This window comes from Manis pentadactyla, chromosome 13 (genome assembly GCF_030020395.1).
Source record: "Manis pentadactyla isolate mManPen7 chromosome 13, mManPen7.hap1, whole genome shotgun sequence".
Lineage (NCBI taxonomy): Eukaryota > Metazoa > Chordata > Mammalia > Pholidota > Manidae > Manis > Manis pentadactyla.
Window position 1 is genome coordinate 93806079 of NC_080031.1, and position 219942 is coordinate 94026020.

The 219942-nt window shown below is 50.2% G+C and overlaps 1 protein-coding gene across 20 annotated transcripts; it reads left to right on the top strand.

The window, feature by feature from the left end:
- The first annotated feature begins 32858 nt into the window (after window positions 1–32858).
- OBSCN (obscurin, cytoskeletal calmodulin and titin-interacting RhoGEF) lies at window positions 32859–185333 on the top strand. 20 transcript variants are annotated; one of them, XM_057490836.1, is made up of 111 exons: window positions 32859–33856; window positions 34796–35065; window positions 35238–35498; window positions 35936–36244; window positions 36366–36632; window positions 37998–38273; window positions 62961–63236; window positions 66114–66389; window positions 68362–68637; window positions 72684–72959; window positions 80548–80823; window positions 82911–83186; window positions 93183–93458; window positions 96940–97215; window positions 99303–99578; window positions 101562–101837; window positions 103916–104191; window positions 106273–106548; window positions 108629–108904; window positions 110100–110384; window positions 110566–110832; window positions 110921–111190; window positions 112087–112353; window positions 112536–112802; window positions 113036–113148; window positions 113262–113415; window positions 113565–113726; window positions 113814–113918; window positions 114679–114945; window positions 115139–115408; window positions 115534–115800; window positions 115891–116157; window positions 116263–116529; window positions 117614–117886; window positions 118457–118723; window positions 118854–119120; window positions 119942–119995; window positions 120385–120657; window positions 121036–121302; window positions 122160–122426; window positions 122518–122781; window positions 123216–123479; window positions 125539–125802; window positions 126932–127195; window positions 127729–127992; window positions 128334–128597; window positions 129019–129282; window positions 129981–130247; window positions 130332–130604; window positions 131147–131419; window positions 131695–131891; window positions 132034–132112; window positions 134687–134959; window positions 135980–136246; window positions 137707–137979; window positions 138278–138553; window positions 138826–139113; window positions 139247–139519; window positions 140138–140511; window positions 141238–142087; window positions 142877–143155; window positions 148679–148757; window positions 148972–149090; window positions 149230–149427; window positions 149886–149918; window positions 150225–150323; window positions 150650–150868; window positions 151188–151260; window positions 151479–151546; window positions 152768–152887; window positions 152978–153120; window positions 153615–153815; window positions 153904–153986; window positions 154171–154344; window positions 155252–155408; window positions 155694–155810; window positions 155882–156046; window positions 156142–156300; window positions 156392–156569; window positions 157067–157180; window positions 161376–161543; window positions 161687–161789; window positions 162007–162136; window positions 163041–163134; window positions 171918–172115; window positions 172542–172739; window positions 173203–173278; window positions 173635–173756; window positions 174186–174325; window positions 174477–174645; window positions 174783–174864; window positions 175062–175262; window positions 175835–175895; window positions 176152–176229; window positions 176590–176762; window positions 176910–176936; window positions 177466–177618; window positions 177719–177764; window positions 177897–177974; window positions 178530–180534; window positions 181062–181142; window positions 181466–181576; window positions 181722–181889; window positions 182721–182843; window positions 183033–183203; window positions 183449–183533; window positions 183757–183996; window positions 184161–184384; window positions 184516–184591; window positions 184795–184944; window positions 185034–185333. In XM_057490836.1, the coding sequence occupies exons 1-111, from the start codon at window positions 32872–32874 to the stop codon at window positions 185209–185211; spliced, it is 25350 nt and encodes an 8449-aa protein (XP_057346819.1). In that variant the 5' UTR covers window positions 32859–32871; the 3' UTR covers window positions 185212–185333. The 20 variants fall into 20 exon arrangements, 19 of the variants coding, with proteins under 19 accessions (XP_057346819.1, XP_057346821.1, XP_057346820.1 ...); XM_057490838.1 differs by having other exon boundaries at window positions 174213–174325; XM_057490837.1 differs by having other exon boundaries at window positions 171918–172106.
- Window positions 185334–219942: the final 34609 nt, after the last annotated feature.

Genomic DNA, 219942 nt, shown 5'->3' on the forward strand with positions numbered 1-219942 from the left:
TGTTTAGAGGAGAGGCTGATGTGGACATCATGTTGCCAAATTTCTAACATTGAGCAACATTTGTGTAATGCAGCGTGACTGACTGAGGCGGGAGCTTCGCCTGCTCCCAGTTCTTGGCTACCTGACACTCTGAGCAGCAGCCAATCCATGAGAAGCTCTAATCACAGGCTGAGCCACTGCTAGGGCTTCTTCTGCCCGGGAATCTCCATGTCCATTTAGAGTGCTTCCCTGTCGGGGCTACACGTCCTGCATTACGAGGGGCCACTGTCCATGCACACCTGCCCTTCCATGTTTGGTCTGATCTGTAGCCTGTGAATGGACATAGAGAAACGACAAAGTGGGTGGGGATCTGTTGACTTGAGGAACACAGTTAAGGACTAACGGGTCATGTTTAGGAGTTGTTTTCAGAGTTAGTCTCCAGGCAAGGAGTCTAGTGGTGAAGGAGGAAGACAGTATCATTTACCTCCTTTCAGACAGGTGGTGAGTAGGAATACTTTTTGTCTGAATGACCCCATCATTTTTCCTAGTAAATGGAAATTCCTCTCGGCTTCTGCAGTGGTTTTTGTGGCAATCTGAGTTTTCATAACAAATCAGTTCTGCCAGGATGCTGCCACTTTCCTCTGGGAGTCACACTCTCCTGGCCCTTGAAAATACCGAACATGTGAGAAATTTGGACATAAACTATACAATCATTCTTTCTTGGTCTGATGATATCTCGAAAACTTCCTACCTCTGCAGACAATCTTTACCTTAGTGGGGCTGCTCCTTTTAGTTGAAAAAGGAATTCCATAGGTAGTGTGTAATGTTATTTAAATTTGTTTCATAGGCGAGTTAAGAGGCCTTATTTACTATGGGCATGAAGAATTCTAATAAATTAAGCTTAATAAATAAATTATTGCTGGCCAGATGAATCAATAAAGGGGTATGAGTAATAACTATGACATTCCTTGCTTGGCTGTTCTGTGATAAGGAGCTTGAACTTCTCGGGGGGGTGCGACTGATGGAAGCAGATCCTATTCATTAGTTGAGGACCCTCTGCGCCCTTTCCGTGATCCTGCTGCTGATACAGCATAACACACCGCGAGCGGAGATACCGCGCTGCCTCCCCGTAGAGCTCATATAAGGAGAGAATTGCTTTTTACGGGCTCCTCCCACCAACAGATATACAGCTACATTGCACCAATATTTTTCCTTTGGCAGCTAATTTATCTTTTTATTTCTCTGATACTAAAAAATACTTTTTAATTCCCTGATACTCTCTCTCTCTTTCCCTGCATATCTCTGTCTGTGCCCATCTTTTCTCTTGCTCGTATAACACATGGCAAATCCCCTCATTGCCTTCTAGTCTAGCCTTTGTATTGTGCTCTGCTTTGGCAATCCTTTTAAACAATTGCAACCCAGCTCCTCATTTTGACTTTCTTGATCTCCTTCCAATGTTTTCTTTTTCTTCTGTGGCACTTGTCACCCTCTACAGATGATTTAGATTTATAGATTTTTAATTTTTTGTTGCTCTCTGTTTCCTGTCTTATCAACCTTGCTATGATAAAAGCTTCGTAAAGGCAGGGTTCTTTATATGTTTTCTTCATGGATACATCCCAAGCATCTAAAACAGTGCCTGCCATATAGTAGATGCTCAATAAATGTGTTTTGAATGTATGCATGTGTCTTCCCAATGGGTTTCAGCCCTGGACAAGTTCACTATGGATTCAGTGAGACCAAAGAAATGACAGGTGAATGTTCTTGGGGTGAAAGGGTTTATACCTGTGGATAAAATGAAAGTTCCTGTGGCCAGGATTCTCACTTGGCCCTGGTTGGCTAGCTCACTACACACGTGTGGGCAATGCATTGCTATCGACTTTCTATAAAGAGCTCCACCCAGTGCTCTGGGCGACATGGTGGCAGGGCTGCAAGGCTGCAGGAGAGCAGAGGCTGGAGTGGTGGCAGTGCTGAGGATAGAGGCACAGAGGATGGCTATGTGGGCAGAGAGGCCCAGAGGCAGAGACAGGCTTGCTGCATGCAGACTCACTCTGAGTGGGTGGGATTTTAGTGATTGACCTGCTACCATGGGAATAAAGTTGGGTATAACCCTTTCCCTCCTAGAATGTTCTACTGTCATTTCTTTGGTCACATTGAATCCATAATGAACTTGGTTGGGGCTGAAACCCACTGGCAAGACAATTGGCAACAGTGGGCAGGGTTCATTGGTGACCAGGGAAAAGAACAGGCTGCCCTCATGGAAGGAGTGCTTCAGCAGGCTGCACCTGTGGACGGGGAGACATCCGAGTGTCCCCTGTGGGCATGTCATACTGTGAAGGGGTGGAGGACTGGGGTTCCCGCCCAAGAGGAAGCTGACTGAAATGGCGTCCCTACAAAGTGCTGTGGCCCGAGAGGAAGCAGCCCGAGAAGCAGCAGCATGAGAGCGCAGGCTGCCAGGCTTGAGCACAAAAGGACATATACGGTCTGCTTCTCAAAGGAAGAATTTAAAGGGCCCTGCAAAGGTCACAAGGACCCAGATGTAGGTTGGTTTGAAAAAGCAAGAGCAGACAGAGAGAAACTGGATGACTGGAGCCATGGCAACTGAGACTGGAGCAGTGGTTCCGGCTGCTGAGGACCAAGCAGAAGGCAGGGACAAAGCAACAAGATAGGCCTGTGTGTCTTCAAGACTTTTTTCTGGAGAGGCTGGAGAAGGTGGGTATTGTAAGGCGCCCCCAGGGTCCTTTTGGTTAACTCATTTGAGTAGAACTGGTTTGAATACAGCCAGGATGTGACCACCTGGTGGCAGGGGATCTCCTCAGGCTTGAGGGTTATTATAATTTGTTGTAATTTTTATTATTTGTGTATTGTTGTAGCTGTTATTGTTATTATAGAATTTGGTTACAATGCTCTAGCTTTCTCACACAGGGACCATTGTGGAGGATTAAGGGCACATAGACGGAGAGGAGAGAATCCTGGAGGGGTGGAGTGTGGATAAAATGAGTGTTCCTGTCATAATGCATGAGCAAAACCAAAAGTTTCTGTGATGACTGCCCTTGTACTGTTCACTATGTAACTTATTCATTATGTAAGAATTTTTTCTACAATAAGAACTTGTTTGTTATGCCTCAGAAGATTGGAGACTGACGAAAATTAGGCTCAGGGTGGATTAATGATTGTACAATGAGCATTGACTCCCCTATATAGAATTTTATTGTCGTTAACAACCATTTGATCAAGAAATATGAGAGATGCCCTCACAAAAAAAAAAAAAAAAAAAAAGGACAGACTTCCAATGGTAAAATAAGTAACCGGGATGTAATGTATAGCATAAGGAATATAGTCAAGATATTGTAACAGCTTGGTAGGGTGATAGCTGAAACCTAGAATTATGTATATAAATGTTTTATCACTGTGTTGTACACTTGAAACTAATGTAATGTAATACTGTGCGTCAACTACCCTTCAATAAAAAATAATTATTTAAAAAAAAAAAATGAGAGTTCCTGTGACCAGGATTCTCACCTGGCCCTGGTTGGCTAGCTCACTACACAGGTGTGGGCAATACATGGCTGTTGACTCTATATAAAGAGCTTCACCCAGTGCTCTGGGTGACATGGTGGCATGGCTGCAAGTCTGCGGGAGAGCAGAGCAGAGGCTGGAGTGGTGGCAGCACTGAGGACAGAGGTCTAGAGGACAGCTGTGTGGGATGGCTGTGCAGGCAGAGAGGCCCAGAGGCAGAGACCAGCTTGCTGCACACTGATTCACTCTGAGTGAACGGGATTTTAGTGACTGACCTGCCACCGTGGGAATAAAGTTGGGTATAACCCTTTCACCCCAAGAACGTTCTACTGTCATTTCTTTGGTCACATTGAATCCATAGTGAACTTGCCCGTGGCTGAAACCCATTGGCAAGACACTATCTCAGCTGGATCAACTTTTCCACCTGACCCTTGAATTGTGTCTTCCAGAATTTGAGACTGCCCTTTCTTCTATCCTGACACATCCTCTAGCTAGTTTCATCCACCCCATGTTGCTTAGCTACCACTGCTATCACCAGTCATCACACCCAACTCCCAGCTTCACACTTATTCTGCCAACTTGCTGTTGGGTGTTTCCAATTTGATGCTCAAAAGCACTTCAAATGGATCTCAGTATTTTCTAATCCCTATTGTCTTGCCAATGGGTTTCAGCCCCAGACAAGTTCACCATGGATTCAATGTGACCAAAGAAATGACAGTGGAACGTTCTTGGGGTGAAAGGGTTATTCCCAACTTTATTCCCACTGTGGGAGATCAATCATTAAAATCTTGTTCACTCAGAGCGAGTCTGCATGCAGCAAGCCTGTCTCTGTCCTGGGCCTCTCTGTCTCCACAGCCATCCTCTGGGCCTGTGTCCTCGTTGCTGCCACCGCTCCAGCCTCTGCTCTCCTGCAGCCTTGCAGCCATGCCACATGCTGCCCAGAGCACTGGGCAGAGCTCTTTATGTAAAGTCAGTAACAACGCATTGCCCACATATGTGTAGTGAGCTAGCCAACCAGGGCCGGGTGAGAATTCTGGCCACAGGAACCTTCATTTTATCCACACCTACACTTCCCAAATCTCATCCTTCTGCCTAAATTATCTTGGGTCATGGCAATACCATGCTGTGGGAAAGTTGGGGTTCTTATGACCAGGGTCCTCACTGAACTTAAACCATCTGATGATGTAACTGGCCTGTTGCTAGGCTACTGCTTCCTCACCTGTAGGCGATAAGCTATTATTGCGCTATATAGAGAGCTCGGCGCAGTGCTCTGGGGGGAGGCAGAGATGCTAGTGTTCAACCTGCCCCTGGGAGAACAAACCAAGTAAGAACATTCTACTGTCAATTCTTTGTCACACAGAATCCATACTGACCTTGCCTGGGGCTAAAGCCCATTGGCAGGTCACATACACATTATTTTCCTAAGTTAAAAACATCAGAGTCATTAGTGACTCCTTACTTATACCTAAATTTCTCATCCAATTCTTATCATGTCTATGGAAACTTATCTACACCATTGCCTATTTATTTCCACTCAATCTCTATATGCACTGGTTCCCCATCAGCTCTATCTGGATTCCTGAGATATTTCCTTAACTGATCTTCTTGGTTTTCTCAGCTTCTTCTTATCTAGTCTTAATTCAATAGGCTTCTCACCCAATCCAATTAAAATCTTCAAAAACAACTTTTCATTCAACAAACATCTATCAAGCACCTACTTCAGTCCCATCAGAAAGAAATAATGGTCCCTGTCTTTGGAAGACCGTATCTTTACAAGAGACCCATGTGTAAACAATGCAATGTGGTCAGTGGATAAGTACAATGCTGGAGATAGGAATGCAGTGTGAGTTGGTGTAGGGAAAATGGAATCCCATAGCTGGGATCTTCACCTGACCCCAATCTAGGTAATAACCACTTATCCCATTGTGGGGTGGGTATGAGACTGGACCCCAAAACCATGGAGTGTTGGGGCACAGACACCTACATGGGCCAAGTGGGATGCATACCTACAGCAGCATAGCACCCTCTCTAGTAGCCCCTTGAGTGAAGATCTCCATCACTTCTTGGGGCCAATGACATATACTAGTGAAAGGCAGAAAGAATTTGCTTTAGAGTCAGTAAAAGAGAATCCTTATTGGGAGGGAAGAGCCCCTATACATGAAGATGCATAGTACACAGATGGCTTTAGCCATGGGCAGCCCCTGAATTGGAGGGCCGTAGCTTTCTATCCTAAGACTGAGACAATATTGATGGAAGATGGAGAGGGGAAGAGCAGTCAATGGACTGAATTGCGGGCAGTATGGCTCGTGATCACCCAGGAGCCCTCTCCAATAGTACTGACAGCTGGGCCATCTATCAAGGCTTGACTCTGGCTACCATGCCAGCTGGTTGGTTGGTCACTGACCCCTTTGAGGGTAAAAGTTGTGACAAGACTTATGGGCCTGTGGTCAGACTAAAACAGTTACAGTATGTCAGATGATCGGTCATTTGCTGCTAGCATCCCCAGGAAATGAAGCATATGAATTGGCCCAGGTATGGTGGCTAGAAGGAAAGCCTGCCTCTGATGTGGCCCAATGGTTACATCAATGTTTGCTGCATGTGGGGCAGAAGACAATGTGGGCTGTAGCCTGTTGCTGTGGCCTGCCTTTAAACTTTGAAGAAGTTAGCATAGCCCAGCAGGAGTGCATTGTATGCTCTAAAAGGAGCTTACACTGAGTCCCACAGCAGCTTGGGACAATAGCTAAGGGGTCGATACCCCTGTCAGGTGGCAGATAGACTATATTGTGCCTCTGCTTGTGTCGGAAGGGTACCAATATGCCATTGTTTGTGCTTTTCCTATACATTGTACAGACCAGCAGATGACCAAAGAGGCCTGGAGCATCTCTGCAGCCTATGGCACCTGAGAGTGATCAAGGCACACACTTTACTAGACAGGCACTACAAGAATAGGTGCAACAGTTAGGAATCAAATCGAAGTTTCATGTACCATAAAATCCTACCATGGCAAGTATGATACATAGGCACAATGGTTTGTTAAAATCTGGCCTGAAGTCAGACACCAATAGACTACAGGGAGTCTGCTTCTGAACAGTGCTAATGGCATTTGAGTCAGAAGCCCCAGAAGGGAGCACTGAGCCCTGTAAACATGCTAACACATATTGTTGCCTGCTCTATACATCTGCAAGTAAAAACCAAGGAGGAATCACTGAAGCTGAATTTTGGCCACCAGAAAAATATCTTGTTGCCAACACCACCTGCACTAAACCCTGAAGACTCCAGTGAGTAGATGTGGCCTTGGACATTTCAACACATGGATCAGCAATGGCTGGTCCTCCTGGCACCTTGGGGACAAGACCTGGAAGCTGGCCTCCTATGTATTCCTGGAGTAACAGCAGAGTGGCCCCCAAAGATCACTGTTTTATATCCTAAACAGCTGGAAGGTAGGAACATGTTACTGGGAAGTTTTGTCATGGCCAGTACATGTGCCTCCAGTAGCACTAAACAGACCTGTGGATAAAGTGAAGGTTCCTCTGACCAGGATTCTCACCCTTCCCTGGTTGGCTAGCTCACTACACATGTGTGGGCAATATGTTGCTATTGATTCTATATAAAGAGCTCCACCCAGTGCTCTGGGCAACACAGTGGCATGGCTGCAAGGCTGCAGGAGAGCAGAGACAAGACTGGAGTGGTGGCAGCAACGAGGACAGAGATGGCTGTGCGGGCAGAGAACCAGAGGCAGAAACTGGCTTGATGCATGCAGACTCGCTCTGAGTGGACAGGATTCTAGTGATTGACTTGCCACCATGGGAATAAAGTTGGGTATAAGCCTTTCACCCCAAGAATGTTCTACTGTCATTTCTTTGGTCACATTGAATCCATAGTGAACTTGTCCAGGGCTGAAACCCATTGGGAAAACAGACCCCTCAGTAACTCCCACAGGGAGAGGGGTAAAGGTATGGTATTCTACATCTGGACAGGACCCCCTGCCTGCCACAGCCCTATCACAGGACCGCTCTAGTATGCATCCTGATGAACAAGATTTACCTATGTTGTTGGTGTCATTAAAACATGTCTTATTGCCTTAAGGTCTTTGTGGTTTGGGCACACACCCTATCAAAAAACTGCTACTTGCTGGTGTGCATGGAGCTCCATATCAGTACTTGTGGATAAAATGAGAGTTCCTGTGGCCAGGATTCTCACCTGGCCCTGGTTGACTAGCTCACTGCACACCTGTGGGCAATACATGGCTGTTGACTCTATAAAAAGAGCCTTGCCCAGTGCTCTGGGTGCGACACAGTGGCAGGGCTGCAAGGCTGCAGGAGAGCAGAGCAGAGGCTGGAGTGGTGGCAGTGCCGAGGACCGAGGCCCAGAGGACGGCTGTGTGGGACGACTGTGCAGACAGACTCAGAGGATGGCTGTGCGGACAGAGGAACCCAGAGGACGGCTGTGCAAACAGACGGGCCCAGAAGCAGAGACCGGCTTGCTGCATACAGACTCACTCTGAGTGAATGGGATTCTAGTGACTGACCTGCCACCTGGAAATAAAGTTGAGTATAACCATTTCACCCCAAAGAATGTTTTGCTGTCATTTTCTTTGGTCATATTGAATCCATAGCGAACTTGCCTGGGGCTGAAACCCTTTGGCAAGACAGTACTGCTACTGGCCTCCCCTGGAAAGTGGGAGTCCTGAACTCATCTGAATAGAACTGGTTTTGAATACAGCTGGAATAACCTCCTCAGGCTTGAGGATTATTATAATTTTTGTTAATTGTATCAAAATTTTGTACCATAATTTTTATTATCTGTGTCGTCTGTTACTGTTGTGGAATCTGGTTACAGTGCTGCTGGTTTCTTGCATAGGGACCATCGTGGAAGATTGAGGGTGTGTAGATTGTGAGGTTAGAACCCTGGAGGTGAAGTGTGGGGAAAATAGAAGTTTCTATGACCAGGATCTCACCTGACCCTAAACTAGGTGATGATGTAATTGGCATGCTGCTAGGCTTCCACACCTGTAGGCAATAAGCTGTTTCTGACTTAGACACTATATTAAGAGCTCTGCCTAGTGCTCTGGGCGGAGGCAGAGATGGAGGCTGGTTACAGACCTGCAGACTGTTGGATGCAGATGTGACATATTGGCATATTGCTAGGAGAATAAAGCCAGGTATAAATGCTTTTACCCCCAGAACGTTTGATTGTCAATTCTCGGTCTCATTGAATCCATAGTAAACCTGCCTGGGGCTGAAACTCTCAGGTAAGACAAAAGCCTTTGTTGTCTTCACATGGGTCCCCCTACTTGGCAGAGTTTGGGTAATTTTTTTCTTCAACCTAATTTTCCCTTCCCCTGATGCTCATGTCTATTTTTCTACCTAACAGAATGAGGACATGCAGTAGGGTCCAGGATTGCCTGCTGAGAGGATAAGAACACAGACAAAAGAAGTTGAGTATAGAATTGTTTGGATAAAAAGTTTGCCACCAGTAAAAGATGATTTTAGGCAGAAGGAAGGTCCCATAGCAAAAATCCCATAAGGCAAAGTCCAAAATGCAAGATGACAATGAACAGGGAGAAATGTAAATACATGGATAAATATAAACTACTGATGCTAGAAGCTGATACTTAACACTGTGTAATCTGGGAGTTTGTGCTGATGGGCTGGCCTCAGCTAGGAGATTGCCTTGGGATGGGGCTGGTCATCAGGAGGATGGAAAGGTGGGCACCTCATGGAGGGGTAGCCTGGAAGGGGAGATTTGGATACCCTCCAGGCTGGGTCTGGGTACATAGAGACCCTGGGAGGGTAGTGCCCTGTGACTGCTTCTGAGACATGTCCTTCAAAATAAACAGGTGAGCCTGGGCTTCTCTGAGGTCTGTGAGTCTTCTGGGAGTTCCTGCATCCAGGCAGCATGAGTGAGGACTCCTGAATTTCTGGCCAACTTGGAAGTGTGGGTATTTGGGCACCCCATGAGTGTCATCTCAAGTGGGGTTGTCTTCTGGACAGAGCTCTCAGATGGTAAGGCCTTAGGTTGGGGTCCGAGTTGCTTGGAAAACACCAATCAGCATCAGAACAGGAGGATTCAGTGACAGGAAAAACTCCATGTATTTGGTGTCAGAGAAAACAGATACCCCCTCAGGTTTATTGGAGAATCAAGCCAGCAAAAGTCAGCAAAGACAAGATGTAACAAGGCCAAGCTGATTTAAGCCTCCATCACAGCAGTGGGGGCAATGGAAGGCACATGCAGCAGAGTGGAGAGCTAGCCTGACCCCCCACTGAGCTTTCTGCCACTCTCAAGGACTGGTTTCCTGGACACCCTTTGACCACCATACTGTTAAAATTGCACCAGAAGCAGATTGGTGGTGTGAGAGGTGAGACAGAAACCTCCTCCCAAAACCACATATAATATGAAAACATAGCAAATACAACTGATCCTGAAAGAGCAACAGGAAAGAAGGTTGCAACACTGCTTACATCTGGGGAAAAGAGCAGACCTCACGGGAAAGGGTAAAGTATGAAAGCTGTGATCCAGCAAGACCCAAGCCCTTCCTCTACCCCCAGCTCACTGGCAGGAGGAATGGAAATGGAGCAGTGAGTGGCTGGAGGCCTGGGACTACTGAACACCCAGCCCTGGAGATCTGCTCTGGGAGCACGAACCTACCTTACATGGTGCTCTGGAGATTAGTGGGGTTGGAAAGCTAAGGCAGGCAGAATACTTGGAGAGACTGAGATTCCAGGCTCTTGTGGAGAAGAGGTACCCACAACCAGCCGCCCTAGCACCAAAGAAAGGTGAGCACTCTGAGAGATTTCCCAACAGCAAGAAGGCTACTAAAGGGGCAAGGATTGCACAGAGTTTGCTGCTCAGGAGAAAGGACAGGTGGACAAAATTGTCCCAGTGCACCCAGCCCAGCAGGTTGGGAACTTTCCTGAGCTTCAGGCACTCCATCCCCCTGGCTGGAAATGGAGGTCCAAAGTCCCCCACTGCAATATGCAGCCTGGTGCTCTTTTCTCCTGGCGGGCACCTCCTAGCAAACCTACTGCTCTGCCATTGTGCCATGCCAGCCAGAGGGTGGCCCTGCCTATGGCAGCTACAAGGGCATAGCATAGAGGTTCCTCCCTGTGTGCTTGGCCCACTGGCCCAGGCAGTGGAGGCAGGCATTGCAGCCAGGAAGCAGGAAAGAGCTCTTTCCTCCCGACAGGCACCAGTGCTGCTTGCCTGCAACCCCTGCCATTGCTCCAGGGGCTGAGCAGCTCCAGAGGGTAGAGCTTCGGGACACTAGAGGGTGCCACCTACACCAAGTTATTATTACAAATACGAAACATCAAAAGAACCTGGTACAAACCCAAATCCCACAAACACCAGAAAGAGGGCCAAGTGAAACTGAACTCACCAATCTTTCTGAAAAAGATTTCAAAATAAAAATCATAAGCATGCCCATGAAGCTACAGAAAAATATTTAAGACCTCAGAGAGGTATTCAAGAAAGAGACAGAAACTTTGAAAAATACAGTATTCTAAATGAAACATACAATGGAGGAGATTTAAGAGCAGATTAGATGAAGTAGAGGAGATGGTAAATGAAATTGAACTTAGAGAACAGGAATACAAAGAAGCTGGCACAGAGAAAAAAGGATCTCTAAGAATGAAAGAATATTAAGAGAACTGTGTGACCAATCTGAACAGAAAAGTATTCTTATAGGGGTACCAGAAGAAGGGGAGAAAAGGGGATAGAAAGTGTGTCTTTGAGGAGGTAATTGCTGAGAACTTCCCCAATCTGGGGAAGGAGATAGTCTCTCAGGCCATGGAGGTGCACAGATCTCCCAACACAAGAGACCCAAGAAAGATAACACCAAGACATATAATAATTAAAATGGCAAAGATCAAGGAGAAGGACAGAGTATTAAAAGCAGCCAGAGAGAGAAAAAAGATCACATACAAAGGAAAACCCATCAGGCTATCATCAGACTTCTCAACAGAAACCTTACAGGCCAGAAGGGAGTGGCATGATATATTTAATGCAATAAAACAGAAGGGCCTAGAACCAAGAATACTCAGCAAGATTATCATGTAAATTTGAAGGAGAGATTAAACAATTTCCAGATATGCAAAAGTTGAGAGAATTTAGCTCCTACAAACCATCTCTACAGTGTATTTTGGAGGGACTGCTATAGATGGAAGTGTTTGTAAGGCTAAATAGCTGTCACTAGAGAAAATTAAACCACAGTAAAGGAATTACACCAATTAATTACTAAGCAAATGCAAAATTAAACTATTCCCAAAGTCAGTCAAGGGATACACAAAGAGTACAGAATATGATACCTAATATATAAAGAATGGAGGAGGAAGGAAAAGGAGGGGAAAAAAAACTTTAGATTGTGTTTGTAATAGCATAGTTAGTGAGTTAAGTTAGACTGTTCGATAGTAAAGAAGCTACCCTTGAACCATTGGTGACCATGAATGTAAAGCCTGCAATGCCCATCTATCTATATCTATGATATCTATAATATCTATAATACAATGATATCTACTGGTAATCACCCTAAATGTAAATGGTCTGAATGCACCAATCAAGACATAGAGTTACTGAATGGATAAAAAATAAGACCCATCTATATACTGCCTACAAGAGACTCCAAACCCAAAGATATACACAGACTAAAAGTGAAGGAATGGAAAAATATAATTCATATAACTCATAGGGAGAAAAAAAGCAGGAGTTGCAGTGCCTGTGTCAGACAAAATAGACTTCAAAATGAAGTAACAAGAGACAAAGAAGGACATTATGTAATGATAAAGGGGTCAGTCCAACAAGAGGATATAACCATTATAAGTATCTATGCAACCAATATAGTAGCACCTACATATGTGAAACAAATACTAACAATTAAAGGGGGAAATTGAATGCAATGCATTCATTTTAGGAAACTTCAACACACCACTCACTCCAAAGGACAAATCAACCAGACAGAAAATAAGTAAAGAGACAGAGGCACTGAACAATACATTAGAACACATGGACCTAACAGACATCCACAGAACACTCCATCCAAAAGCAGTAGGATACACATTCTTCTCAAGTGCACATGGAACATTTTCAAGAATAGATCATATACTAGGCCACAAAAAGAGCCTCAGTAAATTCAGAAGGATTGAAATTGTACCAACCAGCTTCTCAGACCACAAAGGTATGAAACTAGAAATAAATTGGGCAAAGGAAACAAAAAGGCCTGCAAACACACAGAGGCTTAACAACATGCTCCTAAATAATCAATGGATCAGTGACCAAATAAAAACAGATCAAGCAATATAGGGAGACAAATGACAAAACACTGCAAAATCTGTGGGATGCAGTGAAGGCTGTGCTAAGAGTGAAGTATATTACCACAAAAAACCCCGAATAGCCAAAGCAATCCTGAGAAGGAAGAATAAAGCAGGTGGAATTATGCTCCCCTACTTCAAGCTCTACTACAAAGCCACAGTAATCAAGATAATTTAGTACTGGCACAAGAACAGACCAATAGACCAATGGAACAGACTAGAAAGCCCAGATATATACCCAAGCATATATGGTCAATTAATATACTATAGATAAAGGAGCCATGGATATACAGTGGGGAAACGAAAGGCTCTTCAACAACTGATGCTGCCAAAACCGGACAGCTACATGCAAAAGAATGAAACTGGATTATTGTCAAACTCCATACACAAAAGTAAACTCAAAGTGGATCAAAGACCTGAATGTAAGTCATGAAACCATAAAACTCTTAGAAGAAAACATAGGCAAAAGTCTCTTGAATATAAACATGAGCAACATTTTCCTGAACATATCTCCTTGGGCAAGCAAAAATGAACAAATGGGACTACATCAGACTAAAAATCTTCTGTACAGCAAAGAACACCATCACTAGAACAAAAAGGCACACTACAGTATGGGAGAATATATTTGTAAATGATATATCTGACAAGGGGCTAACATCCAAAATATATAAAGAATTCACATGCCTCAACACCCAAAAAGAAATAACCCATTTAAAAATGGGCAGAGGATCTGAACAGACACTTCTCCAAAGAAGAAATTCAGATGTCCAACAGGCACATGAAAAGATGTTCCACATCACTAATTATCAGGGAAATGCAAATTAAAACCACAATGATATATCACCTCACACTAGTTAGGATGGCCAACATAGACTAGGAACAACAAATGCTGGCGAGGATGCAGAGAAAGGGTGACCCTTCTACACTGCTGGTGGGAATGTAAACTAGTTCAACCATTGTGGAAAGCAGTATGGAGGTTCCTCAAAAACCTAAAAATAGAAATTCCATTTGATCCAGGAATTCCACTCCTAGGAATTTACCCTGAGAATGTAGGATCCCAGTTTCAAAAAGACATATGCACCCCTATGTTTATCTCAGCACTATTTACAATAGCCAAGATATGGAAGCAACCTAAGTGTCCCATCAGTAGATGAATGGATGAAGAAGATGTGGTGCATATACACAATGGAATATTATTCAGCCATAAGAAGAAAATAAATCCTACCGTTTACAACAACATGGATGGAACTAGAGGGTTTTATGCTCAGTGAAATAAGCCAGGTGGAGAAAGACAAGTACCAAATGACTTCCGTCATCTGTGGAGCATAAGAACAAAGCAAAAACTGAAGGAACAAAACAGACTCACAGAACCCAAGAATGGACTAACAGTTGCCAAAGGGAAAGGGACTAAAGAGGGTGAGGGAGAAGGGGAATAAGGGGCATTACGATTAGCATACATAACATAGGAGGAGGGCACGGGGAAGGCAGTATAGTGCAGAGAAAACAAGTAGTGACTCTATACTTACTACACTGATGGACAGTGACTGTAATGGAGTATGTCATGGGGACTTGATAATGTGTGGAATCTAGTAACCACAGTGTTGCCCATGTGATTTTAGATTAATGATACTGAAACAAGCAAACAAACAAACAAATAAATAAAAAGATAAAAATAACAGGGAAGTATATTGCAATACAGGCTTACCTCAGGAAAGAAGAACAATATCATATAAACAGTCTAAACTCACAATTAATGAAACTAGAAAAAGAACAAATGAGGCCCAGAGTCAGTAGAAGGAGGGACATAATAAAGATCAGAGCAGAAATAAATAAAATCAAGAACAACAAAACAATAGAAATAATCAGTGAAAGCAGGAGCTGGTTCTTTGAGAAAATTAACAAAATAAATAAAGCCCTACCTAGACTTATCAAGAAAACCAGAGTGTACACTCATAAAAAGAATCAGAAATGAGAAAGGAAAAATCACTGTGGACAACACAGAAATCCAAAGAATTATTAGAGAATACTATGAAAAATTATTTGCCAATGTATTGGATAACCTAGAAGACATGGACAACTTTTTAGACAAATACAACCTTCCAAAACTGACCCAGGAAGAAACATAAAATCTGAACAGACCAATTACCAGCAATGAAATCAAACTGGTAATCAAAAAACTACCTAAGAACAAAATCCCTGGACCAGATGGCTTCTCTGGGGACTTTTATCAAACATTTAGTGAAGACCTAATACCCATCCTCCTTAAAGTTTTCCAAAAAGCAGATGAGGAGGGAATACTTGAGGCCAGCATCACTCTAATACCAAAATGAGGCAAAGACACCACACAAAAAGAAAGTTACAGACTAATAACCCTGATAAACATAGATGCAAAAATACTCAACAAAGTATTAGCAAACCGAATTCCAAAATACATTAAAATGATCATCCATCATGATCAAGTAGGATTTATTCCAGGGATGCAAGGATGGTACAATATTTGAAAATCCATCAACATCATACACCACATCAACAAAAAGGACAAAAATCACATGATCATCTCCATAGATGCTGAAGAAGCATTGGACAAAATTCAGCATCCATTCATGATAAAAACTGTCAACAAAATGGGTATAGAGAGCAAGTACCTCAACATAATAAAGGCCGTATATGACAAACCCTCAGCCAACATCATACTTAACAGTGAAAAGCTGAAAGCTTTTCCTCTAAGATCAGGAACGAGACAAGGATGCCCACTCTCACCACTTTCATTCAACATAGTACTGCAGGTCCTAGCCACAGCAATCAGACAACACAAAGAAAGAAAAGGTATCCAGATGGGTAAGGAAGAAGTTAAACTGTCACTGTTCGCAGATGACATGATATTGTACATAAAAAACCTTAAAGAATCCACTCCAAAACTATTAGAACTAATAAGTGAATCTGGCAAAGTTGCAGTGTACAAAATCAATACACGGAAATCTGTTGCATTCCTAAACACTAATGATGAAGTAGCAGATGGAGAAATCAGGAAAGCAATTCCATTCACAATTGCATAAAAAAGAATTAAATACCTAGGAATAAACCTAACCAAGGAGGTGAAAGACCTATACCCTGAAAACTACAAGACACTCATGACAGAAATTAAAGAAGACACCAATAAATGGAAATACATCCTGTGCTCATAGATAGGAAGAATTAATATTGTCAAAATGGCCCTCCTTCCTAAAGCAATCTACAGATTCAATGCAATCCCTGTGAAAATAGCAACGGCATTCTTCAATGAACTAAAACAAATAGTTCTAAACTTCATATGGAACCATAAAAGACCCCAAATAGCCAAAGCAATCCTGAGAAGGAAGAATAAAGCTGGGGGGATTACACTCCCCGACTTCAGGCTCTACTACAAAGCCATAGTAATCAAAACAAGTTGGTATTGGCACAAGAACAGATCCATAGATCAATGGAACAGAATAGAGAGTCCAGATATCAACTCAAGCATATATGGTCAATTAATATATGATAAAGGAGCCATGGATATGCTATGGGGGAATGACAGCCTCTTCAAAAACTGGTGTTTGCAAAACTGGACAGCTACATGTAAGAGAATGAAACTGGATTATTGTCTACTCCAAACACAAAAGTAAACTCAAAGTGGATCAAAGACCTGAATGTAAGTCATGAAACCATAAAACTCTTAGAAGAAAACATAGGCAAAAGTCTCTTGAATATAAACATGAGCAACATTTTCCTGAACATATCTCCTCGGGCAAGCAAAAATGAACAAATGGGACTACATCAGATTAAAAATCTTCTGTACAGCAAAGAATACCATCAGTAGAACAAAAAGGCACACTACAGTATGGGAGAATATATTTGTAAATGATGTATCTGACAAGGGGCTAACATCCAAAATATATAAAGAACTCACATGCCTCAACACCCAAAAAGAAATAACCCATTTAAAAATGGGCAGAGGATCTGAACAGACACTTCTCCAAAGAAGAAATTCAGATGTCCAACAGGCACATGAAAAGATGTTCCACGTCACTATTTATCAGGGAAATGCAAATTAAAACCACAGTGAGATATCACCTCACACCAGTTAGGATGGCCAACATCAAAAAGACAAGGAAGAACAAATGCTGGTGAGGATGTGGAGAAAGGGGAACCCTCCTAGACTGTTGGTGGGAATATAAATTAGTTCAACCTTTGTGGAAAGCAGTATGGAGGTTGCTCAAAAAACTATAACAAAAATACCATTTGACCCAGGAATTCCACTCCTAGAAATTTACCTGAAGAAAAAAAAAGATATCAGATTCAAAAAGACACATGCATCCCTATGTTTATTGCAGCACTACTTACAATAGCCAAGACATGGAGGCAACTTAAGTGTCCATCAGTAGACGAATAGATAAACAAGATGTTGTACATATACACAGCGGAATATTATTCAACCATAAGAAGAAAAATCTTAACTTTGCAACAACATGGATGGAGCTGGAGGGTATTATGCTCAGTGAAATAAGCCAGGCAGAGTAACACAAGTACCAGATGATTTCCCTCATTTGTAGAGTATAACAGCAAAGCAAAACTGAAGGAACAAAACAACAGCAGACTCAGACTCCTGGAAGGGACTCGTGGTTACCAAAGGGGAGCAGTGGGGAGGGTGGCAGAAGGCAATTGAGGGGTACTATGATTGGTGCACATGGTGTGTGTGGGATCACAGGGAAGACAGTGTAGTACAGAGAATACAAGTAGTGACTCTGACATCTTACTGTGCTGATGACAGTGACTACAATGGGGTATGAGGGGGAACTTGATAATATGGGTGAATGTAGTAACCACAATGTTGTTCATGTGAAACCTTCATAAGAGTGTATGTCAATGATACCTTAATTTAAAAAAGCATTTATAGATCACCTTAGGAAGAATTGACATTATGACATTGAATATTCCTGTTTAAGGACAGAATATGCCTTTTCAAAAAAAAATTGCAGCAGCAATAAAAAGATAACAAAGTCCTGATACACCTGAACTTCAAGAAACTTGCTCGTAATACCTCATGGGTCAAAGAAAGATGTTAGGTTCCACTATTGGCTACTCAGTAATCAACAGTAATGAGAACATGACAGAATTGGGTTGTAGGTTTTCAGTTTATTGAGGAGTGACAGCATTGTAAAAAAAGACCAAAAACGAAGCCACTCTGTGTCTGACTTAGGCAGTTAGCAAAATAACAGAAGACTCAAAGAAAAAGAAGGAAATAGGAAATAGAAACTAAAGAAATTAATGACATCCAACACAGGTGCAAGAAAAGCAGTGCTTTGAGGTGGCCAGGGCCATCGCGCAGCCCCCGCCTGCGGTGCTCCCTTACGCGCAGCCCACCGCCTCCTTCCAGGCGTTCCTGCACTGATTCCAGTCCCAGCCTCGTGTCCTAGAATACTCCTGCATGCCATGATGCCCCCGCAAATGTTTCTGTGATGTTCAGCATCTGGATTTCACCCTGCTCACTGGGCCAGGCTGCCTGTCGATGGGCATTGGGTGACATTCCTGTTTCTCTATAATGACTGATGCTTTGATGCAAGCCTTCTAGGTAAGTCCTGCAGGGTGGTTTCCTCTGGACTCTGCCCACATTTCAGTGACTCTGTCCGCAGTGGGCATGAGTGGGATGCCAACCCCTCACACAGGTGACATGCAGCCAGGGCACCTTGGGTGAGGAGCATTTACAAACAGGTTTGGTTTGAGAGGAGTTACCAGCACAGAAGCTGAGACTGCGTGGGTGGGACCCCATGTTAAGAGGACCCCAGTGAGAAGCCCGTGCCCAGGAGCCCTGATGTAGCTCGTGGTGGCTGGCCCAGCTGGGAAGCACCCCTACCCTGACCCAGCCGCCTCAGGAAGCTTGTTCAGCTGTGCTGCCTCCGACGTCAGGGAACAGTCTAACAGGCAGGGCTTTGCCGAAACACCTTAAGGAGTTCCCTGTGGCAAGGGGCCTGCTGCTGGGCTTGCTCCTTCACCCCTTGCCCCTAGGCCTCTCTTATTTTTTGGTGCATTTCCAGGCAAGTGTCAGATCTCAGCCCCTCACCCCTAATGACTTCATCTTGTAGGTTATCCACCTATGGTGGAAGCACACCTCCTGTTTGATGGTTCTAACATGTGCATGCAGCTATGCAACCAGATCCCTGAAGGTCAAGGGGCAGCTCTCACTGGCCCCTTCCCTGTCTGTCCCCAGCCCCAAAGCCTCTGTGGGTGTGGCCAGTGGGTGTTTTCCTCCCGCCGTCCTTTGCTCGTCCAATAGTGCTTTCCAGTGGGCAGACCAGTTAGCCTCTGGCCTCCTGGGACGGCCCAGGTGCGTGCCTGGCCTGGGCATTCAGGAGGAAAGCAGCTCTGAGCACTGAAACACTGCCGCACTGGGTGACAACGACCCTGGCCCACCTGCAGCCCCTGCCCAGGACCAGGCCCCTGCTCCTGCCAGCGGGACCTCGCTGCTGTCAGCACACTACTGACCTCAGGCTGCTGGCAGAAGGGACGACCAGGCAGCTACAAAATATCCCGTTACTCGGCCCCTGATGGCCAGGACTTGACCCCTAATTGACGCTTAAGACTCAGGACTCACCAGAGAAGGACGCAGGCTCCTGGCCCAGCACACAGGATGCCAGCTTCCATAGCCCCGGGGCACTGGGTCCTGCCTCCCCCCTTCCCAGGAAGGCACCCCCATACCGTGCCTGGTGCTCTAGGGGGTCACAGAGGCCTCCTGCAGCCAGCTCTGAGCAGAAGCCTCCCCATACCCTGTAGGGGTGGCCCCGTACTGGAAAGAGCCCTTTGTGAACACTGGCACTGGTCTGGGGTCAGCACCCAGATGGGACAGCAGGGAGGGCTGGGAGGAGCTGCCTGCTTTCTCTGGATGACCCTCTGATCACACCACCCCTGGCCCTGCGGACACTTGGTGCTGTCAGTCTGGTTTCCATGAGAGACTTGGTGTGTGCCTGCCAGTCACCTGGGCGGGTGCCTGCTGCTCTGAGGGCAGGAGGTGTGTGGGGCAGAGGCCTGGGGGACAGGGCATGAGCAGAGGATTGCCTAGGGAGGAAGGGGTGTGCAGGATGGGGGAACCCAGAGGTGGATGCCAGGACCTGGGGAACTGGGTGTGAGCAGAGGGGCACCCCTGGGGGAAGGGGTGTGCAGGGGGGTGAACGAGGGGACCAGGATATGTGGGGTGGGGGCCCCAGGGGACTGGGTGTATGGGGTGGGGGCCTGGAGGGGGTACTGGGTGTGAGTAGAGGGGTGCCCCTGGGGCCCGAGGTATGTGGAGCAGGGGCATATAGAGCAGGGCTCAAGGGGCAGTGCAGGTGGATGGGGTATGTTTTAAATGGTGTCATTACCAACAAGAAGCACAAGGACACCAGAGACATGGCACTGAGTCCACTGTGAAAAGGACAGCTGTTCACAGCAGGGAAGCAGGCATGTGGAGAGTGGATTTTGGGTTTTGCTGCTCTGAGCTCATCCACCAGGACCTCAAAAGCACTTCGAGAATTGCTTTGGAGATCACGAATACCTTAGCGAGCAGGCGAATCCACATAACAGAGGCCCAGAGTACTGAGGGGCAGCTGTGTTTTGCAAATGCATGTGTGGGTGTGTCTCTGTCTCTGCATGCCTGCTGTGTGTGTATCTGTGTGTGTGTGTCTGCATGTGTCTGCGTGGCACAGAGGAGGGGCTCAGGTCCAGCAGAGCTCAGGCAGGCAGTGTGAGCATTGGGCACCTGTGGTTGCAGGTAGCCATCTACATGTGGGCAGAGTTTGTGCAGACCTGGTGGCCTCCAGACCTCTCAGCTCCAGCTAATCAGGTCTGTGGATGGCCTGTTTGCTGAGGTTTTAACCTATAGCCAATTTGGGGAGAATTCACCCATTCTGTAAAGAGGGTTGATAATCATGACCCCTGTAGGTCCTGCATGGCCCCAGTGGCCCTGAGACACGCCCCCCTGCCACACCTCGCACACATCTTCCCCTTCTTTGGGCTCCTGTCCTTGAAGTTGCTGGCAGCCAGCCTTCGTGGGACTTGGCCAACACAGCCCTCAGTCACCAGCTTTCAGTAAGGATGACAGCACGTAGCTGCCGTGCCCTCAGATCAGAGGTTGTGTCTCTGTGTCAGCTGCTTTCTGCGTTCGCTTTGCTCTGACGCAACTAGGCAGGCACCTGAGTGGGGCAAGGGTCCCCAGAGGAGCGGCCTGCTCCCACAGTGGCAGGTACTGGGGATGAGGAGAGTGGGGACCCAGGTGCAAGGCCTCAGCTTACAGGTAGGGCAGAGTGGGGGGCTCCCAGAGAGAGAGAGGGCAGATGGCAACACGAGAGGAGGAAGTTCTAAGAATCCATGCGATATGGCAATTGGTTTTGATTTTTTTAAAACTTCTACTTTAAAAAGTTGTAGTAGAAAATAAGTAACATAAAAATGATTATTTGCACCATCTTAGGCGTGGATTCCAGTGGCATTAAGTATGCTCATACCATTGTGCGGACATCACACCATCCATCTGCGGAACTTTGCCATCTTCCCAAACACTCTGCCCCATGAAACACTAACCCACGCTGAGGCCTGGCACCCACCCGTCAGCTTCCCGTGTCTGTGAATCTGACTCCTCTGCCGTCACACGGGCTTTGTCCTTCTGTGACTAGCTATTTCACTTAGCACAATGTCCTCAGGGCTCACCCCTGGGGCAGCATATGTCCGAACGTCTTCTTTTTTAAGGCTGAGTGACATTCTGTTGTATGGATAGACTGCTTTTTGCCTGTCCATTCATCTCTCCAGGGACGTGGGATCGCTTCCAACTTTGGGCTGTTGAGACCAATACCGCAGTGGACACACGTGTACTGATGTGGGGAGCCAGTTTCCAGCTCAATCCTAGAAGCTCCCCATGGGATCCTCTTCACCCCCAGAGAGGCAGAAAGGATAGGCCTGAAAGAGACCTGACCTCCAGGTGGTCACCCCACTGCAGCAAGTTCTGAGTGGGGGGCTAGCCAGCTGGAAGTGACTTTCCTGGGTTTGATTTAACCTCTCTACTGGGAATGGTGTTGCACACCTGCTGGCTACCACTGTTCCCTTTCAGCCAAATGCCCCGAGTCCTTCGCCTGTGCCCCTGGGGGCCTCTGTCTTCTCATGAACTTTGCAGAAGTTATTTGTGAATTATGAACACTAGTTCATTGTTACTTACACATGTTGCAGATATTTTTTCCCCATTTTGGGACTTATCTGTCACTTCCTTTTTATTTTTTTACTCCCCCCCCACCAGTTGGTAATGAAGACATGAAGATATAAAACATGCTGGTAAAGGTAAGTATGTAAGTAAGTATGTTAAGTATATTCCAAAGTTAAGTTGTTATCAGCTTAACATAGATTGTGATGTCTGTAAAATGTTGGTGAGTCTCACAGGAACTACAGAACAAAAACATACAGTAGAGTCACAAAAGATAAAGAGAAGATAATCTAAGCCTAACTACAGAATAAAACGAGTTCACGAAAGAAGACCCCAGGAGGGGAAGAAAGGAACAAAACACGTAGAAAACAATGAATGAGATGGCAATGTAAGTCCACACCTGTCAGTAGTTACTCTAAATGTAAATCGGCTAAATTCTCCAGTCAAAAGGCCTAGAGTGGCTGAATGGATTAAAAAAAAAAAAAAGACCAACCTTTATGGTGCCTACAGGAGACCCACTTCACCTTTAAGGGCATGTAGAGAGGACGTGACCACCAGTTAGCTCTGGAGCTGGATCTGGGCAGCGGAGGCTCCTCACCTCCTCCCCTGTCATTGGAACAAACCCTCTGCCTACCATTCCCACAGTAGGAGCTGCCCCAGGGACACAGCCTTGAGATAGGAAGGTTGTGTTGAGACCATCTGGCTGGTATGTGTAATAACCCAGGTAAGGCCTCTATATAAACTTTGAAGATCTGGTGGGTAGGTGCAGAGATGTACTTAGTTTTCCTGGTTATTACTCCTGCCACCTACCAATCTGGAGTGGCCGCCTTTTTCTTTGATCTCTTACTGCCCTCCATGTGTGGAGGCCAGTTGGAGAACCAACAGACACACATACATTTGAAATAAAGGGAGGGAAAAAGATATTCCATGAAGATGGAAACAAACAGGGAGCACGGGTAGCTGTATTTATTTCAGACAAAATAGACTTTAAGTTAAAAAGTGCAACAAGAGACAAAGAAGGTCATTATACAATGGCAAGGGGTCAATTCATCAGGAGGCTATAGTAACTGTAAATACATATGCAGCCAGTGTCAGACCATCTAAATAGATAAATTAAACACTAGCAGATCTGCAGGGAGAAATGGACTGTGCAGGACTAGTAGGGGACTTTCAACAAGGGTGGGTCACCCAGACAGGAAATCAATGAGACACTGGCTGGAACTATGCCATAGACCAAATGGGTCTGATAGGCACATGGAACTTTCTCACTTTCTTTAATGGTGTCTTTTTAGGACAGACATTTTTCATTTCAACACCATGAGCTTTAGATTTATGTCCTATGCAAATCAGGGTTTCCTTGGGAACCTTTGACCACAGAATTACTTCAACTCCTAAAACCTTCTGAGGACCCCAAAGGTCTTTAGTTCTTATGGGATAAGTTTGCCAATATCAAAACTGAAAACATTTTAAATATTATTAATTCATTTAACAAACTTAATAATATATTAATAAGCCCATTAAATGTAAGAATTCTATGGTTTTATTAAACTTGATTGTGTTTTTTAATTTTATTAAATTTAAGAATTGAATCATAAGCCCATTTATATGTTAATATAAGGAACATACCTTTAATGAAAAAAGACTATATTTTGCCAAGCCAACAACAAATAAAAGGTAGGGATGAGAGTGGCATTTGTCACAGTGTGCAATCTCTAACACCCAGCTTTCATGTGTCAACTTGACTGTGACCCATACGTTCAGTCCAGCATGATTCTGGGAGTATCTGTGAGGGTGTTTCTGGATGAGATTAGCATTGACTCCATGGACTGAGTAAAGCAGATTGCTCTCCCCAGTGTGGGTGGGCCTCATGTAAGCAAGTGAAGGCCTGGATAGAACAGATAGATGGAGGAAGCGGAAATTCCTTCTTCCTGACTGCTTGAGCAGGGATGTGTCTTCCTGTGTCCTCAAACTTGGACTAGAACGTGAGCTCTCCTGGGCCTCCAGTTTGCCGACACGGGTTCATATAGATGTGTGGCCTGTTCCTTCTCTCTCTAGAGAACCCTAAGACCAGTGTCTCCCTATGTCAGTGGGCAAGGACCTACCACATTCTTTCTCTGACTGTGCCCTACCCTTGGCAGGCATGTCCTGTGATTTATTTGGTTCTCCCTCTGATGACTGAGCTTGTTGGCAGTTTTTTGCCACTGTGTACCAACTGCCGTGAGTATCCTTGTGTCTGTATCGTAGTGCACATGTGTAAGAATTCCTGCAAGCCACACATGTAGCAGGTGTTGTTTCCAAAGGTATTTTTTGGTGTCTATATTTGGGCAGCCATTATGAGTTTTAGTGTAGTCAGATTAGTTTTTTCTCTCCTAGGATATGTGCTGTTTTGTATTTTGTTTAAGAAATCTTGTATATGTATGTTCTCAAATCTGAACATTTTTGTTTTGATTTTTTTAGCTAGATATTTAAATTCATCTCAGCTTGATTTGAAGGAAGATTCACATACATAAAATTAGCCATTTTATTTTTTATTTTATATATTTTATTGAGGTATATTTGAGATATAGTATTATTTTAGTTTCAGGTATACAACATAGTGATTTGAAAATTAGCCATTTTCAAGTGTACGATTTAGTGGCATTTAATACATTCACAATGCTATGCACCCATCACCACGTAGTTTCAAAACATCTTCAGCATCCCAAGAGGAAGCCCCATGCCCGTTACACAGTCACTCCTCATCCTCTGCCCCCAGGCCCTGGTCACCACTATTCCATTTTTTGTCTCCATGAATTTGCCTATTCTGGACAATTCATACGAATAAAGTCATACAATATATGGCCTTGGTGTGACTTCTCGCACTGAGCATAATGTTTTCAAGATTCGTCCATGTAGTGTGTGTGTCAGGGCTTCACTCCTTTTTTATGGCTGAATAAAATTCAGCTGTGAGGATGGATCACATTTTGTTTATTCACTCATCAGTTGATGGGCATTTGGGTCTCTGCATAGTGCTACAGTGAACATTTTTTGTGTGCAAGTTTTTGTGTGGACATGTTTTAATTCTCTTGAGTATATATCTAGAATTGATGGGTCATGTGGAAATTCCATGTCTAATCAGCTTCAATTTTGTGTATGGCATTGTATTACATTCCAGTGGCTGCCATAATAAATCACCACAATTTTGGTGGCTTAAAACAGCAGTAATTTATTCTCCCACAGAAATCCAAAAGCAAGGTGTGGGCAGGGCCTTGCTCCCTCTGGAGGGTCCTGCCTGCCTCTTCCAGCTCCTGGTGTGCCCCAGACAGTCCTGGACATTTGGCTGCATCCCTCCGATCCTTGCCTCTGTCTTCATGCGGCCTTCTCTGTGTGTCTCGACATCATCTTCCCTCTGTGTATGTCTGTCTCCATCTAAATATCCCCTCATGAGGACACCACTTGGATGGTGTCTAATGACCTCATCTTAACTTCATTGCATCTGCAGAGACCCTACCTCTAAATTAGGTCCATGAGCAGGTTCTGAGGTGGGGACTCTGACATACCTTCTTCTGGGGACACCATTCATCCCATGACGTATGATCTGACTTTTGTTGTCTCAGGAGAGCTGGTTGTCCAGAAGATTCCTCACACTTCTCTTCAGGGACACCTCAGTGTCTGCATGTGTGTGGGCCAGTGTCCAGGTTTTATTCTACTCAATTCAATATGATTTTATTTGATTTATTCACCCCTGAGCCAGTGTCTGAATTGCTATGGCTTCCTTATAAACTGTCAACACATCTGAAAGTCAGCAGTCAGAAAGTAGGGTCTGTTTCTTGGGCAGCTTTCTCTGTCCTCACGACTCATCTACATTTGCTAGTCCTGGTGTTGGCCATTGGAGACCCACAGTGACCACACGGAGGCCCTGGACAGCTGTGTGGCATGCCCTGTGAGTGACTTCTTAGAGCATCTCTCAACAACTCTGGGACCAGAAGACAGTGTCGGGATGTTGCACAAGCTGACACCCAGAACATGATGCCCAACAGAAAATGAGTTGGGGTCTGGAAGCTCTTCAGAAAGGCCAATAAGGCAGGGATTGACTGGAGGCAAGTGAGTCACTCTGTAGCAAAACAATGGCTGAGCGAAGAGTCACTTTCTAACCACAGTAGGAGGGCAAGATTGTCCAATTAAGTCATCTAGTTAATTGTGGCCCTTAATATCTTCTCCAGGAATTTGTGCATCCCTAATCTTAGTTGCTTCTGGGGAGGGAAGACAGCTGTTGGGGATGGGAGGAAGTTCCATGTTCCAGGTGCCTCCCAGGCCCTGCTGGGTCTAATTTTAAACCTTGATGGGGACGGAGGATTCACAACTGTGCTGACACCACTACTCAGAGATTCATTTTCCTTGGGAACACTAGCAAGGTTTCCCACAAGCCTTTTCAAAGGTTTGGCAAATACTTGGGCCAAATAAAATGTATTTCATATGACTTCCTGGGCACTTATTTTAGAGGGTGCAGGATATATTATGAAAATCTGCGAATTATCCAAGTTGTTTAAATTCTTATGCCATTATTGCTTCCTGAAACATTCTATCAAATTACACAGCCATTTTCATATTTTCACCTGAATTAGTCATCACAGCTGAATTCCTCTTGAGAGAAAACATCCAGGCCAAATGAGAGGATTTCTAGAATTAAACCAACAGCATTGCAATCACCACCAACAGGTGGTTTAAAGCATTGCCCAGGATTTGAAATAATTTTTAATAATAGTTACTACTCTGAATAATAGTAACATAATTTCAAGCATGTTTCAAACATTTATTTTAGTATTCTGATTCAGCTTATTCTAAGGTTCTGTTTTGGCCGATACATAGTTTTAGAGAGAATGATTTACCAGGAGGCCCACACTTGGCTACCTATCCCACTGCCTCGTGGCATCCATTGATTCTGATGAGAAATAAGCCATACAGCGTATTGGGCTTCTTCCCTTGAACATGATGAGTTGCTTTATCATGAGTGTATTGCTTTATTTAATGCTGTCCCACATTTCTCTGAGACTGTCCATTTTTTCTTTCTTTCTTCTCTCTGTTCTTTGGGTTGCGTAATCTCTATCAATCTTCAAGTTCACAGATTCTTTCTTCTGCCAGCTGACACCTACCACTGTATCCTCAGTAGGTTTTCTGTTACAATTACAATGCCCCTTAAGGTTTTGGAATGGATGTCCTGTGGTCTTTCCCAGCAACCATAGCCAATTCTCTGGTTCTGTGACATCAGGCAGTGTCAGGCAATCTAACTCATCTCTGACCCTGCCTGCCTGGAGAGAGAGTGTTGAGCTCAGTCCCACGGGACTGTCCCCACCTCAGATGCCACGCACAACTCCAGGCTGCACTCATGCTTCTGCCTGACCAGCTAGAGATCATGGTTCCCACGACCCTTCCCTTGGTTGGTGATTTGCTAAAACAGATCACAGAACTCAGGAAACTTAGTTATATTTTCAGTTTATTATGTAACAAAGGATGCAGATGAACAGCCAGATGGAGAGCACACGGGGCAGGTCTGGGAGGGCCCCAAGTGCAGAAGATTCCATCCTGTGGAGTCAGGGTGCACCCCACCCCCGGCATGTGGATATGCTCACCAGCCCAGGAGCTACGCTAACATCCTTTGTCCCTGACCCCAGTCCCCTCTGCTGGAATATGAAAAAACACCATTGTTGGAAAGGTCCTATGAGATCCCCATGTGAACTGGGCAGTGATATTGGTCTTTGTTTCCCACATGGAAACGTGCATTTGCTTCATTGTCTTTAGCGCTAGTCAAGCATCATAAATGTCTTCCCTTTCAGATGTTCTGAAGAGAGTTAAAGCCATTTGCCCCCAAGACCCCACGATTTCTCTTTGCGAAGGCTCCCATGTAATGACACTGAGGCACATGGGCCCACTTGGGGGCGCATCCACCTCTGCTCATGGCGTGCTGGTCTCAGGGCCACGGCCTGGTGGAGGAGGCAGCTGGGGCCCGGGACCCTCCAAGCACGGGGTCTCCCCAGACATGCACAGCCCAAGGGACTGTCCCCAGGCAGGGTGTTGGGCTGGCCCAAGCGCACAGTGGTTGGGGGATGCTGACCCACTCCCAGGACACCTGGAGTGTGAGGACAAATGTCTATAACTGCACCCCCAGGAGGGTTGGGGGCCAGGGGCCATGTAAAATGGAAACTGCAGGGCAGTTGTGCACGAGTGCTCCCCACGCAGATCATGCCCCTGGGTGACCAGCAGATGAAGCTCTGCAGCAGATCGGGAAGGGCGAGGAGACTGTGTGTGTTTGGCTCACGCACTGGCTGGTGGTGAGTTCCTATGGGGCTCGGTCTCTGAGGCTCCAGCAAACATGTTGCAAGGAAATAGATCCTTCCAGAGTTTTCTTCTTCAGGGTGCAGTGGTTGAATGTCTGTGTTCCCCCAGATTCACTGTGGATGCCCTGGCCCCCAGCCTGACCACGTGGGGAGCAGGGCCCTTGGGTGGGGATGGTGGTTAGGTGAAGCTGTGAGGAGGGGCCCTGGGTTGTGATCCTGTCCTATGACTGCCAGAGCTGACTGAGACTCTCGGTGCCCCAGGGGACACTGGCTGTGCTCAGAGCTTGCTTTACCCACTGATATAGGGGTTAAACTGTGGGTACTGAGCAGTCCCCGACCCCCTTCCTGCCTCCCTAGCTCTGCTCAGGCCTCTTTCTCCAGCAGCAGGAGCCCAGGATGGTGGGGGTCCAACAGCCCACTGTGGGGAGGTCAGCCCATGGACATACCCTCAGGTCAGGCAGGTGTCCTGCCCTGGCCCCCAGCCTCTGATGCTGACCCTATAGGGAAAACCCCAGGAGACTCCCATGGGTGGCCCCTCTGGCTCCTGGTTAGGCCCCTGCCAGCAAAGCCCACCTTCCCCACTGGGTGGGTCCAGCAGCCTGTCCACACCTGTCCTAGGTTGGGTGGTGGCGGCCCTCCCAGAGCATAAAGCAGCATGTGCACCTGTTGTAGCCGCCCACTCCCAGGGCCCAGTTCCTTGTGCATGGGTGGGAAATATCCCTGCCTGGGTTCTCAGGGACCCCCCAACTCCCACTTAAAGATGCCAGACACCCAACCACGAGGTGCTGTCAGGAGGGACCAGGGATAGAATCCACCCTGGTCACATGTATGGTCTCTGCGGAGTAGGGCTCAGTCCTGGCACTGACGCTCCATTCCTTGCGCCCCACCTTCCCTGAGAGGCTGCAGGAATCTCAGGTGGCCAGCCATTTGGGGTGGTCCCAGGTTCCCTCTGGGTGGTCCTTGGTCCCCTGCAAGTGGTCTTTTAACCTTGAGTCCCCCTGGGGGGCGACCCCGGGCCTTTCTGTTGGTATGTGTCTCTCAGCTCCTTCCTGCCGTGCACTCCAGGATCCTGGTCTGAGCATGGGGGCCCAGCAACTGGGGACTCTGCTCCACCCACATCACTGGTGGAAGATAAGGGACTTCCCATCCCACCCCCAGACCACCTCAGTCTCTGCCCTTTGCCTCCCTGGGGTGAAACCGAATCCTGAGCAGTGGCACAGGGCTATTTTGGTGTTGGGCTGGGCTGGCCAGCAGTGGGGGCGGGTCCAGTCTCCTCGAGCTGACAGGGTCCACGTCCTTTTGTCCCTGTCTAGTCCGAGGACCAGCTGAAGAGAGGGCTGCTGGGCCAGAGCTGTCACTGCTGGGCTGTGGAGGGGTGAGACCCAGGAGTCCCTACCCCACTGTCTGAGCCCCCTGCCTGCGTGCTGCCCAGACCCCCTGTAGACAGGTGAGGAGGCAGATTGGTTGGGGAGTGGGAGGGGCCACCTGTGCACCCATGGGGGCTGCTCAGATGAAGGTCATGGCCCTGGGGGACAGAGGGGCTTAGATGTGCAGCCAGGCTGTGCTGTTCTGGGGTTGGGGGCCTGGCTTCCAGCCTCTGACCCCTGGGTGACCTGAGCCAGGCCCTCTTGCAGGAGGGGGCAGCCAGGGTGGGAGGTTGGGGCCGTCTGGAGCACCCACGTTCCCCTTCTCTTGGTGCCCTTTCTCGAGGGCGGTGCGGTGGTCTGGCTGGCCCTGCCCCCAGCTCTGCTGAGATGGATGCCTGCTGACAGCTGGGGCTATTTTGGACCTGTTGGCTCAGCAGAGGGACAGCCAGAGGGACAGTGACACCTGACTCCAGGAAGGAATTTTCCTGAGTGTGGGGAGCCGCCAACCCAGGGGTCTGGGGACGCACACTGCAAGGGCTGCCCTTAGATGTCTGTTCTGGAAAGGCGTGGGCGACCGGGTGGGAGGGAGGGAACGGGCTGGGGAGACAGGGCTCCTGGGAGCGAGGCCGGGAGGGGCCCAGGTTCTGCTGTCTGGCTACAAGCCGTGTCTCCTTCATGTGGGAAACTGCCCAGGGGCCCCACAAGGGTCTGGTAGAAGCCATGTCCTGGAAAAGCCAGTGTGGAGGGGCTGTGGTCGGGTCTTCTGGCCTGAGGAGGAGCACTACCCCAGGTGGGAACTGGGGGGTCTCTCAGCCTGGAGTGGGGTGCCTGCCAGTGCCAAACTGGGCCCAAGTAGGGTCCACAGGGAGCTGCCTTCCCAGGTGGGCTTCCCTGGGAGGCTGGGGCAGGGTCCTGGCCAGGCCTCCCCTCCTGAGCCCTCACCCCCCAATGCTGCTGCACATCTGCAGCCCCAGCCTCCAAAGTGGCATGGATGGGAGGGTACTGCAGGAGTTCTGCCCACCCCCCTCAGGTGACTTGTAGGATCCCTTCTGCTGTTTGACCTGAAGGAGGGTGTTCTGGAGTCCTGGGCGGCAGGGTGTTTCGTTGGGGCCCTGCTGGCCAGTGGGATGCCAGTCTGGCTGGGTAGACTCTGAAGCAGTGTGTCTGGGTGAACGCCTCTACCACATGGGTGTGCTGCATCAATGTGGGGCACACAGACCCCCCACAGGGAGGGGCAATGGCACTGTCCCTGGTGGTCTTAGAGGGCCTCAGGGTCTCTGCCCACCATTGCCAAGCCAGGTATCAGCCTGGGCACCTGCTGAGGGCTGAGCCGGCTCCCCCCAAACTGGTGCAGTGATGGGAGCTCCCTCTGTGCCTGTCCTCCCCTAGAGGACAGGGTTTGTGGGGGTGGCTCCTGCCCTCCACACCTGCTCACTCATGAGCTTGGAGTGGCTGTGTACCACATGGGCCCTGGGTGTGGCTGGGAAAGAATGCTGTGCCCTGCCTTGGGAACCACAGACTGACTGTGATGTGTGTGGGGTGTGCACAGGGAGTTCAGGCCTCTGGAGGTCTGGTGCCCACAGGGACACGAAGGCCCAGGATGGCATCCATGGAGGTGGGGCTTGGGTGGCTGCCCACCTGAGTCCTCCCAGGCTCAGAGCCCGGGTGGGCTGTGGGGGGTGGGGTGGGGCAGAGGTGCTGACTGCACAGTGAGTCAGCAGGTTGGCCTGAGCTCAGCTCCTTGAGGTGCATTTAGGGGGATTAGGCCCTAAAACACAGGACCAGGAGCCAGAACACCCACACACACACACAGTGGGCAGCCAGCTGGAGGCTTGGCCCCAGGGTGGAGGGAGTGAAGGTGCTTGGGGCCAGCTCCCGTGCTCAGAAGCCCCTGTGGAGACAGGGCCCAGTTTCCTCACCACCTGTGCCAGGGGCCAGGCAGGGCTCAGTCTGGGGAGGGCAGAGGCCCCAGTCATCGGGGGCCTTTGGCACCCAGGTCACCAATTTTTCCCTGCAGAATGCCTGGCTGGTGGAGCCACAGATGAGACCGGCCCACCTGCAGCCCCTCAAGTTGGGCCCTGCTAGCCAGCTAGGCTCGTTTCAGCCTGGAGGGCCTTGGCTGTTCCTGGGGATTCGTCAGCTGTCCCCTCAAAGCCCACCACTGACTACACTTCTCCCAACCCTCCCCGCTTTGACCTGGAGGGGAGGAGGCAGGCGCCCACAGAGAGGGGTGTGGTGGGCCTTGGTGGGGGGGGTGTGCTTGTCTTAGGAGAGGAGGGTTTCTGTGTTTCTGTCCCTTCCTCACTCACTGCTAAGCACACACCCTCAGGAGTGGAGAGAGGTGGGGACCCCAGGAGAGGCTTCTGGGGAAGGAAGGCCCTGTGCACAGGGCTTTCTGTGTAGATGCACCCAGGTGAGGAGGGCTGAGGTACACACAGCCGGATGTGGGGCCCAAAGGCTTTGGAGGGAAGCCCCCAGGGGAGGTAGAGGGGGTGAAGGGGACACAAAGAGGAGCCACTGGGGTGGAGAACCTGTGACTGCTGGTGTGCCAGTCAGAGGGGACAGGCTAGCAGCCGATACTCACCCTGGGCTTCCCAGGGCCAGGGAGCAGGTCTGGTTGCAGTGGAGGCAGCCGCCCCCTCCTTGAGGGGAAAAGACCTGGGCAGATTGGAGTTTCAAACCACCCAGGGGCAGCGGTGTGTGGGGAGGGACAGCATATTCAAGGCATCTGAAGTGGCCTGATGGGGGCATGTCAGGTCTGTGTGGAGAGGGAGAGCGAGGCTGGCGGGTGAGGAGTGTGCACAGAGCACACACGCAGCACCAGGAGGAGGGCCTGCATGGTGGCTGGTGTGGTTTGGGGCAGGTGCTCAGCTGGGCCTTGCGTTTGGCGCGGGTCTGGAGCTGGGGGTGGTGGTGGAGGGAGAAGACGCTCCCACGTTAGGGGGTGGAGCCAGGCCCCAAAGACCTGCAAAGGCGGCATCTGCGCTGCTGGACCACGTACCTTCTGGCGGTGCTACCCGCGGAGGGAGATGAGGCCGGATGGGAAAGGGGCAGGTGGAGACGTCCACCTGGGTCACGCCGGGTTCCACAGGCCGCACTGGATGGGAGCGGTGGCGTGGGGGCCGCAGGTGGGGATCTCGGAGCACACCTGGGGCTCATCCCGTGATGACTTACTCCCACCTGACTCGCAGGTCCCTCCCGCCCCCACCACCATGGATCACTCCTCATTCAGCGGCGCGCCCCGTTTCCTGGCCCGGCCCAAGGCTTTCGTGGTGTCGGTGGGCAAGGACGCCACGCTGAGCTGCCAGATCGTGGGCAACCCTACGCCGCAGGTGAGCTGGGAGAAGGACCAGCAGCCAGTGGAGGCAGGCGCTCGCTTCCGCTTGGCCCAGGACGACGACCAATACCGCCTCACCATCCTGGATCTGGCGCTCGGCGACAGCGGGCAGTACGTGTGCCGCGCGCGCAACGCCATTGGGGAGGCTTTCGCTGCGGTTGGCCTGCAGGTGAACGCAGAGGCCGCGGTCGCTGAGCAGGCGCCCCACTTTTTGCTGCGGCCCACGTCCATCCGCGTGCGGGAGGGTGCGGACGCCACCTTCCGCTGCCGCGTGCGTGGCTCGCCGCCGATGGCGGTGAGCTGGGCCAAGGACGGGCGGCGCCTGGGGGCACCCGACGACCCCCGGGTGCGCGTGGAAGAAAGCGGCGAGGCAAGCGCGCTGCGCATCCAGGCCGCTCGGCCGCTCGACGGCGGCACCTACACGGTGCGCGCCGAGAACCCGATGGGCGCCGCCAGCGCTGACGCCGCGCTCACCGTGGACCCGGACGCCGACCCAGGCGGCCCGCCAGGGGCTTCCACTGCTGCGCTCCTTGCACACCTGCAGCGGAGGCGCGAGGCGATGCGCGCCGAGGGCGCCCCAGCCTCGCCGCCCGGCACCGGCACGCGCACCTGCACGGTGACTGAGGGCAAGCACGCGCGCCTCAGCTGCTACGTCACCGGTGAGCCCAAGCCCGAGACTGTGTGGAAGAAGGACGGGCAGGTGGTGGTCGAGGGCCGGCGACACGTGGTGTACGAGGACACGCAGGAGAACTTCGTGCTCAAGATCCTGTTCTGCAAGCAGTCGGACCGCGGTCTCTACACCTGCACCGCGTCCAATCTCGTGGGTCAGACCTACAGCTCCGTGCTTGTGGTTGTGCGAGGTGAGCTCTGGGCACGGATCCCCGTGCGCTGCAGCTGCCGGGTGCGGGCAGGCGGCGGCGCCTCCCTAGTGCTGGAATCCTTTCCCGGGGGGGTGTCCGAAGGTGGAGTCGGGAGATGATTTCGGCGGCTCTCTCCTTTCCGGATCCGCAAAATGCGGGCCGCACGGGATGACCCTTTGTAAGCGTCAAAGCGCTTTGACACCAGCGCTCATCACGGTTGGGTGATCAGGTCTCCCCTTCCCCAGGACGCTAAGGAGTCTCCTGGGCAGCATAGGAAGGGGACAGGAGCAGAGTCAAACCCCGGTGCCGTCAAAGGCCTCAGCTGGGGCGCCAGGGTGCAGCCAGAAGGTGGCTCTGGGCTCGCGTCGGGGTCTGGGGCTCCCCCAGGGTGCGTGGGGACAAGTTAGGTCCACGACATCAGGTTTTCCTGGAGAGGCCTATTGATGTGATCAGGGACCCACTCCACTTCTGACCTGCTGTGGCTTCTCGGACAGAGCTCTGCTACCTCCGCGCGCGTGCCTCATTTTCTTCATTATTTCAGGGAAATGGCCCCCGCTCCTGCGGGTCCCTGCAAAGCTGCGCGGGGAAGATGCGCGGGCGGCAGGTCCTGGCCCAGCTCAGAGTGGAGCGGGTTCTCCACTCTCCCCACTAGGGCCTGCAGCCTAGCCCGGGGACAGCCCACCCGACTCCGCCAACACCCCTGTGCCCACCCACCCCGCCTCCGCCTTCCAGGTCCCTAACCCTGCCCGACCCCCTTGACCCGACGCCCCACCCCACTTCCTGACGCTGCCTACTGTCCCACCCCGCCCCTGTCCTCCCGGTGCCTCCCCACTGTCTCCGCCCCTCCCTCTGACCCCCTCTCCTCCCACTTTCCCCACCGTTCCTCTGTCCCCGCTCCCTCCCTCCCCGCACGTCCTGCTCACTCCCCTTTCTGCGCAGAGCCCGCCGTGCCCTTCAGGAGGCGCCTGCAGGACTTGGAGGTGCCGGAAAAGGGGTCGGCCACGTTCCAGTGCGAGGTGGCGCTGCCGGCCACGGAGGCCGCGTGGTTCAAGGAGGAGACGCGGCTGTGGGCGAGCGCCAAGTACGCCCTGGAGGAGGCGGGCACCGAGCGCCGGCTGATCGTGCGCAACGTCTCGGCCGACGATGATGCGGTGTACGTCTGTGAGACAGCCGAGGGCAGCCGCACAGTGGCCGAGCTGGCGGTGCTAGGTAGGCCGGGCGGGGCAGGGGGTGAGAGTGGAGGGAAGGGCAGGGGGTCATGGAGGTGGGGCGGCTTAGGGCTGAGAGGGGCAGGCACTCCGGGGGCAGGGGCCAGGTGGGCGTGGGCGTTGGAGGCGGGCAGGGGTCGGGTCTGAGCAGCCCTGGACCCTCATGCCCCCAGGCAACCTCACCCGGAGGCTCCCGAGGAAGACCGCCGTGCGGGTGGGGGACACAGCCATGTTCTGTGTGGAGCTGGCCCGGCCTGTGGGCCCCGTGCACTGGCTGAGGAACCAGGAGGAGATCTTGGCTGGGGGCCGTGTGGCCATCACCACCGAGGGCACATGCCACACGCTGACCATCTCCCAGTGCAGCCTGGAGGACGTGGGCCAGGTGGCCTTCGTGGCTGGGGACTGCCGGACGTCCACCCAGTTCTGTGTGTCGGGTGAGGACCTAGGGACCCCTTCCATGTGCGGGGCCCCTTCTGGGCCCTCAGTCCGCTGGGCCAGCGCCCTGCCCTCTGCAGGCTGCAGGGAGGGCCAAGGGGGTTGGGGGACAGCCTAGGCGGCAGCTGTGCTTCCCTGGTATTGTGTACTGCTCGCCTTCATTATTGTTACCCCAGGTGACTGCCAAGTGGGGGTCCTGGTGGTCTCTCGACTGTTCTAGAAGAGAGGCATGGGGCTGGGGCGTCCTGTGTAAGCGCTCCCTCTCTCTGTGGCCTTTGGTGCCCAGTTGTATGGTGGTCCCTCCTCCAGTGGCTCCCATGAAGTCTGCTTTTTATGAGGGCGGGCGTGTGCTCCTCAGTCTGGCTAGGGAATCTGACTCCCCCAGGGCAGGGGGAGGGGGTTCCCAGTTGGTGACATCATCCTGTGCTCTGCCCAGCCCCCAGGAAAGTGCCCCTGCACTCCCCTGAGGCCCCTGTGGTGAAGGCCAGGACTGAGTGCTCTGTGAGGCTGGGCTGGTCCCCTCCTCTCCACGGTGACCGTCCTGTTGCCATCGATGGCTACCTGGTGGAGATGAGGCGACTTGGTGCCCACACCTGGAGTCGGTGCCATGAGGCTGAGTGGGTGTCCACACCCGAGCTGACCGTGGCAGGTGTGGCTGAGGAGGGGGACTTCCAGTTCCGGGTGTCAGCTGTGAACAGCTTCTGCCAGAGCCCCTACCTCGAGTTCCCAGGGACGGTCCACCTGGGTAAGTGGGGAAGGTGCCCATGGGTCTGTCCCATGGGTTTCTTGGCAAAGAGGGCATTTGGGCCCCGATTCTGGCGGAAGGGAGGGCAGGGCCCAGCTCCTTCCTGAGCCCTCTCTCACAGTCCCCCAGCTGGCGGTGAAGACACCTCTGAAGGCAGTGGAGGCAGTGGAGGGCGGTGAGGTGACCTTCTCTGTGGACCTCACCTCAACCTCAGCGGGCAAGTGGTTCCTGGACGGGCAGGCCCTGCAGGCCAGCAGCGTGTACGTGGTCCGCTGGGACGGCACCCGGCACACACTCACCATCCGCTCAGTGCCTGCCAGCCTGCATGGCGCCGAGCTTAAGTTTGTGGCCGACGGCATCGAAAGCAGCATCCGCATAGAGGTTCGAGGTAGGGGGACCTGGCTGCAACCCCCAGGCCTCTTGGGGCCTGTTTCCTCTGGTGTAGGGAGTGGACAGGCAGCCCTGGGGATTCTCAAAGGGCAGGCAGGCTGCAGGCAGTCTCCTAGATGGAGCAGGGCCAGGCCAGGCAGCGACCCCTGCCATGGGGTGCGAGTGAAGGGGGGTGGGTTTGCCCCACCTCATCTCTTGTTTGCCACCCCCACATATGCCTGGTTCTGTTCCTGCCCTGTCTTTCTGCCCCCCATACCTGCCCATTCCCTCCTTCTGTCCTCTCTGCGTCCCCTCTCCTCCATCCCTCTTCTGTCTACACCCACTCTGTCTGCCTGTCCATGGTCCCAGCGGCCCTGGGGCTGACTGCCAAGCATCTGCCGGTCACGCGAGAGGTGCTGGCCCGGCTGCACGAGGAGGCACAGCTACTGGCTGAGCTGTCAGTCCAGCCTTGGCTATGATGTGGCTTAAGGGTGGCCACGTGCTGCCCCTGGGCCCCAAGTACAAGGTACAGGCATGGGCCAGGCAGCAGGCTCTGCTGGTGCGGGATATGGCACCAGAGGACGCTGGCCTTTACGAATGCATCAGCTGTGGGGGCTGCATTGCCTACCAGCTGTCTGTGCAAGGTGAGCCTGCTGCATGTCCACATGGGCCACCATGGCCATGATCACATGCTACAGCCCCTGGATCTGGGTAGGCTTGGGGGCCTGGGCAGCAGGAGCTGCTGGGATGGATGGGACTGGGTGCCCTCAAGTGACCTGTGGGAACAGTGGGGGATGGGGTGGTCTCAGCTGACCCCATGGGGACAGTGGGGGGATGGGGTGGTCTCCACTGACCTTGAGGGGACAATTAGGGATAGGGTGGGTGCAGGTGACTCTGTGGGGACAGTGGGGGGATGGAGAAGCTCTGTTGATCCCGTGGGGGTATGAAGCAGCCTCAGGTGACCCCATGGGGACAGTGGGGAATGGGGGCCACCTCAGATGACCTGGTGAGGAGGGTGGGGGATGGGGCCTCTGCTCAGTAGGGGGCTGCCCTCTTAAGAATGGGTGGCACCTGGTGGTTGGAAGTTGAGGCCAGCCCTCTTTTGAAGGAGGTGCTGATCTGGGCAAGGGCCAGTGTCATGTGGTCCTGAAATCCAGAGCACCTCCATCCACTGGTTGTATGGGTGTGGGTGTGATCTAGGCTCTGCTGGCTCCTGACCCACCCTTGGGAGGTCCCATGTGCAGCACCCAACATGAAAGACCTTGGGGTGGAGGGACAGGAGCGAGTCTGCCTGGAGGCTAGAGAGTGGCTGTGTCAGGTTCCAGGATTTGGAAACCTTACTTCAGTGGGGGGCCTCTGACCATGGCTACCTCTCTGTTCCCAGAGCCCTCGGTGGTGTTTGCCAAGGAGCAGCCAGCGCACAGTGAGGTGCAGGCCGAGGCGGGGGCCAGCGCCACGCTGAGCTGCGAGGTGGCCCAGGCCCAGACGGACGTGACGTGGTACAAGGACGGGAAGAAGCTGAGCTCCGGCTCGAAAGTGCACGTGGAGGCCAAGGGCTGCGCCAGGCGGCTGGTGGTGCAGCAGGCGGGGAAGGCGGACGCCGGCCAGTACAGCTGCGAGGCCGGGGGCCAGAGGGTCTCCTTCTGCCTGGACGTCACAGGTGAGTTGAGGAAGCAGACATTAACCGTCTCCTGGTGGCCTCATTGGGGCCCGGATCAGTCAGTTACCCAATGCCAGGTAACAAATACCCTAAAATTTAAGACTGGAAAGGAGAGTTGGTTACTCTCACAGTACTGGGCATGGCTCAGCAGGGAAGGCTCATCCTCGCTGCATGTGGTGTCAGCCAGGACAGGAGGACCCAGCCCAGCCCCATCCGTGCGTCTGATGTCCCAGTTGGGATGGCTCTCTCTTCTGTGTGTTGGCTGGGCTTACAACTGAGCCCGGGACTCCTGTAGGGCCACTGTCTCCTTAGAACATCTCATCCGCAGGGCCGTTTCTCAGTGGGGATGGCCCAGGCACCTCTGTATGGAGGCCGGGACCCCTCAGGGATTGTTAGAGGCTGCAGGGCTTGTGCAGGTCTGTTGTCAGACCTGAACACCCTTCCATGTTCTATCGTGTCAAGCTGGGTGTAAGGCCAGCCTAGGGTGAGCTTTATTCTGCTTCCGTTGATGAGGTCTCAGGGTTCCTACTTTAGATCATTAATGTGGTGGATTTCATCAACTGATTTTTTTCAACCCAGTAATCCACATGCTATAAAAGCCACCCTTTTACAGTGGATAATTCTGTGGTTGTTGGTACATTCACAGCTGTGCGACCACACCACAGGTAATTCTAGAACATCTTCCTGACCCCCAGAAATCCCGAACCCACGTTCACTTCTTGGTTTGCATCTCCCTGGCTTCTGGCAGCCAGGAATCTGCTTTCTACTTTGATGGACTTCCCTATTCTGGGCTTTTCATTTACATACGGTTAGATGACCTGTGGTCTTTTGTGTCTGACTTTTCCCACTGAGCATGTTTTCAAGGCTCATCTGTGTGACAGTGAGGGTCAGTACTGCATTACTTGTTATGACCGAGTAACATACTGTTGTATGGATTGTATGCCATGTTTGGTCTGTCTTTCCATCAGCTAATGGATGTTTGAGTTGCTCCAGCTTTTTGACTGTCATGAACAGTGATGCTGTGACCATCCTTCACAAGGTTTTGTGTGAACATGTATTTCCAGTTACCTTGGAATGGCTGGTCATATAGTAATTCTGTGTCTAACTCCCCGAGGAACTGCCCAGCTGTTTTCTGGAGCGGCTGTACCATTTTACACACCCGTAAGCAGTGTGTGAGGGCTCCAGTCTGTTTCCTCCACATCTTCCCAAGCACTTTTCATTTTCATCTTATTTATTTTTTTCGGGTCCAGCCATCCCAGTGGGTGTGACGTGGTAGGCATCTCATGGTGGTTTTGCTTTACATTTGCCTGATGGCTAGTGACGTAGAGCATCTTTTCAATGGCTCATTAGTCGTCTGTATGTCTTCTCTGGACAAAACATCTATTCAAGTCCTCGCCTGTCTTTTAAAATTGGGTTATCTTTTTATTGATGAGTTGCAGAAATTCTTTCTATATTCGGGATGCTAGATCCTTACAGATACATGATTTGCAAATATCTTCTCCCATTCACTTTCTTAATAGTGACCTTTGATGCACAAACACTTTTTAAGTGTAGTGAAGTCCAATTTACCCCTCTAATTGTTTTAGTCTTTGATTCATTTTATTCTTGGGTGTAGAGTAAGATGGACGGGCATCCAAGTTCATCCTTTGCGTGTGGACGTCTAGTTATCCCAGCACCATCTGTTGAAAATACTTTTTTTCCCCCATTAAATGATCTTGGCACCCTTGTCGAAAATCAATGACCATAGATGTCATGATCTATGTCTGGATTCTTGATTCTACTCTATGGCTGTTTGTGTCTATCCATCTGTCCTTTTGTCAGTACCACACAGTCTTGATTATTGCAGCCTTGTGGTAGGTTTTGAAATTGGAAAGTGAGAGTTGTCCAACTTTGTCCTTTTCTTTCAAAATTGCTTTGGCTATTTTGAGGTCCCTTGCATCTCCACATGAATTTAAGGATCAGCTTTTCAAATTTTGCAAAGAAGTCAGCTGGTATTTCAATTAGGATCACACTGAATGTGTAGGTCAGTCTTGGGAGTATCACCATCTTAACAATAGCAATCCCCTTTTTAAAAACTACTGCCCATGGTTTTTATTATTACATCATTGTTATTTTTATTTTATTGAAGTATAGTTGATATGCAGTATTATATTGGTTTCAGGCATACAACATAGTGATTCAATAATCATATACATTATGAAATGTTCACCACCATAAGTGGTTACCTTCTGTCACCATACAGATACTACAATGGTATTAGCTACATTCCCTGTGCTATACTTCCACACCCATGATTAACGTATATTATAATGGAGATTTTGTGCCTCTTTATCCCCTTCACCCTGCCCACCCATCCACCCCAGCCCCTCCCCCATGGTAATCACCAGTCACTTCTCAGTGTCTATGAGTCTACTGTTATTTTGTTCATCTTATTTTGTTTTTATATTCCACAGATAAGTGAAATCATAAGAAATTTGTCTTCTTATGCTTTGCTTATTTCACTGAGCATAATACCCTCTTGGTCCATCCCTGTTGTTGCAAATGGCAGGATTTCTTTTTTTCATGGCTGAATAATCCATTGTGTTATATACCATCTCTTTATCCATTCATCTATTGATGGACACTTTGGTTGCTTGTGTCTGAGCTATTGTAAATAATATGGCAATAAACATAGAGGTGCATATATCTTTTGGAATCAGGGATTTTAATTTCCTCCTATAAATTCCTAGAAGTGGAAGCCAGAGACGGGTAAGATTCCTCAAGGGAGGAACAACCTAAGACAGGCACAGTCGCAGGGGGACCATCAGGTGAGAAATTGGGGATCAACAGAGGTGAGGCTTAGAACCTCACCCCCCCTGTTCTGAGAGAAATCTTCTGCATACGTGGATGTTTTATTGCCCTGGTCTAGCTTGGATTAACACATAGTCTACAGGCACACACCTGATCATCTACATTTGCTCCCTTACAACACTGAACTATGTTTTCTACCTTTATCTTGTATCTACCTACCACTTCAGCATTTTAGTAAAAATAATAATAATAAAGAGAGAAATGTAGTATCCACACATAAATCAAGTATAAAAACCAAATGAGTATTCATATTTGAACTGACTGTTTAGAGTTCATAATGCATGAGCAAAACCGAAAGTTTCTGTGATGACTGCCCTTGTACTGTTCACTATGTAACTTATTCATTATGTAAGAATTTGTTCTCCATGTAAGAACTTGTTTGTTATGCCTCAGAAGATTGGAGACTGACGAAAATTAGGCTTGGGGTGGATTAATGATTGTGCATTGAGCATTGACTCCCCTATACAGAATTTTATTGTCGTTAACAACCATTTGATCAATAAATATAAGAGATGCCCTCACAAAAAAAAAAAAAAAAAGGACAGACTTCCAATGGTAAAATAAATAAGTAACCGGGATGTAATGTATAGCATAAGGAATATAGTCAAGATAATGTAACAGCTTGGTAGGGTGATAGCTGGAACCTCGAATTATGTATATAAATGTTCTACCACTGTGTTGTACACTTGAAACTAATGTAATGTAATACTGTGCGTCAACTACCCTTCAATAAAAAAAAAAAAAAAATTCCTAGAAGTGGAGTTGCTGGGTTTTATGGTGTTTCTATTTTTAGTTTTTTAAGAAATGTCCATACTAGTTTCCACAGTGGCTGCACCACTTTACATTCCCACCAACAGTGTAGGAGGGTTCCCTTTTCTCCATATCCTTGTCAACAAGTTATTTCTTGTCTTTTGGATAGTGGCCATTCTGACTGGTGTGAGGTGATACTTCATTGTGGTTTTGATTTGCATTTGCCTGATGATTAGTGATACAGAGCATCTTTTCATGTGCTCTTTAGCCATCTGCATTTCTTCTTTGGAGAAATGTCCGTTAAGGTTCTCCACCCATTTTTTAATCAGGTTATTTGTTTATTTGGTGTTGAGACATACGAACTCTTTTTATATTTTGGATATTAAGCCCTTATTGGATAAATCATTTACAAATATATTCTCCCATACTATAGGATACCTTTGTGTTCTGCTGATGGTTCCTTTGCTGTAGAGAAGCTTTTTAGTTTGATATAGTCCCACTTGCTCATTTTTTATTGTTTTCCTTGCCTGAGGGGATTTGTCCAGGAAAAAATTGCTCATGCTGATGCTCAAGAGATTTTTGTGTATGTTTTCTTCTAAGAATTTTATGATTTCATATCTTACATTTAGCTATTTGATCCATTTAGAGTTTACTTTTGTGTGTGGAGTTAGACAATGATCCAGTTTTATTCTCTTACATGTAGCTGTCCAATTTCCCAACACCAGTTGTTGAAGAGACTATTTTTTCCTTATTGTATATTTATTGCTCCTTTATCATATATTAATGGACAAAATGTACATGGGTTTATATCTGGACTCTCTATTCTGTTCCATTGATCTATGGGTCTGTTCTTGTTCAGTACCATACTGTTTTGATTACTGTAGCTTTGTAGTATAACTTGAAGTCCAGGAGTGTAATACCCCCAGCTGTTTTGTTCTTTCTCAGGATTGTTTTTGATATTTGTTTTTTTGTGTGTGGTTCCATATGGATTTGGGGATTATTTGTTCTAGTTCATTGAAAAATGCTGTTTGTATTTTGACAGGGATTGCATTGAGTCTGTAAATTGCTTTGGGCAGAATGGCCATTTTGACAATATTAATTCTTCCTGTCTGTGAGTATGGGATTTCTATTTATTTGTGTGTTCTTGAATTTCTCTCTAATTGTCTTATACTTTTCAGAGTATAGGTCTTTCACCTCCTTTGTTAGGTTTATTCCTATGTATTTTATTCTTTTTGATGCAAGTGTAAGTTGAATTGTTTTCCTGATTTCTCTTTCTGCTAGTTCATTGTTAGTATATAGGAATGCAACAGATTTCTGTGTATTACTTTTGTATCCTGTAACTTTGCTGAATCTATTTATTGGTTTTATAGTTTTTTGGTGGAGTCTTTAGGATGTTTTCTATATAGTATCATGTTATCGGTGAACAGTGACAGTTTAACTTCTTCTTTGGTAGTTTGGATGTCTTTTATCTCTTCATCTTGCCTGATTCCCATGGCTGGGACCTCCAGTACTATGTTGAATAAAAGTGATGAGAATGGACATCCTTGTTTTTCCTTTTCAGTACTTTGAATGTATCATACCACTCTCTTCTGGTGACTGCAAAGCTTCTGCTGAAAAATCAGCTGATGAACTTAGGGACTTTCCCTTGTATGTGATTCTCTTTTAAAGCAGCTTTTCTCTTGCTACTTTAAGATTCTCTCTTCATCATCAATCTTTGACATTTTATTTATGATGTGTCTTGGTTTGGGCCTCCTTGGATTCATCTTGTTTGGGACTCTCTGTGCTTCCTTGATCAGGATGTCTCCTTCCTCATTTTGGGGGAAGTTTTAGGGATTATTTTCTCAAATAAGTTTTCCACCCCTTTCCCTCTCTCTTCTTCTGGGACTCCTATAATGTGAATGTTAGGACATTTGATATTGTCTTAGAAGTCCCTTAACCTATCCTCCTTTCTTTTTATTCTATTTTCTTTTGGCTGTTCAGCTTGAGTGCTTTCCATTACTCTGTCTTCCAAATCATTGATCTGCTCTGCATCCTCTAGTCAGCTATGGATTCCCTCTAGTGTATTTTTCATTTCATTTATTGCATTCTTCATCTGTGATTATTATATTTTCTCTCTCTTCATTTAAGATCCTCCCTGAGTTCTTCCATTCTTCTCTGAAGTCCAGTGAGCATCTTTATAGTCATTACTTTGAACTCTTTATCATGTAGTTTGTCTAACTCTGTTTCATTTAGTTCCTTTTATGACATCTTGTCTTGTTCTTTGGTTTGAAGCATATTCCTCTGTCCCTCATTTAGTTTGACTTTCTGTGTTTGTTTCTGTGGATGATGTGAATGGGCTGCCTCATCCAGCCTTGAAGCAGTGGCCTCAGGCAGGAACGTCCTCTTCGTGGACTGTGCCTGCAGGTTCTGGCTGGCTGGGGGGAAGCACCAGGGAGCACCCAGCAGGGTGGTCTGGGAATGTCCTGGTGAGCACTGCTGGGGGTATGCCAGTGAGGCATGGGGGCACGGTCTGGGTACAGGGTACTGAGGAGGCGCAGTCCAGGGGAAGTCCCAGTGACTGCCACTAGGGTCCCGCTAACAGGGTGGTTGGTGGCAGAAGGGGAGTGGGTGGTTGTGAGCCGTGCAGACTGCACTGGTGCTGCCTTGGGAGTACCGTTGGGTGTCAGGTGGGTGTGTCTGGGGTGGGGAGTGCTGCCTGGCGTTATGTTTGGAGCTGGTGAGGGCACCCAAACCCAACTCCCAGCAGCGTGTGTGGGGAACATGGACAATGGCACCCACCAGCACCTTCCAACCCAGAGAGAGTCTTAGCTGCAACTCCACTCTTTGGCAGATGCCCTGTTTCTGAAGCTTGGCTTTCTAGTGTGTTTGCCCTTTAAGCTGTATTTTTCTTTCTGGGCCCCAGTGCAGGTGAATCTTTGCCCTGGTCCCTCAGTGGCATCCTTCCCTACTGCAGGGCCACACTGAGGCTGGGGCTTCTGCCCTTCACATGTCTCCATCCCTCTTGATGTTTTTTATGTGATATTTTTATCTCTTGTGAAGAACCTGTTTGCTCAGGCCCCAGTTTCTCCCTTGGGATGAATTGCCCCGTATGTAGGTATAGATGTAGATTCTGTGTGTGCAAGGGAGGAGGTGGGTTCAGGCTCTATGCCACCATCTCAAACCCCTTCCAATATCAGACTTCTAATCCATAAATATGGGGTGCCTCTCCATCTATTTAGGCCTTTCAAAGTTCTTTCAACAATATCTTGTAAGCTTTCAGTGTGCAAGACTTGTGTTATTTTGTTAAGTTTTGTTGCTGACTATTTTATTCTTTTTGGTACTACTTTAAATGGAATTGTTATCTTAGTTTTATTTTTGGATTGCCCATTGCCAACATACAGAATTGGAGTTGGTATTTGAATGTTGGCTTGGTATCCTACAACCTTGCCGAATCCATTTATGAACCTGTTCATTCTTTTGTGGATCCCTTAGGATTTTCTATGTACAAATTCATGTCACGTGCAAAAACAGATAGTTTTACTGCTTTATTTCCAATCTGGGTGCTTTTCCTTTTGCTATTGTTTATTTATTAAATATCTTTATTTGTTACGGGTCTGTTCAGATTTTCTATTTCTTCTTGAGTCAGTTTTGGCATGTGTGTGTTTCTGTGAACTGGTCCATTTAATATGGGTTTTCTAATTTGTTGGCACACGATTGTTCGTATATTCTCTCATGATACCTTTAATTTTTGTAAGGGCTGTATTGGTGTCTCCACTTTTATTTCAGATTTTCATCATTTTAATCTTCTAACCTTTGTCCTTGGTGAGTCTAGCAAATGGTTTGTTAATTTCATTAATCTTTGCAAAGAACCAATTTTGGGGTTCCTTTTTCTTTATTCTTTCTATCACTTTTCTGTTCTCTATTCAGTTATCTCTGCTCTATCTTTATTTCCTTCCTTCTAACTCTGAGTTTAGCTTGCTCATCTTTTTCTAGTTTCTTTAGGTATGAGGTTAGGTTATTGATATTTGATCTTATTTTTTTTAGATAAGCCTATAATTTATAGCTATGGATTTTTTCAAAATTTTAAATTATTGATTTCCAACTTCATTCATTGTGATTGGAAAAGGCACTTTGTATCTCTTCAAACTTTTAAAATTTATTATGACTTGTCTTGTGGGCGAACACGTGGCCTATGCCAGAGCCTCTTCCATGTGCATGTGAGTAAATCGTGCATTCTGCTGGTGGGTGGGGTGTTTTGCATCTGTGTGTTAGGTGCAGCTGGTGTCCAGTGTTGTTCAAGTCCTCTGTTTCCTTATTAATCTTATGTTTCGTTGTGTGATTCATTATTGAAAGTGAGATCATTCTTATAGAACGATTTTTCTCTTTTCCCATTAATCTGTTGTTTTTATTTCACATGTTTTGGGGCTCTCCTGTTCATTGTGGTTATGTTTTTGTTTTTGTTTTTTTAAATAATTATTTTTTATTGAAGGGTAGTTGACGCACAGTATTACATTACATTAGTTTCAAGTGTACAACACAGTGGTAGAACATTTATATACATAATTCTAGGTTCCAGCTATCACCCTACCAAGCTGTTACAATATCTTGACTATATTCCTTATGCTATACATTACATCCAGGTTACTTATTTATTTTACCATTGGAAGTCTGTCCTTTTTTTTGTTTTTGTTTTTTCTTTTTTTTTTTGTGAGGGCATCTCTCATATTTATTGATCAAATAGTTGTTAACGACAATAAAATTCTGTATAGGGGAGTCAATGCTCAATGCACAATCATTAATCCACCCCAAGCCTAATTTTCGTCAGTCTCCAATCTTCTGAGGCATAACAAACAAGTTCTTACATGGAGAACAAATTCTTACATAGTGAATAAGTTACATAGTGAACAGTACAAGGGCAGTCATCACAGAAACTTTCGGTTTTGCTCATGCATTATGAACTCTAAACAGTCAGTTCAAATATGAATACTCATTTGGTTTTTATACTTGATTTATGTGTGGATATCACATTTCTCTCTTTGTTATTATTATTTTTACTAAAATGCTGAAGTGGTAGGTAGATACAAGATAAAGGTAGAAAACATAGTTTAGCGTTGTAAGAGAGCAAATGTAGATGATCAGGTGTGTGCCTGTAGACTATGTGTTAATCTAAGCTAGACAAGGGCAATAAAACATCCATGTATGCAGAAGATTTCTCTCAGAACAGGGGGGGTGAGGTTCTAAGCCTCACCTCTGTTGATCCCCAATTTCTCACCTGATGGCCCCCCTGCGACTGTGCCTGTCTTAGGTTGTTCCTCCCTTGAGGAATCTTACCCGTCTCTGGCTAACCAGTCATCTTCCGGGGCTATGCAGGGAAATGTGAAGTTGGTAAGTGAGAGGGAAGCCTTATTGTTTGAAAAGGTTAGCTTTTTACTTCTTTGCATATTTATGCCCTGTGGCTTCTATGCCCAGCATTTGTCTTGAGGTATCTTTACCACTTGGAAGAATTTTGATACTCGGTAAATTTGATATGAGGCACGAATTCTATTTAAGGGTTGTAATTAGGTAGGAAGAAGAAAAGCTATAGAAGTAGCAGGCGGAAGAAAACATGGGAAGATTGATTATTTCTTTGACATATCTTCTTGTAGAGTAACTTCAGCATATATAGGTTTTAAGCTACTACTTAAATTGCACACACACATTAACATAATAGGAGTATAGTTACATAACCAAAGCATATCTGTAATTACCAGCCATCTCCAGTGAAACCAAGAAAACCAGTTAGGCACCTTAGGCCTTTGTGAAAACTTATCTATGACATGGTGGATATTGTCCAACTGAACTTGAACAGTCTGAGAGAAATCAGACAAATTAAAACAACCCATTCCTGGGGGCTGTTCACATGCCATATGTTCTTTTAACAGTAAATAGTCTGTAGTTGTAAGAGTTTGGAGCGCGACAATTTGCACTTCTCCAAATTCTTGGTTGAGTTCCAACAGTATAGATCCAGTCAAATTTGTTGTTTTACTGTATGCACAGGCCAGCTTAGATATCTCCTTCCTCATTCCCATGGCAAGTCCAGGAACTGGTGGGATGAGTGCATCTACAGCTGTAGCAGTGCGTGGATCTTTGTTGGGGTTTTTTGATGATCATCTTCTGGCATGAGTCTTCCAGAGAGTGCAGATGTTGGAAGTTCTTTTTCATATCACATCTTAGTTCATTTTCGGGGTAGCCCAATTAGGCTTTGATCCTCTGTATAAACACAAACAGACCCTTTGCCTACACTTTTATTTGCCCTTTATACCCTTGTGTAGAACTCGTTGGAGGTTACCACACAGGAACTGCCCTTTTTTTTTTTTTTTGCTTTGTTTTTGGTATCACTAATCTACACTTACATGATGAATATTATGTTTACTAGGCTCTCCCCTATACCAGGTCTCCCCTATAAACCCCTTTACAGTCACTGTCCAACAGCATAGCAAAATGTTGTAGAATCACTACTTGCCTTCTCTGTGTTGTACAGCCCTCCCTTTTCTCCTACCCCCCATGCATGTTAATCTTAATACCCCCCTACTTCTCCCCCCCTTATCCCTCCCTACCCACCCATCCTCCCCAGTCCCTTTCCCTTTGGTACCTGTTAGTCCATTCTTGAGTTCTGTGATTCTGCTGCTGTATTGTTCCTTCAGTTTTTCCTTTGTTCTTATATTCCACAGATAAGTGAAATCATTTGGTATTTCTCTTTCTCTGCTTGGCTTGTTTCACTGAGCATAATACCCTCCAGCTCCATCCATGTTGCTGCAAATGATTGGATTTGCCCTTTTCTTATGGCTGAGTAGTATTCCATTGTGTATATGTACCACATCTTCTTTATCCATTCATCTATTGATGGACATTTAGGTTGCTTCCAATTCTTGGCTATTGTAAATAGTGCTGCAATAAACATAGGGGTGCATCTGTCTTTCTCAAACTTGATTGCTGCGTTCTTAGGGTAAATTCCTAGGAGTGGAATTCCTCGGTCAAATGGTAAGTCTGTTTTGAGCATTTTGATGTACCTCCATACTGCTTTCCACAATGGTTGAACTAACTTACATTCCCACCAGCAGTGTAGGAGGGTTCCCCTTTCTCCACAGCCTCGCCAACATTTGTTGTTGTTTGTCTTTTGGATGGCAGCCATCCTTACTGGTGTGAGGTGATACCTCATTGTAGTTTTAATTTGCATTTCTCTGATAATTAGCGATGTGGAGCATCTTTTCATGTGTCTGTTGGCCATCTGTATTTCTTTTTTGGAGAACTGTCTGTTCAGTTCCTCTGCCCATTTTTTAATTGGGTTATTTGTTTTTTGTTTGTTGAGGCATGTGAGCTCCTTATATATTCTGGACGTCAAGCCTTTATCGGATGTGTCATTTTCAAATATATTCTCCCATACTGTAGGGATCCTTCTTGTTCTATTGATGGTGTCTTTTGCTGTACAGAAGCTTTTCAGCTTAATATAGTCCCACTTACTCATTTTTGCTGTTGTTTTCCTTGCCCGGGGGGATATGTTCAAGAAGAGGTCACTCATGTTTATGTCTAAGAGGTTCTTGCCTATGTTTTCTTCCAAGAGTTTAATGGTTTCATGGCTTACATTCAGGTCTTTGATCCATTTTGAGTTTACTTTTGTATATGGGGTTAGACAATGGTCCAGTTTCATTCTCCTACATGTAGCTGTCCAGTTTTGCCAGCACCACCTGTTGAAGAGACTGTCATTTCGCCATTGTATGTCCATGGCTCCTTTATCAAATATTAATTGACCGTATATGTCTGGGTTAATATCTGGATTCTCTAGTCTGTTCCACTGGTCTGTGGCTCTGTTCTTGTGCCAGTACCAAAATGTCTTGATTACTATGGCTTTATAGTAGAGCTTGAAGTTGGGGAGTGAGATCCCCCCTACTTTATTCTTCTTTCTCAGGATTGCTTTGGCTATTCGGGGTCTTTGGTGTTTCCATATGAATTTTTGAAATATTTGTTCCAGTTCATTGAAGAATGTTGCTGGTAGTTTCATAGGGATTGCATCAAATCTGTATATTGCTTTGGGCAGGACGGCCATTTTGACGATATTAATTCTTCCTAGCCACGAGCATGGGATGAGTTTCCATCTGTTAGTGTCCCCTTTAATTTCTCTTAAGAGTGACTTGTAGTTTTCAGAGTATAAGTCTTTCACTTCTTTGGTTAGGTTTATTCCTAGGTATTTTATTTTTTTTGATGCAATCGTGAATGGAGTTGTTTTCCTGATTTCTCTTTCTGTTGGTTCATTGTTAGTATATAGGAAAGCCACAGATTTCTGTGTGTTGATTTTGTATCCTGCAACTTTGCTGTATTCCGATATCAGTTCTAGTAGTTTTGGGGTGGAGTCTTTAGGGTTTTTTATGTACAGTATCATGTCATCTGCAAATAGTGACAGTTTAACTTCTTCTTTACCAATCTGGATTCCTTGTATTTCTTTATTTTGTCTGATTGCCGTGGCTAGGACCTCCAGTACTATGTTAAATAACAGTGGAGAGAGTGGGCATCCCTGTCTAGTTCCCGATCTCAGCGGAAATGCTTTCAGCTTCTCGCTGTTCAATATAATGTTGGCTGTGGGTTTATCATAGATGGCCTTTATTATGTTGAGGTACTTGCCCTCTATTCCCATTTTGCTGAGAGTTTTTAACATGAATGGATGTTGAACTTTGTCAAATGCTTTTTCAGCATCTATGGAGATGATCATGTGGTTTTTGTCTTTCTTTTTGTTGATGTGGTGGATGATGTTGATGGACTTTCGAATGTTGTACCATCCTTGCATCCCTGGGATGAATCCCACTTGGTCATGGTGTATGATCCTTTTGATGTATTTTTGAATTCGGTTTGCTAATATTTTGTTGAGTATTATTGCATCTACGTTCATCAGGGATATTGGTCTGTAGTTTTCTTTTTTGGTGGGGTCTTTGCCTGGTTTTGGTATTAGGGTGATGTTAGCTTCATAGAATGAGTTTGGGAGTATCCCCTCCTCCTCTATTTTTTGGAAAACTTTAAGGAGAATGGGTATTATGTCTTCCCTGTATGTCTGATAAAATTCCAAGGTAAATCCATCTGGCCCGGGGGTTTTGTTCTTTGGTAGTATTTTGATTACCGCTTCAATTTCGTTGCTGGTAATTGGTCTGTTTAGATTTTCTCTTTCTTCCTGGGTCAATCTTGGAAGGTTATATTTTTCTAGGAAGTTGTCCATTTCTCCTAGGTTTTCCAGCTTGTTAGCATATAGGTTTTCATAGTATTCTCCAATAATTCTTTGCATTTCCGTGGGGTCCGTCGTGATTTTTCCTTTCTCGTTTCTGATACTGTTGATTTGTGTTGACTCTCTTTTCTTCTTAATAAGTCTGGCTAGAGGCTTATCTATTTTGTTTATTTTCTCGAAGAACCAGCTCTTGGTTTCATTGATTTTTGCTATTGTTTTATTCTTCTCAATTTTATTTATTTCTTCTCTGATCTTTATTATGTCCCTCCTTCTGCTGACCTTAGGCCTCATCTGTTCTTCTTTTTCCAATTTCGATAATTGTGACATTAGACCATTCATTTGGGATTGCTCTTCCTTTTTTAAATATGCTTGGATTGCTATATACTTTCCTCTTAAGACTGCTTTTGCTGTGTCCCACAGAAGTTGGGGCTTAGTGTTGTTGTTGTCATTTGTTTCCATATATTGCTGGATCTCCATTTTGATTTGGTCATTGATCCATTGATTATTTAGGAGCGTGTTGTTAAGCCTCCATGTGTTTGTGAGCCTCTTTGCTTTCTTTGTACAGTTTATTTCTAGTTTTATGCCTTTGTGGTCTGAAAAGTTGGTTGGTAGGATATTAGTCTTTTGGAATATTCTGAGGCTCTTTTTGTTGCCTAGTATGTGGTATATTCTGGAGAATGTTCCATGTGCACTTGAGAAGAATGTATATCCCGCTGCTTTTGGATGTAGAGTTCTATAGATGTCTATTAGGTCCATCTGCTCTACTGTGTTGTTCAGTGCTGCCGTGTCCTTACTTATTTTCTGCCCAGTGGATCTATCCTTTGGGGTGAGTGGTGTGTTGAAGTCTCCTAGAATGAATGCATTGCAGTCTATATCCCCCTTTAGTTCTGTTAGTATTTGTTTCACATATGCTGGTCCTCCTGTGTTGGGTGCATATATATTTAGAATGGTTATATCCTCTTGTTTGACTGAGCCCTTTATCATTATGTAGTGTCCTTCTTTATCTCTTGTTACTTTCTTTGTTTTGAAGTCTATTTTGTCTGATATTAGTACTGCAACCCCTGCTTTCTTCACACTGTTGTTTGCTTGAAATATGTTTTTCCATCCCTTGACTTTTAGTCTGTACATGTCTTTGGGTTTGAGGTGAGTTCTTGTAAGCAGCATATAGATGGGTCTTGCTTTTTTATCCATTCTGTTACTCTGTGTCTTTTGATTGGTGCATTCAGTCCATTTACATTTAGGGTGACTATTGAAAGATATGTACTTATTGCCATTGCAGGCTTTAAATTCGTGGTTACCAAAGGTTCAAGGTTAGCCTCTTTAGTATCTTACTGCCTAACTTAGCTCGCTTATTGAGCTGTTATATACACTGTCTGGAGATTCTTTTCTTCTCTCCCTTCTTGTTCCTCCTCCTCGATTCTTCATATGTTGGGTGTTTTGTGCTGTGCTCTTTCCAGGAGTGCTCCCATCTAGAGCAGTCCCTGTAAGATGTTCTGTAGAGGTGGTTTGTGGGAAGCAAATTCCCTCAGCTTTTGTTTGTCTGGGAATTGTTTAATCCCACCGTCATATTTGAATGATAGTCGTGCTGGATACAGTATCCTTGGTTCAAGGCCCTTCTGTTTCATTGTATTAAATATATCATGCCATTCTCTTCTGGCCTGTAGGGTTTCTGTTGAGAAATCTGACGTTAGCCTGATGGGTTTCCCTTTATAGGTGACCTTTTTCTCTCTAGCTGCCTTTAACACTCTTTCCTTGTCCTTGATCTTTGCCATTTTAATTATTATGTGTCTTGGTGTTGCCCTTCTCGGATCCTTTCTGTTGGGGGTTCTGTGTATTTCCGTGGTCTGTTCGATTACTTCCTCCCCCAGTGTGGGGAAGTTTTCAGCAATTATTTCTTCTAAGATACTTTCCATCTCTTTTCCTCTCTCTTCTTCTTCTGGGACCCCTATAATACGGATATTGTTCCTTTTGGATTGGTCACACAGTTCTCTTAATATTGTTTCATTCCTGGAGATCCTTTTGTCTCTCTCTATGTCAGCTTCTATGCGTTCCTGTTCTCTGGTTTCAATTCCATCAATGGCCTCTTGCATCCTATCCATTCTGCTTATAAACCCTTCCAGAGTTTGTTTCATTTCTGCGATCTCCTTTCTGGCATCTGTGATCTCCTTCCGGACTTCATCCCATTTCTCTTGCGTATTTCTCTGCATCTCTGTCAGCATGTTTATGATTCTTATTTTGAATTCTTTTTCAGGGAGACTGGTTAGGTCTGTCTCCTTCTCTGGTGTTGTCTCTGTGATCTTTGTCTGCCTGTAGCTTTGCCTTTTCATGGTGATAGGAATAGTTTGCAGAGCTGGGAGGAGTGACGGCTGGAAGGACTTCCTTTCTTGTTGGTTTGTGGCCCTCCTCTCCTGGGAGAACAGCGACCTCTCGTGGCTTGTGCTGGGCAGCTGAGCGCAGACAGGGTTTCTGCTTCCTGCCCGGCTGCTATGGTGTTAATCTCCGCTGTTGCTGTGGGCGTGGCCTGGCTCGGGCAGCTGCTCCAAAGTGGTGGAGTCGCGTTGGAGCAGGAGCTGCTGGGAGGCTATTTATCTCCGTAAGGGGCCTCCCTGCTCCCTGCAGCCCAGGGGTTAGGGTGCCCAGAGATCCCGGATTCCCTACCTCTGGATTAAGTGACCCGCCCTGCCCCTTTAAGACTTCCAAGAAGCACCCGCCAAAACAAAACAACGCCCACCAAAAAAAAAAAAAAAATTAAAAAAAAAAAAATTAAAAAAAAAAAAGTTTTTAATTAAAAAAAAAAAAAAAAAAAAAAGGTGGTCGTTCGTTTTTCTTTATTCTCCGGTGCCAGCCTCAGGCCTCTGCTCACCGGTCTTGCTGCCCTGTTTCCCTAGTATTGGGGTCCCTATCCCTTTAAGACTTCCAAAAAGCGCTCCCCAAAACAAAACAGCAAAAAAGCAAAAAAAAAATGGTCGCGCGCTTTTCTTATGTCCTCTGGCGCCCAGCCTCCAGTGCCTGCTCACTGTTCTTGCTGCCCTGTTTTCCTAGTATCGAGCGCCCTGCACTCTGGCCCGGATGGCTGGGGCTGGGTGTTCGGCAGTCCTGGGCTCCGTCTCCCTCCCGCTCTGCCTGCTCTTCTCCCGCCAGGAGCTGGGGGGAGGGTCGCTCGGCTCCCGCGGGGCCGGGGCTTGTATCTTACCCCCTTCGCGAGGCGCTGGGTTCTCTCAGGTGCGGATGTGGTCTGGATATTGTCCTGTGTCCTCTGATCTTTATTCTGGGAAGGGTTGTCTTTGTTATATTTTCATAGATATATGTTGTTTTGGGAGGAGATTTCCGCTGCTCTACTCACGCCGCCATCTTCCGCCCCTCTCCATTGTGGTTATGTTAATAGTTGTGAGATCTTCTTGATGAATTGGCCCTTTTATCAATATATATAGCAATATATGTCTTGTGATGGGTTTTGCCCTAAGTCATTTTGCCTGACAATAGTACAGCCCCCTCAGATCTCCTTAGCTGCTCTTGGTTAGGAGCATCTTTTCGCTTTCAGCTTGTTTGTATCTTTGCATCTAAAGTGAGTCTTTTGTAGACAGCATGCATTAAAAATTTTTTACTTTATTTTTTACAAAACGCTGACCTTGATAAGTATAGACAGTATGTATTTTTTTTAAGTCCATTTTGCTAATCTCTAGCTTTCAATTGGGAGGTGAATCTATTTGCAGTTAAAGTAATATTTATAAGGAAGGACTTCTGTTATTTTGCTCTTTGTTTTTTACATGTCATTTGTATGTCTTCATTTCCTCTACTACTGCCTTTTTCATGTTTAATTGATTTTTTTCTACCATACCAGTCTGTACTAAATATCATATAGCCATGATGCACAAAAAGCCTTGTGAGTTGGGTTTCTTGGGAACCCCAAACAGCTCAAAGTGATGTTTCTCTGGGGGTGTGCTTTGGAAGTGTCCTTGCTTCATGCTTCCAGGCTGCTGGCTTTTGCTGTGGTTGAGGACTGTGGGTTTTCCAGGCTACCTTGGAATTAGGGAGGGAGCATGAGAATGGGGTAAAAAGTTAAAACACCACAAATCCTGCTGCTCTTACCATGTTTCATCTGTTTTTCTTGAATATATGGTCCCCAGATTGCTGCAAGCCTTTGTTTTATTTCCAGAGCTCTGAAAAAATTGATTCCGAACAGTTTTTGCAAGTTGCAAAATTGCTTTTATGGAAGAGAGCTTTAAAAAAATGCTATTTTGCCATTTTGGCTGACATGTCTTTTTTTTACATATTTAACCAGACTTGCATTCTGAGATTAAGGTCCGTGGTGGTGTATTACTCTTCTTACATGTTACAGATTCAGTGTGATAGTATTTGGTTGAGTATTTTTATATTGATGCTCATAGAGCATTTTGGATTTTAGTTTTCTTATACTGCTTTATCTGGTTTGGCTATCAGGGTAATGCTGGCCTCACAAAATGGGTCAGAAAGTATGTTCCCTTCTCATCTGTTTTCCACCAGAGATTGTGTGGAATCTATGCGATTTCTCTTCCTACTTTGTTTTTTAGTTATTTATTTTGTTATTTAGTTATGACTAAGCCAGTAGTCATTCTGGCCTGGAGATTTCTTTATTATTAGAAGGTTTAAAATTTGAAAATATTTTACTTATAGCCATGAAAATATACAACTTGTTTGTTTTTTTCTGGGCAAGTTTTGGTAGTTTGTGGGTTTTGAGGAATTGTTCTGTTACATCAGATTTGTTTAATTTATGTGCATAAAGTCATTTGTAGTGCTCTTCCATTATACTTTACTGTGGGCAGGGTCTGTGGCAATATATTCCATTTCATTCCTGATATTGTTAGTTTATGTCTTCTCTCTTTTTCTTTACTAGTCTTGCTACAGGCGTATCAATTTTATTGCTCGTTTCAAACAGCCAAATGCAGATTTTGTTGATTTTCTCTATTTAATTGCTTTCTTATTTTTATTATTTTCTTCCTTCTGCTTGCTTTGGGTTTAGTTTACTGTTTTTCTCATTCTTAAAGTGGAAGCTTAGATTACTGATTGAAATCTTTCTACGTTTCTGGTGTAAATATTTAATAGTGTGAATTTCCCCCTAAGCACTGATTTACTTTTTTTTTTTTTAGCTTTTTTAAAATTTGATTTAATTTTTAATTTTTTTAATTTTTAAATTTTTTATTAAGGTATGATTGATATACACTCTTATGAAGATTTCACATGAAAAAACAATGTGGTTACTACATTTTACCCATATTATCAAGTCCCCACCCACACCCCAATGCAGTCACTGTCCATCAACACTGATTTACTTTTAACCTACACATTTTGATATTTTGTGTTTCATTGTTCAGTTTAAAATCTTTACTATTTTCCCTTGAGACTTCTTAGGCAGCTGTTTAATTTCCAAGTACTTGGAGATTTTACTGTTATTGACCTCTAGCCTAATTCCATTTTGGTCAGAGAACATACTTCATGTTATTGTAATTTTTAAACATCTTTAACAGTTTCCTTTGTGAACCACCGTGGGGTCTGTAGGTGAATGTCCCATGTATACTTGAAGTGAATCTATATTCTGCTGTTGGGTGGAATGTCTCTCAGCTGTCGGTTAGGTCATGCTGATTAGCGGTTCAGTTCTACACCCTGATGATTTTCTGCCTACTAGTTCTAGCAATGATTGTGCAAAGCTTGTTGACTTGTCCCATTGTAATTGTGGACTTTGTTTTTATTTTCAGTTCTGTCTGTTTTTGCTTCATGTATTTGGAAGCTCTGTTGCTGAGGGCTGACTCATTTAGAGTTGTTATGTCTTTGTAAATTGACTTCTTTTTTATTTATTTTTATTTTTATTTTGGTGTCATTAATCTACAATTACATGAGGAACATTGTGTTTACTAGACTCCCCCCATCACCAAGTCCCCCCCACATACCCCATTACAGTCACTGTCCGTCAGCGTAGTGAGATGCTGTAGAATCACTACTTGTCTTCTCTGTGTTGCACAGCCCTCCCCGTGCCCCCCACCGACATTATACATGCTAATCGTAAGGCCCCCTTTGTTTATTTCTATGTAATGTCCCTCTTTATGCTGATTTTCTTGGTTTAGAAGTTTACTTCATTTGACGTTTATTTAAATACTCCAGCTTTGTTTTGATTAGTGTTTGCATTGTATGTATTCTTTTGTCCTTTTTCTTTTATCTACATGTATTTGAAGTGAGTTTCTTGGAGGCAGCATTAAGTTGAGTCTTTGGTTTTTTTAATCAATTTGGACAATCTGTCTTATAATAAGCTTGTTTAGATTATTTTCATTTAATGCAATAATTTTTATGTTTGGATTCAGGTCTACCCTTTCATGATTTGTTTCCATTTTTACTCTTTTTGTTTTGTTCCTCTTTACCTTTCCTCCATCATTTGGGCTATTCAGGATGCTTTTAGCATTCCATTTTAATGTACCTGTCACGACTACATATATTTTTGTGTGGTCACCTAGGGAACAATTCTTGCTTTCAACTACCAAACACATTTTAAAGAATTCAAGAGGAGAAGTACAGTCTTACTTTATTTACCTAGCATTAGCAAAACACCACAGGTTGCATGGCTTGCACAACAGAAACTGATCTTCTCATAGTGCTGCAGACCACAAGTCCAAGCAGGGTGCTACATGGTCAGGACCTGGGGAGACCTGCCTTTCTGGCCCTGACATGGACTGTGTCCTCACAGGGACTTTCCTCTGACATCTCCAATGTCTCTTCCTTTACTTATAAGGATGCCAGTCCTATTGTATTAGGGCCCCACACTTATACCTCTTTTAACCTCAATTTTAACTCCCTAAATTCCCTATCTCCAACTCTGGGGGTTAGGGCTTCAACTAATGAATTTTGGGGGACACATACTTCATAGTCATAATACTCAGATATTTACTACTTATTTTTTGATCTCCACTCCCTCTGCTCCAAGTCTGCCTGTGATATCGTTTCCTTTGTCTGAGAATTTCCCTCAGAAGTTTCTCTAGAGCAGATCTGCCAGCGAGGGGTTTTCTTCACTTTCCTTGATCCAGACTGTATTTCACCTTCACTCCTGAAGGATATTTTTGCTGGAAATAGTATTCTGGGCTGATGATTCTTTTTTTCAGTGCTGACTAATTTTTTAAGAGAAATTCAAATTGTTACCCTGCAAATCATGTGTCAGTATTCTCTGCATGCCTTCAGGATTTTTTTGCCTTTAATTTTCATTTGAAATAGTAAATCTTGGTGTCGATTTCCTTGGGTTTATTCCATCTGGGATTTGCTAGGCCCATTTAATTCAGTTTATGTCTTTCACCAAATCTGAGGAGGTTTCAGCTGTTATTTCTTGAAAAAAGTTTTTTCTGAACTGTACTCTTTCTTTTCTCTTTCTAGGACTAGGGACATGAATTTTAGTCCTTTTGTCCCACTGGCCCCTGGGATTCCATCTGAAATTCCTTTTCTTACTGTTGTTTAGATTGAATAGTTTCCATTACTCTGTCTTCAAGTCCAGTAACTCTTCCGCTATCTGTATTCTATGAAGCCTATATAGTGACTTATTTCTGTCATTATATTTTTCCACTTGTAAAATTTCCACTCAGTTCTTTATATTGCCTTTCTTTGTTGAGAGTTTCTATTTTTCCATTTATCTCAAGGGTATTGGCTTTTACTTGTTGCAACACTTTTGTAAGAGCTGCTTCAAGTTCTTTGTCAGATATTTCCAACATCTGTGTCACCTTGTCATTAGTTGCTGTGAATCATCTTCCCACACATGTGAACTGAGAGTTCCTTGGTTCTTCATGGGCCAAATAATTTTGGATTATACCTGGATATGCTGAATACTGTGTCATGAGGCCCTGGGCCTTTATCTAATGGGGAATGTTGACATTTTTAAGCTGGAAATTGGCCTTGTTGAGTTCTGGCTGTGGGTTCCCACCAGCCTTCATGAGTTCTGTTCCCAAGGCTCCGCAGTGCCATGTGGATCTGTCCTGAAGGTGCCCACGTGGTGGTCAGTGTGACTCTGGACCGTGGTCTGTGCCGCAGTCCGGGGATCAAAGTCCTTGCTCTGCTGATTTGGTTTGGACCCACTCATGCATGGCTGAGGGTGGAGCCTTGAGGTCCTAACGACCTCATGTTCTAGGCCTTCTCCCTCCCCCGTCTTTCTGGGACAGTGGGGTTTCTGCTCTTTTCCTGGGAAGCTGGAGCTGTAAATGCACTGCTGTGACACCTGCGTCCGACGGCCGATCTGTGTCAGAGCCCAGTCTGGGGAGGTCAGAAGGGAAGGATCAGTGGGGTTCACCCCCTCCCTCTCAGGACCAGATCTCCTTCACTGGAGAGGAACATCCCCTCCCTCAGGGTTTAGGACTCTTCATTTTTTCTGGGCTGGGGTGTGAAAGAATGGAGAAAGTGGGAGCGGGTACCTTCCACTATCTGAGCATTTGGATTCTCTTCCCCATTCCTTGAGGGAGAGTTGAGGGGCCTACTTTGAGCTGTCCTGTGTGCCAGCCAGGACAAAAAGGTAGACTCACCACTGATTTGTGGGACTTTGAATTGTCTCCCTCTTGATCGACCTGCTGCTACGCCTGGAGAGCCCTCAAAGAGCTGCTCCCCACCGTGGCTGCCTTCGGTGGGTGAGGCAGGGTGGAGGGTATGCCTGGAAGTGGAACCACCCATATGTACTTTTGCAAAAATATGAGTTTTGATTTTTGCAACTATGCAGATGAACCCAAACCGTGGTATTTTTGGTGTGGGATAAATCCTGAGCACTCTTTCAGTAATATTTGTAACTCATTCAGGTGAATTGTGATGGCAAGCCACTGTGACTGAGGACTTCATGGTGTGGGCTCAGCTGTGGAGTATGGAGGGCTTCCACCTGCACCCTCTGCAAGTGCAGCCACCTGCAGACCATCTCAACCCACAGACTGCACACACACTTACAGACACACACACATGTACATACCTGAAAATTTAAGCACACACATTGAAACACACATAACATGCTCAAACACATATGCATTGACATACATACACACATATGCACATTTAAATACACATACACACTCACAGACATGCACACATATATACCTGCAAATTTAAGCACAGACATTGAAAGACACATACATGCTCAAGTCACATACAAACATATGCATAGACATACATACACTCATGTGTACCTTTAAATACACATATACACTCACCCACATAACATACACACGCAGACATGCATACACACATACACATACAACCATATGTACACCCAGCACGTGCCACACATACATACACATAGACACACACATACACCGTGTGATCAAAAATGGTTTCATGACATTCGTATCAAAGAGACACAGTTTCTGTCAAAGTCAGTCTATGAATCCTTCTGTTAAGTGAACAACAGAAACCACAGACCTGGTTCAGAAATGCCTTGGAGATGTAGCTGAGCCTGGGGCCACAAAATGAGTGGCAGATGCTTCATTGTATGTTCTGAAAGGTGTGTGTGTCCAGCTGGCCATCAGAGGGTGACAGCTGGCCATGTGGTTGGGAGTACTGTGCTTTCACGTGGTGGTGTTTGTGAGGATTTTTCAGGTTGCAGAGTGCCCTGTGCTAATCTCATTGGTGAAGAAATAATAGAGAAATCATGGTTTCAAAAGTGAGATTGTCATTGGCTGAGAGCACAGATGCAGGTAGGAGCTCAGGTGTGCATCAAATCCATGAGAAATATGTGACCTCTCACTGACCCATCTGATCCCAGGGAACCTCCTACTGCAGAGATTGTTTCTTTGGAGATGTCCATGGTGAATAGAGGCTGTGGTTATGGGGATGGAATGGGGTAATGGGGGGTGCAGAGGATGGAGTGGTGGTCCTGTTGGTGTGGGGCTGAGAGGAGAGGAGATATAGGTAAATTGTGGGCTTGGGTGGATATACAGATGGAGGGACAACTCTCTGAGATGCAGCAGGTAGACAGGAGCAGGTTTGCTGGGAGGAGTGGGTGATGAGCCAGTGTGTGTGCTGGGACATCTGGGCATATTTGGCTCACTGGGCATGGGCCTTGGTCAATGCTGGGCTGGAGAGGGAGAGTCAGGTTTTGTGGGCATGTTGGTGGTGGGCACTTAGATTCGAGGTAGATGGGGAAGTTGAATGGAAACCGCTGTACAAACTGAAGAGCTTGTAGAACCACATCATTAGGGAAAAAATAGACTAGAAAATCAATCTACCTGCAGCCCAGGGAGGTGACAGACAGGTGTCTGTCTGCTTTTGCTCAGGTGGGAAAACCTTCCCCAAGAAATGCAAACCTCTGTCTTGCTTGGAACTGGGGTTTCAATTTATACTGCTAGGACCCCAGGCTGAGAAGTTAACCTAAAAATGGGGCCCCAGGCCAGGGACGCTCCTGGAATACCTCACATGAGTAAATGTATCAGAGGGATACGGATACCTTTACTGCCCAGGCCATGCTTAATTACCACTGAAAAGAAGCTTTGCTAAAGGTGCACTCACAATAAAAGTGTATCTAAACATCAGAGAGAAAATCCAATAGGAAAGAGAGTTGAATCAGGATTAGACCACCCAGGGACTTCAGAGTATCTGAAATAAGCATATTTAAAATGAACAAAGGGATATATGGGAGACTTGGAAACATAAGAAAAAAGTAAATAGTTGAAAATAAGAGCAGGTGGATTCCAAGAAGAACCAAATGAAACTTCTTGAGTGAAAAGCACAACACTTCATGTAATGAAAAATTTAGTGGCTGGATAAAAAGCAAATTAGACATAGCTAAAGAGAGGATTTCTGAATTGGAAGATGGATCTGAGGAAATTACTCAGAATGAATCACAGAGATAAAAAAATAAGAGATAATGGCAGACATGGAGATGAGCAGCAGAAGGCACAGACATGTTTAAAAGGATATTGAGGAGAAATGAGAGAATGAGGAAGGTTAATAATAAGGGAAAAAAGTGATGTGCAGAATTTTTAGAAATGGTCAAATGTGATCCTACATTTCAAGACTCACAAAAAATAATGAGAAATGTAAAGAAAATAAATTCACAGCTAGATACTTCATAATGAACCACAGAAGGCCAAAAACCAAGAGGATATCTTAGAATCCACCAGAAAGAAAAAGAGATTAATGGAACAACAGTTAGACTTCTGGTAGATTTGTCAACAGCAATGAAGAACACAGGAAAGATGGCATAATCTCCAAAGTACTGAGGAAAACAACTGCCAACTAGAATCTATATCCATTAAGCTATCATTTAAAAGTCAGGGTGAAATAAAGATGTTCAAAGAAGGTAAATGGAGAGAATTTATAAAACCTTGCTGAAAAATTACCAGTGGGTATTCATAAAGAAGAAAAGTTCATGTAGAAGTAATGTGATATGAAACATTACTTTCAATAAAAGAAAACATCCAATCCCAAGGCCATGGACTACATTACACCTATGGTGCTTGGCCTGCTTGGAGCTGTAGACTGAATCAGCAGTCCTTTGTATATGGGTGCTGGTGACTCAGGGGTGTCTCTGTTCTTGATGACAGTGCATAAGAAATTTTCCCTGAAAATACCTATGGCTTGCTGTGCAGGCCACAAATTATGCCTCCATTTTTTTAGGGTAATTATAAGATCCCAGATGCCAGACCCTGAACCATAACATACTGACCTAAAAATTATTGAACTGGGAACCTTTAGATTTTGAGAACTGACCCTTTGCTGCTTTAGGCATCTTCTGGATGTGAAGTTTTCTGTGTTGAGACAGCCATGAACAGGGCAGGCTTATGACCAAGACACTGTAGTTTTGAGATCCAGGAGATGGGCCCTCCTTCAATTCTTGATTGTCTCTGACAATCTTCTTTGACCCTATGCTTCTCTGTCCCCAGAGCCCTCAGTGGTGTTTTCCAAGAAGCAGCCAGCACGCAGTGAGGTGCAGGCCAAGGCGGGAACCAGTGCCATGCTGAGCTGTGAGGTGGCCCAGGCCCAGACAGAGGTGACGTGGTACAAGGATGGGAAGAAGCTGAGTTCAAGTTCAAAAGTGCAAATGGAGGCCACAGGGTGCACTAGGCAGCTGGTGGTGCAGCAGGCGGGGAAGGAAGATGCTGGGGAGTACAGCTGCGAGGCCAGGGGCCAGAAGGTCTCCTTCCACCTGGACATCACAGGTGGGTGTCTTGAGGTCTGATGTTCTTCAGGTTAATTATTAGGGAGTAGGGGGCATGTGGAGATGCCACTTAAAAGCCTGTTTTCTCACAAACCTTCCCAAATAGCAGCTAGCTGTTAATTTCCTGCTGAGGGCTGGATTTTATGCGTGCTTCTTGTGCCATTACTTGTGTGTATAAACTTTACAATGTTGGAGGAGGAATTCTGATTATTCCCATTCCCATTTTAAGATAAGGCACAGGGAAATTCTGTAACTTTCCAAAGGTCACATGGCCAGAACACTGCAGAACCAGGATTTGGGCCCAATATTCTAGGATTCTTTTTTTTTTTTTCTGACTGAAGAATCCTGTTGTCAGTATTTATTTTTGCAGACCTGGTGCTCTGATTTTTTTTGCTTCTCTGAAAACCTTTAATTCTGAAGGCTGTTTTCTCTGGATGTCAAATTACAGTTCAGCAGCTCCTCCATATTTAAAGAAATCCAGCATTTTAAAGAGACTATCCCATTATCTTCTGGATTCCATATTTTCTTTTGAAACATCAACTTGCAGGTCTACTATGTTCTTTAAGGGTTCTCTTTCTTTCTTTCTTTTTTAACTGCTTTTGGCTTTGATTCTCAGCAGTTTTACTCTAATGAACCTAGGTGTTGTTTTCTTTGTGTTCATACTGGTTGGGGTTGCAGAGCACCTTGAGTCCGTGGGTTTCTGTCCTTTGTCAGCCATTGAATATTTTTTCTCACATATATCATATGCATCTCTCTTCCCCTCTGCCTGTTAATTTTTTTCTCTGCTTTATACTGGATATTTTCCTTCTACCTGTCTTCCAATTCACTAATCTTATGTTCTGCTATATCTCATATGCTATCAAACCCATCTATGGTGTGTTTACTTTCAATTATGATATTTTCAAGTTATATGATTTCCATTTGGTTAATTCCTTATAGATTCTGGGGTCTAGTAAATGTCTCCTATTTGATATATATTCTTCCTTCTATATTAAAAAATTTAATCATGGCTATATCCTGATCTGAGAACCATAATTGATATTCTTTTTTTGTGGTTTTTTTTGTTTGTTTGTTTTCTATTATTCCTCTCCTTGGCATGCCAGTGAACTTTTGGTTGACTGTGAGACATTTGTGAGAAAATTTGTTGGCTATGGATGATATCTTACTTCAGAAAGAAAATCACTCCTTCCTTTTCTAGGCAATGAGAGGCTGCCTGAGAACTTCAGTCCATTACAGGACTGCTCTGACTTGAGACTGCCTTGCAGTTTTGATTACGGTCATCTATCTCTAGTTTGTCCCCAGTGCTGAGTATAATCCTCCAAGGATTCCTGCAGAGAGAAGGGATGTGGATGGGGGCTGCACCCTGCACCTTAGTACTAATATTTGTCTCCCTGTAAAGCATGATGCTGAAAAGTCAGCCCTGGTTCTCAGGGGTTTTCTGCCTGGCTTCTTCAGTTCCTGCCCCATGGGGCTTCAGAACTCATCAGAAGTCTCGAGTGGAACATGGCTGAGGGTGGGGCTCAATTGTACCTGGTCCCTCCTCCCCAGACACTTGGCTCCCCTATCTCTAATTTCATCTCTCTGTCCATACAAGGTGTCTACAGTGTTAATGGTTTTCTTGCTTTTGGTAAGAGCCTTATGCTTGGATTTTCACTGCCATGCCATACCCAGAAACAGCAGTGCCCTGAGAAGAAAAACAGGTGCCTGGTGCAGCCCCTCACCTCTGAGTGGTTCCCTTGCATCTTCCCCATCTTGCTTCACACCTATCCCTGCAGGGAGCCTGGCCCTAGCTGTCACCTCCTTTAAAATGTCTCCTCTACATTGTAGTCAAAACTGCTTCCCTTTCATCACTTGGCACTCCATGTAAACATCATTCCCGCGAGATGTCTGCTCTGACCATTCAATCTGAGCCGCCAGTCAGTGCTGTGTTTCTAGCATGCCACTATGTCGTATTGTATCACAAGACACAGCATTGTGTCATTGCTGTCATGGTCCCTATGTTTGATTGTCTGTATCTCCCCCATAGATTGTAAACTCTGTAAGAACAGAGATGTCTTGTTCTCAGCCACCACCATAGGGATACATACAAGATACTGACAGATCCAAGAATGTTCGCAGCAGCTTTCCTCATCACAGCCTAAGTCAGAGACACCCCAGTGAGCCACAAGAGTAAAAGGAAAGAAAAGTCATGGTGTCCATACAATGCAAACCCATACATCAATACAGGAGAGTGAACTGCTGCTACACACAACAGCAGGGGTGCATCTTACAGACATTGTGTTGAGTGAAAGAAAAGAGATCCAGGAACATACAATGTATTAATTCTATTCACCTGCAGTCAAAGGACAAGCAAAAGGAGTAATGGCAACAGAGGTTAGAGTAGTGGTTAACTTGGGGATAGTCAGTAGTGAGTGAATAGGAGCAAGGAATGCTTTCTTTGTTGATGTTTTGGTTACTTGGGGACAGTACACGAAACCTCATTGAGCTGTACAAACGAATTAGTGCCTGTTACCATGACAAAATGGACATGAGTTTGTGGTGGACACACCGTGTGCTCAGGGGATTTGAGGGATAACAATCCAACCTGCCCCCGAGGGCTGGATGTCACACAGAAGACAGTGGACCACAGCACCATCCTGGGAGGGCCTTGGCCACCTCCTCCAGGCATGGGAGCTGCTCTTCAATCAGGACATGTCCAAATGCACACTCGGGCTCCATGGCAGGAGACACGCTTGTGAACAGAAGTCTAACACCCCACTAGGAACATGACACGTGTGGTACCAAGGAGACAGTTTACTTAACTCTGAAATTTCAGTCCCTGAGACATAAGCTGGCATTGGCCTTGTGTCTCTGATCATGTGTCCCACTCTGTCCCCAGAGCCCTCGGTGGTGTTTGCCAAGGAGCAGCCAGCGCACAGTGAGGTGCAGGCCGAGGCGGGGGCCAGCGCCACGCTGAGCTGCGAGGTGGCCCAGGCCCAGACGGAGGTGACGTGGTACAAGGACGGGAAGAAGCTGAGCTCCGGCTCGAAAGTGCACGTGGAGGCCAAGGGCTGCGCCAGGCGGCTGGTGGTGCAGCAGGCGGGGAAGGCGGACGCCGGGCAGTACAGCTGTGAGGCCGGGGGCCAGAAGGTGTCCTTCCGCCTGGACGTCGCAGGTCAGTTACCAGAGTTCTGTCTAAGCCGTATGGAGGTGTGATAGGATTGATGTACAGCCTCAGGACCCTGAAGCTCCTCTGTCGGACTTCACCTCTTCCGGCCCCAGGCCTCCCAGTTCTCATACGATACCCTTGGCTGGGCCAAGGGAGGCAGGATGGGAGGGGCGTGAAGCGGGAGAGTGTGTTGCTGACAACCCTGAGCAGTGTTTCCACAGAGTCACACACAGCCCTAAATTCCTAATCTGCACGGAGCTCCGGTTGTTCTTTGCAGTCTGACACTCTGGCTCTCCTTGCACTGGAAGCATGACACAGACCAGGCGTTTCCCACCTGGAATATGTGAATTTCCCTCCATTGGATGTCCTGGCAGCTCCCAGATACCCTCACCCAGAAACACGTGGGTTCACACTAGAAAGAGATGTTTGAATTTCATTAAACCAGGACAAGGGGAAATTTCTGGCAGGCATACCTGGACATATCTCAGCACTCAAATATGGATGCGCAGTGCTTTAGCTCTTCTGGGACAGCCTCTCCCCCTTGTGTGTGAATGCAGTAGTTATTTGACTGCCTATTTGTGGTAAAATCGAGCCCTGGGTTCTGTTGCAACTTCTGTGCAATGAAAACAAAGACCAGGATATTAATGGGTATGGGCGTGAGATAACCACATGTGAGGCCTGGATTCTCCCTTTAAATGAAATCTTGTTTCCCTTCTCTTAGAAAATGTTCTGTCAGTATTCCCCTTGGAGTCCCATTTGTACATTTAGAAATGGCGAGGAATGAAAAGTTTATCCTCTACCAGCATGTTTTGCTAAAATGAGTTCCTGTAGCAGTGGCCACTGGCTCATAAAGCAGTATCTAATCCATGGCAGGTCCCAGTAACCCTTGGGTGTCTGTCCCTTCTGACTGGTTCATATTTTCCTTTTGTTGAGAGTCTTAATTCCAAATGTGGGCTGATTCACGGGGCCACTACATAACAGTTTGATATTTTATTAGCATGCAATTGTTTGTGGATGTGCATAGATACCAAGAAATCCACTGTGTATCTTTAAAAATTATTATTTTAGGAGGAAGTGAAAATTTATTTTATGGTAAAAAATATGAAGAGGCTTGACCAGTCTACCAAATTTTTAGAAAACTATATTAAAGTGGCACAAGATTTACACCACTCAAACAGTTCAATAGCCTTTCAAATAAATGGAACCATAATAAATCATCTCATAGAGAATGATATAACTGAATGGCTCTGCTTGTAAATTTTGAGAAATATTCCAGAAAGAAATAATTTCATGTTCATGGAGATTATTCTAGAGAATACAAAAAAGAGATACTTCCCTGATTTGTTTCATTGAGATAGGATACTGTTGATAACCAGTATCTGTCAAGTAGTAAGAATTAAAGTTACGGGTATATCTATTATGGATATCAAGGTCAATTGTTAAAAAAAATATTGTAAAAAATAAATTCAGTAATTTATTTAGAAAATAATAAACTACAGTTTGATGAAAGTTTATAGTTCCAGATCGCAAGGCTGGTTAAATGCTAAAAACACAAGCAAATCAATACAGTGCATGATACTAACAGTTTGAATGAAAAAAATAAGTGATTACATCCATAAATACAAAATAAACCATTTAATAAAGTTTAAAATCATAAATCTAGAGAACTGTTTGACAAAATTAGCATCATTTCATCACATGAAGTTCTTACCCAGTTGTAAAAATAATGGTTCTTCCTTAATTTGATAAGTACTATTGTGGAAGAACCAGCTAATCACACAAAATGGGGCGCTGACAGAATGTACAGATACATTGTTACTTGTTGCTGAGAAGGCGGCGGGGCTTCTCCAGGCCCCACAGCTGGGCCAGAGCCTGGCTAAGGTCCAGACGCCCTGCCTCCCCACGTAGGCCTTATTTTCCCCGGTGCCACCATCCTAACAAGGTGACTCTGACCTTGTGCATCCCTGCCTGTCCCCAGAGCCCTCGGTGGTGTTTGCCAAGGAGCAGCCAGCGCACAGTGAGGTGCAGGCCGAGGCGGGGGCCAGCGCCACGCTGAGCTGCGAGGTGGCCCAGGCCCAGACGGAGGTGACGTGGTACAAGGATGGGAAGAAGCTGAGCTCCGGCTCGAAAGTGCACGTGGAGGCCAAGGGCTGCGCCAGGCGGCTGGTGGTGCAGCAGGCGGGGAAGGCGGACGCCGGGCAGTACAGCTGCGAGGCCGGCGGCCAGAAGGTGTCCTTCCGCCTGGACGTCTCAGGTCAGTGCTTTGGGAGTACTGAGTTAGCACTAAGTTGGTACTTACTTAGTACTAAGGAGATGCTCTTGGGAACGGCTTACAGCCCAGACATTTGTGCACTTTCTTTAGACGTCATCTCTTCACATCTCCCATCCTTCCATCTCCCATTTTCATACGACTTTTGGGCCGCGGGAGGCTTGGTGAGAAGGGTATGCGTGGAAAGGAGAGGGGCCTTCTGAAACTCAAGTGCTGTTTCCACGTAGTAATGCTCAGTCACACGTTCCTAGCTCCGGCCCAGACCTTCCTGGTGTTCCCTGGTGTCCAGACTCTGGCTGTACCTGATACTTGGGGTCTGGGGTGGAGCAGGTATCACTCACCTGGGATATGTCAGTGTCCTCCCGTTATATGTTCTGACATGTACCATGTGACATCACCCAGCAATTGATGCCAGGCCTTGTCAGGGAGAGATGTTTCAGCTGCACTGAGCCTGGATTAGGGGAAAGTTTGGCCACATAGTCATACTTGGAATTATCTCAAATAACTGTCAAATCTGAGGTGTGTGGGACTCCCCTTCCTCCTTTTCAGGGGTATGGAAGCTCTCTGTTATCTTACGTAGCAAAATACAGGTGCATATTTTGTTATAATGTCCGTGGAGAGAGAAGAAAAAATGGACAATTGGTGACTGCTCCTCTGTGATACTTGGGATTGTTGGAAGCAGATCACGTTTTGCCTTTGTCTTCAGTGCGGATGCCCAACGTCAGAGCTGTCCTTTGAGTTACACTTGTCCAGTTAGGAACAGAAGGGAAAAAGTAGCTTCTGCCACACCGACGTGCCTTGCTACTGGGGACGTCCCTGTGGGAGCAGCCTCTGAGTGGCAAAGGAGCATTTGTTTTTATAGCATCTCATGACAGTTAGTGTGTAGCTGTGTCTCCTTGGCTGATATGCAGAGAAGTCTAAAGGTCAAATGATCTTCCTTTGTTAAGAGTCTTGATACCATACAGAGGTGAGCTGCCATCACACGTTGACTCCTAGTTACCAAACCACAACAGTTGACATTTCCTCAGTATATAATGATTTCTGGCTGTGTATAGATATCAAAAACCCCACTGTGTATCTCTGTGAAATGTTATTTTTAAGAGTATATGACACAGTATTTTAGGTCAGTAACTTTGAAAAGTTGTGACAGTTTGGCGCATTCCTGGTAAACTATATGAAAACTGACACAAAAATACAGAAAACTCAAATAGTTCTATGACTTTTAAATAAGTGGAACCAATAATAAAAAGTCCTAAGTCCAGGAGTTTGTCGGTGAACTATATCAAATATTCTGGAAAACAATTACTCCATGCTCATGGAAACTGTTCTATTGAATAGAAAAAGGAGATCCTCTCCATAGCACGCTTTATATGGAAAACGTAACATTGATACCCAAATCTGACGAGAAAAGGTGGAGGAATTAAATGAATGGCCAATCTATTATGGGTATCAAGGGCAAAATCATGAACAAATTATTAGCAGAATGGATAAATTCAGCAATATATCAAGAGGATGCTATGCTATGATGGAAGCTATAGTCTGGAATTGCAAGTTTGGTTTGACAGAAGTGTTAGATTAATGTAAAGCTTGACATCAACTGGTAAAATAAAAAATGATGCAGTTATCTCAATATAGAATGAAAGCATTTGATTAAAATTTAACATCATAAACACAGAGAAAAATATTTGATAAAATTTGTCATCAATTAGTGCATAAAATTCTTAACAAGCTGTATAAAAGTGCTCTGGATTTGATAAATGGTTCCACAGGAAACATGAATAACATCACACATAAAGTTAAACCTTGGAACCTTTAACTGTAGACGATTAGGCCACTGTAATCCCTGAGAAATGAGGCAAATTAAATAAAAGTCATACAATTTGGAAAATATAAATGTGGAATTCGCTGATGTTTTGATTATGAACTGAGAAAATCCAGGAGATAAATCATTAGACTAGATAAGACTCTGAAGAAAGATTACTGTGTAAAAAACTCAATATGCAGAAAATACTTGTATATATACTAGCACGAAACACTTGGAAATGAGATTTTAAAAGAGTTGCAATAGCATCAAAACTACCTAACTCCAAGTGTGATAAAAGGTGCTAAGAGGTTCTGTGCAGGGAAATGACTAAACACTTTTGAGATTGAAAAAGATGGATAGGAATACATGGAAAATGTCAAAGATGTCCATTAATCAAAATCAAAACACATTTTTTGGGGTGGATTGAAAAATAACTAGTGGAATCAAAAGGCCAAGAACAGCCAATACACTTTTCTCTTGAAGCAAAGCAAAACGTGGGCATTTGCTGTGCCAGATATCAGGAATGATCGTAAAGCTACAGTTAATTAAGGCAATGGGGTCTCAATGCAGGGATAGCTATCAGATCAAAGGAACAGAATAGTGGGCTCAGAAAGAGATCCTTGCCCAGGGGGACTAGAGCCTCCCTCTGATTTCTTACTTGAGTGTCTATGCAAGAAGTAGAGAAAGGATGTGTTCGCAAACAGTGCTTGGACCTTTTAACCCTATGGGAGAAACTGTGCTGTTAATTAACGCTGCACACAAAAGCCAACTTCTGGAGGGTTAGAGATCTCAGTGTAGGAGCTGACACCATAAAACCTTGAGATGATCACATGAGTCACTTAAGGATTTAGGGTAAGGACATTTACAATAGCCAAGATATGGAAGCAACCTAAGTGTCCATCAGCAGATGAATGGATAAAGAAGATGTGGTACATATACTCAATGGAATATTATTCAGCTATAAGAAAAAAACAGATCCTACCATTTGCAACAACATGGATGAAGCTAGAGGGTATTATGCTCAGTGAAATAAGCCAGGCGGAGAAAGAGAAATACCAAATGATTTCACTCATCTGTGGAGTATAAGAAAAAAGGAAAACTGAAGGAACAAAACAGCAGCAGAATCACAGAACCTAAGAATGGACTAACAGTTATCAAAGGGAAAGGGACTGGGGAGGATGGGTGCGAAGGGAGGGATAAGGGTGGGGAAAAAGAAAGGAGGTCTTATGATTAGCATGTATAGTGTGGGGGGGCACAGGGAGGGCTGTGCAACACATAGAAGACAAATAGTGATTCTACAGCATCTTACTACGCTGATGGACAGTGACTGTGAAGGGCTATGTGGGGGGGACTTGGTGAAGGGGGGAGCCTAGTAAACATAATATTCTTCATGTAATTGTAGATTAATGATACCAAAATTAAAAAAATAAAGATTTAGAGTAAGGAAAGATTTCTTGAATGGAAAACAAATCCTCTAAGCACAACAGAACAAGATAGACTTATTTGACTGCATTAGACCTAAAAACTTTGATTCACCAGAAGATTCCTTAACAGAGTGAAAGGGCAAGTCACCCAGTGGGGATCACACTTAACAAAATACACAGTCGTCATTCTCTAACACGTAAACACATGAGTGAGTGCCTGTAAATGAATGGAGGGAGGAGTACTGTGCTACTGGTAACGGGGCAAAAGCCTGGACTGCTGTCACCACAGAAGGGCAGCAGCAATGGCCAGCTATACTGCTGGGAAAAGTGCTCACCTGCACTAGTCACCGGACAAGGACAAGGAAAACCACAGGGACGTAAAAGCACTTCCACCAGGTCACCACAAGTTGACGACACTAAGAGCAGGCAAGAGGACGAGCCCCAGGAGTTTTCATGAATTGCAGAGAAGAACGTCCTCTGAATAACCTTACAGAAAATACTCCTAGTCCAGGAAGGGGGGCGAGCATGTGCCCCGTGACCTCCCAGGTCCTCCTCTAGAGGAGCAGTGCCCCGGGAGGGCTTTCCCAGCGTCCCCACCTGTAACAGCCCCGTTGGGCAGGGACCGATTCACCGGTAAAGTGTTACTTGTTGTTGGAAGGCAGTGGAGCTACTGAAGGCCACACAGCTGATGCAGAGCCCAGAGAAGCTTCCAGACCTCCGGACACCCTATATAGTCCTTCTTTTCCCAGCATTTCCATGCTTAGATGGAGTATTTGACCTTGTGCATCCCTGCCTGTCTCCAGAGCCCTCGGTGTTGTTCGCCAAGGAGCAGCCAGCGCACGGTGAGGTGCAGGCCGAGGCGGGGGCCAGCGCCACGCTGAGCTGCGAGGTGGCCCAGGCCCAGACGGAGGTGACGTGGTACAAGGATGGGAAGAAGCTGAGCTCCGGCTCGAAAGTGCACGTGGAGGCCAAGGGCTGCGCCAGGCGGCTGGTGGTGCAGCAGGCGGGGAAGGCGGACGCCGGGCAGTACAGCTGCGAGGCCGGCGGCCACAAGGTGTCCTTCCGCCTGGACGTCACAGGTCAGTGCTTTGTGGTACTAAGTTAGCCTTGTTTGGTGGTAAGATTGAGGCTGGCCTACAGTCCAGACGGTCCCAGGGGCTTTTCCAGTTGGACCTCATCTCTTCCATCTCCACTTCTCACTGTCCATCAGCATAGCAAAATGTTGTAGAATCACTACTTGTCTTCTCTGTGTTGCACAGCCCTCCCCTTTCTCCCACCCCCCACATTATGCATGCTAATCATAATACCCCCTTTCTTCTTCCCACTCCTTATCCCTCCCTACCCACCCATCGTCCCCAGTCTCTTTCCCTCTGGTACCTGTTAGTCCATTCTTGGTTCTGTGATTCTGCTGCTGTTTTGTTCCTTCAGTTTTTCCTTTGTTCTTATACTCCACAGATGAGTGAAATCATTTGGTATTTCTCTTTCTCCGCTTGGCTTATTTCACTGAGCATAATACCCTCTAGCTCCATCCATGTTGCTGCAAATGGTAGGATTTGTTTTCTTCTTATGGCTGAATAATATTCCATTGTGTATATGTACCACATCTTCTTTATCCATTCATCTACTGATGGACACTTAGGTTGCTTCCAATTCTTGACTATTGTAAATAGTGCTGCGATAAACATAGGGGTGCATCTGTCCTTTTCAAACTGGAGTGCTGCATTCTTAGGGTAATATCCTAGGAGTGGAATTCCTGGGTCAAATGGTAAGTCTTTTTTGAGCATTTTGAGGAACCTCCATACTGCTTTCCATAATGGTTGAACTAATTTACATTCCCACCAGCAGTGTAGGAGGGTTTCCCTTTCTCCACAACCTCACCAACATTTGTTGTTGTTTGTCTTTTGGATGGTAGCCATCCTTACTGGTGTGAGGTGATATCTCATTGTGGTTTTAATTTGCATTTCTCTGATAATTAGCGATGTGGAGCATCTTTTCATGTGTCTGTTGGCCATCTGAATTTCTTTTTTGGAGAACTGTCTGTTCAGTTCCTCTACCCATTTTTTAATTGGATTATTTGTTTTCTGATTGTTGAGGTGGGTGAGCTCTTTATGTATTTTGGATGTCAAGCCTTTATCAGATCTGTCATTTACAAATATATTCTCCCATACTGTAGGGTACATTTTTGTTCTATTGATGGTGTCTTTTGCTGTACAGAAGCTTTTCAGCTTAATATAGTCCCACTTGTTCATTTTTGCTTTTGTTTTCCTTGCCCGGGGAGATATGTTCTAGAAGAGGTCACTCATTTTCATGTCTAAGAGATTTTTGCCTATGTTTTTTTCTAAGAGTTTTATGAGTTCATGACTTACATTCAGGTCTTTGATCCATTTCGAATTTACTTTTGTGTATAGGGTTAGACAGTGGTCCAGTTTCATTCTCTTACATGTAGCTGTCCAGTTTTGCCAGCACCATGTGTTGAAGAGACTGTCATTACCCCATTGTATGTCCATGGCTCCTTTATCAAATATTAATTGACCATATATGTTTGGGTTGATGTCTGGAGTCTCTAATCTGTTCCACTGGTCTGTGGCTCTGTTCTTGTGCCAGTACCAAATTGTCTTGATTACTATGGCTTGGTAGTAGAGCTTGAAGTTGGGGAGTGAGATCCCCCCCCCACTTTATTCTTCTTTCTCAGGATTGCTTTGGCTATTCAGGGTCCTCGGTTTCTCCATATGAATTTTTGAACTATTTCTTCCAGTTTGTTGAAGAATGTTGCTGGTAATTTGATAGGGATTGCATCAAATCTGTATATTGATTTGGGCAGGATGGACATTTTGACGATATTAATTCTTCCTAGCCAAGAGCATGGGATGAGTTTCCATTTGTTAGTGTCCAGTTTAATTTCTCTTAAGAGTGTCTTGTAGTTTTCAGGGTACAGGTCTTTCACTTCCTTGGTTAGGTTTATTCCTAGGTATTTTATTTTTTTTGATGCAATTGTGAATGGAGTTGTTTTCCTGATTTCTCTTTCTATTGGTTCATTATTAGTGTATAGGAAAGCCACAGATTTCTGTGTGTTAATTTTGTATCCTGCAACTTTGCTGTATTCCGATATCAGTTCTAGCAGTTTTGGAGTGGAGTCTTTAGGGTTTTTTTATGTACAATATCATGTCATCTGCAAATAGTGACAGTTTAACTTCTTCTTTACCAATCTGATTCCTTGTATGTTTTTGTTTTGTCTTATTGCCGTGGCTAGGACCTCCAGTACTATGTTCAATAACAGTGGGGAGAGTGGGCATCCCTGTCTTGTTCCCAATCTCAGAGGAAATGCTTTCAGCTTCTCGCTGTTCAGTATGATGTTGGCTGTGGGTTGATCATAGATGGCCTTTATTATGTTGAGGTACTTGCCCTCTATTCCCTTTTTGCTGAGAGTTTTTATCATGAATGGATGTTGAATTTTGTCAAATGCTTTTTCAGCATCTATGGAGATGATCATGTTGTTTTTGTCCTTCTTTCTGTTGATGAGGTGGATGATGTTGATGGATTTTCTAATGTTGTACCATCCTTGCATCCCTGGGATGAATCCCACTTGGTCATGGTGTATGATCCTTTTGATGTATTTGTGAATTCGGTTTGGTAATATTTTATTGAGTATTTTTGCATCTACATTCATCAGGGTTATTGGTCTGTAATTTTCTTTTTTGGTGGGGTCTTTGCCTGGTTTTGGTATTAGGGTGATGTTAGCTTCATAGAATGAGTTTGGGAGTATTCCCTCCTCTTCTATTTTTTTTGAAAACTTTAAGGAGAATAGTTATTATGTCTTCTCTGTATGTCTGATAAAATTCCGAGGTAAATCCGTCTGGCCCGGGGGTTTTGTTCTTGGGTAGTTTTTTGATTACCATTTCAATTTCTTTGCTCATAATTGGTTTGTTTAACTTTTGTGTTTCTTCCTTGGTCAGTCTTTGAAGGTTGTATTTTTCTAGGAAGTTGTCCATTTCTTCTAGGCTTTCCAGCTTGTTAGCATATAGGTTTTCATAGTAGTCTTTAATAATTCTTTGTATTTCTGTGGAGTCTGTCGTGATTTTTCCATTCTCATTTCTGATTCTGTTGATGTGTGTTAATTCTCTTTTTCTCTTAATAAGTTTGGCTAGAGGCTTATCTATTTTGTTTATTTTCTCAAAGAACCAGCTCTTGGTTTCATTGATTTTTTCTATTCTTTTATTCTTCTTAATTTTGTTTATTTCTTCCCTAATCTTTATTATGTCCCTCCTTCTGCTGACTTTAGGCCTTATTTGTTCTTCTTTTTCCAGTTTTGATAATTGTGATGTTAGACTATTCGTTTGGGATTGTTCTTCCTTCTTTAAGTGTGCCTGGAACGCTATATACTTTCCTCTTAAGACTGCTTTCGCTGCGTCCCACAGAAGTTGGGGCTTTGCGTTGTTGTTGTCCTTTGTTTCCATATATTCTTTGATCTCTATTTTAATTTGTTCATTCATCCATTGATTATTTAGGAGCATGTTGTTAAGCCTCCATGTGTTTATGAGCCTTTTTGTTTTCTTTGTAGAATTTATTTCTAGTTTTATACCTTTGTGGTCTGAAAAGTTGGTTGGTAGAATTTCAATCTTTAGGGATTTCCTGAGACTCTTTTTGTGAGCTAGTATGTGGTCTATTCTGGAGAATGTTCCATGTGCACTTGAGAAGAATGTGTATCCTGTTTCTTTTGGATGTAGAGTTCTATAGATGTCTATTAAGTCCATCTGTTCTAGTGTGTTGTTCAGTGCCTCCATGTCCTTACTTATTTTCTGCCCAGTGGATCTATCCTTTGGGATGAGTGGCACATTGAAGTCTCCTAAAATGAATGCATTGCATTCTATTTCCCCCTTTAGTTCTGTTAGTATTTGTTTCACATATGCTGGTGCTCCTGTGTTGGGTACATATATATTTAGAATGGTTCTATCCTCTTGTTGGACTAAGCCCTTTATCATTATGTAATGTCCTTCTTTATCTCCTGTTACTTTCTTTGTTTTGCAGGCAATTTTGTCTGTTACTAGTACTGCAACCCCTGCTTTCTTCTCTCTGTTGTTTGCCTGAAATATGTTTTTCCATCCTTTGACTTTTAGTCTGTGCATGCCTTTGGGTTTGAGGTGAGTTTCTTGTAAGCAGCATATAGATGGGTCTTGCTTTTTTATCCATTCTATTACTCTGTGTCTTTTGATTGGTGCATTCAGTCCATTTACATTTAGGGTGACTATTGAAAGATATGTACTTATTGCCATTGCAGGCTTTAGATTCGTGGTTACCAAAGGTTCAAGGTTAGCTTCTTTAGTATCTTACTGCCTAATTTAGCTCGCTTATTGAGCTGTTATATACACTGTCTGGAGATTCTTTTCTTCTCTCCCTTCTTATTCCTCCTCCTCCATTCCTTATATGTTGGTTGTTTTATTCTGTGCTCTTTTGTGTTTCCTTTAACTGCTTTTAGTGGGTAGTTGATTTTACTTTTTGCCTTTAGTTTGTATTTGGTTGGTCTGCTTTCTTTGCTGTGATTTTATTTTCTCTGGTGACATCTGTTTAGTCTTAGGAGTGCTCCCGTCTAGAACAGTCCCTCTAAAATACCCTGTAGAGGTGGTTTGTCAGAAGCAAATTCCTTCAACTTTTGCTTGTCTGGGAATTGTTTAATCCCTCCTTCATATTTAAATGATCATCGTGCTGAATACAGTATCCTTGGTTCAAGGCCCTTCTGTTTCATTGCATTAAATATATCATGCCATTCTCTTCTCGCCTGTAAGGTTTCTTTTGAGAAGTCTGATGATAGCCTGATGGGTTTTCCTTTATAGGTGACCTTTTTCTTCTCTCTAGCTGCCTTTAAAACTCAGTCCGTGTCCTTGATCTTTGCCATTTTAATTATTATGTGTCTTGGTGTTGTCCTCCTTGGGTCCTTTCTGTTGGGAGTTCTGTGTATTTCCGTGGTCTGATTGATTATTTCCTCCCCCAGTTTGGGGAAGTTCTCAGCAATTATTCCTTCAAAGACACTTTCTACCCCTTTCTCTCTCTCTTCTTCTTCTGGTATCCCTATAATGCGGATACTGTTCATTTTGGATAAGTCACACAGTTCTCTTAATATTATTTCATTCCTGGAGATCCTTTTATCTCTCTCTGTATCAGCTTCTATGCGTTCCTGTACTCAGGTTTCTGTTCCATCAATGGCCTCTTGCATCTTATCCATTCTGCTTATAAATCCTTTCAGAGTTTGTTTCTCTTCTGTAATCTCCTTCCGGACATCTGTAATCTCCCTCCGGACTTCATCCCTTAGTTCTTGTATATTTCTCTGCATCTGCATCAGCATGTTTATGATTTTTATTTTGAATTCTTTTTCAGGAAGACTGGCTAGGTCTGTCTCCTTCTCAAGTGTTGTCTCTGTGATCTTTGTCGGCCTCAAATTCTGCCTTTTCATGGCAATAGAGATAGTTTGCAGAGCTGGCATGAGTGACAGCTGGGAGAACTTCCCATCTTGTTGGTTTGTGGCCCTCCTCTCCTGGGAGAACAGCGACATCTAGTGGCTTGTGCCAGGCAGCTGCAGGCAGACAGGGCTTCTGATTCTTCTCTGGCCGCTCTGGAGTTTATCTCCGCTGTTGCTGGCGGCGTGGCCTGGCTCGGGCTGCTGCTCCGATATCGCGGGGCCACGTCGGAGGGGAAATGGCCGGGAGGCTGTTTATCTCCGTGAGGGGCTTCTGAGCTGTCCTTCTATCCAGGGGTTTAGGGTGCCCAGAGTTCCCTGCTGCTGGGCTAAGTATCCTGGGACGCTACTGTCTGGCTGTCGGGTCCCTGACCCTTTAAGACTTCCAGAAAGCACTAACTTTTCTTTGTCCCTGGGGCGCTGGCTGTGGGGAACCACTCACAGGTCTTACTGTCCTGTTTCCCTAGTTTCCAGCACCCCACGCACGCACTCTGTCTGTGCTCCAGTGCGGATGGCTAGGGCTGGCTATTTAGCAGTCCTGGGCTCCTTCTCACTCCCTGCTCCAACTCCTCTCCTCCTGCTGGACCTGGATGTGTGGCGCTCAGGTCCAGCCAGCCCGCAGCTTGTATCTTACCCCCTTAACGAGGCACTGGGTTCTTGCAGGTGTGGATATAGCCTGGCTGTTGTCCTGTGTCTTCTGGTCTCTATTTAAGGAAGAGTTCTCTTTGCTGTAATTTCAAAAATACATGTGGTTTTGGGAGGAGATTTCCACTGCTCGACGCATGTGGCCATCTTGGCTCCACCCCCCAGAATGCTTTTCTGAAAGACAAACTTGTTTTCCTTTGTCTTCAGTTAGGATACTGTGTTGTTCTTCTTGAAGTTTGACTTGCAAACTTAGAAACGGAAACAAATAAGCAGCTCATACTGTATCACCACAGGGTGTTAAACATGAGTTCCTCTTAGAACAACAGCCGCTACATCAGAAAGCAGTGTGTATTTTAGAGAATTTTCTTAATGCTAGTGTCTTTGTGCCTCCCTGGCTGGTTCATAGAGAAGTCTGGGAATCAAACTGATTTCCCTTTCATTCAGAGGGTCTTCATGTCAAATACCAGTGTCTGCAGTCCTACACTGACCTCTAGGTATGAACACAATAGTTTGCTGCTCTCAGAACACAGCGGTTGTGGATGTGTATAGGCAGTGGGAAGTCACTCTGTATCTTTGTCAAATGGTAACTTAAGAGAACATGACAAATTGTTTTATGGCAACTAATTTCACTGGAAAGTTCTGCCAAGTTGGCCAGTTCCTAGAAAACTCTGTCAAAAGTGACACAAGAAGATTTAGACAATTCCAATAGCCCTATAACCTGTTAAGTAAATGGAAACACAATAAATAATATTCCCCTAAAGATCTAAGCCCAGTGGTTCCACTGGTAAATCACATGACATAGTCTAGAAAGAAATTACTCCGTGTTCATGGAGGTCCTTCTAGAGAATAGGAGTAACGTTCTCCAAGTGGTTTGTAGTAGGTAATGTAACTGGTTACCAAATATGACAAGGAGCCTAACAGTAATTAACATTGCAGGCCACTCTATTTAATTATCAAGGCAAAATCGCAGACAAACATTAATGCCCTGAATTCTGCAATGTATCAAGAAAATAATACGCAATGCTGAAGGTTATACTCCCAGAATGCAATTCTGACTTAGCCTTATTAACATAAGCAGATCAATATGAAGTGTGACATTAACAGGTTGAATGAAACAATGATGTGATTATCTCAGTAAATGCAGAAAAAAGGTTTGACAAAATGTAACATGGCAAATCCAGAAATAAGGTTTGCTAAAATTTAGCATTAATTCATGCCATACAAATTTTGAGGAACCAAAAATAAAAGTGTCACCTAGCGAGGTCGAGGAGTGCATGCTTCATGACCCCGCAGATCGTCTCCTGGAGGAGTGTGTGCCAGGGGAGGTCTTCCCCAGCGTGCCCACCTGGATCGGCCCCATCAGGCACTCACAGATGCACAGATCCATTGTTACTTGTTGCTGGAAGGCAGTGGGGCTCCTCCAGGCCACACAGCTGTGTGCACAGCTTGGAGAAGGTTCTGGTCCTCCAATCTCCATTGAGTCCTTTTTTCCTCAGTGCTGCCCTCCTGACTTAGGTGGAATTTGGAATTGTATCCCTGTGTGTTTGATTCTGGGTTCCCCTGCCTGTCCCCAGAGCCCTCGGTGGTGTTTGCCAAGGAGCAGCCAGCGCACAGTGAGGTGCAGGCCGAGGCGGGGGCCAGCGCCACGCTGAGCTGCGAGGTGGCCCAGGCCCAGACGGAGGTGACGTGGTACAAGGACGGGAAGAAGCTGAGCTGCAGCTCGAAAGTGCACGTGGAGGCCAAGGGCTGCGCCAGGCGGCTGGTGGTGCAGCAGGCGGGGAAGGCGGACGCCGGGCAGTACAGCTGCGAGGCCGGGGGCCACAAGGTGTCCTTCCGCCTGGACGTCACAGGTCAGTGCTTTGTGGTACTCAGTTAGCCTTGTTTGGTAGTAAGGATGGGACTGGCCTACAGCCCAGAGGGACCCAGGTGCTTTTCCAGTTGGACCTCATCTCTTTCCATCTCCACTTCTCCTCCCCTCTCAGTCTCGGTCCCGTGCTGAGCCCAGGGAGACGGGAGGGGAAGGGTTTGCATGCGTCAGGGCCGTCTTGTCCACCTGAAGCGGTGCTTCCAAGTAATGGTACTTCAGCAAACGTCTCTAGCAGCATTGCAGGATGTTCCTGGTATGGCCTGTCTCCTGACTCTGGCTGCACCTGGTGGCTGCGGTCTCAGGGACACCTGGTGTCTCCTGACCTGGACTACAGGAGGTCCTTCTGCTGAATGTCCTGGCAGTTCCCATTGCCCTCACCTAATGCCGCATGAGGCTTCTTTCTAGTGGGAACTCTTTGCGTTTCATTGAACCAAAATAGGGGCCCATTCTGCCCATGCAACCGTACTTGGAATTGTCCTGAAGGTAAAATTTCATTGATCATGGTTCAGGTGTTCTGGGAGGCTCTTTGCTCTTTTCCCTCTGTGTGCGACCATGGAGGCCCGTGTCTTGTGGCAGTGCCTGTGCCTAGTAAAACAGGAGCTTCATATTGGTAGTTAATCACCAGTGATAAGCACCAGTGCAGTTCAGAGTGCTTTTTTGAAAAACAATCTTGTTTCCCTTTGTCTTCAGTTAGGATACTCTGTGTTGTTCTTCTTGTAGTTTGATTTGTAAATTAAGAAACGCAAACAAATAAGCAGCTCACACTGTATCGCCACACGGTGTTAAACATGAGTTCCTGTTGTAACAGCAGCTGCTACCTCAGAAAGCAGTGTGTATTTTAGGGAATTTTCCTAATGCTAGTGTCTTTGTGCCTCCCTGGCTGGTTCATAGAGAAGTCTGTGAAACAGATTCATTTCCCTTTCATTCAGAGGGTCTTCATGTCAAATACCAGTGTCTGCAGTCCTACACTGACCTCTAGGTATGAACACAGTAGTTTGCTGCTCTCAGAACGCAGCGGTTGTGGATGTGTATAGGCAGTGGGAACTCACTCTGTATCTTTGTCAAATGGTAACTTAAGAGAACATGACGAATTGTTTTATGGCAAATAATTTCACTGAAAAGTTTTGCCAAGTTGGCCAGTTCCTACAAAACTCTGTCAAAAGTGACACAAGAAGATTGAGACAATTCCCATAGCCGTATAACCTGTTAAGTAAATGGAAACACAATAAATAATATTCCCCTAAAGATCTAAGCCCAGTGGTTCTCCTGGTAAATCATACGACATAGTCTAGAAAGAAATGATTCCATGTTCATGGAGGTCCTTCTAGAGAATGCGAGAAACGTTCTCCACGTGGTTTCCTGTAGGTAATGTAACTGGGTACCAATTATGACAAGGAACCCAACAGTAATTAATATTGCAGGCCACTCTATTTAGTTATCGCGGCAAAATCGGAGACAAATATTAGTGCATTGAATTCTGCAATGTACCAAGAAAATAATACGCAATGCTGAAGGTTAAAGTCTCAGAATGCAATTCTCACTTAGCCTTAGAAACATAAGCAGATCAGTATGAAGTGTGACATTAAGAGGTTGAATGAAACAATGATATGATTATCTCAGTAAATGCAGAACAAAAGTTTAACAAAATGAAAAAGCAAATCCGGAAATAAGGTTTCGTAAAATTTAGCATTAATTCATGTCATACAAATCTTGACAAACCATAACTAAAAGTGTCACCTAGCGAGGTCGAGGAGTGCATACGTCATGACCCCGCAGATCGTCTCCTGGAGGAGTGTGTGCCAGGGGAGGTCTTCCCCAGCATGCCCACCTGGATCGGCCCCACCTGGAAGAGCCCCGTCCGGCACTCACAGATGCACTGATACATTGTTACTTGTTGCTAGAAGGCAGTGGGGCTTCTCCAGGCCACACAGCTGTGTGCACAGTTGGGGAAGGTTCTGGTCCTCCACTCTCCATTGAGTCCTTTCTTTCTCAGTGCTGCCATGCTGACTTAGATGGTATTTGGGATTGTATCCTGTGTGTTTGATTCTGGGTTCCCCTGCCTGTCCCCAGAGCCCTCGGTGGTGTTTGCCAAGGAGCAGCCAGCGCACAGTGAGGTGCAGGCCGAGGCGGGGGCCAGCGCCACGCTGAGCTGCGAGGTGGCCCAGGCCCAGACGGAGGTGACGTGGTACAAGGACGGGAAGAAGCTGAGCTCCGGCTCGAAGGTGCACGTGGAGGCCAAGGGCTGCGCCAGGCGGCTGGTGGTGCAGCAGGCGGGGAAGGCGGACGCCGGGCAGTACAGCTGTGAGGCCGGCGGCCACAAGGTGTCCTTCCGCCTGGACGTCTCAGGTCAGTGCTTTGTGGTACTCAGTTAGCCTTGTTTGGTAGTAAGGATGGGACTGGCCTACAGCCCAGACGGACCCAGGGGCTTTTCCAGTTGGACCTCATCTCTTTCCATCTCCACTTCTCCTCCCCTCTCAGTCTCGGTCCCGTGCTGAGCCCAGGGAGACGGGAGGGCAAGGGTTTGCATGCGTCAGGGCAATCTCGTCCACCTGAAGCGGTGCTTCCATGTAATGGTTCTCCAGCAAACGTCCCCAGCAGCAGTGCAGGATGTTCCTGGTGTGGCCTGTCTCCTGACCTGGGCTCCAGGAGGTCCTTCTGCTGAATGTCCTGGCAGTTCCCTTTGCCCTCCCCTAATGCCGCATGAGGCTTCTTTCTAGTGGGAACTCTTTGCGTTTCATTGAACCAAAATAGGGGCCCATTCTGGCCATGCAACTGTACTTGGAATTGTCCTGAATGTAAAATTTCATTTATCGTGGTTTCAGGTGTTCTGGGAGGCTCTTTGCTCTTTTCCCTGTCTGCGACCATGGAGGCCCGTGTCTTGTGGCAGTTCCTGTGCCTAGTAAAACAGGAGCTTCATATTGGTAGTTATTCACCAGTGATAAGCACCAGTGCAGTTCAGAATGCTTTTTTTTTTTTGAGAGGACATCTCTCATATTTATTGATCTAATGGTTGTTGACAACAATAAAATTCTGTATAGGGGTCTCAATGCAGAATCATTAATCCACCCCAAGCCTAATTCTCAACAGTCTCCAATCTTCTGAGGCATAACGAACAAGTTCTTACATGGTGAACAAGTTCTTACATAGTGAACAAGTTCTTACATGGTGAACAGTGCAAGGGCAGTCATATCACAGAAACTTTCAGATTTGATCACGGATCATGAACTATAAACAATCAAGTCAGATATGATTATTCATTTGATTTTTGTACTTGATTTATATGCGAATCCCGCATTTCTCCCATATTTTTTAAATAAAATGCTGAAGTGGTAAGTAGATGCAAGATAAAGGTAGAAAACATAATTTAGTGCTGTAAGAGGGCAAATGTAGATGATCATGTCTGTGCCAATAGACTAAGTATTAATCCAAGACAAGGGCAACAAAACATCCACGGATGCAGAAGATTTCTCTCAAAACAGGAGGGGTGGGGTTCTAAGCCTCACCTCTGTTGATCCCCAATTTCTCACCTGAAGGCACCCCTGCGACTGTGCCTGTCTTAGGTTGTTCCTCCCTTGAGGAATCTTACCCGTCTCTGGCTAACCAGTCATCTTCCGGGGCCATACAGGGAAATGTGAAGTTGGTAAGTGAGAGGGAAGCCTTATTGTTTGAAAAGGTTAGCTTTTTACTTCTTTGCAGATTTATGCCCTGTGGCTTCTATGCCGAGCATTTGTCTTGAGGTATCTTTACCACTTGGAAGAATTATGATACTCGGAAATTTCGATATGAGGCACGAATTCTACTAAAGGGTTGTAATTAGGAAGGAAGAAGAAAAGCTATAGAAGTAGCAGATGGAAGAAAACATGGGAAGATTGATTATTTCTTTGACATATCTTCTTGTAGAGTAACATAAGCATGTATAGGTTTTAAACTACTAATTAAATTGCACACACACATTAACATAATAGGAATACAGCTACATAACGAAAGCAGACCTACAATTACCAGCCATATCCAGTGAAACCAAGAAAACCAGTTAGGCACCCTAGGCATTTGTGAAAACTTATCAATAATATGATGGATATTGTCTAACTGAATTTGAATAGTGTGAGAAAAATCAGACAAATTAAAACAACACATTCCTGGGAACTGTTCACATCCCATATGTTCTTTTAACAGTAGATAGTCTATAGTCACATGATTTTGGAGCGCTGCAACTTGCACTTATCCTAATTCTTGGTTGAGTTCCGACAGTATAGATCCAGTCAAATTTGTTGTTTTACTGTATGCACAGGACACCTTAGATATCTCCTTCCTCATTCCAATAGCAAGTCCAGGAACTGGTGGGATGAGTGCATCTACACCTGTGGCAGTGCGTGGATCTTTGTTGGGGTTTTTTGATGATCATCCTCTGGAATGACTCTTCCAGAGGATGTTGATGTTGGAAGTTCTTCTTCATATCATATCTTAATTCATTCTCTGGGTAGCCAAATTAGGCTTGGATCCTCTGTATAGACACAAACCCTTTGCCCACAGTTTGATATGACTTTTATACCATTGTGAAGAACCTATTGGAGACCACCACACAGGAACTGCTTTTTTTTTTTAAGAGAAAGGAATATTATCAGAAAAATGTACTTCCATAGTTGATCATCTGACACCCTTTCAGAGATCAGAATTAAGGATATGTTAAGCATGCATTAATCATTGATTTGCAGTTAGTTTTATCCTATCAGGGAGAAATCCCCCTTTTCTTTCTCTTTTTTTTGTTATCATTAATCTACAATTACATGAAGAATATTATGTTTACTAGGCTCTCCCCTATACCAAGTCCCCCCCACAAACCCCATTACCGTCACTGTCCATCAGCATAGCAAAATGTTGTAGAATCACTACTTGTCTTCTCTGTGTTGCACAGCCCTCCCCTTTCTCCCACCCCCCACATTGTGCATGCTAATCATAATACCCCCTTTCTTCTTCCCACCCTTATCCCTCCCTACCCACCCATCCTCCCCAGTCCCTTTCCCTCTGGTACCTGTTAGTCCATTCTTGGGTTCTGTGATTCTGCTGCTGTTTTGTTCCTTCAGTTTTTCCTTTGTTCTTATACTCCACAGATGAGTGGAATCATTTGGTATTTCTCTTTCTCCGCTTGGCTTGTTTCACTGAGCATAATACCCTCTTGTTCCATCCATGTTGTTGCAAATGGTAGGATTTGTTTTCTTCTTATGGCTGAATAATATTCCATTCTGTATATGTACCACATCTTCTTTATCCAATCATCTACTCATGGACAGTAAGGTTGCTTCCAATTTTGACTATTGTAAATAGTGCTGCGATAAACATAGGGGTGCATCTATCTTTTTCAAACTGGAGTGCTGCATTCTTAGGGTAAATTCCTAGGAGTGGAATTCCTGGGTCAAATAGTAAGTCTATTTTGAGCATTTTGAGGAACCTCCATACTGCTTTCCACAATGGTTGAACTAATTTACATTCCCACCAGCAGTGAAGGAGGGTTCCCCTTTCTCCACAACCTCGCCAACATTTGTTGTTGTTTGTCTTTTGGATGGTAGCCATCCTTACTGGTGTGAGGTGATACCTCATTGTGGTTTTAATTTGCATTTCTCTGATAATTAGCGATGTGGAGCATCTTTTCATGTGTCTGTTGGTCATCTGAATTTCTTTTTGGAGAACTGTCTGTTCAGTTCCTCTGCCCATTTTTTAATTGGATTTGTTTTTTGTTTGGTGAGGTGGGTGAGCTCTTTATCTATTTTGGATGTCAAGCCTTTATCGGATCTGTCATTTAGAAATATATTCTCCCATCCTGTAGGGTACCTTTTTTTTCTATTGATGGTGTCTTTTGCTGTACAGAAGCTTTTCAGCTTAGTATAGTCCCACTTGTTCATTTTTGCTTTTGTTTTCCTTGCCCGGGGAGATATGTTCAAGAAGAGGTCACTCATGTTTATGCCTAAGAGATTTTTGCCTATGCTTTTTTCTAAGAGTTTTATTGTTTCATGACTTACATTCAGGTCTTTGATCCATTTCGAATTTACTTTTGTGTATGGGGTTAGACAGTGGTCCAGTTTCATTCTCTTACATGTAGCTGTCCAGTTTTGCCAGCACCATGTGTTGAAGAGACTGTCATTTCCCCATTGTATGTCCATGGCTCCTTTATCAAATATTAATTGACCATATATGTTTGGGTTAATGTCTGGAGTCTCTAATCTGTTCCACTGGTCTGTGGCTCTGTTCTTGTGCCAGTACCAAATTGTCTTGATTACTATGGCTTGGTAGTAGAGCTTGAAGTTGGGGAGTGAGACCCCCCCCCACTTTATTCTTCTTTCTCAGGATTGCTTTGGCTATTCAGGGTCTTTGGTGTTTCCATATGAATTTTTGAACTATTTGATCCAGTTTGTTGAAGAATGTTGCTGGTAATTTGATAGGGATTACATCAAATCTGTATATTGCTTTGGGCAGGATGGCCATTTTGACGATATTAATTCTTCCTAGCCAAGAGCATGGGATGAGTTTCCATTTGTTAGTGTCTGGTTTAATTTCTCTTAAGAGTGTCTTGTAGTTTTGAGGGTATAGGTCTTTCACTTCTTTGGTTAGGTTTATTCCTAGGTATTTTATTCTTTTTGATGCAATTGTGAATTGAGTTGTTTTCCTGATTTCTCTTTCTGTTGGTTCATTGTTAGTGTATAGGAAAGCCACAGATTTCTGTGTGTTAATTTTGTATCCTGCAACTTTGCTGTATTCTGATATCAGTTCTAGTAGTTTTGGAGTGGAGTCTTTAGGGATTTTTATGTACAATATCATGTCATCTGCAAATAGTGACAGTTTAACTTCTTCTTTACCAATCTGGATTCCTTCTCTTTCTTTGTTTTGTCTAATTGCCGTGGCTAGGACCTCCAGTACTATGTTGAATAACAGTGGGGATAGTGGGCATACCTGTCTTGTGCCTGATCTCAGAGGAAAAGCTTTCAGCTTCTCGCTGTTCAGTATGATGTTGGCTGTGGGTTTATCATATATGGCCTTTATTATGTTGAGGTACTTGCCCTCTATTCCCATTTTGCTGAGGGTTTTTGTCATGAATGGATGTTGAATTTTGTCAAATGCTTTTTCAGCATCTATGGAGATGATCATGTGGTTTTTGTCCTTTTTGTAGATGTGGTGGATGATGTTGATGGATTTTCGAATGTTGTACCATCCTTGCATCCCTGGGATGAATCCCGCTTGGTCATGGTGTATGATCCTTTTGATGTATTTTTGAATTCAGTTTGCTAATATTTTATTGAGTATTTTTGCATCTACATTCATCAGGGATATTGGTCCGTAATTTTCTTTTTTGGTGGGGTCTTTGCCTGGTTTTGGTATTAGGGTGATGTTAGCTTCATAGAATGAGTTTGGGAGTATTCCCTCCTCTTCTGTTTTTTGGAAAACTTTAAGGAGAATAGGTATTATGTCTTCTCTGTATGTCTGAAAAAATTCCATTGTAAATCTGTCTGGCCCAGGGGTTTTGTTCTTGGGTAGTTTTTTTATTACTGTTTCAATTTCTTTGCTCATAATTGGTTTGTTTAACTTTTGTGTTTCTTCCTTGGTCAGTCTTGGAAGGTTGTTTTTTTCTAGGAAGTTGTCCATTTCTTCTAGGTTTTCCAGCTTGTTAGCATATAGGTTTTCATAGTAGTCTTTAATAAATCCTTGTATTTCTGTGGAGCCTGTTGTGATTTTTCCATTCTCATTTCTGATTCTGTTGATGTGTGTTGACTCTCTTTTTCTCTTAATAAGTCTGGCTAGAGGCTTATCTATTTTGTTTCCTTTCTCAAAGAACCAGCTCTTGGTTTCATTGATTTTTTTCTATTCTTTTATTCTTCTTAATTTTGTTTATTTCTTCTCTGATCTTTATTATGTCCCTCCTACTGCTGACTTGAGGCCTCCTTTGTTCTTCTTTTTCCAGTTTCAATAATTGTGATCTTAGAGTATTCATTTGGGATTGTTATTCCTTCTTTAAGTGTGCCTGGATCGCTATATACTTTACTCTTAAGACTGCTTTCCCTGCGTCCCACAGAAGTTGGGGCTTTGTGTTGTTGTTGTCCTTTGTTTCCATATATTCTTTGATCTCTATTTTAATTTGTTCATTCATCCATTGATTATTTAGGAGCATGTTGTTAAGCCTCCATGTGTTTGTGAGCCTTTTTGTTTTCTTTGTAGAATTTATTTCTAGTTTTATACCTTTGTGGTCTGAAAAGTTGGTTGGTAGACTTTCAATCTTTAGGGATTTCCTGAGACTCTTTTTGTGAGCTAGTATGTGGTCTATTCTGGAGAATGTTCCATGTGCACTTGAGAAGAATGTGTATCCTGTTTCTTTTGGATGTAGAGTTCTATAGATGTCTATTAGGTCCATCTGTTCTAGTGTGTTGTTCATTGCCTCCATGTCCTTACTTATTTTCTGCCCAGTGGATCATAAGTGTGATCCACTTTGGGGTGAGTGGTGTGTTGAAGTCTCCTAGAATGAATGAATTGCAGTCTATTTCCCCCTTTAGTTCTGTTAGTATTTGTTTCACATATGCTGGTGCTCCTGTGTTGGGTGCATATATATTTAGAATGGTTATATCCTCTTGTTGGACTGAGCCCTTTATCATTCTGTAGTGTCCTTCTTTATCTCTTGTTACTTTCTTTGTTTTGAAGTCTATTTTGTCTGATATTAGTACTGCAACCCGTGCTTTCTTCTCGCTGTTGTTTGCTTGAAATATGTTTTTCCATCCCTTGACTTTTAGTCTGTACATGTCTTTGGGTTTGAGGTGAGTTCTTGTAAGCAGCATATAGATGGATCTTGCTTTTTTATCCATTCTATTACTCTATGTCTTTTGATTGGTGCATTCAGCCCATTAACATTTAGGGTGACTATTGAAAGATATGTACTTATTGCCATTGCAGGCTTTAAATTTTTGGTTACCAAAGGTTCAAGATTAGCCTCTTAAGTATCTTACTGCCTAACTTAGCTCGCTTATTGAGCTGTTATATACACTGTCTGGAGATTCTTTTCTTCTCTCCCTTCTTATTCCTCCTCCTCCATTCCTTATATGTTGGTTGTTTTATTCTGTGCTCTTTGTGTTTCCTTCAACTGCTTTTAGTGTGTAGTTTATTTTATTTTTTGCCTTTAGTTTGTATTTGGTTGGTCTGCTTTCTTTGCTGTGATTTTATTTTCTCTGGTGACATCTGTTTAGTCTTAGGAGTGCTCCCGTCTAGAACAGTCCCTCTAAAATACCCTGTAGAGGTGGTTTGTGGGATGCAAATTCCCTCAACTTTTGCTTGTCTGGGAATTGTTTAATCCCTCCTTCATATTTAAATGATAATCGTGCTGGATACAGTATTCTTGGTTGAAGGCCCTTCTGTTTCATTGCATTAAATATATCATGCCATTCTCTTCTGGCCTGTAAGGTTTCTGTTGAGAAGTCTGATGAGAAGCCTGATGGGTTTTCCTTTATAGGTGACCTTTTTCTTCTCTCTAGCTGCCTTTAAAACTCGATCCTTTTCCTTGATCTTTGCCATTTTAATTATTATGTGTCTTGGTGTTGTCCTCCTTGGGTCCTTTCTGTTGGGAGTTCTGTGTATTTCCGTGGTCTGATCGATTATTTCCTTCCCCAGTTTGGGGAAGTTTTCAGCAATTATTTCTTCAAAGACACTTTCCATCCCTTTTTCTCTCTCTTCTTCTTCTGGTACCCCTATAATGCGGATATTGTTCCTTTTGGATTGGTCACACAGTTCTCTTAATATTGTTTCATTCCTGGAGATCCTTTTGTCTCTCTCTATGTCAGCTTCTATGCGTTCCTGTTCTCTGGTTTCTATTCCATCAATGGCCTCTTGCATCTTATCCATTCTGCTTATAAATCCCTCCAGAGTTTTTTTTTACGTCTGTAATCTCCCTCCGAACATCTGTAGTCTCCCTCCAGACGTCATCCCTTAGCTCTTGTATATTTCTCTGCATCTGCATCAGCATGTTTATGATTTTTATTTTGAATTCTTTTTCAGGAAGACTGGTGAGGTCTGCCTCCTACTCAGGTGTTGTCTCTGTGATCTTTGTCGGCCTCAAATTCTGCCTTTTCATGGCGATAGAGATAGTTTGCAAAGCTGGGACGAGTGACGGCTGGAAGAACTTCCCTTATTGTTGGTTTGTGGCCCTCCTGTCCTGGGAGAAAAGTGACCTTTAGTGGCTTGTGCTTTGCAGCTGCACTCAGATGGGGCTTCTGATTCTTGCCCGGCCGCTCTGGAGTTTATCTCCGCTGTTGCTGTCGGCATGGTCTGCCTCGGGCTGTTGCTCTGATATGGCGGTGCCACATCAGAGGGGAAATGGCCAGGAGGCTGTTTATCTCCGTGAGGGGCTTCTGAGCTGCCCTGCTATCCAGGGGTTTAGGGTGCCCAGAGTTCCCTACTGCTCGGCTAAGTATCCCGGGATGCTACCATCCGGCTGTGGGGTCCCTGACCCTTTAAGACTTCCAAAAAGTACTTGCTCTTCTTTGTCCCTGGGGTGCCAGCTGCAGGGACCCACTCACAGGTCTTACTGTCCTGTGTCCCTAGTTTGCAGCGCCCCACGCATGCACTGAGTCTGCGCTCTGGTGCTGATGGTTAGGGCTGGGTGTTTAGCAGTACTGGGCTCCCTCTCCCTCCCCGATCTGATTCCTGTCCTCCCGCAGGGAGCTGGGGTGTGGGGCTCTTGGGTCCCGCCAACCCACGGCTTGTATCTTACCCCCTTAATGAGGTGCTGGGTTCTCGCAGGTGTGGATGTAGCCTGGCTGTTGTCCTGTGTCTTCTGGTCTCTCTTTAAGGAAGAGTTGTCTTTACTGTATTTTCAAAAATATATGTGGTTTTGGAGGAGATTTCCACTGCTCTACTCAGGTGGTGATATTAGCCCCGCCCCCCAGAATGCTTTTTTGAAAGACAAACTTCTTTTCCTTTGTCTTTGGTTAGGATACTCTGTGTTCTTCTTCCTGGAGTTTGACTTGTAAACTTAGAAACTGGAAACTAATAAGCAGCTCATACTCTATAACCACAGGGTGTTAAACATGAGTTCCTGTTGTAACAGCAGCCGCTACCTCAGAAAGCAGTGTTTATTTTAGAGAATTTTCCTAATGCTAGTGTCTTTGTGCCTCCCTGGCTGGTTCATAGAGAAGGCTGGGAAACACATTGATTTCCCTTTCATTCAGGGGGTCTTCATGTCAAATACCAGTGTCTGCAGTCCTACACTGACCTCTGGGTGTGAACACAAGAGTTTGCTGCTCTCAGAACACAGCGGTTGTGAATGTGTATAGGTAGTGGGAAGTCACTTTGTGTCTTTGTCAAATGGTAACTTTAGAGAACATGACAAATTGTTTTATGGCAAATAATTTCACTGAAAAGTTTTGCCAAGTTGGCCAGTTCCTAGAAAACTCTGTCAAAAGTGACACAAGAACATTTAGACAATTCCAATAGCCCTATAACCTGTTAAGTAAATGGAAACACAATAAATAATATTCCCCTAAAGATCTAAGCCCAGTGCTTATACTGGTAAATCACATGACATAGTCTAGAAAGAAATTATTCCGTGTTCATGGAGGTCCTTCTAGAGAATAGGAGAAACGTTCTCCAAGTGGTTTCCTGTAGGTAATGTAACTGGATACCAAATATGACAAGGAGCCTAACAGTAATTAACACTGCAGGGCACTCTATTTAGTTATCAAGGCAAAATTCGAGACAAATATTAGTGCACTGAATTCTGCAATGTATCAAGAAAATAATATGCAATGCTGAAGGTTATAGTCCCAGAATGCAATTCTGACTTAGCCTTAGAAACATAAGCAGATCAATATGAATTGTGACATTAACAGGTTGAATGAAACAATGATGTGATTATCTCAGTAAATGCAGAACAAAGGTTTGACAAAATGTAACATAGCAAATCCAGAAATAAGGTTTGCTAAAATTTAGCATTAATTCTTGCCATAGAAATTTTGACAAACCAAAAATAAAAGTGTCACCTAGCGAAGTCGAGGAGTGCATGCGTCATGACCCCGCAGATCGTCTCCTGGAGGAGTGTGTGCCAGGGGAGGTCTTTCCCAGTGTGCCCACCTGGATCGGCCCCACCTGGAACAGCCCCATCGGGCACTCACAGATGCACAGCTACATTGTTACTTGTTGCTGGAAGGCACTGGGGCTTCTCCAGGCCACACAGCTGTGTGCACAGTTGGGGAAGGTTCTGGTCCTCCACTCTCCATTTAGTCCTTTTTCCCTCAGTGCTACCATCCTGACTTAGGTGGCATTTGGAATTGTATCCCTGTGTGTTTGACTCTGGGTTCCCCTGCCTGTCCCCAGAGCCCTCGGTGGTGTTTGCCAAGGAGCAGCCAGCGCACAGTGAGGTGCAGGCCGAGGCGGGGGCCAGCGCCACGCTGAGCTGCGAGGTGGCCCAGGCCCAGACGGAGGTGACGTGGTACAAGGACGGGAAGAAGCTGAGCTCCGGCTCGAAGGTGCACGTGGAGGCCAAGGGCTGCGCCAGGCGGCTGGTGGTGCAGCAGGCGGGGAAGGCGGACGCCGGGCAGTACAGCTGTGAGGCCGGCGGCCAGAAGGTGTCCTTCCGCCTGGACGTCACAGGTCAGTGCTTTGGGAGTACTGAGTTAGCACTAAGTTGGTACTTACTTAGTACTAAGGAGATGCTCTTGGAAACGGCTTACAGCCCAGACATTTGTGCACTTTCTTTAGACGTCATCTCTTCACATCTCCCATCCTTCCATCTCCCATTTTCATACGACTTTTGGGCCGCGGGAGGCTTGGTGAGAAGGGTATGCGTGGAAAGGAGAGGGGCCTTCTGAAACTCAAGTGCTGTTTCCACGTAGTAATGCTCAGTCACACGTTCCTAGCTCCGGCCCAGACCTTCCTGGTGTTCCCTGGTGTCCAGACTCTGTTCCCTGGTGTCCAGACTCTGGCTGTACCTGATACTTGGGGTCTGGGGTGGAGCAGGTATCACTCACCTGGGATATGTCAGTGTCCTCCCGTTATATGTTCTGACATGTACCATGTGACATCACCCAGCAATTGATGCCAGGCCTTGTCAGGGAGAGATGTTTCAGCTGCACTGAGCCTGGATTAGGGGAAAGTTTGGCCACATAGTCATACTTGGAATTATCTCAAATAACTGTCAAATCTGAGGTGTGTGGGACTCCCCTTCCTCCTTTTCAGGGGTATGGAAGCTCTCTGTTATCTTACGTAGCAAAATACAGGTGCATATTTTGTTATAATGTCCGTGGAGAGAGAAGAAAAAATGGACAATTGGTGACTGCTCCTCTGTGATACTTGGGATTGTTGGAAGCAGATCACGTTTTGCCTTTGTCTTCAGTGCGGATGCCCAACGTCAGAGCTGTCCTTTGAGTTACACTTGTCCAGTTAGGAACAGAAGGGAAAAAGTAGCTTCTGCCACACCGACGTGCCTTGCTACTGGGGACGTCCCTGTGGGAGCAGCCTCTGAGTGGCAAAGGAGCATTTGTTTTTATAGCATCTCATGACAGTTAGTGTGTAGCTGTGTCTCCTTGGCTGATATGCAGAGAAGTCTAAAGGTCAAATGATCTTCCCTTTGTTAAGAGTCTTGATACCATACAGAGGTGAGCTGCCATCACACGTTGACTCCTAGTTACCAAACCACAACAGTTGACATTTCCTCAGTATATAATGATTTCTGGCTGTGTATAGATATCAAAAACCCCACTGTGTATGTCTGTGAAATGTTATTTTTAAGAGTATATGACACAATATTTTATGGCAGTAACTTTGGAAAGTTGTGACAGTTTGGCTAATTCCTGGTAAACTATATGAAAACTGACACAAAAATAGAGAAAACTCAAATAGTTCTACGACTTTTAAATAAGTGGAACCGATAATAAAAAGTCCGAAGTCCAGGACTTCTTCCATAAACTATATCAAATATTCTTGGAAACAATTACTCCATGCTCATGGAAACCGTTCTATTGAGTAGAAAAAGGAGATACTTTCCATAACACTCTTTATATGGAAAATGTAACATTGATACCCAAATCTGATGAGAAAAGGAGGAGGAATTAAATGAAAGGCCAATCTATTATGGGTATCAAGGGCAAAATCATGAATAAATTATTAGCAGAATGGGTAAATTCAGCAATATATCAAGAGGATGCTACACTATGATGGAAGCTATAGTCTGGAATTGCAAGTTTGGTTTGACAGAAGCGTTAGGTTAATATAAAGCTTGACATCAAAAGGTAGAGTAAAAAATGATGCACTTATCTCAATACAGAATAAAAGCATTTGATTAAAATTTAATGTCATAAATGCAGAGAAAAATGTTTGATAAAATTAGCTATCAATTAGTGCCATAAAATTCTTAACAAGCTGTATAAAAGTGCTCTGGATTTGATAAATGGTTCCACAGGAAACATGAATATCATCACACATAAAGTGAACCTTGGAAGCTTTAACTATAGATGATTAGGCCACTGTAATCCCTGAGAAATGAAGCAAATTAAATAAAAGTCATACAATTTGGAAAATATAAATGTGGAATTCACTGATGTTGTGATTATGAACTCAGAAAATCCAGGAGATAAATCATTAGACTAGATAAGACTCTGAAGAAAGATTACTATGTAAAAAAGTCAATATGCAGAAAATACTTGTATATATACCAGCACGAAACACTTGGAAATGAGATTTTAAAAGAGTTGCAATAGCATCAAAACTACCTAACTCCAAGTGTGATAAAAGGTGCTAAGAGGTTTTGTGCAGGGAAATGATTAAACCCTTTTGAGATTGAAATAGATGGATAGGAATCCATGCAAAATGTCAAAGATGTCCATTAATCAAAATCAAAACACATTTTTTGGGGTGGATTGAAAAATAACAAGTGGAATCAAAAGGCCAAGAACAGCCAATACACTTTTCTCCTGAAGAAAAGCAAAACATGAGCATTTGCTGTGCCACATATCAGGAATGATCGTAAAGCTACAGTTAATTAAGGCAATGGGGTCTCAATGCAGGGATAGCTATCAGATCAAAGGAACAGAATAGTGGGCTCAGAAAGAGATCCTTGCCCAGGTGGACTAGAGCCTCCCTCTGATTTCTTACTTGAGTGTCTATGCAAGAAGTAGAGAAAGGATGTGTTCGCAAACAGTGCTTGGACCTTTTAACCCTATGGGAGAAAATGTGCTGGTAATTAACGCTGCACACAAACGTCAACTTCTGGAGGGTTAGAGATCTCAGTGTAGGAGCTGACACCATAAAACCTTGAGATGATCACATGACTTACTTAAAGATTTAGGGTAAGGAAAGATTTCTTGAATGGAAAACAAATCCCCTAAGCAAAATAGAACAAGATAGACATATTTGACTGCATTAGAACTAAAAACTTTGATTCACCAGAAGATTCCATAAGAGAGTGAAAGGGCAAGTCACCCAGTGGGGAACACACTTAACAAAACACACAGTCGTCATTCTCTAACACGTAAACACATGAGTGAGTGCCTGTAAATGAATGGAGGGAGGAGTACTGTGCTACTGGTAACGGGACAAAAGCCTGGACTGCTGTCACCACAGAAGGGCAGCAGCAATGGCCAGCTATACTGCTGGGAAAAGTGCTCACCTGCACTAGTCACCGGACAAGGACAAGGAAAACCACAGGGACGTAAAAGCACTTCCACCAGGTCACCACAAGTTGACGACACTAAGAGCAGGCAAGAGGACGAGCCCCAGGAGTTTTCATGAATTGCAGAGAAAAACGTCCTCTGAATAACCTTACAGAAAATACTCCTAGTCCAGGAAGGGGGGCGAGCATGTGCCCCATGACCTCCCAGGTCCTCCTCTAGAGGAGCAGTGCACCGGGAGGGCTTTCCCAGCGTCCCCACCTGTAACAGCCCCGTTGGGCAGGGACCGATTCACCGGTAAAGTGTTACTTGTTGTTGGAAGGCAGTGGAGCTACTGAAGGCCACACAGCTGATGCAGAGCCCAGAGAAGCTTCCAGACCTCCGGACACCCTATATAGTCCTTCTTTTCCCAGCATTTCCATGCTTAGATGGAGTATTTGACCTTGTGCATCCCTGCCTGTCTCCAGAGCCCTCGGTGGTGTTCGCCAAGGAGCAGCCAGCGCACGGTGAGGTGCAGGCCGAGGCGGGGGCCAGCGCCACGCTGAGCTGCGAGGTGGCCCAGGCCCAGACGGAGGTGACGTGGTACAAGGACGGGAAGAAGCTGAGCTCCAGCTCGAAAGTGCACGTGGAGGCCAAGGGCTGCGCCAGGCGGCTGGTGGTGCAGCAGGCGGGGAAGGCGGACGCCGGGCAGTACAGCTGTGAGGCCGGCGGCCACAAGGTGTCCTTCCGCCTGGACGTCACAGGTCAGTGCTTTGTGGTACTCAGTTAGCCTTGTTTGGTAGTAAGGATGGGACTGGCCTACAGCCCAGAAGGACCCAGGTGCTTTTCCAGTGGGACCTCATATCTTTCCATCTCCACTTCTCCTCCCCTCTCAGTCTCGGTCCCGTGCTGAGCCCAGGGAGACGGGAGGGGAAGGGTTTGCATGCGTCAGGGCCGTCTTGTCCACCTGAAGCGGTGCTTCCATGTAATGGTACTTCAGCAAACGTCCCCAGCAGCAGTGCAGGATCTTCCTGGTATGGCCTGTCTCCTGACTCTGGCTGCACCTGGTGGCTGCGGTCTCAGGGAGACCCGGTGTCTCCTGTCCTGGGCTCCAGGAGGTCCTTCTGCTGAATGTCCTGGCAGTTCCCATTGCCCTCACCTAATGCCGCATGAGGCTTCTTTCTAGTGGGAACTCTTTGCGTTTCATTGAACCAAAATAGGGGCCCATTCTGCCCATGCAACTGTACTTGGAATTGTCCTGAAAGTAAAATTTCATTGATCATGGTTCAGGTGTTCTGGGAGGCTCTTTGCTCTTTTCCCTCTGTGTGCAACCATGGAGGCCCGTGTCTTGTGGCAGTGCCTGTGCCTAGTAAAACAGGAGCTTCATATTGGTAGTTAATCACCAGTGATAAGCACCAGTGCAGTTCAGAGTGCTTTTTTGAAAAACAATCTTGTTTCCCTTTGTCTTCAGTTAGGATACTCTGTGTTGTTCTTCTTGTAGTCTGATTTGTAAACTTAGAAACGCAAACAAATAAGCAGCTCACACTGTATCGCCACACGGTGTTAAACATGAGTTCCTGTTGTAACAGCAGCCGCTACCTCAGAAAGCAGTGTGTATTTTAGGGAATTTTCCTAATGCTAGTGTCTTTGTGCCTCCCTGGCTGGTTCATAGAGAAGTTTGGGAAACAGATTCATTTCCCTTTCATTCAGAGGGTCTTCATGTCAAATACCAGTGTCTGCAGTCCTACACTGACCTCTAGGTATGAACACAGTAGTTTGCTGCTCTCAGAACACAGCGGTTGTGGATGTGTATAGGCAGTGGGAACTCACTTTGTGTCTTTGTCAAATGGTAACTTAAGAGGACATGACCAATTGTTTTATGGCAAATAATTTCACTGAACAGTTTTGCCAAGTTGGCCAGTTCCTACAAAACTCTGTCAAAAGTGACACAAGAAGATTGAGACAATTCCCATAGCCGTATAACCTGTTAAGTAAATGGAAACACAATAAATAATATTCCCCTAAAGATCTAAGCCCAGTGGTTCTCCTGGTAAATCATACGACATAGTCTAGAAAGAAATGATTCCATGTTCATGGAGGTCCTTCTAGAGAATGCGAGAAACGTTCTCCACGTGGTTTCCTGTAGGTAATGTAACTGGGTACCAATTATGACAAGGAACCCAACAGTAATTAATATTGCAGGCCACTCTATTTAGTTATCGCGGCAAAATCGGAGACAAATATTAGTGCATTGAATTCTGCAATGTACCAAGAAAATAATACGCAATGCTGAAGGTTAAAGTCTCAGAATGCAATTCTCACTTAGCCTTAGAAACATAAGCAGATCAGTATGGAGTGTGACATTAAGCGGTTGAATGAAACAATGATATGATTATCTCAGTAAATGCAGAACAAAAGTTTAACAAAATGAAAAAGCAAATCCGGAAATAAGGTTTCGTAAAATTTAGCATTAATTCATGTCATACAAATCTTGACAAACCATAACTAAAAGTGTCACCTAGCGAGGTCGAGGAGTGCATGCGTCATGACCCCGCACATCGTCTCCTGGAGGAGTGTGTGCCAGGGGAGGTCTTCCCCAGCATGCCCACCTGGATCGGCCCCACCTGGAACAGCCCCGTCGGGCACTCACAGATGCACAGATCCATTGTTACTTGTTGCTGGAAGGCAGTGGGGCTTCTCCAGGCCACACAGCTGTGTGCACAGTTGGGGAAGGTTCTGGTCCTCCACTCTCCATTGAGTCCTTTCTTTCTCAGTGCCCCCATGCTGACTTAGATGATATTTGGGATTGTATCCTGTGTGTTTGATTCTGGGTTTCCCTGCCTGTCCCCAGAGCCCTCGGTGGTGTTTGCCAAGGAGCAGCCAGCGCACAGTGAGGTGCAGGCCGAGGCGGGGGCCAGCGCCACGCTGAGCTGCGAGGTGGCCCAGGCCCAGACGGGCGTGACATGGTACAAGGACGGGAAGAAGTTGATCTCTGGCTCGAAAGTGCACGTGGAGGCCAAGGGCTGCGCCAGGCGGCTGGTGGTGCAGCAGGCGGGGAAGGCGGACGCCGGGCAGTACAGCTGTGAGGCCGGGGGCCAGAAGGTGTCCTTCCGCCTTGATGTCACAGGTCAGTTACCAGAGTTCTGTCTAAGCCGTATGGAGGTGTGATGGGATTGATGTACAGCCTCAAGATCCTGAAGCTCCTCTGTCGGACTTCACCTCTTCCGGACCCAGGCCTCCCAGTTCTCATACGATGCCCATGGCTGGGCCAAGGGAGGCCAGATGGGAGGGGCGTGAAGCGCGAGAGTGTGTTGCTGACAACCCTGAGCAGTGTTTCCACACAGTCACACACAGCCCTAAGTTCCTAATCTGCCCGCAGCTCCGGTTCTTCTTTGGAGTCTGGCACTCTGGCTCTCCTTGCACTGGGAGCACGACACAGACCAGGCATCTCTCACCTGGAATATGTGAATTTCCCTCCATTGGATGTCCTGGCAGCTCCCAGATACCCTCACCCAGAAACACATGGGTTCACACTAGGAAGAGATGTTTGAATTTCATTAAACCAGGACAAGGGGAAATTTCTGGCAGGCATACCTGGACATATCTCAGCACTGAAATATGAATGCGCAGTGCTTTAGCTCTTCTGGGACGGCCGCTCCCCCTTGTGCGTGGATGCAGTAGTTATTTGACTGCCTATGTGTGGTACAATCGAGACCCAGGTTCTGTTGCAACCTCTGTGCAACGTAAACAAAGACCAGGGTATTAGTGGGTATGGGCCTGAGATAAGCACACGTGAGGTCTGCATTATTCCTTTAAATGAAATCTTGTTTCCCTTCTCTTAGGAAATGTTCTGTCAGTATTCCCCTTGGAGTCCCATTTGTACATGTAGAAATGGCGAGGAATGAAAAGTTTACTCTCTACCAGCAGGTTTTGCTAAAATGAGTTCCTGTAGCAGTGGCCACTGGCTCGTAAAGCAGTATCTAATCCATGGCAGGTCCCAGTAACCCTTGGGTGTCTGTCCCTTCCGACTGGTTCATATTTTCCTTTTGTTGAGAGTCTTAATGCCAAAGGTGTGCTGCAGTCTACACTGATTCATGCGGCTACTACGTAACAGTTTGATATTTTGATAGCATGCAATTGTTTGTGGATGTGCATAGATACCAAGAAATCCACTGTGTATCTTTTAAAATTATTATTTTAGGAGGATGTGAAAATTTATCTTATGGTAAAAATTATGAAGAGGCCCTGACCAATCTACCAAATTTTTAGAAAACTATATATTAAAGTGGCACAAGATTTACACCACTCAAACAGTTCAATAGCCTTTCAAATAAATGGAACCATAATAAATCATCTCATAGAGAATGATATAACTGAATGGCTCTGCTTGTAAATTTTGAGAAATATTCCAGAAAGAAATAATTTCATGTTCATGGAGATTATTCTAGAGAATAGAAAAAGGAGATCCTTCCCTGATTTATTTCATTGAGATATTATAGTGTTGATGACCAGTATCTGTCAAGTAGTAAGAATTAAAATTACGGGTACATCTATTATGGATATCAAGGTCAATTGTTAAAAAAAAATATTGTAAAAAATAAATTTAGTAATGTATTTAGAAAATAATAAACTATGATGAAGGTTTATAGTTCCAGATCGCAAGGCTGGTTAAATGCTAAAAACACAAGCAAATCAATGCAGTGCATGATACTAACAGTTTGAATGAAAAAAATAAGTGATTACTTCCAGAAACACAGAGTAAAGCATTTTATAAAGTTTAAAATCATAAATCTAGAGAACTGTTTGATAAAATTAGCATCATTTCATCACATGAAGTTCTTACCCAGTTGTAGAAATGATAGTTCTTCCTTAATTTGATAAGTGCTATTGTGGAAGAACCAGCTAATCACACAAAATGGGGCGCTGACAGAATGTACAGGTACATTGTTACTTGTTGCTGAGAAGGCGGTGGGGCTTCTCCAGGCCCCACAGCTGGGCCAGAGCCTGGCTAAGGTCCAGACCCCCTGCCTCCCCACGTAGGCCTTATTTTCCCCGGTGCCACCATCCTAACAAGGTGACTCTGAACTTGTGCATCCCTGCCTGTCCCCAGAGCCCTCGGTGGTGTTTGCCAAGGAGCAGCCAGCGCACGGTGAGGTGCAGGCCGAGGCGGGGGCCAGCGCCACGCTGAGCTGCGAGGTGGCCCAGGCCCAGACGGAGGTGACGTGGTACAAGGACGGGAAGAAGCTGAGCTCCGGCTCGAAAGTGCGCGTGGAGGCCAAGGGCTGCGCCAGGCGGCTGGTGGTGCAGCAGGCGGGGAAGGCGGACGCCGGGCAGTACAGCTGTGAGGCCGGCGGCCAGAAGGTGTCCTTCCGCCTGGACGTCTCAGGTCAGTGCTTTGTGGTACTCAGTTAGCCTCGTTTGGTGGTAAGGATGAGGCTGGCCTACAGCCCAGACGGACCCAGGGGCTTTTCCAGTTGGACCTCATCTCTTTCCATCTCCACTTCTCCTCCCCTCTCAGTCTCGGTCCCATGCTGAGCCCAGGGAGACGGGAGGGGAAGGGTTTGCATGCGTCAGGGCCGTCTCGTCCACCTGAAGCGGTGCTTCCATGTAATGGTTCTTCAGCAAACGTCCCCAGCAGCCGTGCAGGATGTTCCTGGTGTGGCCTGTCTCCTGACTCTGGCTGCACCTGGTGGCTGCGGTCTCAGGGAGACCCGGTGTCTCCTGACCTGGGCTCCAGGAGGTCCTTCTGCTGAATGTCCTGGCAGTTCCCATTGCCCTCCCCTAATGCCGCATGAGGCTTCTTTCTAGTGGGAACTCTTTGCGTTTCATTGAACCAAAATAGGGGCCCATTCTGGCCGTGCCACCATACTGGGAATTGTCCTGAAAGTAAAATTTCTTTGATCGTGGTTTCAGGTGTTCTGGGAGGCTCTTTGCTCCTTTCCCTCTGTGTGCATCCATGGAGGCCCGTGTCTTGTGGCAGTGCCTGTGCCTAGTAAAACAGGAGCTTCATATTGGTAGTTAATCACCAGTGATAAGCACCAGTGCAGTTCAGAGTGCTTTTTTGAAAGAAAATCTTGTTTTCCTAAATCTTTGGTTAGTATAGTCTGTGTTGTTCTTCTTGGAGTTTGATTTGTAAATTTACAAATGGAAACAAATAAGCAGCTCATACTCTATAACCACAGGGTGTTAAACATGAGTTCCTGTTGTAACAGCAGCCGCTACCTCAGAAAGCAGTGTGTATTTTAGGGAATTTTCCTAATGCTAGTGTCTTTGTGCCTCCCTGGCTGGTTCATAGAGAAGTCTTGGAAACAAACTGATATCCCTTTCATTAAGGGGGTCTTCATGTCAAATACCAGTGTCTGCATTCCTACACTGACCTCTAGGTATGAACACAGTAGTTTGCTGCTCTCAGAACACAGCGGTTGTGGATGTGTATAGGCAGTGGGAACTCACTCTGTATCTTTGTCAAATGGTAACTTAAGAGAACATGACGAATTGTTTTATGGCAATTAATTCCACTGAAATGTTTTGCCAAGTTGGCCAGTTCCTAGAAAACTGTCAAAAGTGACACAAGAAGATTTAGACAATTCAAATAGCCCTATAACCTGTTAAGTATATGGAAACACAATAAATAATATTCCCCTAAAGATCTAACCCCAGTGGTTATACTGGTAAATCACATGACAAGTCTAGAAAGAAATTACTCAGTGTTCATGGAGGTCCTTCTAGAGAATAGGAGAAACATTGTCCAGGTGGTTTCCTGTAGGTAATGTAACTGGATACCAAAAAGGACAAGGAACCTAACAGTAATTAACACTGCAGGCCACTGTATTTAGTTATCAAGGCAAAATCCGAGACAAATATTGGAGCACTGAATTCTGCAATGTACCAAGAAAATAATACGCAATGCTGAAGGTTATAATCCCAGAATGCAATTCTTTCTTTGCCTTAGAAACGTAAGCAGATCAATATGAAGTGTAACATTAGCAGGTCCAATGAAACAATGATGTGATCATCTCAGTAAATGCAGAACAAAGGTTTGACAAAATGTAACATGGCAAATTCAGAAATAGGGTTTGCTAAAATTTAGCATTAATTCATGCCATAGAAATTTTGACAAACCAAAAATAAAAGTGTCACCTAGCGAGGTCGAGGAGTGCATGCGTCATGACCCCGCAGATCATCTCCTGGAGGAGTGTGTGCCAGGGGAGGTCTTTCCCAGCGTGCCCACCTGGAACAGCCCCATCAGGCACTCACAGATGCACAGATCCATTGTTACTTGTTGCTAGAAGGCAGTGGGGCTTCTCCAGGCCACACAGCTGGTGGCAGAGCTCAGAGAACGTTCTGGTCCTCCACTCTGCATTTAGTCAGTCCTTTTTTCCTCAGTGCCGCCATCCTGACTTAGATGGTATTTGGAATTGTATCCCTGTGTGTTTGACTCTGGGTTCCCCTGCCTGTCCCCAGAGCCCTCGGTGGTGTTTGCCAAGGAGCAGCCAGCGCACAGTGAGGTGCAGGCCGAGGCGGGGGCCAGCGCCACGCTGAGCTGCGAGGTGGCCCAGGCCCAGACGGAGGTGACGTGGTACAAGGACGGGAAGAAGCTGAGCTCCAGCTCGAAAGTGCACGTGGAGGCCAAGGGCTGCGCCAGGCGGCTGGTGGTGCAGCAGGCGGGGAAGGCGGACGCCGGGCAGTACAGCTGTGAGGCCGGCGGCCAGAAGGTGTCCTTCCGCCTGGATGTCGCAGGTCAGTGCTTTGTGGTACTCAGTTAGCCTTGTTTGGTGTTAAGATTGAGGCTGGCCTACAGCCCAGAGGGACCCAGGGGCTTTTCCAGTTGGACCTCATCTCTTTCCATCTCTACTTCTCCTTTCCCTTCCAGTCTCAGTCCCGTGCTGAGCCCAGGGAGACGGGAGGGGAAGGATTTGCATACATCAGGGCCGTCTCGTCCACCTCAAGTGGTGTTTCCATGTAATGGTTCTTCAGCAAACATCCCCAGCAGCAGTGCAGGATCTTCCTGTTGTGGCCTGTCTCCTGACTCTGGCTGCACCTGGTGGCTGCAGTCTCAGGGAGACCCGGTGTCTCCTGACCTGTGCTCCAGGAGGTCCTTCTGCTGAATGTCCTGGCAGTTCCCATTGCCCTCCCCTAATGCCGCATGAGGCTTCTTTCTAGTGGGATCTCTTTGCGTTTCATTGAACCAAAATAGGGGCCCATTCTACCCATTCAACTGTACTTGGAATGGTCCTGAAAGTAAAATTTCATTGATCGTGGTTCAGGTGTTCTGGGAGGCTCTTTGCTCCTTTCCCTCTGTGTGCGACCATGGAGGCCCGTGTCTGTGGCAGTGCCTGTGCCTAGTAAAACAGGAGCTTCATATTGGTAGTTAATCACCAGTGATAAGCACCAGTGCAGTTCAGAGTGCTTTTTTGAAAAACAATCTTGTTTCCCTTTGTCTTCGTTTAGGATACTCTGTGTTGTTCTTCTTGGAGTTTGATTTGTAAACTTAGAAATGTAAACAAATAAGCAGCTCACACTGTATCGCCACACGGTGTTAAACATGAGTTCCTGTTGTAACAGCAGCCGCTACCTCAGAAAGCAGTGTGTATTTTAGGGAATTTTCCTAATGCTAGTGTCTTTGTGCCTCCCTGGCTGGTTCATAGAGAAGTCTGGGAAACAGATTCATTTCCCTTTCATTAAGGGGGCCTTCATGTCAAATACCAGTGTCTGCAGTCCTACACTGACCTCTAGGTATGAACACAGTAGTTTGCTGCTCTCAGAACACAGCGGTTGTGGATGTGTATAGGCAGTGGGAACTCACTTTGTGTCTTTGTCAAATAGTAACTTAAGAGGACATGACATTGTTTTATTGCAGTTAATTTCCCTGAAAAATTTTGACATGTTGGCCAGTTCCTAGGACTCTGTCAAAAGTGACATCACAGTATTTACACAATTCCAATAGCCCTATAACTTGTTAAGTAAATGGGAACACAACAAATAATATTCACATAAAGATCTAAGCACAGTGGTTCTCCTGGTAAGTTATATGATATAGTGTAGAAAGAAATTATTCTGTGTTCATGGAAGTCCTTCTAGAGAATAGGAGAAATGATCTCCATGTTGTATCCTGTAGGTAATGTAAGTGGATACCAAGTATGACAGGGAACCTCCGAGTAATTAACACTGCAGGCCACTCTATTTAATTATCAAAGCAAAATCCGAGACAAATATCAGTGCACTGAATTCTGTAATGTATCAAGAAAATAATACGCAATGCTGAAGGTTATAGTCCCAGAATGCAATTCTGACTTAGCCTTAGAAACATAAGCAGATTAGTATGAAGTGTGACATTAACAGGTTGAATGAAACAATAATGTGATTATCTCAGTAAATGTCCAAGGTTTGACAAAATTTAACTTGGCAAATCCAGAAATAATGTTTGCTAAAATTTAGCATTAATTCATGCCATACAAATCTTGACAAACCATAACTAAAAGTGTCACCTAGCGAGGTCGAGGAGTGCATGCGTCATGACCCCGCAGGTCGTCTCCTGGAGGAGTGTGTGCCAGGGGAGGTCTTCCCCAGCATGCCCACCTGGATCGGCCCCACCTGGAACAGCCCCGTCCGGCACTCACAGATGCACAGATCCATTGTTACTTGTTGCTGGAAGGCAGTGGGGCTTCTCCAGGCCACACAGCTGTGTGCACAGTTGGGGAAGGTTCTGGTCCTCCAATCTCCATTGAGTCCTTTTTCCCTCAGTGCCGCATCCCTGACTTAGAGGGTATTTGGGATTGTATCCTGTGTGTTTGATTCTGGGTTTCCCTGCCTGTCCCCAGAGCCCTCGGTGGTGTTTGCCAAGGAGCAGCCAGCGCACAGTGAGGTGCAGGCCGAGGCGGGGGCCAGCGCCACGCTGAGCTGCGAGGTGGCCCAGGCCCAGACGGAGGTGACATGGTACAAGGACGGGAAGAAGCTGAGCTCCAGCTCGAAGGTGCACGTGGAGGCCAAGGGCTGCGCCAGGCGGCTGGTGGTGCAGCAGGCGGGGAAGGCGGACGCCGGGCAGTACAGCTGTGAGGTCGGGGGCCAGAAGGTGTCCTTCCGCCTGGACGTCACAGGTCAGTGCTTTGTGGTACTCAGTTAGCCTTGTTTGGTGGTAAGGTTGAGGCTGGCCTACAGCCCAGACGGACCCAGGGGCTTTTCCAGTTGGACCTCATCTCTTTCCATCTCTACTTCTCCTCCCCTCTCAGTCTCGGTCCCGTGCTGAGCCCAGGGAGACGGGAGGGGAAGGGTTTGCATACATCAGGGCCGTCTCGTCCACCTCAAGTGGTGTTTCCATGTAATGGTTCTTCAGCAAACATCCCCAGCAGCAGTGCAGGATCTTCCTGGTGTGGCCTGTCTCCTGACTCTGGCTGCACCTGGTGGCTGCGGTCTCAGGGAGACCCGGTGTCTCCTGACCTGGGCTCCAGGAGGTCCTTCTGCTGAATGTCCTGGCAGTTCCCATTGCCCTCCCCTAATGCCGCCTGAGGCTTCTTTCTAGTGGGAACTCTTTGCATTTCATTGAACCAAAACAGGGGCCCATTCTGGCCATGCAACCATACTTGGAATGGTCCTGAAAGTAAAATTTCATTGATCGTGGTTCAGGTGTTCTGGGAGGCTCTTTGCTCCTTTCCCTCTGTGTGCGACCATGGAGGCCCGTGTCTTGTGGCAGTGCCTGTGCCTAGTAAAACAGGAGCTTCATATTGGTAGTTAATCACCAGTGATAAGCACCAGTGCAGTTTAGAGTGCTTTTTTGAAAGACAATCTTGTTTTCCTTTGTCTTCGTTTAGGATACTCTGTGTTGTTCTTCTTGGAGTTTGATTTGTAAACTTAGAAATGGAAACAAATAAGCAGCTCACACTGTACCACCACACAGTGTTAAACATGAGTTCCTGTTGTAACAGCAGCCGCTACCTCAGAAATCAGTGTGTATTTTAGAGAATTTTCCTAATGCTAGTGTCTTTGTGCCTCTGTGGCTGGTTCATAGAGAAGTCTGGGAAACAAACTGATTTCCCTTTCATTCAGGGGGTCTTCATGTCAAATACCAGTGTCTGCAGTCCTACACTGACCTCTAGGTATGAACACAGTAGTTTGCTGCTCTCAGAACACAGCGGTTGTGGATGTGTATAGGCAGTGGGAACTCACTTTGTGTCTTTGTCAAACGGTAACTTAAGAGGACATGACATTGTTTTATTGCAGTTAATTTCACTGAAAAATTTGACATGTTGGCCAGTTCCTAGGACTCTGTCAAAAGTGACATCACAGTATTTACACAATTCCCATAGCCCTATAACTTGTTAAGTAAATGGGAACACAACAAATAATATTCACATAAAGATCTAAGCACAGTGGTTCTACTGGTAAGTCATATGATATAGTGTAGAAAGAAATTATTCTGTGTTCATGGAAGTCCTTTAAGAGAATAGGAGAAATGATCTCCATGTTGTATCCTGTAGGTAATGTAAGTGGATACCAAGTATGACAGGGAACCTCCGAGTAATTAACACTGCAGGCCACTCTATTTAATTATCAAAGCAAAATCCGAGACAAATATTAGTGCACTGAATTCTGTAATGTATCAAGAAAATAATACGCAATGCTGAAGGTTATAGTCCCAGAATGCAATTCTGACTTAGCCTTAGAAACATAAGCAGATTAGTATGAAGTGTGACATTAACAGTTTGAATGAAACAATAACGTGATTATCTCAGTAAATGTCCAAGGTTTGACAAAATTTAACTTGGCAAATCCAGAAATAAGGTTTGCTAAAATTTAGCATTAATTCATGTCATACAAATCTTGACAAACCATAACTAAAAGTGTCACCTAGCGAGGTCGAGGAGTGCATGCGTCATGACCCCGCAGATCGTCTCCTGGAGGAGTGTGTGCCAGGGGAGGTCTTCCCCAGCATGCCCACCTGGATCGGCCCCACCTGGAACAGCCCCGTCGGGCACTCACAGATGCACAGATCCATTGTTACTTGTTGCTGGAAGGCACTGGGGCTTCTCCAGGCCACACAGCTGTGTGCACAGTTGGGGAAGGTTCTGGTCCTCCACTCTCCATTGAGTCCTTTCTTTCTCAGTGCCGCCATGCTGACTTAGATGGTATTTGGGATTGTATCCTGTGTGTTTGATTCTGGGTTCCCCTGCCTGTCCCCAGAGCCCTCGGTGGTGTTTGCCAAGGAGCAGCCAGCGCACAGTGAGGTGCAGGCCGAGGCGGGGGCCAGCGCCACGCTGAGCTGCGAGGTGGCCCAGGCCCAGACGGAGGTGACGTGGTACAAGGACGGGAAGAAGCTGAGCTCCAGCTCGAAAGTGCACGTGGAGGCCAAGGGCTGCGCCAGGCGGCTGGTGGTGCAGCAGGCGGGGAAGGCGGACGCCGGGCAGTACAGCTGTGAGGCCGGCGGCCAGAGGGTCTCCTTCTGCCTGGACGTCGCAGGTGGGTCCATAGTTGAGCAAGGAGCTCAGTATCTAAGAAATCAGTATGGCGGCAGGTGTGTGTTGTTCCTGCGCTTGGTTGCCTCTTGACATACCCATCCAGGGCTTCTCCATTGCTGAGACCCTTGGGTCAGTCTGTACTCACCTTGGCGTCTAGTCCAGGAGTTTCTCAGCATCTGCTTCTCCACATTCCTGCCTTTCAATGCCACATCCCCGCCCTTCAATGCCACATCCCCACTTTCCACAACACAATCCTGCCACTGAGACTTCCTTAGGGATCTGCAGGCTCCTGAGTCCTGTGGTCTGTGGAAGTGGCTGTTCTCTGTGTTGGGTCAGTGAGCACATATTTCCTGTTTTAAGGCCCCCTGGGCAGCTGTGGAGCCCAGACGTGCTCTGGTAGTGGGTGCCTCACCCACCACCAGCCGTCTGTAGGTCAGCCCTGTGGGCCTGTCCTAATGCTCAGATGCCTGTCCGGCCTGGGCCTGGGCTAGGTTGGTGTGCTTTCTGTCCCCACACGTCATCGGAGCTGGTGACATTGCTGGCTTCAGTGTCCTCAGGGGGCTAACACTGTCCTTATCCCCAGCTGTAGCTGTCACACACCTGTCCCCACCCTGAAGGCAGGGTGGTGCTTCCCAGTGCTGCCCTTGGTCTGCCTACACAGGGACCCTCTTGGGCCCCCTCTGGGGCCTTCCCTTTTCCCCCTCTAGGCCTGGGTCTCTGTCCCCGTGCTCAGCTGCTGGAGGCATTCGGGGTGTTCCACACCTCTTAGCCTTTGCCCCAGTGTTCCCCCTAGCTAGACCGTCCTCATCTACTCATCCTCTTGGCCCTATTTCCCACTGCCTCTTAGGATGCTCAGAGTGAATCTGAACTGTCGGCCCCCCTCTCTCCTTGCAGTATCTGCTCATGGGGGCCCATCTTCCTGAGCAGGGATCTTGGCTCTTAGCTCTTGGTGGGACAGAACCTGTGGCCCCAGGCAGCTCCTCTTGGCCACTGGAAACCCACATGGTGCCTGGCAGGTGGCCTGTGCTCAGCAGAGAGGCAAGGGCGGAGGGCTGGATGGCCTGGGCTGTTGGGAGCAGCAGGAGCTTGGGGCTGCTCCACTTCAGGTCTTCTCCTGTCATGAGGCTTGGGCTGGGGGCAGAGCCCTGGTCAGGGGTAGGAGGGCCCCTCTCTCATTCTCAGTGGCTTCCCCCCAGAGCCAGAGCCTGAACCCCCAGCCCTGGAAAGGCGCAGTCGCCGGGAGCCTCTGGTTGTCAGGGAACATGAGGACATCGTTCTGACGGCCACGCTGGCCACGTCATCTGTGGCCACAGTGACGTGGCTCAAGGATGGCGTGGAGATTCACCGCAGCAAGCGGCACCAGATGACCAGCCTGGGGGACATGCACACACTCACGGTGTGTGGCGCACAGCCCCTGGACAGTGCCGTGTACAGCTGCCATGTGGGCGCCCAGGGCCAGGACTTCCCAGTGCAGGTGGAAGGTCAGTGGGGTGGAGGAAGAGGGTTCCTCTGGGAACCCCGTGTGTGCTGGGGGGCGTGCATGAGGTGCTGCAGGTGGCGTCCCCACATGGGGCCTGGTGGGGCTGGGGGCACACAACAGTCAGCACAGAGCTCGCCCAGCACCGGAGCCCTGCTCAGCTAACACGCCCTCCCTTCCCACAGAGGTGGCTGCCAGGTTCTGCCAGCCCTTGGAGCCTGTGAGCGGAGAGCTGGGAGGCACCGTGACGCTCACCTGCGAGCTGAGCCCAGCGCAGGCCGATGTGGTGTGGCACCGCGGGAGCACGCAGCTCAGGGCTGGCAAGCGCTTCCAGATGGTGGCTGCGGGCCCTCTGCGCTCACTCACTGTGTTGGGCCTGCGGCAGGAGGATGCTGGGGAGTACGTGTGCCAGAGCCGTGACGACCACACTAGCGCAAGCCTCACAGTCAGCGGTATGCGGCCGGCAGGGTTCTGGAAGAGGTGTGCAGGCTGGGGTCCCTGCCCCTCCTGCCTGCTCTCAAGCGGAGCCTCTATCCACAGCTCCCCGAGTGGTCAAGTTCATGTCGGGGCTGAGTGCCGCTGTGGCAGAGGAGGGCCAGAACGCCACCTTCCAGTGTGTGGTGACCCCCAGTGATGTGGCAGTCACCTGGTCCCGGGACAGCGCCCTGCTGCAGCCCAGTGAGAAGTTTCTCATCTCGCAGACTGGCGCCAGCCACAGCCTGACCATCTTGGGCCTGACCCTAGAGGACGCTGGTCAGATCACCGCAGAGGCTGAGGGTGTCATGTCCACCGCTGCTCTCCGAGTCCGAGGTTCGAGAGTGGCATGGCAGGGAGGGCCTCCCCAAGGGCTGCTTCCCAGATGGTATCCTGTTGCTGGCCTGTGTGCAACTCGCTTGGCTGTCCTCGGAGTCACTGGGTTGGTCAGCTGCAGCAAGGAGACTCTGGTGGGCTTAGGGGTAGGGCACCTTCTCTGAAGGGGAGAAAGTAGCTCCTTTAGGGACACCTGGGTAATGGTTGAGGCAGTCCAGGGAGGCTTCCTGGAGGAGGCGTCCCATGATGAGCCCCATGGATGGAGAGGTGGGAGGTACTGGAGTGGGCAGCCAGTGCAAGCAGAGGCAGGAGGTGGGGACGAGCTTTGCTGGCTGAACCAAGGACTTCACCTGAGGGTAAGTGGCAGCCATTGCAGGTTCTTGAATAAGGGAGTAACATAGGTAGATTCACTTTTGAGGGAGATCATGGTACAGCCTGGGACTGGGAAGCCCACAGGAGTGTGTTTCATGTCCCTTAACAAGTGAGTGTCCTGGGCTTCCTTCAAGGTAGAATGGCTGGTGCAGCTGGTCTGGGGGCTTAGCATCCACCCGTCTCACCAGTTTTCTGCCTTCAGATCCTGCTGGTCATGGTCACCCTTAGGAGTTCCAGGCACTGGGGTGGGCGGGGTTATTCAGAGCAGAGGAGCAGGCAGTGGGATGAGGACTGGGCAAAGAGCAGCCTCTCCAAACCTAGGTTTCCTTCCATCAAATCCTACCTGGGCAGGTGCACAGCTGGGCCCAAGTCTGGCCAAGGCCATGCCCAGCCTAGAGTCAGACTATGAGTCTGGTGGGGGCAGCTCTACTAGCTGGGGGACAAGGGGCAGGCGGGTGCTCGATGTCCTGGTTTTCCCCAGCGGCAAGGGTCACTGCAATGACCTCCCTTTCCTGTGACCCCAGAGGCACCGGTGCTGTTCAAAAAGAAGCTGGAACCGCAGACAGTGGTGGAGCGAAGCTCAGTAACCATGGAGGTAGCGCTGACACGGCCGTGGCCTGAAGTTAGGTGGACGCGGAACGCTGTGACCCTGGTGCAGGGCGAGAACGTGGAGATCCATGCTGAGAGCGTGAGCCACCGCTTGGTTCTCCGCAGTGTGAGTTTCGCAGACCGCGGTTTCTATGGCTGTGAGACACCGGATGACAAGACACAGGCCAAGCTCACAGTGGAAAGTGAGCGGAGGGGCCTCAGTCTGGGGTTGGGCGTGGAGCAGGGAGGGTTGGGCCTCTCCTCCAGGCACTTGGCTGGCTGCCCCTGGGTCCCCTGGTGAAGTGAGTGGGGGCTGGCCGAGGGCCGGGGTTCTGGCACAGAGATTCACCCAGCCCCTGCCCCCGCGTGCACCTACTTGCTGCAGTGCGCCAGGTCCTCCTCGTGCGGGGCCTGCAGGCGGTGGAGGTCCCGGAGCAGGGCACAGCCACCATGGAGGTGGAGCTGTCACACACCGAAGTGGAGGGAAGCTGGACACGCGACGGCCTGAGACTCCAGCAGGGGCCCACGTGCCAGCTGGAAGTGCGTGGCCCCACCCACACCCTCACACTCTCCAGGCTGCAGCCGCAGGACTCTGGCCTCATCGCCTTCAAGGCTGAGGGCGTGCACACGTCAGCACGGCTCCTGGTCACTGGTGCGTGGGCATGGGCGGGACCCACTGCAGAGTGTGCGGCCCCGTCCCAAGGTGGCCCAGGGAGCCTGGCAGGGACAGGGTTGTGGAATCCCGTGGAGGAGGAGACTGGTTCCTAGAACAAGCTGTGTGATTCTGCCCCGCTCAGGCCCCGCCCCGCTCAGGCCCCGCCCCGCTCAGGCCCCGCCCCGGCACCTCCAGGCCTTCTACTCACCTCTACCCTCCCGCCTCCACAGAGCTGCCTGTGAGGTTCAGCCGCCCACTGCAGGATGTGGTGGCCATGGAGAAGGACAAGGTGACCCTGGAGTGTGAGCTGTCACGCCCCAATGTGGACGTGCACTGGCTGAAGGTACCTCCCACCCCCGGGACGCCCTTGCTCCCCTCAGCCTCTCACCTGGGCAGGCAGGGGTGGGACCTCACCATGGGCAACCCAGGGCCTGACCCGGACTCATTCCTTCTTAGGACGGTGTGGAGCTGAGGGTGGGCAAGACCTTGGGCATGGTGGCCCAGGACACTTGCAGGCGTCTCATCATTTACCATTGTGAGCTTGGGGACCAGGGCCTGTATGTGTGTGACGCCCACGATGCTCAGAGCTCAGCCTCCTTGAAGGTTCAAGGTGAGGGCTGGACAGGGTAGGGGTCAGGGTCTGGTGGGTGGCCAGGTGCTTAGCTCCTGGGCTCTGCCCTTGGTGGGTGTCCCTCAGCAAGCTGGGTAGGGAGCAGCTCTGTGCATCCAGGCATGGCAGGGCCTTCCTTTCTGCCCCAGGCCGCAATGTCCAGATCATGAGGCCCCTGTTGGATGTGGAGGTGATGGAGAAGGAGGGTGCCACTTTCTCCTGTGAGGTCTCCCACGACGAGGTGTCTGCCCAGTGGTTCCGGGAGGGCAGTAAGCTTCGGCCCAGTGACAACGTGCGCATCCGCCAGGAAGGTGTGGTTTTGGGGGTTCGGAAGGAGGGCATCTCCCCCTCCTGTCCCAGGCCCCCTGCCCCCAGTGCTTAGTGACCTGTGTCCCCAGGAAGGACATACACTCTCATCTACCGGAGGGTCCTGGCAGAAGACGCAGGGGAAATAAAGTTTGTAGCCGAAAGTGCAGAATCACGAGCTCAGCTCCGAGTGAACGGTGAGGGGCCTCACAGGCTGTGTGTGCACACGCATGTGCGCTGGGCCTTACAGGGGCTGACAGGCCAGCTGTCCCAGAACAGGCCTGCGGCTCCCCCTGGCCCCTAACCCAGGAGACCAGCAATGACCCAGGAGGAAGGAAAGAGGGCATCGCCTCCTCAGCAGGAGGACAAGCATTCTGAAGGGGGCAGCCTTAGGGGTGTGAGGGCTGTGGGGCTCTCCTCCCCTGTTTAAAATAGAGATACTGGTGAATTCTTTCTCCCGGTACTGCAGCAAGTGCCGGAGAGAAGAGGTGTGAGGCCGTGGCAAATGGTGAGTGCTAGCCTGCCCTGGTGGCCAGGGACAAAGTGGCCATGCAGCACATGGGAGGGGAGGTCTACGGACTTGCTGGGCAAGGGCGTGGGGGGCTAGGGTTTGCTGGATGTGGGAGTGGGGGTGGGGGTAGGGGTGTGTGTGTGAGGGCAGGGTGGGGTGCGAGGGGCGGGGCAGCAGAGGATGCCTGATGCTTGAATTGGTGCAGTATGGGGGCCAGGGGCGCGTACGGCAGAGTCCAGTGTACAAGGGTGCCCACTTTCCTCGTGTGGTTGTACCGAGTGGGTCCCAGCCCAGCCAGAGGGTGACTTGGCCTAGCCACCTGTTGGCCACGGTGAATGGATGGCAGTGGTCAGCCCGACTGGTTGGAAGCTGCACAGGCTATTTTCCAGCTCTGGGGCCACTGGGGGCACTGAGTGGCACCCTGACCTCACCCTGCTTACCCACAGAACTACCAGTGGCTATCCTGCGTCCGCTGCGGGACAAGATAGCCATGGAGAAGCATCGTGGCGTGCTGGAATGCCAGATGTCGCGGGCCAGCGCCCAGGTGCGGTGGCTCAAGGGCAGTGTGGAACTGCAGTCAGGGCCCAAGTATGAGATGGTCAGTGATGGCCTCTACCGCAAGCTGGTCATCAACGATGTGCAACCTGATGACGAGGATATGTACACGTGTGACGCCGGCAATGTTAAGACCAGTGCCCACTTCTTTGTGGAAGGTACGGGCAGGGCCTGGGAAGCTCTCCCAGAGGGTGAATCGAGGCCTCTATTGCTTCCCCTGCCTTTTGGCAGGCGGCCGGGTCCAGAATGGGCCTGAATTTGAGCAGGTGTGTGGGGGACGAGGAGCCTGCAGGGGCGAGGCTGGAGGCTCTCCCTTTGGGACCTCGCCAGTGACCCACCCCTCACCCACAGAGCAATCCATCACCATAGTGCGGGGGCTGGAGGACGTGACGGTGATGGAGCCTGCCCCTGCCTGGTTCGAGTGTGAAACCTCTATCCCCTCGGTGCGGCCGCCCAAGTGGCTCCTGGGGAAGACGGTGCTACAGGCAGGGGCAGACATAGGCATGGAGCAGGAGGGCACAGTGCACCGGCTCATGCTGCGGCACACCAGATCCACCATGACTGGGCCGGTGCACTTCACCATCGGCAAGTCACGTTCCACCGCCCGTCTGGTGGTCTCAGGTGAGTGCATGCAATCGGCGGAAGGCAGCAGATGGAGGTGAGCCAGTCGCACAGACTAGGCAGAGCGTCTGGGGTTTCTCCAGTCCGGCCGCCCTGGTGACGCTGCTCCTCCCCTCCCGCTGCAGACATCCCCATGGTACTCACACGTCCGCTGGAGCCCAAGGCGGGGCGCGAGCAGCAGTCCGTGGTCTTGTCCTGTGACTTCAAGCCGCCCCCCAAGGCTGTGCAGTGGTACAAGGAGGACATGCCCCTGGCGCCGTCGGACAAGTTCAAGATGAGGATGGAGGGCCACATGGCCGAACTGCGCATCCTCCGGCTCTCGCCTGCCGATGCTGGCATCTACCGATGCCAGGCGGGCAGTGCTCAGAGCAGCGCCCAGGTCACCGTGGAAGGTTCGGCGTGCGGGCGCACAGGGCTGCCTCTAGGAAGGGGCGTGGGGAGGCAGGGGGGCGGGCGCTGAAGCGGCCCTGTTCTCCTGTCAGCACGTGAGGTGACAGTGATGCAGCCGCCACGCGACGCCAAGGTCACGGAGGATGGCCGCGCCTGCTTCTCCTGTGAGCTGTCCCACGAGGACGAGGATGTGGAGTGGTCGCTCAATGGCGTGCCTCTGTACAATGACAGCTTCCACGAGATCTCCCACCAGGGCCACTGCCACACGCTGGTACTGAAGTGCGTGCGGCAGAAGGACGCCGGCATCGTGCGCGTCTCCTCCCCGAAGGTGTCAGCCACTGCCCGCCTGGAGGTCAAAGGTGAGGCGTCCCTGCGGGGTTGTGAGCTTCTAGCCAGGACTGGCACTGGGTTCCCCGCAGCGGAGGGGGCTGCTTACTGGCTCACCTGCTCAATCCCTACCCCAGCAAAGCCGGTGGTGTTCCTGAAGGCTCTGGACGACGTGTCTGCAGAGGAGCAGGGCACGCTGGCCCTGAAGTGCGAGGTCTCGGACCCCCAAGCCCGCGTGGTGTGGCACAAGGACGGCGTGGAGCTTGGCCCTGGCCACAAGTACGACTTCCTGCACACGGCAGGCATGCGTGGATTAGTGGTGCACGACCTGAGCCAGAATGACGCGGGCGTCTACACCTGCAGGGTGGGCTCAGAGGAGACCCGCTCAGTGGTCAGCGTGCACGGTGCGTGGCCTGTCAGGGCGGCTCCGGGCGGGGTGGGGGTGCTGAGGGCGGGGCGTGGGCTTGGGACCGCCTCCTCTCGGTCCTGCCTGCTTTCCAAGGGCAGGGGCTGCTTTGCTGAGCCTGTAGCGGTCAGCACAGGCTCGGGGAGGAGAGAGCTAGATGCGGTCCTGGGGGCCCCAGGTGCAGCAATGGGGTGGGGAGCAAAGCCGTGGATACTTCATAGGGATTCGACAGAGGCTGGAGACGTTCATTCAGCACCAGGGGATCTGTGTAGGCAGGTGCCAGGCCACCAAGGGGGCAGTCAGGGGAGTGTCCTGCAGTTAGCAAGTGGCAGAGGCTGAGATATAAAGTGGGTGATGCCCCGGAAGGGCTCCCAGACCAAACGCTCTCAGCCAGATGAAGGGTTGTGGTCAGGCCACATTGCAGTGTGTCATGGTTAAGACTAGTCATGCTATATAGGTCACCAGCCAGCAGGATGGCCTTGGCACTTGCTCCCTTGGACACCAGGTCCCTTCAGATGTCCCTCACAGCCTGAGCCTCGGTCCTCAGCTACAGGGCAGACACCTGACTCCTGGGTGCACAACTCTCCTGGCTGGGCAACTCCAGTCCTTTTGTCTCACTGTGTGCACTGCAGGCCTGCACCTGTCACCCGGTGGTGGGTCCCCGACAGTCTGGCCAGGGTTTGCGATGAAGCAGGAAAGGGGGAAGGGTAGTATGGTGTGTTTGCTCTAGAGCCAGACACCCTCCACACTGGGCCATCTGTCCTTTCTCTTCTGGAACTTTTGAGCTGGTGACTGTAGATGGAGCTTGTTCTCTGCATGCTGTTCTGTAGGCTGCAGGAAGGTGGCCACCCTAATGGAACTCACAGCTCTTGGTCATCCAAACATCAGGCTTTGGTCAGCTGGAGGCCAAGGGGGCAATTGCGTAGAGGGGTAGCAGGCCCTCCAGGAGTGGGAGGTGCAGAAGCGTGGTGTCTCCACCCTGGGGTCTGGCCAGGGACTGCTGTGAGCTTAATGGAGCCAGTCTGGAGAGGCAGGTGCCCACAAGCCCAGCCAGCATGATGGCTATCTCCTGTGGCCTGCAGACCTGCACGTGGGCATCACCAAGAGACTGAGGACAGTGGAGGTGCTGGAGGGCCAGAGCTGCAGCTTTGAATGCATCCTGTCCCATGAGAGCACAGGCAATGTGGCCATGTGGACAATGAGCGGGAAGCCAGTGGGCAGTTCCGGCCGCTTCTGGGCCACTTGCCAGGGCCGCAAGTACATGCTGGCTGTCCAGGAAGCCCTGCCAAGTGATGCTGGTGAGGTGGTCTTCTCTGTGGGGAACCTCACCTCCAAGGCCTCGCTCATCGTCAAAGGTGAGCCCTGCGGGCTGGGGTGGGAGGGGCTGGGTCCACAGTGGGGGCGCTGAGCTTGGGCCCTTCCCCTGGTGGCCTGGAGTGGGGCCCTAGGGCTGGGAAGCCACCAGGGTGTGCTTCTGGACACTGTGTCCCCAGCCCCTGGCGAGAACCCCTGCTGGCAGGTTGGAGTCATCTGTGGGGGTTACTCTCTAGGTCAAGATCATCTGGTATCTGGGTAGGAGCAGGGTCTTTGATCCATGGTCTGACTGCCATGGTAGCTCCCCAGGCATGTGGCCCACGGAGCCAGGGAAATCACATCAGTGTCTCTGAGGTCCCTCTTCTGGCATACATACCGGTGTGGATGGCTAACACTCAGCTCCCAGCCGGCTCTGGCCTGGCTGCACTCTGAGTCTTCAGGCTGAGAGCCTGACTGTGGTCTCCTTCCCTGTCCCGGACCCCTCCCATCAGGACCACAGGGGCTCCCAGCAATCCAGGGCTCTGAATTTCTGGGCAATAGCTGCCCTGCCCTAAGGGTGCACCCCGGGGCCATGGCCTTGCCTCACGGGCAGCCGCCTCTGCTTCCCTCAGAGAGGCCCACGGATATCACCAAGCCACTGGAGGACCAGCGGGTCACGCTGGGCGAGGATGTGGTGCTGAGCTGCGAGCTGTCACGGGCTGGCGCCCCAGTGCGCTGGCTTAAGGATGGGAAGGCTATCCGCAAGAGTCAGAAGTACGAGCTGCTCACTGAAGGCTCCCGGGCCATGTTGGTTGTCCGAGCAGCCTCCCTCAAGGATTCGGGCAGGTACACGTGTGAGGCGGAGGTGTCCAGCAGCACAGCCAGCCTCCACGTGGAAGGTAACCCCAGGGGAAGCCTGGGCATGGGCCCACAGAGGGCCCAGCTGGGAAGGGGCTGGCCGGTCCCTGACTGGGGGCTGACGTACTGTCTGCGTGGGCCTCACCCTGCCCTATCTTGCCCTCTCACCAGAAAAGGCAAACCGGTTCACCCAGGAGCTGGTCGATCTACAGGTGGAGGAGAAAGGCACGGCTGTGTTTGTGTGCCATACAGAGCAGCCGGCAGCCACGGTGACCTGGCGGAAGGGCCTCATGGAGCTGCAGGCCTCAGGGAAGCACATGCCCAGCCAGGAGGGTCTGACCTTGAGGCTTACTGTCCATGCCCTGGAGAGAGCAGACAGTGATGTCTACACCTGTGACATCGGCCAGACTTCGACCCAGGCCCGGCTCCTGGTGCAAGGTGAGGCCCAGCCCACGGGCCCCTGCTTGGTGGGGCACAAGCTGTGTTAAAGGAGACTGGGAGGTGGTGGGAGATCTGCCCTCTGCCTGGCCTTGGACAAACCAGCCTCAGTTTCCCCATCTCTGGGGGGTCGCCCTGGGTGGTCTTGTCTCTGAGGCCCTCCTGGCTGGACCCTGGGCAGCCGTGGTTTGCCTGGTGCAGGTTTCCAGAACCCCTCCTCTACGCGAGAACATAGGGCCTTGCACACAGGGTCTATCACCTTTGCCCCATGGCAGTAGAAAGGCCCAGGAAGGCCACTGGGGTGAGCAGCATGTGTGCCTGGCAGGCAGTGGTGGGGCCTGGGGGGGTAACATTCTCCTCACCCCGTGGATGAGGGAACAGGGCTTGACTTGGGGTTAGTGGCCAGCCCAGGGTCATAGGGCATGTTGAGCTGGCCAGCCTGAACCTAGGGCCAGTGCCCAGGATGGGGTTCTCTGGGGTCTGTCCATGGGAAACAGCAAAACAAGAGCAAGGAAGCCTCACTCTGACCTTTCCTTGCCTTTTCCACAAAATCTAGTGAATCCAGCAAGTGTGCTGGAACTGTTTTGTTAGCCTGGTGGAAGCCCAGCTACCAAAGTTGATGCTTCATCCAAAACAGTTAACATGAGCCTTGCGTGGTTACAAAGTGTTTAAAAAACCTTAGGGCGTGCAAATAGACGTGGCCAGGCTGGTGATGTGGCCAGAGCCTTTCCTCTGGGCATTGGTCTGCGACCCAGAATCCCTCACCTGCTGTACGTGGTTCGCCTCCCCACTTACTATCTTCACATTCCTCTGTCCCACAGCCCCAGACCCCTGCGTGCGCAGGAGGAACCTAGAGGCAGAATGCAGTTCACACTGTCAGTGCCCCAGAGTGTTGACTTACATTTTAGCACAGCCGTGATGTTCCTATCCATTCAGTTAACCCATGACAACGTAGTTGCATATTACATGGCCTCAGGGACTTGCACATCTGGCATCGATGGGTTTGGGGCAGTTTGATGAGAGGGGACCCACCGTGGGCCATGTGGCATGGATGGCAGAAGGACCCTGAAATGGTGTGGGCTCAGCGGTCCACCTGAATTAAGTACTTGGGGCAGCTCAGCTCTGACCCACTCAGTCTCCTGAGTTTCATTGTTCTGAGCCCATCAAAGGTCGCTTGTTCCCTGGATGAGCCCCCGACCCCCACCCCATTCCCCTTAGCAGCTGGCCAGGGTGGGGCACCCTGATGTGGCTTGTGCCCCCACAGGCCGGAGCGTGCTTATCACAGAGGGCCTGGAGGATGTGGAGGTGCGCGAGGGCTCCTCTGCCGCCTTCCACTGCCGCATCTCACCCACTGACTACGGGCCAGTCCACTGGTTTCTGGATGAGAAACCCCTGCATACCAACGAGCTCAGCGAGATCAAGGCCCAGCCAGGTGGCTACCATGTGCTGACCCTGCGGCAGCTTGCACTCAAGGACTCAGGCACCGTCTGCTTTGAGGCGGGTGACCAGCGGACCTCAGCCACCTTGCGGGTCACAGGTGGGCTGCCTGCCCAGTGCTGTGGCTGAGGGCAGAGGCTCGGCCACACACCAAGCATGGTCCTGGTGGTGTGTGACAGGGACCACAGACAAGGCTCAGTGGGCTGGGCCCTCAGGTCCAGGGAGGTGGGCTCAGGAGGCTGAGAAGGGCTGTTTTAGGATGCATAGCTGCATGTTCTACTCATGGCCAGTGTGGCATGCACTGGACCATGCCTCTCAGTGTGAGGAGCCGTGTTGAGCCTGCTCTGTCCCCCTGGTGGCCCTTTCTGCAGCCCCAGCCTTGGGGGGCAGGTGTGCATTCACTGGGGCATTGTCTGGTCTACAGCAAGACCTGGGACTTCTCCTGAAGTAGCCCCCAAGCAGCCTCTCTGTTCCCCAGAAAAGCCAAGTGCCTTCTCCCGGGAGCTCACTGACACCACAGTCATGGAGGGTGAGGACCTGACCCTGGTCTGTGAGACCGCCGTCCCAGATAGCCCTGTGAGCTGGACCAAGGACGGGAAGGCCCTGCGGCCATCAGCCCGGTGCCAACTGAGCCAGGAGGGACACAGGGCCCAGCTGGTCATCTCAGGCACCACCCTGCAGGATGGCGGGCGTTACAAGTGTGAGGCTGGGGGTGCCTGGAGCAGCTCCATCGTCAGGGTCCATGGTAAGCCCCCCAGGCCACACTGGGGCCTCCCAGAGCAGGGCCCAGGGGCACTCAGGCTCCTCCTGTCCCTGTCTCTGGCCACAGAGTCGGGAGGTCTGTGCCTCTCTGCCCGGCTGGGCAGTTAGTCTATCTTGGCCCTCCCATCTCCTGTCCTTGCTGCTCTGACACAGTCCCCTGCACCCTCCCTGAGTCTGCTGACTGTCATCTTCACCTCGCTTCATTCCTGACTTTGCCCTGCTTCCCAACATCTCTGTTCTCCCTGCTCCTGGCTCGGCTCATCTCCATCCGTCTTGGTTGTCTCAGACTGAGTGACAGTTGCCACAGGGAGGAAGCTCAAACAAACATCTATTCCCCCTGTCCTGGAGGCTGGAGGCCAAGATCAGGGGCCGGCATGGCTGGTTCTTCCCGAAGCCTCTCTCCTGGGCGTGTAGTTCCACCTTCTCCCTGTGTCCCCAAATGGCTGTTTCTCTGCCTATGTCTGTATGCTCATCTCTTATGTGTACCCCAGTCCCACGGGATCAGGGCCACCCTGGTGACCTCACTGCACCTCAGTCACCTCTGTAAAGGCCCATCTCCAAACACAGCCCCTCTCTGAGGTCTGGGGGTGAGGGGCCTATCATGGATTTGGGCCACATGGTCAGCCCATAACACCCCGCCCTTCTCTGTTCCCTGCTGTTTGGCTTCCCCTCCTGGAGGGGCAGAGATGTTGGGGTCACTGTCACCAGCCCCTGATGAGGAAGGGGTGAGGCGGGTCTGCCTGCTTCTCCAGCTCTGGCTCCCCAGCTGTCCCCAACCTTGGGAGGACCTCTGGTGGTACACAGGGGGCAAGGACTAGGCTGAGCCTCTCCTGCCCACAGCTCAGCCTGTGTACTTCCGGGAGGGGTTGAAGGACCTGGAGGTGGTGGAGGGTGGTGCTGCCACACTGCGCTGTGCACTGTCATCTGTGGCTGCGCCCGTGGAGTGGCACCGTGGAGATGAGGTTCTGCGGCCTGGGGGCAAGTACAGACTGCGGCAGGAGGGCGCTGTGCTGGAGCTGGTGGTCCGGGACCTACGGCCGCAGGACAGCGGGCAGTACTCTTGCCAGTTCAAGGACCAGATGACCTCAGCCATGCTCACCGTGAAGGGTGCGAATACTCTCCCGCCCTGCCCATGTGGCTCCTCCCGGCCTGCATGGAGGGGTGAGTGTGACATTCTGTGTCCATCTGCCCCCTCCAGGACTGCCTGTCACGTTCATAGGAAGACTGAGAAACAAGGAGGCCACGGAAGGGGCCACGGCCACGCTGCACTGTGAGCTGAGCAAGGCGGCCCCCGTGGAGTGGAGGAAGGGGCCCGAGACCCTCAGAGCCGGGGACAGAGTCGTCCTGAGGCAGGACAGGGCCGTGTGTGAGCTGGAGATCCGTGGCCTGGCCATGGCAGATGCCGGGGAGTACTCGTGTGTGTGCGGGCAGGAGAGGACGTCAGCCACGCTGACCATCAGGGGTAAAGAACACATGTGGCCACAGGGAGCTGTGGGTGTCTGCACATTGTTGCTGTGTCACCACCTTCTCCCTGTAGGGCCTCTGGGGGGGGTGTCTCTCCAGCTGGGGTACTCCAGGTTCTCCTGGCCCCTGGCCTCTGGTCCAGTACATGTCCTGATGTTCATGTCCAGTCCTGTGTGTCCACTGTTTCTCCTGGTCCACTAGCCACCCTCCCCATCACAAAAGGTCTAATGAATAGGAGGCCATGAAGGGGCCACAGCCACATGCATTGAGGCAGGGCCACAATCCATAGTGTGTACCCATAGTGTGTACTTGGCACACCCAGCATGTGGCCTGTGTGCAGTCTGGATTCGTGTCTCCTGTGTGCTGTCCGTGTCCTGTCTCTTCAGTGGGTTCAGAGAGTGTGACTGTATCTGTACCTTTCTGCCTCCCCAGCCCTGCCTGCCAAGTTCACAAAGGGCCTAAAGAATGAAGAGGCCATGGAAGGGACCACGGCCACGCTGCACTGTGAGCTGAGCAAGGCGGCCCCTGTGGAGTGGAGGAAGGGGCCCGAGACCCTCAGAGCCGGGGACAGAGTCATCCTGAGGCAGGACGGGGCTGTGTGTGAGCTGGAGATCTGTGGCCTGGCTGTGGCAGATGCCGGGGAGTACTCATGTGTGTGCGCGCAGGAGAGGACATCAGCCACGCTGACCATCAGGGGTAAAGCCCACGTGTGGCCACTGGGAGCCGTGGGTCCTATCCAGGGGCTGTGTCACACCCTCTGATGCAGCCACCATCTGTGTACAATCTTCCCACTTCTCTGTGTGTCTCCTGCTCCTGAAGTCAGACTCTCAGTGCAGCTTATGTGGGTCAGTGAGCAGAGAACATGGCCCTCCATGCCCTCGGGGGTCACATCTGGGAGAGGAGCAAGCCCTCCCGGGACAGTGGACTAGGGTCCTCCGGGGGCTGTGCCAGGGAGAGAGTAGGGGATTGGAGCCTGGTGCTGAGACAGGAATGCCAGGAGGGGGCTGGAGGGGGAAGGCCTGGGGCGGGTCCTAGGACAGCCTGCGAGGTGAGGTCTGGGTGTGGATAGGCCCAGCTAGGGAGGACAGTCCAGGAAGCTGTGTTGAGGACCACAGCCAGGAAGGCAGCAGGTGTCCATACCCATTGGGGTTCACATCTGGGGTCCATGGTGGTGGGCTGGTTCTGGGCAGCAACTGCAGGTGGAGATGTTGGGCATGGCATGGTGGCTGGGCTGGGCCCTGGGCCATGGGACTCAGGCAGGGCCTGGTTGTGCACAGGAGGGCTGGCCCGGGGTAGGGCTGACAGCCATGTCCTGTGTGGGGCAGTCAGTGCGCAGGTGGGTTCCCTGGGGGACAGGTGGGGTCCCCGTGCATTGGATTGGCCACCATGGGGCATCCTGCCCGCTGACCCTGGGTTCCCTGCTCCCTGTGCTGCGGGCTTGGTGTCGGGCCCATTCCTTGTCTGTATGCTCCAGGATATAGTCTGTGTGTCTGTCTGAGCCTCCAACCCTGACCACACAATCCACAAAAGCTCTGAGGCCTGGGCAGGCCACAAGAGGGGCCGTGACGCTGTGGGACGTAGTGGGAGGGGTCTGATCCTGTGGGGACTTGGGGCAGGGTGCGGCTGTGCGGCTGGAAGCCCAGGGACAGATCAGCTCCCGGGGCTGGGGGCTGGGTCCTTGGGGCCCTGGACACAGGGTCTGCAGGTGGGCGTGGCTGCTTCCTGCAGGGGAAGAAGATGGGGGGAGGCTGGATGAGGCTGCCCACCAGGTCCTGGGAGGGTCCCAGGGCACACGGGCCCCACTGCCCCTGTTCTGGGGGTCCCAGCCCACAAGTCAAGGTGGACAGTGAGGAAGGGGGTTCTGGGGACTGGGCACATATGTGTCCACACCTCTGGAGAGAGGCCAGGCCCTCATGTCACCTTGAGCTGTGCCTCCTTGTGATGGAGAAGTGTCCGCAGCACAGAGGCACCAGGTGCCCCTGCTGGTCAGACCCAGCAGCAGCCATGCAGGGTGTGGGGCCCATCACATGAGCCAAGCCACCTCCCACCCCAGGAGGTGCCACCAGTGGCCGAGGATAGAGCAGCCACATTGGCAGGTGGCAGGCAGACTGAGAGCTGTGCTGTGGAAGTCTGTGGGTGCCAGGACACCTCCAGGGTTCTACCCCCCTGCAGGGTGTCCTTGCCCGGTCAGCCCCAGTCAGTCCAAGCTGTGGCCTCAGGAGCAGCAGGGGGAACAAGAAGTGAGTGCGGTCCAAGCTTGTGGCGTGTTAGGCAGCCTCTTCCATGCCTCCTGTCCCAGCCAGAGAAATCGCTGGTACAGGCACCATGCAGGGGGCCACAGCTGCAGTGTGGTGGGAGCGGGGAGCCTGGCATCTGTGGAATGGGTGGAGGACCAGGCCCTCGACTCTGGCATGAGCTGCAGTCTGAGGCGTGAAGGGCCATGGGGGATGTGGAGGGGACATCCCTCCAGGCTCTGTGTCCATCCACCCCAGGGGAACTAGGCAGTTCCCAGGTGTCCATTCTCATTCTGAGGTCCTCGCTGAGGACCCCAGCTCCTGTGTCTTCTTCATGGCCAGACGGATGTGCTCAGCTCAGGGTGTCCCCTGCCTGCATGGTGCTGCTGCCCACAAATGTGTCCCGTATCCACATTTTAATCCTCACGTGTCCAGAGTATGTTTCATAGTCAAGTGTCCGTGTCCTGAGCTGCCAGTTCTCTAGTCTGATCTTCTCTCTGTGTCACCCTGGCCCTCCCCAGCCCTGCCTGCCAAGTTCACAAGGGGTCTGAAGAATTCAGAGGCCACCGAAGGGGCCACAGCCACGCTGCACTGTGAGCTGAGCAAGGCGGCCCCCGTAGAGTGGAGGAAGGGGCCCGAGACCCTCAGAGCCGGGGACAGAGTCATCCTGAGGCAGGACGGGGCCGTGTGTGAGCTGGAGATCCGTGGCCTGGCCACGGCAGATGCCGGGGAGTACTCGTGTGTGTGCGCACAGGAGAGGACGTCAGCCGTGCTGACTGTCTGGGGTAAAGATCACGTGTGGCCATGTGGACCCATGGTTGGTGTCTGCATATTGTCCCCATGTAACCACCTAGTCCCCTGTAGGCTCTGGTCATCTGTGTCTCTCCACTTGGGGTACCCTGGGCCTCCCCCTGTCCTATCTCCTTGTCCAGTAGATATCCTGATATTTGTGTCCGGTCCTTTGTGTCTACTCTTCCTCCTAGACTATTAGCCTCCCTTACCATCTGTGTTTATTCATTTGTTCACGCTGTGGCCCTGCTGTCTGTGTGGTCTTTGTGGACGACCCCATCTTAGATACAGACAGACCCCACAGAGTCTCATGTTCTGTGACCCTAACCCTCCCCAGCCCTACTCACTAAGTTCACAAAGGGACTGAGGAGGAGGCCACAGAAGGGGCCACGGCCACGCTGCACTGTGACCTGAGCAAGGCAGCCCCGTGGAGTGGAGGACGGGGCCCGAGACCCTCAGAGCCGGGGACAGAGTCGTCCTGAGGCAGGATGGGGCCGTGTGTGAGCTGGAGATCCGTGGCCTGGCCGCGGCAGATGCCGGGGAGTACTCGTGTGTGTGGGCAGGAGATGACGTCGGTCACGCTGACCATCAGGGTTAAAGAACACATGTGGCCACAGGGAGCTGTGGGTGTCTGCACATTGTTGCTGTGTCACCACCTTCTCCCTGTAGGGCCTCTGGGGGGGGTGTCTCTCCAGCTGGGGTTCTCCAGGTTCTCCTGGCCCCTGGCCTCTGGTCCAGTACATGTCCTGATGTTCATGTCCAGTCCTGTGTGTCCACTGTTTCTCCTGGTCCACTAGCCACCCTCCCCATTGGTGTGGTTGTTTGCTGATTCCCGCTGTGGCCCTTCACAGTTTGTGTGGTCCTTGCGGGCATCCCTGTCCTGGACACAGAGTCCCCCTGACCATCTGATGTTCTCCCTGGCTCCTTGGCCTGCCAGCCACAAGTTCACAAAAGGTCTAAGGAATAGGAGGCCATGGAAGGGCCACAATCTACAGTGCATACCTAGCACAGCTATCATGTTGCCTATGTCCAGTTGGGTTTTGTGTGTCCTCTGTGTTGTCCCTATCCTGTCTCATCTCTGGTCTCAGAGAGTATGACTGTGTCCATATCTTCCTGATCCATCAGCCTTGCCAGCCACGTTCACAAAGGGCCTGAGTAAGGAGGAGGCCACAGAAGGAGCCACGGCTACACTGTGCTGTGAGCTGAGCAAGGCGGCCCCCGTGGAGTGGAGGAAGGGGCCCGAGACCCTCAGAGCCGGGGACAGAGTCATCCTGAGGCAGGACGGGGCCGTGTGTGAGCTGGAGATCCGTGGCCTGGCCGCGGCAGATGCCGGGGAGTACTCGTGTGTGTGCGCGCAGGAGAGGACGTCGGCCACGCTGACCATCAAGGGTAAAGCCCACGTGTGGCCCAGCAGAGCAGAGTCTTGGTGTCCAGTCTTTGACGTCATGACATCCTCTGTGACGATTCTTGTTCCCCTGCCCTGGTGCCGCCCTCTCATATTTCCATGAAATCCCTTCCACCTTCCTAGGCTGTTAAGTGAACCATGAGAAACCAGCACCTAAGCCACTTCCCACCACTGAGTCACCACTAGTTTGTCTTGTCTTGTGGGAGTCTGTGTTTTCCTCTGTCCTGTTGTGTCCTGTGCCCTGGAAGCCTGATGTTTTGTGTCACCTTGCCCATCACCAAACCTGCTGCCAGATTCATACAAAGTGCAAGGCCTGAGGAGGCCACGGGAGTGACCACAGCCACACTGTGCCAGGCTGGGCCAAGGGAAGGCCCCCATGCTATGGCCCTGCCATCTGTGTGTGTACTTGGCACACCCAGCACGTGGCCTGTGTTCTGTGTCTGTGTCTGGTTCTGTGTCCTGTCTTATCCATGGGTTCAGAGAGTGTGACTGTGTCTGCTTCTTTCTGCCACCCCAGCCCTGCCTGCCAAGTTCACAAAGGGCCTAAAGAATGAGGAGGCCACAGAAGGGGCCACGGCCACACTGCACTGTGAGCTGAGCAAGGCAGCCCCTGTGGAGTGGAGGAAGGGGCCCGAGACCCTCAGAGCTGGGGACAGAGTCATCCTGAGGCAGGACGGGGCTATGTGTGAGCTGGAGATCCATGGCCTGGCCATGGCAGATGCCGGGGAGTACTCGTGTGTGTGCGGGCAGGAAAGGACGTCGGCCACGCTGACTGTTGCAGGTAAAGACCACGTGTGGCCATGTGGACCCATGGTTGGTGTCTGCACATTGTTGCCGTGTTACCACCTTCTCCCTGTAGGATCCGTGGATGTCTGTGTCTCTCCAGCTGGGTTCTCAGGGTTCCCTGGATCCTGATCCCTTGTCCAATAGGTGTCCTGATGTTCGTGTCCAGTCCTGCACATCTGTTGTTCCTCCTGGGCCATTAGCCGCCCTCACCATCTGTGTGTTTGTTCACTGATTCATGCCATGGCTTTTTGCAGTTGTGTGGTCCTTATGGGTGTCCGGTCTGGACAGAGTCCCCCAGAAAAATCTGATCTTATGTGTCACCCTGGCCCTCCCCAGCCCTGCCTGCCATGTTCACAAGGGGTCTGAAGAATGAAGAGGCCATGGAAGGGGCCACGGCCACGCTGCACTGTGAGCTGAACAAGGTGGCCCCCGTGGAGTGGAGGAAGGGGCCCGAGACCCTCAGAGCCGGGGACAGAGTCATCCTGAGGCAGGATGGGGCCATGTGTGAGCTGGAGATCCGTGGCCTGGCCGCGGCAGATGCCGGGGAGTACTCATGTGTGTGCGGGCAGGAGAGGACGTCTGCCGTGCTGACCATCAGGGGTAAAGCCCACATTCAGCCATGCAGACTGGTTGGGTGCCTCTCCTCATCTCCATGTGTGTTCCTGGCTCCCCATGGGCACCTTCCCTCTGTGCCCTGTCTGCTGCCTGTCACTGCATTGTCCACATCTTGGTGTCTGAGTACTGATGCATCCTAATGACCTCATGTGGCTCGTGGTAGGGACAGAGTTTTCACCTTGCATCTCCCTTTCATCCTAATGCGCCCATCTTTTCCACTCTCACTGGGGTGGCTTGTTGTCAGGTGCAGGCCCTGGGGCTGACCCTGTCCCCTGTGTCCACCCTGGTGCTGACCCTCTTTCCCCTCTGCCCACCTGCCTCGGAGCTGGCCCTGTCTCCTCTGCCCTCCCAACTGGGCCTGACCCTGCCTCCCCTCTCCTCTGACCCTGTGACCCCTGCCTGGCAGCCCCACAGGTGGTGTTCCGGGAGCCCCTGCGGAGCCTGCAAGCTGAGGAGGGCACGTCAGCCACCCTGGGGTGCAAGCTGTCCCAGCCCAGCCCCGTGGTCTGGAGCAAGGGTGGCCTGGAGCTGCAGGCTGACGGGCGCCAGGAAGCACGGCAGCAGGGCTCCACGGCAGAGCTGGTGCTGCGGGACCTGCGCAGGGAGGACACGGGCGAGTACACCTGTGCCTGTGGCTCCCAGGCCACCAGCGCCACTCTCACCGTCACAGGTGCGATCCAGGCCCCCCATGCTGTGGGCTGCGGCCCCACCCTGGGACCACCATCTGAGGGGACAGAGGCTCAAGGGGCAGACGACCCAGTGTGAGGCTCAGCTCCCACTGTCCAACCTGCAGCCGCACCCCTGGGTGGGGGATGGGGGGCCATGTAGCTGCTCCTCTGTGGCCCTGCCTCCCCCTCACTGTGTCCCGGGCAGCTGCCCCGGCAGCGGGCCTCATGCTGTCCACCCCAACATATGCACCCACTGTGTCTTTGACATGCGGGCTTTACCCCTGCAGTCTCCCTTCCCTATAGCTGCACCGCTGCGGTCCTTCCACCTTTCATAGCTACGCCCCTATGGTCCCCACCACCCTGGTAGTCCCCATAGCTGCACCCCTTTCACCCTTGTCCCTCCCAACCCCCATGCTCTTTGCCCCAGCAGCTGCGCCCTGTGGTGCTCCCCTCCCTCCACCATGCCCCCCCACCATACCTGCAACCCCTGCAGTCCTACCCATCCCCACCCTGGGCCCTCACAGCTGGGCCCTTGAGGTCCCCCCTGTTCATCCTCATAGCTGCACGGGTGCTTGCCCTCACCCTCTCCACCCCGTAGCTGTGCCTCTGCAGTTCCACCCCGCCCCATAGCTGCGCCCCTGTAGTCCTCCCCCACCACTCTCATAGCTGCGCCTGCAGCTACCCTCATACTACCCTGCAGCTGCGCCTGTGAGGTTCCTCCATGAGCTGCAGGCCCAGGAGGTCGAGGAGGGCTTAACAGCACATCTGCGCTGTGAGCTGAGCCGGGCAGGTGCCAGCGTGGAGTGGCGCAAGGGCTCCCTGCAGCTCTTCCCATGCGCCAAGTACCAGATGGTGCAGGAGGGCACCGCTGCAGAGCTGCTGGTGCACAGCGTTGAGCAGGAAGACACAGGCCTCTACACCTGCGACACAGGTCACGCGCAGAGCTCAGCCATCCTTTCAGTCCACGGTGCGTGCCCACGGGCCCCTGCCCTGCCTGCACCCCTCAGCCGCTGCAACTCTGCAGCACTAAGCACTCTTCCTGCCCCCCCAGCCCCCAGGCCCGCGTTCCAGATGGCACTGGAGAGCACAGAGCAGGAGGCTGGTGGTCTGGCCCGGCTGTACTGCCAGCTAAGCAAGGCAGAGCCCGGGGTCCCCGTGCAGTGGCTCAAAGAGGGTATACAGCTACACGCAAGCCCCAAGTATGAGATGCGGCACCAGGGGGCCACCTGTGAGCTGCTCATCCACGGGCTGGAGGCCAAGGACACGGGCGAGTACGCCTGTGTGGTGGATGGCCAGAGAACCTTGGCCTCCATTAAGGTCAAAGGTGAGCCCAGGCCCTTTAGCCCTACCCTGGGGGCACACCTGGTCAGGCACTGTTCCAGGCTGGCGCTAAGACCCCTGGGGTTACAAGCTCTCTTTCCTCATTTCTGCTCACCCCTGGCTCATGTGCCCCTAGAGCAGGGTTGACAGTGGGGAAACTGAGGCTGTGGGTCCTGACTGCTGCCCTGCCTCTCACCCCCAGCTGGTAGCTAGGTAGCCTGGCCCTCTCTGAGCCTCTGTCCTGAAGGTCTTGCCTCCCTGGTGTCCCAGCCAGGGCACAGCAGGCCTCAGGGTGGGGGAGGACACAGGCAGCCCACCACCCACAACCCTTCACCTGCTCCCTCCAAACACGCACCCCAGCCCAGTCTCTACCCCCAGAAGCTCAGTGTCATATGAGGCCATGTTTGTTGATGAATGGCCTGTGGGCCAGACTGAGTCTGTGGCAGATGTGTGAGGGTGTTCTAGAAGGCTTCCTGGAGGAAGGGACATGGGAGCTCAGCCAGGTGCTCTGGACTGGCTGGTAAAGGTCCCTTCCCTGTACCCCAGAGCCTGAAGTGACCATCGTGCGGGGGCTGGTGGACACTGAGGTGCAGGCTGATGGGGAGGCAGAGTTCAGCTGCGAGCTGTCACAAGCTGGTGTCACAGATGTGGAGTGGCACCTTCAGGGCCTACGGCTGCAGAGCAACGAGGTGACAGAGGTGACCATGCAGGGTGACCACACCCACATGCTGCGCCTGAAGTGTGTGACGCCTGAGGATGCAGGCACCGTCTCCTTCCACGTGGGCCCCCACAGGTCCTCTGCCCAGCTCACTGTCCGAGGTAGAGGGCACCAGGCATGCCTCCCTGCCCACCACGCTCGGGATTGGGGGTCCAGGTTCTGTCAGGGGACCACAAGGAGCTCTACCTTTGGGGGTGGGGAACTGGCAGGAGGTGGACCCCCGAACAGGCAGTCTGGGGCTGGTGTCAGGGCTGACTGGTGTCCCCTGTGTGCATCTTCGGGTATTGGAGTGGGGGCACTGGGGGTAGCCCCCCAGGGAGGGATGCTGCTCCCGATGGTCCCGAGGCTGACCAGCCATCCCCCTGCTGCCTTACAGTCCCAGAGGTCACCATCCTGGAGCCCCTGAAGGACGTGCAGCTCAGTGAGGGCCAGGACGCCCACTTCCGGTGCCAGCTGTCCAGGGCCTCAGGCCAGGAGGCCTGCTGGGCCCTGGGAGGGGTGCCCTTGCAGGCCAACGAGATGAACAACATCACAGTGGAGCAGGGCATGCTCCACTTGCTCACCCTGCACAAGGTGGGTTCTGGGGCCAGCCTCTGCCCATCACCCTCCTGGGGCACTGGGGGAGGTCCCACTCCAGTCAGACTGTGCTGGGGTCATGGGAGCAGAGGTGGGCAGGATGGGGCTCTGGCCTGAGACCGCCATCTCTCTTCCTTAGGTGACCCTCGAGGATGCAGGAACTGTTAGTTTCCAGGTGGGCTCGTGTCGCTCTGAGGCCCAGCTGAAGGTTGTCACAGGTGAGCAGCCTCCTCCCACCCCTGGGCCCCCAGCTCCTGGGTGTCTGTTTCTCTACTTGGGTGGTGTGGCCAGAAACCTGAGCCTTCTGGCAGTGGTCTTGTCTTGGGGAGGCAATTTTCCACCTGCTGATTGCGAGAGGACTGACCAGGGAGGCCACTAAGGTGGGCTGGTGAGGATGGGCTTGAGGAATTCTGGTGTGTGGGGTCCCTGTGTGCTGTCTGCACAAGGTACCACTGGGTGCAGCATCCCCGTCTAGGGGGCTGCCCCCACCCCAATACCTGGCTGCTCTGGGCCTGGGCCCTTAGGCAGAGAGGCAGGGCCTATTTCCACTATGTGGTGACTCCTGTGGCACAGATCCGTCCATGCATGCCCACAATGAACACATGTGCACACCCAACAGATTCCCAGGTGCTGATGCAACAGCACACCTGTGACACGTGTGGTTTTGGGTGTAGCATACGTGGCCCCAGGTACACAAACAGGATTTAAGAACCTTCTTTTTGGGTTGTACCTTGTCCTCACCTGGTCATTTCTGAGTGCATGGCCCTGAAAGCCCCTTACCTGCCATCCTCCTAGTTTTTATACTCGTCCTGTCCATCGCCCAGCCATCCACCATCTGCCCATCTTCTCAGCATCCATCTACCATCCATTCACCATCCATTTATCCATCCAGTATTCTCCATCCACCATCCATCTAACCACCCATCCTCTATCCACCCACTGTCCATTTTGCCATGTAACTATCTGTCCGCTGTCCATCCAACATCCATCTACTATCCAGACATCCTTCCACCATCCATCCATTCATTCATCCAGTGTTCCACGTCTGTCCATCAATCCATCCATCCACTCACTGTCCACCCAACATCCATCCACTCATCATCTATCCACCTCCATCCATCCATTTATACATCCATCATTCATCTTCTATCCCTTCATCTCCCCGTTTCTCTACCATCCATCCATCCACCGTCCACCCACCAACCATCTATCTATCCATATATTTATCCACCCACCCATGATCCACCCCATCCATCCATCCACCATCCAACCGTTCATCTGTCAACTATGTGCTATCCATGTATGTCTACCCACCACCCATTCACCATCCATCCATCTACATCCAACCTCCATCTACCAATCTATCCATCCATTTCATCTACCATTCATCCATCAATTGATCATCATTCATCATTCATCATCCATCATCCATACACCACATACCCCCATCCATCATCCACCTATCCACTCACCCACCATCCACCCTTCTGTCTGTCCATTCATTCATCTGTCCGTCCATTCGCAATCCATCCACCACCCACCTATCCCTCCATCAACCCTCCAGTTATCCATCCACCTATATACCCATCCATCCATCCATCCATCCATCCATCCATCCATCATCCATCCGTTCATCACCCACCATCCACCTTGAGAGGAATCAGATATGGCTTTGCTATCAGGGACTCCAAATCTACTGGGGAAGTTGGACCTGGAGACAGAGTGTGTCCTGAGTCCCAGGTGCTTCAGGGGTTGGGGAGAAGTGGTCGGCTCGTGGCCTGTACAGCTGGGAAAGGCTCCAGAGTATAGTGCCCTCGGGTTGAGTGATGGGAGAGCGGCAGTATCCCGGATGTCCTGAGCAGGGCCAGGACAGGAAAGGCTTCGTGTTCATCGGGGGGGGGGGGGGGGGGTGTGTGACGGGGAGGTATGGAGCTGGGCTGTGCCCTGGCCTCTCTTTACCAGGTGTCCCTAGTCAGGGTGAGCTGGCTTATGTACAGACACCAGGCCATGGCCCTGGGGGAGGGCTATGGATGGGGTTGGGGTGTGTCCCCGGCAAGCCTGGGGACTGTGCTGGATACGGTAGTGCAGAGTGAGACGCAGTCAGATGTGCACTCTCAGGAGAGGGTGGAGGGGCAGGTGGTGTGCTGGGCTGGGCATTGATGGTGCATTCACAGGAAGGGTGTGGGAGGCTGTTAAGGGGGGGCCTGGCCGGGGTGGGTACACAGAGCAGGCAGTGGTTGCATCTGGGAAGCCCCTGAGCTGGAGCCTGCTCTGTACAGGGCAGGGGGCAATTGCCACATGGCATTAGGGCTCCGGAATATTAGTGCCAGAGGGACCTCAGAGGGCAAGTAGACAAACGACCCTGTGGGGATGGCAGAAGCATCTGCTTTCACTCTCCCAGGGGCAGAGGGCTCACTTCCCAAGGCAGACCTCCACTCTTCCAGAGCAGTGGGCCCCTGGACTCTCCTCCCCACCCCCACCCCAAAGATGGCAGCCATGCAATCTTTGTGTGTTCTGCCTTCTGAAAAGGGTGTTGATGCAGGTCATTCATCTCCTTTGTTGAAACCAGATGTGTTCTGAACAGGGTGTTGGGTGCAGAGGGGCGAGCCGGCCCTCCAGGAGTAGCTCTGGGGGGGTCTCCACATCTCTGAGCAGAGAGGGCCACTGGCCCCAGTGGATCTCTAGACCTTAGCCCCAGGATGGGCCCTTGGACCAGGGTGCTCTGAAAGGTGCATCCCAGGGCAGCCCCGTGGACCCTGGGCATCCCAGCCTCCTTTTGCCCTCTTGCACAGAGGCAGCACCATGCCTGGTACGTGGCTTGCAGAATGTGGACGTCTTTGCGGGGGAGGTTGCCATGTTCTCCTGTGAGGTGTCCCACGCAGGTGGGCCAGAGGCCCGCTGGTGGCTGGATGGCACCCTGCTGCAGGATGGTCCCCAGAGTGCCATCTCCGTGTGTGATGGGACCTTCCACTCCCTCACGCTCTCAGGCCTGGGGGTCGCCGACTCAGGCATCATCACCTACCGTGCAGGGCCCCTGGTCTCCACGGCCAAGTTGTTGGTCAAAGGTATTGGCCAATGGGACTCCATCCTGGGCTGGCGCTTCTGCACCTGCTGTCTGCACACACTTCCTGTGGGCTCCTGGGGTTGGGGTCAGGGATTGGGCCCCAAGATGCAGCCTGGATATCATACCTCTCGTGCTGTGGGTGGGCAGTCAGGCTGCCATCCCCACTCGTGGATGAGCAGGCTGGCCTTGGAATGGTGAAGCTGGACACTGACCCCATGCCCACCTGCTTGCAGGACCCTGAGCACTGCTGCCTGCCTGGTCACCTCCCTCGGGTGCACACCTGGAGGGCAGCCTGGAGGCAAAAGCAGCCTTCCTGGTCCTGGTGGCCTGCACTCTCCCTGCTTGGGCTGCTTCTCCTGCTGTGGGCTTGCTCGGGCCTTGTGCCCTTCTGGGGAAGATCTAGCTATTGGGGAGGACAGTGGGCTGCCAGGGACCCCCACCTCAGTCCTCTTCCAGGAAGGGTGCCAGGAACTCCTGGGATGGATGGCTGGTGAGGTTTGTCTGGTGTGCTAGCTGCAGGCCTCCTCTGCATTCTTGCAGGATAAATGTGGACACTCACCCATGTCTGAGGGGCGAACCATTTCTTGAGTAAGATTTTGGCAGGTGGAGGCGGGATGGCAAGCCCCGGAGGCTGGCAGTGAGGACCCTGGAGAAGGGGCAAGCTAAGCTGGGGGTGCCACATGGCCCAGTGGAGTACGTAGACTCTGTGCAGGGCCCTAGTGCTTTCGGTAGGGATGTTGTGCCCGATCGTCTCTCCCAGGGGTGTCTCTGACTGTGGGGAGGTGGAGACTCTAGGCAGCAGTGGCCAGAAAGGGCCCAGCCTGGGTGGAGGACAGTGCCATCTGCCATGGTGGGGAGGCACGTTGGGGCGAGGCTTGCCCCATGGAGGGCCTTGGGTGGCCATGGCAGATCCCCCTCCCAGGGCAGCCCCTTGCTTGCTTGCTGCTAAGCCGTTGAGAGCAGAGGGCGGGTGGGCCGCAGCCATGTCGCCCTGGCTGATGCGTGCCTGGTCGGCTGACAGATCCCACAGTGGAGGTGGTGAGTGCCATGCAGGACCTGGTGGTGGAGGAGGGCTGCCCGGCTGAGCTCCTCTGTCAGTACTCGCGGCCCGTGCAGGCCACATGGAAGATGGACAAGCAGGAGGTGCAGGCGGATGGGTGCCGTGTCATCATAGAGCAGGACTGGACCGTGGCCAGGCTGTCCTTCAGGCCGGCCTTGCCCTGCGACAGTGGCATCTATTCTTGTGAGGCTGCAGGCACCTGCGTGGTGGCCCTGATGCAAGTGCAAGGTGAGGCCACCCAGCAGGCCGCCCCGGCCCAGCGCCGCTTCGGCGAGGCTAGGGTGCCATCGTGGGGCAAGGGCAGGTGTGCCAGTGCCGTGTCGGGTGACCCCACTAGAAGAATGAGCTCCCAGCGGATGACCCTGGAAGAGCTGCTGGGCCCTGAGCTCACCTGCCTAGACCCTGCCCCTCCCTAAGCAGCCTGAGGGCAGAGTGGACGGCACTGGGCTGAGCTCCCAGGTCCTGGGTTCAGATCCCAGCCCTGCTCCTTCTCAGGCAGGCCACCCAGAAGGCACTCCCAGCCCTCTGAGCAACAGGGCAGGGGCACGCTTTGGGGGGCCATAAGCAGGGTACAGTGGGCTGGAGCCCCTGCAGGGAGGGGCATCCTTTTGCTGTGGCCACTTCCTGTTGGGGCAAATCTGAAGGGCTCGTGGTGGGAGTGAGCTGGCGGGTGGAGGACGTCCCCTAGGGAGGCAGGAAAGCATGGTGGGAGCAGGGGGAGGCCTGAGGGGGGCAGGGGCCAATTGTGGATCTCTGGGGCAGGACCCAGTGAAGACTATCAGTTGTGCTGTGTGGAGAAGAGGGTCTGGGATGCAGGGAAGTCAGTTCTGTGATGAGAGCAGCCCCTGGGGTAGGGAGGGTGGCTGAGAGAGGGCTGTGGACAGGCCCTGTGCCCCTCTAGATGCCCCCCTTCATCCCTGAGGCGCCTGTCTGGAGAGCGCACCCCTGCCCACAGGGCTTGTGGACTCCCACTGGGTTGGGAGGCAGCATCAGGGCTGTGCAGGTCCGTCTGGGATGTGTGCCCCACAGAGCTGCTGGGGCCCTGGGCCTGGACGAGGCCCGGCTGCCCCTGTCCTGGCCCCTGCCTGCCCTGGCTCACCCTCCGTCCCCCTCAGCCGGCTCCCTGTGGTCCCCACACCTCCCTCCTTCGTTCCCATCCTGGCGGCTCCTCTTGTCACTCCTGCCCGGACACCTCTCCTGCCTGGCCCAGCCATGCCCTCCTCAGTGTCTGCCTCCTCCAGACGCCCCACCATGACTGCACAGCTGCAGTGCAGGAGGCCCGTTGTGGGAAGGGGTGCTAGGGAGAGGCAAGAAGTGTGGCCGGGCTTGGAGCTGGAGCTGGGGCCCGGCGTGCCCAGTCCTCAGCCTGGAACCATGATCTATGTGTACAGGAGGGTCGGAGGGAGACTGGGAATGAGGGAGGAGGTCTGCTGATCCTCCCAAATGAGGGGCACAATGCACCGAGCTGGTAACACGTTCGGGCCGGGGCAGAGGGGGACGAGAGGAGAGGGGGCTGCTCCCAGAGCCTCCTACACCAGGTTTCAGCCAGTTTCGGCCCCGACAAGTTTCGGGTGCAGGGTCTCCCCATTGCTGGCCCTTTGCAGCATGGGCTTGGGGCTTGCCCACACAGCTGTGCAGGCGCCCGGAGCCGAGGAGGCCCGGCTTGCTGAGTCGCTCTCTCCCCGCAGCCAAGAACACAGTAGTGCGCGGCCTGGAGAACGTGGAGGCGCCCGAGGGCGGCGAGGCACTGTTTGAGTGCCGGTTGTCGAGGCCCGAGGTGGCCGCCCACAGCTGGCTGCTGGACGATGAGCCCGTGCACACCTCCGAGGACACTGAGGTGGTCTACTTCGAGAATGGCCTGCGTCACCTCCTGCTGCTCAAAAACCTGCGGCCACAGGACAGCTGCAGGGTCACCTTCCTGGCAGGGGAAGTGGTGACATCGGCATTCCTCACCGTCAGAGGTTAGTGGGGTGGGGTCAGGGGAGGCCACGGGGACATCAGGGTCTGGGACCCCTCACACAGAAGGCCGCCCACTCTGTGTAGGTGGACATGCTGATCTCTGACACCCCGCCGACCCTAGGTGGGCCACCTCCTCTGCTAGGGGGCGGGAGGAGTGCCGGGGTGGCAGGACCGGTTGTGTGGGGGTGTCCGAGCTGCCCCCAAAGGCCTCCCCTCAGACGGCATGCTCATAATCCCCTCGCCCGGGCCACCCTCGGCCCATGTGCTCACGCCCCCCCCCATCTTCTCCCCACCCTGCAGGATGGCGCCTGGAGGTCCTGGAGCCCCCACAGGACGCTGCTGTGCCAGTAGGCGGGCAGGTGCGTTTCAGCTGCACGCTCAGTGAGGCGGTGCCACTGAGCGAGGCGACCTGGTACATCAACGGGGCCACCGTGCAGCCAGATGATGCTGAGTGGACTGTCACCGTGGATGGCAGCCACCACACCCTGCTGCTGTGTGCTGCCCAACTGCACCACGCTGGCGAGGTTACCTTTGCGGCCCGCGACGCTGTGGCCTCCGCGCGGCTCACCGTGCTGGGTGGGTGGCTTGTGGCACTTGCTGCAGGCTGGTGCCAGGGCTCTCCTCTGGGCTGGGTGGGGGGCAGTAAGTTCCAGCCCTGGAGACTGCTTAGGACTTTCCATGGCCACCGCTCTGGGTGGGCTCTAGGTACATGAATCCACTCTCTCAAATACAAGGGGTTTCTGGGGGGTGGTCTGCCCAGCACTGACACTGCACCCCAGAATCACACCCTAGGCCAGCCGGAACTGTGGACGCCAACTGGGACCACCCCTGACTGCCCCATCCTGCAGGCCTCCCTGACCCTCCAGAGGACGCAGAGGTGGTGGAGTGCAGTGGCCGCTCTGTGACGCTGTCCTGGGTGGCACCTACCAGCGATGGAGGGGGCGGTCTCCGTGGCTATCGGGTGGAGATGAAGGCAGCAGCCACTGGAGAGTGGCAGCTATGCCATGAGCTGGTGCCTGGCCCCGAGTGCATAGTGGACAGCCTGGCCCCTGGAGAAACCTACCGCTTTCGTGTGGCAGCCGTGGGCCCTGCGGGTGCTGGGGAGCCTGTATACCTGCCCCAGACAGTGCGGCTTGGTGAGTCACAGCCCTGGCCCGGCTGAAGGTGGGTCCAGCCAGGAGTGCTCAAGGCCTCCCCAAGGGGGGCGGGGGGCAGGGGTGAGCCCTCGCTGACGTGCCCTGTCCCTGCCTGGGACGCTATTGCCATCAGAGCCCCAGGATCATCCATCTGTGGCCCCCGTCCCTGAGAGCCGGCAGGTGGTCGCTGGCGAGGAAGTGCGTCTGGAGTGCCACATGGCTCAGGCAGGCGAGGTCATCTGGCTGAAGGGGACGGAGCCCATTCAGCCCAGTGGGCGCTTCCAGGTTCTCTGCCAGGGTCAGCAGCAGACGCTGGTGATCCAGGGCTTCTCAGCAGAGGACCAGGGTGAATACATCTGTGGCCCTGCCTATGGCCCCCCATCCACTGCAGCCACCACCTTCCAGGGTGCGTCCCGGGATCCAGCTTGGGGCGGGGGCAAGACCCTGGGGCATGGGGGCAGGCCAGCCCTGCTCCAGATGCACAGACAGGATGGGGCCCAGCTGCCTGTCAGAACCCGTTTCCCTCTCCGGCCACACCCCTCCCTGAGGGGGCTCCTGGCTAACGCAGCCTGTGGTACCCACTGCTTGTCCCTTAAGCCTACAGGCCCCTACACTCTGAGCCTCTCCATACTCTGAGCCCCACTGTGCACTGAGCCCTGCTGCTCTGAGCCCCCATGACCTCTGAATCCCCCAGCATTCTGAGCTCTCATGACCTCTGAGCCCCCCACCTCCTGCACTGATCCTCCTAGCCCTCTGAGCCCCCCACCTCCTGCACTGACCCCCACTGCACCTCCATGGACCCTGGCTGCATGTCCTGTGCAGGAGGTAGACTGAGGCATGGGTTGCTCAGTGGAGACCCAGAGATGGCCATTCAGAGCCTCTAAAACCTCGTAAATATAGTGCCCTCGGAGCTCTCAAGGGGCTCAGGCAGGCAGCAGAGGCCAGCGTAGGGGAACGGCAGCCGAGGTGGCTTGGAGTCCTGGCTCAGTCCCCACGTGGCCGACCAGCCTCCTGCTCTCCTCAGTGGTCCTGACCCCGGGGCCTGGGGCTGAGGCCCCCACGCAGCCCAGCCTGCCCCCCGAGGCCGCCCAGGAAGGTGACCTGCACCTGCTGTGGGAGGCCCTGGCTCGGAAGCGCCGCATGAGCCGTGAGCCCACCCTGGATTCCATCAGTGAGCTGCCGGAGGAGGACGGGCGCTTGCAGCGCATGCAGCAGGAGGTGGAGGAGGCAGCCCCTGACCTCTCTGAGGACTACTCTACGGCTGACGAGCTGGTGCGCACGGGTGAGGCTGACCTCTCGCACACCAGCTCTGACGACGAGTCCCGGGCGGGCACTCCTTCCCTGGTTACCTACCTCAAGAAGGCTGGGAAGCCCAGCACCTCACTGCTGGCCAGCAAGGTGAGCCTGCAACTTGACTGCCAAGGAGAGGAGGCTGGGTGTCTCAGATCTTCACCCTCATCCGTTGTCCATCCACACAGCACCATTCACTGTCCATCTGTCCATCTACTATTTATTTGCCTGCCCACCCATCCATTACCCACCCACCCACCCACCCGTCCATCTCCCCATCTGCCATCCATTTATCCATACATCTATCTACCCATCTATAAACCATTTGTCCACCATTGTCCACCCATACAATCATCTGTCCACCATCTGTCCATCCTCCATCCAGTTATCCATCTATCCACCCATTCACCACCCACCCATCCACCCCTCTGTCCATCATCCATCATCCACACATCTGTCCATCCATCCATCCACCCATTCATCATCCATCCATCTATCTGCCCATCCACCTGGCTACTAAAACTTTTTCCTGAAGAGCTGGAACTGTCCTCTCCATGGCATTTCTCACAACCCTGTTATTCTCTGTTTGGGTGACTATGTAAAGTGATTCACAGGAGGGTGGGCTTGCTTTTTGGCAGCAGGGGAGCCATTGGGCATCTGGCCTCAGTGTACACGGTGCAGTTGCCAGCAGGCAGGAGGCACAGTGGTGTGCTGGAGCTAGGCATGGAGCTCGGGTGGGAGGCCCAGATTCTGCTTCCCACCCTGCTCCATGTGTCCTGCACTGCCCTTTCCCCATCTTCGACCTCAATTTCCCTACTTTACCGGTGCGCACAGATTGGGGCCCCAGCAGTCCCGTCTGGGAAGCAACAGAAGCAGCAGGAGCAGACGGGAGACCTGAGTGCCGAGGACCTGGGGGACCCATCCATGGACAAGGCGGCTGTGAAGATCCAGGCTGCCTTCAAGGGCTACAAGGTCCGGAAGGAGATGAAGCAGCAGGAGGGCCCTGTGTTCTGCCACACATTTGGGGACACTGAAGTGCAGGTGGGGGACGTCCTGCGTCTGGAGTGTGTGGTGTCTAGCAAAGCAGACGTGTGTGCTCGCTGGCTGAAGGATGGCGTGGAGCTGTCTGATGGCAGGCACCACCACATTGATCAGCTCAGGGACGGCACCTGCTCTCTGCTGGTCACTGGCCTGGGCCATGCCGATGCTGGCCACTACACCTGTCAGGTGAGCAGCAGGTTTGGCAGTGTGGCCCACAGCGCCTGTGTGGTGGTCAGTGGGACGGAGAGTGAGGCGGAGAGCTCCTCTGGGGGAGAACTAGACGATACCTTCCGCCGAGCTGCCCGGCGGCTGCACCGCCTCTTCCGCACCAAGGGCCCAGCCGAGGTTTCGGACGAGGAGATCTTCTTCAGTGCAGATGAGGGCTTGCCAGAGCCCGAGGAGCCTGGGGACTGGCAGACTTACTGTGAAGACCAGCACTTCGTGTACATCTGCTTCAAGGACCTTGCTGAGGCCCGCCGGGCTACCACCTGCTTCCGGCAGATGTTTGGCACACTGGGCATCGGAGTGGACATCAGCCTGTCAGAGGAGGGGCCCCGGGGGGTGGAGATGCGCATTAGCAAGGTGGCCCCCGTCCCTGCAGCACCTGTGGAACCAGCGCTCAGCTTGCTGACCAGGGAGGCTGGTGAGTCCGCAAGCTGCCTGGACCGGGCTCAGGAACGGGGAGAACAGGGCCAGTAGTGGTGACCAGGGTAAGCTGGCCATTCAAGGAGCTTGCTGGGCTCCAGGTTTGGGCTGTTTGTAGCCTGCTGAGCTGGCAAGAGCCCTGACTTGGAGTTAGTCAGAGCTCGATGTGAATCTGGGCTGTGCCTGTTACCAGCTAGTCCCCCTGAGGCTCTATATTCCCACCTGGGAAATGCTCGTGGGAATACTGACTTTCCAGAATTTCTTTTATCCCCCATGGGGATTCGAGATATAATCTGTATGAGAGATGGGCTCCATGTGGCCTAATCTGCATGGCATTCCCCACTCCAGCAACTAAAATTAATTTTAAAGCCATTTCACTGTTTTCTTGTATCACCCTAGCAACATCAGAGTGGGGTATCATTAGCATCACCTGTTAAAAAAATATCCCCTTGGAAATGATTTGGGGCCCCTCTCACACTTCCAGTGCTTGAACTCCCAGGTCACAAGGCCTTTGTCTCCCCTTTACCTGCTCTTTCTCCCTGTTGCCTGTCGGCTATCCCTCTGACCTCATGGTAACTTGGAAACTGGGCTGGTACAGAGAGGGTTCTCCTGGAGAATGGGGAGAAGCTGGCAGAGACAGCATTCTGTTTAGCTGCTGACTCTGCCAGCACCCCCCTGGGAATGGGTGCTGCGTACACCATGCATGTTGAACTGTTGGCAGCTGGGGTGGTTAGGGTAGGAGGGTAGCCCAGAGATAACTCCATGAACACCCTGCCTGTCCCTCCAGCCCCAGTGTTCCTGACTGAGCTGCAAAATCAAGAGGTGCAGGATGGGTACCCCGTGAGCTTCGACTGTGTGGTGACAGGCCAGCCCGTGCCCAGTGTGAGCTGGTTCAAGGATGGGAGGTTGCTGGAGGAGGATGACCATTACATGATCAGTGAGGACCAGCAGGGCAGCCACCAGCTCATCATCACGGCTGTGGTGCCAGGAGACATGGGTGTCTACCGCTGCATGGCCGAGAATAGCGTGGGTGTGTCCTCTACCAAGGCAGAGCTCCGCGTGGACTGTGAGTGCGCAGTCTGGGTTTGATGACCCCAGGGGGTGTGGCTCAGGGGCTCCCAGCTGGGAGGGGCAGTGCTGGGTGGGAGGATGACCTAAAAACCACTGGTCTTGGGCTGAGCAGGGTATGGGGCCTCAATGTGTTGCGGCCGATGTTGAGTTCTCTGAGAGCCCCCTGGGGTTGGGGTGGAGACTTTATCTCCTTGAGAGCCGTCCAGACTGGGGAGGAGCCTGGGAAGGTTTTGTAGGTGCCCCAGGCGATTCGGTCTTGCACCTGGTTTCTGGCATATAGCTCCTAAATCCCTTGAAATTGCCTGAGTGGATAAGAGCATGTTTCCTTCTAACACGGTGACTCCTGGCGGGCTCCTGGATAACTTCAGAACAAATGTGTCCATCTGGTCTTTGACAACAATGCAGAATCAGTTATGTAGAGGAAGGACAGAATTTTAAATTCCAGGGTAGGATTTCAAACGGTGCTGGAGTAATTGGTAGATGAATAAATGAGCTTCGACCTTATACAAAAATTAGCTCAAAATGAATTATATTTTTCCATTTAAGTAATGGAAAATATAAAATGTAAATATATTACATAATACAATACAAAAATATAAAACTATAAACTATAGAACTTTTAGAAAGAGGAGCAGATCCTCAGGACCTAGGGCTAGGAAAATACTTCTTGGACTTGACACTAAAGCAACATCCATAAAACCATAAAAGGGAAAATTGGTAAGCTGGACTTCCTCAGGTCAAAACTGTTTGCTCTGAGAAAGACCCTGGGTGGAGTATGAAATACTACAGCTGCAAAAAAATATCTGCAACCATATAGCTCATAAGAGACTTGTATCTAAAGTGTATATAAAGAATGCTCAACATTTAAGAGTAAAAAAAAATTTTTAATCCAGTTAGAATAGAGCAAAAGACATGTGCAGACATTTCATGGGATGGGACACTCAGAAGGCAAATAAGCACATGGAAGATGTTCAGCATCACTAACCACCAGGGAAGTGCTAAAAACCCGAGTGAGATGGTGCTGTACCCTTTCAGGATGGTTACAATAAAAAATGGCGATAACACCCAATGCTGGTGAAGATGCAGGGAAACGGTCTCACTCAGGCATTGCTAGTGGGACTGTAAATGGTACACTTGCCCAGGGAAAGGGTGCAGCAGTTGCTTATAAAACTAACCATGTTGCTACCATATGGCACAACAGTTGTCTTGGCATTTATCCCAGAGAAATGGAAACTCAAATTCAATAATATAAACTGTACCCAAATGTTCATAGCAGCTTCACTCCCAGTGGCCAAAAACTGGTAACAATTCAACTGTCCTTCAGTGGGTGAATGGCTACACTGGGGCATAGCTATTCTAGGCAATAGGAGTTGGCAAAGAATGTGTTACTGACATGTGCCGCAACTGTGACAAAATCTCATCTTATTCATGAAATCAAACAAACATATGAGTTCATGTGTAACATGAAATCTGAGCAAGGTTGAGGGATAGATCAATATCCTCTCTTGTAGTTATGAGAGAAGTGAACTTTGCCAGAAACTGATGAAGAATATATGGAATATCTGGATTATTTCTTAGAACAGCATGAGAATCTACCAAGATGTCAAAATAAAAGGGGAAAACAACTATTAAAGTGACAATAAGTCAGTTAAATAAGACATGATCGTGTATATTTACTCAAGTAGAGTCGAGCCTTGAACAACATGAGGGTTGCGGCACTGACCCCTTGTGCAGTTGAAAATTGCATATCATCTTTTGACTCCCCCAAAACTTAACTACTAATAGCCTGTTGTTGACTGGAAGCCTTACCAATAACATAAACACATTTCGTATGTTACATGTATGGTATACTGTATTCTAACAATAAAGTAAGCTAGAGAAAAGGAAATGTTTCTTCAAATCGTCACAAATCTCCAAAATTTTTCCAATATATTCATTTTTAAAAATCTGCATGTAAGCAGACCTGTGCAGTTCAAACCCATGTTGTTCAAGGGTCAACTGTAGTTCTGTTCCCATGGTTTTCATTCTGCTGTATCCATTTCCATCTGGTATCACATTCGTAGTCTGGATATGTTACAATTCTTTTCACTTTCTTATGTTGGGAAAAAATTGTTTTTGTATTTTGTTACATTTTTCTTCTTTCCATACTTTAAAGATGTTGCTCCATGGTCTACTAGCTTGTATTGTTTCTGCTGAGAAATATGATGCCATTCTTATTTTAAGTTTCTCTGTACGTAACTTTTATTTTGAGATTTAAAATTTTTCAGATATTTGCACACCATAAAACTTACCATCTCACAATGTACAGTTCAGTAGTTTTTAGTACATTCACAAGATTGTGTGTGTACTACCATCTAATTCCAGAACATTTCCACCATCTCAGAAAGAAACCCCATACCTGTAGGCCGTCATTCCCTCTTATTCCTTCCTGGAAGACACTAATCTAGTTTTTGTTTCTGTGGGTTTGCCTATCCTGGATATGTCCTATAAATGGAATCATACACTATGTGGCCTTTTGTGTCTGGATTCTGTTGCTGAGCTTGTTTCCAAGGCCCATTCATGTTGCAACATATCAGTGCTTTTTTCATTTTTAAGGAAAAATATTCCATTGTATATAGACTGTTCATCCATTCATTGATTATATTTATCCACTGGCTTTGGCCCTTTGAGTGATGCTGCTATGAACATTAGTGTATGAGCTTTTGTGTGGAGATGTGTTTTCAATTCTCTTGGGTATTTACCAGGAGCAGAATTACTGGTCATATGGTAACTCTATGGTTAGCTTTCAGAGGAATGGCCAAACTGTTTTCCACAGTGGCTGCACCATTTCACATGCCCACTGGCAGTGTGTGAGGGGCCCAATTTCTCCACACCCTTGCCAGCACTTGTTATTGCTCCTCTTTTTAATAATAGCTGTCCTAATGGGTATGAAGTGGCATCTCATTGTGATTATGATCTGCATTTTCTTAGTGACTTATGGCTTTGAGTGTCTTTTCCTGTGTTTTTTTTTGGATACTTGCATGTCTTTGGAGAAATGTCTCTCCAGATCCTTTGCCCATTTTCAAATTGGGTTGTCTTTTGATTTTGGATTATAAGAGTTCTTTCTTTATTCTGGGTACCTGATCCTTACCAGATATGTGATTTTTGAATACTTTTTCCCATTGTGTAAGTTGTCTTTTCACTTTCTCAATGGTGTCCTTTGACACACAAAAGTTTTTACCTTTTTTATATGTTCCATGTCTCTACTTCTCAAACACACGGAATATAGTTCTAATTTTCTTCTCTGCCGTTCTAACATCTGTACCAGTTCTGGGTTGGTTTCCACTAATTGCCCATTCTCCATATCTTGGGCTTGCCTTGCATGTCCAGTGTGCCTGACAGTGTGAATTTTGCCCATTTGAGCTAGATCCTTTGTATTTCTGCAGGCTTCTTGACCGGGTCCTGGAATACAGTGAGTTGCTCAGAGGCAGTTTGGTCTTTTGGGGTCTGGCTAGTGTGGTTTGTTAAGTGGGGTCATGGTAGTGCTCAGTCCTGGGCTAATCTTCTGCCTGTAGCAAAGCAAGATCTTCCCTAAGTACTCTGGCTGATGCCCTGTGGGTTGTGAAAGCTTCCAGTCCGAGTGGAAACAGACCCCATTCCAGCCCTCTTGCTCCTCTGGCACCATTTCTCCAGTCCTTGCAGCTGGCTCGTTCCATAGGTACACATGCCAGCCTGTGCTCTGCTGACCCTCAGGGAGAAGGCTCCATCTGGGTAGCTTTCCCTCCTCTGGGTTTCTGTCCTGTGGACTCCAGCTGCCTTCCACCCCCAGGACATTTGCTGTGTCTCCTCTACTCAGGGTCTGCCTTGCTCTGCCTCTGTTTCCCCTCCTGGGCCTGGAAACTCAAGGCAGGAGGCTTGGGGTAGTCACAGGGCCTACCATGTCTCCTGTCTTTCAGGGCTCACTGCTTAATGCCCAGTGACTTGAGAGCCATTCTGATAATTCTGCACCCAGTTCCTACATGTGGGTTCTTTCCCCACCACCAGGCAAGCCTGGACTCTGCTGCATGCAGTTATGTCATTCTGACCCTGCCTGCCAGGAATGACATGGGGCCCACAACCCAGTGGGACCGCCCCCACAGCAGAGGCCCAAGTCCAGGCTGTCATGGTGCTGCCGCCCAACCAGCTGGAGATCAGAGGTCCCCATAACCCTTCCCCAGGTTCCATTAATCCACTGGAGTGGTTCGCACAGCACTTTCCTTATTCGGTTAATGAAAACCGGTTTCCCTAGATCACCGGTTCATCATCAAGGGTGGGCCTCAAGGAATAGCCACACTGGAGACACACATGGGGCACAACTGTGGGAAGGGGCACAGAGATGCATGCCCTCTCTAGGGGCACCCCTGTCCTCAAATGCCCATGTGGTCCCCAACCTGCAAGCTCTCCAAACCCCGCCCTGGGTTTGTGGAGGCTGCATTACTTTGCTTGATTGATTAAATCACTGGCCATTAGTGATTGACAACCTCCAGCTCTTTCCCTCACCCTGGAGATTAGGGGTGGGACTGAAAAGTTCCAACCCTTTAACCCCATGGTGGGCCCCTGGCCACCAGCCCCCATCCTTGGGGCTTTCCAAGTTCACCTCATTAACATAAACTCATATGTGGCTGACAGGGACTTGTGAATATCAAGACACCTGTATGGCTCTCATCACAGGAAACCCCAAGTCTTAGGAGTTCTGTGCCAGGGACAGAAACAAAGACCAAATCATATTTCTTATGATTAATCACATCACCACACCCCCAGTTTCATGTATTTGTTTGTATTTTGGTGGTTTCAGGTGGGAGGTATCTTAGGGCTGCTATAACAAAATGCTGTAGACCAGAAGGTTTAAAGAGTAGACATGTATCGCTCATGGTTCTGGAGACTGGATGTCCGAGATCAGGGAGCCAGCCTCTCTCTCTCCCAACTTGCAGATGGCTGCCTTTTCCCTGTGACACTACCCAGGGACACAGTGAGGGCTCCCTGCCCATAAGGGCATGGTTCCCATCATGGGGCCCCACCTCCATGAGCCCATCTAAACCTACTCACCTCCCAAAGGCCTTGCCTCTAAACACCATCCTGTTGGAGGTTAGGATTTCCACATCAGAAATCTGGGGGTCCCTGACATTAATCTACACCAGAGAGTAAATCTTCTCCCTGTTCTCTGTGGTGGCTGGAAGTAGAAGCCCCTAGCTTTGCTTTTGAGGCCCCTGTATCCCAGCATGACAGGACTGGAAGGTGCTGCTTGCTAGTTAGAAAGCCCAGGATCACTCACTGGTATTTACAGTTTGCTAGGTGCTGTAGTTAGTTACAGGCCCTGAGACATAGGCTGGCGATGGGAGGGGCCACAGGATGGCCATGCCTCCCATGACTTCTGACTCAGTGGTACACATGACTCCCACGGATGGCTGTGCAGTGACAGCCAGGTGGCCTCTGGTTCAGGGTCCGTGTCTGGGCCAGTTGGGGTGCAGGCTGTGCTCCAGATTTGCTGTTTCCTCTCCAGTGACCAGCACAGATTATGACACTGCAGCAGATGCCACAGAGACCTCATCCTACTTCAGTGCCCAAAGCTACCTGTCCAGGTACAGGACGGGCAGTGCCAGAGGGCTGGTGGTCCCGGGCCCTGGGGGGGGGCGGTGCCAGCACAAACTGACAGAATCCAACACCTGGAGCCATAACCAGGCCAGGGCAGTCTCCTCCCAGCAAACAGGGGACCTCAGAAACCATCCACCCCACCAGGCGCTGGACCCCTTGCTGGTCCCCCTCATGACTGCCCTTCTCTGTTCTCCCTGCCAGCCGGGAGCAAGAGGAGTCCACCTCAGAAGAGGGGCAACTGCCCCAGGTGGTGGAGGAGCTGAAGGACGTCCAGGTGGCCCCTGGCTCACTCTCGGCCAAGTTCCAGCTCAAGGTGAAAGGTGAGGGGGAGCAGGACGTCTGGAGGCTGGGTGCCCACTGGTGGCATGGGGTCTTTGAGGGGCCCCCACCCTGGACCATGCGGCTGTACAGTGCCCACCAGGCGGTGGCCCTGTGCTGACCAGCCCCCTGTGACCCCAGGTTACCCAGCGCCCCGACTGTACTGGTTCAAGGACGGGCAGCCCCTGACTGCTTCCACGCACATCCGCATGACCGACAGGAACACACTTCATACCCTGGAAATCGTCACTGTGGCCCGTGAAGATGCCGGGCAGTACTCAGCCTACATCAGCAACGCCCTGGGCGCCGCCCACTCATCTGCTCGGCTGCTGGTCCGAGGTGGGTGCCGGGGTTCAGGCTGACATTCGTCCACACCCGGCTGGTGTCGTGCCCACACCTGGGCTGAGGTCCGTCCCCACCCAAGCTGACATCATGTCCACACCTGGGCTAATGTGTCCACACCAGGTCTGGCGGTCACCTCCCCTGCTTCAGGAGGCCCCGGGTGCTGGAGGCCGCGCACAGGAGCATGGCCCACGGGGCGCGGGTCGGTGAGGAAGAGGCTGCCCGCGGAACCCAGTGCCGCCCTTGGCGCTCCGGTGGGGCTGCGCTGGCTCCGAGGCTAGCGTGGGGTAGCATGCCGTAGGGCTGCGGGCTCTCCGCATGAATTCCTCGGCTGCTCAGCCCAGGTCTCAGGAAGGGGGCTGCGTGTAGGAACCCCGCCCCATCAAGCAGGCCCACTGGCCTGGGGGGGGATGGGGCACCTGCTGCAGCAGGTCTGACCTCTGTGCCTCTTTCAGGCCTCAACGATACTGAAGAGAAGCCAGCCTCAGGTGAGTGACCACTGACATGTTGGGGGGGGGCAGATGGAGGCCTGGGGGGTGCCCTGAGGGACACATCCCGCTGGCAGAGGGGAAGGGGAGCTGGGAGCGGACAGAAGAGGTAGAATCCCCGGCAGGGCAGGGAAGCCCAGGAAGAGGGGAGGAGAGCTGGATGGGACGAGGTGGGCGGGGCCTTGGGGACAGGGATGGGCCAGCTGAGCTGAGCGGGGCTGCGGGGACGTGGGGGTGGCGCGGGGCCGTCGGGGTCGAGAGGGTGGCCGCACAGGTACCCTTCACCGCCACCACATGCCTCCCCAGATGTGCTCCAGCAGCTGGCGCCGCCCAGATTCCTGGAGAGGTTCACCAACAAGACGGTCAAGGAGGGTGCCAGCATCACCTTCTCAGTGAAGGTGGAAGGTAGGCGGGCCTGCTCCCCAGGACTCCAGGAGGACGAGGCGCGCCCCACTCTCCCTGCCCCCGAGGAGGACACGGAAGGCCGCTCCCTCCCTGCCTTCCTTCCCAGCCCCCATCCCAGGGCCCCCTGGGAGGACAAGGCCCCACTCTCCCTGCCCCCGAGGAGGACACGGAAGGCCGCTCCCTCCCTGCCTTCCTTCCCAGCCCCCATCCCAGGGCCCCCTGGGAGGACAAGGCCCCACTCTCCCTGCCCCCGAGGACCGCAGGGAGGCTGGGGGGTCCCCATAGCTCCCAGTGACGGTCCCTCCGCCGTCTGCTCCCGCCTGCAGGATGCCCAGCGCCCGCCGTGCACTGGCTGCGGGAGGAGGCCGGGAGGGGCGTGCTGTGGATCGGCCAGGACACGCCGGGCTACACGGTGGCCAGCCGCGCACAGCAGCACAGTCTGGTCCTGTTGGAAGTGGGCCGGAAGCACCAGGGCACCTACACCTGCATCGCCACCAACAGCGCTGGCCAGGCCCTCTGCTCAGCCAGCCTGCAAGTCTCCAGGGGTGAGTGGGCGTGGCCACTGGGGGACACGCGACCCTTCCCTGGGAGCCCCCTGGCCAGCTCCCACCCTACCCTGGGGCCCTCAGAAGCCCCCTGCCATCCTGAGCCTCTGCTTCCTTGACCGCTCAGCCCCTCCCAGGCCTGCGGAGTGAGCACAGACCCTGTTCTCCCCGCCACCGAAGAGGTGACTGTGGGCCCCGGAGGGATGCCGGCACAGCCCTGCCAAGGGGCTCCAGGAGGACAGGGTGGAGGCCCCGGGGTATCCTGGGCAGGGTCCCAGAACCAGCTCAGAGGTGTGGGGCTCCCTTCTTCTCCCCGCAGTGCCCAAAGAGGTGGGGGTGGCAGAGGAGCAGACCGAGGCAAAGAAGGCCCTCATCTCCACCTTCCTGCAGGGGTGAGTGGGGCAACCTGGCCCTGGGGGACCGCTGCTGCTGGGGAGGGACTCTCCAGACCACAGCCCAGCTCTGCCGCTCCCAGGCTGTGTGGGACAGCATCCCCTTCTGTGCCTCAGTTTCCCCATTGTAAAATGTGGGCTTTCACTGTGGGGTCCCAGCCCACTGTCCCAGACCCTTTTACTGTCGGGCCCCTCAGCACATCCCCTTCCCCCTTCAGGACCCAAGCTGTCTCCACCCAGATGTCAGAACCTGCAGGATTCCCCGACCTTGCTGGGCAGAGGAAAGGTTTGTGCTGGATGGGTGCACGTCTGTGTGATGCGGGGGTAGCCGAGACCCGGGTGCAAGTGTGGGGTGTGGAGGACTCTGCCCAGACAGCAGGACCCAGGACTGTGGCCCCAGAAATGCCTGCTTGCCAGCTCTGGGCAGGGGGCTCCCCCACCACAGGCCTAGTGCTGAGCTTTAGTTGCTCTGGGGGCCGTTGCCGAGCCTTGTGGATCAGAGAGCCTGCAGGGACCCCTCGGCTGGGCCAGCCCTCGGCTCAGAGCTCGTGTCCGCTGGTCTGTGTGGGTGCCCAGCCCAGGTGGGGGAGGCTGCTGAGCCACAGCCGGGTTGGGGTGAGGTCTGGGTGGGGGGTGGCCAGCAGGATCTAGTTTGTCCTGGGTTTTCCCCATGCTCTCAGCTGGGTCAGCCCCTCCATAGCTCCCAAATGGGCACCATCCCCCACTCCCCCATGTCCCGCCACTTCCCTGCTGCCTGCGTGGGGGCTCCCCGCATCTGGGAATATTTTTAACTTTTTCATGGAAAATATCAAGTCTGCACAGAAGTAGCAAGCAGGGTGCCATGTGCTCCGCCTGCCAGTTGTCCACCTTTGGGGTTACTTCTTAGCTGACCCCCACCCCAGGCAGCCCTCATTCACCCTTAACCCCAATCCCTGCTAAGCATTTTGTTTCCATGTGCTGACTCCAAACCAATCACAGCCACTGGGGCTGTGAGCCCCCAGCCCTTGGGCCACAATTTGGGGTCCTGCCCCCTGCCTTCAGTGTCCACACCCGCCCTTATCGCCCACTACTGTGCTGCCCCCTGTCTCCTCGGAGTCCCTTCCTAGACCAGCGGCCAAGCGGCCAAAGGACTGAAAACAGCACAGACTGCTTCACGGCCAGCCCCACTCTCCTCCCAGTGTGACGGCCGGTCTGGGCCCTGTGACGTGGCTCTCACTGCCCTTACCCACCTCCTGGTGTCCACCTGGCCAGTCAGTGTCCCCTGACCACTGGGTGTCCCCTCTGCCCATACCCTGCTTCCCTGTGTTGGCCCCCTTGGTCACACCTGGGCTCTGTGCCCTTGAGCCAATGGGCCCTGCTCCTGGTCAGCCTCCCTGTGTCCAGTGGCACTGGCCCTAAGTCTGTGTGTTTCTCAGCAACTTCAAGCCCCTAGCCCAGGATGGGCCTGAGGGGTGCTCAGGCACATCTGTGGGGTGCGTGGCCAGCTAAGCTTGGGCCTGGCTCCCAGGAGAGCCCCTGGCTACAGAGGGCCGCAGCCACTTGTCCCTGGCTGAAGTGGGCACGGAGGAGTTCCTGCAGAAGCTCACCTCGCAGATCACAGAGATCGTTTCAGCCAAGATCACGCAGGGTGAGCACAGAGCCAGGTCAGGGTGGTACTGACTGAGCACAGCCCTTTGCCCTGGGACCAAGGGCCTCACACGTGCCCTGTGCTCCCCAGCCAAGCTGCAGGTGCCTGGAGGAGGGGACAGCGATGAGGAGTCCAAGACACCGTCTGCATCCCCTCGGCATGGCCGTTCACGCCCCTCCTCCAGCGTCCAGGAGTCATCTTCAGAATCAGAGGATGGGGACTCCCGGGGCGAGGTATGGGGTTGGGATGGGGACCGACAAGGGGGCAGTTGGGGTGGAGGGTCATGGGACACACACCTACATGGTCAACATCACCACCAAGACCCAGGACATCCCGGCACCCCAGAGATTCCCCACTGTCCCCTTGGGGTGGCTCCCCAGCCCCCTAGTATGATTTCCCTCAGCAGACTTCTCAGGGTGGCTTTTTTCCCCCCCAGTTAATGCCAGGGGCCCTGTAATCTGGGGCCTTGGGAGGCCCAGCTGGTGCCCTTTTGTTCCCCTATCACCTATAAGGTATTTGGGGGCTGTTGGGGCTTAGGGAGGGAGGCCTGGCTGGCCCCTCTCCATGTCCCTCTCCCCTGAGGGGTCTTTGGGGGGCCACTGGGGCTTAGGGAGTCCTGGCTGGCCCCTCTCCATGTCCCTCTCCCCTGAGGGGTCTTTGGGGGCCGCTGGGGCTTAGGGAGGCCTGGCTGGCCCCTCTCCATGCAACTCAGCTCCCTGCCTCCCAGATCTTTGACATCTACATGGTCTCGGCGGACTATATGCCGCTGGGGGCTGAACAGGATGCCATCTCGCTGCGGGAGGGCCAGTATGTGGAGGTGCTGGACTCGGCCCACCCCCTCCGCTGGCTCGTGCGCACCAAGCCCACCAAGTCCAGCCCCTCTCGGCAAGGCTGGGTGTCCCCTGCCTACCTGGACAAGCGGCTCAAGGTACCTGGACGTGCAGGATGGGGGTCCCCCGGAGTGTTTTCCCCATGAGGGTAAGAGCCTGATTGCTACCCTCCCCACTTTTCACCAGCTGTCACCTGAGTGGGGGCCTGCTGAGCCCCCTGAGTTCCCCGGGGAGGCCATGTCTGCGGATGAGTATAAGACAAGGCTGAGGTGAGGGGTCAGGAGACAGGGGCCAAGTGGCAGTTGGGGTAGACTTGTGGGGGTGCCTTCCCTCCACCCTCTGGCCAGTTTGTTCTGAAAGTGGGTGGGGGACTGCGTGTGAAGAGGAGGTGCCCCCCCCACCCATTCAGCAGCTGAGCTCTTGGGTCTGCTCTTCACTGCTGTTCCCCAACAGCTCTGTCATCCGGGAGCTGCTGAGCTCTGAGCAGGCCTTCGTGGGCAAGCTGCAGTTTCTGCAAAGCCACCACATGCAGCACCTGGACCACTGTCCCCATGTGCCCACAGCTGTGGCCAACCAGAAGGCTGTCATCTTCCGCAATGTGCAGGACATCAGCCACTTCCACAGCAGGTGAGCCAGTGTATGGTCGGGACAGCTGAGGCTACCCTAAGCAGGCCCTGAGTGTGCACATGCATGTATAAACACACACACACACTTGGACATGCACATGCTCACACACACATGTACATGCACACACACATACACACATACTCAGACACAAATGCTTGGTTATAGGTACACTGACACACACACACAGGCTTGGACATGCAAATACTTGGCCAGCACATGCATGTGTACACACATACACACATGCTTGAACACACAGGCACATGCTCACACATATGCATGCACACAAACGCATGCATATACATATGCATATGCTCACACATGTGTATACAGACACATGCACATATACTAGGCATGCATATATGATGATACATGTATTTGCACACATGTGGAGATACCACACATGCACACCCATGTGCACATTGCATATACATGGATGAACCTTTGCTGACTTGATTTACCCAGTGGCACACCACACCCCTATACAAGGACACACACATGCCTAGGAACATGGATGTGTGTACTTGGCATATCACACATGTCCCTGCAGTACACCTATTTGCTGCAACCTGTAACACAGGACACTCTGAAAACTTGGGCACACATACACTACACATGCAAACCTGCACTGAATTGCACACCTTTATGTGCATGTGTTGCATGTATACACACGTACAGCTGTGTGTATATGCAGTTCTTGGCATGCCTGCCCATGGCACGTGTGCACACACATGTGCATGCCTTCACCCACTGCACACAACACGCCCCCACAACCCAGAATATTCCCACTCCCAGGAGCCATGGGAACCTGGCCCTGGGCAGGAGCCTGTCTCCCAGCCAACTGTTGTGTGTCACTCTCAAGGGTCCTGGTATCGGCCCTCACCCTGTCCCACTGTACTCTCCATGGTAGCTTCTTGCAGGAGCTGCAGAACTGTGCCACAGATGACGATGTGGCCATGTGCTTCATCAAGAACCAGGTGGCCTTTGAGAAGTATCTGGAGTTCCTGGTGGGCCGAGTGCAGGCTGAGTCGGCAATGGTCAGCACTGCCGTGCAGGAGTTCTACAAGGTGCCCCTGCCTGTGCCCCCCTCCCTGTCTCAGTGCTGGCCTCTGGTCCTGCGATCATCTTCCCTGACCCTGCCTGGGCCCCTCATGGCCTGCCCCGACCCTGGGCCCTGGGCTTAGTGAGAAAAGCAGGTGGAGCCCCCAAGCTCCGTGCTGACCTCTCAGTGATACAGTGGGCAAGGATGATACTGGCCCGCAGGGGAGGGGCCATGTGTGTTCCTGGGACCTGACCACCAGTTCTCAGCCTCAGTGACGTTTCTGTCCCCAACCCTGCTTGGGTTCCCGCAGAAGTATGCAGAGGAGGTGCTGTCTCCCGGGGACCCCTCACAGCTGTCCGCGCCCTCGCTGCAGCACTTCCTTGAGCAGCCCGTGGAGCGGATCCAGCAGTACCAGGCCCTGCTCAAGGTGCGTGGGGCCCCTCCCCGCGGCGCCTGGGCTGTTTCCCTGGGCTGCGCCATGACCTGCAGTTCCCCCAGGAGCTGATCCGGAACAAGGCACGGAGCAGGCAGAACTGTGCACCACTGGAGCAGGCCTATGCCATGGTGTCAGCGCTGCCGCAGCGTGCTGAGAACCAGCTGCACGTGTCACTAATGGAGAACTACCCTGGAACCCTGGAGGCCCTGGGCGAGCCCATCCGCCAGGTTGGGGGACACAGCAGCCTTGGTGGAAGGGCAAGAGGGATCCCGTGGGACCAGACCCTGGCCTGCCGGCTGACCACAGATCTACCCACCTCCAGGGCCACTTCATTGTGTGGGAGGGGGCACCTGGAGCACGGATGCCCTGGAAAGGCCACCACCGGCATGTCTTCCTGTTCCGCCACCACCTGGTGGTCTGCAAGCCCCGACGGGACTCACGCACAGACAGCTTCAGCTATGTGTTCCGGAACATGATGAAGGTTTGCGCCTACCTGGGCCAAGGGGGCCCCATAGGGTATGTGTTGGCTGGTGACAGCCACAGCCAGGCATTCAGCCTTGTCCTCCACGCAGCTCAGCAGCATTGACCTGAATGACCAGGTGGAGGGGGATGACCGAGCCTTTGAGGTCTGGCATGAGCGGGAGGACTCGGTGCGCAAATACCTGCTGCAGGCACGGACAGTCATCACCAAGAACTCCTGGGTGAAGGACATCTGCGGCATACAGCAGCGCCTGGCCCTGCCCATGTGGCGTAAGTGCCCCAGCCTGGGCGGCAAGGCCTGATGAGACCCTAGCCTTCCCCTGGCTTAGGGACCCCAGCCCACTGCCCCTGCCCTGACAGGCAAGGTGGGGGCTCCAGCCTGGGGCAGTTAGACTGAATGTGGGGAGCCTTGGGGTTCACACAGGGGCCCCCCAGCACAGGGTGGGCACCTAGACCATGCTAGGAATGTGAAACCCTGGCAACCCCAGGTCCATTTCCTAACCAGGAATGGGACAGGAGCTCCCCTCTCTCCACAGAAATCCCTTCTCCACAGTCCCCACCACTCCCTGTTGCCCACCTAGCCTGCCTCACCCTGATTCCCTTTTGGTCCCAGGTGTGGGCCTAGACAGAAGCTCTCAAAGGGTAGAGTCCTTGGCAATCACACCCTCAAGCTGTGGGGCTTCTAGCTGGGCCAGGGGTGTACAAAGGCTCAGGGGAGCCTGCGGTCCCATCCACATAAGGCTCAGAGCCCATTTGTGTGTCCCCAGACCCCCCAGAATTTGAAGAGGAGCTCACTGACTGCACGGCTGAGCTGGGCGAGACAGTCAAGCTGGCCTGCCGTGTGACAGGCACCCCCAAGCCTGTCGTCAGCTGGTACAAAGGTAGGCCCCCCACCTGGCCCCCAGCCTTGTCCTTCTGGGTGCTGGGAAACAGTGGCAAATAGGCAGACCACCCCTGTCCAAAGGGGCTGGCCTCTGAAGGGGGAGCAGATGAGTAGACAGTCGTGTAATAAGTTGGGAATTAAGGTGGCCAGCCAGGTCAGTGAGGCAGAGCAAGGGGCAGTGTGGTGGTCAGCAGGCCTGCCCAAGGTGGGCATGCTGAAGGAGCTCCAGTGGGCGGTGGGGCAACCAGGAGAGCTGGGGAGAGAGGGTCACTGAAGTGGGTACTGTGGTGGGCCCCTCAGGTTTGACTCTGCATGTGACAGGAGCTGTAAAGTTCAGGGGTCCCCAGACCACCCTTGCTCCTGGCACCAAGTGCAGGATGCCCCAACCTCTTTCAGGTTCATTGATTCTCTAGGACTCACAGAACTCAGAGCCATTCCACTTGGGGTTCAGTGTATTTCAGGTCAGGGAAGGAGTGCGTGGGGCAGGGTCCAGGCGGGGGTCCAGGCAGGGATCCAGATGGGATCCAACTGGGGATCCAGGTGGGGTCCAGTTGGGTGTCCAGGTGGGGGATCCAGTAAAGTTAAGATGGGGGTCCAAGCAGGATCTATCTGGGGGTCCAGGCTGCATCCATCTGGGGTCTAGGTGGGGTCCAGCTGGGGCCCAGGTGGGGGTCCAAGCAGGACTCAGCTGGGGGACCAGGTTGGGGTCTAGGCAGGGCCCAGCTGGGGTCTAGGTGGGATCTAGGTGCAGTCCAGCTGTAGATCCAGGTAGGGTCCAGTTGGGGTCTAGGTGTGGTCCAGCTGGAGGTCCAGGGGTCCAGGTGGGGGTCCAGGCGGGGTCTAGGCGGGGTCTAGGTGGGCCAGTTGGGAGCCCAGCTATCCACCAATCCTGTAGAGTCGTGCACATGGTGCCTGTGTCTCCCAGCATCTGTGCGTGATGGCACATAGAGAGTGGCCAGCCAGGAACACTCACTCACCTGAGCTTCAGGGTGCAGGGTTTCTGTTAGGCTCGGCTGGCCATCTGCATGGCTGACCTCAGTCATGGTTCCTCCAGAGGTCATGGTGCTGTGTCACCCAGAGCCCCAACCCTAAATCACAACATAGCAACCCACATAGGGTTTACGTGGTCCGCGGCGCCCACATAAACCAAGATATGCTTATCAGGAGTCACCTGGTCTCAGGCAAGCCTCCAAATTCCCTGTTGGATCTGAGTAACAATCCAGTTCTGGGTTTGGAGGCCCCTTCTGGGTCATCACCCCCTTCTGTTTGTCTGTGAGCTGTCGGAGGCATTCGTCAGTGCACCAGTGGCTAAGGATTAGCTAGAGAGGGCCCTGGGGTATTGCTGGGACCCGCAGAAAGGGCCATGCTTGGTTCTGTGGTCAGAGCTACAGGGCATGCCTGGGTGCACACAGCTTGGGAGAAGGCCTGGGGCCAAGGAGGACCCTTCCCAGCCACCTCGTCCTGCATGGAACCTGTGTTCTATACCAGCCTGAACCGGCCTGTCCTCACCATCCTTTCTGGTTGGGAGGGTGCGTTCAGAGGGACAGCTGTTCACAAAGCCCCCCAGAAGGAGGAATGAACCCTCACCCCCACCAAGCCAGGCTGCCCCAGGAGGGTGTGCAGTGGCCGCCTGGCTGGGGCAGCATCCTCCACCCCTTCGTCCTGACTGTTACACTGTGAGTGCCCTGCAGGGGACATCCCTCTCTGGGGGCAGCTGCATCCAGTGACCAAACCACCTTCCTGTAGTGGTGGACAGAGCAGGGGAGGGGCAGTAACGTGCATCTCATTTTGAAATGGCTGCCAAGTGGTCTGGACAGCATCTGCGGTCACCTGGTATGGCTGAGGCCACTGACCCAAAGCAGCATGGCAGTGAGGAACACCACAGATAGGCCCGCGAGGCACCCCCTGCCAGGATGAGGGGCCCACCCCATGCATGTGCCCCTGCCCTGGACCAGAGCCTGTCCATGGGCCTGCCTCTACAGACTGTGTGGTGGGGCTTCTGACTTGCCAGCCAGCGAGGACATCGTGGATTGGGCAGAGTGCTGACCCACCCACGGGGACACATATCAGAGCCTTTGCCTGCACACCAGCAGGGTGAGAAGACAGGCATCTGTGTGCCCCTCCTGGGAGCTACCACAGCCGCCTGTCTACACCAGCTCGGGCCACAGGAGCAGCAACTGGGTGGACTGGTAGCAACCGCTGCCAGCCCACCTGGTCCTTTGCCACCTCACTTCCAGTGAATGTCCACAGAATGTCACCTCTCTGAACACAGCAAACATCAGGGTCCAGAGGTAGAAGCTACAGCCACAGTCCCCTGACTTGGCTTCAAGGTGACGTTCCTTCCTGCTCACTATGGACCTTTCACATGTACCACCAGTGGAGTCCAGGCATCTGTCCAGCAGAGCTGTGAAAGGCAGTCTCCCCAAGTCTGACATGCCTGGGGTATTGGACGGGCAAGTGGGGCCTCCCTGCTCCGGACCCAGGGAGAGAGGCCCACCCCTGATCAGAGGTCAGGGCAGAAGGGGACAGGGTAGACAAAACACACATCTGTGGCTTGGTAATATCCCATTTGGGGACCACCCAAAGCCCTAAGCAGGGCAGCAAGATTGTGGCAGTGAATGTCATCTACTTCAGCTCCGGGCACCTGACTTAACCACCAGGTCACATCACTCGCCAGGGCTTCTGCTAGCCCAGGGCCATGGTCACGGTCTCGCCCGGCCTTACTGGGTGGGATCCCTGCTTCTGCTCGGGCCTCCTGCCCACTGGGACCAGGACGGCCCTGCCTTGGTGCCCGGTGTGGCTTCCATGGACTCAGCATGGTTCTAGCATTTGCTGGGGAGCACCCATCCTGGTGCTTGTCGGAGCCCACCTCTCTGTGCCAGCTGTAGCCCACTGCTCAATCTCTTCATCCACAGACAACAAAGGGGTGGGCTGTTGACTGCCCGGCTGATCTCCTGGGTTGGTCACCAAGTCCACCACAGATCTCATGGACTGCACTTGGGTCCTGTTAATGCCCACCGACCAGGCCTTCTTTCTCTTCTGGATTGCCATGTCTCAGTGTCCTTCCTTTTCACCAAAACTGAGGAAATGTGGAGGGTCTGAGAGGGTTCCTTGCTCGCAGGCCAATGAGCTAGTCAAGTGCAACCAGACCGTCTGGTCAGAGACATGCACAAACATGACAAAATCAGCAACATCTTGTGTGGGTCGCCCACACCCCAACACCTGCACGTGGGGCCAGAGGTGTGTATGCAGTTGGTTGCACCACAGGAGAGAGACCCGAGTTTCTGGAGATGCTGAGCTTTAAACAGGCTGTGGGCGCACCTGCTCCACTCTCCTCCAGAGAGGAGTGACCCCAGCCCCATAAGGCAGCCAGCATCCCTCGGGGAACAGTACCGGGCTTTGCCGCTGCCGCCCTGGCCCACTCCTGGGCATCCCCCTACACATACCTCTCTGCCGTGGCTATGGGTGCCTTTGCCCAGAAGGTCCTCCCGTGTGGTAAGCCAGGAGGCCACAGGAACTGCGCTCTTTGCAAGATGACTGAGTTGACCCTGGGGTTGACAGTGTCACCAATGGCCTTGCCAAGAGCCATTTTGTGGGAAAAAGCCAGGGGGAGCAGGTTCACGTGGAGATGGGACACGGGGAGGGACAGGTCGTTCCTGGAATCATGAGACAGAGGCACAGAGAAGTGGGGTGGCTGCTGGAGTGGTGTCGGGGTTCTTTGTATAATTTAAAATAGTTTCCTGAAGTTCCCTGTGAATGGGAGGTCAGGATGCCGCGTCTGAGCCACGTCCTTCACACAACCTCACTCGGCGCCCACGGCCCTGCTGGGAGGCACTCTTCTGTGCGACTTGCCGGGTGTGTGGAGGCGAGCTCCCCGGGGCGGGAGATGAACGGTTTGCAGCCCCCCTGGGGCGGAGACACGTGGCAGAGGTGCTGGCCTCGCTGACGCTCAGAGGTGGATTAGCAATGCGCGGCATCTGAGGGGCCCGCCCCTGCCTCCAGGGGAGCCTGCTTTCCAGACGCCACACTGTGCACACGGGGCTGGGGAGGTGGATGGGGAGGCCAGCACCGTGTCTGTCCCGGCTGGCGCAGCTCGGCCAGCTGGCTCTCCGCTGTGATGGTGACCCCCAGGTGGGGCCCGACTCTTTTCCCTGGTGGGGGACCCGCCGTGATGGCCCTGCCCTCCTTTCCAGATGGGAAACCAGTGGAGGTGGACCCTCACCACATCCTCATCGAAGACCCTGATGGCTCATGCAGCCTCATCCTGGACAACCTGACTGGCGCGGACTCCGGCCAGTACATGTGCTTTGCGGCCAGCCCTGCTGGCAATGCCAGCTCCCTGGGCAAGATCCTGGTGCAAGGTGTGCCTGGGGGGGAGGCACCCAAGGGCTCTCAGGCCCGGGGTGGGGCTGGTGGGGGCAGTGAGGCCTGACCTGGGGGCTCATGGTGGGGTGGGACCCCCATCATGGCCCCTCTGTCTCTGACTCTTCCCTGTGGCCCACAGTCCCCCCGCGGTTTGTGAACAAGATCCGGGCAGCGCCCTTCATGGAAGGCGAGGATGCCCAGCTCAGCTGCACCATTGAAGGCACCCCACACCCTCAGATCAGGTGGGCCTGCGGCTCAGGTGGGGGCGGGGGTCCTGTTCCCGCCTATAAAACGAGGGTAGTCAGGTCGTCTGTGGCCTCAGAGGGGCTGGCCTTGGGGCCTTGGATGCCGCGGTGAGAGTGGACTCGGGGGCCTTGCTGTGGCCAGGATGGTGCCAGGCGGGGGAGGGAGGGCCCCAGAGCAGGGAGGCCCTGCTTCACTACCTGGGGTTGCCTTCAGGTGGTACAAGGATGGGGCCCTGCTGACGCTTGGCAGCAAGTACCGGACCCTGAGTGAGCCCCACGGCGGCCTGCAGGTGCTAGAGATCCGGGCGGCCACGAAAGGGGACCTGGGCCACTATGAGTGTGAGGTGAGGTGAGGGCCATCGGGGTCCGGGGCTGTTCCGAGTGTGAGGTGTGGGGCAAAGGGTGGGCTAGGGGCCCACCTCATCACCACTGACCATGACCCACAGTGAGAGAAGACACCAGGCTCACCACGGCCCCGTGTCCATGAGGAGAGAGAGGACACCAAACCCTGTGTGTTTGTGTGGCCCTTAGTCCATTACACAAGAGGGAACACCAGGCCCACCATGACCTTGTGTCCATGAGGAGAGGGGGATCTCAGGCCCACCGTGACCTTGTGTCCATGAGGAAAAGGGGACACCAGGCCCACCGTGACCCTGTGTCCATGAGGAGAGGGGGACCCCAGGCACACATGACCCTGTGTCCATGAGGAGAGGGGGACACCAGGCCCACGTGACCAGGTGATACAGGGGCAGGCCCTTGGGGAGGAAGGGACAAGCTCTTGGGACCTCATCTCCCCAGGCCCACTTGCCTGCAGGCTGGTCGGGGGGAAGGAGTGTGTCGTCTGTGGCTTTCCTGGGTGGTGGTGGCCTGGGCAGGGGCAGGTGGGGCCTGGCCCTGTGGCAGATCCCAGGGAAGCTCTGGGCTGTGCTGTGGGGCTGTCACCCCTGGCCCCGCCTGCCGTGTGAATTTGAATCAGCTGAAGTTAACTGTGGGCATAGGCTCGGCTCCATCTCAAGGACTCAGGGCCCATAAGACCATCTCCCCAGAAGCACAGAGAGACAGTGTCCCCACCACCACATGAAACTCGGGTGGTGCTTGGTCCATGTGGGGATGCTGGGGCTGGCCAGGGACCCTTTCTTCTGTGGTCAGGTACTGGGACTCAGCTGGGACAGGCGCCCCATGCTCAGAAGCCCACGTGGGCTCAGGGGGGCCACAGGCCTTGAGTGGCTTCTCCCATCTGTCCTGCAGCTGGTGAACCAACTGGGCTCGACTCGGGGTGGGGTGGACCTGTTCGTGCCCAGCCCAGCGCTGCGGGCCCAGGAGCAGCTTGCTGCTGTGGAAGGTAAGCACCAGCCTGGTCCAGACCCTCCACGTGCCTGGGTGGGCAGGGATTGGGTGAAACCATCAGCCCTTCCGACAGGCGTGCATCCTTCGGAGGGGCAGCAGAGTCTCTGGGGTTAGCAGTGTCTCCCAGCCCCTGTGCAGCTGGGAGGGGCAGCCTGGGGTCTGGAGCCCAAAGCCCTGCTCGCCGTCCTGGGGGCATTAATGAGCACATATAAAGGCCAGACCCAGCTTGGGCAGGCCTCCCAGCCATGGCCACTGCGGCCTGGTGGGAGGGGTGACAGGAAGGAGAGGAGGGCTGGCTGCACAGAAGAGGGGCCTTGCCTTGCCTTGAGGCTAGCAGGGGAGGGAGCAGGTGTCAGGGGCTCCATCCCTCAACACTGGGCGCAGCTGGCTGTGGAAAAGACAGGATGCCATGGCTCAGCCTCCCTGGACTATAGTGGGGCTGCTCCTGGGTCCTGGGAGGGGACCAGCCTGCAGGAAGAGCCTCCCTGGGGGAGATGTGCTCCTGAGAGGGAGGTGAAGGGTGGTGGGATGCCTCACACCTCTTGTCATACCGGCTACAGGGTCCCAACTGGGCCTTGCCTGGGGATGGCCAGAATGTGGAGAGCAGACCCTGTGCTGGGCTTGCTCAGTTGGAGAGAACAGCCTTATGGGACTTGCAAGGCAGGCTGCAGCCCCAAGGCAAGTGATGGACTGAGCTGCCTTTTCAGGAAGGGACTGCCTTGACAGGTGGTGAGCCTCCCATCCCTGGGAGCATGCAAGCAGAGGTTGGACCAACATGTGGGGGAGCTGCAGCTCTCATAGTAGGATGGGTTGGAATACGTGTTCTCCCAAGTCCTGAAAGTTGGCTTCTGTGATGCCCTGGGCCAGCAGATCAAGTCCTTCTCGGGGCCAGTGTCAGGGAGCCTGTCAGGAAACAGGCTACCTGGTGGCCACAACTTGGCCTTGAGCCTTTGACAGCCTGCATGGCCCTCATGGAGACCCCTCCCTCCATTGTGGGCAGGGGGTTCTTGCTCCTTGTCCCCCAGCGGGCAGCTGGCACTGGTTGAGCCTGTTTCCTCTGGAAGCCCAGTGGCGCTCACCGTCTCCTGTGCTTCCTGTGTGGTGTCTCCTGTTGGGAATGTGCTGAGCAGGGACCTCTGTGCCCTCTCAGCTGGTGACAAGCGTGACCTACAAAGGCATTCACTTCATTGTCGTGATGGGTTTCTTTTTGTCAACATTCAATGGCTTTGGGGTCTGGAGGCCCACCGGTGCCAGACACGGCGTAAGCACCTCACATGGGAGGCCAGTCCTCCCAGACTCCGCAGCCGGAGCCCACTGCCTCCTGCTTGCTAACCTTACCTAGTCGCTTTCTCTTTAACCCAGTGGCTCTGCAGCTAGAAGAGGCGCCACCCGCTCTGTGGTTGTGGGTGCTGCCCCCTCGCTTGTGAGACTGCCCCAGGCTGGGAGCTCTGCTTTGCACAGCTGCACCCCTCCCACGGTCGCCAATATACTCACCAGGGCCCAGAGCCCATCAGGCGGCAGGCTAGGTCAGGAACAAGGGTGCCAGGAGTGTGACAGCAGCAGTGTCCTGGCCGCCCTCCCCGAGAGCATGAGGGTAGGTAGGCCCCAGCCCGAGAAGATGAAAGATGGAGCCCTGGTCCTCCCACGGCACACAGGGTCTCTCTCTGAGCCCAAAGCAAGCCGAACACCTAGGGCGTTTGGGCTGGGTTCTCTCTCCTCCCCAGGAGGCCACTGGCTCAGGCACACACCCATGTAAGGACACGTGGCTCCCAAGGGCCATGCATGCACAGCCAGCAAACTTAATTCACATGTATCTGATCAGGGACGAGTTCAAAATACTTTTGGTCATCCAAGGGAATTCCTGTCTGTGCGGCACTCCTGCAGACCAGGAGCCAGGAGGCTGTGCGCCCCACGCTATGCAGCTCGACCTTTCTGAGCATCCCACTCAGTCTTACCTGCAGGACAGCAAGAGTAGCTGTGGAGATGCGACCGCCTGCTGTCCAGCCGGGCAAGGCTGGGAGGGGGGCGTCTTGGTGCCTGGCCTGCCCTCTGCCCAGAGGCTTCAGAGGAGGCGGCCTGAGACGGTCGGGAGTCGCTGTGCCTGGTCCCAGATGAGGCCCATCCCCGCGGGACGCGGGCCTCCCACCTGCAGAAAGGCCCTGTGCTGCCGGCCCCGGGGAAGTACAAAGGCAGAAAAGTCCGGACAGTTGAGTGTGTGGGGCGCTCCTATGGGAAGAGCCAGGTCTCCTTAGTCACTAGGAGCCCAGGGGTTGCCCCCAGTGGGACTTCCACGGTCTCATGTCACAGAGCTGCTCTGGGCCACTTCTAGGACTCCGGAGTCCTCTCCCCTGGAGAGAGCTTCTGGCCTTCAGCATTTTTTTTTTTTTCGTAAAACAGGCACCAGCCATCGCAGTCGCAGTTGGCTGATGGCTCACCATGCAGCCACAGGCCATGCCTTCCCCACTCCCTAGGCCTCAGTTGCTGTGTCTGAGAAGTGGGACCTTAGGCCTGACAAATTTACAGGAGTCCCTGGCACATGGGTTGAAGGAGGCGCTGGGGTTTCGTGAGGGCAGCCTCTTGCTGCAGTTCCTGTCAGACCTTCATTCCCTCTTTGGGACACATGGTTGTCACAGCTCCTCATTGCCCAGCCACTGGAGTCAGGCACTGTCACCTCCTCCTCAAAGGTGAGGGAACCAGGGGTCCAAGCTGAGCCAGTCCGCCCCGGGGCATACAGTCGGGCAGGGTTTGGAAGCAGTGCTCCGAAGCAGAGCAGGTTATCACGGCCATGCCACTCGGAAAGCTGTACCCTGGGCGCTGGCCCATCTGTACATAACCCTTGCTATTCCGACTGTTTTCTTTGTAGTCACTGAGCAGGAGACTAAAGTCCCCAAGAAAACCGTCATCATGTAAGTGCAGGCGTGTTCCTAACCTTGCCTCTGACTGCAGTGCCTCCTGCATGCCCACTAACCCACTCAGATGGTGCCTGTGCAGCCTAGCCACCTGTGTGCCTGACTGCCCGCCCTCGTGGCCCTTGCTCACCAAGCACATTGCAGCACCTTGCAGATACTCCCAGGGGACCCACCTGCCCCTGGGATCCTGGCCACCTTCACACTTCACAGCCCCCTCTTCCAGGGCCTCAGTACTTCCCTTTGGCCTCGTTGCCTCAGCCGGGTAGACCTGATCTGTGTACTTCCCAATAGCTCACCCAGGGCTTGCATCCAGAACCACCCCGCCAGGGTGGTGTTGGGACTGAGAGCTGCTTCCTCCAGTGGGCTAGAGGCTGAATTCTACCTTTTAATACCTTTGGATCTAGGGCACTTTTGTTCAGAACTTCACTTGGTGCCTTCTCTGGTTTCCCTCAGCTTCAGACCTTTTGTGTTATTGGATTTATCAACAACAGGTGTGGCTCGTCCCCAGCCTTGAAGGCATGGAAGGAAGAAGAAAGGGACAGTGGGTGTGGCACTGGGGAAATGGACAAAACCGGACCTAGCTGTATTTACACTGCCCATTACCGTAGCCCCTAACCACAAGTGGCTATTGAACATTTAAAATGTGTTCAGTGGGACTGAAGAACTAAATTAAAAATTCTGCTTTCACTTGAGCTTAATTCAAATAGCATAACCCTAGTGGACAGTGAAGCCATAGGGCACTCAGAGGTCCACAACCCCAACTCTAATGTTTGGAACATGGGGAATCAGGTTCAGAGAAGTGAGGAGGCTTTCTCAGGGTGGCTCAAGATTGGAAGCCAGCTGAGGACCCATTTTCTGGAAGAGCCACATGTGTTGTTGAGAACTAAAGAACACAGGAAGTTCAGAGCTGAGTGAACCCACAGAAGCCAGGATTGGTTTTGACCTGGATGATCTGGGAGGACTTCCAGTAGCAGGTGTGTGCAGGTGGAGATTTTGGAAAAGCCAGGAGGCAAGACTATGATTTCTTAAGGCCAGATGACTGGGAACTTCCAGAATGGAGAACCTCTTGCTTCCCAGTGGGCCTGGCCACGTTACGGAGAACATAATCGTCAGACATTTGATGAGATCCTGGGCTAACTCTCCTTGACTTCCTCCCTCCTGCCCCAAGGCAAGTTGTAGTCCCACAATATGGGATTGCCTGGGGCATATCTCTGGAGGTATGCAACTGTAGACTAGAGCTTTATCCATTTCATGCATGAGGGAGGCATTGTTACTGACATTTCAAAGATGACCAAACAGTAGAGATGGGGCCAGGCAGCCCCATCAGTGAGCCTTCAGGGGTGACTCCTACCCAGAGCCGGCTGGACCAGGGGACTCAAAACATCTTCAAGTCATCTATTCCAGGCTTAGGGAGGTAGGAACCCTCACCCCCTCAGCTTGAGGAATGGGGAGAGGCAACTGCTTAGCCCAACATTCCCCCCGGCAAAGGACACACACACACTACACAGGGGCACTGGGGAGTCAGGGGGGGGCCAGAAGCAAATAGGGCTTGGAGAGAGAACCCTGCCACCCTGCAGTGCCACATGCTGTGCCAGAGGCCTCAGAGCAAGTGCCTGGATGCCCTCATGGGGGCAGCAGTGAGCCCAGAGGGGGAGGCACTGAGGAGGCGTGGTCCAGCTGCCCACTTTTGAGGCCTTGGTTGCATGGACAGCATGAGGCCAGCAATGGGGCCTAGTCCAGGTTCCCCTGACATTCAGGCAAGCTCTGACCCAGGGACAAGCCTAGTACCCCTAAGCCTGTTATGAGGAAGGCCGGTGGGCCATGTCTGCCTCAGTTTCCCCACCAAGTAAGTGGGGTATAGCATTTCCTCCTTACTGGCTGAGGGCCAGAGGAGGCAAGACTTGTAATTGCTGTGTACCCCAAGGGGTACTACACATCTCTGAGCCTGTGCCTCAGGGTAACTGCTTCTGGGTGGAGGCCTGAGTTAGACAAAAACAAAGCTGAATGAGACGGACAGACAATGCCTTAGTCATAGGCAGCTGGTGACAGCACCGAGTCACCACCTCACCTGCTAGGTCCCTCTGCCTGAGCCCAAAAGAAACACAGGCTCCAGGGACCAGGAGGGCCGTCTGTTCCTCGGGGGCTGTGTGTTTCTCAGCGCATTCCCACTCCCTGCCTGTTACTCATTTCTCCCCCAGCTCCTGGCAAGATCAGAGGCACTGGGGGGGTGACGGGAGACCTGGGCTGACCGGCAGGCTTTGACTCTTAGCCATGGGCAAGTTTTGAGCCTTTTCCAGTCTTGTCCATGCCTGTGAAAGGGGCTGGACCCTTCCTCCAGGCCTCTTTCCCCCCTCTGCTCTTTCCTCTCCCCTCCCATTTTGGGATACAGGGCCCAGGAAGAGGAAGGGATTATCTGTGGTCACACAGCCTGTGAGGGCTGAGCTATACCCAGAGCCGGTGTCCTTGGCAGGCCTCACACCCCCATGCCGTGGGGCCAGGAGCACAGGCTGCCAGCTGGGGCTCGACACCCCTCCTGGACCTGCCCCTCGGCCTGTGGGAGCAGCTGCCCCACCTGACCCTCACACCTGCCCTCTGACTCGCTGAGGTACCCCTGCCATGATTCAGGGCACAAAGCACTTGGGGGCCAGACAGGGAAGGCCACGTGGCTATGTCCTTGCATCCCTCTGAGAGAAGCACTGGCATCTCCTGAATGATATGGCCCTAAACAGGTAGGGGAGATGGAACATTGCAAACCAGGTTTGCTCTGGGCCTCCCCGATGCGTCAGCTCTGGTTCTGAGGTCTGTACACTAGTGCCTCATCTTGGCCAAATGAGGCCTTGTGCTTTGTGGGGTTTTTTTTTTTTGGTTCTTTGGCTGAGGTTTCCAGAGTTGGGGCTTAAGCGCATGCATAGGAGTTTGTTTTTTACCATTTCAACACTTACCTGCTGCTGCACTAACCTGACCTCACACGCTGGCCTCTGCATGTGCTGGTAGTGAGGGTGCCAGGTGAGGCTGTGGGTCTCTGTGCCCACCTCCTCTTGGCCCTTCCCCTGCAGAGAGGAGACCATCACTACAGTGGTGAAGAGCCCCCGCAGTCGACACCGGTCCCCCAACAAGTCACCCTCCCGCTCACCTTCCCACCGCCCCACCAGCCCTCCCAGGCCAGGCCTGCAGGCCCCTGAGCTGCTGTACTCACCAAGGGCCACCCAGCCTCACAGGTCCACAGTGGAGCCAGGCCGGAGGCCCACTGTGCCTGCACTGTATGTGACGGAAGCTGAGGCCCACACACCGGCCCTGCCTGCAGGCTCCAGGCTCCAGCCCAAGTGGGTGGAGGTCGAGGAGACCATTGAAGTCCGGGTGCAGAAGACAGGCCCACGGAGTGTGTCTCCCGCCAGAGAGGTGCTCTGTGGGACCCCTGGTGTGGACCCCAATACAAACAACTCCAACAACAAGCTGCTCGCCCAGGAGCCCATGGCCTGGGACGAACCTGTCGTCAGCATCCATGAGCCCCTCATCTTCTGTGTGGATGCCAGGCCAGAGGAGACCCTGAAGCCATTCTCTTGCCCAGCTGCTGAAGAGGAGGAGCCCCTGGAGGAGGTGGAGGGGGGTGCTGGCCTGATGGAGGGGCCCCTGGGCACTGATGGCCTTTGGGGCCAAGACCCCAAGATCCTCATGCACAATGGCCGTGCGCTGACACTGGCTGACCTGGAGGACTATGTGCCCCAGGAAGGGGAGACCTTCGGCTGTGGCAACCCCTTGCCCAGCCCCTCTGCTGACCCACCCTGCGAAGTTGCAGTACTGCAGAGAGAGATCAGTGAGCCCACTGTGGGGCAGCCTGTCCTGCTTGCTGTGGGACACCCGCCGGGCCCCCGAGGCCCACCCAGGCCCTCCAGTTGCTGGGAGGCATCTCCGGCGGGGGCCCAGGTCCTCGGCCCCTCTGGTGTCTCCTTCAGCGTGCGGGAGGACTGGGCCGGGGGCACCACGTCCTGGAGGCCATCCTTCTGCACCCACGTCCAGCGATCTGTGAACAGTGGCCAGAGCAGCTTCAAAACGGAGGTCTCCACCCAGACGGTCAGCTTCGGGACAGTGGGTGAGACGGTCACCCTGCACATCCGCCGGGACGAGGATGAGGCCCCCGGCCCCTCCCAGGGATGAGGTTGCTCCCCTCAGGGGCTGGGCAGCAGGGGCAGAAACCAGCAGGGACCCTCGAGGCCAGACTGATAGTGAGCCCCTGACGCGGCTGCCGCCATTGTCCAGAGGAAGCTGGTGCCCCTCAGACACGTGTGCCCTGAGCTCCCCTTGCTCTCCAACAACTTGGGGCTGGAGCCCCTCTTGCCCCGGAGACTTCCTACCTCACGGGCTCTGTCCAGCTGAGGATACCACGCACGCACGTGTAATCTTGGGAAGTACCAAGCGTTCCAGGTCTTGCAGACCACATGCTGTTCTGGGCACCAGGTATCTGCCTGGCTCTGTTCAGGAGATGGCAGCTGCCATGTGGCCCTGTCTGCCCCAGGCTGGGGTCCTGGACTTCCTCTCAGTGGGGAGCTTCCCCAGGCCCCATCTTACCCATAAATGCTCTTCTTGGCCTCCAGGAGGCCTGCGTGGACCCCAGCTGTGCAGACCCTCCCTGGCCTTCTCTGTAGGGTGGACCTGGGGCTGTGCGTGAAGTGGCCTCCATCAGCTGCCCACAACAGTGATAATAAACTGGTTTGCCACACTGCCTTCACTCTGTTCTTTCTCATTTCTCTGCCCCATGGCTCCGGCGACTTGGGTGGAGGGGCCTTCCAGGCCTCGCCCTGGGGACCAACCAGTGGGCAGCCCAGGCCCCGCATCTGCCCATGGGTCCAGACCCATCCTGGAGGCAGGACAGCTTGCTGTCCCTCAGAGATGCGGCTGAGCACAGTGCACACCACACAGTGCGAGATGGAGAGCCCACAGTGGTTGCTCCCAGCCTGCCCGGAGTGAAGCAGACCTTTCCCACCCCCCACCCCCCCCGTGCAATCAGGGCCACCGTCAGGACAGACGTATGATGTGTTGGGAGGCCCTGCAGACATCCTTGGAGTGGGGAAGGACCGGATGGTGCCTTAATGCCATAGGAGACAGAAAGGGCAGCCCACTGGTCACATCTCCAGCCTGGGGGGCACAGAGCGGTAGGAGAGAGGGTCTGGAGCAGGATGTCCTGCTTTTGGGCGGCCGTGGGCACAGGTGTGAGGCCACAGCAAGGCCTCATGGGAGCTGGCAGCCAGGTGGAGGGCTGCACTGGGAGGGTCTGAAAGCTCCCCTGAGGGCTGTGTGGGAGGGGAGTGGGGGCCAGATGAGAGTGAGGTGGCCTGTGTCAGGCCAAATTACAGGGGAGGTGAGGGTGGGTAGGGCCTCAGGTGCAGGGACAGAGCTTCTGGGAGGGTAGGAAGGGGGCTCACCACCCTAGGAGACTGTGGCCCTTGTTTGGCATCGAGCCATCACCAGGCTTCCTTGGATCATGTGGCCAGGCCCACCTGGGCCTGAGCAGCCCTGCACCCTGGGGTCCAGTAAGGGGATAAAAGGGTTGGATGAGGTCAGACAAGGGGCGGGGGTAGCTGTGCAGGCTCAGCTGTCCCTGAGAGTGCTGACATCTCCTAGAGGCATCTGGGCACCAGCCGGGCTTGGCGGGTCCCTGAGCTTGCTGCCCTGTGGGCCGTATGGCCCGGCATCTCTTAGGGGCCTGCTCCTTCTGGCATCCACTGGGCCGAGTGCTTAGGTGGGACAGGCTGGTGGGAAGGGCACCTAGGCTTACCTGGGAAGTCTCTGAGGACTTGGATAGGGCTCCGGGAGCTCCCTCCCAAGGCCCAGGCCGTCCCTCATGCCGCACACTGACCAAACTCTCCCACAGATGCCACCATCCCACCCCCAGCTGCTCCGGAGCAAGCAGACCAAGAGATCACATCTGTCCTGAGGACACTGGTGTGCTCAGAGGCTCCAAGACCCTCCACAGTGGACCGTGCCAGCCCAGGACCTGGCCCTGGGGGCCCATCCGAACTCCGGGAGGCTGGCCCCCAGCTCCCAGGCATGGAAGCCTCAGGTGCATCCGGTGAGGCCCTGTGGCAAGCTGACCACAAAGTGCCACCTGCCGCAGACCCCTGCCCTGTGTTGACCCCAACCTTGGTCACCCAACGGTCTGTTCTATGGGTGACCAGGCAGATAGCCCCACAGGGCTGCTGCTGCAGGGCTCCACTCTGAAAAGGCTTCTGCACCCTCTTATCTGGGTGGCCAGGGCCTTTCGTCCAGGCTGGGCAGGGGGAGCCTTAGGGTTGGTGGGGGAGGGGGTGCATCTGCTAGGACAGGAAGTGCCCTGTCTGGGCTCTGTAGGAGGGCCTATGGGGCTGAAAAGTGTATGGCTGGAGCTCTGGGTTTAGGGGTGCAGAGCCACTGCTCTGCCTGGCGTCCCACCCTCTGGGCCCTAGAGGGCAGGCCCAGGCCATCCCTCATGCTGCACACTGACCAAACTCTCCCACAGATGCCACCATCCCACCCCCAGCTGCCCCGGAGCAAGCAGACCAAGAGATCACATCTGTCCTGAGGACACTGGTGTGCTCAGAGGCTCCAAGACCCTCCACAGTGGACCATGCCAGCCCAGGACCTGGCCCTGGGGGGCCACCCGAACTCTGGGAGGCTGGTCCCCAGCTCCCAGGCATGGAAGCCTCAGGTGCATCCGGTGAGGCCCCGTGGCAAGCTGACCACAAAGTGCCACCTGCCGCAGACCCCTGCCCTGTGTTGACCCCAACCTTGGTCACCCAAGGGTCCGTTCCATGGGTGACCAGGCAGATAGCCCCCCAAGGCTGCTGTTGCAGGGCTCCACTCTGAAAAGGCTGCTGCACCCTCTTATCTGGGTGGCCAGGGGCTTTCGTCCAGGCTGGGCAGGGGGAGCCTTAGGGTTGGTGGGGGAGGGGGTGCATCTGCTAGGACAGGAAGTGCCCTGGTGTCTGGGCTCTGTAGGAGGGCCTATGGGGCTGAAAAGTGTGTGTATGGCTGGAGCTCTGGGTTTGGGGGTGCAGAGCCACTGCTCTGCCTGGCGTCCCACCCTCTGGGTCCTAGAAGGCAAGGCAGGGGCACATTGTGGGGGTAGCCCCCAGCCTAGTCCCAGGCTCCTGCTCACATAGCCCCTTGCCTCCCACCAGCGGAGCCCCAGAAGTTGCCTCTCCCCAGTGAGGGCCAGGAGCAGGACTCAGCCCCAGCACATGTGGTGCCCATCCGGTAACCTCCCCAACACGTTGGGCAGGGGCAGGCTGCAGAGGGCATACTGGGGACAGGACAGGGTCCACCGGCCCTGCCTGCAAGGACAGGAGTAAGGGGTGGGCTCACAGTACCAAGGACGCTGCTTGTCAGTCCCACTCAGAGGCTAAGGGCAGGTAAGAGAGGTTGCCCTTAGGGTGTGGGGCATGGGGGAAGCCCCCTCCTCACACAGGGCTGGGGCCCCTGCCTCTATATCCCCTCCCACGGTATGCTGAAGACCCCTGGGTGGAGGCAGGACCCCTGATCATGACACTGAGCTGGCCACGCCCCGGCAGTAGAGGGGTGGGCCAGGCACTCACACAGCTCCTTGATCCCAGGATGGAGGGCGCAACCCGGCCAGGGGCAGGAGCAGCGGAGGTCTGGGATATCCACAGCCACGTTATCACGGAGACCACGCACAGGACATATGTGTACCAGCCCAGTGCCACAGGTGCCACAAGTAGGTGGGGCCCAGTGGGTTTTGGAGTGCCCGCCATGCCTGTGGCTGGGGCCTGCAAGGTCACCTAGTGTGTCCCAGCCTTGCTGTGGTGGGGGACCCCTCAGAGGAGCATCACCAGGAGGGGCCGGAACCCTCCCTGTGGAGAGCTGGGCCACCAGGATCTGGATGTGGGGGCCTAGTGAGCCCTGACCTTGGACAGCTGAGGTCAAAGCTGGAGAGCCAGTGGCTACAGGGAAGGACTCCCTGACCGTCAAAGGCCTGGGCAAAGCCAGGAGGGGGTCCCCTCACTTGGGAGGCAGTGGGCTCCGTCACTCTGGGGAGGACACCAGGACACACCCAGAGTCACCATCAGCCCTCCTGGGCAGCTCAGTTACTGCAAGCCCCAGCCACAGACTCAATGCAGGGCAGGCTGTAATCGGCTGGCCCCAGGCCTATGGGCTCCCTCTCCCACCCCAGAGCCCCCATCCATGCAGGTCACCATCGAGGACGTGCAGGCACAGAGGGGCAGCACCGCAAAATTCCAGGCAGTCATCGAGGGCAGCCCAGAGCCCACAGTGGCCTGGTACCGGGTAGGGACATGCGTGGGGTGGGAGGCGGGCACGTATGGCATCCCCACCAGACAGCAGGGCACTTATTGAAGGCCAGGGGGGAGTGGGGTCCCACGATGCCCAGGTCCCCAGGGCAGGCTGATGTGGCTGCCTTGCTGGCCTGTGCCCCCAGGACAGCGTCGAGCTGGTGGACAGTGCCCGGCTCAGCCAGCTGCAGGAAGGGACCACCTACTCCCTGGTGCTGAGGAACGTGGCCCAGCACGATGCCGGCGTCTACACCTGCCTGGCGCGCAATGCTGGCGGCCAGGTGCTGTGCAAGGCAGAGCTGCTGGTGCACGGGGGTGAGTCGGGCCCCTCCCAGGCTCCGCTCCTGGCTCCACGCAGACTTCCATGGGCTAGGGCCCAGGACACTATGCAGCTGGGACAAGGGCCTGGGGATGGTCTTTGTCCACACCGACGGCTCCCGCTCCCTGACCAGGGGACAGCAAACTGGACATAGACAAGCAAAGCTACCGGAGGAAACTGCACTCCTTCTACAAGGTCAAGGAGGAAATTGGAAGGTATTGCCCTTCAACCCAGCCCTGGAGCCCCGCAACCCACTCCTGCCTACCACCAAGTTCTGATTGGAGCCCCGCCCCTCTGAGCCCCCTTTCCCCAGGAGACTCCTTCCCCAGAGAGCCCCCTTCCCATGGGAGCCGCCTGTTGCCCCACATCCTGGAGCCCTGATGCATGCACCCAGCATGGCCTGCTCCCCCAGGGGTGTGTTCGGCTTCGTGAAGAGGGTGCAGCACAAGGGGAACCAGATGTCCTGTGCCGCCAAGTTCATCCCCCTGCGGAGCAGGACATGTGCCCAGGCCCACCGCGAGCGGGATACCCTGGCCAGGCTGAGCCACCCCCTGGTCACTGGGCTACTGGACCAGTTTGAGACCCGGAAGACCCTCATCCTCATCGTGGAGCTGTATCCCACCTCACCCCAGGGACGCAAGGGCTGTGGAGCACTTGCAGTTCTGGTGTCCCCAGGCCTGACCTTGGAGGCTGTCAGCCCAGCTCCCGTGTTCCCGCTGTGATGCTGGTGACAAACCACCCCGGGGCACAGCTTCTCCCCTAGCTCGCGGTCCTGTGGGTCAGGACCTCAGGCAGGGCTGTGAATAGGATCCAGGATGTGCGTGGGCCGGCCCCTCCTGCACTTCACGTGGCCTCTTCAGTAGGGAGGTCCACCCAGGCTCCTGGGGAGGGCACACCCGTCACCCTGCCCCCTTTGGGTCACAGTCCAGTTGAGGGTCTTTGGGTGTCAGTCAGGATCCCCTGCCCCAGGAGAGGGTGTGCGGGAGGTGGGGGTGCCTCAGTCCCACTCTGCTGCTGCCCACTGGCCGCAGGCCCTCTGCTGGGGAATCCCTGCCCCTCCCACTCTCCTGAAGCCAGAGCACCAGCCTTCCCAGCGTTCCCCACCCCAAACCCCAGATAAGACTTCCCACTTTTGTGGGTTCGGTGGGTTCCAGACCACAAAGCTTTCCTTGACCTGGGGCCCAGGTGCTCCTCTGAGGAGCTGCTGGACCGCCTGTTCAAGAAGAGCGTGGTGACGGAGGCTGAGGTTCGAATGAAGGGCCGTGTGTACACCCAACAACCCTCCCCCATCCCCACTCTGCCCTTCCTGCTTTGGTCAGGCTGTTCCGCACATCCAACCCTCCTCATTTTGGGGGCAAGGAGTTCCCTGGCCATGGGGCACATGGGCTTGGGAGGCTTTGTGCATAATCTGCCAGGTTACCTGCCCCGTGGGATGATACCAGGCTCTGCTCTAGAGGGAAGTCTAGCCGGTTCTCTCACCTGCATGCTGCCCTTTACTGTAGGTCAAGGTCTATATCCAGCAGCTGGTGGAGGGGCTGCACTACCTGCACAGCCAGGGCATCCTCCACCTGGACATAAAGGTACTTGGGCCCCAGCACCCCAGAGCCTGGGGAGGGGCAGTGAGAGCCTGGGTTCTGCAGGCCGGGAGGGTGCGGGCCCACCACCTCTAGCATCCCTGTCAGGATTCGATTACCTCTGGTGGCAGGGAGCTCACTACCTTACTGGCAGCCCTTTTTAAGTGGGTACAACTCTGATGGAGCAGAGGGCATCCCCAAATGGCACGGAAACCTACCCCTAAGGGCTCACTGGCCCATGCTGGCCGCACTGCTGCCATGGGGCAGCCCCTCAGACCCTGGAGTGTCCCTCCTCCAAACCCAGCAGCCCCAGAAGTCACCCCCTTAAGAGAGGTGGCCTCCCCAGTCCTCAACTCCTCCCAACAGCCCCCCAACATCCTGATGGTGCATCCTGCTCGAGAAGATATTAAAATCTGCGACTTTGGCTTTGCCCAAAAAATCACCCCGACAGAGCCACAGTACAGCAAGTATGGCTCCCCAGAATTTGTGTCCCCAGAGATCATAGAGCAGACCCCTGTAAGCGAGGCCTCTGACATCTGGTAAGTGGGTGGACCCCCTGGGACACCGGCTCCCACCCCCACCCACCCACCTGCTCTCTGTCTCCTCTCCCACCCCCATCCCTGCACCTACCCCTTGCCTGCAGGCCGGGCCTGGGGTGACTCATGGCTGTGGTTTTGTTCCAACAGGGCCATGGGAGTCATCTCCTACCTCAGGTGAGCAGACCCCTGCCTCTGTCAGCAGCCTCCTCCATAGCCAACCCCCAGCCACCTCCCCATCAGGCCCACGGGAGGCCACGGGCACCGTTGGCCACTCCCCAGATCAGAGACCCAAGACCCAAAGGGCAGCTATTTGGGGAACAGGCAGTCAGCCAACTCCGATAACAGGTTTCTGTCCACACAACACCCTGTCCTGCAGGAGTGCTGCTGGGTCATGTGGCAAAGTGCTGAGCTGTCTCCCTAAAGGGTCTGGGTGGTTTATGCAGGAGCCCCTCACAATTACTGTTGCCCTGAGGACTCTGCTAGAATAAACATCCTGGATTCCAGTTCTAAGCCAAGTAGGTCTCTGGGCAAATCTGAGACCCTTGCTGGGCTTCTCAGGGCTGGGCTGCAGGGGTCCTAAGAGGCCATCGCAGGAAGCCTCCACACTCGCCTTGAGATCCACCACTCCCTGTCCTGGGGACAACCCCCCACCCCCGGCCCTGTCCCAGGGACCCAGAAATCCAGGTCACATCTCTGCCTTCAGCCTGACCTGCTCCTCCCCGTTCGCTGGGGAGAGTGACAGAGCGACGCTCCTCAACGTGCTGGAGGGGCGGCTGTCCTGGAGCAGCCCCGCAGCGGCCCACCTCAGTGAGGATGCCCAGGACTTTATCAAGGCCGCCCTGCAGAGGGCCCCAGAGTGAGTACACATGCCCACGTAACCAACCTGAGGTCCTCTTGGGCCTGCCCGGGAGAATCGGCTAAGGCCTGGCTCGAACCCCGCCTCGCAACCCCTCCAGGGCCCGGCCCAGCGCTGCCACGTGCCTCATCCACCCCTGGTTTCTGGTGAGTAGGCTGAGCCTGAGCAGGCCTGGCGCACAGGGAGGGTAACTGAGGTCAAGAGCGGCAAGGGCCTGGTGGGGCCACAGGGCGATCCAGAGTCTCCCCCGACGTGCCTGTCTCACCCGGGCCCCCCAGAAGTCTGTGCCCGCCGAGGAGGCCCACTTCATCAGCACCAAGCAGCTCAAGTTCCTGCTGGCCCGAAGCCGCTGGCAGGTGAGCCGTGCGGCACGGAGGGGGTTGGCGGCGCGAGGTGGGGGCGGGAAGCCGAGGCGGCTGCGAACTGGGAGAGGAAGGGAGGCGTGGAGCAGGCGCGGGGCTGGGGGGACAGAAGGGGGCGGGAGACCGGAGCGGGAGGGGTTTGCGGTGGGGGGCGGGGGCGCGGAGGGCACTGGAAACACCGAGAGGAAGGGAGGCGTGGAGGGGACGAGAAGCGGGGAGCAAGCTGGCGGCGCGGAGACGAGCGGGAGGCCGGCGGGAAACGCTGCCCCGAGGGCTGGCAGTGCGCCCCCGCCAGGCCTGGGAGAGCAGGGGAGCCGGGCTGGGCGTCCTTCTTTCTGGGTCTGCGCTCGCTGAACCTCCAAGACGATTCAGGGATGGGACGCATGAAACGTGCAATATTCCAGCCAGGGCGGGGACAGAATGGATCCCTGGCGGGCAGAGGGTGAGGGCGGGGCCTTTACCGCCCCTGTCTCCTGGGTTCCCGCTCTGGGCCCCCCGGGAGCCGGGAAGGCGGTGGGCACCCGGCTGACCCATCCTTGCGCCCCGCAGCGCTCCCTGATGAGCTACAAGTCCATCCTGGTGATGCGGTCCATCCCCGAGCTGCTCCGTGGCCCGCCCGACAGTCCGTCCCTCGGGGTGGCCAGACATCTGCGCGGCGACGCCAGCACCTCCTCCAGCAGCTCTTCTTCCTCCGACAGCGAGCTGGCGCCCTTTGCCCGGGCCAGGTCGCTGCCGCCTTCTCCGGTGACCCACTCCCCACTGCTGCACCCCCGGGGTTTCCTGAGGCCCTCGGCCAGCCTTCCCGAGGAGACCGAGGCTTGCGCACCTGCCACGGCCCCGCCTCCGCCTGAGGCGCCCCAGGGCGCAGAGCCGCCGGCTGCCCCAGGCTGCGTGCCCCGGCAGAGCGTCATCCACAGCCTGTTCTACCAGCAGGCGGGCGAGGGCCCCGAGCACGGGGTCCTGGCCGCGGGCGCCAGGCTGCACCCGGCTCCGCGCAGGCACCTGCTCAAGGGGGGCTACTTCGCTAGGGCCTTGCCTGGCCTGCGCGAACCGCTGCTGGAGCACCGCGCGCTGGAGGAGCAGGCCGCCAGGGAGGAGCAGGCCGCCCTGATGGCCAAAGCGCCCTCCTTCGAGACCGCCCTGCGGCTGCCGGGCGCCAGTGCCCGCGAGGTCCCTGGCCGCAGCCGCTCCCTGGACCTGAACCTGCCTCGCCCAGCCAGCCCCTCCACCGAGCCCTGCCAGGAGAGCCAGTGTGCGGCCCCAGGCCCCTTTGGCCTGCAGGGGTCCCCAGTGGAGAGCAGACCTGGAGATGTCTCACTTTCTAGTGGGATGGAGCGTCCAGAAGGGTCCTGCCAGGGGTCCAGTGGTGGCCACTGGGGTTCGCAGCAAGAAGGGTCTTCCCAGGACAGCTGTGAGGGGCAGTCGGTCCCTTTCTTGGACCCCCAGTGTGGTCTGGCCCCCCAGGAGAGCTGCAGCCCCCCTTTGGCTGCTGCAACACAAACTCTTGACTCTTCCCCTCCAGGGCCATGCGGGGAGGCTCTACTGCCACCCCTGAGCCCCTCCCTTGCGGGGGTGCCCCAGGCCCCCTTCTCCACTGTTCAAGTAAGTCTACAGCCAGACTCTAAGAGGGGGCTGGAGGCCACCCCTCTCTCTGGGAGGCCTGGCTCCCCCGGCTCCCCAGGACCAGCCCTCCCTGTGGGCATGGAACCCAGCCCTTCCCTGGACACTAAGGGCATGGAGGACCCGCTGGAGTCTACACCCAGCCCACAGCAGCCTCAGGAGCAGGCGACCACGCGGAAGTTCTCTCTGGGGCACCGTGGGGGCTTCGCAGGAGTGGCGGGTTACGGCACCTTTGCCTTTGGTGGGGATGCAGGGGGCATGCTGGGGCAAGGTCCCCTGTGGGCCAGGATGGCCTGGGCCACCTCTCAGTCTTCAGAGGAGCTGGAAGAGGCTAGAGCCCAGAGCCCATCCCCAAAGGCCAGCACAGTGCCCCTACCTGAGGTCTGCAGGGTGCCTCCCAAGGCCTCCTCGGATCTGACCTCATGGGAAGACTTGGGCGGGGGCTCTCAGGTGTCACTGGTGCAGATACAGGACCTGTCTGGGGACTCAGAGGCAGCTGACACTGTGTCCCTGGACATCTCAGAGGTGGACCCTGCCTACCTCAACCTGTCCGACCTGTATGACATCAAGTACCTCCCATTTGAGTTCATGATCTTCAGGAGAGTCCCCAAGCCCACTAAGCCAGAGCCACCATCCTGGCCTGAATCCGAGGCTGAGGAGGAGCTGGCTGAGCTCCCAGGGGCCCTGGAGCCCTGGCTGGGAGCACTGGGCCTGCCTGCAGGCCTGGAGATCACCAAGGAGCCGGAGGACTTGGAAGCCCTGCTAGGAGAGGCCACCGGCGGCAGAAAGCGCAAATGGTCACCCCCCTCCAGGGGCCTTTTCCACCTCCCTGGGAGGCGTGCACTGCTGGAGGAGCCTGTGGAGTTGGGCCTGCGCCACAGGGTGAGGGCCTCTGTGGCCCACATTTCCCGCCTCCTGAAGGGCAGACCCGAAGGTGACTGAGCATGGCTGGGTGTGCCCCTCTGCACCTTGGGGCACCTTGTCCCCCATGCCAGGAAGGACAGCTAGGAGCCCGCCAGGATGATGCAGGCATCCACCACCTAGACTCCCTCCCTTACTCCAGGGCCACCCATACCTCCCAGCATATGGGCTTCTGCTTCTGAGGTCACCTTTGCTGCCTGGACCCCTCCCCGCCTGCATCTGAGGCCCATCTGTTACTTAACGACTGCTGATCTGACTGGTCCAGCCCTCCCTGACACCCCCTAGGGCCCTGGCCAGGTGTCCTTGGCACTGTGGCTGAGCTGCTAGCATGCCTGTCTCTGGTGCCCCTGCCAGGGCAGGCCTGTGCTTTCAGAGCTTGGGAGGATGTGGCCTCCAGAGCACATTTTACTTGTTTCTAATGGAACACCCAGGCTTTTCTGCCACATGGGAAAATGGCGTGAGTGGTGGGTGGTCTGAGTTCCTTCTCCTGTGGAGCCAGGCCTCTCAGGTGTGGCTCCTGTGGCCCCTTCCTTCTTGCAGGAATGGAGATGGAGGGCCCTGCCAGGAAGAAGGCAGGCCTACCTTCCTTCAGGCTGTCAGGCCAGAAAAACAGGGACCAAGGTGGGTGGCTCCCATGGGCTGGGTGCACTGCAGCCCAGAGAACCTGACTGCAGGGGAAGGGAACCCCCTCCATGGCACTAGGCAAGCAGAGTGGGTGGGGCAAGCTCACACCCCTGGGGGCTTGGGCCTAAACTGGAGGGGAACCTCTGGTGCCCTGGTTGTGAGGCTGAGCAGTCCTGGAGGGCTTCCTGGAGGAGGTTATGGTGTTGAAGCTGAGCTGAGCGGAGGTGGGCTCCCCAGTATCCCCACTGTAGGGTCCAGGGCATGCTCTTGGGCCAGAAGTCACCTCTGAAGGCTCACCCTTCCTTCCTTCCCCTTCCCAGCGCCATCGCTCCTAAGGGAGCTCTCAGATGAAACCGTGGTCCTGGGACAGCCTGTGACACTCACTTGCCAGGTGTCAGCCCAGCCAGCCGCACAGGCCACCTGGAGCAAAGGTAAGGAGCTGTCCCAGGCTGAAGGCAGGAGTGTTCCTTGAGGGCATTGCTCTCTCCCTGAAGAGGGAACCGATGTGCGCCGGGGCAGGGCATGAGGCAGGGGCGTGTGTGGAGCTGCATCCCAGGCCCGCCCGGTCCTGTGCAGATGGGGCTACCCTGGAGAGCAGCAGCCGCCTCCTCATCTCCTCCACGCGGAAGAACTTCCAGCTGCTGACCATCCTGTCAGTGACTGCTGAAGACCTGGGCGTGTACACGTGCAGCCTGCATAACATGCTGGGGGCAGTGGCCACCACGGCCGTGCTCCGGAAGGCAGGTCAGTGGGCCGGGCCAGGACCCTTGGGACAGGGAGAGGGTCACCCGACACCGTGGCCTCCTCCCAGAGGTTCCCACCAGGCCTATGGGGGTTGAGGCTGCCCCCAAGGGGGACTTCAAAGGTCCCTGGATACCACCTGTGATGCTGGGCTTATGCCAGCTTCTCCATCTGGGACTCACGAATGGTATGGTCATCACCCAGGCACCCACTCCCTGGGCACTGCCAGGGCCTGGAGTGGGCTCTGCAGCCTGGGATCCCCAGGAGGGGAGGTCCTGCCCCCTCTCCTGGCTCCTTTACAGGGGCGTCTCCTTGCATTTCCCACAGCACCTCCCTCCCGCCCCTAGCACATGCAGGAGCAGGCTGCTTCCCATTTTGTGTCCCTAAACCCAGTGCAGGGGTATGTTTCTTGGGGAGCCAAGACAGTGCAGGCCTAGCTCTCCAACCCCCAGCCTGATCCCCTGACCAGGCTGGCCTGCTGTTGGCTGACCCCCTGTGTCCTGGACTGCTACAGGCAAAGCTAAGCAGCCAGGACAGGACCCTCTGATGGGAACCTGGGGTGGACGGGGGGCTGTCAGTGAGGGCCACCCATGGGGTTCCTGGGTTTGCACCTGTGGGAGGGGACCTGGGTTGGGTCCACACCCACAGGAGAGGCACTGGGCCTCTCCTACAATTTAGCATGTAAGTGGAACCAGAAAGAACGGGATGGCAGGGAGGATGGGCGCAGGGGCTTAGCCACAGGTGCAGGAGGGAAGGCAGGGCTGGAGGGGGGCTCAGAGCCACATCAGGCAGCCCCTGGAAGCCTGCCTCAGGTAGTGCCCCTGGGCCCTGCAGAGCGCCCCCATTCCTCCCCACGCCCGGACATCGGAGAGGTGTATGATGATGGGGTGCTGCTGGTCTGGAAGCCCGTGGAGTCCTGTGGTCCTGTAACCTATACCGTTCAGTGCAGCCTGGAAGGTACCCCCTGTGCCCTCACTCCTGGGGGCCCCTGGGGTCAGTGTGGGGTGGCCCCGGGGAACACCCAGCCACCTGTACCCTAGGTGGCCTTGCGGGGGGGAAGGCCCTGGGCTCTGGGGGCCTCCCATGGGGAGGGGTCTCTGGAGTGGGAGCCCTCAAGCTGTCCCTCTCCTGCTCCTGCGGGCCCAGGTGGCGGCTGGAGCACGCTGGCCTCGGACACCTTTGACTGCTGCTACTTCACCAGCAAGCTTTCCCGGGGCGGCGTGTACACCTTCCGCACGGCCTGTGTCAGCAAGGCAGGCATGGGTCCCTACAGCAGCCCATCAGAGCAGGTCCTCCTGGGAGGGCCCAGCCACCTGGGTGAGCGCTCTGCAGGGCCTGGGGGGCAGGGCGCTGGTGGTCCCTCTGGAATTCATCTTGCCCAAAATGGCTGGGGATTTGTTCTGCCTGCTAGCGCCCTGGCCCTGAGTGGCTCAAGGAATGAGGTGGGGGTCTCACAGAGAGGCCCCCTGTCAGGATGCCTAGGAATGGGTATGGGAGACAAGGTGGGCGGAATTGGGGCTGCAAGGGTGCCCCCCAGGCATCCAAAGCTTGCCCTCCCACAGCCTCCGAGGAGGAGAGCAGCGCCCCACGGCCAGCCCAACCCCTCCCCAGCACGCAGACCTTCGCCTTCCAGACACGGATTCAAAGGTGCCTGATCCCCACCGCATGCCTCTGCATGTGCTCGCTCCAGCCTCCACCTCCCTCCCACCGCTGGCCCCCACCCACGTTCGGTTCAGAACACCTGCAGTCCCCCTCAGGAGGCTCCAGACACCTCTTTTCTGGGCTTGCTTCCCTGAGACTGAGGAGGAGGATGCTGGGGCAGCCAGACCAGAAGGGTCCTCAGGAGCCCGGCCTGTGCTCCCTCACCCAGGGGCCGCTTCAGCATGGTGCGGCAGTGCCGGGAGAAGGCCAGCGGGCGCGTGCTGGCTGCCAAGATTGTCCCCTACCGCCCCGAGAACCAGACGGCTGTGCTGCGTGAATACGAGGCACTCAAGGGCCTGCGCCACCCCCACCTGGCCCAACTGCAAGCTGCCTACCTCAGCCCCCGGCACCTGGTCCTCATCTTGGAACTGTGTTCCGGGCCAGAGCTGCTCCCCTGCCTGGCTGAAAGGTGAGAGGGGGGCCTGGACTGGATGCAGAGCCGGGGTGGGGCAAAGAGCCCCAGGCCCATCTCCCGCCCACCACCCGGCCCCGCCCACCACCTGGCCCCGCCTCCACCGGGCGACCCACACGTGCTCCCCAGACAGAGCCAAACCCCTTCTTGTGCACGCCCAGAGCTTCCTACTCCGAGTCAGAGGTGAAGGACTACCTGTGGCAGATGCTGAGTGCCGTCCAGTACCTGCATGCCCAGCACATCCTGCACCTGGACTTAAGGTCGGAGAACATGATCATCACCGAATACAACCTGCTCAAGGTCATCGACTTGGGCAATGCCCAGAGCCTCGCCCAGGGGAGGGTCCTGCCCTCTGAGAAGTTCAAGGACTACATGGAAACCATGGGTGCGCAAGGAGCAGACATGGGCGCGGTCTGGGGGAGGGGTGGGCCACCACGCGCCAGTCTTGCCTCCAGCCTGCTCTGCACAAACACCCAGCCTCTCACTGCGCCCCTCCCCCCCCCGTCCCACCCTCAGCTCCGGAGCTCCTGGACGGCCAGGGTGCTGTCCAGCAGACTGACATCTGGGCCATAGGCGTGACAGCCTTCATCATGTGAGTCCACCACGCGCTCCCGGGGGGTGCTGAGGCAGACCTGGGATCCATCCAGGGGGACCCCAGGGTGCTCACAACCTCCCATCCATTAAGGGTGGCTCCGGAACTCCTGTGTCCCCACATCAATCAGGGGTGATTCCATAGCTCCCGTGTCTCCCATCCACCCGAGGGTGACCTGAGTCCCCTGACCCCCACGTGCGCAGGCTGAGCGCAGAGTACCCTGTGAGCAGCGAGGGGATCCGTGACCTGCAGAAAAGCCTGCGCAAGGGGTTGATCCGTCTGAGTCGCTGCTACGCAGGGCTGTCAGGCGGCGCTGTGGCCTTCCTCCGTAGCACGCTGTGCGCGCACCCCTGGTAAGGTGGCCCCGCCCCTCCCAGCCCCCCGCCTTGCCCTGCCAGGCCCCAGATCCTGGAGCGCAGCTGACACCATTCCGGCGCTGCAGGGGCCGCCCGTGCGCGTCCAGCTGCCTGCAGTGCCCGTGGCTGACCGAGGAGGTCCCGGCCTGCTCCCAGCCCACCGCGGTGACCTTCCCCACCGCCCGTCTGCGCGCCTTCGTGCGCGAGCGCGAGAAGAGGCGGGCGGTGCTGTACAAGAAGCACAACCTGGCCCAGGTGCGCTGAGCGCCTGGCCCTGCGGGGCGGGTGTGTGTGCGTTGGGTCGGGTCGCCCTCCTGGATGTCCTTTGCCTCTCCTCTGGGACTTGCTGCATAAGCACAGGCATGCCAATAAAAAGAAGAACCGGGTGAGGTGGCTTCTGTTTGATCGTTTTGTTTGGGGGAGTCGGGGGAGGGTCCTGCCACCCTCCTGGGGTTTGGGGGCCACCCAGGCAGCAGAACTGCCTTCCTTGTGGACTGAATAGATGTGAAGCATCCCGGCCGTGGACAGGCCTGGGAGGGCAGCCTCACCTGGGGTGACCAGCGTGTCCAGCTTACAGAAGGAAGCCCCTCAGTCCCGGGCAAATTGGGAACACCGGGTCCCTGCCCTCACCCCACCCGCCGGCCTCAGAAGCCCCTCTGCTGGGGCTCCTGGTACCAGCCCGGACCCTGTGGTCACCTCCCGGCCTGGAGTGGCCTTCAGGACTGGCCATAGCGGCCCTTCCTTAGTCTTATGGTGAAGGAGTCTGGTGAGTGACCGGCCAGGGCCCCAGAGGGAGGTAGAGGTGGACTTCCTGCACCTTCCCGTTGCCCTGGCTACTCCCTTCAAACCCAGGTGAGCCCACCTCTGGGCTTAGCCCTCTCAGGATAACCTGTGGCACCTGTGCTGGAGCCCATGGCTTCCTCCATCATGCTCACCTGGTCCCAGCGGGCTACATATACACTAAGCCTGGCATGTGTGCTGGGACTCAGGTGAGACTTAGCTCCCAGTCCTTGGAGGCTGCATTTCTTTGGAAACCCCTCTGTGTCCTGGGATGACATGTCATTTTCCAAGCCCATTTACATCAAATTGTGCAAGATTGACCCAGCGCTGACTCTGACATATTTAGAGACATTTGCTGGGGCTGCATAGAGGCAATGCCTCCTCCAGAGCCCTCCAGGAGCTCCGCTTTCCTGGGTCCCTTCTGGTGGCTGGCCATGCTTGCCTGCAAGCCCAGCTCTCCTTGTGAGTTCTGCCTGTAACCCCGTGCAAGAGCTTCTTGTGGAGTGGCCAGTGCCTCGCCACAGCCCTGCTTGGACTTACTCTCCTAATGTTGTATAGCTTGATCTGTGGTCCTTTTCCCAGACAGAATCCTGCGAGATGATCCCACTCAGCCCCAAAGTCTCTCCATTTATGTGCTATGAGTATTTTATTGATGTTATTTCTAGAGATCAAATCAAATCTAATGTACTGCATTTTTAAAAACATTTGCATCATATTATATGGTAACTTTTTCAATTAAACTGCTTATTTTGCGGTCATTGTTGATTCACATGCAGTTGAAAGAAATAATCCAGAGAAAGCCCAGGTACCATTTACATAGTTTCCTCGTGGTTATATCCCATAAAACTATGGTACAGTGACCACAGATACTGACACTGGTATCATCAAGCTGCAGAACATTTCTGTCACAACAATCCCTCATGTTATCCTATTTTACAACCACACCCACTTCTTTCCCTTAACATTCCTTAACCCTGTCAACCAACAATGTTTCACATATATGTTCTTTTAGTCATTTAAAGGAAATTTTATAAATAGAATAATCCTATATATAAACTTTTGAGACTTTTTTTTTCACTCAGCATAATTCTCTGGCGATTCATGAATATACAGTTGTCCCTTAAAAATCACAGGTTTGAGCTGTATGAGTCCACTGTTACATGGATATTTTTCAGTACATATATTGGGAAATTTTTTGATATTTCTGACAATTTGAAAAAACATTTTCTTTTCTCTAGCTTATTTTAGTGTTAGAATACAGTATATAATACATATGAAATACAAAATGTATTAATTGACTGTATTATTGGTGAAGCTTGGTCAACAGTAGGCTATTAGTAGTTACATTTTGGGGAGTCAAAAGTTATATGTAGATTTTTGACTGTGAACGGGGTCAGCACTCCTAACCCCTCGTGTTGTTCAAGGGTCTTCCGTAGTTGCATATGTCAATAGTTCATTCCATTTTATTGGTGAGTCTCAGTCTGTGGTATAGAGTCATCAGCATTTATTTGAGCATTCACCCACTAAGGACATTCGGGTTGTTCCCAATTTTTCCTATTCCAGAGAAAGCTACTGTAAACATTCATGTACAGATTTCTATGTAATCATAAGTCTTCATCACTCTGGGATAAGTGGCAGGAGTACAATCTCTACAAAATGTAGTTTTTATTTCCATTTGTATATGATCTTGGGTGAAATATCTGTGTTTTTTGCCCATTTCTAATCATATTGTTTGTTCAATCACTGTTGAGGTTAGAGTATTCTGGTTACTCTAAACTGGGTACTAGTCCTTTATCAGATAAGTGATTTACAAATATTTTCTCCCTCATTGTAGCTCATCTTTCCATCTTCTTAACAAGGTCTTTCAAAGATCTTGAAAGTTTTGATTTTAGTAATACAATACATATAACATAAAATTTACCACTTTAAGGGTACAGTTCAGCATTGTGAGTTATATGTACTTTATTGTGCAGCCATCACCCTAACCATCTCCAGAATGTTTCATCTTACAAAACTGGAGACCTGTATTTTATAAGCAACTCCCTATTTCCCCTGCTTCCCAGCCTCTGGCAACAACCATTCAACTTCCTTCTTCTATGAATTTGACTATTTAGTTATGTTCTATTAATGGAATCATACTGTACTGATTTTTTTCTAATACTGAATATTATATTAAAGCATTATTGTTAATTTTTTAGTGTTTTTGGTGTATGGTTATATATATATATTTCTCTTTTCTTAATTGAAGTATCATTGATACATAATCTTATATTAGTTTCAAATGTGCATCACAGTGGTTCAACAGTTACCCGTATTATTAAATCCTCACCCCCTCTAGTGCAGTTACTATCTATTGATGTAGAAAGATGGTACAGAATCATTGACTATATTTTCCATGCTGTACCACCGTCCCTGTGACTAACTTATATTGTGATTATGAATTATTGTTTCCCTTTATCCTCCTCACACTCCCCCCACTGCAACCCCTCCCCCTTGGTAACCACTAGTGACTTCTCAGTGTCTATGAGTCTACTGCTGTTTTGTTCATTCTGTTTTGCTTTGTTTTTATATTCCACAAATAAGTGAAATCATATGGTATTTGTCTTTCTCCGCTTGGCTTATTTCACTGAGCATAATAGCCTCTAGATCCATTGTGTTGTTGCAAATGGGAGGATTTCTTTTCTTTTTATGGCTGAATAATATTCCATTGTATATATGTACCACATCTTATCTATTAATGGACAATTAGGTTGATTCCATATCTTGGCTATTGCAAATAGTGTGACAATAAACATAGGGATGCATATATCTTTTCAAATCAGGGATTTTGTTTTCTTTGGGTAAATTCTTAGAAATGGAATTACTGGACCAAATGCCATTTTTATTTTTAGTGTTTTGAGGAACCTCCATACTGCTTTCCACAGCAGTTACACCAGTTTGCATTCCCACCAACAGTGTAGGAAGGTTCCCATTTCTCTGGATCCTCACCAATATGTTTTATTTCTTGTCTTTTGGTCAGTGGCCATTCTAACTGGTGTGAGGTGATATCTCATTGTGGTTTTGATTTGCATTTCCCTGATGATTAGCAATGTGGAGCATCTTTTCATGTGCCTGTTGGCCATCTGTATTTCTTCTTTGGAGAACTGTCTGTTTAGGTCCTCCACCTGTTTTTTAATCAGGTTATTTGTTTTTTGGTTGTTTAGGTGTATGAGTTCTTTACATATTTTATATGTTAACCCCTTATCAGGTATGTCATTTACAAATATAGTCTCCTATACTATAGGTTGCCTTTTTGTTCTGCTGGTGGTGTCCTTTGCTGTACAGAAGTTTTTAGTTTGACATAATCCCACAGTTCATTTTTTATTTTGTTTCCTTTACCTGAGGAGATGTGTCCAGGAAAAAAATTGCTCGTAGTTATGTTCAAGAAATTTTTGCATATGTTTTCTTCTAAGAGCTTTATGGTTTCATGACTTACATTCAGGTTTCTGATACATTTCAAGTTTACTTTTGTGTATGAAGTTAGGCAATAATCCAGTTTCATTCTCTTACATGTAGCTGTCCAGTTTTGCCAACACCAGTTGTTGAAGAGTTGTCTTTGCCCTGTTGTGTATCCATGACTCCTTTATCATATATTAATTGGCCATATATGTGTGGGTTTATATCATGATGGATGATCTTTTTGGTGTATTTTTTAATTCAGTCTGCTAATATTTTGTTGAGGATTTTTGCATCTATGTTCATCAGGGATATTGATCTGTCATTTTCTTTTTTTGTGGTGTCTTTGTCTGGTTTTAGTATTAGAGTGATGCCAGTCTCATAAAGTAAATTTGGAAGTATTCCCTCCTCTTCTACTTTTTGGAATACTTTCAGAAGGGTGGTTATTAACTCTTCTTTAAATGTTTTGTAGAATTCAGCTGTGAAGCCATCTGGACATGGACTTTTGTTTGTTGGGACTTTTTGATTACCAATTTCAATTTCATTGCTGGCAATTGGTCTGCTCAGATTTTCTGTTTCTTCCTGGGTTAGCCTTGGAAGGTTGTATTGTTCTAGAAAGTTGTCAATTTCTTCTAGGTTATCCAATTTGTTAGCATACAGTTTTTCATAGAATTCTCTAATAATTCTTTGTATTTCTATGGTGTCCACTGTGATTATTCCTTCTTTTCTGATTTCATTTATTTGTGTACTCTCTTTTTCTTGATAAGATTGGCTAGGGGTTTATATATTTTGTTTATTCTCAAACACCTCCTGCTTTCATTGATTTTTTTTTCTATTATTTTATTCTTCTCTATTTTATTTATTTCTGCTCTGATCTTTATTATGTCCCTCCTTCTACTAACTTTGGGCTCCATGTGTTCTTCTTTTTCTAGTTTCTTTAACTGTGAGTTTAGTCTGTTTATTTGGGATTGTTCTTGTTTGTTGAGATAGGCCTATATTGCTATTTACTTCCCTCTTAGAACTACTTTTGTGACATCCTATCTGTAGATGTCTGTTAGGTCCATCTGTTCTAATGTATTGTTGAGTGCCTCTGTTTCCTTACTTATTTTCTGTCTGGATGACCTGTCTCTTGATGTGAGTGGGGTGTTAAAGTCTCCTAAAATGAGTGCATTGCACTCTATTTCCCTCTTTAATTTTGCTAGTATTTGTTTCACATATTTAGGTGCTCCTATATTGGGTGCATAGATATTTGTAATGGTGGTATCCTCTTGTTGGACTGACCCCTTTATCATTATGTAATGTCCTTCTTTGTCTCTTGTTATTTTCTGTTTGAAACCTATTTTGTCTGATATAAATACAGCTACTCCCGCTTTTTTCTCCCTATTCTTTGCAAGCAGCATCTTTTTCCATTCCTTCACTTTAAGTCTGTGTATGTCCTTCGGTCTGAGATGAGTCTCTTGTAGGCAGCACATAAATTGTTTTTTTAATCCATTCTGCCACTCTATGTGTTTTGATTGGTCCATTCAGTCCATTGACATTTAAGGTGAGTATTGATAAATATGTACTTATTGCCATTGTAGGCTTTAGATTTGTGGTTACCAGGTTCAAGGATAGCTTCCTTACTATCTAATAGTCTATCTTAAATCACTGATTATGCTATTTCAAACACAACATAAGGTCCTTTTCTTCCCCTTCCCCCTTTTATTCTTCCTCCTCCACACTTTATATCTTAGGTGTCATATTCCTTGACTAACTTTGTGAGTAGTTGATTTAATTTCATATTTGCTTAGTAATTAATTTGTCTACTGCCTTTACTGTGGGTTTATTTTCAGTGGTCATAGCTGTTTAGCCTTAGGTGCTTTTCCATCCAGAGCAGTCCCTTTAACATATCCTGTAGGGATGATTAGTGGTGGTGAATTCCCTCAACTTTTTCTTATCTCAAAATTGTTAAATCCCTGCTTTAAATTTAAATGATAATCTTACTGGGTAGAGTATTCTTTGTTAGCAGCCCTTCTGTTTCATTACATTAAATATATCACGCCACTCCCTTCTGGCCTGTAAGGTTTCTACCGAGAAATCTGCCAATAGCCTGATGGGGTTTCCTTTATAAGTGATCTTTTTTTTCTCTCTGGCTGCTTTCAGTACTCTCTCCTTGTCTTTCATTTTTGCCATTTTAATTATTATATGTCTTGGTATTCTGTTCCTAGGGTTCCTTTTGTTGGGTGATTTTTGTGCTTCCATGACCTGAGTGTCTATTTCCTTCCCCAGGTTGGGGGAGTTTTCAACAATCATTTCCTCAAAGAAACTTTCTATCCCTTTGTCTCTCTCTTCTACTTCTGGTGCCCCTATAAGATGAATGTTGTTCCACTTGGATTGGGCACACAGCTCTCTTATTATTCTTTTATTCCTAGAGATCCTTTTTTCTCTCTGTTCCTCAGCTTGTTTTCCTGTTCTCTAATTTCTATTGCACTTACTGTCTCTTCCACCTCATCTAATCTTTTAAATCCCTCCACTGTATGTTTCATTTCAGATACTGTATTCTTCAGCTCCAAGTGGACTTTTTTGAGGATTTCTGTCTCTTTGTTGAAGTCCTCCCTGAGATCTTGAATACTTTCCTGTAAATCCATGAACAAGTTTACGACTTTTACTTTGAAATCTTTATTGAGAAGATCGGTGATTTAAGGTACACTAAGCCCTCATTCTGGTAGTTTTTCTTGAATTTTTGTTTAGACCAATTCATCTGTCTCATTTTTTTTGTAGTGTTTCTTATGGGATAATAGATTTGTGTCTATTATCTATTAACTAAGAGACACCCTCTAGTGCTCAGAAGCTCAATTTCTGTGCAGGAGCCCCAGCTGTTGGCCTGCAGTAGGTGTGACACCTGTCTGCCTTGCTCATAGTGTTCTGATTTCAGGTGGGCTGTGTGGGCTGTCAGCTGATCACAGGGAGGAGAGAGGGGAGAATACTCTCTGGAGCTGCTGTGGGCAGAGCTGCCCCCCCCTCCAGCCTGCTGCGATGGCACGGGCCACAGACAAGTGGTATTGGTGCCTGCTGGGAGGAAAGAGCCCCTGGCACTTGGCTGCATGCCTGGGCTGCAAGGCTAGAGCTGTCATGGATGGGGCTGCCCTCTGCCCAACCTGCTGCGATGGCAAGGGCTGCTGGTGAACATGCTTGGTGGAATCTCAGTATTCTGCCTGTGTGTGGTGTCCAGCCTCACCAATTAACAGGGAACCATGCACTGTGGGCTCTTGTTCCCTGAGCAGATCTCCAGGACCAGGTGTTCAGAGGTCCTGGGCTTCTACTCCCTCCCCACTCAGTTACTCTTCCTTCCACCTGTGGGATGGGGTAGGGGGACGGCTTGGAGCCCACCAGATCATGGCTTTTCCACTTTACCCTTTTCTGTAGGGTCTTCTCTTTTTCCACAGATGAAGGTCATCAGTTATGCGGCCTTCAGGTTGATTTCAGACCTAGTTGTATTTGCTGTGTTTTTGTGTTCTATGTGATTTGGGGAGAAAGTTTTTGTCTTGCCTTCTTCTACCACTGTCTTTTTTTCCATCTCCAAACAACAACTCTTAAATACCAAAGGGTAAAGGAATAAATGAAAATGGAAATTAGTAAATATTTGGAGAGAAATGAAAATACAGAAACCCAAAACTTTAAGATGTAAAGAAAGCAGTGCTAAGAGTAAAACTCATAGCTGTATATATTTACATTAAAAAAATAAGAGAGATCTCAAATCAAAACCCTAACTTTACACTTCAAGAAACTAGAAAAACAAAACACGCTATATCCAAATCTGGCAGAAAGAATGAAGAAACAGTAAAGATTAGAGCAGAGGTAAAAGAAATAAAAATTAAAAAATAGAGATAATCAATTAAACTAAGAGTGTTCTTTGAAAAGATAGATAAAATTGACAAAACTTTACCAAAATTAACTATGAAAAAGAGAGGACAAAAATCAAAATAGGAAAGGAAAGATGGGACATTGAAAGTGATTCAACAGAGGTAAGAAGTGTTATGAGGGAATACTATGAACAATTTAACACAAACAAATTGGATATAGAAAAATGATTGAGATTTGCTGCAGAAAGATGGTGGAGTAGGATGGCAAGGCGAAAACCTCCTCCCACATGCACACCAAGGAAATAACTACAGCTAATACAACTAACCCTAACAATGACCTGAAGACTGCAGAACAGACTGTCTACAACTAGCGAAGAAGAGACTACAACTAATAGAAGAAGAGAAGGGTCAAGGGACAGAGCTGTAATTGTTTGGGAATCAAGCTAATCCCCTATCCCAGTCCGAAAGTGGGAGGGAGACGAATGGAGCAGGTAGGGGATATGCACCCAGAAATCCTGCACACCTGACTCTGGAGATCTGCCCTAGGAACATGAGTCCACGTTACACTGGGCTTTGGTGATTATGAGTCTGGGCTCCAGGGAGAGTTGGAGCACTGTGGGAGGCTGAGACTCCTGTCACTTGTGGAGGTACTTTCCGAAGGTCCCACTGAAACCCAGCTTGGATGATCAGCAGCAGGATGTGTGCCAGAGGGGTGGGGGTCACAGGGATCTCTCTCCAGAGGAGAAAGGACAAGTGGATGATGCTACCCCAGCCCTCCCTTAGCCCAGCTTGTTTGATGATCTTGGTAGCCAGCTCCAAATACTCCATATCCATCACTGGCAGCTCAGACCAGTAATGCTGCTTCCCTAAACACCGGCCTTGCCCGGCCTGTTTGGCCAGGCAGCAGCTTCCATTGCTGCTCAACAGGCAGGAGGCTGCCCTGCAGTGAATCCCAGCAGAAGCACCTCATGTCACTCAAAGGTTACACACAGGCAAGCTGTCAGCCTCTGCTGACAGATCCACCACTGCTGGCAGATTGGCAGAAAGGCAGCCTGCCCGCAACTCACTGACAGCAACTGTGGCTCCAGTGAAAAGGAGAATCAGACACTGGTAAACAGAGGGTCTTGAGTTTCTGGGCACCACAGGATGCCTTCTCCATAAAGCCATTACTCTCTGCACCAGGAAACATCCATCTAATACAAAGGAAGAAACACAGAAACCCTGACAAAACGAGGAGGCAGAGGAATAAGTTCCAAACAAAACTACAGGATAAGACACCAGAAAAAGGGCCAAACAAAACAGAGATTAGCGATCTTCTTAATAAAGATTCCAAAGTAACAATCATAAAGATGCTCACTGAACTGGGGAAAAGAACTATATCAGTGAGAACTTCAACAAAGAAATAGAAAATATGAAAAAGAGCCACTATGAGCTGAAGAATACAGTAATTGAAATGAAAAACAAACTGAGGGAATGAATAGCAGACTACTGAAAGTAGAGGAAGGAATCCATGTGATAGAAGGCAAAGAACAGCAGAGTAACCAACCTAAGAAACAGAAAAAATAATTTCTAAAAATGAGGATGCCAAGACAGCTGTGTGACATCTCCAAATGAAGCAATATTTGCATAATAGGGGTTCCAGAAGGACACAGAGACAAAGGGGTAGAAAGTCTCTTTGAAGAAATAATAGCTGGAAACTTACCAATCTAGCAGAGGAAATAGACACCCACATCTGGGAAGCACAGAAAACCCCTAACAAAAGGAACCCCAGGAAGGCAACACTAAGACATAGAGTAATTAAAATGGTAAAGATTGAAGATAAAGAGAGAATCTTAAAAGCAGCAAGAAAGAAGCAGACAGGTAAGTACAAGGGAAACCACATAAGGCTATCAGCAGATTTCTCAGCAGAAACTTTACAGGCCAGAAGGGAGAGGCATAAAGTATTTAAGGTATTGAAAGGGAAGAACCTACAACCAAGAATCCTCTACTCAGGAAGGTTATCATTAAGAATAAAACAGATTCACCCAGATACATCAGAGGAATCACTACCTATGGCAGCTATAGCCTTATCAAATGTATTTCTTAAATAATAAGACTTGAAAGTAAAAAATAACCCCTTGATTCAAGGGCTGCAGAGTGGATGTTGTGTTGCCATGAATAAAAACAACATAATCTCATTGTTGATCTCCCTCGGTGCTCTTCTGTAACGAGGTACATTGTCAATGAGCAGTAATATTTTGAGAGAATCTTTCTTCTGAGTGGTAGGTCTCAACAGTGGGTTTAAAATGCTCTGTAAACCATGTTGTAAACAGATGTGCTGTCTTCCAGAGTTTGCTATTCCATTTCTAGAGCACAGGTAAAGGAGATTTAGCAAAATTTTTAAGGCCCCTAGGATTTTCAGAATGGTAAATGAGCACTGGCTTCAACTTAAAGCCACCATTTGCTTTAGTGCCTAGCAAGGGTCAACCTGTCCTTTGAAGCTCTGAAACCAGACACTGACTTCTCCTCTCTCATAATGAAAATCCTAAATGGCATCTTCTTTCAATACAAGGCTGTTTCATTTCCATTGAAAATCTGTTGTATAGTGTAGCCACCTTCATTAATCATCTTAGCTAAATTTTCTGGATGACTTATTACAACTTCTACATCAGCACTTGCTGCTTCGCCTTGCACTGTTATGTAATGGAAATAGCCCCTTTCCTTAAATCTCATGAACCAAACTCTACTAGCTTCAAAATTTTCTTCTGAAGCTTCCTCACCTCTCTTGGCCTTCACAGAACTGAAGAGACTTTGGACATTGCTCTGGCCTAGGCTTTGGCTTAAAAGAATGTTGTGGCTGGTTGGTCTTCTATCCAGACTCCTAAAACTTTCTCCATGTCAGTAATAAGGCTGTTTCACTTTCCTATCATTTGTGTGCTCACTGGAGTAGCACTTTTAATTTCCTTCAAGAACTTTTCCATCACATTCACAACTTGAATAACTGCTTGGCACATAAAGCCTAGCTTCCAGCCTATCTTAACTTTCCACAGGCCTCCACAACTAAGCGCGATCATTTCTAGCTTTTGATTTAAAGTGGGATGTACAACTGTTTCTTTCACTTGAGGCCATTGCAAGATTATCAATTGGCCTAATTTCAATATTGCTGTGTCTCAGGGAATAGGGAGACAAGGAGAGGAAGAGAGACATGGGAATGGCCATTTGGTAGAGCAGTCAGAACATACACAACATGTGTAGATACAGTTTGCCATCTTATGTGGGAGTGGCTCATGGCAGCCCAAAATACTCACAAAAACAGCTAATCACAGATCACCATAACAAATACAACAGTAATGAAAATACTGAAACATCGTGAGAATCACCAAAATGTGACACAGAGACATGAAGTGAGCAAATGCTGTTAGGAAAATGGCACTAATAGACTTACTCAATGTAGGGTTGCCACAAACCTTTAATTTATATTAAAAAAGCAGTATTTGTGAAGTGCAAAATGCAATAAAATGAGGTATGTCTGTATATTGTAATAATTGTTCCATTTTATTATTGTTGTTACTCTCTTGTCTGTTTTATAAATTAAACCTTATCATAGGTATGTATGTATAGGAAAAAACATAGTACTTATAAGTACATATAGGGTTCAGTACTATCTGCCATTTCAGGGATGCCCTGGGAGTCCTCGAACATTCCTCAAAGATAAGGGGGGACTACTGTATGTCAAGAATGTTTACAACTCAATGAGAAGAAGAAAACACAATTTTTTAAGTGGCCAGAAGATTTGAATGGAGATTTCACTGAAGAAGATATACAGATGGCAAATAAGCACATGAAAAGATGTTCAGTATCATTAGTCATTAAGGACATGCATGCAAATTAAAACTGCAACGAAATACCACTACACATCCACTGGAAAGGCTGAATGAAAAAGATTAACTATGCCAAATGTTGACAATGATGTGGAACACCTGGAATACTTACACACTGCTAGCAGGAATGTAAAATGTTACAGCAACTTTGGAAAACATTTTGGCAATTTCCTAAAAAGAAGAAAAATATACTTACTATATAACCTAGCTTTTCCATTCCTAGGTATTTAACCAAAATAAATGAATGTATATATCCACACAAAGACTTGTACTTGAATGTTCATTAGCAGCTTAATTTATATTAAGCAAAAACTGGGAACAACAAAAATGACTACCAAAAAGAGAATGGATAAACAGTCTGTAGTATATCTATACAATAGAATACACTTGACAATAAAAAGGAATAAATAGGTAACATGGAGTAGACATATTACACCCCATTTCTCTCACTAAATGCATCAATAAAACAGGAATAGAATGCATGGAGGACGCTGGAGAATAAATAGTGGTGAATTGGAGAAGAAAATCAGAATATGAGTCCATTGAACTGGGGACGTGTTTCCCATTTTCCTTCCAGTCACTCCCTGGGCTGGACTCAAAGCAGTCTGACACCTGCAAGTGGGCCAAAGGGCACAGACAATGAAAACTCTAGAAGCCCTCTAGTTCTGCTTTGAAGAATGGGAAAGGAACTTCTGATGCTCAGAAAGTGAGGAAATACTCCCCTTTTAAATTTTCTCCACTCTATCATTCTCCAGCCCCGGAATATTCCTGCAGTAGGAGCATCTGAGGCTCACATGCACCCAAAATTCCAACCAATTCCAAACATTGCAGGTGGAAATACAAAATGATAACAGCCACTTTGAAAAGCTCTTTGGCAGTTTCTCATAAAAAATATATACTTACTATATATTCCAACAATCTTAGGTATTTATCCTAGAGAAATGAGGACATATGTTCACACAAATACCTGCACAAAATGTTTATAGCAGCTCTATTCATAATTGCCAAATAGTAGAAGCAACTCAGGTATTCAATGAGTGAATGAATAAACTCATACATCCATGCAATGAAACACTTCTCAGAAAAAAAATACACACTTTGGGTGAATTTCTAAGTCATTATGCTGAGTAAAAGAAGCTAGTCTCAAAAAGGCTACATACTGCATCTACCTACCACTTCAGCATTTTATTTAAAAAATAATAATAATAATAATAATAATAAAGGGAGAAATGTGGGATTCACATATAATCAAGTATAAAAATCAAATGAATATTCATATTTGACCTGTTTATAGTTCATAATGCGTGATCAAAACCAAAAGTTTCTGTGATGACTGCCCTTGTACTGTTCACCATGTAAGAACTTATTCACTATGTAAGAATTTGTTCTCCATGTAAGAACGTGTTTGTTATGCTTCAGAAGATTGGAGACTGTTGAGAATTAGGCTTGGGGTGGATTAATGATTGTGCATTGAGCATTGACTCCCCTATACAGAATTTTATTGTCGTTAACAACCATTTGATCAATAAATATGAGAGATGCCCTCACAAAAAAAAAAAAGGCTACATACTGCCTGATTCCATTAATATGACACTTTTGTAAAAACAAAACTATGTTGATGGAGATCAGATCAGTAGTTCCCAGGGGTTCAGGGGAAGGGAGGTGGAACTCAAAGGGAGATTTTTATTCTGTATTCTGATTGTGGACACAAAGCTATACCTGTATTAAAACTCATAAAACTGTTCACCAAAACAGTACTTTTGTTATATGTTAATTTAAAAATAGAATACATCAAATAAGAAATAAACTATTGATACATGCAATAATTTGGATAAATCTCAAAATAATTCTGCTGAATCAAAGTAATCCGGCTGATTATGATCGCATTTTTATAAAATCCTAGAAATGCAAATTAACTCAAAGTGAGAGAAAACTGATCAGTGATTGCCTGGAAGTGGGGAGCTGAGAAGGAGTGGTGAAAGGGATACCAAATGGCACAAGGACATTTTGGGGGAGTGATCTGTTCACTGTCTTGACTGTGGTGATAGTTTCACAGGTGCGTACATATTCCAGACTTACTGACTGAACTGTACACTTCAACTAAGTGCAGTTCCTCCTACGTTAATTATACTTCAGTAGAGCTGTAAAATAAAACACATGTGAGAGGGGATCCAAGATAGCAGCATAGAAAGAGTCTGAATTCACCTCCTCCCACGTATACACCAAATCTACACCCACACACAGAGCAGTTCATCCTAAGGAAGACCTGCGGGCAGACTGAACAGCTTCTGCACAAGGGATAGAAGACAGAAGGAGAGACAGAGACGCAGTAATGATGGGACTCCCACCCCCAGTACAGTAACCTACAGTAGGGAGGGGTATCACTTGGGGACCTGTGTGCAGATTCACCTTCTCTGGAGCACAGAAAAAAAACATGGTTTAAAGGGCAACTAGATTATAAGTAAAGGAAGTCAAATTACAAAACTAGAGCGCCTGCAGAACAGCGGGGGCACTGCTCTGGGATTGGAGGTGCTGGTGAGCACCATTGTTTACATTCCCTCTCCACCTTGATGAGCCGCATGCACCTAGCCTACACCAGCTGTGGACATGCCCTGAGGCAACTGTACTACCTGCACCCAAACACATCTGCCCAAGGTCTGGCAGCCCCAAGGCAGCACCCAGGACCCTCCATCCCCAGCCTGTCCTGACTTGGCCTCCAGCACCCATGCCCAGGTGGCACCAGCACAGAAGACCCAGGACCCCTGGGCTTGCACACACCGAGCCTACAGTCTCCCTGCCAGGGGTGGCACCAGCATGGAACACCCCAGCGACCCCTCTCTTGTGCCTGCTTGGGCTCCAGCAACTGAGCCAAAGCCACCAGGCACACACAATTCACCCATGGATGTTTCTACACAAGGCCACTCCTTCAAGATTAGGAGAGGTAGGTAGCCCTTTTGCTTAATTCTAGACGCAAACACAGAAAGTCAAGAAAAGTGAGGAGACAGAATACGCTCCAAATGAAAGAACAAGACAGAACTCCAGAAAAAGAACTAAATGAAATGGAGTTAAGCAATCTACCTGATAAAAATTGAAAATAATAATACTCACCAGACTTGAGAGAAGAATGGAAGAACTCAGGGAGGACTTCAGCAAAGAGGTAGAAAACATAAAGAAAATTTTAAAAGTTGAAGGATACAATAAATGAAGTGAAAAATACACACTAGAGGAAATCAACGGCAGGTTAGAGAATGCAGAAGAATGGATCAGTGATCTGGAAGATGGGAAAATGGAAAGCCCCCAGGCTGAACAGTAAAAAGAAAAAAGGATTTTCTAAATGAGGATAGGTTAAGGGGCCTTTGGGACAATATAAAATGTACTAACATTCCCATTGTAGGGATCCCAGAAGGAGGAGAGAGAGAAAGGGGTAAAAAACTGATTTGAAGAAATAATAGCTGAAAACTTCCCTAACCTGGGGAAAGAATCTGATATCCAAATCCAGAAATCACGGACAGCCTCAAACAAGATGAGCCCCAGGAAGATGAGGCAAGACACACAATAATTAAAATGTGAGACATTAAAGGTAGAGAATCTTAAAAGCAGCAAGAGAAAAGCAATGAGTCACATACAAGGGAAACCCATAAGGTTACGAGCTGATTTTTCAGCAGAAACTTGATAGGCCAGAAGCAAGTGGCATGATACACTCAAAGAGCTGAAAAGAAAAACCTACAACCAAGAATACTCTTCCTGGCAAGGTTATCATCCAGAATTGAAGGAGAAGTAAAGAACTTTCTAGAATAACAAAAGTTAAAGGCGTTCACTGCCACTAACTGACTTTATAAGAAATATTAAAGGACTTCTCTAAGAGGAAAAGAAAAGGCCAAACTAGAAGCAAGAAATATGAAAGGAAAAAATTTTCACTGGTAAGAAAAGCAAACATACAGTACAGGTAGTGGATCAATCACTTAAAAGTTAGCATGAAAGTCAAAAGACAAAAGTAGTAAAATAAACTATATCTAAAAAATTCATTAAGTGAATCACTAAAAAGGTATAAAATAGGGCATCATATACATAAAACATGAAAGAGGGGTAATAAAAATGTACTACTGTTAGAATGTATTCACACCTAAGCAGCCATCAACCTAACATACACTGCTATATACTTAGAATGTCGTATATGAACCTCATGGTAACCACAAAGCGGAAACCTATAATAGGTACACAAAAAATAAACAGAAAGAATCCAAGCATAACACTAAAGATCATTACTCACAAGGGAAGAGAGCACAGAAGGAACAGAACAGAACTGCAAGAACAACCAGAAAACAATTAAAATGGCAAGAAGTACATACCTATCAAAAATTATTCTAGATGTAAATGGTCTAAATGCTCCAGTCAAAAGACATAGGATAGCTGAATGGATTTAAAAAAAAAACAAGACCTATAGATATGCTGCCTACAAGAGGTTCACTTGATACCTGAAGACACACACAGGCTGAAAGTGAAAGGATGGGAAAGATATTAATCTATGACAAAGGAAACAAGAATATACAACGGGGAAAAAGGAGTCTCTTCTATAAATGGTATTGAGAAAACTGGAAAGCTGCATGCAAAAGAATGAAACGGGACCACTACCTACACGATCCATAAAAAAATAACCTGGAAATGGATTAAAGACCCAAATATAAGACAGGAAACGGTAAAACTCCTAGGAGAAAACATAGACAGTAAACCGTCCAACATTAGCATTAGCAATTTTTTTCTGGTCTCCCCAGGCAAAGGAAACAAAAACAAAAGTAAACATGTGGGACTACACCAAACTAAAAAGCTTCTGCACAGTGGAGGAGATCGCCAACAAAATGAAAAGGCCACCTACTGAATGGGAGAATATGTTTTCCAATGATATATCCAACAAGGGGTCAATATCCAAAATGTATGAAGAATACACCAAAAAATCCGATTTAAAAATGGGATGGAAAACCTGAATAGACATTTTTTCCAAAGAAGACATACAGATGGCCAACAGACTGATATTCAGCAAAAGATATTCAACATCACTTATCATCAGGAAAATGCAAATCAAATCCACAATGAGGTATCACCTCACACCGGTCAGAACGGCTAGTATTCAAATGACAGGAAGTAACAAGTGGTGGTGAGGATATGGAAAAAAGGGAACACTTGTGCACTATTGGTGGGAATGTAAATTGGTGCAGCCACTATAGAAAACAGTATGGAGGTTCCTCAAAAAATTAAAAATAGAAATACCATATGACCCAGTAATTCCACTTCTGGGTATTTGCCTGAACAAAATGAAATCACTAATTTGAAAAGATATATGCACTCCTATGTTTATTGCACAATTATTTACAATAGCCAAGATTTGGAAGAAACTTTAGCATTCATCAATAGGTAAATGGATATGGAAGAGGTGATACACATATACAATGGAATATTATTCAGCCATAAAAAAGCCATTTGTGACAACACAGATAGACCTAGAGGGCATTACGTTAAGTGAAATAAATCCGAGAAAGACAAATGCTATAGACAAATGAGATTTCAGTCTCACAAGGAACCTGAAAAAATAAAACAAATAGAAAGTGACTCATAGAGAACAAACTGGTAATTGCCATAGGGAGGATGGATACAATGTTTGAGGCAGATAAAGAGGTAAAAACTTCCAATTAAAAAATATAAGTAACAGGGATGAAAAGTACAGCATAGGGAATATAGTCATAATAAAATAACTTAGTATGGTGACAGATGGTAACTACGTTTTTCATGGTGAGCATTTTGTAATGTATAAAATTATCAAATTATTGATTTACTGTGTTGCACACCTGAAACTAAGATAATATCAGTTCTACTTCAATTTAAAAAATGCAATGGCTGACCTCAAAAAGCACAGGATCCAGTAACAAGGCAATTGACAATTTTGTGACCCAGTTATAGAAACAGAAGCAGTGGGAGTGTTCCAGCTTTGGAACCCCCCCTACCTCTCCCCTCAACTGGGGAATCCTCCATGGCTGGATACAGCTAGCATTGTTAAACTTTTGCATCCACAGCTTGAGTGACAGAAAACACAGAGTCAGCTCACGAAAAGCTGAGCATTTGAGGAAAATTTTGCTCTTCCCAGAATGCTATCCCAGCACTTAATCTTTTGTACTCATGCTGTACCCTGATTTCCCATTCACAAGCTGTGTGACCCTGAGCAAGTTACTTGGCCTTTCTAATCCTTTCTAATCCCCATTGTCCTCATCTATGAAACACGGAAAAAGTGTCCATTTGGCAGCGTTGGTGGGAGGAATAAACAGACATCAAGGCTAAAAAGTAACAATAGAGCCCCAACTGAGAGGATACTTCTGGAAAGATTTTGTTGATACCTTTTTATACCATCAAGGCTAAAAAGCAACAATATAGCCCCAACTGAGAGGATACTTCTGGAAAGATTTTGTTTTATACCTTTATAAATAGATACATATTTTTACATTGTGCGTGTAAATAGGTTTGATGCTGAAAAGAGAGAGAACTGAAATTCTGAATCAGGACACCACAGTCCTAAGTAAGGTTGGGTACCTTCCCATTTCACCTACTGCCTAGGGCCAAGATAGAGCCCCATTATGGTTTATAGTTGGGGCCGTGAGAGACTCAAAGAGCTCATTGATGGCATAGCTGGGACTTCTAACTCCTAGCCCGGTGCTCTCACAGTAAGGGCAGATTATTTGGAACCAGGGCCAGAGGGAAACCAGAAAAATAGTCACTTCGGGGCTGGAAGTGGGAGAGTAGGGGAGGTTACTGTTTTAAGAGCCATAGCATGCTGCATGGAGGGTCGGGATGAGAAGGCAGGAGGGAGCCAGTACCTCACACCCATTCATTCCTGCATCATTCATTCTGCCATCTGATGTTTATGGATTGCCAGAACTATGCTAAGATCTGGGAATGAGTAAGGCAAGCTCCTCAGCCACAGAGCTGACGCTGATATGGGCCTGAGGGATGCAGAGATAGAAAGTGCTGTTTTGACCCAATTCTCATTCTGCAGGGCACCATGGGGGGCCCCTCTTGTCCCCTGGGTTTGATCTTGGTGCCTACCGGGCCAGTGTTCACGATACAGAGCAAGAAGCGGTGAGGCATGGGGTGGTCAAGGGAAGGACTTGAGACCAAGGATGGGTGATTTCTAGATCCTCTGGGCTTCCAAGCTCAGGGAACTACCCAACCAGTTTCCTTGACTGGACTCAGGACACTGCTGAGAGTCAACTGGGTAGGCATCCAGAATGGACTCCCGTGCAGACGATAGAACTTGGTCCAGGGACTTGGTCTGTCCATACCTGGTGGGCAGACTATTGGGGAGACCAGGTTGGGAGGAAGGCTGGTGGGGCACCGCGGACGGTTGATTCTAGAATTAACATCTGTCGGCCACCAGAGGGCAGTGTTGAGGGCATGTCAACACCACAGAAAACTGAGCCGAGGGACAGTAAACAGCTTGGTTTCCTTCAGCCCAGGTTTCCGTGTCAGGCAGGTTTCGTTTGTTTTTTCCTGATATGTATTAAGCACTAAAACTCTTAGAACCACTGTGTGTGCAGGGTCTTCAATGGCAGCCTCGCTTCCAGCTCTAGAATCCTGCTTTAGAAGGGATTTAGTGGGGGAAATACCTGGGTCAGCCAGTAGAGGGGGGTGAGGAGCTGAGATCTTGAGTCCGTGTGAACAATGAGCTGAGGTCACGGAAAGGCTATACAGAAATTGCTGTTTAGAAATGAACTGGTATTGGGTAAAGAGGGAGGGAGAGATGACAAGATGGCACAAGGTCGGAGACAAGAGGAATTTAAAAAGGGAGTGGCAAGAGGAAAATCCATGACAGTGGGGTGGCCACAGGACTTCATAGAAGGGGAATGCAAGTGCTCACTTTGAGATTGCTTCTTCCACAGAGAGATCTGGGTGGCTGGCCAGCTTTGCCGTGTCAACAGGGTGCAGTGGAAAGGGCTGCATTCTGCTGGGGTGCAAAACAGGAGCAGTACTCATGGATTGTCTAGATGAACTACACAGAGGGCTGGAGCAGGGACCCAGTGGTGGTCATGCAAACCCAAACCCCTGGGCACTTGCCGCCCCCAGGCAGAGACTTTGAACTTGAACGGGGACAAATGGGAGTTTGAGCTCTTTCATCCAGGCCTCAGGAGCCTGGGAGAGTCCAGCTTATATCTGAGTTACACGAGAGGGCTCCAGGCCCATGAGGCAGCGGGTGTGGGAAAAGGAAGCAGAGACCCAGGTACAGGGAGCCCACACCATCTGCAGAGAGAATGGGATTCGGGGGTCGGGGGGAGTTCCAGCAGAAAGTAGAATTCAGATATGGATCTGAGTGGAGAGAAGAGGCTGCATGTGGTGGGAGGAGACGGCAATCAGGCACCCTCCACACACCCTGCATGATGGGATCCTGCCTCTTCCAGCCCATCCCACACCATTTACACGACATCACCCACCAAGCCAAGTTCAAGCCATCAATCCTAGAGCAATAGTCACCTAACCTGTTTCCCCCATTAAACACTAACACTCTCATCTGTTTGCACACAGATGCAAGAGATATTTTAAGAATGTAAGTCAGATAATGTCCCTTCTCTGCTTTAAACCTTCAGTAACTTCCATCACTGGAAGAAATGCAAACTCCTCTCCATGGCCTGTACAAGCTCTCCCTTCCCTCCCTAGCCTCATTTCCTGCTCCCTGACTAAGGCGCTCCAGCCTTTTCTGTTGTCCTGCAGTTCCTCAACCACACCAAGTTCATTCCCACCTTAGGACTTTCACACCTGCTGTGACTACTGTTTAGTCACCTCTTCCCCCAGACTTTCACTTAGCTGGCTCCTTTCCATCATGTGGCCCTCAGATGTCACCTCGTCAGAGAGGCCTTCCCTGGCTACAAGATGGCCCTGTTCCCAGCACCTCCTTTAACCTTCCTCCATCACATCAGTCCCTAACCATTGTCTCTATCTGAAATGGCCTTTGCTCAGCACCTTGAGGGCAAGCCCTTGCCTGTCATCTTCACCGCTAATCCTTAGTGCCTGGCACGGGACTCGATAAATATTTTTTGAAGGAACAAATGTTCAATCAACTCTATTCAGTAGGTTTAATTGTCACCGCCAGTTTACAGAAAGGAAAACTAAAGCCTAGAAAGGTTAATTAACTTGCCCAAAGTATAGGCAGTAGAAGCAGAATTTGAACCCAGTCAGCCTGTCTTCCATCCTTACACCTTGACATTGAGCTGTTTTACCTCCGCCTTTTGGTCTGCTCTTTCCTGGACAGCACTCACCACAGTTTATAGCTGTTTTGTTTGTCATCTGATGCCTGTGCTGGTGTAATGCTGCTAAAACAGGCCTGTGTCCTTCTCCATGCTACATGGCCAATGCTTAGAACAGTGCCTGGCTCGTGGTAGCTGCTCCCTGGGTGTTTGCTGGGCAAATGGATAAACAACCAAGTAAACAGACGAGTGCAGGACAGACGTGGAGGAGTCTGAGCACACCAGTGGAGTGGCCTCTCCCGGGCCCCAGCTGGTGTTCCGGGCCCGGAGCCCAGCAGTGCGTGGGCAAAGGAACCTGCGGAGAAGCCTCCTCACGCTGTTGTGGAAGGCATCCTTTGAGAGGGCAGTGGTCTTGCTCGCTCTTACAGTGAGGCATTGGCTCCGTCAATCTTCAGACCTGGGGCCTGGGTTTGGCCTTAGCTCCTGACCACAGCTGAACATCCAACCTATCCACCGGGGTGACACTCAGGGCTCTGGGTGGATCTGTGAAAACAGCCTCACTTCCACTCATCACGTTATGTCAGCACCTTTTTCAGCTTCTGAGAAACAGGAAGCACCATGATATGTAGTGGGGTTTGAAAGGATGATAAGAGACATAATCACATTTCTTTGGTTTGGGCATGGAGGGCTGGGGTTCCTGTTTGCTCTGACTCTAAAGCATCACCTTTTCCCTTTAGCCAAATTCTGGAGGATGAGGATTGTGTGAAAAATATGCTTTAGCGGGGGGAGAAAGAGCAAGGGGATAAAAGCTTTAAAAATTATTATGATACATGTAAATACAAAAGAAAATAAAACTATATGTACAGTTTAAAACAAAACAAAATAAAAACCCCTGTGCCCACCACCCCATCCCTATGAAGCTTTGTCTCTCATTGCTCACCCCCTCCCCACCAGAAGTAATCACTATCTTGATTTTTGTGGTTAATCATTTCTTTGCTATTCTTTATAGCTTTACCCAATATATTAATATCCTCAAACTATGTAATTTTGTTTTGCCTATTTTAAACCTTTTTATAAATGGAATCATGTTGGATGTATTTAAGTATTACTTATACTGCTCAACATAATGTTTTCAGACTCATCCATGTTGACCCACATAGCTGTGCATTTGTTTAGTCTCTTTACTGTTATCCACTGAATGAAAAAAAGCACAATTTACTTACCTATTTCTACTGATAAATTTCTTTAGAATATACATCAGATTGAAATTCTAGGTCATGGGTACATGCACCTTCAGTTTTACTAGGCACTACGTTTCAAAAGTACCAAGTTATGTCTCACAGTGTATAAGAATTCCCTTTACTTCACATCTTGGGCAAGACTTGTAATATCTGACTTTTTAATTTTTGCCAATCTGGTGGGTGTGAAATGTTATCTCACTGTGGTTTAATTTTGCATTTCCCTGACTACTAACAAGGTTGAACATCTCTTAATATGTTTATTGACCATCTGTATTTCCTGTTCTGAAAAAATGCTTATTCATGTCATTTACCATTTTTTTTTTCCTAGTGGGTTATTTTATCTTTTTCTTATTTATTAAGAGGACTTTGTTACACATTCTGGAAACCAATCCTTTGTTGTTCATGTAAGGGATACACATATTTTTTCTAGCTTATGGGTTGTCTTTTCACTCTCCTTACAGTGAAAATTTGATGAATGTTATTTATTGGTCTATCTCTATACCCCAGGATTTCTCAACCTTGGCACTCTGGACATTTTAAATGAAACAATTCCTTGTTGTGGGGGCTGTCCTGTACTGTTGGGGGCTTAGTGGCATCCCTGGCCTCTATCCACTAGATGATGGCAGCATCATGTCCCTTCTCTCCAGTTATGAACAACCAAAATTTGCCAAGTATTCCCCAGGGGAAAAATCGCCCTTTGTTGAGAACCACTGCCCTACCCCATGTCAATACCACACTGACCTAGTTATGCAAGCCCGATATCTAGTGGGGCAAGTTCTCCCTCTTTGATCTCCTTCAGAATTGTATTGGCTACTCCTGGACCTTCGTTCTTCCATGCACATTTTAGAATCAGCTTAGTAAGTACCATGAGAGGGATTGTTAGGATTTTGATAGGAGTTGCACTGAATTTATAGATTAGGTTCCAAATTATGGTATTGAGTTTTGTATGCATGGACACAGTAGGTCTCTACATTTGTTAAGGTCCTCTTTAAATGTCTTTCCATAAAGCTTTAGATTTTCCCCCATACTTTGTTAGATTTGTTATTTGGCACTTTCTATTTTTGTAAGTATTATAAATGGTATCTCTTTTAAATTACATTTCTTTTTGTTGGTGATGTAGAACAACATAATTGACTTTTTATATTGATCCAGCAATTAGCTAAAATAGTATTCCTTACAGTCATTTGATTGACTCTACATTCTTTTGGGTTTTATTTTTGTCATATTGTATCATCTGCGTATACATACATACATACATACATACTTATGTATATTAATTTTGTTCCTTCATATTTATCAGTACTATTTATAATCTTATCATCAAGGCCAGGAACTACAGTCATAGTTTTTAATGGAAATGGAATAACATTATTCACAGCCACCACTAGCCAATATAAAGCCTTGTGCACATTGGAAAAAGAATCCTCTTCCTCAAGATGCTTCACTTCCATACTGTAGGAAATTGTCATGATACGTGTTCAAACGAACAATGTCTGTGATTCCAGTGGTGCTCGCTGGGATTGTGCAAGGCACATACAGTAGTCCTGTGGGGGTTCTTGCACTGTTCCTGCTTTTAAAGTGATGCTTTGACACCACTGAGCACAGGATTTGCTGTAAGCTTATCAAATTGAACAAGTTGTCTTCTATTTCAACTTTGCTAAAAGTACTTATAATAAGTGGATATTAAATTTCAGTAATGCTGTATGTATTGACACAATGTGATTTCTCTCTTTAATTGATTAATGTGGTAAATTACATGACCAGATTTTCTAATGTTGAATCTCAAATTGCTGGATTCATTGATATGGGGGCTGCTCACTATGACTCAGTGTTTTATGTTTTGATAAGAACACCTAAAGGTGATCTTAACAGTTTGCTGGAATGGCTTTTTGAAGACTGACCCTGATGATGGCCTACAGAATATGAAATAAACATGCCAGAACTTCCTTTCCATAGAATTGCAGAAGAAAGCAGACAGTTCAGGGAAGTAGGACTACTGAGGGGATGCATTGTGTATGGTCTGAGGACCCACTGTCTGACTCTGTTCCCTGGAGGACACAGAGAATACTCCTTTCACTAACACAGTGAAGGATGCACTCACTAGTGAGGAGAAATAGGCATCATTGCAAAACTTGGTAGTAGATGTTCTTTGCGAGCTGAGTTGAAGGTGAGGGATGCTGCCATTGAGATGCTCCTAATATCAGTGGGTAGTATGGGATCCCTAGAATGGCAGAGGCCAGGTTAGATGCAATAAACCATCAGAGGCAAGGTAGACATAATTACTACATGAGTAGCAGGGCTATAGTGACAATCAGGGTGCCTTGATCTTTGACCCTCAGGGATCTATAGTGGTGGCTAATATGTTTAAGTGTTTGTAGAGGTAAGAAAGGTGGCCTAATCTATCAACATGCTATTCAGTGTGTATATAGTCAGATAGAATCCAGAGCTTGTGGGCAGAGGCCTGACATCAGCTACCACAGTGGAAAATCAAGCCCTTCATCTATTTCCCAGATCTGAGGCAGTTCATAAACTCAGTGCCCACTCATTAAACAGGAGTGGCCAGACAATACCACTCCTTATACATGCAATAAACTTCTTCAGTCCTTTACCAAAGAAACCTAGAGTCATTCATCAGAATAACTATGCACTGGTAAAGGAAATACTCAGAATTATCAGACTGACACCTATGAGGTCTGAGCTGACCCTGACACCTGGAAAACCTAAATGCCACAATGATTTTCTGGTCATAATGGAATGTACATAGAACAAGTGATAAATAGACCTTTGGCATGAGTCTTTTTTTTCTCCTCAATGATTATTTTTATTGAGGTATGTAACTCTGGGGAAAGGAAATTCTGGGGCAAAATACCTCTAAACCTGAAATCAGTCAAAGGGAGAAATAAAATTTAAAACCCATTTATTGTTTACAAACTGCAGTCCAAGACCATCTCTCCTCCTCTGGCAGAAGCAAAATCAGCACCCCACTGAACCTCTCAGGTTCAGATAAGCCCTCAGTAGCCCAGGTAATTACCCATTGATATGGAGATGAACTTTTATCCACCCCTGAGGAACGTCTGTTGATATGTAGATGCACTAATATCCAGGTGAGATATTCTGGAAATACTACAATTTTACCCACAGGTAAAATTCACATAACATAAAATTACCCATTTTAAAGTGTACAATTCAGTCATTCCCAATGTTATGCAACCACCACCTCAATCAAGTTCCAAAAGATATTCATCATCCCAAAAGGCAACCTCTTACGCATTAAAATGAAAACCCTTATCCCCTTTCCCCTCCCCAGCCCTCAGCCACCACTAATGTGCTTTCTGGGCATGAGTCTTTTTTATACCCTGTGATCATTTTTCTAGTTCTTAACTGTGTTTTAAAAAAAGAAACAACAAGCCTAAAGTGGAGTCATTTGCCCTCCCCATCCCCCAACAGCAAACCAAGACTTAATTACAGTTTCAACCTATCTATCCCAGGAATGTGACCTTTGAACAGTCAATCTGAAATTTCCTGATCAGCACTAGTGAGGTAACCTGCATGATAAAAAACACTGCCATTCCCTTCACCCCAAAAAGATGTAACAATGCTTTCTTTTCTTTTGCTAACAACTTCTTGCCCAATCCTCCTCCTACACAAACTTTCCATTTTGTACAACTCCTTGGGACATCTCTCCACTTGCTAGCTAGGATGCTGCCTGATTCACGAATCACTTACTACAGCTAATTAGATCTTCAAATTTACTTGAGTGAATTTTGTTTTTTAACAGATTTGGTGGCAGTAATAGGGTCCAAAGAAAACCTCTGACAGCATTCTGGGGTGAGAAACACAGGGGCGGTGCCGTGCCAACCCTTAGCGTTCACTGTCTTTCTCACTGATTCAGGGGCGTTGGTAAGTTCCCGTCGGCCGCTCTTTGCTCTTGAGTTCCCAGTCCAACTGGCCTTTCTTCATTAGGCAGGTGAGCTCGAGCTGGCAGGTGGGTCTGCCCAGAGCCAAGCCTCCAGCCTTCAGAGCACAATCCCCCAGCTAGAAAACCCCGGCCCTTAGGGACAGACACATCCCTGGAGTCCACGCTGGCAACTGCTGATTTAGTCTGCAATTCCCCATCTGTTTGGAATCCTTCCCCAGATTCCGCACTGGGAACTGCTGGTGGCAGGTGCAGTTCCCCTTTTGTTTGGAATCAGTCCTCAGTTCCCATTCTCTGGGACCTACGGGTTCAGTGCATTCCTCGCCGGAGCTCCGGGGAGGAAGCGTGTTCCCAGCCCAGGGCTAATAAACCAGGGCGACCGAAAACAGCCGAGGGGAAGGTCAGTTTGGGAAGAAACCCTTTTATTGCTCACAGTGTGACCCGGCTGCGTCCGTCCCCTCTGGCTGCGGCTCTCGCTCTGCCCCCACGGCGCGCTTTCTCCTTCGTCCCGGGTCCCCGCTAGCTTAAAGCCCGCTTGGCGCTCTCCGTTCCCTGCAGCCACGGCAGTCACGGTGCCCGCTGGCCTCTCCACCCACCCCTTCTGGGAGGAAGTCCACGGGCGCGGGTCCCAGCGAATGACAGGCGCCAGACCAATTACGCAACAGCGGGGAAGAGTGGCAGCCTCTCTCCATCCATTGCCCCGAGGCCGCTGGAAGCAGCGGTAAATGGAAACGGACTAAGGCCAGGTGGGACATTCTGGAAAGTTACTCCGCACCCACTCCTCAGATTATTAGGCAGGGAGTTGAACATGCCACCTGCCAACATACCTGCTTATTTTCTGTATATAAACTATAATACTGGAAGTTGCAGGTGTCTAGAAAGATGGCAAAATTTTACTAAAACCAAGCTGGAGTCCAATGGCTACTAAGAGAAATGTTCCAAGTAAATAAAATCATTTTAAAAGTGTACTTAAAAGCAAGGGCTCCCAAATCAAACAAACAGAATGGGATGCCTATTTTAATTAGTACGTAGAAGCTTCCCAAAGGTTTGGAATTCCAAAATACCTTCATTGAAAGATTCATTGCAAAAGGCTAATGAAAAATTAATGAGATAAAAGGTACCTAAAACAAAAACTACAGCAACTGGGGATTTGGAAACAACTGTCTTTATCTTGCGCATCTCTGCAAGTCCGAAGGTGTGGCTCCAGGAGTTCAAAGTTTACCTGCCCTTTTTGCCAATCCCCCAAATCTCACGTGTTCTTTACAAAATGCTTGGAAAGATCAGGACATTGGAAACAGAACTGTCTTGCACTTAATCTGTGCCTTGATGTAAATCTTCTGTCTTCATCGTCTCTAGAATCTAAGAGCTATTCTTTGAAATGCAAACTTCAGGGAGATAAAAGTAATACCAGGCCTTCTTTATGTTATATTTGTGTAGGTATCTAAGTGTCCTAGAAATTATGTGAAATTCCTAGAAATTGGAAATGTCCTGGTATATTTCTAGTTATTATCTTAAAACAATATCTTAATATCTTTAATGTCTTCAAACTGTGTGATGTCCTCTGGAATCCCAATTAAATATGAGCAACAAGTAAATGATTTTCTTACTGCTATTCTCTTACCTTCTGAAATTGCTGACATCACAATCGAGACCCACGCTAAAAGGACTGAACTTGAGCCTCAGGGAAAGACCCCTGCTGACGTTCATGCAAAAGCATGAAATCCTTTCAAGCAGTAGGATCTGTAAAGTCTGTGGCACATCTGGATGAAGTCCATTCTGAAAAAAAATGGCTCCTCATTGCCAGTCTTCTGTCATCCTGATGGCCTTGTAACATGGCAACCATCTGCTCCTAAATCAGAGAATTAGGATAGGTAAACAATGGCTGTAAGTAAAGGAACAGTCTGGGCTATGGCAAACCCAAGATGGCTACTTGGTTCTTCCCAGCTGCCTGGCAAACCCCATTCTGTGGTTTTTGCATGCCTTTTGTCTACCACAGTGCATTTAAGATGACTCAAATTATGAGCAGACATTGGTGGGGAAACTTCTATAAGATTGCAGAAACAGTCTACCCGTAATGTCTGACCTAGTGGGTCCATAATCCTGGAAAAATAATTTTTGTCCCCAGAGACCTCAGACCTCCTTCCTCTGGACCCTTTGAACACCCACAGCTGGACTTCATTCACCTACTGCTTAGTGTGGATTATCACCATGTTCTTGTTACTGTATGTGTGTGTTTTCCAGATGGATTGGTGCTTCCCCCACCCCAAAGCTGATGCCCTCACGATGGCACAGAAATTATTAGAAAATGTGTTTCCCACTGGGGTATACCTTCCATAATCTCCAGTGATTATGGCACCCATTTCACTGGGCAGATCACATAAGCCTTAACAAAAAACCTTATAAACCTCTTGGAATTATTACTGTCCCTATCACCCTCAATCATCAGGCAAGGTTAAAAAACCAGTGGGATCCTTAAACTTGCCAAAACTACTGGACTTCCCAGACCTAAGATACTGCCATTCGTTTTGTGGTACTCCCTTTGGGAAGCATAAACTCACTCCACACTAGATAGTCACTGACTGACCATTGTCTGTTGGTGTACAACCTTCTGCTGATGCTTCATTGTCTTATGCTGGTATGACCAGGTACTGTAAGTCCGTAATATTTTATGATCAAGCCTATCCTCAGCAGGTTAAAGCCTAATTTAAAGGATCCTCTTGGTCACAGCCAAGAGCCTGGTGACTAGGTATTCTGGAAACATCAGAGGAAAACAGTTTTTGAGCCCTGCTGATAGGACTTTACCAAATGCTCCTGACCACTGACACTACTGCAAAACTAGAAGGAAAGCTAAAGAAAGCTCCATCTGAGACCTGGTCCTGTATAGATGCTGGAGATCTCCAAATCAAACCGGCAAGGAAGAGAAGTGCTGACAGCAAGATGGACTGCTTCCACCCAAAACAATAGATTAAGACTTCATACTTTAACTGAACATGAAACCCTTTCTCCTGCTTTTCCTTTCCTTTACTCTGGCACTGATATTTACACCAATGAGTTGAAAACATATCCACACAAAAAGCTGCCCACAGATGTTTATAGAAGCTTTATTTATACCTGCTAAAACTTGGAAACAACCAAGAAGTTCTTCAGTAAGTGAATGGATAAATAAACTGTAGTACATCCAGGTAATGGAATATTATTCAGTGCTAAAAATAAAAGAGCTACCAAACCATATAAAGACATGAAGGAACCTTAAATGATTATTACTGAGTGAAAGAAGTCAGTCTGAAAAGGCTATCTGCTATCTGATTCCTACATTATTAGATTTGGAAAAGGCAGAACTATGGAAACAGGAAAAACATTAATGGTTCCCAGAGGTTAGAGGCAAAGAAGGGAGGAAAGACAGAACACGGAGGATATTTAGGGCAGTGGAAGTATTCTGTATGATACCATGATGGCAGACACATGTCGTTACACCTTTTCCAAAACCCATAGAATGTACAACACCAAGAGTGAAACTTACTGCAAACTGTGGACTTACCGTGAAAATGACGTGTCAGTGCAGGTTCATAGATTATAACACATATACCCCTTTGGTGGGAATGTGGATAGTGGGGGAGTCTGTGCATGTACGGAATCAGAGGATATGTGAGAACTCTCTGTACTTCCTGCTCAGTTTTGCTGTGAACCTAAAACTGCTCTAAAAAGTAGAGTCTATTTGTTTTATATACTTTTTTTAGTTCTTTATTTTTGAAAAAATTCACTAATCATAGAATTCTAGGTTAACAGCTTTTTCTAGCACTTGAAAAATAACATTCTGCTGTGACCAGACTTCCATATTTTGCTGTTGAGAAATCTGCTCTCAGTCTAAATGAATTTTCTTTGTAACCAATCTGTCTTTTCTCTCTGGCTGCTCTTAAGATTTTTTCTTTGGTGTTCCTCATTTTTACTATGCCATATCTAGGTATGGGTTTCTATTACTTTATCCTACTTGGAGTTCACTAGATGTCCTGAATCCACGGGTTAGTGTTTTCACCAATGTTGGAAAATTCTTAGCCATTATCTCCTCAACTATTGCCTCTTCCCCATTCTCTTTGCTCTCTCTCTCTCGAACTCTGACTAGATTCCTGTTAGGTGTTCTTGTTTTATCCTCTGTATATCTTTTGGATTTTTCATGTGGGATTGCGGAGCCAGAAAAGATTTTGCAGAAGAATGACATGCTCAGCTCTGTTTTAGTAAAATCACCCTAACAGGAACATTGAGGGTGGGTTCGGGCACAGAAGGATGGGAAGACCAGTCTGGAAGCGGTCTGGCATTTCCCTTGGCCTTTGTTTGGGGTCACCTATAACAGGGAGTTTTCTCAGTGAGGAATATTCACCCAGGGCTTGGGCTCTCCCCAACGGGCCTGTGCAAGAGTGGTGCTGCTGGCTTAGGGTCGACACGCACCAGGATCCCAGGAGGTCCAAGGACCTGTTGTGGCCGAGGCCACTTTGTGTGAATATTCATGCTGTGCTATGGAAGAAAAGCCCCAAGGCCTTCCATATTAGTTGTTCCACATATGCCCGCATTTTATTTTCCAGATGTTCAGACTATTGTTTCGATCTCTGGTGGGTTCCTAAAATGGAGGGGAAACATGATCTGTCTGCTCCTCATGGAGGGGGCCCCCCTGCATCATTACAGATGCCAGAGGAAAATGCTTCCTTTCAGTGTGTATAGTGGACGGAATTATCTTCTCCCCAAATTCATGTAATGAAGCCCTTCCCCCATACCTCAGAATGTGACTGTATTTGGGGATAGGGTTTTTAAAAAGGTAAATAAGTTAAAATGAGGATATTAGGGCAGGCCCTAATCCAATCTGACTTGTGTCCTTGTAAGAAAAGGTTAGTCCTTATAGAGAGATACCAGGCTGCGTGCACAGGGGGGACAACCACGTGAGGACACAACAAGAAGGCAACTGTCCGCAAGCCAAGGAGAGAGGCTCCAGAGGAAACCAGCACTGCTGGCACCTTGGTCCTGGACTTCCAGCTCCCAGAACGGTGAGAAAATAAATTTCTGTTGTTAAAGCTATCCAATCTGTAGTAGTTCATCATGACAGCCCTAAGAAATTAATACAATGTGCACCGTACTTCAGCCCTGGGCGTGAGGGGATTTGCTCTTTGAAGGCCCTGGAGGGACTTTTGCAGTCACACAATGGTGGTGAGCGACGGGGTCTTTCCCATGCGAAAGTGGCCAAGTCGCATGGCTCCATCTCACTGTTTGTTCAGATTTCAGAGGCTCCTGAGCCGTTTCCTTCCGGGGCTCTGAGCATGGTTTCTCTGCTCAGAGGTAACTAGGCACACAGAAATTTTTGGCTTCTATATCTGACTGCACAAAAGTGTTTGGAGGAAGATTGCTTAACAAACACCTGCCTGGTTGCCTGAGTATCTGTGGTGTATCGTTTGGGATGACATGATGGGTCTAATTTATTAAGGACCAGTTCTCAGTACGCTGGCCGCAGCCCTGAACATTTCATGCTGAAGATGTTGATTGTGTTGGCTGTTCCTGGCTGAGTTCAGAAAGGGGCAGGGTCTCTCCTTGAGGAGAGCAAGCTTTCTTGGTTCCTGAAGAAACCACAGCACTGGCTACAGAGGTAAGTAAAATATAGGTGCAGTGTCTGTGGGTGAACTGAATGAGGTTCCTGTCTCTGCAGGTCTATTCTTATGGACCCAGAGTAGCCTCCTCTTACTTCCTGGGTCAGGTGGACAAGTTGGAAGAAAACAGACCTCATGATTTAGTGAACCAATAAGACAAGGTCAAAACCAAGGAAACATGCCTGTGCCTCCTCTAACTCACAGTGGAATGTGAAAATAGGCAACAAAGATAGACTTCTACAAAGAAGTACACTCTATCTTCCTCCAGCCTTGCTCACCTTCCTTTCCTATCTACTTAACTGATTTCTTAAAGCCAAGAAAGTGAGACTGACTCAGAAATTATGGGAGGTTAGGGATAAGACATACCAAGGATTCAATCCCAGCTGTATCATGTATTAGCTGTGTGAACTTGGCCAATACTTTAAACTCTTTGAGCCTTTGATTCTGTATTATAAAAAAGAATACTATCTCACATTAGCTTGTGATGAGAATTCATTGAGATAGCGATATAAAGTGTCCAGGAAATCCTAACCTGGAGTAGATAGTCAGTAAACAGGGAGCAGTTTGCTCCGCTCTTGGCAAAACACTGGAACATTGTGAATGTTTGTTGAAAGTCTATTGTGCCAGATATTTAGTGTCATCTCCAATGTGTCTGATTCTCCTCTTTTCCTGAGCACATGGAATGACTGTATTTCCCTGCCCCTTGAAGTTGTTCATAGCAGTGTGCCTGGCTCTAACCAACGTGCTGTGAGTGGAAGGAACTGATGTGTGGTTCTCCATGCCTGTTGTTCTCTGCCAAGGGAATTACAAAAGCAACTGTTGGAGGCACCATGAGATGGTACAATTACCCAACACACGGAGGACAGCTGCTCTGAAGGGTTCCCCCAGAACCACGCCCACAGTAGACTCTATGTGATTAAGAACTAAAGTTTTGTTGTGGCCTGCCACTGGCATTCCTGGATGATTTATTACCGCAGCATCACACTGACTCTTCTGACTGATACGGATACAGACGTGTCAGAGGATCTGAAAATGCTGCCACATAAGAACAAGAACTCAGAGAAATGCTCAAAGTAATGTAGGACACTGAGAAGGGAGCACCTAATACTGCTGGGCTAGGCAGGGAAAGAATCAAAGAAGGGATAGCATTTGAGCTACACTGGGAGAGCCAAGAGAGAACAATGAATGAAGACATCTAAAAGACAATTATATATGCTCTTCATGGGAAAAGACAGATGCACTGAGGCAGTGTGGGCAAAGGCCCAGAGGTGTGAAGGTGCACGGGGTATTCTGGGAAGAATAAGAGATAGCATTCTCTATAGAACATCTGGCTAATTTATGTTTTCTACATAGAACATAAGTGCTTTTCAACATGATGCTTTTCTACCAATAATTATATAGGAAAATAATTATTTTTATGTCCCCCCAAGTTGATACATTTTTAACAAACTGATGGTGGTGGTGGGGAACAGAGAAAGACTTTACACTCACTCCAATTACAATTGGTAGCACAAGATAATTGGAAAGTCCCTGAATGTCAACTGAGGGGGACATGTAGTATGTTATACAGACAAAGCAGCCGTATTAGTGTTATAGTGATCAGAACATATGGTTTTAAATATTTTATATCCTTATTTTCCCACAACTTGTTCAATAAATACAAAGATAAGTTTAAAAATATTTCACAACCTAATCTGTTAGCTTGTTGCTTATGTGCAGGCATTTTACTGTGTTTTATGTTTTTGAAAAGAGGTTGACAGTTTGGATTGAGATGGAATGCGCTAAAACTTTTCCCATTTAAAATAATGGGAATGAGGCTTCTGGTTAGAGTTTTCTTGCAAACAATGTTAAAGGACAGATGCCTGTTTCTGCATGGCAGGGCTTAGAGTGGGCTGAGGTCTGACCTGTAAAGTAGCCTGGACCTGAAATAGTAGTAAGCCAGAGGTTTTTATGCCCAGTAGTGACATGTGAACATGAATGTTTTCATCAGCAGCCCTGATGAAAGGCCCAGGAGAGCCTGTAGTAGGGAGCTGGTGATGGTTGAGTCTAGGTGAGAGGCACCGGCCTCAGCTGGGGAGTCGAGGTGGGGAGGGGGAGGCAGAGAGACATTTCAGAGGCTGAATGGCAGGTGGAAGGTACAGTCAGCGGACGTCAGGGAGTTGTCCAGAGAGGTGATGAGGAGGTCGTCCTGGTTGTACTAGTTCAAGCAGACAGCCTCCAAGAAGAGAAAAGAGGACGAGGAGAAGCAGCAGCCTCAGGGTTCAGGGGATGAGGAGAGCTGACCAAATGACTAGTTTTGAGTGCATTATGTTGAGGTGCTCTCTGGGAAGGTTCTCTGTGACCCTCCCAAAGCCAACCTAACAGGTCCACTGGCTCTTCCCATTGCACAGTAACAGTGACGTTACTAAGACAGAGGGAAAATAGATGTTCTGTTTTGGTGATATGTTTTGAGAGGAAAAGAAAGGCTTACAAAAGCATTCCTATAATCTGGAGTCTGCCAAACACCCCTCCCCTGATGCCCTGCATTTGGGGTCCCACAGTGAGGAGGCCTGGGTGAGGTGGCAGTTGATGTGACTTCCAGGAACCCTACTTCCTCTGGCTGGGGGGCCATCAGAATGGCTTTGCTTCTACAGGGAAAGTAGAATCATAATCTGGAGAATCAGTCTGTATCTTAAAAATCCGTGACACATCTAAGAAGTCCTATTTTGGTTCACTGCATACAACTCTGATTGCTTTTAGCTTCTCTGAGACCTGGTTGATTGGTAAGAGCTCACTAGCGGGACTTCAGATAGGACATTCCAGTCCTAAAGCCACACTAACTATATTGAACCTTGATAAAGAAGTGGGGAAAGGATCTTTTTTGAGAGATAATATAAGACTATGAGGTAGGAATTTTTGTCTGTTTTATTCCCTGTTGGATCCTAGTCCCTAAGACAATCCCGGAACATATGGCAGATGAATAAATATTTGCTGAATTGAATTAAACTGATAGTCAGTCTCCTCGAAATTGAGTTTCCCGTGAGTTTCCATGTCAGCATGGTGCTGTAATGATCCATTTTCCTCATCATTGGCT

Bases quoted from the DNA above. Each gene is read 5' to 3' on its own strand.
- OBSCN (XM_057490836.1), top strand. From the start codon at position 32,872: ATGGATCACTCCTCATTCAGCGGCGCGCCCCGTTTCCTGGCCCGGCCC. The intron at 156,047-156,141 runs GTTGGGGGACAC...ACCCACCTCCAG, and splicing joins TGGGCGAGCCCATCCGCCAG to GGCCACTTCATTGTGTGGGA. The intron at 181,890-182,720 runs GTCAGTGGGCCG...TGGGCCCTGCAG, and splicing joins GGCCGTGCTCCGGAAGGCAG to AGCGCCCCCATTCCTCCCCA.